The following is a 256,655-nucleotide window of genomic DNA, read 5'->3' on the forward strand; positions in this document are numbered from 1 at the left end:
GAACAAAACACTGCCTGCTTTTTCTCCCCAAACATAAAACCCTTTTTTAGTGTACTTGGGTTAATGTCAGAAATGTGTAACACATTTTTTATTGCCGGGATCATGTAACGGATGTTCCTAGTGGATTGTGTATATGTCTCAACCTCGTCGACACTGGAGTCAGACTCCGTGTCGACATCTGTGTCTGCCATCTGAGGGAGCGGGCGTTTTTGAGCCCCTGATGGCCTTTGAGACGCCTGGGCAGGCGCGGGCTGAGAAGCCGGCTGTCCCATAGCTGTTACGTCATCCAGCCTTTTATGTAAGGAGTTGACACTGTCGGTTTATACCTTCCACCTATCCATCCACTCTGGTGTCGGCCCCACAGGGGACGACATCACATTTATCGGCATCTGCTCTGCCATCACCTAAGCCTCCTCATCAAACGTGTCGACACAGCCGTACCGACACACCGCACACACACAGGGAATGCTCTGACTGAGGACAGGACCCCACACAGCCCTTTGGGGAGACAGAGAGAGAGTATGCCAGCACACACCAGAGCGCTATATAATTTAGGGATTAACACTATATTGAGTGAATTTTTCCCAATAGCTGCTTGTATATACAATATTGCGCCTAAATTTAGTGCCCCCCCTCTCTTTTTAACCCTTTGAGCCTGCAAACTACAGGGGAGAGCCTGGGGAGCTGTCTTCCAGCTATACTGTGAAGAAAAAATGGCGCCAGTGTGCTGAGAGAGATAGCTCCGCCCCTTTTTCGCGGACTTTTCTCCCGCTTTTTTATGGATACTGGCAGGGGTATTTATCACATATATAGCCTCTGGGGCTATATATTGTGATATATTTGCCAGCCAAGGTGTTTTTATTGCTGCTCAGGGGGCCCCCCCCCCAGCGCCCAGGGTCAGTGACCGGAGTGTGAAGTGTGTATGAGAAGCAATGGCGCACAGCTGCAGTGCTGTGCGCTACCTTGGAGAAGACAGAAGTCTTCATGCCGCCGATTTTCCGGACTTCTTCTTGCTTCTGGCTCTGTAAGGGGGACGGCGGCGCGGCTCCGGGACCGAACACCAAGGCCAGTTCCATGCGGTCAGTCCCTCTGGAGCTAATGGTGTCCAGTAGCCTAAGAAGCCCAAGCTAGCTGCAAGCAGGTAGGTTCGCTTCTTCTCCCCTTAGTCCCTCGTTGCAGTGAGCCTGTTGCCAGCAGGTCTCACTGTAAAATAAAAAACCTAAAATATACTTTCTTCTAAGAGCTCAGGAGAGCCCCTAGTGTGCATCCAGCTCGGCCGGGCACAAAAATCTAACTGAGGCTTGGAGGAGGGTCATAGTGGGAGGAGCCAGTGTACACCAGGTAGTCTAAAAGCTTTCTTTTAGTTGTGCCCAGACTCCTGCGGAGCCGCTATTCCCCATGGTCCTTTCGGAGTTCCCAGCATCCACTAGGACGTTAGAGAAAAACAAATATTACACCTGAACTTTGCTAAAAGGCAGAGATAATAAGCAACTATCACTTGCACATTGGTTGCAGTTGGTGGGCTACGTAATAGAGGCAGTAAAAGTCCCACTATACCAGCTATTGAATAAAGCTATACCACCAATTTGGTGGACTAAATGCTGAACACAGTAATAGCCACTATATTTACTGTAGTGCCCATAATTTGGGGTATCGGTGAAAGCCGGACCGGACCAAATTCCGGAACGCCGGACGAGACCCGCTCCCTGCAGCGACCCCTGCCGCTGAGGAGTTTTGTGTGCGCGCGTCCGTCCGGGGGGCGTGACTGACAGGCTGTCAGCGGGGAGACGGGGAGCGAGAGCTTAGAGCCGGCTCCTTTCAAGAAGCTGCGGCTGCTGCTCCCGGGTGACTTTGCCCTGCACACACAGAGGATGGGCGAACGGGTCCGTGCGCTGCTGTGTGCGGGGAGAGATTACAGTCTCCAGACCCCGCTGCTGCTGCTCTGCCCGGACATAGGGAGGGAGGGGGGAGCAGCAGATACTTGTGCTGTTCTGCATACAGATCATTACTTATTTATATATATATATATATATATATATATACATATATATATGCATATATATATATACATACACATATACATATATATGTATGCATATATATATATATATATATAATTCCAAATAAGGGGAGCACTCACCAGTCTTCAAGAAGGTATAAGTTTTATTCAGGTCATCAATGACAAGCAGGTTAGATCGACGTTTCGGTCATGTTTCTGACCTTTGTCAGGATACCAGTACAGTGAACTGGTGCTACCTAAATACCCCCATAAGTCCCACCTCCCAATTAATCATAGCAACTCCCCCACACCCCATAACAAAAGATAATGTCATTAATTTATGTTATCAAATGAATCAACATACATACATGAAATAGAAAACAAGAGATCATATCAGATATCAGGCATAAATAATGTTATACTGACCTCCTCATGTAGTCACAAGCATGCAGTCACACACTGTCAGCTTCGCGTGTGGCGTGCGTTCCACTGCGGCCCGTACTTCCGGTCCGTGGAACGCACATCCAGCACTTCCGGGATATAGATCCCGGGGTGTGCATAGATGTTGCCAGGTAACCATGTGAAGATGCGTCGTCATGTGCCATTAAGGCACTTCCTGTGCGCACGATAGTAGGGAAGTTATGTATCAACATAACCATATTATGTTGATACATAACTTCCCTACTATCGTGCGCACAGGAAGTGCCTTAATGGCACATGACGACGCATCTTCACATGGTTACCTGGCAACATCTATGCACACCCCGGGATCTATATCCCGGAAGTGCTGGATGTGCGTTCCACGGACCGGAAGTACGGGCCGCAGTGGAACGCACGCCACACGCGAAGCTGACAGTGTGTGACTGCATGCTTGTGACTACATGAGGAGGTCAGTATAACATTATTTATGCCTGATATCTGATATGATCTCTTGTTTTCTATTTCATGTATGTATGTTGATTCATTTGATAACATAAATTAATGACATTATCTTTTGTTATGGGGTGTGGGGGAGTTGCTATGATTAATTGGGAGGTGGGACTTATGGGGGTATTTAGGTAGCACCAGTTCACTGTACTGGTATCCTGACAAAGGTCAGAAACATGACCGAAACGTCGATCTAACCTGCTTGTCATTGATGACCTGAATAAAACTTATACCTTCTTGAAGACTGGTGAGTGCTCCCCTTATTTGGAATTACATTGGAGTTGGAATTCTTTTCCCTCATTGGATGTCACCCCAGCATATTACTGCTCTAACGTGAGTGCGGACCCTCTATCTGTATATATATATATATATATTGTGACAAGAACACTGGGATAGTGTTTGAGGGCAGGTATATTTGTCCCAGGTTCTTGTCTTACATGTTTTAGAAAATGTTAACTTCTAGGAAAAATGCTTTTTGTTTTGTCTGAACCTTTTCAGTTTGCTGTAAAAGCTGGGTAAAGGCTCTGAGAGAGAGATAAGGCGAGTTCTAGACATTGGGCCCAGTTCGGGTCTTTGGCCTCACAGAGGGCTAATCAGGGTTTCAGCTGTGTAAGAGTGATATAGTGCTTCTAACCTGATTAGTATGGGCAGACTGCCTGGGAAGGCTGCAGGATCTGTGTGTGAGAGACACGCTTTCTGATGCAAGTAAGCTATACAGTATGTACTGAAGAACTCTGTGTTTTGTTTAGTGACAGTTAGGAACATCTTATGTTTAGTTAGTGCCGGACAGGCAAGGTATTTTTATTTTGGGGTTTGTTTTATTTTCTGTTTCAATAAAACTGGCCGGGGTCAGTTGTACCAGAAACTGGACTTGTGTTGTTCCTCAACTGCTGCGTGCTGCCATATTCCCCAGGAAAAGGCACCTTGCACCCCTACAGTGTTACAACTTGGTGGAGAATGCGAGCAGGCCGTTCTGCGCATAAGTGAAAGCAGCAGCTTTGTGAGGCCTGCAGAAAACGGTGGTTTATGCAGATACAGCCCAGTGTGAAGTTACTGAGACTCACCCCTGAGGGTTTGATATATGTCCTGGGTGAAAGCAGCTGCAAAGCCGCCTGAAAAATCTGTTGACATGGAGGATCTGCTTAAAGCCTTGCTGCAAGCTACAGCGGCTCAGCAGGAGGCCAACCGACAGCAGCAGGTGGCAATGGAGGAAAATTGGAGACTACAGCAGGAGGCCAACAGACAGCAGCAGGTGGCAATGGAGGAAAATATAAGACAGCAGCAGGTGGCAATGGAGGAAAATAAGAGACAACAGCAGGCAGTTGTTGATGAACTTTACAGGCAACAGCGTCAGGATAGAGAGGCCTTAGCAGAAGTGGTGCAGAGACTTGCAGCTCGGGTTGGAGATGTGGCCGTCAGTGCTCCAACCAGCTCTAGTTCTATACGAGCCAGTCACTTCCTGCAGAAAATGACAGAGGCTGATGATGTGGAGGCCTATCTGACCACGTTTGAAAGGACTGCCGAGCGTGAGAACTGGCCGAAAGCACAGTGGGCCAGTCTGCTGGCACCTTTCCTGTCAGGTGAGCCCCAAAAAGCTTACTTTGATTTAAGCCCTGCTGAGGCTCGGGACTATGATAAACTAAAGACTGAGATCCTGACCCGCCTGGGAGTCACGCTGTCAGTACGAGCACAACGGGTGCACCGTTGGCTGTACGCCATGGAGAAGCCTCCGCGCTCCCAGATGCACGACCTTATTCAGCTAACAAAAAAATGGCTACAGCCAGAGACATTAACTGGTCCCCAGATGGTGGAAAGAGTCGTCATGGACCGCTACTTGAGATCTTTGCCCATGGTCCTGCGCAAGTGGGTGAGCCATGGAAACCCGGGTACTGCTGACCAATTAGTGGACATGGTAGAGAGGTATTTGGCAGCAGAGGAACTACTGATGACCACCCAGCAACCCATAGATCCTCGACAGCGCCCTTCAGTAAAGACTGGTAAGACTGTTCCGTGGGAAAACGTTGCTGGGCGGTTAAGAGAACGCAAGGCTGGAGAGACTGTAAACACTGGCCCTGGAAACAGGCCAATGGGGCTAGAACGGTCTATGCTGCCCAAATGGGTTGATAATCGTGTGGTTAAATGTTTTAGGTGTGGTATGCCAGGTCATGTTATTGCCAATTGCCCAGTCACGCAAGAACCCATGCAATGTGATGCTGCCTTTGAATGTCGCAGAATGTCTTTCTTTGCTAGGTTAGCCTGTACTGTGGTACCTTCACCTGAGCTGGAAAAACAAATGTGTGATGTGTTCTTAGAAGGTAACCGGGTAGAGGCCTTGCTAGATTCAGGAAGTTTAGTTACCCTCGTGAAAGCTGGGTTAGTGAACCCCTTAAAGGTCCAGCAAATACCTATTGGGGTAACTTGCATACATGGGGATACCCAATATTATGCCACTGCTGAGGTGAATATAGAAACTTGTTGTGGGTCAGCAATGGTTAAAGTGGGACTGGTCCCTACCTTGGTGCATGAGGCCATAATAGGGAGGGATTTTCCTCATTTTTGGAAACTGTGGGAATCACGGTTATCAACAGATGTGAGAAGTAAAAAGCCAGTTGATGATAATACCGGTGATTTTATGGATGTACGTGGGTCTTCGGAACTTTCTGGCCCTTTGCCTTTTGCTAGTTTGGCTGGGGAAGTGACAGATGGGGAGTCCAGTGAGGACCCTCTTGCCGGGAACAGAGACATAGTAGTTAGAACTGAAAGCGTGCCTGACCTGGAGGTAAAGAAGGATCTGTTTGCGTCTGAACAGTTAAAGGATCCTACCTTAATAAAGGCTAGAGAGAATGTTAAGATTGTTAATGGGGAACCTGTGGTACCAGGTGACAGGGTTACGTATCCCCACATGGCCATCTGTAATGAGCTCTTGTACCACATTGTCAAAAGGGGTGAGGATGTGGTGGAACAGCTGGTAGTTCCCCAGCCTTATCGGAGAACGGTACTAGATTTAGCTCATAGTCACGTTACCGCAGGACATTTAGGGGCAGAAAAAACCACTGAAAGAGTTTTACAAAGGTTCTTTTGGCCAGGGGTTTATAAAGAAGTGTCTGAATATTGTTCTTCCTGTCCTGAATGCCAGTATCATGCCCCTAGACCCCATTTCAGGAGCCCACTAGTTCCCATGCCTATTATAGAGGTCCCGTTTGACAGAATAGCCATGGATCTCGTGGGGCCCTTGTTAAAGTCTGCTCGGGGCCATCAGTATATCCTGGTAATTATGGACTATGCCACTCGATATCCTGAGGCTGTCCCTTTACGCACTATCACAACCAAGGCGATAGCTAGGGAGCTGGTGCAGGTATTTAGTAGAGTGGGAATACCAAAAGAAATTTTGACTGACCAAGGTACTCCATTTATGTCAAGGATCATGAAAGAATTGTGCAAGTTATTTAAGGTCACTCACCTCAGGACGTCCATCTACCATCCCCAAACTGACGGGTTGGTGGAAAGGTTTAATAAAACATTAAAAAGTATGTTAAAAAAGGTTGTTGAGAGAGATGGGAAAAACTGGGATTGTTTGTTGCCCTACTTGTTAATGGCCATCAGAGAAGTTCCTCAGTCCTCTACGGGGTTTTCTCCATTTGATTTGTTGTATGGTAGACACCCCAGAGGGCTGTTGGATGTTGCCAAAGAGACGTGGGAAGGACAGCCCACTCCTTATAGAAGCGTTATTGAGCATGTAACACAAATGCAGGATAGGATTGCAGCCGTGGTACCTGTTGTCAGAGAGCACATGGAACAGGCCCAAAGTGCTCAACAGAGGGTCTATAACCGGAGTGCCAAGATACGGGAATTTGCTCCTGGAGATAGAGTTCTTGTTTTGGTACCCACTGTGGAAAGCAAATTCCTAGCTAAATGGCAGGGTCCATTTGAGATTAGGGAAAAAGTGAATGAGGTTAATTACAAAGTATACCAGCCGGGAAAGAGAAAACCCGAACAGATCTACCATGTTAACTTAATCAAACCCTGGAAAGATAGGTTGTCTCTGTCAGCGGAGCCTTGCCCTTCGGTGTCTTCACCCCGGTTGCTTCCCGCAGTGAAGGTGTCAGAGACATTATCAGCTGATCAGAACAATCAGGTTAAAGAATTTCTCATCCAAAATAGGGAGGTATTTTCAGAGCTGCCTGGCCGAACGACCATAATAAAACATGACATTGTCACAGAACCAGGGGTCAGGGTTCATTTAAAGCCATATAGGATTCCTGAAGCTCAGCGAGAAGCTATTTCTAAGGAAGTTAAAACCATGTTAGAACTTGGAGTCATAGAGGAGTCTAACAGTGAGTGGTCCAGTCCCATAGTGCTCATCCCGAAGCCCGACGGTAGCATACGCTTCTGTAATGACTTTCGTAAGTTAAATGAGGTGTCCAAGTTTGACGCATACCCCATGCCCCGTGTGGATGAGCTTGTAGAAAGGCTGGGAACAGCCAGGTTTCTCACCACATTGGACCTGACCAAAGGTTACTGGCAAATACCTTTATCTGATAGCGCCAAAGAAAAAACAGCCTTTTCGGTTCCGGAGGGGCTGTACCAGTATAAGATGTTACCCTTTGGGTTGCATGGGGCTCCAGCAACCTTTCAACGGGCGATGGATAAAATTTTGAGGCCCCATAGAAAATATGCAGCTGCCTATTTGGATGATGTGGTAATTCACAGTACAGACTGGGGGTCACATTTGGTTAAAGTACAAGCAGTACTGGACTCAATCAGAGAGGCAGGGTTAACTGCTAACCCAAAGAAGTGCTGCCTCGCAATGGAGGAGGTCAAATACTTGGGCTTCACCATAGGCAGAGGTCTGATTAGGCCCCAATTGAATAAAGTTGATGCTATTCAAAACTGGCCTCGTCCAGTGAATAAAAAACAGGTAAGGGCTTTTTTGGGAATTACTGGGTACTATAGACGGTTTATTCCTAATTTTGCGACCACAGCGGTGCCGTTGTCAGACCTTACCAAAGGGAAGCAGTCAAATGTGGTGAAATGGAACCCTGATGCAGAAAAGGCGTTCCAAGCGTTAAAAGTGGCTTTGTGTTCACAACCGGTGTTGATAACACCAGATTTTTCAAAAGAATTTGTGGTACAGACAGATGCCTCAGAGGTAGGGATAGGTGCTGTGCTGTCCCAAACCAGAGATGGGGACGAACACCCTATCATTTATTTGAGTAGGAAACTCAATGAGCATGAAAAAAGGTATGCCATTGTGGAAAAGGAGGCTTTGGCCATTAAGTGGGCACTAGATACCTTGAGATATTACCTCTTGGGTAGACAATTCAGACTAGTGACAGACCATGCCCCTTTAAAATGGATGTATGTAAATAGAGGCAAGAATGCTCGTGTAACTAGATGGTTTCTAGCGTTGCAGGACTTTAAGTTTACTGTCGAACATAGACCGGGAACACAATTGGCCAACGCAGATGCATTGTCTCGCATCTTCTGTTTGGGGGCTACAAGTGTTCCGGCCCCTAGGTCGAAACAGGGGAGGGGGATATGTGACAAGAACACTGGGATAGTGTTTGAGGGCAGGTATATTTGTCCCAGGTTCTTGTCTTACATGTTTTAGAAAATGTTAACTTCTAGGAAAAATGCTTTTTGTTTTGTCTGAACCTTTTCAGTTTGCTGTAAAAGCTGGGTAAAGGCTCTGAGAGAGAGATAAGGCGAGTTCTAGACATTGGGCCCAGTTCGGGTCTTTGGCCTCACAGAGGGCTAATCAGGGTTTCAGCTGTGTAAGAGTGATATAGTGCTTCTAACCTGATTAGTATGGGCAGACTGCCTGGGAAGGCTGCAGGATCTGTGTGTGAGAGACACGCTTTCTGATGCAAGTAAGCTATACAGTATGTACTGAAGAACTCTGTGTTTTGTTTAGTGACAGTTAGGAACATCTTATGTTTAGTTAGTGCCGGACAGGCAAGGTATTTTTATTTTGGGGTTTGTTTTATTTTCTGTTTCAATAAAACTGGCCGGGGTCAGTTGTACCAGAAACTGGACTTGTGTTGTTCCTCAACTGCTGCGTGCTGCCATATTCCCCAGGAAAAGGCACCTTGCACCCCTACAGTGTTACAACTTATATACACACACACACACACACACACACACACACACACATAAATATATATATATATATATATATATATATAGCCACTTGCTGCATATGGAGGGGGGGGGGCATGTACAGTCTGAAATACTGTATGATATATGCTAAGTTATGAATTACCCCTTACCCATTGAAGGGGGGAGGGCACATTGGTACATGTCGCCCCCCCCCCCCCCCCCTCCCCCTCCATTTAGTTTAGAAAAGAAAAATAGTTTTGTTAGTTGCTTCCATTATAGCATGGGGGTCGCCAGGATGTGGTTCCTGCTGTGCCCCATCTCCCCCCCTCCCGGGCCGCTATGACTGTTCACTGGGCCACGTCCATAGGGTCTGCGCATGCACAACAGACATAATGCGCGTGCGCGACCCTTCTCTCAGAAGAACGTTAGGTGATTGGTGGCGACGCGGCATTGCGGGAGACGACATCGGAAAACGCAGACGTGTCATGGACATTTTGGGGGCAGGTCTATGATGTCTCCTGCATTTCCTGCTTATGGAAAAATGGTTGCGGTGCCCCTGTCTACACAGCCAGGCTGCACAAGCAGGGGTCGGCCTCTAATCGATGCGTTCACAATTAAATTGTGAGCACATCGCAGTTTGGCGCCACTCATGCTGGGCGGCCTTGCCCTATCCTGGGCGGCCCCCTGCATGTAAGTCTATGGTCGCAGATTTTGCTGTGTGTGAAAAAATTCTGCGACCCACTCTGAATAGCTCCCACAGCCTACAACAATTAGGGGCGTAATAAGGGTGGGGCAAGCGGGGTATGTGTTGGAGGAGTCAGTTGGCGGGCTTGCTTACATGGTCGGAGCTGAGCACCGGCCACATTGTCCCCTCGTATGTCCCACATAGTAGCCAGTGGTGTATTGCCATTGCCCCTGCAGAAATAAGCACTGATATAGCAGCGCCAATTCCTGGCTCCTGGCAGCATCGTGCATCTGCTATAATGAAGACACAATGCTGCCTGACAAAAGAGACGGGAGAAGACAGAAGGCTGCAAGATTTTGAGAGATAGAGGCAAGGGGTCCGTGGCAGAGGTACAGGGGTTGGCACTGTAACCAAAAAAAGGACCGGAGATGAGGGTACTATTAAAAAATCCAGAAAAGTGGGAGCACTTTCCGGTTGCCAGAATAGGGCAGACAAACTACCCTAGATACCCGTACCAGGTGCCGGAATGGGCAGCAGGCCACCTTAGATAGCAGTTCCGTGTGCAGGAAGGAGGTGCAGAAAACCCAGACCACATTACACAGCCATTCCGGGTGCCGGACCAGGCAGCAGATCACCGTAGATAGCATTCCGGGTGCCGGAACGGGGCACAGTCCACCTTAGATAGCCGTTTCAGGTGCCGGAACGGAACGCCGACCAAATTAGATAGCTATTTTGTGTACCGGAACGGGGTGCAGGACATCCAGACCACATTACACAGCCATTCCGGGTGCCGGACCAGGCAGCAGATCACCGTAGATAGCATTCCGGGTGCCGGAACGGGGCACAGTCCACCTTAGATAGCCGTTCCGGGTGCCGGAAAAAGGGCTCCAACCATCTTAGACAACTGGTCCGGGTGCTGGAACAGGAGGCAGACCATTTTAGATAGCTGTTTCATGTGCCGGAATGGTGTGCAGGACACCCAGACAACCTTAGATAGCTGTTCAGGGTGCCTTAAAAGACCGCAGAACACCTTAGATACCTGTTCCGGGTGCCGGAACAGGGCTCAAACCATCTTAGACAACCGGTCCGGGTGCCAGAACAGGATGCAGACCATCTTAGATAGCGGTTTCATGTGCCGGAATGGTGTACAGAACACCCAGACAACCTTAGATAGCTGTTCAGGGTGCCTTAAAAGGCCGCAGACCACCTTAGATACCTGTTCCGGGTGCCGGAACAGGGCTCAAACCATCTTAGACAACCGGTCCGGGTGCCGGAACAGGATGCAGACCATCTTAGATAGCAGTTTCAGGTGCGTGAATGGTGTGCAGGACACCCAGACAACCTTAGATAACTGTTCAGGGTGCCGGAATAGGCCGCAGACCACCTTAGATACCTGTTCCGGGTGCCAGAACAGGGCTCAAACCATCTTAGACAACCGGTCCGGGTGCCGGAACAGTAGGCGGACCATTTTAGATAGCTGTTTCATGTGCCGGAATGGTGTGCAGGACACCAAGACAACCTTAGATAGCTGTTCCGGTTGCCGGAATAGGGCGCAGACCACCTTAGATACCTGTTCTGGGTGCCGGAACAGGGCTCAAACCATCTTAGACAACCGGTCCGGGTGCCGGAACAGTAGGCGGACCATTTTAGATAGCTGTTTCATGTGCCGGAATGGTGTGCAGGACACCAAGACAACCTTAGATAGCTGTTCCGGTTGCCGGAATAGGGCGCAGACCACCTTAGATACCTGTTCTGGGTGCCGGAACAGGGCTCAAACCATCTTAGACAACCGGTCCGGGTGCCGGAACAGTAGGCGGACCATTTTAGATAGCTGTTTCATGTGCCGGAATGGTGTGCAGGACACCAAGACAACCTTAAATAGCTGTTCAGGGTGCCTTAAAAGGCCGCAGACCACCTTAGATACCTGTTCTGGGTGCCGGAACAGGGCTCAAACCATCTTAGACAACCGGTCCGGGTGCCGGAACAGTAGGCGGACCATTTTAGATAGCTGTTTCATGTGCCGGAATGGTGTGCAGGACACCAAGACAACCTTAGATAGCTGTTCCGGTTGCCGGAATAGGGCGCAGACCACCTTAGATACCTGTTCTGGGTGCCGGAACAGGGCTCAAACCATCTTAGACAACCGGTCCGGGTGCCGGAACAGTAGGCGGACCATTTTAGATAGCTGTTTCATGTGCCGGAATGGTGTGCAGGACACCAAGACAACCCTAGATAGCTGTTCAGGGTGCCTTAAAAGGCCGCAGAACACCTTAGATACCTGTTCCGGGTGCCGGAACAGGGCTCAAACCATCTTAGACAACCGGTCCGGGTGCCGGAACAGGATGCAGACCATCTTAGATAGCGGTTTCATGTGCCGGAATGGTGTACAAAACACCCAGACAACCTTAAATAGCTGTTCAGGGTGCCTTAAAAGGCAGCAGACCACCTTAGATACCTGTTCCGGGTGCCGGAACAGGGCTCAAACCATCTTAGACAACCGGTCCGGGTGCCGGAACAGGATGCAGACCATCTTAGATAGCGGTTTCATGTGTCGGAATGGTGTACAGAACACCCAGACAACCTTAGATAGCTGTTCAGGGTGCCTTAAAAGGCCGCAGACCACCTTAGATACCTGTTCCGGTGCCGGAACAGGGCTCAAACCATCTTAGACAACCGGCCCGGGTGCCGGAACAGGATGCAGACCATCTTAGATAGCGGTTTCATGTGCCGGAATGGTGTACAGAACACCCAGACAACCTTAGATAGCTGTTCAGGGTGCCTTAAAAGGCCGCAGACCACCTTAGATACCTGTTCCGGGTGCCGGAACAGGGCTCAAACCATCTTAGACAACCGGTCCGGGTGCCGGAACAGGATGCAGACCATCTTAGATAGCGGTTTCATGTGCCGGAATGGTGTACAGAACACCCAGACAACCTTAGATAGCTGTTCAGGGTGCCTTAAAAGGCCGCAGACCACCTTAGATACCTGTTCCGGGTGCCGGAACAGGGCTCAAACCATCTTAGACAACCGGTCCGGGTGCCGGAACAGGATGCAGACCATCTTAGATAGCGGTTTCATGTGCCGGAATGGTGTACAGAACACCCAGACAACCTTAGATAGCTGTTCAGGGTGCCTTAAAAGGCCGCAGACCACCTTAGATACCTGTTCCGGGTGCCGGAACAGGGCTCAAACCATCTTAGACAACCGGTCCGGGTGCCGGAACAGGATGCAGACCATCTTAGATAGCAGTTTCAGGTGCGTGAATGGTGTGCAGGACACCCAGACAACCTTAGATAACTGTTCAGGGTGCCGGAATAGGCCGCAGACCACCTTAGATACCTGTTCCGGGTGCCAGAACAGGGCTCAAACCATCTTAGACAACCGGTCCGGGTGCCGGAACAGTAGGCGGACCATTTTAGATAGCTGTTTCATGTGCCGGAATGGTGTGCAGGACACCAAGACAACCTTAGATAGCTGTTCAGGGTGCCTTAAAAGGCCGCAGACCACCTTAGATACCTGTTCCGGGTGCCGGAACAGGGCTCAAACCATCTTAGACAACCGGTCCGGGTGCCGGAACAGGATGCAGACCATCTTAGATAGCGGTTTCATGTGCCGGAATGGTGTACAGAACACCCAGACAACCTTAGATAGCTGTTCAGGGTGCCTTAAAAGGCCGCAGACCACCTTAGATACCTGTTCCGGGTGCCGGAACAGGGCTCAAACCATCTTAGACAACCGGTCCGGGTGCCGGAACAGGATGCAGACCATCTTAGATAGCAGTTTCAGGTGCGTGAATGGTGTGCAGGACACCCAGACAACCTTAGATAACTGTTCAGGGTGCCGGAATAGGCCGCAGACCACCTTAGATACCTGTTCCGGGTGCCGGAACAGGGCTCAAACCATCTTAGACAACCGGTCCGGGTGCCGGAACAGGATGCAGACCATCTTAGATAGCAGTTTCAGGTGCGTGAATGGTGTGCAGGACACCCAGACAACCTTAGATAACTGTTCAGGGTGCCGGAATAGGCCGCAGACCACCTTAGATACCTGTTCCGGGTGCCAGAACAGGGCTCAAACCATCTTAGACAACCGGTCCGGGTGCCGGAACAGTAGGCGGACCATTTTAGATAGCTGTTTCATGTGCCGGAATGGTGTGCAGGACACCAAGACAACCTTAGATAGCTGTTCCGGTTGCCGGAATAGGGCGCAGACCACCTTAGATACCTGTTCTGGGTGCCGGAACAGGGCTCAAACCATCTTAGACAACCGGTCCGGTTGCCGGAACAGTAGGCGGACCATTTTAGATAGCTGTTTCATGTGCCAGAATGGTGTGCAGGACACCAAGACAACCTTAGATAGCTGTTCCGGTTGCCGGAATAGGGCGCAGACCACCTTAGATACCTGTTCTGGGTGCCGGAACAGGGCTCAAACCATCTTAGACAACTGGTCCGGGTGCCGGAACAGTAGGCGGACCATTTTAGATAGCTGTTTCATGTGCCGGAATGGTGTGCAGGACACCAAGACAACCTTAGATAGCTGTTCAGGGTGCCTTAAAAGGCCGCAGAACACCTTAGATACCTGTTCCGGGTGCCGGAACAGGGCTCAAACCATCTTAGACAACCAGTCCGGGTGCCGGAACAGGATGCAGACCATCTTAGATAGCGGTTTCATTTGCCGGAATGGTGTACAGAACACCCAGACAACCTTAAATAGCTGTTCAGGGTGCCTTAAAAGGCCGCAGACCACCTTAGATACCTGTTCCGGGTGCCGGAACAGGGCTCAAACCATCTTAGACAACCAGTCCGGGTGCCGGAACAGGATGCAGACCATCTTAGATAGCGGTGTCATGTGCCGGAATGGTGTACAGAACACCCAGACAACCTTAGATAGCTGTTCAGGGTGCCTTAAAAGGCCGCAGACCACCTTAGATACCTGTTCCGGGTGCCGGAACAGGGCTCAAACCATCTTAGACAACCGGTCCGGGTGCCGGAACAGGATGCAGACCATCTTAGATAGCGGTTTCATGTGCCGGAATGGTGTGCAGGACACCCAGACAACCTTAGATAGCTGTTCAAGGTGCCGGAATAGGGCGCAGAACACCGTAGATACCTGTTCCGGGTGCCGGAACAGGGCTCAAACCATCTTAGACAACCGGTCCGGGTGCTGGAACAGGATGCAGACCACATTAGATTGCTGTTTCATGTGCCGGAATGGTGTGCAGGGCACCCAGACAACCTTAGATAGCTGTTCAGGGTGCCAGAATAGGGGGCAGACCACCATAGATTCCTGTTCCAGGTGCCGGAACAGGGTGCCGACCAGCTTATACAACCGGTCCGGGTGCCGGAACAGGATGCAGACCACATTAGATTGCTGTTTCATGTGCCGGAATGGTGTGCAGGGCACCCAGACAACCTTAGATAGCTGTTCAGGGTGCCAGAATAGGGGGCAGACCACCATAGATACCTGTTCCGGGTGCCAGAACAGGGCTCAAACCATCATAGACAAGTGTGTCGGGTGTCGGGTGCCAGAACAGGATGCAGACCACATTAGATTGCTGTTTCATGTGCCGAAATGGTGTGCAGAACACCCAGACACCCTTAGATAGCCATTCCGGGTACCGGAATAGGGTGCAGGCCACCTTAGATAGCTGTTCCGGGTGCCGGAATAGGATGTAGACCACCTTAGATACCCATTCTGGGTTCCGAAATGGGCAGCAGACCACCTTGGATACCCATTCTGGGTACCGTGCTAGTGTGAAGAACACAGAGACATCTTTAGATAGCCTTGTTGGGTGCCAGAATTGGACGCAGACCACCTAAGATAATCGTTCTGGGTGTTGAAACGGGGTGCAAAAACACCCATACATCCTTAGATAGTCAGCACCCCCACAGCTGTGCTTCCGTCGCTGCCCCGCCAGTGCTGTACTATACCGGCTCCTGCTCACACAGTGACAGGCAGCCTGCATTGGCACGCTGCAGTGACTGCAGCATCCTGTACCACCTACGCTCCGCCCCTCCCAATTCCCAATGTCCGCAGTAGGAGAAGAACATAGCGCGGTTGACAAATTGGCAGCCAGGTGGAAGCAGCTGCTCTGGAGGCTGAAGTAAGTATAACACACACAGACACACACACACACACACACACACACACACACACACACACACACACAAACCAGGGATGTCTTAACAGCAGTGTAGGCCCCTGGGCACAGCAATGCACTGGGGCCCCTACCCATCCTCTAGTGCAGCGTTTTTCAACCTGTGTGCCGCGGCACACTAGTGTGCCGCAAGCAGCTGCCAGGTGTGCCGCCGTCGCCAGCCAGAGATGCGCTGCCACCCACCAAAGAGACCCGCCGCCATCAGCCAGGGATGCCTGCCCAGCTGGCGCCGCCAGCGGTGACCAGCTCGGGCAGCCCTGTACTTCTGCGAGAGCCCTCCAGTGACCTATGATGACTCATAGGTCACGGACCGCACGTCCCATTCCCGCCTGCAGTACCCGCCCACTGCTGCTCCGTGCTGCCTGATCACGTCTCAGTGCTCACTTCTCCTCACTGAGAGCCTGAGAGGGAAAGATTATTTTCAGGTATACAAAAAAAGAACACCCATTATTAAGAAGTGTAATTACAGTGGGTAGGGGCAGGTATGTGGAATTACTATGGAGGCATGTGTATGTAATAACTATGGGGGGGGGGCAGGAGTGTGGAATCACTATGGGGGCAGGCGTGTGGAATCACTATGGGGGGCAGGTGTGTGGCATTACTATTGGGTGTGTAGAATTACTATAATTACTATGGGGGGGCAGTGAGTGAAACTGTATATAAGGAGTAAATACTGACCAGGTTAAGTTGGAGGTGAAAGTACTGGAGGTCAATGTGTTTGTATTACTGTGGGGGCCAGTTGTTTGTTTAATTACTGTGGGGCCAATATATGTGTGTTTTTTTGTATGTTTTTTCCCCCGTGGGGCACTGATGGTGTGCCTTGGCAATTTTAAAGTCTTGTCGGTGTGCCGCGAGTTGAAAAAGGTTGAAAATCACTGCTCTAGTGGAAGGGGTGCTATCAGCGGCAGCTTTGGTGTCCCGTGGGTGGTAGGGGGTGTTTCAGGACGGATCGCAATACGCAATCCAAACGCAAAAATTACTAAAAGGATGCGGTGCATGCACAGGGCCTGTCCTGCGCCCGCATTTTCTGTGTGCGCCCGCAGAAAATGCAAATGAGGTGTTCGTGGGGCAGGGTGCGGCAACGCTCCTTTTCCAAGGCAGAGACTTAGCTTTGCGGGGGCGTGGCTTGGAATTGGGGGGCATGCCAGCATGAATGGGGTGGACATGACAGGGGCATGATCGGGGCGGCTGCGTGACGTCACACCCAGCCACCGCAATCAAAAAGATGGAGGCAGGCCCCCTGCCGTGTGATCGCAATTTCTGCTTGGAAAAGGGGGGTGGTGGAACCTGAACCAGGCCCTATATTCCAGGAGCCAGAGCAATCCACCAACGAAAATATACAAATATATTATAATATATATTAGGCATGTGGAGCTGGAGCCTGCTGCTGGAAGGCTGATATCTCTGGATCTGGGTATGGTAGAGACAAGCTGCCAGAGTCAACCAAAAGGGGAGAATCCCATCTTTTGGGGTACACTGTCAGAAAAACTCAAAGTCAAACAGAACCTGAGATATCTGGCTAGGAGAATCAATTAATAAGCTTGGATGGAGACCACTGCTTTGAAGTCAGATATCTCAGTTTCCCCAGGGCCAATTTTAAAAATCTGTTACCCCCTGGAAAGAGGGGACCATCAGCTATCAGCCTAGCTCCCTTATACACCTGGTGCAATGTGCAAAAGGAAAGGGGGCTCTATCTGGTGCAATGTGTAAAAGGGGGCTCTACCTGGTGCAATGTGTAACAGTAATGGGGGCTCTTCCTGGCGCAGTGTGTAAAAGGGAGCTGTACTTGGTGCAGTGTGTAAGAGGGGCTCTACCTGGCAATGTATAAGGGGACTGTAACATAGTAACATAGTTAATGAGGTTGAAAAGATGCCCATCGGCTTCAACCTGTATTCTGTATTAAGCCGAGTTCATTATAATGTCCCTGCTGAAGTAATGTTTTATGTCTAGTTAACAACTATAAATCATGTTAATCCCAGATTATCAAAGTTGATATTTTAAATTCTATAACCTTGGATATCTTTTTCAGTCAGAAATGTATCCAATCCATTTTTAACTGCATTTACAGATTCCACCATTACCACCTTCCCTGGCAGGGAATTCCAAATCCTTATTGCCCTAACAGTGAAGAACCCTTTCCTCCGCTGCGTACGGAATTTTCTCTCCTCTATCCTCAGCGAGTGACCTCGTGTCCTATACAAAGTTTTTTTTTTAATAAGCAATTCCTCTGATAACTCTTTGTAATTTCCCTTTTCATATTTGAAGATATTAATAATGTCTCCTCTTAGATGCCTCTTTTCCAGTGTATACATATTCAACCTAGTAAGCCTTTCCTCGTAATCCAGTCCCTCTAGCCTTTTAATCAATTTAGTAGCACGCCTTTAAACCCTTTCGAGTTCACAGATATCTTTTTTATAATGTGGTGCCCGAAACTGAACACAATATTCTAGGTGCGGACGTACCAATGATTTGTACAGCGGCAGGATTACATCCTCGTCCCTTGTCTCAATGCCCCGTTTTATGCACGCTAGCACCTTACTTGCCTTCTTTGCTGCACTTTGACATTGTATACGATTATTAAGCCTATTTCTCTTACGTCCTAGAGCAGGCCTGGCTAACCTGTGGCTCTCCAGATGTTGTGAAACTAAACATCCCAGCATAACCTGCCACAGTTTTAGCATTCCCTAATAGCAAAACTTTGGCAAGGCATGATGGGACTTGTAGTTTTACAACAGCTGGAGAGCCACAGGTTGGCCAGGCCTGTCCTAGAGGATGCTGGGGTTCCATTTAGTACCATGGGGTATAGACGGGTCCTTTGAGAGCCACTGGCACTTTAAGAGTTTAATAGTGTGGGCTGGCCCCTCCCTCTATGCCCCTCCTACCAGACTCCGTATAGAAACTGTGCCCGAGGAGACGGACAACTTCGAGAGAAGGAATTACACAGATAGTGGCGAGATTCACAGCAGCTCACACATACAAGGCAAACCAAGCTAACCAACTTGAAAACTCAAAAAAAAATAAAAAATAAAAAACAATAGGAAGCGCTGTCACCAAAAGTATCAAATTTAATAAAAGTTGTTTTTACATTATTCACAATAACACACACAATATTATAAAACCAACTCTCCTGGGAGTTTTAAACCATTCTGCTGACTCAGTGCTACAGATACAATGTTACTTTAGATTTTATACAGTAACTTTTTAGTGTCCACGCTAGGAGGCTCTCTTTGATACACTGTATCAATATCACCCTAGCAAAGTCTCTTAAATTCCGGGCCACACAGTCAGGCGAGCTGTGACAAGAGTAGCATGCTTTAATTCATTGTATAACTGAACAGAACACTGTGGCATAATTGATCACAAATCATCTAAAATGTGCATCCTACAATTGTTATAAAAATCAAGGGCATTAGTGAGCTCATTCATTTAATTAGCCCACGCGTGGAGCCTGCATATTTTAGAGACTTCTCTGAGGATCTTACTAAAGATCAATTCAATATTGATACAGTGTATCAAAGAGAGCCTCCTAGCGTGGACACTAAAAAGTTACTGTATAAAATCTAAAGTAACATTGTATCTGTAGCATTGAGTCAGTAGAATGGTTTCAAACTACCAGGAGAGTTGGTTTTATAATATTGTGTGAGTTATTATGAATAATGTAAAAACAACTTTTATTAAATTTGATACTTTTGGTGACAGCGCTTCCTATTGTTTTTTTGTTTGTATATCCATTTTTATTTGAGGTTCAGCACCCCAAATTGTGAAGCTGCAGTCACTATTAAAGTGTTTTTATAGGTGTCTAACAGTCAGTATACTAGCGCCCACTGTCTATATTGGAGCTTGAAAACTCAGCAACATCTGAACAACATTACTTAACCAAGTAACAACACAGTACTTAACCAAGAACAAAACAGTACTGAAACAAATAGCTACTGCAGGATAACGAAGCACTGGGCGGGCGCCCAGCATCCTCTATGGACTACGAGAAAAGGATTTACCAGTAGGCGATTAAAATCCTATTTTCTTTTACGTCCTAGAGGATGCTGGGGTCCACATTAGTACCATGGGGATGTACCAAAGCTCACAGAACGAGAGGGAGAGCGCGGAGGCTCCTGCAGAACAGATTGACCAAACTGTAGGTCCTCAGATGCCAAAGTATCGAACTTGTAGAACTTAGCAAACGTGTTCGACCCTGACCAAGTAGCCACTTGGCAAAGTTGAAAAGCCGAGACACCCCAGGCAGCCACCCAGGGAGAACCCACCTTACGAGTAGAGTGTGCCTGAAAGGATTTTGGATACTGCAATCCTGCCGAAGAATATGCATGCTGGATAGTGAACCTGATCCAGCGAGAGATTGTCTGCTTAGAAGCAGGACACACAATTTTCTTGGGATCATACAGGACAAATAGAGAGTCCGACTTTCTGTGACGAGCAGTCCTCTTCACATAGATCTTCAGAGCCCTTACAACATCTAATGACTTTGATGGATTTGAGGAGCCAGTAGCAACTGGCACCACAATAGGTTGGTTGATATGAAAATCTGACACAACTTTTGGAAGGAACTGCTGATGTGTCATGAGTTCAGCTCTATATTCATGGAAGATTAAGTAGGGTCTTTTACAAGACAAAGCCCCCAATTCCGACACACGCCTAGCTGAAATTAAGGCCAACAGGGTGACAACCTTCCATGTGAGAAACTTGACCTCAACCTCCTTTAAAGGTTTGAACCAATCCAGGAACTGCAACACCACGTTAAGATCCCAGGGTGCCGTAGGAGGCACAAAGGGAGGCTGGATGTGCAGAACCCCTTTCAAGAATGTCTGAATCTCAGGGAGGGAAGCCAGTTGTTTCTGGAAGAAAACGGATAAGGCCGAAATCTGGACTTTTATGGATCCCAAACGCAGACCCATATCCACACCTGCTTGCAGGAAGAGGAGAAACTGTCCAAGTTGAAACTCCACCATAGGAAACTTCTTGAATTCACACCAAGACACGTACTTTTTCCAAAGTCGATGGTAATGTTTAGATGTTACTCTATTCCTAGCCTGTATCAGGGTAGGAATAACATTGTTCGGAATACCCCTCCATGCCATCAAACATAGTCGTTGTAAGTGTTGATAAGCGAACGTTCCCTGTTGAAGAAGGTCCTCGTGAAGAGGAAGACGTCTCGGATCTTCCAGTAGTAATTCCAGAAGATCCGCGTACTAAGCCCTTCTTAGCCAGTCTGGAGCAATGAGGATCACCTGAACTCTTGTTCTTTTTATTAGTTTGAGAATCCTTGGGATGAGTGGAAGTGGAGGGAACACATACACCGACTGGAACACCCACAGAGTTACCAGAACATCCACCGCCACTGCTTGTGGGTCGCGTGACCTGTAACAGTACCTCCAAAGCTTCTTGTTGAGGCGAGAGGCCATCATGTATACTTGAGGTACGCCCCATTGGCTTGTTACCTCTGCGAACACCTCTGGGTGGATTCCCCATTCTCCAGAATGGAGATCGCGTCTGCTGAGGAAGTCTGCCTCCCAGTTGTCCACTCCTGGAATGAAGATCGCCGACAACGCCACCGCGTGTCTTTCTGCCCAGATGAGGATTTTTGTTATCTCTAACATTGCAGCTCTGCTCTTCGATCCGCCCTGCCTGTTTATGTAGGACACCGCTGTGACATTGTCCGACTGAACCTGAATGGCTTGAGCTTGCAGAAGATATGCCACTTGTAGAAGGCCATTGTAAATGGCCCTCAGTTCCAGAACATTTATTGGAAGGAGAGATTCCTGACTGGACCACTTTCCTTGGAAGTTTTCCACCTGAGTGACTGCTCCCCAACCTCTGCGACTTGCATCCGTGGTTAAAAGGATCCAGTTCTGAATCCCGAATCTGCGGCCCTCGAGCAGGTGAGAAGTTTGGAGCCACCAGAGGAGTGAAATTCTGGCTTTCGGCTATAGGCGTATCCGCTGGTGCATGTGAAGATGCGATCCCAACCACTTGTCCAGGAGATCCAGCTAGAAGGACTGTGCATTGAATCTGCCATACTGTAGAGCCTCGTAGGAGGCTACCACCTTTCACAGAAGGTGAATGCACTGATTAACCGACACCCAGGCTGGCTTTAAGACATCCTAGACCATTGATTGGATCACCAACGCTTTCTCTACTGGTAGAAACACCCTCTGCACCTCCGTGTCAAGGATCATCCCCAGGAAGGGTAGTCTCCTTGTTGGTTCTAAATGTGACTTTGGAAGATTTAGGATCCACCCATGATCCAGGAGTAGTTGAATTGAGAGAACAATACTCTGCAACAGCCTTTCCCTGGAAGATGCCTTTATCAGTAGATCGTCCAGGTATGGAATAATGTTTACTCCCTGCTTGCGGAGGAGGAGGAGCATCATCTCTGCAATGACCTTTGTGAACACCCTCGGTGCTGTGGAGAGGACGAATGGCAGGGCCTTGAACTGGTAGTGACAGTCCTGTATCGCAAACCTTAGAAAGTCCTGGTGAGGCGGCCAGATCGGAATGTGAAGGTTCGCATCCTTGATATCCAGGGATACCAGGAATTCCCCCTCCTCCAGACCTGAGACCACCACTCTCAGAGACTCCATCTTGAACTTGATCACTTGTAAGTATGGGTTCAATGACTTTAGGTTCAACATTGGCCTTACCAAACCATCCGGCAGTGCCGTAACTAGGCATTTTAGCGGTGTGTGCAAGAAACAACAGTGGCGCCCCCCCCCCCCCATGTAAGATAGGGGCAGTGCGCGTTGTATGCGCGCGAAAAATTTATAGGGGCATAGCTTCATGGGGAAGGGGCGTGGCCACAAAATAATAGCAATTCATACTACGGTGCACAGTAGTCTACATTATTCAAATTACGCTGCACAGTAGCGCCACTACACCCGGTAGAGCCCCTTTTATACATTACAGCAGACAGCGTCCCCCTTTTTACACATTACAGCATGCAGTCTCCCTTTTAACACATTGCGGCAGCCAGTCCCCCTTTTTACACATTGCGGCAGACAGCGTCCCCTTTTTTACACATTACAGCACACAGCGTCCCCTTTTTTAACATTACGGTAGACAGCGTCCCCTTTTTACACATTACAGCAGACAGCGTCCCCGTTTTTACACATTACGGCAGACGGTGTCCCCCTTTATACACATTGCGGCAGCCAGTCCCCCTTTTTACACATTGCGGCAGCCAGTCCCCTTTTTACACATTATGGCAGACGGTGTCCTCCTAAAAGAAAGAGAGAGAGAGAGATACTTACCATCTCCCCGCTGACAGGCTCCTCGTGCAGCTTCCTCGGTGCAGGCAGGTGAGAAGGAGGAGGAGGGAGGGGGAGCAGGGAGCCGCAGCAGCGCTATTTCATTGGTAGTAAGCGCCGCTGCAGCATCCCCCTCTCCTTCCGTATTGGCTGCCCGGCGCTGCTGTGGATGCTGGGATGGAGGGACCGCATCCCAGCATCCACAGCAACGCCGGGCAGCCAATACGGAAGGAGAGTGGGGTGCTGCAGCGGCGCTTACTACCAATGAAATAGCGCTGCTGCGGCTCCCTGCTCCCCCTCCCTCCTCCTCCTTCTCTGCTGCCCGGTGCTGTAGCTGTCCTCCACAGCGCGGCCACGGCGCAGACTTCAGAGGCATGTAATGAGTCAATTTGACTCATTACATGCCGCTGGCCATGCGCCCTCAGGGCAACTGCGCTGTGTGCCAAGCCCACTTGGCACACAGAACAGAACAGTTAGTTAATAGAACAGTTAGTACTGTTATCACACTCCACCCTGGTACCGTGAGGCATTGGAGTTATGTGGAGGGCAGCGCTCCCTGTCAGCGTTCTGTGTAATCTGCAGGGAGAAAATGGCGCTGTTGAATGCTGGATCCACTCTGAGGGGAAGCCCCGCGCCCTGACCTGGTGCGTGGCTTCCCGCACTTATTATTTAAACTGGCTTCAGGATTTTATATGTTAACAGTGGGATTAGCCCCTGTAAATGCTATGACCAGTGTAGGGTTAACCTGCTGACTGGGGACTCCCCTCCAGCATCTACATGCAGAGATGTTGCTGAGCCATACCGGAGCACAGCCCCTCAGAGCTGTGCTCCAACCCTTGTGCCACCATACCCGCCGGCGACCCACTAACCGTGATGCTGGCACCATACTCACCACTCTTCTATCTTCTGGCTTTGTTAGGGGGTGGCGGCCGTGCTGTGGGAGTGAGCAGTTGCCTCATGGGCTTGTGATCATCACCTTCAGGAGCTCAGTGTCCTGTCAGCGCAGATAGAGAACCATTAACTCTCTATTAAGTTGGTTCCTACTCCCCCCTTAAGTCCCACGAAGCAGAAACTAAGTCCCACAAACTAAGAAATCTCCTAGGAGCTACCCTAGCTGTGACCGGCTCCTCCAGGCACATTTTCTAAACTGCGTCTGGTATGAGGGGCATAGAGGGAGGGGCCAGCCCACACTATTAAACTCTTAAAGTGCCAGTGGCTCCTAGTGGACCCATCTATACCCCATGGAACTAAATTGGACCCCAGCATCCTCTAGGACGTAAGAGAAATCGGGATGCCAGCATGGGTATTCTGAACGCTGGCATATCATACTGGATCCCAGAATCACAACTATACATTTTGGTGCCAGAAATAAAATTGGTGCCCCCCACTAAGGTGCGCTGTAAAAATATAGGAGCATGGCTTCAGGGGGAAGTGGCATGATCTCAAAATAATACAAATTCATATAATGCCGCACAGTAGTCTCCATTATTCAAATTACGCCACACAGTCGGCCCACTTATACACATTGTACCAGGAAGAGCCTTCATATACTCTACACCAGGTAGAGCCCCTTTTACACATTATGCCAGGTACAGTTCCCTTATACAATGACAGGTAGAGCCCTCTTACACACTGTACCAAGTAGAGCTCCCTTTTACACACTGCACCAGGAAGAGCCCCCATTCCTTTTACACATTGCACCAGTTAGAGCCCCCTTTTACACATTGCACCAGATAGAGCCCACTTTCCTTTTACACATTGCACCAGGTGTATAAGGGCCCTAGTCTGATAGCTGATGGTCCCCTCTTTCCAGGGGTACCAGATTTTTTAGAATCTGCCCTGGGGAAAAAGAGAGATCTGACTTCAAAGCTGTGGTCCCCATCCAAGCTTATTCATTGCTTTTCCCAGCCAGATATTTCGGGTTCTGTCTGACTTTGAGTTTTTCTGACGGTGTACCCGAAAAGCTGTGGCTTTCCCCCCATGTGGTGGACACTGGCAGCTTGTCTCTACTATGCCCAGACCAAGAGATATCAGCCTTCTAACAGCTGGCTCCAGCCCCACACGCCTAATATATATTATAATATATTTGTATATATTCATTGGTGGATTGCTCTGGCTCCTGAACTCTGATGCCCAGGTACCCAGCACCTCCTGAAGGGGGAGAATCTCTAGTTTTTTTTTATCCCATTCAAAGCTAAGAATTCTATTTCCAGGAACTTGAGATATCTGCAGTTAAGCAAGCTGCCCTCCCACCAGAAAATGATGAATATTATGCCCACTCCACTATCCACCCATCCGCTACATATTAAACACACCCTACCACCCTGGAAGTCATGTACCAGGGCCCCTTCATTCAGCACAATATCCCCGCCCCTTCTGTGCAGTAGAAGAGTAATTAGCAGAAATCATTGCTCCAGGTCCTGCATGCTGAGCAGAACATAGGGCCTGGTTCAGGTTCCACCCCCCACCCCTTTATCAAGCAAAAATTGCGATCGCACCACAATTTCTGCTTGATCGCTAAAATTAAGGAAGACTCCTGCCGGTGCAGCCTGGCTGCGCCTGCAGCGGTCCAGCCTCCGTCTCTTTGATCATGGCGGCTGCGTGTGACGTAAGGCACAGAGCCGGCCCTAGGTATAGGCAAACTAGACAAATGCATAGGGCATTTGGTATGCCTAGGGGCACAAGCAGCTTCTGCTGATTAAAATGATATGCATCATGCCTATATCCTGTGTGTGACTGCAGCTGTATCTGCATACAATATGCTACATTACAGTGTATTCCTGGAAATCAGTGTAACGTAGCATTTCATATGCAGATACAGCCACAGTCGCACACAGACTACAGGCATGCAGCATATCATTTTAATCAGCAGAAGCTGCTTGTGCATCCTAGCCACATAGTAATGCAAATAATACGCATTTTCATCAAAACAAGGCATCCGACGTTAGCAGAGCTGGCCCTGAGTTGCCAGCTGACTCACACCAGGCATCTCCTGCTGCATCACGTACTGAGGCAAGATATAGGAGGACACACCTGTATCCAAGCAGAGGCAGATGTCACAGTGTTAGCAACCTTGTGAGTGCTGTGTGCAGGTGGGTCGGTTGTGCAGTAGTGTTCAGCATATGTGTAAGGGACATTATGTGTGTCATGTGTATAAATGCATTAAAAATGTGCGGTATAAGTGTAAGGAATGTTATGTGTTTAATTATATGTGTATAAAGGCATTAATAATGTGTGGCATATGTGTAAGGGACATTATGTTTGTCATTATGTGTATAAGGGTACTAATAATGCGTGGCATAAGTGTAAGGGACATTATGGGGGAATTCAAATGTTTGAAAAGTCAGTTGGTTGTCTGTTTTTTCCTGTCTATTAGATAGGAAAAAACAGACACCCAAATGACTTTTCAAACAATTGAATAGCCCCCAATGTGTGTACTTATGTGTATAAGGGCATTAATAATGTGAGGCAAATGTTTAAGGGACATTATGTGTATAAGGGCATTAATAAAGTTTGGCATAATATGTTAGGCACATTATGTGTAAGGGGTATTACTGTGTTATATAATGTGTATAAAGGCATTACTAATGTGTGGCAATATGTGTATAAGGTGCTCTATTGTGTGGCATAACATGTAGAAAGTGGCATATGGTCTAATGTGAATAAAGAGCAATATGGTGTGGTATAATGAAAATAAGGAGCAATTCAGTGTGGTGTAATGTGGATAAGGGGCACTACTGTAAGGAGTAACGTATATGAAGTGGCACTACTGTGTGGTCTAATGTGAATAAAGAGCAATATGGTGTGGTGTAATGTGAATAAGGGGCACTACTGTGAGGAGTAATGTAAGTGGTACTATTGTGTGATGTATCGTGAATTAGAGACAATGGGCCTAATTCATATCTCTTCGCTGTCTAGCAATTTTCGCTGCGCTGCGAACAGGTAACTACTGTGCATGCGTATGCACAGCAATGCACAGGTGCGCCGTACGGGTACAAACAGCATCAATGTTTTGCACAGGTTCTAGTGTCGATTCCATTTGCACGGGCGTTCGCAAGGAGACTGACAGGAAGGAGGCGTTTCTGGGTGTCAACTGACCGTTTTCTGGGAGTGTTTGGAAAAACGCAGGCGTGTCAAAGCGTTTGCAGGGTGGGTGTCTGACATCCATTCCGGGCTTGAATAGGCTGAAGTGATCGCTGCGGCTGAGTAAGGTCAGAGCTACTCAGAAACTGCACAAGCTGTTTTGGTACAGGGCGTCTGCACACGCGTTTGCACACTTGCAAAGCTAAAATACACAGAGTCTATCTGTTCGCAGCACTGCAAAAAATAGCCTGCGAGCGAACATATCTAAATTAGGCCCTCTATCGCATGATATAATGTGAATGAAGTTGCAGTACTGTGTGACATAATTTGAATTGGGAGGACTATTGTGTGGTCATGCCCCTTCCAAGAAAGAACACACCCCTCTTGGGCTGTGCGCCGAATGTGCAAACTGTTCCTATTTAAAATATAGTGGGTAGGAGCACCAAAATGAGGACTGCTATGGGTAAGGGGTGATGGTGCTGGGAAAGGGTTGCAGGATCAGAGGCGGAACTAGCGGTGGTGCTAGGGTGCACCAGCCAAAATCTTGCCTAGGGCATCATATTGGTTAGGGCAGGCTCTTGTAACGCAGCAGCCCCGATCACGCCCCAGCGGTTCACGCTGGCACGCTCCCATTTCTAAGCCACGCCCCCGCAATGCTCCATCCCTGCTTTGGAAAAGGAGCGTTGCCCCCCCCTGCCCCGCAAACACCTCTGCCTGATTGACAGGCAGAGGCGGTCTCATTTTCTGCGGGCACCCACAGAAAATTCGAGCGCATGCACAGGACGTGCTCTGTGCATGCGCCCAAATCTTTTTAGTAATTTTTGCTGTTGGATCGCATATTGCGATCCAACCTGAATCGGGCCCATAGAACACCCCCTACCGCCCATGGGACATCAAAGCACCCGCTGACAGCAATCCCCCACCCCTACTGCTGCAGGATGAATAGGGGCCCCAGTGCACTGCTGTGCTCAGAGGCCTACACTGCTGTTAAGACAGCCCTGGTTTGTGTGTGTGTGTGTGTGTGTGTGTGTGTGTGTGTGTGTGTGTGTGTGTGTGTGTGTGTGTGTGTGTGTGCGCGTGTGTGTGTGTGTGTGTGTGTGTGTGTGTGTGTGTGTTATACTTACTTCAGCCTCCAGAGCAGCTGCTTCCACCTGGCTATGGGCCTGTCACCCACGCTGTGTTCTTCTCCTACTGCGGACATTGGGATTCGGGGAGGGGCAGAGCGTAGGTTGTACAGAATGATGCAGTCACTGCAGCATGCCAATGCCTGGTTGCCTGGCAGCGGCGGGAACGCGGCTGTGGGGGTGCTGACTATCTAAGGATGTATGGGTGTTTCTGCACCCCATTCCGACACACAGAATGATTATCTAAGGTGGTCTGCATTCAATTCTGAAACCCAGCACGGCTATCTAAAGATGTCTCTGTGTTTTGCACACCAGCATGGTACCCAGAATGGGTATCTAAGGTGGTCTGCTGCCCGTTTCGGAACCCAGAATGGGTATCTAAGGGGATCTACATCCTATTCTGGCACCCGGCACAGCTATCTAAGGTGGCCTGCGCCCTATTCCGGTACCCGGAATGGCTAGCTATGGTGATCTGCTGCCTGAACCGGCACCCGGAATGGCTGTGTAATGTGGTCTCTGTGTTTTGCACCTCCTTCCAGCACCCGGAACGGCTATGTAAGATGGCCTGTGGACCATTCCGGCACCTGGAACGGCTATCTAAGGTGGCCTGCGCCCTATTCTGACACACGGAATGGCTATCTACAGTGATCTGCTTCCTGTTCTGGCACCTGGAATGGCTGTGTAATGTGGTCTGGATATTCTACACCCCGTTCCGGCACCCGGAACGGTTGTCTATGATGGTTTGAGCCCTTTTCCGGAACCCGGAACAGCTATCTAAGGTGGACTGCGCCCCGTTCTGGAACCCGGAATGGCTATCTACGGTGATCTGCTGCCTGGTCCGGCACCCGGAATGGCTATCGACGGTGATCTGCTGCCTGATCCCGCACCGGGAATGGCTGTTTAATGTGGTCTGGGTGTTCTGCACCCCATTCTGGTACCCGGTACGGCTATCTAAGGTGGACTGCGCCCCATTTTGGCACTCGGAACGACTATCTAAGGTGGACTGTGCCCCATTCCGGCACCCGGAATGCTATCTACGGTGATCTGCTGCCTGGTCCGTCAACCACAATGGCTGTGTAATGTGGTCTGGGTTTTCAACACCTCTTTCCTGCACCCGGAATGACCATCTAAGGGGGCCTGCGCCAAATTACGGCACACGGAATGGCTATCTACGTTGATCTGCTGCCCATTACGGCACATGGAATGGTTGCGTAATGTGGTCTGGGTGTTCTGCACCCTGTTGTGGTACCCAGTACGGCTATCTAAGGTGGGCTGCACCCTGTTTCGGCACCCGGAATGGCTATCTAGAGTGATCTGCTGCTGGTTCCGGCACCCAGATTTTTTGCGTAATGTGGTCTAGGTGTTCTGCACCCCGTTCCGGTAACCGACACGGCTATATAATGTGGTCTGCACCCCATTCCGGCACCCGGAATGGCTGTCTATGGTGGTCTGTGCCTGCTCTGTCACCAGGAATGCCTATCTATGGTAGTATGCGGCCCATTCCAGCACCTGGATTGGCTATCTACAGTAACCTCCTGACCATTCCAACACCCCTTCTGACTGTGTTCTTCACCCCCTTCCGGAACGACAATCTATGGTGGTCTGCTGCCTGTTCAGGCACCCGGAGTGGCTATCAAAGGTGGTCTGCAGCCCGTTCCAGCACCCGTTCTGGCTGTGTAAGGTGGTCCTGGTGTTATGCACCTCCTTCCAGCACCCAGAACGACTATGTAAGGTGGTCTGCAGCCCATTCCGGCAACCAGAACTGCTATCTAAGGTGGACTGCGCCCCGTTCCAGGAACCAGAAATGGGTATCTAAGGTGGTATGCATCCTATTCCATCTATGAGCCCTATTCCGGCACCCGGAACAGGTATCTAAGGTGGTCTGCGCCCTTTTCCGGCACCCGGAACAGGTTATCTAAGGTTGTCTGGGTGTTCTGTAAACCATTCCGGCACATGAAACAGCTATCTAAAATGGTCCGCCTACTGTTCCGGCACCCGGACCGGTTGTCTAAGATGGTTTGAGCCCTGTTCCGGCACCCGGAACAGGTATCTAAGGTGGTCTGCGGCCTATTCCGGCACCCTGAACAGCTATCTAAGGTTGTCTGGGTGTTCTGTACACCATTCCGGCACATGAAACCGCTATCTACGATGGTCTGCATACTGTTCCGGCACCCGGACCGGTTGTCTAAGATGGTTTGAGCCCTGTTTCGGCACCCGGAACAGGTATCTAAGGTGGTCTGCGCCCTTTTCCGGCACCCGGAACAGGTATCTAAGGTTGTCTGGGTGTTCTGTACACCATTCCGGCACATGAAACCGCTATCTACGATGGTCTGCATACTGTTCCGGCACCCGGACCGGTTGTCTAAGATGGTTTGAGCCCTGTTTCGGCACCCGGAACAGGTATCTAAGGTGGTCTGCGCCCTTTTCCGGCACCCGGAACAGGTATCTAAGGTTGTCTGGGTGTTCTGTACACCATTCCGGCACATGAAACCGCTATCTAAGATGGTCTGCATCCTGTTCCGGCACCCGGACCGGTTGTCTAAGATGGTTTGAGCCCTGTTTCGGCACCCGGAACAGGTATCTAAGGTGGTCTGCGCCCTTTACCGGCACCCGGAACAGGTATCTAAGGTTGTCTGGGTGTTCTGTACACCATTCCGGCACATGAAACCGCTATCTAAGATGGTCTGCATCCTGTTCCGGCACCCGGACCGGTTGTCTAAGATGGTTTGAGCCCTGTTTCGGCACCCGGAACAGGTATCTAAGGTGGTCTGCGCCCTTTTCCGGCACCCGGAACAGGTATCTAAGGTTGTCTGGGTGTTCTGTACACCATTCCGGCACATGAAACCGCTATCTAAGATGGTCTGCATCCTGTTCCGGCACCCGGACCGGTTGTCTAAGATGGTTTGAGCCCTGTTTCGGCACCCGGAACAGGTATCTAAGGTGGTCTGCGCCCTTTTCCGGCACCCGGAACAGGTATCTAAGGTTGTCTGGGTGTTCTGTACACCATTCCGGCACATGAAACCGCTATCTAAGATGGTCTGCATCCTGTTCCGGCACCCAGACCGGTTGTCTAAGATGGTTTGAGCCCTGTTTCGGCACCCGGAACAGGTATCTAAGGTGGTCTGCGGCCTTTTCCGGCACCCGGAACAGGTATCTAAGGTTGTCTGGGTGTTCTGTACACCATTCCGGCACATGAAACCGCTATCTAAGATGGTCTGCATCCTGTTCCGGCACCCGGACCGGTTGTCTAAGATGGTTTGAGCCCTGTTTCGGCACCCGGAACAGGTATCTAAGGTGGTCTGCGCCCTTTTCCGGCACCCGGAACAGGTATCTAAGGTTGTCTGGGTGTTCTGTACACCATTCCGGCACATGAAACCGCTATCTAAGATGGTCTGCATCCTGTTCCGGCACCCGGACCGGTTGTCTAAGATGGTTTGAGCCCTGTTTCGGCACCCGGAACAGGTATCTAAGGTGGTCTGCGCCCTTTTCCGGCACCCAGAACAGGTATCTAAGGTTGTCTGGGTGTTCTGTACACCATTCCGGCACATGAAACCGCTATCTAAGATGGTCTGCATCCTGTTCCGGCACCCGGACCGGTTGTCTAAGATGGTTTGAGCCCTGTTTCGGCACCCGGAACAGGTATCTAAGGTGGTCTGCGCCCTTTTCCGGCACCCGGAACAGGTATCTAAGGTTGTCTGGGTGTTCTGTACACCATTCCGGCACATGAAACCGCTATCTAAGATGGTCTGCATCCTGTTCCGGCACCCGGACCGGTTGTTTAAGATGGTTTGAGCCCTGTTCCGGCACCCGGAACAGGTATCTAAGGTGGTCTGCGCCCTTTTCCGGCACATGGAACAGGTATCTAAGGTTGTCTGGGTGTTCTGTACACCATTCCGGCACATGAAACCGCTATCTAAGATGGTCTGCATCCTGTTCCGGCACCCGGACCGGTTGTCTAAGATGGTTTGAGCCCTGTTTCGGCACCCGGAACAGGTATCTAAGGTGGTCTGCGCCCTTTTCCGGCACCCGGAACAGGTATCTAAGGTTGTCTTGGTGTTCTGTACACCATTCCGGCACATGAAACCGCTATCTAAGATGGTCTGCATCCTGTTCCGGCACCCGGACCGGTTGTCTAAGATGGTTTGAGCCCTGTTCCGGCAACCGGAACTGGTATCTAAGGTGTTCTGCGCCCTATTCCGGCACCCTGAACAGCTATCTAAGGTTATCTGGGTGTTCTGTACACCATTCCGGCACATGAAACCGCTATCTAAGATGGTCTGCATCCTGTTCCGGCACCCGGACCGGTTGTCTAAGATGGTTTGAGCCCTTTTTTGGCACCCGGAACAGGTATCTAAGGTGGTCTGCGCCCTATTCCGGCACCCTGAACAGGTATCTAAGGTTGTCTGGGTGTTCTGTACACCATTCCGGCACATGAAACCGCTATCTAAGATGGTCTGCATCCTGTGCCGGCACTCGGACCGGTTGTCTAAGATGGTTTGAGCCCTGTTCCGGCACCCGGAACAGGTATCTAAGGTGGTCTGCGGCCTTTTAAGGCACCCTGAACAGCTATCTAAGGTTGTATGGGTGTTCTGTACACCATTCCGGCACATGAAACCGCTATCTAAGATGGTCTGCATCCTGTTCCGGCACCCGGACCGGTTGTCTAAGATGGTTTGAGCCCTGTTCCGGCACCCAGAACAGGTATCTAAGGTGGTCTGCGCCCTTTTCCGGCACCCGGAACAGCTATCTAAGGTTGTCTGGGTGTCCTGCACACCATTCCGGCACATGAAACAGCTATCTAAAATGGTCTGCATCCTGTTCCGGCACCCTGACCGGTTGTCTAAGATGGTTTGAGCCCTGTTCCGGCACCCAGAACAGGTATCTAAGGTGGTCTGCGCCCTATTCCGGCAACCGGAACAGCTATCTAAGCTTGTCTTGGTGTCCTGCACACCATTCCGGCACATGAAACAGCTATCTAAAATGGTCCGCCTACTGTTCCGGCACCCGGACCGGTTGTCTAAGATGGTTTGAGCCCTGTTCCGGCACCCGGAACAGGTATCTAAGGTGGTCTGCGGCCTATTCCGGCAACCGGAACAGCTATCTAAGGTTGTCTTGGTGTCCTGCACACCATTCCGGCACATGAAACAGCTATCTAAAATGGTCTGCATCCTCTTCCGGCACCCGGACCGGTTGTCTAAGATGGTTTGAGCCCTGTTCCGGCACCCGGAACAGGTATCTAAGGTGTTCTGCGCCCTATTCCGGCACCCTGAACAGCTATCTAAGGTTGTCTGGGTGTTCTGTACACCATTCCGGCACATGAAACCGCTATCTAAGATGGTCTGCATCCTGTTCCGGCACCCAGACCGGTTGTCTAAGATGGTTTGAGCCCTGTTCCGGCACCCAGAACAGTTATCTAAGGTGGTCTGCGCCCTCTTCCGGCAACCGGAACAGCTATCTAAGGTTGTCTTGGTGTCCTGCACACCATTCCGGCACATGAAACAGCTATCTAAAATGGTCCGCCTACTGTTCCGGCACCCGGACCGGTTGTCTAAGATGGTTTGAGCCCTGTTCCGGCACCTGGAACAGGTATCTAAGGTGTTCTGCGCCCTATTCCGGCACCCTGAACAGCTATCTAAGGTTGTCTGGGTGTTCTGTACACCATTCCGGCACATGAAACCGCTATCTAAGATGGTCTGCATCCTGTTCCGGCACCCGGACCGGTTGTCTAAGATGGTTTGAGCCCTGTTCCGGCACCCAGAACAGTTATCTAAGGTGGTCTGCGCCCTCTTCCGGCAACCGGAACAGCTATCTAAGGTTGTCTTGGTGTCCTGCACACCATTCCGGCACATGAAACAGCTATCTAAAATGGTCCGCCTACTGTTCCGGCACCCGGACCGGTTGTCTAAGATGGTTTGAGCCCTGTTCCGGCACCCGGAACAGGTATCTAAGGTGGTCTGCGCCCTATTCCGGCAACCGGAACAGCTATCTAAGGTTGTCTTGGTGTCCTGCACACCATTCCGGCACATGAAACAGCTATCTAAAATGGTCCGCCTACTGTTCCGGCACCCGGACCGGTTGTCTAAAATGGTTTGAGCCCTGTTCCGGCACCCAGAACAGGTATCTAAGGTGGTCTGCGCCCTATTCCGGCAACCGGAACAGCTATCTAAGGTTGTCTGGGTGTCCTGCACACCATTCCGGCACATGAAACAGCTATCTAAAATGGTCTGCCTCCTGTTCCGGCACCCGGACCGGTTGTCTAAGATGGTTTGAGCCCTGTTCCGGCACCCGGAACAGGTATCTAAGGTGTTCTGCACCCTATTCCGGCACCCTGAACAGCTATCTAAGGTTGTCTGGGTGTTCTGTACACCATTCCGGCACATGAAACCGCTATCTAAGATGGTCTGCATCCTGTTCCGGCACCCAGACCGGTTGTCTAAGATGGTTTGAGCCCTGTTCCGGCACCCAGAACAGTTATCTAAGGTGGTCTGCGCCCTCTTCCGGCAACCGGAACAGCTATCTAAGGTTGTCTTGGTGTCCTGCACACCATTCCGGCACATGAAACAGCTATCTAAAATGGTCCGCCTACTGTTCCGGCACCCGGACCGGTTGTCTAAGATGGTTTGAGCCCTGTTTCGGCACCCGGAACAGGTATCTAAGGTGGTCTGCGCCCTTTTCCGGCACCCGGAACAGGTGTCTAAGGTTGTCTGGGTGTTCTGTACACCATTCCGGCACATGAAACCGCTATCTAAGATGGTCTGCATCCTGTTCCGGCACCCGGACCGGTTGTCTAAGATGGTTTGAGCCCTGTTTCGGCACCCGGAACAGGTATCTAAGGTGGTCTGCGCCCTTTTCCGGCACATGGAACAGGTATCTAAGGTTGTCTGGGTGTTCTGTACACCATTCCGGCACATGAAACCGCTATCTAAGATGGTCTGCATCCTGTTCCGGCACCCGGACCGGTTGTCTAAGATGGTTTGAGCCCTGTTTCGGCACCCGGAACAGGTATCTAAGGTGGTCTGCGCCCTTTTCCGGCACCCGGAACAGGTATCTAAGGTTGTCTGGGTGTTCTGTACACCATTCCGGCACATGAAACCGCTATCTAAGATGGTCTGCATCCTGTTCCGGCACCCGGACCGGTTGTCTAAGATGGTTTGAGCCCTGTTCCGGCAACCGGAACTGGTATCTAAGGTGTTCTGCGCCCTATTCCGGCACCCTGAACAGCTATCTAAGGTTGTCTGGGTGTTCTGTACACTATTCCGGCACATGAAACCGCTATCTAAGATGGTCTGCATCCTGTTCCGGCACCCGGATCGGTTGTCTAAGATGGTTTGAGCCCTGTTTCGGCACCCGGAACAGGTATCTAAGGTGGTCTGCGCCCTTTTCCGGCACCCTGAACAGCTTTCTAAGGTTATCTGGGTGTTCTGTACACCATTCCGGCACATGAAACCGCTATCTAAGATGGTCTGCATCCTGTTCCGGCACCCGGACCGGTTGTCTAAGATGGTTTGAGCCCTTTTTCGGCACCCGGAACAGGTATCTAAGGTGGTCTGCGCCCTATTCCGGCACCCTGAACAGGTATCTAAGGTTGTCTGGGTGTTCTGTACACCATTCCGGCACATGAAACCGCTATCTAAGATGGTCTGCATCCTGTGCCGGCACTCGGACCGGTTGTCTAAGATGGTTTGAGCCCTGTTCCGGCACCCGGAACAGGTATCTAAGGTGGTCTGCAGCCTTTTAAGGCACCCTGAACAGCTATCTAAGGTTGTCTGGGTGTTCTGTACACCATTCCGGCACATGAAACCGCTATCTAAGATGGTCTGCATCCTGTTCCGGCACCCGGACCGGTTGTCTAAGATGGTTTGAGCCCTGTTCCGGCACCCAGAACAGGTATCTAAGGTGGTCTGCGCCCTTTTCCGGCACCCGGAACAGCTATCTAAGGTTGTCTGGGTGTCCTGCACACCATTCCGGCACATGAAACAGCTATCTAAAATGGTCTGCATCCTGTTCCGGCACCCGGACCGGTTGTCTAAGATGGTTTGAGCCCTGTTCCGGCACCCAGAACAGGTATCTAAGGTGGTCTGCGCCCTATTCCGGCAACCGGAACAGCTATCTAAGCTTGTCTTGGTGTCCTGCACACCATTCCGGCACATGAAACAGCTATCTAAAATGGTCCGCCTACTGTTCCGGCACCCGGACCGGTTGTCTAAGATGGTTTGAGCCCTGTTCCGGCACCCGGAACAGGTATCTAAGGTGGTCTGCGGCCTATTCCGGCAACCGGAACAGCTATCTAAGGTTGTCTTGGTGTCCTGCACACCATTCCGGCACATGAAACAGCTATCTAAAATGGTCTGCATCCTGTTCCGGCACCCGGACCGGTTGTCTAAGATGGTTTGAGCCCTGTTCCGGCACCCGGAACAGGTATCTAAGGTGTTCTGCGCCCTATTCCGGCACCCTGAACAGCTATCTAAGGTTGTCTGGGTGTTCTGTACACCATTCCGGCACATGAAACCGCTATCTAAGATGGTCTGCATCCTGTTCCGGCACCCAGACCGGTTGTCTAAGATGGTTTGAGCCCTGTTCCGGCACCCAGAACAGTTATCTAAGGTGGTCTGCGCCCTCTTCCGGCAACCGGAACAGCTATCTAAGGTTGTCTTGGTGTCCTGCACACCATTCCGGCACATGAAACAGCTATCTAAAATGGTCCGCCTACTGTTCCGGCACCCGGACCGGTTGTCTAAGATGGTTTGAGCCCTGTTCCGGCACCTGGAACAGGTATCTAAGGTGTTCTGCGCCCTATTCCGGCACCCTGAACAGCTATCTAAGGTTGTCTGGGTGTTCTGTACACCATTCCGGCACATGAAACCGCTATCTAAGATGGTCTGCATCCTGTTCCGGCACCCGGACCGGTTGTCTAAGATGGTTTGAGCCCTGTTCCGGCACCCAGAACAGTTATCTAAGGTGGTCTGCGCCCTCTTCCGGCAACCGGAACAGCTATCTAAGGTTGTCTTGGTGTCCTGCACACCATTCCGGCACATGAAACAGCTATCTAAAATGGTCCGCCTACTGTTCCGGCACCCGGACCAGTTGTCTAAGATGGTTTGAGCCCTGTTCCGGCTCCCGGAACAGGTATCTAAGGTGGTCTGCGCCCTATTCCGGCAACCGGAACAGCTATCTAAGGTTGTCTTGGTGTCCTGCACACCATTCCGGCACATGAAACAGCTATCTAAAATGGTCCGCCTACTGTTCCGGCACCCGGACCGGTTGTCTAAGATGGTTTGAGCCCTGTTCCGGCACCCAGAACAGGTATCTAAGGTGGTCTGCGCCCTATTCCGGCAACCGGAACAGCTATCTAAGGTTGTCTGGGTGTCCTGCACACCATTCCGGCACATGAAACAGCTATCTAAAATGGTCTGCCTCCTGTTCCGGCACCCGGACCGGTTGTCTAAGATGGTTTGAGCCCTGTTCCGGCACCCGGAACAGGTATCTAAGGTGTTCTGCGCCCTATTCCGGCACCCTGAACAGCTATCTAAGGTTGTCTGGGTGTTCTGTACACCATTCCGGCACATGAAACCGCTATCTAAGATGGTCTGCATCCTGTTCCGGCACCCAGACCGGTTGTCTAAGATGGTTTGAGCCCTGTTCCGGCACCCAGAACAGTTATCTAAGGTGGTCTGCGCCCTCTTCCGGCAACCGGAACAGCTGTCTAAGGTTGTCTTGGTGTCCTGCACACCATTCCGGCACATGAAACAGCTATCTAAAATGGTCCGCCTACTGTTCCGGCACCCGGACCGGTTGTCTAAGATGGTTTGAGCCCTGTTTCGGCACCCGGAACAGGTATCTAAGGTGGTCTGCGCCCTTTTCCGGCACCCGGAACAGGTATCTAAGGTTGTCTGGGTGTTCTGTACACCATTCCGGCACATGAAACCGCTATCTAAGATGGTCTGCATCCTGTTCCGGCACCCGGACCGGTTGTCTAAGATGTTTTGAGCCCTGTTTCGGCACCCGGAACAGGTATCTAAGGTGGTCTGCGCCCTTTTCCGGCACATGGAACAGGTATCTAAGGTTGTCTGGGTGTTCTGTACACCATTCCGGCACATGAAACCGCTATCTAAGATGGTCTGCATCCTGTTCCGGCACCCGGACCGGTTGTCTAAGATGGTTTGAGCCCTGTTTCGGCACCCGGAACAGGTATCTAAGGTGGTCTGCGCCCTTTTCCGGCACCCGGAACAGGTATCTAAGGTTGTCTGGGTGTTCTGTACACCATTCCGGCACATGAAACCGCTATCTAAGATGGTCTGCATCCTGTTCCGGCACCCGGACCGGTTGTCTAAGATGGTTTGAGCCCTGTTCCGGCAACCGGAACTGGTATCTAAGGTGTTCTGCGCCCTATTCCGGCACCCTGAACAGCTATCTAAGGTTGTCTGGGTGTTCTGTACACCATTCCGGCACATGAAACCGCTATCTAAGATGGTCTGCATCCTGTTCCGGCACCCGGACCGGTTGTCTAAGATGGTTTGAGCCCTGTTTCGGCACCCGGAACAGGTATCTAAGGTGGTCTGCGCCCTTTTTCGGCACCCTGAACAGCTATCTAAGGTTATCTGGGTGTTCTGTACACCATTCCGGCACATGAAACCGCTATCTAAGATGGTCTGCATCCTGTTCCGGCACCCGGACCGGTTGTCTAAGATGGTTTGAGCCCTTTTTTGGCACCCGGAACAGGTATCTAAGGTGGTCTGCGCCCTATTCCGGCACCCTGAACAGGTATCTAAGGTTGTCTGGGTGTTCTGTACACCATTCCGGCACATGAAACCGCTATCTAAGATGGTCTGCATCCTGTGCCGGCACTCGGACCGGTTGTCTAAGATGGTTTGAGCCCTGTTCCGGCACCCGGAACAGGTATCTAAGGTGGTCTGCAGCCTTTTAAGGCACCCTGAACAGCTATCTAAGGTTGTCTGGGTGTTCTGTACACCATTCCGGCACATGAAACCGCTATCTAAGATGGTCTGCATCCTGTTCCGGCACCCGGACCGGTTGTCTAAGATGGTTTGAGCCCTGTTCCGGCACCCAGAACAGGTATCTAAGGTGGTCTGCGCCCTTTTCCGGCACCCGGAACAGCTATCTAAGGTTGTCTGGGTGTCCTGCACACCATTCCGGCACATGAAACAGCTATCTAAAATGGTCTGCATCCTGTTCTGGCACCCGGACCGGTTGTCTAAGATGGTTTGAGCCCTGTTCCGGCACCCAGAACAGGTATCTAAGGTGGTCTGCGCCCTATTCCGGCAACCGGAACAGCTATCTAAGCTTGTCTTGGTGTCCTGCACACCATTCCGGCACATGAAACAGCTATCTAAAATGGTCCGCCTACTGTTCCGGCACCCGGACCGGTTGTCTAAGATGGTTTGAGCCCTGTTCCGGCACCCGGAACAGGTATCTAAGGTGGTCTGCGGCCTATTCCGGCAACCGGAACAGCTATCTAAGGTTGTCTTGGTGTCCTGCACACCATTCCGGCACATGAAACAGCTATCTAAAATGGTCTGCATCCTGTTCCGGCACCCGGACCGGTTGTCTAAGATGGTTTGAGCCCTGTTCCGTCACCCGGAACAGGTATCTAAGGTGTTCTGCGCCCTATTCCGGCACCCTGAACAGCTATCTAAGGTTGTCTGGGTGTTCTGTACACCATTCCGGCACATGAAACCGCTATCTAAGATGGTCTGCATCCTGTTCCGGCACCCAGACCGGTTGTCTAAGATGGTTTGAGCCCTGTTCCGGCACCCAGAACAGTTATCTAAGGTGGTCTGCGCCCTCTTCCGGCAACCGGAACAGCTATCTAAGGTTGTCTTGGTGTCCTGCACACCATTCCGGCACATGAAACAGCTATCAAAAATGGTCCGCCTACTGTTCCGGCACCCGGACCGGTTGTCTAAGATGGTTTGAGCCCTGTTCCGGCACCCGGAACAGGTATCTAAGGTGTTCTGCGCCCTATTCCGGCACCCTGAACAGCTATCTAAGGTTGTCTGGGTGTTCTGTACACCATTCCGGCACATGAAACCGCTATCTAAGATGGTCTGCATCCTGTTCCGGCACCCGGACCGGTTGTCTAAGATGGTTTGAGCCCTGTTCCGGCACCCAGAACAGTTATCTAAGGTGGTCTGCGCCCTCTTCCGGCAACCGGCACAGCTATCTAAGGTTGTCTTGGTGTCCTGCACACCATTCCGGCACATGAAACAGCTATCTAAAATGGTCCGCCTACTGTTCCGGCACCCGGACCGGTTGTCTAAGATGGTTTGAGCCCTGTTCCGGCACCCAGAACAGGTATCTAAGGTGGTCTGCGCCCTATTCCGGCAACCGGAACAGCTATCTAAGGTTGTCTGGGTGTCCTGCACACCATTCCGGCACATGAAACAGCTATCTAAAATGGTCTGCCTCCTGTTCCGGCACCCGGACCGGTTGTCTAAGATGGTTTGAGCCCTGTTCCGGCACCTGGAACAGGTATCTAAGGTGTTCTGCGCCCTATTCCGGCACCCTGAACAGCTATCTAAGGTTGTCTGGGTGTTCTGTACACCATAGCGGCACATGAAACCACTATCTAAGATGGTCTGCATCCTGTTCCGGCACCCAGACCGGTTGTCTAAGATGGTTTGAGCCCTGTTCCGGCACCCAGAACAGTTATCTAAGGTGGTCTGCGCCCTCTTCCGGCAACCGGAACAGCTATCTAAGGTTGTCTTTGTGTCCTGCACACCATTCCGGCACATGAAACAGCTATCTAAAATGGTCCGCCTACTGTTCCGGCACCCGGACCGGTTGTCTAAGATGGTTTGAGCCCTGTTCCGGCACCCGGAACAGGTATCTAAGGTGGTCTGCGCCCTATTCCGGCAACCGGAACAGCTATCTAAGGTTGTCTTGGTGTCCTGCACACCATTCCGGCACATGAAACAGCTATCTAAAATGGTCTGCCTCCTGTTCCGGCACCCGGACCGGTTGTCTAAGATGGTTTGAGCCCTGTTCCGGCACCCGGAACAGGTATCTAAGGTGTTCTGCGCCCTATTCCGGCACCCTGAACAGCTATCTAAGGTTGTCTGGGTGTCCTGCACACCATTCCGGCACATGAAACAGCTATCTAAAATGGTCTGCATCCTGTTCCGGCACCCGGACCGGTTGTCTAAGATGGTTTGAGCCCTGTTCCGGCACCCGGAACAGGTATCTAAGGTGTTCTGCGCCCTATTCCGGCACCCTGAACAGCTATCTAAGGTTGTCTGGGTGTTCTGTACACCATTCCGGCACATGAAACCGCTATCTAAGATGGTCTGCATCCTGTTCCGGCACCCAGACCGGTTGTCTAAGATGGTTTGAGCCCTGTTCCGGCACCCAGAACAGTTATCTAAGGTGGTCTGCGCCCTCTTCCGGCAACCGGAACAGCTATCTAAGGTTGTCTTGGTGTCCTGCACACCATTCCGGCACATGAAACAGCTATCTAAAATGGTCCGCCTACTGTTCCGGCACCCGGACCGGTTGTCTAAGATGGTTTAAGCCCTGTTCCGGCACCTGGAACAGGTATCTAAGGTGTTCTGCGCCCTATTCCGGCACCCTGAACAGCTATCTAAGGTTGTCTGGGTGTTCTGTACACCATTCCGGCACATGAAACCGCTATCTAAGATGGTCTGCATCCTGTTCCGGCACCCGGACCGGTTGGCTAAGATGGTTTGAGCCCTGTTCCGGCACCCAGAACAGTTATCTAAGGTGGTCTGCGCCCTCTTCCGGCAACCGGAACAACTATCTAAGGTTGTCTTGGTGTCCTGCACACCATTCCGGCACATGAAACAGCTATCTAAAATGGTCCGCCTACTGTTCCGGCACCCGGACCGGTTGTCTAAGATGGTTTGAGCCCTGTTCCGGCACCCGGAACAGGTATCTAAGGTGGTCTGCGCCCTATTCCGGCAACCGGAACAGCTATCTAAGGTTGTCTTGGTGTCCTGCACACCATTCCAGCACATGAAACAGCTATCTAAAATGGTCCGCCTACTGTTCCGGCACCCGGACCGGTTGTCTAAGATGGTTTGAGCCCTGTTCCGGCACCCAGAACAGGTATCTAAGGTGGTCTGCGCCCTATTCCGGCAACCGGAACAGCTATCTAAGGTTGTCTGGGTGTCCTGCACACCATTCCGGCACATGAAACAGCTATCTAAAATGGTCTGCCTCCTGTTCCGGCACCCGGACCGGTTGTCTAAGATGGTTTGAGCCCTGTTCCGGCACCCAGAACAGGTATCTAAGGTGTTCTGCGCCCTATTCCGGCACCCTGATCAGCTATCTAAGGTTGTCTGGGTGTTCTGTACACCATTCCGGCACATGAAACCACTATCTAAGATGGTCTGCATCCTGTTCCGGCACCCGGACCGGTTGTCTAAGATGGTTTGAGCCCTGTTTCGGCACCCGGAACAGGTATCTAAGGTGGTCTGCGCCCTTTACCGGCACCCGGAACAGGTATCTAAGGTTGTCTGGGTGTTCTGTACACCATTCCGGCACATGAAACCGCTATCTAAGATGGTCTGCATCCTGTTCCGGCACCCGGACCGGTTGTCTAAGATGGTTTGAGCCCTGTTTCGGCACCCGGAACAGGTATCTAAGGTGGTCTGCGCCCTTTACTGGCACCCGGAACAGGTATCTAAGGTTGTCTGGGTGTTCTGTACACCATTCCGGCACATGAAACCGCTATCTAAGATGGTCTGCATCCTGTTCCGGCACCCGGACCGGTTGTCTAAGATGGTTTGAGCCCTGTTTCGGCACCCGGAACAGGTATCTAAGGTGGTCTGCGCCCTTTTCCGGCACCCGGAACAGGTATCTAAGGTTGTCTGGGTGTTCTGTACACCATTCCGGCACATGAAACCGCTATCTAAGATGGTCTGCATCCTGTTCCGGCACCCGGACCGGTTGTCTAAGATGGTTTGAGCCCTGTTTCGGCACCCGGAACAGGTATCTAAGGTGGTCTGCGCCCTTTTCCGGCACCCGGAACAGGTATCTAAGGTTGTCTGGGTGTTCTGTACACCATTCCGGCACATGAAACCGCTATCTAAGATGGTCTGCATCCTGTTCCGGCACCCAGACCGGTTGTCTAAGATGGTTTGAGCCCTGTTTCGGCACCCGGAACAGGTATCTAAGGTGGTCTGCGGCCTTTTCCGGCACCCGGAACAGGTATCTAAGGTTGTCTGGGTGTTCTGTACACCATTCCGGCACATGAAACCGCTATCTAAGATGGTCTGCATCCTGTTCCGGCACCCGGACCGGTTGTCTAAGATGGTTTGAGCCCTGTTTCGGCACCCGGAACAGGTATCTAAGGTGGTCTGCGCCCTTTTCCGGCACCCGGAACAGGTATCTAAGGTTGTCTGGGTGTTCTGTACACCATTCCGGCACATGAAACCGCTATCTAAGATGGTCTGCATCCTGTTCCGGCACCCGGACCGGTTGTCTAAGATGGTTTGAGCCCTGTTTCGGCACCCGGAACAGGTATCTAAGGTGGTCTGCGCCCTTTTCCGGCACCCAGAACAGGTATCTAAGGTTGTCTGGGTGTTCTGTACACCATTCCGGCACATGAAACCGCTATCTAAGATGGTCTGCATCCTGTTCCGGCACCCGGACCGGTTGTCTAAGATGGTTTGAGCCCTGTTTCGGCACCCGGAACAGGTATCTAAGGTGGTCTGCGCCCTTTTCCGGCACCCGGAACAGGTATCTAAGGTTGTCTGGGTGTTCTGTACACCATTCCGGCACATGAAACCGCTATCTAAGATGGTCTGCATCCTGTTCCGGCACCCGGACCGGTTGTCTAAGATGGTTTGAGCCCTGTTCCGGCACCCGGAACAGGTATCTAAGGTGGTCTGCGCCCTTTTCCGGCACATGGAACAGGTATCTAAGGTTGTCTGGGTGTTCTGTACACCATTCCGGCACATGAAACCGCTATCTAAGATGGTCTGCATCCTGTTCCGGCACCCGGACCGGTTGTCTAAGATGGTTTGAGCCCTGTTTCGGCACCCGGAACAGGTATCTAAGGTGGTCTGCGCCCTTTTCCGGCACCCGGAACAGGTATCTAAGGTTGTCTGGGTGTTCTGTACACCATTCCGGCACATGAAACCGCTATCTAAGATGGTCTGCATCCTGTTCCGGCACCCGGACCGGTTGTCTAAGATGGTTTGAGCCCTGTTCCGGCAACCGGAACTGGTATCTAAGGTGTTCTGCGCCCTATTCCGGCACCCTGAACAGCTATCTAAGGTTATCTGGGTGTTCTGTACACCATTCCGGCACATGAAACCGCTATCTAAGATGGTCTGCATCCTGTTCCGGCACCCGGACCGGTTGTCTAAGATGGTTTGAGCCCTTTTTTGGCACCCGGAACAGGTATCTAAGGTGGTCTGCGCCCTATTCCGGCACCCTGAACAGGTATCTAAGGTTGTCTGGGTGTTCTGTACACCATTCCGGCACATGAAACCGCTATCTAAGATGGTCTGCATCCTGTGCCGGCACTCGGACCGGTTGTCTAAGATGGTTTGAGCCCTGTTCCGGCACCCGGAACAGGTATCTAAGGTGGTCTGCGGCCTTTTAAGGCACCCTGAACAGCTATCTAAGGTTGTATGGGTGTTCTGTACACCATTCCGGCACATGAAACCGCTATCTAAGATGGTCTGCATCCTGTTCCGGCACCCGGACCGGTTGTCTAAGATGGTTTGAGCCCTGTTCCGGCACCCAGAACAGGTATCTAAGGTGGTCTGCGCCCTTTTCCGGCACCCGGAACAGCTATCTAAGGTTGTCTGGGTGTCCTGCACACCATTCCGGCACATGAAACAGCTATCTAAAATGGTCTGCATCCTGTTCCGGCACCCGGACCGGTTGTCTAAGATGGTTTGAGCCCTGTTCCGGCACCCAGAACAGGTATCTAAGGTGGTCTGCGCCCTATTCCGGCAACCGGAACAGCTATCTAAGCTTGTCTTGGTGTCCTGCACACCATTCCGGCACATGAAACAGCTATCTAAAATGGTCCGCCTACTGTTCCGGCACCCGGACCGGTTGTCTAAGATGGTTTGAGCCCTGTTCCGGCACCCGGAACAGGTATCTAAGGTGGTCTGCGGCCTATTCCGGCAACCGGAACAGCTATCTAAGGTTGTCTTGGTGTCCTGCACACCATTCCGGCACATGAAACAGCTATCTAAAATGGTCTGCATCCTCTTCCGGCACCCGGACCGGTTGTCTAAGATGGTTTGAGCCCTGTTCCGGCACCCGGAACAGGTATCTAAGGTGTTCTGCGCCCTATTCCGGCACCCTGAACAGCTATCTAAGGTTGTCTGGGTGTTCTGTACACCATTCCGGCACATGAAACCGCTATCTAAGATGGTCTGCATCCTGTTCCGGCACCCAGACCGGTTGTCTAAGATGGTTTGAGCCCTGTTCCGGCACCCAGAACAGTTATCTAAGGTGGTCTGCGCCCTCTTCCGGCAACCGGAACAGCTATCTAAGGTTGTCTTGGTGTCCTGCACACCATTCCGGCACATGAAACAGCTATCTAAAATGGTCCGCCTACTGTTCCGGCACCCGGACCGGTTGTCTAAGATGGTTTGAGCCCTGTTCCGGCACCTGGAACAGGTATCTAAGGTGTTCTGCGCCCTATTCCGGCACCCTGAACAGCTATCTAAGGTTGTCTGGGTGTTCTGTACACCATTCCGGCACATGAAACCGCTATCTAAGATGGTCTGCATCCTGTTCCGGCACCCGGACCGGTTGTCTAAGATGGTTTGAGCCCTGTTCCGGCACCCAGAACAGTTATCTAAGGTGGTCTGCGCCCTCTTCCGGCAACCGGAACAGCTATCTAAGGTTGTCTTGGTGTCCTGCACACCATTCCGGCACATGAAACAGCTATCTAAAATGGTCCGCCTACTGTTCCGGCACCCGGACCGGTTGTCTAAGATGGTTTGAGCCCTGTTCCGGCACCCGGAACAGGTATCTAAGGTGGTCTGCGCCCTATTCCGGCAACCGGAACAGCTATCTAAGGTTGTCTTGGTGTCCTGCACACCATTCCGGCACATGAAACAGCTATCTAAAATGGTCCGCCTACTGTTCCGGCACCCGGACCGGTTGTCTAAGATGGTTTGAGCCCTGTTCCGGCACCCAGAACAGGTATCTAAGGTGGTCTGCGCCCTATTCCGGCAACCGGAACAGCTATCTAAGGTTGTCTGGGTGTCCTGCACACCATTCCGGCACATGAAACAGCTATCTAAAATGGTCTGCCTCCTGTTCCGGCACCCGGACCGGTTGTCTAAGATGGTTTGAGCCCTGTTCCGGCACCCGGAACAGGTATCTAAGGTGTTCTGCACCCTATTCCGGCACCCTGAACAGCTATCTAAGGTTGTCTGGGTGTTCTGTACACCATTCCGGCACATGAAACCGCTATCTAAGATGGTCTGCATCCTGTTCCGGCACCCAGACCGGTTGTCTAAGATGGTTTGAGCCCTGTTCCGGCACCCAGAACAGTTATCTAAGGTGGTCTGCGCCCTCTTCCGGCAACCGGAACAGCTATCTAAGGTTGTCTTGGTGTCCTGCACACCATTCCGGCACATGAAACAGCTATCTAAAATGGTCCGCCTACTGTTCCGGCACCCGGACCGGTTGTCTAAGATGGTTTGAGCCCTGTTTCGGCACCCGGAACAGGTATCTAAGGTGGTCTGCGCCCTTTTCCGGCACCCGGAACAGGTGTCTAAGGTTGTCTGGGTGTTCTGTACACCATTCCGGCACATGAAACCGCTATCTAAGATGGTCTGCATCCTGTTCCGGCACCCGGACCGGTTGTCTAAGATGGTTTGAGCCCTGTTTCGGCACCCGGAACAGGTATCTAAGGTGGTCTGCGCCCTTTTCCGGCACATGGAACAGGTATCTAAGGTTGTCTGGGTGTTCTGTACACCATTCCGGCACATGAAACCGCTATCTAAGATGGTCTGCATCCTGTTCCGGCACCCGGACCGGTTGTCTAAGATGGTTTGAGCCCTGTTTCGGCACCCGGAACAGGTATCTAAGGTGGTCTGCGCCCTTTTCCGGCACCCGGAACAGGTATCTAAGGTTGTCTGGGTGTTCTGTACACCATTCCGGCACATGAAACCGCTATCTAAGATGGTCTGCATCCTGTTCCGGCACCCGGACCGGTTGTCTAAGATGGTTTGAGCCCTGTTCCGGCAACCGGAACTGGTATCTAAGGTGTTCTGCGCCCTATTCCGGCACCCTGAACAGCTATCTAAGGTTGTCTGGGTGTTCTGTACACTATTCCGGCACATGAAACCGCTATCTAAGATGGTCTGCATCCTGTTCCGGCACCCGGACCGGTTGTCTAAGATGGTTTGAGCCCTGTTTCGGCACCCGGAACAGGTATCTAAGGTGGTCTGCGCCCTTTTCCGGCACCCTGAACAGCTTTCTAAGGTTATCTGGGTGTTCTGTACACCATTCCGGCACATGAAACCGCTATCTAAGATGGTCTGCATCCTGTTCCGGCACCCGGACCGGTTGTCTAAGATGGTTTGAGCCCTTTTTTGGCACCCGGAACAGGTATCTAAGGTGGTCTGCGCCCTATTCCGGCACCCTGAACAGGTATCTAAGGTTGTCTGGGTGTTCTGTACACCATTCCGGCACATGAAACCGCTATCTAAGATGGTCTGCATCCTGTGCCGGCACTCGGACCGGTTGTCTAAGATGGTTTGAGCCCTGTTCCGGCACCCGGAACAGGTATCTAAGGTGGTCTGCAGCCTTTTAAGGCACCCTGAACAGCTATCTAAGGTTGTCTGGGTGTTCTGTACACCATTCCGGCACATGAAACCGCTATCTAAGATGGTCTGCATCCTGTTCCGGCACCCGGACCGGTTGTCTAAGATGGTTTGAGCCCTGTTCCGGCACCCAGAACAGGTATCTAAGGTGGTCTGCGCCCTTTTCCGGCACCCGGAACAGCTATCTAAGGTTGTCTGGGTGTCCTGCACACCATTCCGGCACATGAAACAGCTATCTAAAATGGTCTGCATCCTGTTCCGGCACCCGGACCGGTTGTCTAAGATGGTTTGAGCCCTGTTCCGGCACCCAGAACAGGTATCTAAGGTGGTCTGCGCCCTATTCCGGCAACCGGAACAGCTATCTAAGCTTGTCTTGGTGTCCTGCACACCATTCCGGCACATGAAACAGCTATCTAAAATGGTCCGCCTACTGTTCCGGCACCCGGACCGGTTGTCTAAGATGGTTTGAGCCCTGTTCCGGCACCCGGAACAGGTATCTAAGGTGGTCTGCGGCCTATTCCGGCAACCGGAACAGCTATCTAAGGTTGTCTTGGTGTCCTGCACACCATTCCGGCACATGAAACAGCTATCTAAAATGGTCTGCATCCTGTTCCGGCACCCGGACCGGTTGTCTAAGATGGTTTGAGCCCTGTTCCGGCACCCGGAACAGGTATCTAAGGTGTTCTGCGCCCTATTCCGGCACCCTGAACAGCTATCTAAGGTTGTCTGGGTGTTCTGTACACCATTCCGGCACATGAAACCGCTATCTAAGATGGTCTGCATCCTGTTCCGGCACCCAGACCGGTTGTCTAAGATGGTTTGAGCCCTGTTCCGGCACCCAGAACAGTTATCTAAGGTGGTCTGCGCCCTCTTCCGGCAACCGGAACAGCTATCTAAGGTTGTCTTGGTGTCCTGCACACCATTCCGGCACATGAAACAGCTATCTAAAATGGTCCGCCTACTGTTCCGGCACCCGGACCGGTTGTCTAAGATGGTTTGAGCCCTGTTCCGGCACCTGGAACAGGTATCTAAGGTGTTCTGCGCCCTATTCCGGCACCCTGAACAGCTATCTAAGGTTGTCTGGGTGTTCTGTACACCATTCCGGCACATGAAACCGCTATCTAAGATGGTCTGCATCCTGTTCCGGCACCCGGACCGGTTGTCTAAGATGGTTTGAGCCCTGTTCCGGCACCCAGAACAGTTATCTAAGGTGGTCTGCGCCCTCTTCCGGCAACCGGAACAGCTATCTAAGGTTGTCTTGGTGTCCTGCACACCATTCCGGCACATGAAACAGCTATCTAAAATGGTCCGCCTACTGTTCCGGCACCCGGGCCGGTTGTCTAAGATGGTTTGAGCCCTGTTCCGGCTCCCGGAACAGGTATCTAAGGTGGTCTGCGCCCTATTCCGGCAACCGGAACAGCTATCTAAGGTTGTCTTGGTGTCCTGCACACCATTCCGGCACATGAAACAGCTATCTAAAATGGTCCGCCTACTGTTCCGGCACCCGGACCGGTTGTCTAAGATGGTTTGAGCCCTGTTCCGGCACCCAGAACAGGTATCTAAGGTGGTCTGCGCCCTATTCCGGCAACCGGAACAGCTATCTAAGGTTGTCTGGGTGTCCTGCACACCATTCCGGCACATGAAACAGCTATCTAAAATGGTCTGCCTCCTGTTCCGGCACCCGGACCGGTTGTCTAAGATGGTTTGAGCCCTGTTCCGGCACCCGGAACAGGTATCTAAGGTGTTCTGCGCCCTATTCCGGCACCCTGAACAGCTATCTAAGGTTGTCTGGGTGTTCTGTACACCATTCCGGCACATGAAACCGCTATCTAAGATGGTCTGCATCCTGTTCCGGCACCCAGACCGGTTGTCTAAGATGGTTTGAGCCCTGTTCCGGCACCCAGAACAGTTATCTAAGGTGGTCTGCGCCCTCTTCTGGCAACCGGAACAGCTGTCTAAGGTTGTCTTGGTGTCCTGCACACCATTCCGGCACATGAAACAGCTATCTAAAATGGTCCGCCTACTGTTCCGGCACCCGGACCGGTTGTCTAAGATGGTTTGAGCCCTGTTTCGGCACCCGGAACAGGTATCTAAGGTGGTCTGCGCCCTTTTCCGGCACCCGGAACAGGTATCTAAGGTTGTCTGGGTGTTCTGTACACCATTCCGGCACATGAAACCGCTATCTAAGATGGTCTGCATCCTGTTCCGGCACCCGGACCGGTTGTCTAAGATGGTTTGAGCCCTGTTTCGGCACCCGGAACAGGTATCTAAGGTGGTCTGCGCCCTTTTCCGGCACATGGAACAGGTATCTAAGGTTGTCTGGGTGTTCTGTACACCATTCCGGCACATGAAACCGCTATCTAAGATGGTCTGCATCCTGTTCCGGCACCCGGACCGGTTGTCTAAGATGGTTTGAGCCCTGTTTCGGCACCCGGAACAGGTATCTAAGGTGGTCTGCGCCCTTTTCCGGCACCCGGAACAGGTATCTAAGGTTGTCTGGGTGTTCTGTACACCATTCCGGCACATGAAACCGCTATCTAAGATGGTCTGCATCCTGTTCCGGCACCCGGACCGGTTGTCTAAGATGGTTTGAGCCCTGTTCCGGCAACCGGAACTGGTATCTAAGGTGTTCTGCGCCCTATTCCGGCACCCTGAACAGCTATCTAAGGTTGTCTGGGTGTTCTGTACACCATTCCGGCACATGAAACCGCTATCTAAGATGGTCTGCATCCTGTTCCGGCACCCGGACCGGTTGTCTAAGATGGTTTGAGCCCTGTTTCGGCACCCGGAACAGGTATCTAAGGTGGTCTGCGCCCTTTTTCGGCACCCTGAACAGCTATCTAAGGTTATCTGGGTGTTCTGTACACCATTCCGGCACATGAAACCGCTATCTAAGATGGTCTGCATCCTGTTCCGGCACCCGGACCGGTTGTCTAAGATGGTTTGAGCCCTTTTTTGGCACCCGGAACAGGTATCTAAGGTGGTCTGCGCCCTATTCCGGCACCCTGAACAGGTATCTAAGGTTGTCTGGGTGTTCTGTACACCATTCCGGCACATGAAACCGCTATCTAAGATGGTCTGCATCCTGTGCCGGCACTCGGACCGGTTGTCTAAGATGGTTTGAGCCCTGTTCCGGCACCCGGAACAGGTATCTAAGGTGGTCTGCAGCCTTTTAAGGCACCCTGAACAGCTATCTAAGGTTGTCTGGGTGTTCTGTACACCATTCCGGCACATGAAACCGCTATCTAAGATGGTCTGCATCCTGTTCCGGCACCCGGACCGGTTGTCTAAGATGGTTTGAGCCCTGTTCCGGCACCCAGAACAGGTATCTAAGGTGGTCTGCGCCCTTTTCCGGCACCCGGAACAGCTATCTAAGGTTGTCTGGGTGTCCTGCACACCATTCCGGCACATGAAACAGCTATCTAAAATGGTCTGCATCCTGTTCCGGCACCCGGACCGGTTGTCTAAGATGGTTTGAGCCCTGTTCCGGCACCCAGAACAGGTATCTAAGGTGGTCTGCGCCCTATTCCGGCAACCGGAACAGCTATCTAAGCTTGTCTTGGTGTCCTGCACACCATTCCGGCACATGAAACAGCTATCTAAAATGGTCCGCCTACTGTTCCGGCACCCGGACCGGTTGTCTAAGATGGTTTGAGCCCTGTTCCGGCACCCGGAACAGGTATCTAAGGTGGTCTGCGGCCTATTCCGGCAACCGGAACAGCTATCTAAGGTTGTCTTGGTGTCCTGCACACCATTCCGGCACATGAAACAGCTATCTAAAATGGTCTGCATCCTGTTCCGGCACCCGGACCGGTTGTCTAAGATGGTTTGAGCCCTGTTCCGTCACCCGGAACAGGTATCTAAGGTGTTCTGCGCCCTATTCCGGCACCCTGAACAGCTATCTAAGGTTGTCTGGGTGTTCTGTACACCATTCCGGCACATGAAACCGCTATCTAAGATGGTCTGCATCCTGTTCCGGCACCCAGACCGGTTGTCTAAGATGGTTTGAGCCCTGTTCCGGCACCCAGAACAGTTATCTAAGGTGGTCTGCGCCCTCTTCCGGCAACCGGAACAGCTATCTAAGGTTGTCTTGGTGTCCTGCACACCATTCCGGCACATGAAACAGCTATCTAAAATGGTCCGCCTACTGTTCCGGCACCCGGACCGGTTGTCTAAGATGGTTTGAGCCCTGTTCCGGCACCCGGAACAGGTATCTAAGGTGTTCTGCGCCCTATTCCGGCACCCTGAACAGCTATCTAAGGTTGTCTGGGTGTTCTGTACACCATTCCGGCACATGAAACCGCTATCTAAGATGGTCTGCATCCTGTTCCGGCACCCGGACCGGTTGTCTAAGATGGTTTGAGCCCTGTTCCGGCACCCAGAACAGTTATCTAAGGTGGTCTGCGCCCTCTTCCGGCAACCGGAACAGCTATCTAAGGTTGTCTTGGTGTCCTGCACACCATTCCGGCACATGAAACAGCTATCTAAAATGGTCCGCCTACTGTTCCGGCACCCGGACCGGTTGTCTAAGATGGTTTGAGCCCTGTTCCGGCACCCAGAACAGGTATCTAAGGTGGTCTGCGCCCTATTCCGGCAACCGGAACAGCTATCTAAGGTTGTCTGGGTGTCCTGCACACCATTCCGGCACATGAAACAGCTATCTAAAATGGTCTGCCTCCTGTTCCGGCACCCGAACCGGTTGTCTAAGATGGTTTGAGCCCTGTTCCGGCACCTGGAACAGGTATCTAAGGTGTTCTGCGCCCTATTCCGGCACCCTGAACAGCTATCTAAGGTTGTCTGGGTGTTCTGTACACCATAGCGGCACATGAAACCACTATCTAAGATGGTCTGCATCCTGTTCCGGCACCCAGACCGGTTGTCTAAGATGGTTTGAGCCCTGTTCCGGCACCCAGAACAGTTATCTAAGGTGGTCTGCGCCCTCTTCCGGCAACCGGAACAGCTATCTAAGGTTGTCTTTGTGTCCTGCACACCATTCCGGCACATGAAACAGCTATCTAAAATGGTCCGCCTACTGTTCCGGCACCCGGACCGGTTGTCTAAGATGGTTTGAGCCCTGTTCCGGCACCCGGAACAGGTATCTAAGGTGGTCTGCGCCCTATTCCGGCAACCGGAACAGCTATCTAAGGTTGTCTTGGTGTCCTGCACACCATTCCGGCACATGAAACAGCTATCTAAAATGGTCTGCCTCCTGTTCCGGCACCCGGACCGGTTGTCTAAGATGGTTTGAGCCCTGTTCCGGCACCCGGAACAGGTATCTAAGGTGTTCTGCGCCCTATTCCGGCACCCTGAACAGCTATCTAAGGTTGTCTGGGTGTCCTGCACACCATTCCGGCACATGAAACAGCTATCTAAAATGGTCTGCATCCTGTTCCGGCACCCGGACCGGTTGTCTAAGATGGTTTGAGCCCTGTTCCGGCACCCGGAACAGGTATCTAAGGTGTTCTGCGCCCTATTCCGGCACCCTGAACAGCTATCTAAGGTTGTCTGGGTGTTCTGTACACCATTCCGGCACATGAAACCGCTATCTAAGATGGTCTGCATCCTGTTCCGGCACCCAGACCGGTTGTCTAAGATGGTTTGAGCCCTGTTCCGGCACCCAGAACAGTTATCTAAGGTGGTCTGCGCCCTCTTCCGGCAACCGGAACAGCTATCTAAGGTTGTCTTGGTGTCCTGCACACCATTCCGGCACATGAAACAGCTATCTAAAATGGTCCGCCTACTGTTCCGGCACCCGGACCGGTTGTCTAAGATGGTTTAAGCCCTGTTCCGGCACCTGGAACAGGTATCTAAGGTGTTCTGCGCCCTATTCCGGCACCCTGAACAGCTATCTAAGGTTGTCTGGGTGTTCTGTACACCATTCCGGCACATGAAACCGCTATCTAAGATGGTCTGCATCCTGTTCCGGCACCCGGACCGGTTGGCTAAGATGGTTTGAGCCCTGTTCTGGCACCCAGAACAGTTATCTAAGGTGGTCTGCGCCCTCTTCCGGCAACCGGAACAACTATCTAAGGTTGTCTTGGTGTCCTGCACACCATTCCGGCACATGAAACAGCTATCTAAAATGGTCCGCCTACTGTTCCGGCACCCGGACCGGTTGTCTAAGATGGTTTGAGCCCTGTTCCGGCACCCGGAACAGGTATCTAAGGTGGTCTGCGCCCTATTCCGGCAACCGGAACAGCTATCTAAGGTTGTCTTGGTGTCCTGCACACCATTCCAGCACATGAAACAGCTATCTAAAATGGTCCGCCTACTGTTCCGGCACCCGGACCGGTTGTCTAAGATGGTTTGAGCCCTGTTCCGGCACCCAGAACAGGTATCTAAGGTGGTCTGCGCCCTATTCCGGCAACCGGAACAGCTATCTAAGCTTGTCTTGGTGTCCTGCACACCATTCCGGCACATGAAACAGCTATCTAAAATGGTCTGCCTCCTGTTCCGGCACCCGGACCGGTTGTCTAAGATGGTTTGAGCCCTGTTCCGGCACCCGAAACAGGTATCTAAGGTGGTCTGCGCCCTTTTCCGGCACCCGGAACAGCTATCTAAGGTTGTCTGGGTGTCCTGCACACCATTCCGGCACCTGAAACCGCTATCTAAGATGGTCTGCATCCTGTTCCGGCACCCGGACCGGTTGTCTAAGATGGTTTGAGCCCTGTTCCGGCACCCAGAACAGGTATCTAAGGTGGTCTGCGCCCTTTTCCGGCACCCGGAACAGCTATCTAAGGTTGTCTGGGTGTCCTGCACACCATTCCGGCACATGAAACAGCTATCTAAAATGGTCTGCATCCTCTTCCGGCACCTGGACCGGTTGTCTAAGATGGTTTGAGCCCTGTTCCGGCACCCAGAACAGGTATCTAAGGTGGTCTGCGCCCTATTCCGGCAACCGGAACAGCTATCTAAGCTTGTCTTGGTGTCCTGCACACCATTCCGGCACATGAAACAGCTATCTAAAATGGTCCGCCTACTGTTCCGGCACCCGGACCGGTTGTCTAAGATGGTTTGAGCCCTGTTCCGGCACCCGGAACAGGTATCTAAGGTGGTCTGCGCCCTCTTCCGGCACCCTGAACAGCTATCTAAGGTTGTCTGGGTGTTCTGTACACCATTCCGGCACATGAAACCGCTATCTAAGATGGTCTGCATCCTGTTCCGACACCCGGACCGGTTGTCTAAGATGGTTTGAGCCCTGTTCCGGCACCCAGAACAGTTATCTAAGGTGGTCTGCGCCCTCTTCCGGCAACCGGAACAGCTATCTAAGGTTGTCTTGGTGTCCTGCACACCATTCCGGCACATGAAACAGCTATCTAAAATGGTCCGCCTACTGTTCCGGCACCCGGACCGGTTGTCTAAGATGGTTTGAGCCCTGTTCCGGCACCTGGAACAGGTATCTAAGGTGTTCTGCGCCCTATTCCGGCACCCTGAACAGCTATCTAAGGTTGTCTGGGTGTTCTGTACACCATTCCGGCACATGAAACCGCTATCTAAGATGGTCTGCATCCTGTTCCGACACCCGGACCGGTTGTCTAAGATGGTTTGAGCCCTGTTCCGGCACCCAGAACAGTTATCTAAGGTGGTCTGCGCCCTCTTCCGGCAACCGGAACAGCTATCTAAGGTTGTCTTGGTGTCCTGCACACCATTCCGGCACATGAAACAGCTATCTAAAATGGTCCGCCTACTGTTCCGGCACCCGGACCGGTTGTCTAAGATGGTTTGAGCCCTGTTCCGGCACCCGGAACAGGTATCTAAGGTGGTCTGCGCCCTATTCCGGCAACCGGAACAGCTATCTAAGGTTGTCTTGGTGTCCTGCACACCATTCCGGCACATGAAACAGCTATCTAAAATGGTCCGCCTAATGTTCCGGCACCCGGACCGGTTGTCTAAGATGGTTTGAGCCCTGTTCCGGCACCCAGAACAGGTATCTAAGGTGGTCTGCGCCCTATTCCGGCAACCGGAACAGCTATCTAAGGTTGTCTGGGTGTCCTGCACTCCATTCCGGCACATGAAACAGCTATCTAAAATGGTCTGCCTCCTGTTCCGGCACCCGGACCGGTTGTCTAAGATGGTTTGAGCCCTGTTCCGGCACCCGGAACAGGTATCTAAGGTGTTCTGCGCCCTATTCCGGCACCCTGATCAGCTATCTAAGGTTGTCTGGGTGTTCTGTACACCATTCCGGCACATGAAACCACTATCTAAGATGGTCTGCATCCTGTTCCGGCACCCGGACCGGTTGTCTAAGATGGTTTGAGCCCTGTTCCGGCACCCGGAACAGGTATCTAAGGTGTTCTGCGCCCTATTCCGGCACCCGGAACAGCTATCTAAGGTTGTCTGGGTGTCCTGCACACCATTCCGGCACATGAAACAGCTATCTAAAATGGTCTGCCTCCTGTTCCGGCACCCGGACCGGTTGTCTAAGATGGTTTGAGCCCTGTTCCGGCACCCGGAACAGGTATCTAAGGTGTTCTGCGCCCTATTCCGGCACCCTGAACAGCTATCTAAGGTTGTCTGGGTGTTCTGTACACCATTCCGGCACATGAAACCGCTATCTAAGATGGTCTGCATCCTGTTCCGGCACCCGGACCGGTTGTCTAAGATGGATGAAGCCCTGTTTTGGCACCCGGAACAGGTATCTAAGGTGGTCTGCGCCCTATTCCGGCACCCTGAACAGGTATCTAAGGTTGTCTGGGTGTTCTGTACACCATTCCGGCACATGAAACCGCTATCTAAGATGGTCTGCATCCTGTTCCGGCACCCAGACCGGTTGTCTAAGATGGTTTGAGCCCTGTTCCGGCTCCCAGAACAGTTATCTAAGGTGGTCTGCGCCCTCTTCCGGCAACCGGAACAGCTATCTAAGGTTGTCTTGGTGTCCTGCACACCATTCCGGCACATGAAACAGCTATCTAAAATGGTCCGCCTACTGTTCCGGCACCCGGACCGGTTGTCTAAGATGGTTTGAGCCCTGTTTCGGCACCCGGAACAGGTATCTAAGGTGGTCTGCGCCCTTTTCCGGCACCCGGAACAGGTATCTAAGGTTGTCTGGGTGTTCTGTACACCATTCCGGCACATGAAACCGCTATCTAAGATGGTCTGCATCCTGTTCCGGCACCCGGACCGGTTGTCTAAGATGGTTTGAGCCCTGTTTCGGCACCCGGAACAGGTATCTAAGGTTGTCTGGGTGTTCTGTACACCATTCCGGCACATGAAACCGCTATCTAAGATGGTCTGCATCCTGTGCCGGCACTCGGACCGGTTGTCTAAGATGGTTTGAGCCCTGTTCCGGCACCCGGAACAGGTATCTAAGGTGGTCTGCAGCCTTTTAAGGCACCCTGAACAGCTATCTAAGGTTGTCTGGGTGTTCTGTACACCATTCCGGCACATGAAACCGCTATCTAAGATGGTCTGCATCCTGTTCCGGCACCCGGACCGGTTGTCTAAGATGGTTTGAGCCCTGTTCCGGCACCCAGAACAGGTATCTAAGGTGGTCTGCGCCCTATTCCGGCAACCGGAACAGCTATCTAAGCTTGTCTTGGTGTCCTGCACACCATTCCGGCACATGAAACAGCTATCTAAAATGGTCCGCCTACTGTTCCGGCACCCGGACCGGTTGTCTAAGATGGTTTGAGCCCTGTTCCGGCACCCGGAACAGGTATCTAAGGTGGTCTGCGGCCTATTCCGGCAACCGGAACAGCTATCTAAGGTTGTCTTGGTGTCCTGCACACCATTCCGGCACATGAAACAATTATCTAAAATGGTCTGCATCCTGTTCCGGCACCCGGACCGGTTGTCTAAGATGGTTTGAGCCCTGTTCCGGCACCCGGAACAGGTATCTAAGGTGTTCTGCGCCCTATTCCGGCACCCTGAACAGCTATCTAAGGTTGTCTGGGTGTTCTGTACACCATTCCGGCACATGAAACCGCTATCTAAGATGGTCTGCATCCTGTTCCGGCACCCAGACCGGTTGTCTAAGATGGTTTGAGCCCTGTTCCGGCACCCAGAACAGTTATCTAAGGTGGTCTGCGCCCTCTTCCGGCAACCGGAACAGCTATCTAAGGTTGTCTTGGTGTCCTGCACACCATTCCGGCACATGAAACAGCTATCTAAAATGGTCCGCCTACTGTTCCGGCACCCGGACCGGTTGTCTAAGATGGTTTGAGCCCTGTTCCGGCACCTGGAACAGGTATCTAAGGTGTTCTGCGCCCTATTCCGGCACCCTGAACAGCTATCTAAGGTTGTCTGGGTGTTCTGTACACCATTCCGGCACATGAAACCGCTATCTAAGATGGTCTGCATCCTGTTCCGGCACCCGGACCGGTTGTCTAAGATGGTTTGAGCCCTGTTCCGGCACCCAGAACAGTTATCTAAGGTGGTCTGCGCCCTCTTCCGGCAACCGGAACAGCTATCTAAGGTTGTCTTGGTGTCCTGCACACCATTCCGGCACATGAAACAGCTATCTAAAATGGTCCGCCTACTGTTCCGGCACCCGGACCGGTTGTCTAAGATGGTTTGAGCCCTGTTCCGGCACCCGGAACAGGTATCTAAGGTGGTCTGCGCCCTATTCCGGCAACCGGAACAGCTATCTAAGGTTGTCTTGGTGTCCTGCACACCATTCCGGCACATGAAACAGCTATCTAAAATGGTCCGCCTACTGTTCCGGCACCCGGACCGGTTGTCTAAGATGGTTTGAGCCCTGTTCCGGCACCCAGAACAGGTATCTAAGGTGGTCTGCGCCCTATTCCGGCAACCGGAACAGCTATCTAAGGTTGTCTGGGTGTCCTGCACACCATTCCGGCACATGAAACAGCTATCTAAAATGGTCTGCCTCCTGTTCCGGCACCCGGACCGGTTGTCTAAGATGGTTTGAGCCCTGTTTCGGCACCCGGAACAGGTATCTAAGGTGGTCTGCGCCCTATTCCGGCACCCGGAACAGGTATCTAAGGTTGTCTGGGTGTTCTGTACACCATTCCGGCACATGAAACCGCTATCTAAGATGGTCTGCATCCTGTTCCGGCACCCGGACCGGTTGTCTAAGATGGTTTGAGCCCTGTTTCGGCACCCGGAACAGGTATCTAAGGTGGTCTGCGCCCTTTTCCGGCACATGGAACAGGTATCTAAGGTTGTCTGGGTGTTCTGTACACCATTCCGGCACATGAAACCGCTATCTAAGATGGTCTGCATCCTGTTCCGGCACCCGGACCGGTTGTCTAAGATGGTTTGAGCCCTGTTTCGGCACCCGGAACAGGTATCTAAGGTGGTCTGCGCCCTTTTCCGGCACCCGGAACAGGTATCTAAGGTTGTCTGGGTGTTCTGTACACCATTCCGGCACATGAAACCGCTATCTAAGATGGTCTGCATCCTGTTCCGGCACCCGGACCGGTTGTCTAAGATGGTTTGAGCCCTGTTCCGGCAACCGGAACTGGTATCTAAGGTGTTCTGCGCCCTATTCCGGCACCCTGAACAGCTATCTAAGGTTGTCTGGGTGTTCTGTACACCATTCCGGCACATGAAACCGCTATCTAAGATGGTCTGCATCCTGTTCCGGCACCCGGACCGGTTGTCTAAGATGGTTTGAGCCCTGTTTCGGCACCCGGAACAGGTATCTAAGGTGGTCTGCGCCCTTTTCCGGCACCCTGAACAGCTATCTAAGGTTATCTGGGTGTTCTGTACACCATTCCGGCACATGAAACCGCTATCTAAGATGGTCTGCATCCTGTTCCGGCACCCGGACCGGTTGTCTAAGATGGTTTGAGCCCTTTTTTGGCACCCGGAACAGGTATCTAAGGTGGTCTGCGCCCTATTCCGGCACCCTGAACAGGTATCTAAGGTTGTCTGGGTGTTCTGTACACCATTCCGGCACATGAAACCGCTATCTAAGATGGTCTGCATCCTGTGCCGGCACTCGGACCGGTTGTCTAAGATGGTTTGAGCCCTGTTCCGGCACCCGGAACAGGTATCTAAGGTGGTCTGCAGCCTTTTAAGGCACCCTGAACAGCTATCTAAGGTTGTCTGGGTGTTCTGTACACCATTCCGGCACATGAAACCGCTATCTAAGATGGTCTGCATCCTGTTCCGGCACCCGGACCGGTTGTCTAAGATGGTTTGAGCCCTGTTCTGGCACCCAGAACAGGTATCTAAGGTGGTCTGCGCCCTTTTCCGGCACCCGGAACAGCTATCTAAGGTTGTCTGGGTGTCCTGCACACCATTCCGGCACATGAAACAGCTATCTAAAATGGTCTGCATCCTGTTCCGGCACCCGGACCGGTTGTCTAAGATGGTTTGAGCCCTGTTCCGGCACCCAGAACAGGTATCTAAGGTGGTCTGCGCCCTATTCCGGCAACCGGAACAGCTATCTAAGCTTGTCTTGGTGTCCTGCACACCATTCCGGCACATGAAACAGCTATCTAAAATGGTCCGCCTACTGTTCCGGCACCTGGACCGGTTGCCTAAGATGGTTTGAGCCCTGTTCCGGCACCCGGAACAGGTATCTAAGGTGGTCTGCGGCCTATTCCGGCAACCGGAACAGCTATCTAAGGTTGTCTTGGTGTCCTGCACACCATTCCGGCACATGAAACAGCTATCTAAAATGGTCTGCATCCTGTTCCGGCACCCGGACCGGTTGTCTAAGATGGTTTGAGCCCTGTTCCGGCACCCGGAACAGGTATCTAAGGTGTTCTGCGCCCTATTCCGGCACCCTGAACAGCTATCTAAGGTTGTCTGGGTGTTCTGTACACCATTCCGGCACATGAAACCGCTATCTAAGATGGTCTGCATCCTGTTCCGGCACCCAGACCGGTTGTCTAAGATGGTTTGAGCCCTGTTCCGGCACCCAGAACAGTTATCTAAGGTGGTCTGCGCCCTCTTCCGGCAACCGGAACAGCTATCTAAGGTTGTCTTGGTGTCCTGCACACCATTCCGGCACATGAAACAGCTATCTAAAATGGTCCGCCTACTGTTCCGGCACCCGGACCGGTTGTCTAAGATGGTTTGAGCCCTGTTCCGGCACCCGGAACAGGTATCTAAGGTGTTCTGCGCCCTATTCCGGCACCCTGAACAGCTATCTAAGGTTGTCTGGGTGTTCTGTACACCATTCCGGCACATGAAACCGCTATCTAAGATGGTCTGCATCCTGTTCCGGCACCCGGACCGGTTGTCTAAGATGGTTTGAGCCCTGTTTTGGCACCCGGAGCAGGTATCTAAGGTGGTCTGCGCCCTATTCCGGCACCCTGAACAGGTATCTAAGGTTGTCTGGGTGTTCTGTACACCATTCCGGCACATGAAACCGCTATCTAAGATGGTCTGCATCCTGTTCCGGCACCCGGACCGGTTGTCTAAGATGGTTTGAGCCCTGTTCCGGCACCCGAAACAGGTATCTAAGGTGGTCTGCGCCCTTTTCCGGCACCCGGAACAGCTATCTAAGGTTGTCTGGGTGTCCTGCACACCATTCCGGCACCTGAAACCGCTATCTAAGATGGTCTGCATCCTGTTCCGGCACCCGGACCGGTTGTCTAAGATGGTTTGAGCCCTGTTCCGGCACCCAGAACAGGTATCTAAGGTGGTCTGCGCCCTTTTCCGGCACCCGGAACAGCTATCTAAGGTTGTCTGGGTGTCCTGCACACCATTCCGGCACATGAAACAGCTATCTAAAATGGTCTGCATCCTGTTCCGGCACCTGGACCGGTTGTCTAAGATGGTTTGAGCCCTGTTCCGGCACCCAGAACAGGTATCTAAGGTGGTCTGCGCCCTATTCCGGCAACCGGAACAGCTATCTAAGCTTGTCTTGGTGTCCTGCACACCATTCCGGCACATGAAACAGCTATCTAAAATGGTCCGCCTACTGTTCCGGCACCCGGACCGGTTGTCTAAGATGGTTTGAGCCCTGTTCCGGCACCCGGAACAGGTATCTAAGGTGGTCTGCGGCCTATTCCGGCAACCGGAACAGCTATCTAAGGTTGTCTTGGTGTCCTGCACACCATTCCGGCACATGAAACAGCTATCTAAAATGGTCTGCATCCTGTTCCGGCACCCGGACCAGTTGTCTAAGATGGTTTGAGCCCTGTTCCGGCACCCGGAACAGGTATCTAAGGTGTTCTGCGCCCTATTCCGGCACCCTGAACAGCTATCTAAGGTTGTCTGGGTGTTCTGTACACCATTCCGGCACATGAAACCGCTATCTAAGATGGTCTGCATCCTGTTCCGGCACCCAGACCGGTTGTCTAAGATGGTTTGAGCCCTGTTCCGGCACCCAGAACAGTTATCTAAGGTGGTCTGCGCCCTCTTCCGGCAACCGGAACAGCTATCTAAGGTTGTCTTGGTGTCCTGCACACCATTCCGGCACATGAAACAGCTATCTAAAATGGTCCGCCTACTGTTCCGGCACCCGGACCGGTTGTCTAAGATGGTTTGAGCCCTGTTCCGGCACCTGGAACAGGTATCTAAGGTGTTCTGCGCCCTATTCCGGCACCCTGAACAGCTATCTAAGGTTGTCTGGGTGTTCTGTACACCATTCCGGCACATGAAACCGCTATCTAAGATGGTCTGCATCCTGTTCCGACACCCGGACCGGTTGTCTAAGATGGTTTGAGCCCTGTTCCGGCACCCAGAACAGTTATCTAAGGTGGTCTGCGCCCTCTTCCGGCAACCGGAACAGCTATCTAAGGTTGTCTTGGTGTCCTGCACACCATTCCGGCACATGAAACAGCTATCTAAAATGGTCCGCCTACTGTTCCGGCACCCGGACCGGTTGTCTAAGATGGTTTGAGCCCTGTTCCGGCACCCGGAACAGGTATCTAAGGTGGTCTGCGCCCTATTCCGGCAACCGGAACAGCTATCTAAGGTTGTCTTGGTGTCCTGCACACCATTCCGGCACATGAAACAGCTATCTAAAATGGTCCGCCTACTGTTCCGGCACCCGGACCGGTTGTCTAAGATGGTTTGAGCCCTGTTCCGGCACCCAGAACAGGTATCTAAGGTGGTCTGCGCCCTATTCCGGCAACCGGAACAGCTATCTAAGGTTGTCTGGGTGTCCTGCACACCATTCCGGCACATGAAACAGCTATCTAAAATGGTCTGCCTCCTGTTCCGGCACCCGGACCGGTTGTCTAAGATGGTTTGAGCCCTGTTCCGGCACCCGGAACAGGTATCTAAGGTGTTCTGCGCCCTATTCCGGCACCCTGATCAGCTATCTAAGGTTGTCTGGGTGTTCTGTACACCATTCCGGCACATGAAACCACTATCTAAGATGGTCTGCATCCTGTTCCGGCACCCGGACCGGTTGTCTAAGATGGTTTGAGCCCTGTTCCGGCACCCGGAACAGGTATCTAAGGTGTTCTGCGCCCTATTCCGGCACCCGGAACAGCTATCTAAGGTTGTCTGGGTGTCCTGCACACCATTCCGGCACATGAAACAGCTATCTAAAATGGTCTGCCTCCTGTTCCGGCACCCGGACCGGTTGTCTAAGATGGTTTGAGCCCTGTTCCGGCACCCGGAACAGGTATCTAAGGTGTTCTGCGCCCTATTCCGGCACCCTGAACAGCTATCTAAGGTTGTCTGGGTGTTCTGTACACCATTCCGGCACATGAAACCGCTATCTAAGATGGTCTGCATCCTGTTCCGGCACCCGGACCGGTTGTCTAAGATGGATGAAGCCCTGTTTTGGCACCCGGAACAGGTATCTAAGGTGGTCTGCGCCCTATTCCGGCACCCTGAACAGGTATCTAAGGTTGTCTGGGTGTTCTGTACACCATTCCGGCACATGAAACCGCTATCTAAGATGGTCTGCATCCTGTTCCGGCACCCAGACCGGTTGTCTAAGATGGTTTGAGCCCTGTTCCGGCTCCCAGAACAGTTATCTAAGGTGGTCTGCGCCCTCTTCCGGCAACCGGAACAGCTATCTAAGGTTGTCTTGGTGTCCTGCACACCATTCCGGCACATGAAACAGCTATCTAAAATGGTCCGCCTACTGTTCCGGCACCCGGACCGGTTGTCTAAGATGGTTTGAGCCCTGTTTCGGCACCCGGAACAGGTATCTAAGGTGGTCTGCGCCCTTTTCCGGCACCCGGAACAGGTATCTAAGGTTGTCTGGGTGTTCTGTACACCATTCCGGCACATGAAACCGCTATCTAAGATGGTCTGCATCCTGTTCCGGCACCCGGACCGGTTGTCTAAGATGGTTTGAGCCCTGTTTCGGCACCCGGAACAGGTATCTAAGGTGGTCTGCGCCCTTTTCCGGCACATGGAACAGGTATCTAAGGTTGTCTGGGTGTTCTGTACACCATTCCGGCACATGAAACCGCTATCTAAGATGGTCTGCATCCTGTTCCGGCACCCGGACCGGTTGTCTAAGATGGTTTGAGCCCTGTTTCGGCACCCGGAACAGGTATCTAAGGTGGTCTGCGCCCTTTTCCGGCACCCTGAACAGCTTTCTAAGGTTATCTGGGTGTTCTGTACACCATTCCGGCACATGAAACCGCTATCTAAGATGGTCTGCATCCTGTTCCGGCACCCGGACCGGTTGTCTAAGATGGTTTGAGCCCTTTTTTGGCACCCGGAACAGGTATCTAAGGTGGTCTGCGCCCTATTCCGGCACCCTGAACAGGTATCTAAGGTTGTCTGGGTGTTCTGTACACCATTCCGGCACATGAAACCGCTATCTAAGATGGTCTGCATCCTGTGCCGGCACTCGGACCGGTTGTCTAAGATGGTTTGAGCCCTGTTCCGGCACCCGGAACAGGTATCTAAGGTGGTCTGCAGCCTTTTAAGGCACCCTGAACAGCTATCTAAGGTTGTCTGGGTGTTCTGTACACCATTCCGGCACATGAAACCGCTATCTAAGATGGTCTGCATCCTGTTCCGGCACCCGGACCGGTTGTCTAAGATGGTTTGAGCCCTGTTCCGGCACCCAGAACAGGTATCTAAGGTGGTCTGCGCCCTTTTCCGGCACCCGGAACAGCTATCTAAGGTTTTCTGGGTGTCCTGCACACCATTCCGGCACATGAAACAGCTATCTAAAATGGTCTGCATCCTGTTCCGGCACCCGGACCGGTTGTCTAAGATGGTTTGAGCCCTGTTCCGGCACCCAGAACAGGTATCTAAGGTGGTCTGCGCCCTATTCCGGCAACCGGAACAGCTATCTAAGCTTGTCTTGGTGTCCTGCACACCATTCCGGCACATGAAACAGCTATCTAAAATGGTCCGCCTACTGTTCCGGCACCCGGACCGGTTGTCTAAGATGGTTTGAGCCCTGTTCCGGCACCCGGAACAGGTATCTAAGGTGGTCTGCGGCCTATTCCGGCAACCGGAACAGCTATCTAAGGTTGTCTTGGTGTCCTGCACACCATTCCGGCACATGAAACAATTATCTAAAATGGTCTGCATCCTGTTCCGGCACCCGGACCGGTTGTCTAAGATGGTTTGAGCCCTGTTCCGGCACCCGGAACAGGTATCTAAGGTGTTCTGCGCCCTATTCCGGCACCCTGAACAGCTATCTAAGGTTGTCTGGGTGTTCTGTACACCATTCCGGCACATGAAACCGCTATCTAAGATGGTCTGCATCCTGTTCCGGCACCCAGACCGGTTGTCTAAGATGGTTTGAGCCCTGTTCCGGCACCCAGAACAGTTATCTAAGGTGGTCTGCGCCCTCTTCCGGCAACCGGAACAGCTATCTAAGGTTGTCTTGGTGTCCTGCACACCATTCCGGCACATGAAACAGCTATCTAAAATGGTCCGCCTACTGTTCCGGCACCCGGACCGGTTGTCTAAGATGGTTTGAGCCCTGTTCCGGCACCTGGAACAGGTATCTAAGGTGTTCTGCGCCCTATTCCGGCACCCTGAACAGCTATCTAAGGTTGTCTGGGTGTTCTGTACACCTTTCCGTCACATGAAACCGCTATCTAAGATGGTCTGCATCCTGTTCCGGCACCCGGACCGGTTGTCTAAGATGGTTTGAGCCCTGTTCCGGCACCCAGAACAGTTATCTAAGGTGGTCTGCGCCCTCTTCCGGCAACCGGAACAGCTATCTAAGGTTGTCTTGGTGTCCTGCACACCATTCCGGCACATGAAACAGCTATCTAAAATGGTCCGCCTACTGTTCCGGCACCCGGACCGGTTGTCTAAGATGGTTTGAGCCCTGTTCCGGCACCCGGAACAGGTATCTAAGGTGGTCTGCGCCCTATTCCGGCAACCGGAACAGCTATCTAAGGTTGTCTTGGTGTCCTGCACACCATTCCGGCACATGAAACAGCTATCTAAAATGGTCCGCCTACTGTTCCGGCACCCGGACCGGTTGTCTAAGATGGTTTGAGCCCTGTTCCGGCACCCAGAACAGGTATCTAAGGTGGTCTGCGCCCTATTCCGGCAACCGGAACAGCTATCTAAGGTTGTCTGGGTGTCCTGCACACCATTCCGGCACATGAAACAGCTATCTAAAATGGTCTGCCTCCTGTTCCGGCACCCGGACCGGTTGTCTAAGATGGTTTGAGCCCTGTTTCGGCACCCGGAACAGGTATCTAAGGTGGTCTGCGCCCTTTTCCGGCACCCGGAACAGGTATCTAAGGTTGTCTGGGTGTTCTGTACACCATTCCGGCACATGAAACCGCTATCTAAGATGGTCTGCATCCTGTTCCGGCACCCGGACCGGTTGTCTAAGATGGTTTGAGCCCTGTTTCGGCACCCGGAACAGGTATCTAAGGTGGTCTGCGCCATTTTCCGGCACATGGAACAGGTATCTAAGGTTGTCTGGGTGTTCTGTACACCATTCCGGCACATGAAACCGCTATCTAAGATGGTCTGCATCCTGTTCCGGCACCCGGACCGGTTGTCTAAGATGGTTTGAGCCCTGTTTCGGCACCCGGAACAGGTATCTAAGGTGGTCTGCGCCCTTTTCCGGCACCCGGAACAGGTATCTAAGGTTGTCTGGGTGTTCTGTACACCATTCCGGCACATGAAACCGCTATCTAAGATGGTCTGCATCCTGTTCCGGCACCCGGACCGGTTGTCTAAGATGGTTTGAGCCCTGTTCCGGCAACCGGAACTGGTATCTAAGGTGTTCTGCGCCCTATTCCGGCACCCTGAACAGCTATCTAAGGTTGTCTGGGTGTTCTGTACACCATTCCGGCACATGAAACCGCTATCTAAGATGGTCTGCATCCTGTTCCGGCACCCGGACCGGTTGTCTAAGATGGTTTGAGCCCTGTTTCGGCACCCGGAACAGGTATCTAAGGTGGTCTGCGCCCTTTTCCGGCACCCTGAACAGCTATCTAAGGTTATCTGGGTGTTCTGTACACCATTCCGGCACATGAAACCGCTATCTAAGATGGTCTGCATCCTGTTCCGGCACCCGGACCGGTTGTCTAAGATGGTTTGAGCCCTTTTTTGGCACCCGGAACAGGTATCTAAGGTGGTCTGCGCCCTATTCCGGCACCCTGAACAGGTATCTAAGGTTGTCTGGGTGTTCTGTACACCATTCCGGCACATGAAACCGCTATCTAAGATGGTCTGCATCCTGTGCCGGCACTCGGACCGGTTGTCTAAGATGGTTTGAGCCCTGTTCCGGCACCCGGAACAGGTATCTAAGGTGGTCTGCAGCCTTTTAAGGCACCCTGAACAGCTATCTAAGGTTGTCTGGGTGTTCTGTACACCATTCCGGCACATGAAACCGCTATCTAAGATGGTCTGCATCCTGTTCCGGCACCCGGACCGGTTGTCTAAGATGGTTTGAGCCCTGTTCTGGCACCCAGAACAGGTATCTAAGGTGGTCTGCGCCCTTTTCCGGCACCCGGAACAGCTATCTAAGGTTGTCTGGGTGTCCTGCACACCATTCCGGCACATGAAACAGCTATCTAAAATGGCCTGCATCCTGTTCCGGCACCCGGACCGGTTGTCTAAGATGGTTTGAGCCCTGTTCCGGCACCCAGAACAGGTATCTAAGGTGGTCTGCGCCCTATTCCGGCAACCGGAACAGCTATCTAAGCTTGTCTTGGTGTCCTGCACACCATTCCGGCACATGAAACAGCTATCTAAAATGGTCCGCCTACTGTTCCGGCACCCGGACCGGTTGCCTAAGATGGTTTGAGCCCTGTTCCGGCACCCGGAACAGGTATCTAAGGTGGTCTGCGGCCTATTCCGGCAACCGGAACAGCTATCTAAGGTTGTCTTGGTGTCCTGCACACCATTCCGGCACATGAAACAGCTATCTAAAATGGTCTGCATCCTGTTCCGGCACCCGGACCGGTTGTCTAAGATGGTTTGAGCCCTGTTCCGGCACCCGGAACAGGTATCTAAGGTGTTCTGCGCCCTATTCCGGCACCCTGATCAGCTATCTAAGGTTGTCTGGGTGTTCTGTACACCATTCCGGCACATGAAACCACTATCTAAGATGGTCTGCATCCTGTTCCGGCACCCGGACCGGTTGTCTAAGATGGTTTGAGCCCTGTTCCGGCACCCGGAACAGGTATCTAAGGTGTTCTGCGCCCTATTCCGGCACCCGGAACAGCTATCTAAGGTTGTCTGGGTGTCCTGCACACCATTCCGGCACATGAAACAGCTATCTAAAATGGTCTGCCTCCTGTTCCGGCACCCGGACCGGTTGTCTAAGATGGTTTGAGCCCTGTTCCGGCACCCGGAACAGGTATCTAAGGTGTTCTGCGCCCTATTCCGGCACCCTGAACAGCTATCTAAGGTTGTCTGGGTGTTCTGTACACCATTCCGGCACATGAAACCGCTATCTAAGATGGTCTGCATCCTGTTCCGGCACCCGGACCGGTTGTCTAAGATGGATGAAGCCCTGTTTTGGCACCCGGAACAGGTATCTAAGGTGGTCTGCGCCCTATTCCGGCACCCTGAACAGGTATCTAAGGTTGTCTGGGTGTTCTGTACACCATTCCGGCACATGAAACCGCTATCTAAGATGGTCTGCATCCTGTTCCGGCACCCAGACCGGTTGTCTAAGATGGTTTGAGCCCTGTTCCGGCTCCCAGAACAGTTATCTAAGGTGGTCTGCGCCCTCTTCCGGCAACCGGAACAGCTATCTAAGGTTGTCTTGGTGTCCTGCACACCATTCCGGCACATGAAACAGCTATCTAAAATGGTCCGCCTACTGTTCCGGCACCCGGACCGGTTGTCTAAGATGGTTTGAGCCCTGTTTCGGCACCCGGAACAGGTATCTAAGGTGGTCTGCGCCCTTTTCCGGCACCCGGAACAGGTATCTAAGGTTGTCTGGGTGTTCTGTACACCATTCCGGCACATGAAACCGCTATCTAAGATGGTCTGCATCCTGTTCCGGCACCCGGACCGGTTGTCTAAGATGGTTTGAGCCCTGTTTCGGCACCCGGAACAGGTATCTAAGGTGGTCTGCGCCCTTTTCCGGCACATGGAACAGGTATCTAAGGTTGTCTGGGTGTTCTGTACACCATTCCGGCACATGAAACCGCTATCTAAGATGGTCTGCATCCTGTTCCGGCACCCGGACCGGTTGTCTAAGATGGTTTGAGCCCTGTTTCGGCACCCGGAACAGGTATCTAAGGTGGTCTGCGCCCTTTTCCGGCACCCTGAACAGCTTTCTAAGGTTATCTGGGTGTTCTGTACACCATTCCGGCACATGAAACCGCTATCTAAGATGGTCTGCATCCTGTTCCGGCACCCGGACCGGTTGTCTAAGATGGTTTGAGCCCTTTTTTGGCACCCGGAACAGGTATCTAAGGTGGTCTGCGCCCTATTCCGGCACCCTGAACAGGTATCTAAGGTTGTCTGGGTGTTCTGTACACCATTCCGGCACATGAAACCGCTATCTAAGATGGTCTGCATCCTGTGCCGGCACTCGGACCGGTTGTCTAAGATGGTTTGAGCCCTGTTCCGGCACCCGGAACAGGTATCTAAGGTGGTCTGCAGCCTTTTAAGGCACCCTGAACAGCTATCTAAGGTTGTCTGGGTGTTCTGTACACCATTCCGGCACATGAAACCGCTATCTAAGATGGTCTGCATCCTGTTCCGGCACCCGGACCGGTTGTCTAAGATGGTTTGAGCCCTGTTCCGGCACCCAGAACAGGTATCTAAGGTGGTCTGCGCCCTTTTCCGGCACCCGGAACAGCTATCTAAGGTTTTCTGGGTGTCCTGCACACCATTCCGGCACATGAAACAGCTATCTAAAATGGTCTGCATCCTGTTCCGGCACCCGGACCGGTTGTCTAAGATGGTTTGAGCCCTGTTCCGGCACCCAGAACAGGTATCTAAGGTGGTCTGCGCCCTATTCCGGCAACCGGAACAGCTATCTAAGCTTGTCTTGGTGTCCTGCACACCATTCCGGCACATGAAACAGCTATCTAAAATGGTCCGCCTACTGTTCCGGCACCCGGACCGGTTGTCTAAGATGGTTTGAGCCCTGTTCCGGCACCCGGAACAGGTATCTAAGGTGGTCTGCGGCCTATTCCGGCAACCGGAACAGCTATCTAAGGTTGTCTTGGTGTCCTGCACACCATTCCGGCACATGAAACAATTATCTAAAATGGTCTGCATCCTGTTCCGGCACCCGGACCGGTTGTCTAAGATGGTTTGAGCCCTGTTCCGGCACCCGGAACAGGTATCTAAGGTGTTCTGCGCCCTATTCCGGCACCCTGAACAGCTATCTAAGGTTGTCTGGGTGTTCTGTACACCATTCCGGCACATGAAACCGCTATCTAAGATGGTCTGCATCCTGTTCCGGCACCCAGACCGGTTGTCTAAGATGGTTTGAGCCCTGTTCCGGCACCCAGAACAGTTATCTAAGGTGGTCTGCGCCCTCTTCCGGCAACCGGAACAGCTATCTAAGGTTGTCTTGGTGTCCTGCACACCATTCCGGCACATGAAACAGCTATCTAAAATGGTCCGCCTACTGTTCCGGCACCCGGACCGGTTGTCTAAGATGGTTTGAGCCCTGTTCCGGCACCTGGAACAGGTATCTAAGGTGTTCTGCGCCCTATTCCGGCACCCTGAACAGCTATCTAAGGTTGTCTGGGTGTTCTGTACACCTTTCCGGCACATGAAACCGCTATCTAAGATGGTCTGCATCCTGTTCCGGCACCCGGACCGGTTGTCTAAGATGGTTTGAGCCCTGTTCCGGCACCCAGAACAGTTATCTAAGGTGGTCTGCGCCCTCTTCCGGCAACCGGAACAGCTATCTAAGGTTGTCTTGGTGTCCTGCACACCATTCCGGCACATGAAACAGCTATCTAAAATGGTCCGCCTACTGTTCCGGCACCCGGACCGGTTGTCTAAGATGGTTTGAGCCCTGTTCCGGCACCCGGAACAGGTATCTAAGGTGGTCTGCGCCCTATTCCGGCAACCGGAACAGCTATCTAAGGTTGTCTTGGTGTCCTGCACACCATTCCGGCACATGAAACAGCTATCTAAAATGGTCCGCCTACTGTTCCGGCACCCGGACCGGTTGTCTAAGATGGTTTGAGCCCTGTTCCGGCACCCAGAACAGGTATCTAAGGTGGTCTGCGCCCTATTCCGGCAACCGGAACAGCTATCTAAGGTTGTCTGGGTGTCCTGCACACCATTCCGGCACATGAAACAGCTATCTAAAATGGTCTGCCTCCTGTTCCGGCACCCGGACCGGTTGTCTAAGATGGTTTGAGCCCTGTTTCGGCACCCGGAACAGGTATCTAAGGTGGTCTGCGCCCTTTTCCGGCACCCGGAACAGGTATCTAAGGTTGTCTGGGTGTTCTGTACACCATTCCGGCACATGAAACCGCTATCTAAGATGGTCTGCATCCTGTTCCGGCACCCGGACCGGTTGTCTAAGATGGTTTGAGCCCTGTTTCGGCACCCGGAACAGGTATCTAAGGTGGTCTGCGCCATTTTCCGGCACATGGAACAGGTATCTAAGGTTGTCTGGGTGTTCTGTACACCATTCCGGCACATGAAACCGCTATCTAAGATGGTCTGCATCCTGTTCCGGCACCCGGACCGGTTGTCTAAGATGGTTTGAGCCCTGTTTCGGCACCCGGAACAGGTATCTAAGGTGGTTTGCGCCCTTTTCCGGCACCCGGAACAGGTATCTAAGGTTGTCTGGGTGTTCTGTACACCATTCCGGCACATGAAACCGCTATCTAAGATGGTCTGCATCCTGTTCCGGCACCCGGACCGGTTGTCTAAGATGGTTTGAGCCCTGTTCCGGCAACCGGAACTGGTATCTAAGGTGTTCTGCGCCCTATTCCGGCACCCTGAACAGCTATCTAAGGTTGTCTGGGTGTTCTGTACACCATTCCGGCACATGAAACCGCTATCTAAGATGGTCTGCATCCTGTTCCGGCACCCGGACCGGTTGTCTAAGATGGTTTGAGCCCTGTTTCGGCACCCGGAACAGGTATCTAAGGTGGTCTGCGCCCTTTTCCGGCACCCTGAACAGCTATCTAAGGTTATCTGGGTGTTCTGTACACCATTCCGGCACATGAAACCGCTATCTAAGATGGTCTGCATCCTGTTCCGGCACCCGGACCGGTTGTCTAAGATGGTTTGAGCCCTTTTTTGGCACCCGGAACAGGTATCTAAGGTGGTCTGCGCCCTATTCCGGCACCCTGAACAGGTATCTAAGGTTGTCTGGGTGTTCTGTACACCATTCCGGCACATGAAACCGCTATCTAAGATGGTCTGCATCCTGTGCCGGCACTCGGACCGGTTGTCTAAGATGGTTTGAGCCCTGTTCCGGCACCCGGAACAGGTATCTAAGGTGGTCTGCAGCCTTTTAAGGCACCCTGAACAGCTATCTAAGGTTGTCTGGGTGTTCTGTACACCATTCCGGCACATGAAACCGCTATCTAAGATGGTCTGCATCCTGTTCCGGCACCCGGACCGGTTGTCTAAGATGGTTTGAGCCCTGTTCTGGCACCCAGAACAGGTATCTAAGGTGGTCTGCGCCCTTTTCCGGCACCCGGAACAGCTATCTAAGGTTGTCTGGGTGTCCTGCACACCATTCCGGCACATGAAACAGCTATCTAAAATGGCCTGCATCCTGTTCCGGCACCCGGACCGGTTGTCTAAGATGGTTTGAGCCCTGTTCCGGCACCCAGAACAGGTATCTAAGGTGGTCTGCGCCCTATTCCGGCAACCGGAACAGCTATCTAAGCTTGTCTTGGTGTCCTGCACACCATTCCGGCACATGAAACAGCTATCTAAAATGGTCCGCCTACTGTTCCGGCACCCGGACCGGTTGCCTAAGATGGTTTGAGCCCTGTTCCGGCACCCGGAACAGGTATCTAAGGTGGTCTGCGGCCTATTCCGGCAACCGGAACAGCTATCTAAGGTTGTCTTGGTGTCCTGCACACCATTCCGGCACATGAAACAGCTATCTAAAATGGTCTGCATCCTGTTCCGGCACCCGGACCGGTTGTCTAAGATGGTTTGAGCCCTGTTCCGGCACCCGGAACAGGTATCTAAGGTGTTCTGCGCCCTATTCCGGCACCCTGAACAGCTATCTAAGGTTGTCTGGGTGTTCTGTACACCATTCCGGCACATGAAACCGCTATCTAAGATGGTCTGCATCCTGTTCCGGCACCCAGACCGGTTGTCTAAGATGGTTTGAGCCCTGTTCCGGCACCCAGAACAGTTATCTAAGGTGGTCTGCGCCCTCTTCCGGCAACCGGAACAGCTATCTAAGGTTGTCTTGGTGTCCTGCACACCATTCCGGCACATGAAACAGCTATCTAAAATGGTCCGCCTACTGTTCCGGCACCCGGACCGGTTGTCTAAGATGGTTTGAGCCCTGTTCCGGCACCCGGAACAGGTATCTAAGGTGTTCTGCGCCCTATTCCGGCACCCTGAACAGCTATCTAAGGTTGTCTGGGTGTTCTGTACACCATTCCGGCACATGAAACCGCTATCTAAGATGGTCTGCATCCTGTTCCGGCACCCGGACCGGTTGTCTAAGATGGTTTGAGCCCTGTTTTGGCACCCGGAGCAGGTATCTAAGGTGGTCTGCGCCCTATTCCGGCACCCTGAACAGGTATCTAAGGTTGTCTGGGTGTTCTGTACACCATTCCGGCACATGAAACCGCTATCTAAGATGGTCTGCATCCTGTTCCGGCACCCGGACCGGTTGTCTAAGATGGTTTGAGCCCTGTTCCGGCACCCGAAACAGGTATCTAAGGTGGTCTGCGCCCTTTTCCGGCACCCGGAACAGCTATCTAAGGTTGTCTGGGTGTCCTGCACACCATTCCGGCACCTGAAACCGCTATCTAAGATGGTCTGCATCCTGTTCCGGCACCCGGACCGGTTGTCTAAGATGGTTTGAGCCCTGTTCCGGCACCCAGAACAGGTATCTAAGGTGGTCTGCGCCCTTTTCCGGCACCCGGAACAGCTATCTAAGGTTGTCTGGGTGTCCTGCACACCATTCCGGCACATGAAACAGCTATCTAAAATGGTCTGCATCCTGTTCCGGCACCTGGACCGGTTGTCTAAGATGGTTTGAGCCCTGTTCCGGCACCCAGAACAGGTATCTAAGGTGGTCTGCGCCCTATTCCGGCAACCGGAACAGCTATCTAAGCTTGTCTTGGTGTCCTGCACACAATTCCGGCACATGAAACAGCTATCTAAAATGGTCCGCCTACTGTTCCGGCACCCGGACCGGTTGTCTAAGATGGTTTGAGCCCTGTTCCGGCACCCGGAACAGGTATCTAAGGTGGTCTGCGGCCTATTCCGGCAACCGGAACAGCTATCTAAGGTTGTCTTGGTGTCCTGCACACCATTCCGGCACATGAAACAGCTATCTAAAATGGTCTGCATCCTGTTCCGGCACCCGGACCAGTTGTCTAAGATGGTTTGAGCCCTGTTCCGGCACCCGGAACAGGTATCTAAGGTGTTCTGCGCCCTATTCCGGCACCCTGAACAGCTATCTAAGGTTGTCTGGGTGTTCTGTACACCATTCCGGCACATGAAACCGCTATCTAAGATGGTCTGCATCCTGTTCCGGCACCCAGACCGGTTGTCTAAGATGGTTTGAGCCCTGTTCCGGCACCCAGAACAGTTATCTAAGGTGGTCTGCGCCCTCTTCCGGCAACCGGAACAGCTATCTAAGGTTGTCTTGGTGTCCTGCACACCATTCCGGCACATGAAACAGCTATCTAAAATGGTCCGCCTACTGTTCCGGCACCCGGACCGGTTGTCTAAGATGGTTTGAGCCCTGTTCCGGCACCCAGAACAGGTATCTAAGGTGGTCTGCGCCCTATTCCGGCAACCGGAACAGCTATCTAAGGTTGTCTGGGTGTCCTGCACACCATTCCGGCACATGAAACAGCTATCTAAAATGGTCTGCCTCCTGTTCCGGCACCCGGACCGGTTGTCTAAGATGGTTTGAGCCCTGTTCCGGCACCCGGAACAGGTATCTAAGGTGTTCTGCGCCCTATTCCGGCACCCTGATCAGCTATCTAAGGTTGTCTGGGTGTTCTGTACACCATTCCGGCACATGAAACCACTATCTAAGATGGTCTGCATCCTGTTCCGGCACCCGGACCGGTTGTCTAAGATGGTTTGAGCCCTGTTCCGGCACCCGGAACAGGTATCTAAGGTGTTCTGCGCCCTATTCCGGCACCCGGAACAGCTATCTAAGGTTGTCTGGGTGTCCTGCACACCATTCCGGCACATGAAACAGCTATCTAAAATGGTCTGCCTCCTGTTCCGGCACCCGGACCGGTTGTCTAAGATGGTTTGAGCCCTGTTCCGGCACCTGGAACAGGTATCTAAGGTGTTCTGCGCCCTATTCCGGCACCCTGAACAGCTATCTAAGGTTGTCTGGGTGTTCTGTACACCATTCCGGCACATGAAACCGCTATCTAAGATGGTCTGCATCCTGTTCCGGCACCCGGACCGGTTGTCTAAGATGGATGAAGCCCTGTTTTGGCACCCGGAACAGGTATCTAAGGTGGTCTGCGCCCTATTCCGGCACCCTGAACAGGTATCTAAGGTTGTCTGGGTGTTCTGTACACCATTCCGGCACATGAAACCGCTATCTAAGATGGTCTGCATCCTGTTCCGGCACCCAGACCGGTTGTCTAAGATGGTTTGAGCCCTGTTCCGGCTCCCAGAACAGTTATCTAAGGTGGTCTGCGCCCTCTTCCGGCAACCGGAACAGCTATCTAAGGTTGTCTTGGTGTCCTGCACACCATTCCGGCACATGAAACAGCTATCTAAAATGGTCCGCCTACTGTTCCGGCACCCGGACCGGTTGTCTAAGATGGTTTGAGCCCTGTTTCGGCACCCGGAACAGGTATCTAAGGTGGTCTGCGCCCTTTTCCGGCACCCGGAACAGGTATCTAAGGTTGTCTGGGTGTTCTGTACACCATTCCGGCACATGAAACCGCTATCTAAGATGGTCTGCATCCTGTTCCGGCACCCGGACCGGTTGTCTAAGATGGTTTGAGCCCTGTTTCGGCACCCGGAACAGGTATCTAAGGTGGTCTGCGCCCTTTTCCGGCACATGGAACAGGTATCTAAGGTTGTCTGGGTGTTCTGTACACCATTCCGGCACATGAAACCGCTATCTAAGATGGTCTGCATCCTGTTCCGGCACCCGGACCGGTTGTCTAAGATGGTTTGAGCCCTGTTTCGGCACCCGGAACAGGTATCTAAGGTGGTCTGCGCCCTTTTCCGGCACCCGGAACAGGTATCTAAGGTTGTCTGGGTGTTCTGTACACCATTCCGGCACATGAAACCGCTATCTAAGATGGTCTGCATCCTGTTCCGGCACCCGGACCGGTTGTCTAAGATGGTTTGAGCCCTGTTCCGGCAACCGGAACTGGTATCTAAGGTGTTCTGCGCCCTATTCCGGCACCCTGAACAGCTATCTAAGGTTGTCTGGGTGTTCTGTACACTATTCCGGCACATGAAACCGCTATCTAAGATGGTCTGCATCCTGTTCCGGCACCCGGACCGGTTGTCTAAGATGGTTTGAGCCCTGTTTCGGCACCCGGAACAGGTATCTAAGGTGGTCTGCGCCCTTTTCCGGCACCCTGAACAGCTTTCTAAGGTTATCTGGGTGTTCTGTACACCATTCCGGCACATGAAACCGCTATCTAAGATGGTCTGCATCCTGTTCCGGCACCCGGACCGGTTGTCTAAGATGGTTTGAGCCCTTTTTTGGCACCCGGAACAGGTAGCTAAGGTGGTCTGCGCCCTATTCCGGCACCCTGAACAGGTATCTAAGGTTGTCTGGGTGTTCTGTACACCATTCCGGCACATGAAACCGCTATCTAAGATGGTCTGCATCCTGTGCCGGCACTCGGACCGGTTGTCTAAGATGGTTTGAGCCCTGTTCCGGCACCCGGAACAGGTATCTAAGGTGGTCTGCAGCCTTTTAAGGCACCCTGAACAGCTATCTAAGGTTGTCTGGGTGTTCTGTACACCATTCCGGCACATGAAACCGCTATCTAAGATGGTCTGCATCCTGTTCCGGCACCCGGACCGGTTGTCTAAGATGGTTTGAGCCCTGTTCCGGCACCCAGAACAGGTATCTAAGGTGGTCTGCGCCCTTTTCCGGCACCCGGAACAGCTATCTAAGGTTTTCTGGGTGTCCTGCACACCATTCCGGCACATGAAACAGCTATCTAAAATGGTCTGCATCCTGTTCCGGCACCCGGACCGGTTGTCTAAGATGGTTTGAGCCCTGTTCCGGCACCCAGAACAGGTATCTAAGGTGGTCTGCGCCCTATTCCGGCAACCGGAACAGCTATCTAAGCTTGTCTTGGTGTCCTGCACACCATTCCGGCACATGAAACAGCTATCTAAAATGGTCCGCCTACTGTTCCGGCACCCGGACCGGTTGTCTAAGATGGTTTGAGCCCTGTTCCGGCACCCGGAACAGGTATCTAAGGTGGTCTGCGGCCTATTCCGGCAACCGGAACAGCTATCTAAGGTTGTCTTGGTGTCCTGCACACCATTCCGGCACATGAAACAATTATCTAAAATGGTCTGCATCCTGTTCCGGCACCCGGACCGGTTGTCTAAGATGGTTTGAGCCCTGTTCCGGCACCCGGAACAGGTATCTAAGGTGTTCTGCGCCCTATTCCGGCACCCTGAACAGCTATCTAAGGTTGTCTGGGTGTTCTGTACACCATTCCGGCACATGAAACCGCTATCTAAGATGGTCTGCATCCTGTTCCGGCACCCAGACCGGTTGTCTAAGATGGTTTGAGCCCTGTTCCGGCACCCAGAACAGTTATCTAAGGTGGTCTGCGCCCTCTTCCGGCAACCGGAACAGCTATCTAAGGTTGTCTTGGTGTCCTGCACACCATTCCGGCACATGAAACAGCTATCTAAAATGGTCCGCCTACTGTTCCGGCACCCGGACCGGTTGTCTAAGATGGTTTGAGCCCTGTTCCGGCACCTGGAACAGGTATCTAAGGTGTTCTGCGCCCTATTCCGGCACCCTGAACAGCTATCTAAGGTTGTCTGGGTGTTCTGTACACCATTCCGGCACATGAAACCGCTATCTAAGATGGTCTGCATCCTGTTCCGGCACCCGGACCGGTTGTCTAAGATGGTTTGAGCCCTGTTCCGGCACCCAGAACAGTTATCTAAGGTGGTCTGCGCCCTCTTCCGGCAACCGGAACAGCTATCTAAGGTTGTCTTGGTGTCCTGCACACCATTCCGGCACATGAAACAGCTATCTAAAATGGTCCGCCTACTGTTCCGGCACCCGGACCGGTTGTCTAAGATGGTTTGAGCCCTGTTCCGGCACCCGGAACAGGTATCTAAGGTGGTCTGCGCCCTATTCCGGCAACCGGAACAGCTATCTAAGGTTGTCTTGGTGTCCTGCACACCATTCCGGCACATGAAACAGCTATCTAAAATGGTCCGCCTACTGTTCCGGCACCCGGACCGGTTGTCTAAGATGGTTTGAGCCCTGTTCCGGCACCCAGAACAGGTATCTAAGCTGGTCTGCGCCCTATTCCGGCAACCGGAACAGCTATCTAAGGTTGTCTGGGTGTCCTGCACACCATTCCGGCACATGAAACAGCTATCTAAAATGGTCTGCCTCCTGTTCCGGCACCCGGACCGGTTGTCTAAGATGGTTTGAGCCCTGTTTCGGCACCCGGAACAGGTATCTAAGGTGGTCTGCGCCCTTTTCCGGCACCCGGAACAGGTATCTAAGGTTGTCTGGGTGTTCAGTACACCATTCCGGCACATGAAACCGCTATCTAAGATGGTCTGCATCCTGTTCCGGCACCCGGACCGGTTGTCTAAGATGGTTTGAGCCCTGTTTCGGCACCCGGAACAGGTATCTAAGGTGGTCTGCGCCCTTTTCCGGCACATGGAACAGGTATCTAAGGTTGTCTGGGTGTTCTGTACACCATTCCGGCACATGAAACCGCTATCTAAGATGGTCTGCATCCTGTTCCGGCACCCGGACCGGTTGTCTAAGATGGTTTGAGCCCTGTTTCGGCACCCGGAACAGGTATCTAAGGTGGTCTGCGCCCTTTTCCGGCACCCGGAACAGGTATCTAAGGTTGTCTGGGTGTTCTGTACACCATTCCGGCACATGAAACCGCTATCTAAGATGGTCTGCATCCTGTTCCGGCACCCGGACCGGTTGTCTAAGATGGTTTGAGCCCTGTTCCGGCAACCGGAACTGGTATCTAAGGTGTTCTGCGCCCTATTCCGGCACCCTGAACAGCTATCTAAGGTTGTCTGGGTGTTCTGTACACCATTCCGGCACATGAAACCGCTATCTAAGATGGTCTGCATCCTGTTCCGGCACCCGGACCGGTTGTCTAAGATGGTTTGAGCCCTGTTTCGGCACCCGGAACAGGTATCTAAGGTGGTCTGCGCCCTTTTCCGGCACCCTGAACAGCTATCTAAGGTTATCTGGGTGTTCTGTACACCATTCCGGCACATGAAACCGCTATCTAAGATGGTCTGCATCCTGTTCCGGCACCCGGACCGGTTGTCTAAGATGGTTTGAGCCCTTTTTTGGCACCCGGAACAGGTATCTAAGGTGGTCTGCGCCCTATTCCGGCACCCTGAACAGGTATCTAAGGTTGTCTGGGTGTTCTGTACACCATTCCGGCACATGAAACCGCTATCTAAGATGGTCTGCATCCTGTGCCGGCACTCGGACCGGTTGTCTAAGATGGTTTGAGCCCTGTTCCGGCACCCGGAACAGGTATCTAAGGTGGTCTGCAGCCTTTTAAGGCACCCTGAACAGCTATCTAAGGTTGTCTGGGTGTCCTGCACACCATTCCGGCACATGAAACAGCTATCTAAAATGGTCTGCATCCTGTTCCGGCACCCGGACCGGTTGTCTAAGATGGTTTGAGCCCTGTTCCGGCACCCAGAACAGGTATCTAAGGTGGTCTGCGCCCTATTCCGGCAACCGGAACAGCTATCTAAGCTTGTCTTGGTGTCCTGCACACCATTCCGGCACATGAAACAGCTATCTAAAATGGTCCGCCTACTGTTCCGGCACCCGGACCGGTTGTCTAAGATGGTTTGAGCCCTGTTCCGGCACCCGGAACAGGTATCTAAGGTGGTCTGCGGCCTATTCCGGCAACCGGAACAGCTATCTAAGGTTGTCTTGGTGTCCTGCACACCATTCCGGCACATGAAACAGCTATCTAAAATGGTCTGCATCCTGTTCCGGCACCCGGACCGGTTGTCTAAGATGGTTTGAGCCCTGTTCCGGCACCCGGAACAGGTATCTAAGGTGTTCTGCGCCCTATTCCGGCACCCTGAACAGCTATCTAAGGTTGTCTGGGTGTTCTGTACACCATTCCGGCACATGAAACCGCTATCTAAGATGGTCTGCATCCTGTTCCGGCACCCAGACCGGTTGTCTAAGATGGTTTGAGCCCTGTTCCGGCACCCAGAACAGTTATCTAAGGTGGTCTGCGCCCTCTTCCGGCAACCGGAACAGCTATCTAAGGTTGTCTTGGTGTCCTGCACACCATTCCGGCACATGAAACAGCTATCTAAAATGGTCCGCCTACTGTTCCGGCACCCGGACCGGTTGTCTAAGATGGTTTGAGCCCTGTTCCGGCACCTGGAACAGGTATCTAAGGTGTTCTGCGCCCTATTCCGGCACCCTGAACAGCTATCTAAGGTTGTCTGGGTGTTCTGTACACCATTCCGGCACATGAAACCGCTATCTAAGAAGGTCTGCATCCTGTTCCGGCACCCGGACCGGTTGTCTAAGATGGTTTGAGCCCTGTTCCGGCACCCAGAACAGTTATCTAAGGTGGTCTGCGCCCTCTTCCGGCAACCGGAACAGCTATCTAAGGTTGTCTTGGTGTCCTGCACACCATTCCGGCACATGAAACAGCTATCTAAAATGGTCCGCCTACTGTTCCGGCACCCGGACCGGTTGTCTAAGATGGTTTGAGCCCTGTTCCGGCACCCGGAACAGGTATCTAAGGTGGTCTGCGCCCTATTCCGGCAACCGGAACAGCTATCTAAGGTTGTCTTGGTGTCCTGCACACCATTCCGGCACATGAAACAGCTATCTAAAATGGTCCGCCTACTGTTCCGGCACCCGGACCGGTTGTCTAAGATGGTTTGAGCCCTGTTCCGGCACCCAGAACAGGTATCTAAGGTGGTCTGCGCCCTATTCCGGCAACCGGAACAGCTATCTAAGGTTGTCTGGGTGTCCTGCACACCATTCCGGCACATGAAACAGCTATCTAAAATGGTCTGCCTCCTGTTCCGGCACCCGGACCGGTTGTCTAAGATGGTTTGAGCCCTGTTCCGGCACCCGGAACAGGTATCTAAGGTGTTCTGCGCCCTATTCCGGCACCCTGAACAGCTATCTAAGGTTGTCTGGGTGTTCTGTACACCATTCCGGCACATGAAACCGCTATCTAAGATGGTCTGCATCCTGTTCCGGCACCCAGACCGGTTGTCTAAGATGGTTTGAGCCCTGTTCCGGCACCCAGAACAGTTATCTAAGGTGGTCTGCGCCCTCTTCCGGCAACCGGAACAGCTATCTAAGGTTGTCTTGGTGTCCTGCACACCATTCCGGCACATGAAACAGCTATCTAAAATGGTCAGCCTACTGTTCCGGCACCCGGACCGGTTGTCTAAGATGGTTTGAGCCCTGTTCCGGCACCTGGAACAGGTATCTAAGGTGTTCTGCGCCCTATTCCGGCACCCTGAACAGCTATCTAAGGTTGTCTGGGTGTTCTGTACACCATTCCGGCACATGAAACCGCTATCTAAGATGGTCTGCATCCTGTTCCGGCACCCGGACCGGTTGTCTAAGATGGTTTGAGCCCTGTTCCGGCACCCAGAACAGTTATCTAAGGTGGTCTGCGCCCTCTTCCGGCAACCGGAACAGCTATCTAAGGTTGTCTTGGTGTCCTGCACACCATTCCGGCACATGAAACAGCTATCTAAAATGGTCCGCCTACTGTTCCGGCACCCGGACCGGTTGTCTAAGATGGTTTGAGCCCTGTTCCGGCACCCGGAACAGGTATCTAAGGTGGTCTGCGCCCTATTCCGGCAACCGGAACAGCTATCTAAGGTTGTCTTGGTGTCCTGCACACCATTCCGGCACATGAAACAGCTATCTAAAATGGTCTGCCTCCTGTTCCGGCACCCGGACCGGTTGTCTAAGATGGTTTGAGCCCTGTTCCGGCACCCGGAACAGGTATCTAAGGTGTTCTGCGCCCTATTCCGGCACCCTGAACAGCTATCTAAGGTTGTCTGGGTGTCCTGCACACCATTCCGGCACATGAAACAGCTATCTAAAATGGTCTGCATCCTGTTCCGGCACCCGGACCGGTTGTCTAAGATGGTTTGAGCCCTGTTCCGGCACCCGGAACAGGTATCTAAGGTGTTCTGCGCCCTATTCCGGCACCCTGAACAGCTATCTAAGGTTGTCTGGGTGTTCTGTACACCATTCCGGCACATGAAACCGCTATCTAAGATGGTCTGCATCCTGTTCCGGCACCCAGACCGGTTGTCTAAGATGGTTTGAGCCCTGTTCCGGCACCCAGAACAGTTATCTAAGGTGGTCTGCGCCCTCTTCCGGCAACCGGAACAGCTATCTAAGGTTGTCTTGGTGTCCTGCACACCATTCCGGCACATGAAACAGCTATCTAAAATGGTCCGCCTACTGTTCCGGCACCCGGACCGGTTGTCTAAGATGGTTTAAGCCCTGTTCCGGCACCTGGAACAGGTATCTAAGGTGTTCTGCGCCCTATTCCGGCACCCTGAACAGCTATCTAAGGTTGTCTGGGTGTTCTGTACACCATTCCGGCACATGAAACCGCTATCTAAGATGGTCTGCATCCTGTTCCGGCACCCGGACCGGTTGGCTAAGATGGTTTGAGCCCTGTTCCGGCACCCGGAACAGTTATCTAAGGTGGTCTGCGCCCTCTTCCGGCAACCGGAACAACTATCTAAGGTTGTCTTGGTGTCCTGCACACCATTCCGGCACATGAAACAGCTATCTAAAATGGTCCGCCTACTGTTCCGGCACCCGGACCGGTTGTCTAAGATGGTTTGAGCCCTGTTCCGGCACCCGGAACAGGTATCTAAGGTGGTCTGCGCCCTATTCCGGCAACCGGAACAGCTATCTAAGGTTGTCTTGGTGTCCTGCACACCATTCCAGCACATGAAACAGCTATCTAAAATGGTCCGCCTACTGTTCCGGCACCCGGACCGGTTGTCTAAGATGGTTTGAGCCCTGTTCCGGCACCCAGAACAGGTATCTAAGGTGGTCTGCGCCCTATTCCGGCAACCGGAACAGCTATCTAAGGTTGTCTGGGTGTCCTGCACACCATTCCGGCACATGAAACAGCTATCTAAAATGGTCTGCCTCCTGTTCCGGCACCCGGACCGGTTGTCTAAGATGGTTTGAGCCCTGTTCCGGCACCCAGAACAGGTATCTAAGGTGTTCTGCGCCCTATTCCGGCACCCTGATCAGCTATCTAAGGTTGTCTGGGTGTTCTGTACACCATTCCGGCACATGAAACCACTATCTAAGATGGTCTGCATCCTGTTCCGGCACCCGGACCGGTTGTCTAATATGGTTTGAGCCCTGTTCCGGCACCCGGAACAGGTATCTAAGGTGTTCTGCGCCCTATTCCGGCACCCGGAACAGCTATCTAAGGTTGTCTGGGTGTCCTGCACACCATTCCGGCACATGAAACAGCTATCTAAAATGGTCTGCCTCCTGTTCCGGCACCCGGACCGGTTGTCTAAGATGGTTTGAGCCCTGTTCCGGCACCCGGAACAGGTATCTAAGGTGTTCTGCGCCCTATTCCGGCACCCTGAACAGCTATCTAAGGTTGTCTGGGTGTTCTGTACACCATTCCGGCACATGAAACCGCTATCTAAGATGGTCTGCATCCTGTTCCGGCACCCGGACCGGTTGTCTAAGATGGTTTGAGCCCTGTTTTGGCACCCGGAGCAGGTATCTAAGGTGGTCTGCGCCCTATTCCGGCACCCTGAACAGGTATCTAAGGTTGTCTGGGTGTTCTGTACACCATTCCGGCACATGAAACCGCTATCTAAGATGGTCTGCATCCTGTTCCGGCACCCGGACCGGTTGTCTAAGATGGTTTGAGCCCTGTTCCGGCACCCGAAACAGGTATCTAAGGTGGTCTGCGCCCTTTTCCGGCACCCGGAACAGCTATCTAAGGTTGTCTGGGTGTCCTGCACACCATTCCGGCACCTGAAACCGCTATCTAAGATGGTCTGCATCCTGTTCCGGCACCCGGACTGGTTGTCTAAGATGGTTAGAGCCCTGTTCCGGCACCCAGAACAGGTATCTAAGGTGGTCTGCGCCCTTTTCCGGCACCCGGAACAGCTATCTAAGGTTGTCTGGGTGTCCTGCACACCATTCCGGCACATGAAACAGCTATCTAAAATGGTCTGCATCCTGTTCCGGCACCTGGACCGGTTGTCTAAGATGGTTTGAGCCCTGTTCCGGCACCCAGAACAGGTATCTAAGGTGGTCTGCGCCCTATTCCGGCAACCGGAACAGCTATCTAAGCTTGTCTTGGTGTCCTGCACACCATTCCGGCACATGAAACAGCTATCTAAAATGGTCCGCCTACTGTTCCGGCACCCGGACCGGTTGTCTAAGATGGTTTGAGCCCTGTTCCGGCACCCGGAACAGGTATCTAAGGTGGTCTGCGGCCTATTCCGGCAACCGGAACAGCTATCTAAGGTTGTCTTGGTGTCCTGCACACCATTCCGGCACATGAAACAGCTATCTAAAATGGTCTGCATCCTGTTCCGGCACCCGGACCGGTTGTCTAAGATGGTTTGAGCCCTGTTCCGGCACCCGGAACAGGTATCTAAGGTGTTCTGCGCCCTATTCCGGCACCCTGAACAGCTATCTAAGGTTGTCTGGGTGTTCTGTACACCATTCCGGCACATGAAACCGCTATCTAAGATGGTCTGCATCCTGTTCCGGCACCCAGACCGGTTGTCTAAGATGGTTTGAGCCCTGTTCCGGCACCCAGAACAGTTATCTAAGGTGGTCTGCGCCCTCTTCCGGGAACCGGAACAGCTATCTAAGGTTGTCTTGGTGTCCTGCACACCATTCCGGCACATGAAACAGCTATCTAAAATGGTCCGCCTACTGTTCCGGCACCCGGACCGGTTGTCTAAGATGGTTTGAGCCCTGTTCCGGCACCTGGAACAGGTATCTAAGGTGTTCTGCGCCCTATTCCGGCACCCTGAACAGCTATCTAAGGTTGTCTGGGTGTTCTGTACACCATTCCGGCACATGAAACCGCTATCTAAGATGGTCTGCATCCTGTTCCGGCACCCGGACCGGTTGTCTAAGATGGTTTGAGCCCTGTTCCGGCACCCAGAACAGTTATCTAAGGTGGTCTGCGCCCTCTTCCGGCAACCGGAAAAGCTATCTAAGGTTGTCTTGGTGTCCTGCACACCATTCCGGCACATGAAACAGCTATCTAAAATGGTCCGCCTACTGTTCCGGCACCCGGACCGGTTGTCTAAGATGGTTTGAGCCCTGTTCCGGCACCCGGAACAGGTATCTAAGGTGGTCTGCGCCCTATTCCGGCAACCGGAACAGCTATCTAAGGTTGTCTTGGTGTCCTGCACACCATTCCGGCACATGAAACAGCTATCTAAAATGGTCCGCCTACTGTTCCGGCACCCGGACCGGTTGTCTAAGATGGTTTGAGCCCTGTTCCGGCACCCAGAACAGGTATCTAAGGTGGTCTGCGCCCTATTCCGGCAACCGGAACAGCTATCTAAGGTTGTCTGGGTGTCCTGCACACCATTCCGGCACATGAAACAGCTATCTAAAATGGTCTGCCTCCTGTTCCGGCACCCGGACCGGTTGTCTAAGATGGTTTGAGCCCTGTTCCGGCACCCGGAACAGGTATCTAAGGTGTTCTGCGCCCTATTCCGGCACCCTGATCAGCTATCTAAGGTTGTCTGGGTGTTCTGTACACCATTCCGGCACATGAAACCACTATCTAAGATGGTCTGCATCCTGTTCCGGCACCCGGACCGGTTGTCTAAGATGGTTTGAGCCCTGTTCCGGCACCCGGAACAGGTATCTAAGGTGTTCTGCGCCCTATTCCGGCACCCGGAACAGCTATCTAAGGTTGTCTGGGTGTCCTGCACACCATTCCGGCACATGAAACAGCTATCTAAAATGGTCTGCCTCCTGTTCCGGCACCCGGACCGGTTGTCTAAGATGGTTTGAGCCCTGTTCCGGCACCCGGAACAGGTATCTAAGGTGTTCTGCGCCCTATTCCGGCACCCTGAACAGCTATCTAAGGTTGTCTGGGTGTTCTGTACACCATTCCGGCACATGAAACCGCTATCTAAGATGGTCTGCATCCTGTTCCGGCACCCGGACCGGTTGTCTAAGATGGTTTGAGCCCTGTTTTGGCACCCGGAACAGGTATCTAAGGTGGTCTGCGCCCTATTCCGGCACCCTGAACAGGTATCTAAGGTTGTCTGGGTGTTCTGTACACCATTCCGGCACATGAAACCGCTATCTAAGATGGTCTGCATCCTGTTCCGGCACCCGGACCGGTTGTCTAAGATGGTTTGAGCCCTGTTCCGGCACCCGAAACAGGTATCTAAGGTGGTCTGCGCCCTTTTCCGGCACCCGGAACAGCTATCTAAGGTTGTCTGGGTGTCCTGCACACCATTCCGGCACCTGAAACCGCTATCTAAGATGGTCTGCATCCTGTTCCGGCACCCGGACCGGTTGTCTAAGATGGTTTGAGCCCTGTTCCGGCACCCGGAACAGGTATCTAAGGTGTTCTGCGCCCTATTCCGGCACCCTGAACAGCTATCTAAATTTGTCTGGGTGTCTCGCACACCATTCCGGTACCTGAAACAGCTATCTAAGGTGGTCCGCCTCCTGTTCCGGCATCCGGACCGGTTGTCTAAGATGGTTTGAGCCCTGTTCCGGCACCCGGAACAGGTATCTAAGGTGGTCTGCGCCCTATTCTGGCTCCCTGAAAGGCTATCTAAGGTTGTCTGGGTGTCCTGCCACAATTCCGGCACATGAAACAGCTATTTAAGGTGGTATGCATCCTGTTCCGGAACCCGGAACAGGTATCTAAGATGGTCTGCCCCCCATTCCGGGACCTGGTACTGATATCTAAGGATGTCCTATTTCGGCACCAATAGCATATAAGTTTGTCTGGGTGTTCTGCACCCAATTCTACCAACCGGAATGGATATAACGGCGCCCCACCCCACAGGGGCGTGGAAAGCCATGCTGGGCCCCAGTAATGTAATGCGGTGTGGCCTAAATTGGGTGCGTATCTACACCTCTGAAAGATATGATTAATTAAAGTATTAATTGTGTGCAATTTATGCAAAGGGGCCAGGTTGCTTAATCAGAAGCAGGTCCCTCCTCTTCGGCCGACGGCGCCATCTGCCCAGTGACATCTGGGAACATGACGCATGTGCACTACAGGACGCTGCCCAGTACCGCCAAGCGTAAGTATATTTGGGAAGGGGGATGTGGACTCCCCTGTCGGGCCCCTCCAGCAGCCTGGGACAGGGTAATTAATACCTGATTACCCACCTCTTGGCACCACTGCATGTGGCGCTGCTCATAAATATTAGTTTTAGAATCCCCTGTCGGGCCCCTCCAGCAGCCTGGGACAGGGTAATTAATACCTGATTACCCGCCTCATGGCACCACTGCATGTGGCGCTGCTCATAAATATTAGTTTTAATTATATTTTTTTATAAAGGTGGCGTGGTCACACCCCCTACCCTCCCAACAAAAACAATGGGCAAGTGGTCATTTATTATTATTTATTTATTTATACTGCTCTAAAAAAGAAAAAAAAACCTCCCTATGCAGCCAGTGTGTGAAATAGATTAGCTGCAGCACCAGCAGCTATGTCCGTTCTCCCCCCTCCATCCCTCTGCCCGAGTGTAGTACCAGCGGGGTAGGTGGGAGGCTGTCAGCCCTGCACAGCGGTTCCCCTGTGTGACAGCAGCGCACAGACAGCGCCACTGTGCAGGGCTGACAGCCTCCTAGCAGTGCAGCAGCTTCGTGCGGGAGCCGGCAGGAATTTCTCCCTCCCCACTGACAGCCCGTCCGCGGACCCGCCCCCCGGATGGGGACGCGCTTTCACAGCTCCCCAGCGGCAGAGGTCGCTGCAGGGAGCTGATCCGGTCCGGCATTCCGGAATTTGGTCCGGTCCGGTTTTCACCTAATCCCCATAATTTGTGAGGAGAGGGCATTGTTTGTGCATGACAAAACAGGTAGGATATTCTAACAAGCAAATATCATGTGTATTTCTCTATCGTCCTAAGTGGATGCTGGGGTTCCTGAAAGGACCATGGGGAATAGCGGCTCCGCAGGAGACAGGGCACAAAAAAGTAAAGCTTTACTAGGTCAGGTGGTGTGCACTGGCTCCTCCCCCTATGACCCTCCTCCAGACTCCAGTTAGATTTTGTGCCCGAACGAGAAGGGTGCAATCTAGGTGGCTCTCCTAAAGAGCTGCTTAGAGAAAGTTTAGTTTAGGTTTTTTTCTTTACAGTGAGTCCTGCTGGCAACAGGATCACTGCAACGTGGGACTTAGGGGGAAAGTAGTAAACTCACCTGCATGCAGAGTGGATTTGCTGCTTGGCTACTGGACACCATTAGCTCCAGAGGGATCGAACACAGGCCCAGCCGTGGAGTCCGGTCCCGGAGCCGCGCCGCCGACCCCCTTGCAGATGCTGAAGCGTGAAGAGGTCCGGAAACCGGCGGCTGAAGACTCCTCAGTCTTCATAAGGTAGCGCACAGCACTGCAGCTGTGCGCCATTTTCCTCTCAGCACACTTCACTGGGCAGTCACTGAGGGTGCAGAGCGCTGGGGGGGGGCGCTCTGAGAGGCAAATATAAACCTTATACAAGGCTAAAAATACCTCACATATAGCCCATAGGGGCTATATGGAGATATTTAACCCCTGCCTGACTGGAAAAATAGCGGGAGAAGAACCCGCCGAAAAAGGGGCGGGGCCTATCTCCTCAGCACACGGCGCCATTTTCTGTCACAGCTCCGCTGGTCAGAACGGCTCCCAGGTCTCTCCCCTGCACTGCACTACAGAAACAGGGTAAAACAGAGAGGGGGGGCACATTAATGGCTATATATATATATATATTAAAGCAGCTATAAGGGAGCACTTAATATAAGGATATCCCTTGTATATATAGCGCTTTGTGGTGTGTGCTGGCAGACTCTCCCTCTGTCTCCCCAAAAGGGCTAGTGGGTCCTGTCTTCATTAGAGCATTCCCTGTGAGTTTGCGGTGTGTGTCGGTACGTGGTGTCGACATGTATGAGGACGATATTGGTGTGGAGGCGGAGAAATTGCCAAATATGCAGATGTCACCCCCCAGGGGGTCGACACCAGAATGGATGCCTTTATTTGTGGAATTACGTGATGGTTTATCTTCCCTTAAACAGTCAGTTGAGGACATGAGGCGGCCGGACAATCAATTAATGCCTGTCCAGGCGCCTCAAACACCGTCAGGGGCTGTAAAACGCCCTTTGCCTCAGTCGGTCGACACAGACCCAGACACGGGCACTGATTCCAGTGACGACGGTAGAAATTCAAACGTATTTTCCAGTAGGGCCACACGTTATATGATTTTGGCAATGAAGGAGACGTTACATTTAGCTGATACTACAGATACCGTAAAACAGGGTATTATGTATGGTGTGAAAAAACTACAAACAGTTTTTCCTGAATCAGAAGAATTAAATGACGTGTGTGATGAAGCGTGGGTTGCTCCTGATAAAAAGTTGATAATTTCAAAAAAGTTATTGGCATTATACCCTTTCCCGCCAGAGGTTAGGGCGCGCTGGGAAACACCCCCTAAGGTGGACAAGGCGCTCACACGCTTATCCAAACAAGTGGCGTTACCCTCTCCTGAGACGGCCGCACTTAAGGATCCATCAGATAGAAAGATGGAAGTTATTCAAAAGAATATATACACACATGCAGGTGTTATACTACGACCAGCTATAGCAACTGCCTGGATGTGCAGTGCTGGAGTAGTTTGGTCAGAATCCCTGATTGAAAATATTGATACCCTAGATAGGGACAATGTTTTACTGTCGTTAGAACAAATAAAGGATGCATTTATCTATATGCGTGATGCACAGAGGGATATTTGCACACTGGCATCTCGGGTGAGTGCTATGTCCATTTCAGCCAGAAGAGCTTTATGGACACGACAGTGGACAGGCGATGCGGATTCAAAACGTCACATGGAGGTTTTGCCGTATAAAGGGGAGGAGTTATTTGGAGTTGGTCTATCAGACTTGGTGGCCACGGCTACTGCCGGGAAATCCACTTTTTTACCTCAAGTCACTCCCCAACAGAGAAAGGCACCGACCTTTCAACCGCAGCCTTTTCGCTCCTACAAAAATAAGAGAGCAAAGGGCTTGTCGTACCTGCCACGAGGCAGAGGAAGAGGGAAGAGACACCAACAGGCAGCTCCTTCCCAGGAACAGAAGCCCTCCCCGGCTCCTGCAAAAACCTCAGCATGACGCTGGGGCCTCTCAAGCGGACTCGGGGACAGTGGGGGGCCGTCTCAAAAATTACAGCGCGCAGTGGGCTCACTCGCAGGTAGACCCCTGGATCCTGCAGATAATATCTCAGGGGTACAGGTTGGAATTAGAGACGGATCCTCCTCATCGTTTCCTGAAGTCTGCCTTACCAACCGTCTCTTCCGAAAGGGAGAGGGTGTTGGAAGCCATTCACAAGCTGTACGCTCAGCAGGTGATAGTCAAAGTACCCCTATTACAACAAGGAAAGGGGTATTATTCCACTCTATTTGTGGTACCGAAGCCGGATGGCTCGGTAAGGCCTATTCTAAATCTGAAGTCCTTGAACCTCTACATAAAAAAGTTCAAGTTCAAGATGGAGTCACTCAGAGCAGTGATAGCGAACCTGGAAGAAGGGGACTTTATGGTATCCTTGGACATCAAGGATGCGTATCTACACGTTCCGATTTACCCCGCACACCAGGGGTACCTCAGGTTCATTGTTCAAAACTGTCACTATCAGTTTCAGACGCTGCCGTTCGGATTGTCCACGGCGCCTCGGGTCTTTACCAAGGTAATGGCCGAGATGATGATTCTTCTTCGAAGAAAAGGCGTATTAGTTATCCCATACTTGGACGATCTCCTAATAAGGGCAAGGTCCAGAGAACAGCTGGAGACAGCTTTAGCACTATCTCAAGAGGTGCTAAGACAACACGGGTGGATTCTGAATATTCCAAAATCCCATTTAATCCCGACAACTCGTCTGCTGTTCCTAGGAATGATTCTGGACACGGTTCAGAAAAAGGTTTTCCTTCCAGAGGAAAAAGCCAAGGAGTTATCCGATCTGGTCAGGAACCTCCTAAAACCAGGAAAAGTGTCAGTACATCAATGCACAAGAGTCCTGGGAAAAATGGTGGCTTCTTACGAAGCAATTCCATTCGGCAGATTACATGCAAGAATATTCCAAAGGGATCTGTTGGACAAATGGTCAGGGTCGCATCTGCAGATGCACCTGCGAATAACCCTGTCACCAAAGACAAGGGTGTCACTTCTGTGGTGGTTGCAGAAGGCTCACCTATTAGAAGGCCGCAGATTCGGCATTCAGGATTGGATCCTGGTGACCACGGACGCCAGCCTGAGAGGCTGGGGAGCAGTCACACAAGGAAGAAACTTCCAGGGAGTATGGACGAGTCTGGAAAAGTCTCTTCACATAAACATTCTGGAACTAAGAGCAATCTACAATGCTCTAAGCCAGGCGGAACTTCTCCTGCAAGGAAAGCCGGTGTTGATTCAGTCGGACAACATCACGGCGGTCGCCCATGTAAACAGGCAGGGCGGCACAAGAAGCAGGAGTGCAATGGCAGAAGCTGCCAAGATTCTTCGCTGGGCGGAGAATCACGTGATAGCACTGTCAGCAGTGTTCATCCCGGGCGTGGACAACTGGGAAGCAGACTTCCTCAGCAGACACGATCTTCATCCGGGAGAGTGGGGTCTACATCCAGAAGTCTTCAACATGTTAATAGACCGTTGGGAAAGACCAATTGTAGACATGATGGCGTCTCGCCTCAACAAGAAACTGGACAAATATTGCGCCAGGTCAAGAGATCCACAGGCAATAGCTGTGGACGCACTGGTAACTCCTTGGGTGTACCAGTCAGTGTATGTGTTTCCTCCTCTGCCGCTCATACCAAAGGTATTGAAGATCATACGGCAAAGAAGAGTAAGAACAATACTAGTGGTTCCGGATTGGCCGAGAAGGACTTGGTATCCGGAACTTCAAGAGATGCTCACGGACGAACCGTGGCCTCTACCTCTGAGAAGGGACCTGCTACAGCAGGGTCCCTGTCTTTTTCAAGACTTACCGCGGCTGCGTTTGACGGCATGGCGGTTGAACGCCAGATCCTAAAAGGGAAAGGCATTCCAGAAGAAGTCATTCCTACCTTGATTAAGGCACGGAAGGAAGTCACCGTGAAACATTATCACCGCATTTGGCGAAAATATGTAGCGTGGTGCGAGGATCGGAGGGTTCCGACGGAGGAATTCCAACTGGGTCGTTTCCTACATTTCCTGCAATCAGGATTATCTATGGGTCTCAAATTGGGATCCATTAAGGTTCAAATTTCGGCCCTGTCAATATTCTTCCAAAAAGAATTGGCCTCTGTCCCTGAGGTCCAGACTTTTGTCAAGGGAGTACTGCATATACAGCCTCCTGTGGTGCCTCCGGTGGCACCGTGGGATCTAAATGTAGTTTTAGATTTCCTCAAATCCCATTGGTTTGAACCATTGAAAAAGGTGGATTTGAAATATCTCACATTGAAAGTGACTATGTTACTAGCCCTGGCCTCTGCCAGGAGAGTATCTGAATTGGCGGCTTTATCTTATAAAAGTCCTTATCTAATCTTCCATTCGGATAGGGCAGAACTGCGGACTCGTCCGCATTTTCTCCCTAAAGTGGTATCAGCATTTCATCTGAACCAACCTATTGTGGTGCCTGCGGCCACTAGCGACTTGGAGGACTCCAAGTTGTTGGACGTTGTCAGAGCCTTAAAAATATACATTGCAAGGACGGCTGGAGTCAGAAAATCTGACTCGCTGTTTATATTGTATGCACCCAACAAGTTGGGCGCACCTGCTTCTAAGCAGTCGATTGCTCGTTGGATTTGTAACACAATTCAACTTGCACATTCTGTGGCAGGCCTGCCACAGCCTAAAACTGTAAAAGCCCACTCCACAAGGAAGGTGGGCTCATCTTGGGCGGCTGCCCGAGGGGTCTCGGCATTACAACTCTGCCGAGCAGCTACGTGGTCGGGGGAGAACACGTTTGTAAAATTTTACAAATTTGATACCCTGGCAAAGGAGGACCTGGAGTTCTCTCATTCGGTGCTGCAGAGTCATCCGCACTCTCCCGCCCGTTTGGGAGCTTTGGTATAATCCCCATGGTCCTTTCAGGAACCCCAGCATCCACTTAGGACGATAGAGAAAATAAGAATTTACTTACCGATAATTCTATTTCTCGGAGTCCGTAGTGGATGCTGGGCGCCCATCCCAAGTGCGGATTATCTGCAATACTTGTACATAGTTATTGTTAACTAATTCGGGTTATTGTTAAGGAGCCATCTTTAAGAGGCCCTTTCTGTTGTCATACTGTTAACTGGGTTTAGATCACAAGTTGTACGGTGTGATTGGTGTGGCTGGTATGAGTCTTACCCGGGATTCAAAATGCCTCCCTTATTGTGTATGCTCGTCCGGGCACAGTACCTAACTGGAGTCTGGAGGAGGGTCATAGGGGGAGGAGCCAGTGCACACCACCTGACCTAGTAAAGCTTTACTTTTTTGTGCCCTGTCTCCTGCGGAGCCGCTATTCCCCATGGTCCTTTCAGGAACCCCAGCATCCACTACGGACTCCGAGAAATAGAATTATCGGTAAGTAAATTCTTATTATTTGGCATAGTTGCTGGGCTAAGTACAGAAACCTGCAATAGTCCCAGAATACTTGCTATTGTGTATATTATACTATAGGCAGATCACTTGTAAAGTTACCACCCTGTGGGCTTGTTACTGATCACAGCAATAGTCCCACTATCTCAGTGCAAAGAAAGACAGTGCTCCCCCTCCCCCTCATGCTGAGCTGCTGCCATGTGATCAGGAGCTTCCTGCAGTGTTGCTGGGGGCAGGGCCTAATCGGGTGAGGCAGTTTAGACTGGTTTGAGGGCACCAAAACACCCAGCAACTCCCTACAATAAAGATAATAACAATGTTTCTGTCCAGAGTTGGGCTAGAACTTAGGTCTCTATACATATTGGACTCTTACACTAGTGTGCTGCGTCACTGCATCATGGCTGAAGAAATACAGAGAGAGGGACTTAGTATGCAGCAAAGAAGCTGCACAAAATGGCTCCTGCTCAGGACCTGAGGCACTATATAATACTGCCCTCAGTGTCCCCTGGCTACCGCTAGTCCCAGGAGTCAGCGCAGCCGCCCCTCAGCCGACACAGCATGGGGGACTCACTCTGAGGGACTGTCATATGCTAGTATGAGAAGGGTCACAGCCCAGCACTACCTCAGTGTTCCTTGCCCTTCTGCATTAGCGTGTGCCAGACAGTGCAAGCAGTGAGACACCCATTTCCTGTGCCCCCTTCCCATATGCAGTAACACCGCCGGAGATTCCAGACAGTCTTCTGTCAGCGCTCCATCGCATTCAGACTTTTTTCGCATGCGCAGTTTGAAAGAATCTCCCAAATGATGTGAACTTTGGTCCTGTGTGTTTCTCTGAATCAGGCCCTGTATGTGATGTGTATAAGGGCATACTACCCAGAGATCTCAGGTTTAGGGGACATATTGCCAGATGGTTTCATCTTGGTTCCACACGTCCCTCATGATCCCTCTTCTATGCGGTGACACGTTCATCTGCATCACATCCCTGGTGATCACTCCCAGGATCTATAAGCTGTCTGATGGCTGATGCCCTCCCTTCTCTTTTCAGCCCAGAGTATACCACCCCATGAACTTCAGGTCAAATAAAGACAAGGAGACGGATGTAGGGGAGAAAGGGATCAGAGCTTTTATTTATTTTTATTTTTAAATTGTGTATTCTTTATTGTAAGTCTTTTAAAACACCCCAAAAAAATTATAATAAATAAATAATAAGAATTTACTTACCGATAATTCTATTTCTCGGAGTCCGTAGTGGATGCTGGGGTTCCTGAAAGGACCATGGGGGATAGCGGCTCCGCAGGAGACAGGGCACAAAAAGTAAAGCTTTAGGATCAGGTGGTGTGCACTGGCTCCTCCCCCTATGACCCTCCTCCAAGCCTCAGTTAGGTACTGTGCCCGGACGAGCGTACACAATAAGGAAGGATTTATGAATCCCGGGTAAGACTCATACCAGCCACACCAATCACACTGTACAACCTGTGATCTGAACCCAGTTAACAGTATGATAACAGCGGAGCCTCTGAAAAGATGGCTCACAACAATAATAACCCGATTTTTGTAACTATGTACAAGTAATGCAGATAATCCGCACTTGGGATGGGCGCCCAGCATCCACTACGGACTCCGAGAAATAGAATTATCGGTAAGTAAATTCTTATTTTCTCTATCGTCCTAGTGGATGCTGGGGTTCCTGAAAGGACCATGGGGATTATACCAAAGCTCCCAAACGGGCGGGAGAGTGCGGATGACTCTGCAGCACCGAATGAGAGAACTCCAGGTCCTCCTTAGCCAGGGTATCAAATTTGTAGGATTTTACAAACGTGTTTGCCCCTGATTAAATAGCCGCTCGGCAAAGTTGTAAAGCCGAGACCCCTCGGGCAGCCGCCCAAGATGAGCCCACCTTCCTTGTGGAATGGGCATTTACATATTTTGGCTGTGGCAGGCCTGCCACAGAATGTGCAAGCTGAATTGTATTACACATCCAACTAGCAAAGTCTGCTTAAAAGCAAGAGCACCCAGTTTGTTGGGTGCATACAGGATAACAGCAAGTCAGTTCTCCTGACTTCAGCCGTCCTGGAACCTATATTTTCAGGGCCCTGACCACATCTAGCAACTTGGAGTCCTCCAAGTCCCTAGTAGGCGCAAGACACCACAATAAGCTGGTTCAGGTTAAACACTGACACCGCCTTAGGGAGAGAACTGGGGACGAGTCCGCAGCTCTGCCCTGTCCGAATGGACAAACAGATATGGGCTTTTTTGAGAAAAAAACCACCAATTTGACACTCGCCTGGTCCAGGCCAGGTCCAAGAGCATGTTCACTTTTCATGTGAGATGCTTCAAATCCACAGATTTGACTGGTTTTAAACCAATGTGTTTTGAGGAATCCCAGAACTACGTTGAGATCCCACAGTGCCACTGGAGGCACAAAAGGGGGTTGTATATGCAATACTCCCTTGACAAACTTCTGGACTTCAGGAACTGAAGCCAATTCTTTCTGGAAGAAAAATCGACAGGGCCGAAATTTGAACCTTAATGGACCCCAATTTGAGGCCCATAGACACTCCTGTTTGCAAGAAATGCAGGAATCGACCGAGTTGAGATTTCTTCGTGGAGCCTTCCTGGCCTCACACCACGCAACATATTTTCGCCACATGTGGTGATAATGTTGTGCGGTCACCTCCTTTCTGGCTTTGACCAGGGTAGGAATGACCTCTTCCTGAATGCCTTTTCCCTTAGGATCCGGCGTTCCACCGCCATGCCGTCAAACGCAGCTGCGGTAAGTCTTGGAACAGACAAGGTACTTGCTGAAACAAGTCCCTTCTTAGCGGCAGAGGCCATAAGTCCTCTGTGAGCATCTCTTGAAGTTCCGGGTACCAAGTCCTTCTTGGCCAATCCGGAGCCATGAGTATAGTTCTTACTCCTCTACGTCTTATAATTCTCAGTACCTTAGGTATGAAAAGCAGAGGATGGAACACATACACCGACTGGTACACCCACGGTGTTACCAGAAAAGTCCACAGCTATTGCCTGAGGGTCTCTTAACCTGGCGCAATACCTGTCCCGTTTTTTGTTCAGACGGGACGCCATCATGTCCACCTTTGGTAATTCCCAACGGTTTACAATTATGTGGAAAACTTCCCCATGAAGTTCCCACTCTGCCGGGTGGAGGACGTGCCTACTGAGGAAGTCTGCTTCCCAGTTTCCATTCCCGGAATGAAAAACTGCTGACAGTGCTATCACATGATTTTCCGCCCAGCGAAAAGTCCTTGCAGTTTTTGCCACTGCCCTCCTGCTTCTTGTGCCGCCCTGTCTATTTACGTGGGCGACTGCCGTGATGTTCTATCCCACTGGATCAATACCGGCTGACCTTGAAGCAGAGGTCTTGCTAAGCTTAGAGCATTATAAATTTACCCTTAGCTATATTTATGTGGAGAAAAATCTCCAGACTTGATCACACTCCCTGGAAATTTTTTCCTTGTGTGACTGCTCCCCAGCCTCTCGGGCTGGCCTCCGTGGTCACCAACATCCAAAACTGAATGCCGAATCTGCGGCCCTCTAGAAGATGAGCACTCTGTAACCACCACAGGAGAGACACCCTTGTCCTTGGATATAGGGTTATCCGCTGATGCATCTGAAGATGCGATCCGGACCATTTGTCCAGCAGATCCCACTGAAAAGTTCTTGCATGAAATCTGCCGACTGGAATTGCTTCGAAGGAAGTCACCATTTTTTTTACCATGGCCCTTGTGCAATGATGCACTGATTTTAGGAGGTTCCTGACTAGCTCGGATAACTCCCTGGCTTTCTCTTCCGGGAGAAACACCTTTTTCTGGACTGTGTCCAGAATCATCCCTAAGCACAGGAGACTTGTTGTCGGGATCAGCTGCGATTTTGGAATCTTTAGAATCCACCCCTGCTGTTGTAACAGTATCCGAGATAGTGCTACTCCGACCTCCAACTGTTCCCTGGACTTTGCCCTTATCAGGAGATCGTCCAAGTAAGGGATAATTAAGACGCCTTTTCTTCGAAGAAGAACCATCATTTCGGCCATTACCTTGGTAAAGACCCGGGGTGCCGTAGACAATCCAAACGGCAGCGTCTGAAACTGATAGTGACAGTTTTATACCACGAACCTGAGGTACCCTTAGTGATAAGGGCAAATTTGGGACATGGAGGTAAGCATCCCTGATGTCTCGGGACACCAGATAGTCCCCTTCTTCCCGGTTCGTTATCACTGCTCTGAGTGACTCCATCTTGATTTGAACCTTTGTAAGTGTTCCAAATTTTTTTAGATTTAGAATAGGTCTCACCTAGCCTTCTGGCTTCAGTACCACAATATAGTGTGGAATAATACCCCTTTTCTTGTTGTAGGAGGGGTAATTTTAATTATCACCTGCTGGGAATACAGCTCGTGAATTTTTTCCCATACTGCCTCCTTGTCGGAGGGAGACCTTGGTAAAGCAGCCTTCAGGAGCCTGCGCAGGGGAAACGTCTCGACATTCCAAACTGTACCCCTGGAATACTACTTGTAGGATCCAGGGGTCCTATACGGTCTCAGCGTCATGCTGAGAGCTTGTCAGAAGCGGTGGAACGCTTCTGTTCCTGGGAATGGGCTGCCTGCTGCAGTCTTCTTCCCTTTCCTCTATCCCTGGGCAGATATGACTCTTATAGGGACGAAAGGACTGAAGCTGAAAAGACGGTGTCTTTTTCTGCAGATGTGACTTAGGGTAAAAACGGTGGATTTTCCAGCAGTTGCCGTGGCCACCAGGTCCGATGGACCGACCCCAAATAACTCCTCTTCCTTTATACGGCAATACACCTTTGTGCCGTTTGGAATCTGCATCACCTGACCACTGTCGTGTCCATAAACATCTTCTGGCAGATATGGACATCGCACTTACTCTTGATGCCAGAGTGCAAATATCCCTCTGTGCATCTCGCATATATAGAAATACATCCTTTAAATGCTCTATAGTCAATAAAATACTGTCCCTGTCAAGGGTATCAATATTTTTAGTCAGGGAATCCGACCAAGCCACCCCAGCTCTGCACATCCAGGCTGAGGCGATCGCTGGTCGCAGTATAACACCAGTATGTGTGTATATACTTTTTATGATATTTTTCCAGCCTCCTGTCAGCTGGCTCCTTGAGGACGGCCCTATCTATAGACGGTACCGCCACTTGTTCTGATAAGCGTGTGAGCGCCTTATCCACCCTAAGGGGTGTTTCCCAACGCGCCCTAACTTCTGGCGGGAAAGGGTATACCGCCCATATTTTCTATCGGGGGGAACCCACGCATCATCACACACTTCATTTAATTATTCTGATTCAGGAAAAACTACGGTAGTTTTTTCACATCCCACATAATACCCTCTTTTGTGGTACTTGTAGTATCAGAAATATGTAACACCTCCTTCATTGCCCTTAACGTGTGGCCCTAAAAGGAATACGTTTGTTTATTCACCGTCGACACTGGATTCAGTGTCCCTGTCTGTGTCTGTGTCGACCGACTAAAGTAAACGGGCGTTTTAAAACCCCTGACGGTGTTTTTGAGACGTCTGGACCGGTACTAATTGTTTGTCGGCCGTCTCATGTCGTCAACCGACCTTGGCTCGTGTTGACATTATCACGTAATTCCCTAAATAAGCCATCCATTCTGGTGTCGACTCCCTAGAGAGTGACATCACCATTACAGGCAATTGCTCCGCCTCCTCACCAACATCGTCCTCATACATGTCGACACACACGTACCGACACACAGCACACACACAGGGAATGCTCTGATAGAGGACAGGACCCACTAGCCCTTTGGAGAGACAGAGGGAGAGTTTGCCAGCACACACCAAAAACGCTATAATTTTATATAGGGACAACCTTATATAAGTGTTTTCCCTTATAGCATCTTTTTTATAGATTTCTAACGCCAAATTAGTGCCCCCCCTCTCTGTTTTAACCCTGTTTCTGTAGTGCAGTGCAGGGGAGAGCCTGGGAGCCTTCCCTCCAGCCTTTCTGTGAGGGAAAATGGCGCTGTGTGCTGAGGAGATAGGCCCCGCCCCTTTTTCGGCGGCCTCGTCTCCCGCTCTTAACGGATTCTGGCAGGGGTTAAATATCTCCATATAGCCCCCGGAGGCTATATGTGAGGTATTTTTAGCCAAAAAAGGTTTTCATTTGCCTCCCAGGGCGCCCCCCTCCCAGCGCCCTGCACCCTCAGTGACTGCCGTGTGAAGTGTGCTGAGAGGAAAATGGCGCACAGCTGCAGTGCTGTGCGCTACATTAAGAAGACTGAGGAGTCTTCTGCCGCCGATTCTGGACCTCTTCTCGTTTCAGCATCTGCAAGGGGGCCGGCGGCGAGGCTCCGGTGACCATCCAGGCTGTACCTGTGATCGTCCCTCTGGAGCTAATGTCCAGTAGCCAAGAAGCCAATCCATCCTGCACGCAGGTGAGTTCACTTCTTCTCCCCTAAGTCCCTCGTTGCAGTGATCCTGTTGCCAGCAGGACTCACTGTAAAATAAAAAACCTAAGCTAAACTTTTCTAAGCAGCTCTTTAGGAGAGCCACCTAGATTGCACCCTTCTCGGCCGGGCACAAAAATCTAACTGAGGCTTGGAGGAGGGTCATAGGGGGAGGAGCCAGTGCACACCACCTGATCCTAAAGCTTTACTTTTTGTGCCCTGTCTCCTGCGGAGCCGCTATCCCCCATGGTCCTTTCAGGAACCCCAGCATCCACTAGGACGATAGAGAAAAATAAATAGAATACAACAAGCAATAATGGCAGCTACAGTAGAGCATGCAATATGCAGACAGGAGTACTGTCAGACAATGTATACCAAATAAAATTACAGTACATGCCTAACAAAAACAGGATATATAAAGCACTCATCGGTATAACATTAAGCAATAAGAGCACACAGGCGCCATGTGAGCTCACATATCAAGGATAAAGTGAGAGTAACCTATAGCTGAGGCATATAGAGATACAGAGATAACTATATTGCAGACCATGAATAAAATAGGCATAGAGTGAAGGAATATTGAAAAAAAAAAATATATATATATATAATTCCGGAGACATCTGCTGTAAATCTAAACAGAATAAAACAGAAAACGAAAACAGAACCCTACAGTCCCTAACTAAATCAAAACAAAACCCCCCAAAACAAACCACCTCAGAACCCCCCACCCTGTATAACCTAACCCCAACCTAGGTATACCTGGATCCCCATAACCCCCCACCTAAGCTACTTAACTTGTCTAAGCCCTAAACCCCCCCAAAACGAGGATAAATAAAATAGATATATGACTGGGGCAACTGAAAAGATAATATCAAAGGGTCAAAATCTAAATATAGTAGAACTTCCACATATAAACTTACATATGTGAACATATGGAAGTAAGATAAACAACCATAAAATATAAGGGATGATGTTTGCTATACCTAGTAGATATTCCAATGCGTATCTGGATATATAGGGGTATATGCAATTCACGGCGAATCGCGGCAAATTATCGCCGTTTTTTAATTCGACACAATTCGACAGGTGAATTCCGGCAGGTGGCTGCCGGAATTCACCATATTCAATGAAAAACGGATTCGACATTCCCGCGGGCGAAAAACGGCCGATTTGCCGGATTTTGCCGCAAATTAAAAAAAACGGGTAAAAACCCGGAAAAAAATGGCGTGGGGTCCCCCCTCCAAAGCATAACCAGCCTCGGGCTCTTCGAGCTGGTCCTGGTTCTAAAAATGCGGGGACAAAATTGACATGGGATCCCCCGTATTTTTAAAACCAGCACCGGGCTTTGCACCTGATGCTGGTGCAAAAAATACGGGAAACAAAAAGAGTAGGGGTCCCCCCATATTTTATACACCAGCATCGGGCTCCACTAGCTGGACAGATAATGCCACAGCCGGGGGTCACTTTTATACAGCGCCCTGCGGCCGTGGCATTAAATATCCAACTAGTCACCCCTGGCCGGGGTACCCTGGGGGAGTGGGGACCCCTTCAATCAAGGGGTGTCCCCCCCAGCCACCCAAGGGCCAGGGGTGAAGCCCGAGGCTGTCCCCCCCATCCAAAGGCTGCGGATGGGAGGCTGATAGCCTTGAGTAAAATGACAGAATATTGTTTTTTCCAGTAGTACTACAAGTCCCAGCAAGCCTCCCCGCAAGCTGGTACTTGGAGAACCACAAGTACCAGCATGCGGGAGAAAAACGGGCCCGCTGGTACCTGTAGTACTACTGGAGAAAAAATACCCAAATAAAAACAGGACACACACACCGTGACAAGTACAACTTTATTACACACTGCCGACACACACATACTTACCTATGTTGACACGCCGACTGCCACAGTCTCCGACGATCCGAGGGTACCTGTTAAAAAATTATACTCACCTTCCAGCGTCCAGAGATAAATCCACGTCCAGAGTATAATCCACGTACTTGTTAAAAAAACAAACCGCATACCCGACCATGCCGGACTGAAAGGGGTCCCATATTGACACATGAGACCCCTTTTCCCGAATGTGCCGGGACCCCACGTGACTCCTGTCACTGAGGTCCCTTCAGCCAATCAGGAAGCGCTACTACGTGGCGCTCACCTGATTGGCTGTGCGCTGTCTGTGCTGTGACAGCGCATCGCACAGCTCTCTCCATTATTTCAATGGTGGGAACTTTGCCGTCAGCGGGGGGGGGTTACCCGCGGTCAGCCGCTGACCGGCGGGTGACCCCACCGCTAACCGCAAGGTTCCCACCATTGAATATAATGGAGAGGCTTTGCGATGCGCTGTCTGAGCTCAGACGCACAGAGCCAATCAGCAGAGTGCAAGGACGTTGCACTCGCTGATTGGCTGAAGAGACCTTTCAGTGACAGCTGTCACGTAGAGGTCTCTGCATTCGGGGAAAGGGGTCTCATGTGTCAACATGGGACCCCTTTCAGTCCGCTGGCACGGGTTTTTGCGTTTTGTTATTTTGCCAAGTACCTGGATTATACTCTGGACGTGGATTTATCTCTGGACGCTGGAAGGTGAGTATAATTTTTTAACAGGTACCCTCGGATCGTCGGAGACTGTGGCAGTCAGCGTGTCAACATAGGTAAGTATGTGTGTGTCGGCAGTATGTAATAACGTTGTACTTGTCACGGTGTGTGTGTGTCCTGTTTTTATTAGGGTATTTTTTTTCCAGTAGTACTACAGGTACCAGCGGGCCCGTTTTTCTCCCGCATGCTGGTACTTGTGGTTCTCCAAGTACCAGCTTGCGGGGGAGGCTTGCTGGGACTTGTAATACTACTGGAAAAAAAAATATTCTGACATTTTTCTCAAGGCTATCAGCCTCCCATCCGCAGCCCTTGGATGGGGGGGACAGCCTCGGGCTTCACCCCTGGCCCTTGGGTGGCTGGGGGGGGACCCCTTGATTGAAGGGGTCCCCACTCCCCCAGGGTACCCCGGCCAGGGGTGACTAGTTGGATATTTAATGCCACGGCCGCAGGGCACTGTATAAAAGTGACCCCCGGCTGTGGCATTATCTGTCCAGCTAGTGGAGCCCGATGCTGGTGTAAAAAATACGGGGGACCCCTACTCTTTTTGTCCCCCGTATTTTTTTGCACCAGCACCAGGCGCAGAGCCCGGTGCTGGTTTTAAAAATATGGGGGATCCCCTGTCAAATTTTTCCCCGCATTTTTAGAACCAGGACCAGCTCGAAGAGCCCGAGGCTGGTTATGCTTTGGAGGGGGGACCCCACGCCATTTTTTTCCTTGATTTTACCGTTCTAGCTATTAAAAAAAAAAATAATAATCTTTTTAAAAATATATAAATAATACTTGTGCAACCAAAAAAGACAAACCAAGTACCTAATCCCTTCTAATATAAATAGATAATGCTATTCCCAAAAAAAAAACAAAAAAAAAAAACATGTTTTACATTTTTTTTTATTGGTTTCACCCTCCAAAGTGTGGCGGATTGAAAATGACGAATTTACTATCTAAAAGCACTGTTGTCGAATTTCCAAACTTAAATTGAATACACTTTGGTCGAATTGCAGCACTTGTATCATTGCAGAAAAGTCGAATTTGACAAAAGTCGAATTTCAAAAAGTCGAATTTTGAAAGTCCGTTTTTTTGACGGAAAGCACTGAATTGCATTGACGATTTATTTTTTTGGGCGAAAAAATCCCGAAATTCGACAATTTCGGGAATTCGACCGCAATTGCATATACCCCTAAAGCTCTTAAATGAAGAATATTCAAATTAAATATAGTGTGGTACTATGTAATAACAAAGTTATGCCAATCATAAGACATACAAAAAGCATGGAAATTGACAATATTTTAGAGAGAATCAGTGAGAAAATAAAACATAGCAAGGGTCCTGGCAACAGTGAATCAGTATACAGACTTGAAAAGAAACAAAATCAGTCTGGGGGACGGGCCCATTCCGGAACCACATATCCCAACAATTCACAAACAGTAACCAGCAAAGAAATGGAGTCATCAGCCATCTTGCACAGCATTATCCAAGTAGAGAAGAGTAAAGGCCTCAAGTCCACAAAAATTACAGAATGGAAATCCATCCCCCTCCCTAGCACCTCAACGGACTGCAATGAAATACAGTACAGTTCTCCAGTGTGGAAAAAGTCACATTTTGAGGCCCTGAATGAGATTGCAGTGTGGGTCCACACAGTCACTAATGACGAGATGGAGGCTGCCGCCGACATCCCATGCACCATCGCCAACCGGGAATAACGGCGAATACGCATGGGATTAATCTGCAACTCCCCCAATTTATTTATAATTTGTTGTGTAGCGGAATCCACAGGCTCACCCAAGGGCTCCGAGGGCATCAACACAGGTAGGCAGGCAGACTCTTCAGGAGAAACAGGCACCGCAACAGTCTCTTCTCCAAACATAGCAAGAATCCTTTTCTCAGATTCCATAACAGCCTTCAGGATAGAGGAGATTAGATGTTCAGAGGTACTAGCAGGGTTAAACATGGCTGCAGGGGGTGCCTCACCGAAGCCAGTAGTATGTAAAGAAGCACTGAATAGCAGATAGAAATAATAGAAAGGTCCAGTCTCAAACAGGCAATATCAGAGGTATAAAACGCAGAAGAAATGGCAGTTCCGTGTGTTCATGATAGAGGAGACCTCAGTGTTCAGCAGAGCGTAATAGTGAAAAAAAAAGTGTGCACTCACTAGGGAAGCATAGGAGAGAAGTAATGAAGTGCCTAGATCTGCGGTTTCCTAGGGGCCCGGTCAAAAGATGGCGTCTCTGCGACAGGAAAGCACTCTCTCAATAAGCTGCTCCCAGGGTCGGCCAAAATGCAAGGATTCCGCTCCCAATATAAGGCGACAGCAGCGGCACAGATACGGAGTTAGAAGCAGCACTCAGAAGAAGCCGCACCGCATTCAGCTTGGGTAGACAGTCGGGTAGAAGAAGTGGCGGATCCGCAGCAGGTAAGTTTGACCACAGTAAACATGCGGTCAATCCTGGTGATGGAGAAGTCTCCCACCACCGCCAATCAGCGCCAGCAGTCCCCGAATCAGCAGCCCGCCAGCCAGAGCGGTCAGAGGAGAGCCGTAGCCGGAAGTGAGCCTGTGCACAGCACAATATCAGGCAGCGAGGCCGGCCGCGACACCCAGGATGTAGGCCGCACTACGCAGCTCCGCAATGCCGAGGTTTTTCTGCAGCTAGAGACACAGCACAAACACCAAAAGATGCAGCACACTGGAACACCCCTGTGGAGCAATTTCCACCGAGAATGCGGCAGGGAGCAGGATATATCAGCAGGATGTTGGTGAGGAGCTACAATCTGCAGCTGTTTCTCCATGCCGAGCCAAGCCACGCCCCCCGATCAGAGATTTTATTTAGAACTGATGGTAATTTAAGTGATCCTTCAGCACTCAGTAGAGGAAAAACCCCCGGTGGGGGAAACCTCTGGGGAACCATGGCTGGAAGGACTGCCCTTCCGTCTGGGCATTAAGAGGCTCTGCAGCTGTAGTGGAGATGTAAGTGACGGGCAGGGGTGCCAGGAGCCATCACATTCACCTTTACAAAAGGCAAAACAGACCAAAGACTCCTAATGCGCAGCAGCAATCCTGTGTGCATTCATCCCACTCTCTGAGGGCTTCTTCCACAAAATTGCCAAACCTGCTGACGAAATTCATTTCCTTGTCCGGATTATCTCTCCTGGCTCTGGGTGGGATTACACCAATATCTGCGTTGGAAACTGTGTCACTATCTGAGTGGGAGACTTCATCATTATGTGGGGGTATGACTGCGTCACAATCTGCGTGGGTGTTGTCAGACGTGTCACTATGAGGATCCGGTGCTGCCTGTCCTATGAAGTATTCATGGACAAATGCAAATTCTGTCTCTGGCGCTGAAGAAGATGCGGAATCCCCTTCCAACCTGTAATACATAAAGGGTCATTTTATCATTTGCTCATTAGTGCTGTGCTCGCTAGTTGAACAATTAGCTCCCTTTTCCCACATAATGTGCAGCTGCACTCGCCTACGCTTCTGGAACATCCATATTTATTTAGGAAGTCCAGTGGACTCTCTACTGAAGTGGGAGAAATGGGTGAAATGATGACATGATGCTCAGAAAGTCGCATCATCTTGGCCCTGACCCCTCTTAACAGCCCTGTAATGTACAGCATTATGTGACAATTGAACCGCCGCGCACGGGTTACGCCACACATTTTTATTCCAAGATATATTTATGAATTATTCTCTGTTTAAAAAGCCAATTCTCATCAAGTTGTGATGTTTGGGCGGCTACTCTAAGGGGGTGATTCCGAGTTGTTCGCTCGCTAGCTGCTTTTAGCAGCATTGCACACGCTAGGCCGCCGCCCTCTGGGAGTGTATCTTAGCTTAGCAGAATTGCGAACGAAAGATTAGCAGAATTGCGAATAGAAATTCCTTAGCAGTTTCTGAGTAGCTCCAGACTTACTCACAAATAGCGATCAGTTCAGTCAGTTTAGTTCCTGGTTTGACGTCACACACACGCCCAGCGTTCGCCCAGCTACTCCCCCGTTTCTCCAGACACTCCCGCGTTATTCCCTGAAACGCCTGTGTTTTTCCGCACACTCCTAGAAAACGTCCAGTTTCCGCCCAGAAACACCCACTTCCTGTCAATCACACTCCGATCAGCAGAACGATGAAAAAACTTTGTTACGCCGTGAGTAAAATACCAAACTTTTGTGCCAATTTACTTGGCGCAGGCGCGCTGCGTACATTGCGCATGCGCAGTTTGCGACTAATCGCTCCGTAGCGAAAAAAAATAACGAGCGAACAACTCGGAATGACCCCCTAAGTCAGGCTGTCACTTGCATTGTCACTATTGTATGCGTGTTATGTTATACCTGATGTGGCTGGGTTATTATATGCATATGGATGAGTCCTGAATGTGTGTACACAATGTTAATAATAATAATACTAGTATTGGTCAAATTCAGTATACATTGGTGAGATATAGACGGTGCTTATATGGAACTCACACTTCCTCTGATGAAGCGCCTGCGGCTGGAGCCGGACCCTTTTGGCGACCACGATACACTAAGATCTTTAGTTTTTTCCCAGCTTGATGTTGTTTTCATATTGCAGAAAATCTAGGACGCTCCATCCCACCACATTCTGCTTATTGATCTTTATTAATTTGTCTCCTGTAAATGATAACATAGTTGAATATAAAATAACAGGAAGGGGTTAGCTAGTCATTAAGCTCCAGATAATAGTAAGATATTTATAATTTACCCTCACATTACTGGTGACACGGTACCAATCAGGTAGATATCATGTCACATAGGATAGTGTAAGCAGGGGTGCTGAGAAGGGGAGGGTGGGCACACAGGGGCCTGGGCTGTAGAGGGGTTGCACCAGGCCACCAAGTTGGTGTGAACACGTGCTCTCCAGTGGGCAGCGCATCATGTAAATAGGGCCCCAGTGTTCCCAATGGGCTGTGGTCACACCCCCACATGCTTGGCCACGCCCCTTAGTACCGGGGACCAATCTCCTGCTACTAGTTCTATTTAGCTCTGTAATGCAGACACACATGGGGCGGGATGTAATGACACCTGAGTTTGGTGGCCACGTGGGATGCCGGCCAAACTCAGACTTTTTTTAAAGGGGCAATCACTTACAAGGCAAACCCGAGTTCGGTCGGCATCCTGTACTGCTGGCGAACTCGGGCAGCATTACATTCCGCATGTATTCCTTATAGGCACTAGGGATCTTTAGTCATATGAATTAATTACTTAGGTTAGCCACAGAATTATTCCTCATTTCTGCAGCGGGGTACCCGGGAACTGAGCCGCGGGAGTTTGTGACGCCGCTAGGGAGGTGACGGAGACGCTGCACTGAATGTCACCCTGACATAACAGTGCTGCGGCCTTTGAAGTCTTCAGCTTTTTCAGGGCTGCCCAGTGCAGCCCGCCTGTTAGGTGACCTGCTGCCTGCAGGCATCACTGGAAACTGAGCTCTCAGTGCCTGGAGGTGGGGGTTATAGAGGAGGCCCCAATGCATCCTGGGACAGTCAAAGCTTTGCCTGATGGTGCCTCTGGATCTAAGATCCCGCTCTATACCTCAATGTTTTCCCTGTGGAACCCAGTGTACCTCGCAGAAAGAGAGTTAACCATGGTAAGTCTACCATTACGCTCCTTATTTTTTAATAAAATGATGTATTTATTTACTTTTTGTGGCCATTATCTCATTGTATTGACCTTTTAGTTCCTGTCATGTAAGTGCCTTTTTACTTTCCATGCATTGACTCGGTTGGAGTTATGTGCTTTTATGGCAGCGCATATATATATATATATATATATATATATCACTTTCTTATTTAGATAATACTTCATGTTCTCTTACATATATCAATGAGTATATTACCTTTCTGTAGTCCACTCTTGGTGATTTGTCCATGTTGTTCTAAGGACTTTATCTCCAGAAAGTGATCTTTATTGTCGAACACCTTTATCCCGATCTTTCCACTCCCCTTTATCATAGTGGCCAGCACGGTGGGACCCAGGTTATATTGGGAGACCTTCAATTACAGAAAGACGCAATTCACTATCTAGTTACATACACAACTATTGTATAACTGCTACACAGTAATGCAGACCTATATCTGTATATAACACATGAAAGATGCAGTGCTATATGAGCTGATATACTCCCTCATTCCCGGGTTCTCAATGCCAACCCTTTACTAAATGACACAAGTGGGTCTGAGCAGCGCAGGTCAGGGTGTCTGCCATGCACATTATGGAGGGTATGCATAGCCAGTGGTAAGCAATGGGAGCTGCTCTGACACTACACATCCCAGCATACTTTGCCACAGATTTGCATTTAGGGCACCCTAAAAGTGTGGCAGGGCATGCTGGGATGTATAGTTCCACAGTAGTGCCGCATGTTGCAACTCTGAGTAATTACCTCCAGCTTATCATCGTTATCACCACCAATATTACATAACAGTGTAGCTACTCAAATATTTAAAGGGCCATTTAAATACATATAGAACAGTCCCTGGGCCCCTTTCCCTTGTTAGGTATAAGCAGTGTGCCCCAAGTTACAGGCATATGGGTACCTGAGGTTATCATAGACTTACATGCCGCCCTCCAGGTTTTGTGGGACTACACAGCCCAGCATGCCCTGCCACAGTTTTAGTATTCCCTTATAGCTACACTGTGGCATGGCATGCTGGGATGTGTAGTTCCACAACAGCTGGAAGGCTGCATGTTGAACACCCCTGGGCTAGAACAACTATGTCAGTTCATATGTAATGCCTATGATTTGCGGCTATTGAGAACCAGAAATACTGTAATAATGAATACTCTCTTAACGTATAGATTTAGGCACAGATACCTCCTGACATTGTGGCCTATTAAATTGGGACAAAACACTGCCTTCTGCGCCCAGACACGACCATTTTCAGGTGAGCCCTACCCCTTTTAAGATCCTAAACCCCTTTTAAGACCCCTTTGAAAAACTCCAATTGTGCAAATAATGAAGTACAATAAATAAAAATTTGGATTTTTTTTACTTACCGTAAAATCTCTTTCTCTGAGTCCATCTGGGGGACGCTGCACACTTACACTTGGGTTAGAGTGTGTGAGTATGGAGTTTGGCACAAGCTATAAAAAGAACTAACTCCTCCCCCTCTAACCCCTCCCATCAACCCCCTGTTCACAGGAAGCACTCCTCAGTTAAAGTTTACCAAAGCCGAGAGAGAGAAAACAAAACCAACAATCAATAACCAGACAAGAGGGAAGGGATCGCAGCGTCCCCCAGATGGACTCAGAGAAAGAGATTTTACGGTAAGTAAAATATCCAAATTTCTCTATCATCCATCCGGGGGACGCTGCACACTTACACTTGGGTGATATCCCAAAGCAAGCCAAAGAGGGGGGGGGGGCACACAGGCGGGAAATCTGCCCCTAAGATCAGATGCCCAACAGAGGCATCGCATCCCCCCATACCAAAAGTATGGAAACAATAGAATCCTGTGAAGGTTGCCGCTCTACACAGCTGCACAATAGAGGCACCTCCGCGAACAGCCCAGAAGGCCCCAACGGCCTGAGTCGCACAATTCCGCAGAGGGTCAGGAACAGGAACAGCAGAGGACACATAAGGCTGACGGGTAGCTGATGTGACCCAACGAGCCTCAGCGTTCTTAGAGACCGGTCAACCTCGCTGGGACGCACCACTAAGAACTAACAACGTGTTCGTACGGCAAACTTCAAATGTTTCGGTTCAAGGTTTGTCTTGAACTGAGGTCTCAATATACACTGGTCTCTAGCATTAGTGCGCTGAGCCACAGCTCCTGTGTTGAAAAAAAAGAGTTTTGTATGTAAAACCACTCTATCCCAATAGAAAAACCAACAAAGGTGGACTGCAGTAAAGGACTGCCAACTCAGAAACACACCGAGCTGAGGCAATGGGCAAAAGAAAACAAAACCACCGTAAGAGGAAGGAACCGCCGCCCAACAGAGTCCAGAGGCTGGAAAGGAGACACAGGAGCTACACAGGGAAACTGTATATGCAAAAAGCTGCAAAGGAAACACCGAACATCCGCATATTCGCACCAAAAGATTCAACGTTTTACTGGGCACTGTGATTGGTTTGCGAGCCTGAAACATAGTCAGGGCTACTGACTGAGGTAAACTTATTACTCTGATGATGCCGTTCTCCACTATCACGCCATCACCATCAGATGAGACAAATCCCGGTGATGACACAGTTTGAAAGTGAAGATCTGGCCGAAGAGGTACACTATAAGGAGCCTTGGCCACCCTGGTCTGAAGCATTGCAGAGCAGTTTCGACAGGCAAATCCGGAGCGATTTAGTTAGACCGAAAGAGCCACTGGTCAAATGCGTTGAAGCACTCACTGGATCTTGCCAGAGGCAGAAACAAATATGCCAGATGAAAGTGACAAGGTGCTAACACGGCGTCCATGATTGCCACAAGAGGATCCCCGGAGCGATCACCATAGCAGGGAAGTCCTTTTTGCAGAGTCGAGAAGCCCTGAGGTCGATGTCGGCTTGTCACACAGGTACATCAAAATCAGAAAAACCTGTTGGATTATTTCACATTCTTCGGGGAAGAAAAGCATGACAACCCGGGAAGTCCGCGTTGTCCATTCTGGAATTGGCCGATATTGCCGGAACCCAAAGTTCCACCCTCTGCATATGTGAGATACCGTTCAGATAGCTCTCCAGCTGCAAGTGCCACTGTGCATGTTGATATAGGCCACTGCAGTGTTGAAGTTCGACTGGATGCGGGATGCAAGACCATGCTAATCTTCTCTGTATCGTGCCAATTTTCTTTTCTTTTTTTCTTTTCTAGTATATGTGCTGCCAAATCGAGCACTTGTAGAAAGCCTTGAGCTGGAGCCAAGGCGTCGTGGATTGCCCGAAGATGGAAGTGACATCTACACTGCGGACCTCAATGTTTTTGAAAACCAAAGTTGAAACCCTAAACCATAACGTCTGAGACTAGTGACTGTGGTTATGACCGTCTATGTCAAGACAGAAAATGTGAGTCCTATGGGTCAGATTCGGCTTGTGTAGACACCAACGAAGATATTGTCGTATTTTAAGTGACATACTGAACTGTTGTTTATGTAAACTCAATTCTGCCTGGGATTAATAACATAGAATTTGAGATTGAAGAATCCAGGCATGAGACCGGGAGAATGGAGCCACCTGTAAAGTCGCCTCTATCTTGCAGAGGAAGTGTATGCCGTGGATCACTGACCCCTGAGGAAACTGCGAAAAGAGTGTATTCTGGTCTGGAAATCCTGCACTCAGCCAAAAGACAGAGATACCTGGGGTCGAATAGAAAAATAAGATTTTACTCACCGGTAAATCTATTTCTCGTAGTCCGTAGTGGATGCTGGGGACTCCGTAAGGACCATGGGGAACAGCGGCTCCGCAGGAGACTGGGCACAGCCAAGAAAGATTTAGGACTACCTGGTGTGCCCTGGCTCCTCCCACCATGACCCTCCTCCAGACTTCAGTAAGGATACTGTGCCGGGAAGAGCTGACACAATAAGGAAGGATTTTGAATCCCGGGTAAGACTCATACCAGCCACACCAATCACACCGTATAACTCGTGATAATATACCCAGTTAACAGTATGAACACAACAGAGCCTCTCAAAAGATGGCTCAACAATAACCCTTGTAGTTAACAATAACTATATACAAGTATTGCAGACAGTCCGCACTTGGGACGGGCGCCCAGCATCCACTACGGACTACGAGAAATAGATTTACCGGTGAGTAAAATCTTATTTTCTCTGACGTCCTAGTGGATGCTGGGGACTCCGTAAGGACCATGGGGATTATACCAAAGCTCCCAAACGGGCGGGAGAGTGCGGATGACTGTAGAATTTTGCAAACGTGTTTGCCCCTGACCAAGTAGCAGCTCGGCAAAGTTGTAAAGCCGAGACCCCTCGGGCAGCCGCCCAAGAAGAGCCCACTTTCCTCGTGGAATGGGCTTTTACAGATTTAGGTTGCGGCAGGCCAGCCACAGAATGCGCAAGCTGAATTGTGCTACAAATCCAGCGAGCAATAGTCTGCTTTGAAGCAGGAGCACCCATCTTGTTTGGTGCATACAGGATAAATAGCGAGTCAGTCTTCCTGACTCCAGCCGTCCTGGAAACATAAATTTTCAAGGCCCTGACTACGTCCAGTAACTTGGAGTCCTCCAAGTCCCTAGTAGCCGCAGGCACCACGATAGGTTGGTTCAAGTGAAAAGCTGATACCACCTTAGGAAGAAACTGGGGACGAGTCCTCAATTCTGCCCTATCCATATGGAAAATCAAATAGGGGCTTTTACATGACAAAGCCGCCAATTCTGACACACGCCTTGCCGAAGCCAAGGCCAAAAGCATGACCACTTTTCACGTGAGATATTTTAAATCCACGGTTTTGAGTGGCTCAAACCAATGTGACTTTAGGAAACCCAACACCACGTTGAGGTCCCACGGTGCCACTGGAGGCACAAAAGGAGGCTGAATATGCAGCACTCCCTTGACAAATGTCTGAACTTCAGGCAGTGAAGCCAGTTCTTTTTGGAAGAAAATTGACAGAGCCGAAATCTGGACCTTAATGGAACCCAGTTTTAGGCCCATAGTCACCCCTGACTGTAGGAAGTGCAGAAATCGACCTAGCTGGAATTCCTCCGTTGGGGCCTTCCTGGCCTCACACCACGCAACATATTTTCGACATATGCGGTGATAATGTTGTACGGTTACATCTTTTCTAGCTTTAATAAGCGTAGGAATGACTTCCTCCGGAATACCCTTTTCTTTTAGGATCCGGTGTTCAACCGCCATGCCGTCAAACGCAGCCGCGGTAAGTCTTGGAACAGACAGGGCCCCTGCAGCAGCAGGTCCTGTCTGAGCGGCAGAGGCCATGGGTCCTCTGAGATTAATTCTTGAAGTTCCGGGTACCAAGACCTTCTTGGCCAATCTGGAACAATGAGAATAGTTCTTACTCCTCTTTTCTTTATTATCCTCAGTACCTTGGGTATGAGAGGAAGAGGAGGGAACACATAAACCGACCGGAACACCCACGGTGTCACTAGAGCGTCCACAGCTATCGCCTGAGGGTCTCTTGACCTGGCGCAATATTTTTCTAGCTTTTTGTTTAAGCGGGACGCCATCATGTCCACCTGTGGCTTTTCCCAACGGTTTACAATCAGTTGGAAGACTTCTGGATGAAGTCCCCACTCTCCCGGGTGGAGGTCGTGCCTGCTGAGGAAGTCTGCTTCCCAGTTGTCCACTCCCGGAATGAACACTGCTGACAGTGCTAACACGTGATTTTCCGCCCATCGGAGAATCCTTGTGGCTTCTGCCATCGCCGTCCTGCTTCTTGTGCCGCCCTGTCGATTTACATGGGCGACTGCCGTGATGTTGTCTGACTGGATCAGAACCGGCTGGTTTTGAAGCAGGGGCTTTGCTTGACTTAGGGCATTGTAAATGGCCCTCAGTTCCAGAACATTTATGTGTAGGGAAGTCTCCTGACTTGACCAAAGTCCTTGGAAGTTTCTTCCCCGTGTGACTGCACCCCAGCCCCGAAGGCTACATCCGTGGTCACCAGGACCCAGTCCTGTATGCCGAATCTGCGGCCCTCTCTGAGATGAGCACTCTGCAGCCACCACAGCAGAGACACCCTGGTCCTTGGAGACAGGGTTATCAACCGATGCATTTGAAGATGCGATCCGGACCATTGGTCCAACAGGTCCCACTGAAAGGTTCTGGCATGGAACCTGCCGAATGGAATCGCTTCGTAGGAAGCTACCATCTTTCCCAGGACTCGCGTGCAATGATGCACCGACACCTGTTTTGGTTTCAGGAGGCCTCTCACTAGAGACGACAGCTCCTTGGCTTTCTCCTCTGGGAGAAACACTTTTTTCTGGACTGTGTCCAGAATCATCCCCAGGAACAGTAGACGTGTCGCCGGAACCAGCTGAGACTTTGGAATAATCAGAATCCAACCGTGCTGGTGTAGCACCTCCTGAGATAATGCTACGCCGACCAACAACTGCTCTCTGGACCTCGCCCTTATCAGGAGATCGTCCAAGTATGGGATAATTAAAACTCCCTTTTTCCGAAGGAGTATCATCATTTCGGCCATTACCTTGGTAAATACCCTCGGTGCCGTGGACAGGCCGAATGGCAACGTCTGGAATTGGTAATGACAATCCTGTACCACAAATCTGAGGTACTCCTGGTGAGGATGGTAAATGGGGACATGCAGGTAAGCATCCTTGATGTCCAGAGATACCATGTAATCTCCCTCTTCCGGGCTTGCAATAACCGCCCTGAGCGATTCCATCTTGAACTTGAATTTTCTTAAATATGTGTTCAAGGATTTCAAATTTAAAATTAGTCTCACCGAACCGTCTGGTTTCGGTACCACAAACATTGTGGAATAGTAACCCCGTCCTTGTTGAAGTAGGGGCACCTTGACTATCACCTACTGGGAATACAGCTTGTGAATTGCCTCTAACACAGCCTCCCTTTCTGAAGGAGTCGTTGGTAAGGCAGATTTGAGGAAACGGCGGGGAGGGGGGGGGGTGTCTCGAATTCCAGTCTGTACCCCTGAGATACCACTTGAAGGATCCAGGGATCTACCTGTGAGCGAGCCCACTGATTGCTGAAGTTTTTGAGACGGCCCCCCACCGTACCTGGCTCCGCCTGCTGAGCCCCAGAGTCATGCGGCGGACTTAGCAGAAGAAGCGGGGGAGGACTTTTGTTCCTGGGAAGTGGTTGTATGCTGCAGCTTTTTTCCCCTACCTCTGCCTCTGGGCAGAAAGGACGCGCCTCTACCCCGTCTGCTCTTTTGGGGGCGAAAGGACTGCACCTGATAATACGGTGCTCTTTTTGGTTGTGAGGGGACATGTGGCAAAAATGCTGACTTCCCAGCTGTTGCTGTGGACACTAAGTCTGAAAGACCATCCCCGAACAACTCCTCACCCTTATAAGGCAAAACTTCCATGTGCCTTTTAGAATCTGCATCACCTGTCCACTGCCGGGTCCATAACCCTCTCCTGGCACAAATGGACAGTGCACTTATTTTTGATGCCAGCCGGCAAATATCCCTCTGTGCATCTCTTATGTAAAAGACAGCATCTTTAATATGCTCTACGTTTAGCAATATAGTGTCCCTGTCTAGGGTGTCAATGTTTTCTGACAGGGAGTCTGACCATGCAGCTGCAGCACTGCACATCCATGCTGAGGCAATAGCTGGTCTCAGAATAATACCAGTGTGTGTATATATAGCTTTCTGGAGAGCCTCCTGCTTTCTGTCAGCAGGTTCCTTTAGGGCGGCCGTATCCTGGGACGGCAGTGCCACCTTTTTTGATAAGCGCGTAAGTGCTTTATCCACCCTAGGGGGTGTTTCCCAACGTGACCTATCCTCTGGCGGGAAAGGGTACGCCATTAATAATTTTTTTGAAATTACCAATTTTTTATCGGGGGAAGCCCACGCTAGTTCACACACTTCATAAACCTCACACGTCAGATGCTTCCACGCGCCACTCAAGCACACTTATCTTATGAAATAAAGACACCACAACTGTAGTTGGCGTGAAAGGGGTCAGCTTTTATTTTCTGACTGAGAGGGAGGCCTATTAAATACTAAAACTAAAATGCAGACTTCCCTCTCTAACTAAAGGTGGCGAGGAGAAGAACGGTTAAACATAATAAATGTAACATGGGTGATAAACATTATAATACATAATAAACAAGCAGTAAAAAACATATGTGTTAGGGAGCCTCCTGCCCCAGATGTTCCGGGATCGGCCTGCTGCCTCCATCCCAGACCTCGAAAATCAAAAATCCAAGGACAGGGGTCGACCTTCTGCCACTACCCCTGTCCCCCAACGGTTGCAGGGACGGAGGTACGCTCCGCCCCTACGGGATAAAAGTTGGGCCACCGGCCCCGACATCCACATATGTTTTATACTAATTATATGGACCCACTTGTGAAAATGATGCCCGTAAACTAATTCTAAAAGATATAAATTACCTATAAATACACCCAAACTGACTAACTGTGAACTCATCATTAAACTTAAGTAACCGTTCAGAAAACCGGCCACCGAAAGCCGACACAAAGAACCCCATAGTAAAACCAAAACCAACTCTGTTCCGGTTTTTTGGGGGCGGGAGGGCGGGCTGCGTGAAGACACTGAAAGAGGCAGGAAATGGTGGGTTAGCCACCTATATCCAGGCTGTACAGCCCCTTTCCACAATCCGGCCAATGGCCTACCAGTTCCTCACTCAACGTTCCTCCCACTGCAAAAACCTTAACCCCTTGCAGGCCAAAGTGATGCACCAAGCAGCGCTCTGCAAGCACGGACGGCGTGTTTATGCTGCTGCTGTCATATTATATTCCTTACGCAGTCTTAAACCTCACACGTCAGATGCTTCCACGCGCCACTCAAGCACACTTATCTTATGAAATAAAGACACCACAACTGTAGTTGGCGTGAAAGGGGTCAGCTTTTATTTTCTGACTGAGAGGGAGGCCTATTAAATACTAAAACTAAAATGCAGACTTCCCTCTCTAACTAAAGGTGGCGAGGAGAAGAACGGTTAAACATAATAAATGTAACATGGGTGATAAACATTATAATACATAAAAAACAAGCAGTAAAAAACATATGTGTTAGGGAGCCTCCTGCCCCAGATGTTCCGGGATCGGCCTGCTGCCTCCATCCCAGACCTCGAAAATCAAAAATCCAAGGACAGGGGTCGACCTTCTGCCACTACCCCTGTCCCCCAACGGTTGCAGGGACGGAGGTACGCTCCGCCCCTACGGGATAAAAGTTGGGCCACCGGCCCCGACATCCACATATGTTTTATACTAATTATATGGACCCACTTGTGAAAATGATGCCCGTAAACTAATTCTAAAAGATATAAATTACCTATAAATACACCCAAACTGACTAACTGTGAACTCATCATTAAACTTAAGTAACCGTTCAGAAAACCGGCCAACTGCCAGGTTACAAACCTGCCACCGCCACCGAACTAAAAAACCCACACAACAAAACAGAAAAAACTAACTAGAGAGACTTAAGAAAGCACAAACCAAATGAACTATGAACAGGAAAGAGCTATCTATAGGGACCTAAGAATGTAAATAATGTCCTCCAGGAAGATAAGCATGCCAGCCGGGGACAAATGCACCCCGTCAGACCGGTATTGTGTCGGGTCACGGTAGGAAATACCACCGTGCGGCACAACCAGCCCGCCATGCTGGAGGACAGCACGGCCAACGACCGAATTGACCCTCCTCCGAACCAGGTCAATCGCCCCGGGGTTAAAGGCTCCGCGCCAAGACCGCCGAGGAACGATGTCCGACCAGAGGATGAGGCAAAACGGCCAGTCAGCCATGAGTTCCAGTAGCTGGCACCTGATTTCGAGGCGAATGTCGAGCCCAGTGCGGCGTACCAGATCATTGCCCCCCAGATGCAAGACCAAAATCAGGGGGTACCCAAATCGGCCAACTGCCGCCCGAAGCCAGTCCCGCAGGCCATCCCAGCGGAGGCCTCTACGCCCCAACCAGCGCACAGCCTGCAGCTCCGGAAACCGGGCGGTGTCGCAAGCCAGAGCCGACACGGACAGCCAGTAGATGTAGGAATGGCCGACAAACCATAGAAAGTGCGGATCTAACCGCCGCCCTGCAAAATAAGGTGTGCTAAGGTTAGGAATGATATAAATAAGGTATGTAAATAAGAATCCTGACTGCAGCCCTAACGGGGGGGGATTGTGTGGGGGGGGGGGGGGGCGCCCAATTTGACTTGAGGCAAAAACGAAACTTCGTTAGCCGGCAAAAGCCGAAATTAAAACCAACGATAAAACAAAAATTCCTCAAGGCCCCCGCAATCACAAAGTGCAACTGCGACGAGCGGCTTGTCCTCAAAGGGGCGCACTGGGAGGAAAAGGCCTGATATAGCGCCTGACTGCACCAGACCTCCACCTACCCAGTGCCCGGACTTCGACCTCGGACCAACCCGCCGCAGCGGCAGCTGAAGCAGCGCCGATGCGGAAAGAGTGAGTCCCATAGTCGGCCGGAGATAGACCCAGGTACAAAATACAACGCCCCAAAACCGACCGGAATTGATATCTGGTCAACGGGGCGCCGTCACAATGGACGAGCCACCCGGTGGGCGTTGGAGGCCGTATGGACGAATATGCCCGGGCCGCGGAAACTGGATAAATGCCCCGCGCACGAGCCGGACCCATTCGAACCCACTGCCCCCTGCCGGCTACGTCAGTCTTGGATCGCTGAATTCTGCACCATAAACCGTCGGGGCGGATGACGACGTGGGCCTCCAGCATGGGCGAGACCGAAGCCCGAGAGACGGACACCAGCTCACCCACCCTGAACGCACCGTGGAAGGCCATAGTAAAGGCCGCCCGGAAGAGGCGAACCTCGTATCCCGAAAAGCAAATGCTCGGTAGGGATCCCAAAATCCGCCTCAGCAAAGCACCGGTGATCGGCTGGCGGGTATCCGGGAGGGGCGGGGTGGCCCGAGCCCAACCATTCAACACCCGCCGGAGGAAAAAGGACTTCGTAAAGTCCGCTTCCCCCCGCAGCTGCAGAAAGTAAGAGATACCTGCCAGAACCCTGTTAACAGACGCCCGCGAAATACCGTCGGAGTACAGAACCCAGATGTAATCTAAAAGTAAATCATGAGAGGTCTTACCACACTGGCCTCTCTCCCGGATGAAGCGACACCACCGCTCCCAGGCGGCCCGATAGGCCGCAAAAGTTGCAGGGGCCAATGACCTGTGGGCTAACGCCTCCATTCCGGGTGGATGACCTGCCACACAGAAGCAGGACATAATTCCCCATGGAGGAGAGCTGCAGGAGCCAAGCGCCTAAATCGCTGCAAATCGCCGCATGACAGGGCATCTGCAATTTCGTTACGCACGCCAGGGACATGTTTGGCTCGCAACGTAATGTTGTTGACCAAACATAACAAGACTATCTGCGCAATGACCCGCAATACCGGCAAGGACGTGGATTTTTGGCGGTTGATGGCAAAAACCACGCCCAGATTGTCGCACCAGAAGACAACATGTTTATTACGCAGGGCATCGCGCCATAAGTCTAAAGCGACCAGAATAGGAAAAATTTCCAGCAACAGCATGTTCGTAGTGAGGCCCATGCGAAGCCAGGCATGCGGCCAAGGAGAGGCACACCAACGACCCGCAAAATAAGCGCCAAACCCGAAAGCGCCGGAGGCGTCCGTGAAAAGCTCCAGGGTCGGGCTAGACACGATCGCCTCCTGCCAAATACAGGTGCCGTTGAAACGAACAAGAAATTCGTCCCAAATGCTTAGATCCCGACGGATTTCGAGGGACAACCTGAGGAAATGATGCGGGCGTCTAACCCCCACGGTAGCCCGTTCCAATTTTCTACAGAAAACCCTGCCCATGGGGATCACTTTGCAAGCAAAGTTAAACAGGCCCAATAGGGATTGGGCCTGCTTGAGAGTGAGCTTGCCCGCGGACAGCGCATATATGATACCGTCACGTAAACGCAACACCTTGTCCGAAGGAAGCCTACAGAGACCCCTGACCGTATCAATCTGGATCCCGAGGTAAACCAAGGAGGCGGAGGGTCCCTCCGTCTTTTCTGGTGCAACCGGAACCCCGAAGCGCGCAAAGAGGGCCAGAGCCCCCTGCAGCAGGTTGACGCAGCGAGGGGAGTCTGAGGGGCCGATAAACAGAAAATCGTCCAAGTAGTGGGAAATTCCCCGTTCGCCCGTTGCCTGCTGGAGACACCAGTGGAGGAAGGAACTGAATCTCTCAAAGTAGGCGCAAGAGATAGAACAACCCATCGGGAGGCACCGATCTATGTAGTAGCCATCGTCCAGCTTAAAACCCATAAACCTGAAGGCGGAAGGGTGCAGCGGAAGGAGACGAAACGCAGACTGGATGTCCAACTTACACATAACTGCCCCTGGGCCAAAAGACCGTACGGTGTCAATGGCCGAATCAAAGGACAGGTAAACGACCCTACACTGGTCAGCAGGGATAGCGTCATTAACCGAGGACCCCGCAGGACAGGAAAGGTGTTGGATGAGGCGAAATTTGCCCGCTGTCTTTTTGGGCACTACGCCTACGGGGGACAAGACCAAGTCTGGCAAGGGGGGCTCCCGGAAAGGGCCTATCATCCTCCCTAAGGTCACCTCCGCCTCTACCTTGTGCCGGAGCACGTCCGGAAACTCCCGAGCCGAACGCAGGTTAGTACCCGCCCCAGGACCCACCCGTCCATGTATCGGCAAGGGGAAACCCGACGCGAAACCTAAGTGTAAAAATCGGGCATCCCCCGACCGCGGGTATCGTCGCAGCCAGGGAATGAGCGCGCAAAGTCTAATTGGGGTGGGAGCTGTGGCTAGCGCCGGTGGCCGCGGGAGCGCGACTCTGTCGGGGCTGCGAGCCAAAAGCACTCCCGGTCCCAGGACTGGGGCAATCTTTAATGCCGTGGCCCCCGCCACATCTGATACAGGAGTGGCGAAAACGACATCGCCCCCCCAAGTCGCATTGTGCATTATTAAAAGCGAAGCATTTCCCATGCCCCGCGCGCCCTGCGCCTCCGCGAAAGCCGGCAGAACGAGAGGCAGGTTTTTTTGCCCATCGTCTTGCCGTGCCGCCGTCATCTGTGGCGGCCGAACCTTGTGTCAGTTCAGAGCACAATTCCACGTCTTTTTTACCAAAGTTATAGATCTCCCGGCCATGTTGTTTGCGTCGGAAATCCTCGTCGTAGCGCCGCCAGGCAGACCCTTTGTACTTATGGTACAGAACGTGTATAAGAAATTGATAGCGCACCACGTTCATATGTTCATCCGGGCGCGTCTCTAGGTAACACGCCGCAAAGATCAACATGCAGCGGACCCAATTCTGGTAGGACCGCAAAGTGTCCTCGCTACCCTGCCCCTTTTTCTTAGCCGAAAGCAAGGCTTTGCGATCGTCGCTGGTAAGGGCAAAAATGTTCACATATTGGCCCTTACGGATACGGTCCCGGATCCGGGGCCTGAGTCCACGTTGCACCGCCGTATTGGCGCAGTGCACGGTGTCTGATTCCACCTATACTTGGGACGCGGACGAGGTGGAATACCGCCGCTTGCGTTGTCTACGACGCTTCACCCTGTGCAAGCCGCCATCTGAGGAGGACAGACCCTCCGAGGAAGTAGAGGCAAGGGAGGAATCTGTGCCCCGACGCCTGCGCCTACTGCGCTTGCCGGAAATCCTACCTGCGCTGCTACCTATGCTAGAGGCGCTGGAGCGAGTACCCGAACCCAAGCCGCTAGCGCTCCCCTTGGACCAGTCAGGGTCCGAGGAAGACTCACCTGCTCGAGAGGGAACGCCGTCCGCGCCTCCGGCCACCGAATGACTCGTGGATACACCGGCGGACTCCATTGCCGATCCGACTACCGTGGCTGGGGAGACAAAAGAGACATTGTTCCCCTGCACCGCCACCGGTCCCGCAGCCACCGGGAGCGGGGCAAAAGGGGGGGTAGTTGCCCCAGTAGACAGAAGTGGAATAAGGGATTGCGCAATGCTATCCGCCAAGGAAGCGGTGGGCCGCCCCAGTCCCCCGGGTACGGAGGATAACAAGGGAGCCACCGCTGACACTACAGCGGCACAAATGGCGGACAAGACGGAGGCGTCCACCAAGGGTGCAGTCGCAGGGGCAGGTGAAGTAAGGACGGACCTCCTCCGCGCGTCACGCGCCCGACGTGCGGTACGCAAACCTCCCCTCGGGAGCAAGGATCCGGAGGATCCCTCACTGTCGGGAATCATGGCACCACCGTCTGGCTGCGCCAGACCGCGTATAGACTGCCGGCCCCTCGACTGTCTACCGACCCGAGCGTCGGCCACAGGGGGAGAAGCCGGAGAGTCGTCGCCACTAGAAGGGAGGAGTCCGACGTCGGACTGAGAGCTGGCCGCGGAAGCGTCGGCAGTTGAAAAATGGATGCGGGGAGGGGGTGCTGGGTCGGGATCCGCCTGCGCACGCCGCCCCCTAGTGGGGTGATTAGCTGGCAGGCGCGACCCCGTCCGCTGTCTGCCAGGCGGCGCGCGGCTGCGGGCGGCGGCCGAGCCACTTGCCAAGGCGGGCGTCCTGGATGGGCCCGACGCCCCGGGCCCCACCACGAAAGGGGAGGTCGGACGGGCAGGCACACCGCGGGCGGGCGCGGGCCGCCCCCGTACGACCGGCCCCGCACTGTCTGTAACAGCTAATGCCCCCCCCGCTGGCGCGGAGCGGGGGCGACGCCCCACCCCAACGCGGGAGGGCGCTGACCGCACGGGTGGGGGGGGGTAGTGGCACAGAGGGGGTAAGCCTCATGTGGGCCCCCCTGCTGTGCGCCATGTTTGCTGCACGCGCAGGCAGTAGTCCAGCTGCCGCGCGACCCCCCACCCGCCCACTAACTGAGGCAGCCGTGTTGGGGACTGGTGAGAGCCGCCGGGCCGCCGGGCGGGAGCTCCGCCCCCGCCCCACGTGACCCGCGCTGCCACCCGCTGTAAGAAACGGCGGGGCCAGGGACGGTAAAACACCGTCCCTGGCAGGCCGCCTGAGGCTTCTCCTGCTCCCCGGCGCTCCGTCCCCCGCCGCTGATTGCAGCGGGGAAGGAGACGGGGAGGACGCACGTGGGGGAGCGCGGGCGGGCGGCCGAGCTCGGCCGCGCACAGCCCTAGTTTCCCTAACAGCCACAGCAGCTCCGTCCCCCGCCGCTGATTGCAGCGGGGAAGGAGACGAGGAGGACGCACGTGGGGGAGCGCGGGCGGGCGGCCGAGCTCGGCCGCGCACAGCCCTCGTCTCCCTCACAGCCACAGCAGCCGCAGCAGCAGGGCTTCCCCGACCCGGCGGAACATCAGGGGAATCTAAAAGCCGGGCGGGGAGGCCAGCGCTGCGTGCAGGACGGGAAGGGGGGTTTCGTAACCCCGACATGCCCAGGGGAAGAGGAGTCACAGCAGGCAAAGGGGGGGGGAATACCAGCAATAACCTCCAAGAGAGTAGGAGAAGAAGAATAAAAGAGTTAGGAATAGGATGAATGTAGCAGTAGGAATATAGGAAAGAGAAGATAAGGAAAAAAGAGAAGAAAAATAAAAGTATATATTACTGAATAAATGAACAATACTTGCACTGCCTGCGTGAAGACACTGAAAGAGGCAGGAAATGGTGGGTTAGCCACCTATATCCAGGCTGTACAGCCCCTTTCCACAATCCGGCCAATGGCCTACCAGTTCCTCACTCAACGTTCCTCCCACTGCAAAAACCTTAACCCCTTGCAGGCCAAAGTGATGCACCAAGCAGCGCTCTGCAAGCACGGACGGCGTGTTTATGCTGCTGCTGTCATATTATATTCCTTACGCAGTCTTTCAATTCTTCAGAAGGGGGAAAAACTACTGGTAGTTTTTTCTCCCCAAACATAATACCCTTTTTTGTGGTACCTGGGGTCACCTCAGAAATGTGTAAAACATTTTTCATTGCCTCAATCATATAACGAGTGGCCCTATTGGACATTACATTAGTCTCTTCGTCGTCGACACTGGTATCAGTATCCGTGTCGACATCTGTGTCTGCCATCTGAGGTAGCGGGCGTTTTAGAGCCCCTGATGACTTTTGAGACGTCTGGGCAGGCACGGGCTGAGAAGCCGGCTGCCCCGCATTTGGCATGTCGTCAAATTTTTTATGTAAGGAGTCGACACTTTCGCGTAATTCCTTCCACAAGTCCATCCACTCCGGTGTCTGCCCAGCAGGGGGTGACAACACATTTATAGGCACCAGCTCCTCCTCCACATAAGTCTCCTCATCAAACATGTCGACACAGCCGTACCGACACACCGCACACACACAGGGAATGCTCTGACAGAAGACAGGACCCCACAAAGCCCTTTGGGGAGACAGAGAGAGAGTATGCCAGCACACACCAGAGCGCTATATAAATCAGGGATTAACTAAATTATAATAAGAATTTACTTACCGATAATTCTATTTCTCATAGTCCGTAGTGGATGCTGGGAACTCCGAAAGGACCATGGGGAATAGCGGCTCCGCAGGAGACTGGGCACAAAAGTAAAAGCTTTAGGACTACCTGGTGTGCACTGGCTCCTCCCCCTATGACCCTCCTCCAAGCCTCAGTTAGGATACTGTGCCCGGACGAGCGTACACAATAAGGAAGGATTTTGAGTCCCGAGTAAGACTCATACCAGCCACACCAATCACACCGTACAACTTGTGATCTGAACCCAGTTAACAGTATGATAACAGAGGAGCCTCTGAAAAGATGGCTCACAACAATAATAACCCGATTTCTCTGACGTCCTAGTGGATGCTGGGACTCCGTCAGGACCATGGGGATTAGCGGCTCCGCAGGAGACAGGGCACAAAAATAAAGCTTTAGGATCAGGTGGTGTGCACTGGCTCCTCCCCCTATGACCCTCCTCCAAGCCTCAGTTAGGTTTTTGTGCCCGTCCGAGCAGGGTGCAATCTAGGTGGCTCTCCTAAAGAGCTGCTTAGAAAAAGTTTTTAGGTTTTTTATTTTACAGTGAGTCCTGCTGGCAACAGGCTCACTGCAACGAGGGACTTAGGGGAGAAGAAGTGAACTCACCTGCGTGCAGGATGGATTGGCTTCTTAGGCTACTGGACACCATTAGCTCCAGAGGGATCGAACACAGGCCCAGCCATGGAGTCCGGTCCCGGAGCCGCGCCGCCGACCCCCTTGCAGATGCCGAAAAGTGAAGAGGTCCAGAAACCGGCGGCAGAAGACTTTTCAGTCTTCATGAGGTAGCGCACAGCACTGCAGCTGTGCGCCATTGTTGTCACACACTTCACACCAGCGGTCACGGAGGGTGCAGGGCGCTGCGGGGGGCGCCCTGGGCAGCAATGAGAATACCTTGTTCTGTCTAAAAAATACATCACATATAGCCCCTGGGGCTATATGGATGTATTTAACCCCTGCCAGGTCTCACAAACACCGGAGAAGAGCCCGCCGAAATAGGGGGCGGGGCCTATCTCCTCAGCACACAGCGCCATTTTCCTGCTCAGCTCCGCTGCGAGGAAGGCTCCCAGGACTCTCCCCTGCACTGCACTACAGAAACAGGGTAAAACAGAGAGGGGGGGGCACTTTTTTGGCGTTTTTTGATATATTAAGCTGCTATAAGGGAGACAACACTTCTATAGGGTTGTTCCTATATATTTATAGCGCTTGGGTGTGTGCTGGCAAACTCTCCCTCTGTCTCCCCAAAGGGCTAGTGGGGTCCTGTCTTCGATAAGAGCATTCCCTGTGTGTCTGCTGTGTGTCGGTACGTGTGTGTCGACATGTATGAGGACGATGTTGGTGTGGAGGCGGAGCAATTGCCGGTAATGGTGATGTCACCCCCTAGGGAGTCGACACCGGAATGGATGGCTTTGTTTATGGAATTACGTGATCAGCACATTAACCTCAGTCGGTCGACACAGACCCAGACACGGACACCGAATCTAGTGTCGACGGTGAAGAAACAAACGTATTTTCCAGTAGGGCCACACGTTATATGATCACGGCAATGAAGGAGGCTTTGCATATCTCTGATACTGCATGTACCACAAAAAGGGGTATTATGTGGGGTCTGAAAAAACTACCTGTAGTTTTTCCTGAATCAGACGAATTGAATGAAGTGTGTGATGAAGCGTGGGTTAACCCCGATAGAAAACTGCTAATTTCAAAGAAGTTATTGGCATTATATCCCTTCCCGCCAGAGGTTAGGGCGCGCTGGGAAACACCCCCTAGGGTGGATAAGGCGCTCACACGCTTATCAAAACAAGTGGCGTTACCGTCTCCTGAAACGGCCGCCCTCAAGGATCCAGCGGATAGGAGGCTGGAAACTACCCTGAAAAGTATATACACTCATACTGGTGTTATACTGCGACCAGCCATCGCCTCTGCATGGATGTGCAGTGCTGGGGTGGTTTGGTCGGATTCCCTGACTGAAAATATTGATACCCTAGATAGGGATAGTATTTTATTGACTTTAGAGCAATTAAAGGATGCTTTTCTTTATATGCGAGATGCTCAGAGGGATATTTGCACTCTGGCATCGAGAGTAAGTGCGATGTCCATATCTGCCAGAAGAAGTTTATGGACGCGACAATGGTCAGGTGATGCGGATTCCAAACGGCATATGGAAGTATTGCCGTATAAGGGGGAGGAATTATTTGGGGTCGGTCTATCGGATTTGGTGGCCACGGCAACAGCCGGGAAATCCACCTTTTTACCTCAGGTCCCCTCCCAACAGAAAAAGACACCGTCTTTTCAGCCGCAGTCCTTTCGTTCCTATAGGAACAAGCGGGCGAAAGGACAGTCATATTTGCCCCGAGGCAAAGGAAAGGGTAAGAGAGTGCACCAAGCAGCTTCTTCCCAGGAGCAGAAGCCCTCCCCGGCTTCTGCAAAGCCCTCAGCATGACGTTGGGGCTTTACAAGCGGACTCAGGGGCGGTGGGGGGTCGACTCAAGAATTTCAGCGCACAGTGGGCTCACTCACAGGTGGACCCCTGGATCCTGCAGATAGTATCTCAGGGTTACAGGTTGGAATTCGAGAAGTCTCCCCCTCGCCGGTTCCTAAAGTCTGCTCTGCCAACGTCTCCCTCAGACAGGGCGACGATATTGGAAGCCATTCACAAGCTGTATTCTCAGCAGGTGATAGTCAAGGTACCCCTCCTACAACAGGGAAACGGGTATTATTCCACACTATTTGTGGTACCGAAGCCGGACGGCTCGGTAAGACCTATTCTAAATCTGAAATCTTTGAACCTGTACATACAAAAATTCAAGTTCAAGATGGAGTCACTCAGAGCAGTGATAGCGAATCTGGAAGAAGGGGACTTTATGGTGTCCCTGGACATCAAGGATGCTTACCTGCATGTCCCAATTTGCCCTTCACATCAAGGGTACCTCAGGTTCGTGGTGCAAAACTGTCATTATCAGTTTCAGACGCTGCCGTTTGGATTGTCCACGGCACCTCGGGTCTTTACCAAGGTAATGGCCGAAATGATGTTTCTTCTGCGAAGAAAAGGCGTATTAATTATCCCTTACTTGGACGATCTCCTGATAAGGGCAAGGTCCAGGGAACAGCTGGGGGACGTAGTAGCACTAACCCAAGTAGTGCTGCAACAGCACGGGTGGATTCTGAATTTTCCAAAATCTCAATTGACCCCGACGACACGTCTGCTGTTCCTGGGAATGATTCTGGACACGGTTCAGAAAAAGGTGTTTCTTCCGGAGGAGAAAGCCAGGGAGTTATCCGAACTTGTCAGGAACCTCCTAAAACCAGGGAAAGTGTCTGTGCATCAATGCACAAGAGTCCTGGGAAAGATGGTGGCTTCTTACGAAGCGATTCCATTCGGCAGATTCCACGCACGAACTTTTCAGTGGGATCTGCTGGACAAATGGTCCGGATCGCATCTGCAGATGCATCAGCGGATAACCTTATCGCCACGGACAAGGGTGTCTCTTCTGTGGTGGTTGCAGAGTGCTCATCTGTTAGAGGGCCGCAGATTCGCCATACAGGACTGGGTCCTGGTGACCACGGATGCCAGTCTGAGAGGCTGGGGAGCGGTCACACAGGGAAGAAACTTCCAGGGAGTATGGTCAAGCCTGGAGATGTCTCTTCACATAAATATACTGGAGCTAAGAGCGATTTACAATGCTCTAAGCCTGGCAAAACCCCTGCTTCAGGGTCAGCCGGTGTTGATCCAGTCGGACAACATCACGGCAGTCGCCCACGTAAACAGACAGGGCGGCACAAGAAGCAGGAGAGCAATGGCAGAAGCTGCAAGGATTCTTCGCTGGGCGGAAGATCATGTGATAGCACTGTCAGCAGTGTTCATTCCGGGAGTGGACAACTGGGAAGCAGACTTCCTCAGCAGACACGATCTACACCCGGGAGAGTGGGGACTTCATCCAGAAGTCTTCCACATGATTGTGAACCGTTGGGAAAAACCAAAGGTGGATATGATGGCGTCTCGCCTCAACAAAAAACTGGACAGGTATTGCGCCAGGTCAAGAGACCCTCAGGCAATAGCTGTGGACGCTCTGGTAACACCGTGGGTGTTCCAGTCAGTGTATGTGTTTCCTCCTCTGCCTCTCATACCAAAAGTACTGAGAATTATACGGCAAAGGGGAGTAAGAACGATACTCGTGGCTCCGGATTGGCCAAGAAGAACTTGGTACCCGGAACTTCAGGAGATGCTCACGGAAGATCCGTGGCCTCTACCTCTAAGACGGGACCTGCTTCAGCAGGGACCGTGTCTATTCCAAGACTTACCGCGGCTGCGTTTGACGGCATGGCGGTTGAACGCCGAATTCTAAGGGAAAAAGGCATTCCGGAAGAGGTCATTCCTACACTGGTAAAAGCCAGGAAGGAGGTGACTGCACAACATTATCACCGCATTTGGAGAAAATATGTTGCGTGGTGTGAGGCCAGGAAGGCCCCCACGGAGGAATTTCAATTGGGTCGATTCCTACATTTCCTGCAAACAGGATTGTCTATGGGCCTCAAACTGGGGTCCATTAAGGTTCAAATTTCGGCCCTGTCGATTTTCTTCCAGAAAGAATTGGCTTCAGTTCCTGAAGTCCAGACTTTTGTAAAAGGAGTACTACATATACAGCCCCCGGTTGTGCCCCCAGTGGCTCCGTGGGACCTTAATGTAGTTTTGGATTTTCTCAAATCCCATTGGTTTGAGCCACTCAAATCGGTGGATTTGAAATATCATACATGGAAAGTAACCATGCTACTGGCCCTGGCTTCAGCCAGGAGAGTGTCAGAATTGGCGGCTTTATCGTATAAAAGCCCATATCTGATTTTCCATTCGGACAGGGCAGAACTGCGGACGCGTCCTCAGTTTCTGCCTAAGGTGGTGTCAGCGTTTCACCTGAACCAGCCTATTGTGGTGCCTGCGGCTACTAGCGATTTGGAGGATTCCAAGTTGCTGGACGTTGTCAGGGCATTGAAAATTTCAAGGACGGCTGGAGTCAGAAAATCTGACTCGCTGTTTATACTGTATGCACCCAACAAGCTGGGTGCTCCTGCTTCTAAGCAGACGATTGCTCGTTGGATTTGTAGCACAATTCAACTTGCACATTCTGTGGCAGGCCTGCCACAGCCTAAATCTGTCAAGGCCCATTCCACAAGGAAGGTGGGCTCATCCTGGGCGGCTGCCCGAGGGGTCTCGGCATTACAACTCTGCCGAGCAGCTACGTGGTCGGGGGAGAACACGTTTGTAAAATTCTACAAATTTGATACCCTGGCTAAAGAGGACCTGGAGTTCTCTCATTCGGTGCTGCAGAGTCATCCGCACTCTCCCGCCCGTTTGGGAGCTTTGGTATAATCCCCATGGTCCTGACGGAGTCCCAGCATCCACTAGGACGTCAGAGAAAATAAGATTTTACTTACCGATAAATCTATTTCTCGTAGTCCGTAGTGGATGCTGGGCGCCCATCCCAAGTGCGGATTGTCTGCAATACTTGTACATAGTTATTGTTACAAAAAAATCGGGTTGTTATTGTTGTGAGCCGTCTGTTCAGAGGCTCCTACGTTTGTCATACTGTTAACTGGGTTCAGATCACAAGTTGTACGGTGTGATTGGTGTGGCTGGTATGAGTCTTACCCGGGATTCAAAATCCTTCCTTATTGTGTACGCTCGTCCGGGCACAGTATCCTAACTGAGGCTTGGAGGAGGGTCATAGGGGGAGGAGCCAGTGCACACCACCTGATCCTAAAGCTTTATTTTTGTGCCCTGTCTCCTGCGGAGCCGCTAATCCCCATGGTCCTGACGGAGTCCCAGCATCCACTACGGACTACGAGAAATAGATTTATCGGTAAGTAAAATCTTATTTTTTGTAACAATAACTATGTACAAGTATTGCAGACAATCCGCACTTGGGATGGGCGCCCAGCATCCACTACGGACTATGAGAAATAGAATTATCGGTAAGTAAATTCTTATTTTCTCTGACGTCCTAGTGGATGCTGGGAACTCCGAAAGGACCATGGGGATTATACCAAAGCTCCCAAACGGGCGGGAGAGTGCGGATGACTCTGCAGCACCGAATGAGAGAACTCCAGGTCCTCCTCAGCCAGGGTATCAAATTTGTAGAATTTAGCAAACGTGTTTGCCCCTGACCAAGTAGCTGCTCGGCAAAGTTGTAAAGCCGAGACCCTTCGGGCAGCCGCCCAAGATGAGCCCACTTTCCTTGTGGAATGGGCTTTTACAGATTTTGGCTGTGGCAGGCCTGCCACAGAATGTGCAAGCTGAATTGTACTACAAATCCAACGAGCAATAGTCTGCTTAGAAGCAGGAGCACCCAGCTTGTTGGGTGCATACAGGATAAACAGCGAGTCAGATTTTCTGACTCCAGCCGTCCTGGAAACATATATTTTCAGGGCCCTGACTACGTCCAGCAACTTGGAGTCCTCCAAGTCCCTAGTAGCCGCAGGTACCACAATAGGCTGGTTTAAGTGAAACGCTGAAACCACCTTAGGGAGAAATTGAGGACGAGTCCTCAATTCTGCCCTGTCCGTATGAAAAATTAGGTAAGGGCTTTTATAGGATAAAGCCGCCAATTCTGAGACACGCCTGGCTGAAGCCAGGGCTAACAGCATTACCACTTTCCATGTGAGATATTTTAAGTCCACAGTGGTGAGTGGTTCAAACCAATGTGATTTTAGGAACCCCAAAACTACATTGAGATCCCAAGGTGCCACTGGAGGCACAAAAGGAGGCTGTATATGCAGTACCCCCTTGACAAACGTCTGAACTTCAGGAACTGAAGCTAGTTCTTTCTGGAAGAAAATCGACAGGGCCGAAATTTGAACCTTAATGGACCCTAATTTTAGGCCCATAGACAGTCCTGTTTGCAGGAAATGCAGGAAACGACCCAGTTGAAATTCCTCTGTAGGGGCCTTCCTGGCCTCACACCACGCAACATATTTACGCCAAATACGGTGATAATGTTGCACGGTTACATCCTTCCTGGCTTTGATCAGGGTAGGGATGACTTCATCCGGAATGCCTTTTTCCTTCAGGATCCGGCGTTCAACCGCCATGCCGTCAAACGCAGCCGCGGTAAGTCTTGGAACAGACAGGGTCCCTGCTGAAGCAGGTCCTTTCTTAGAGGTAGAGGCCACGGGTCCTCTGTGAGCATCTCTTGAAGTTCCGGGTACCAAGTCCTTCTTGGCCAATCCGGAGCCACGAGTATAGTCCTTACTCCTCTCCTTCTTATGATTCTCAGTACTTTGGGTATGAGAGGCAGAGGAGGGAACACATACACTGACTGGTACACCCACGGTGTTACCAGAGCGTCCACAGCTATTGCCTGAGGGTCCCTTGACCTGGTGCAATATCTGTCTAGTTTTTTGTTGAGGCGGGACGCCATCATGTCCACCTTTGGTTTTTCCCAAAGGTTCACAATCATGTGGAAGACTTCTGGGTGAAGTCCCCACTCCCCCGGGTGGAGGTCGTGTCTGCTGAGGAAGTCTGCTTCCCAGTTGTCCACTCCCGGAATGAATACTGCTGACAGTGCTATCACATGATTTTCCGCCCAGCGAAGAATCCTTGCAACTTCTGCCATTGCCCTCCTGCTTCTTGTGCCGCCCTGTCTGTTTACGTGGGCGACTGCCGTGATGTTGTCCGACTGGATCAACACCGGCTGACCCTGAAGCAGAGGCCTTGCTTGACTTAGGGCATTGTAAATGGCCCTTAGTTCCAGGATATTTATGTGAAATGATGTTTCCATGCTTGACCACAAGCCCTGGAAATTTCTTCCCTGTGTGACTGCTCCCCAGCCTCTCAGGCTGGCATCTGTGGTCACCAGGACCCAGTCCTGAATGCCGAATCTGCGGCCCTCTAGAAGATGAGCACTCTGCAACCACCACAGGAGAGACACCCTTGTCCTTGGAGACAGGGTTATCCGCTGATGCATCTGAAGATGCGATCCGGACCATTTGTCCAGCAGATCCCACTGAAAAGTTCTTGCGTGGAATCTGCCGAATGGAATCGCTTCGTAAGAAGCCACCATTTTTCCCAGGACCCTTGTGCATTGATGCACTGACACTTGGCCTGGTTTTAGGAGGTTCCTGACTAGCTCGGATAACTCCCTGGCTTTCTCCTCCGGGAGAAACACCTTTTTCTGGACTGTGTCCAGAATCATCCCTAGGAACAGCAGACGTGTCGTCGGAATCAGCTGCGATTTTGGAATATTTAGAATCCACCCGTGCTGTCGTAGTACTACTTGAGATAGTGCTACTCCGACCTCTAACTGTTCTCTGGACCTTGCCCTTATCAGGAGATCGTCCAAGTAAGGGATAATTAAGACGCCGTTTCTTCGAAGAAGAATCATCATTTCGGCCATTACCTTGGTAAAGACCCGGGGTGCCGTGGACAATCCAAACGGCAGCGTCTGAAACTGATAGTGACAGTTCTGTACCACAAACCTGAGGTACCCTTGGTGAGAAGGGCAAATTGGGACATGGAGGTAAGCATCCTTGATGTCCAGAGACACCATATAGTCCCCTTCTTCCAGGTTCGCTATCACTGCTCTGAGTGACTCCATCTTGAATTTGAACCTTTGTATGTAAGTGTTCAAGGATTTCAGATTTAAAATAGGTCTCACCGAGCCGTCCGGCTTCGGTACCACAAACAGCGTGGAATAATACCCCTTTCCCTGTTGTAGGAGGGGTACCTTGATTATCACCTGCTGGGAATACAGCTTGTGAATGGCTTCCAATACCGCCTCCCTGTCGGAGGGAGACGTTGGTAAAGCAGACTTCAGGAACCGGCGAGGGGGAGACGTCTCGAATTCCAATTTGTACCCCTGAGATACTACCTGCAGGATCCAGGGGTCCACTTGCGAGTGAGCCCACTGCGCGCTGAAATTCTTGAGACGGGCCCCCACCGTGCCTGAGTCCGCTTGTAAGGCCCCAGCGTCATGCTGAGGACTTAGCAGAAGCGGGGGAGGGCTTCTGTTCCTGGGAAGAGGCTGCCTGCTGCAGTCTTTTTCCCCTTCCTCTGCCCCGGGGCAGATATGAGTGGCCTTTTGCCCGCTTGCCCTTATGGGGACGAAAGGACTGAGCCTGAAAAGACGGTGTCTTTTTCTGCTGAGAGGTGACCTGGGGTAAAAAGGTGGATTTCCCAGCCGTTGCCGTGGCCACCAGGTCCGATAGACCGACCCCAAATAACTCCTCCCCTTTATACGGCAATACTTCCATATGCCGTTTGGAATCCGCATCACCTGACCACTGTCGCGTCCATAAGCCTCTTCTGGCAGAAATGGACAGCGCACTTACTCTTGATGCCAGAGTGCAAATATCCCTCTGTGCATCTCGCATATATAGAAATGCATCCTTTAAATGCTCTATAGTCAATAATATACTGTCCCTGTCCAGGGTATCAATATTTTCAGTCAGGGAATTCGACCAAGCCACCCCAGCACTGCACATCCAGGCTGAGGCGATTGCTGGTCGCAGTATAATACCAGTATGTGTGTATATACTTTTTAGGATATTTTCCAGCTTCCTATCAGCTGGTTCCTTGAGGGCGGCCGTATCAGGAGACGGTAACGCCACTTGTTTTGATAAGCGTGTGAGCGCCTTATCTACCCTAGGGGGTGTTTCCCAACGCGCCCTAACCTCTGGCGGGAAAGGGTATAATGCCAATAATTTTTTAGAAATTAGCAGTTTTTTATCGGGGGAAACCCACCCTTCATCACACACCTCATTTAATTCATCTGATTCAGGAAAAACTACGGGTAGTTTTTTCACACCCCACATAATACCCTTTTTTGTGGTACTTGTAGTATCAGAAATGTTCAAAACCTCCTTCATTGCCGTGATCATGTAACGTGTGGCCCTACTGGAAAATACGTTTGTTTCCTCACCGTCGACACTGGAGTCAGTGTCCGTGTCTGGGTCTGTGTCGACCATCTGAGGTAACGGGCGCTTTAGAGCCCCTGACGGTGTTTGAGACGCCTGTACAGGTAATAACTGATTTGCCGGCTGTCTCATGTCGTCAACAGTCTTTTGTAAAGTGCTGACGCTATCACGTAATTCCTTCCATAAGACCATCCAGTCAGGTGTCGACTCCCTAGGGGGTGACATCACTATTACAGGCAATTGCTCCGCCTCCATACCATTTTCCTCCTCATACATGTCGACACAACGTACCGACACACAGCACACACACAGGGAATGCTCTGATAGAGGACAGGACCCCACTAGCCCTTTGGGGAGACAGAGGGAGAGTTTGCCAGCACACACCAGAGCGATATATATATACAGGGATAACCTTATATAAGTGTTTTTCCCTTATATAGCTGCTGTATTGATTTATCTGCCAAATTAGTGCCCCCCCTCTCTTGTTTTACCCTGTTTCTGTAGTGCAGGACTGCAGGGGAGAGCCAGGGAGCTTCCCTCCAACGGAGCTGTGAGGTAAAATGGCGCTTGTGTGCTGAGGAGATAGGCTCCGCCCCCTTCTCGGCGGCCTTTCTCCTGCTTTTTTAAGGAAAAACTGGCAGGGGTTAAATGCATCCATATAGCCCAGGAGCTATATGTGATGTATTTTTTGCCATCTAAGGTGTTTTTATTGCGTCTCAGGGCGCCCCCCCCAGCGCCCTGCACCCTCAGTGACCGGAGTGTGAAGTGTGCTGAGAGCAATGGCGCACAGCTGCGGTGCTGTGCGCTACCTTATTGAAGACAGGACGTCTTCTGCCGCCGATTTCCCGGACCTCTTCTGTCTTCTGGCTCTGTAAGGGGGCCGGCGGCGCGGCTCTGGGACCCATCCATGGCTGGGCCTGTGATCGTCCCTCTGGAGCTAATGTCCAGTAGCCTAAGAAGCCCAATCCACTCTGCACGCAGGTGAGTTCGCTTCTTCTCCCCTTAGTCCCTCGGTGCAGTGAACCTGTTGCCAGCAGGATTCACTGAAAATAAAAAACCTATACTTAAACTTTTTCACTAAGCAGCTCAGGAGAGCCACCTAGTGTGCACCAGTGGCGTCATGCGGGGGGTGCGGCCCGCACCCGGGTGTCACCCTTCAATGGGGTGATAACAAAAAGAGCTGCTTACACGCACCCCATCCCAACTACTGACTTGACAGACATGCCCGCGGCAGCACCCACACCCACTGCTCCCTGAGGCACCAAGATCACGCAATCCCCGCTGACTGATGAGCCGGACTGTCAAAGTCATTCACCGCCGCGGCGCCGCTGGGTCCATCCTGCCGCAGTCTCTATGGAAACGATGTCGGGTGCTGTACGTCACTCCCTCGTGACGTCATCGCGCACTCCGGCACCGCAAACCATTCTGGAATGGACAAACGGGAGGAGGCTTGAGTGCTGCTGCGCCGTTAGAATAGGAAGGACCTGGACATACATTTCCGCAGTCTATCCCCCTCAGCTGACAGAACGCACTGCCAACTAAAGGTACATTACAAAAGTGTGTGGCAGTGTAGGATAGATAAGGGGTAGATGTGTATACATTATATAAGGGGATGGTGGGGGGGCTAATGTGCTAAAAGTATATAACTGGTGGGGTCTGATGGACATAAAATATATTAGGGGTGGGTTAATGGGCAAAAAATAGGAGTGGAGGGTGATGGATATAAAATATATAAAGGGCTTGGGTAATAATGAGCATAAAAAATATAAGGGGGAGTATAAAATTCTAAATAAATATAAGGGAAGGGGAATACGGGGCACAAAATGACTAAATATATATATACGGAAAGGGGTGGGAGGGTCTTCAAGCACTACTACTGTGGGCATTGTAATGTGAATAAGATTGTATGCTATTGTGTGCTACGGTGTGGCGTAATTTGAATTGGGGGTACTATTGGTGGTGTGCATCGGCACGCACTGTCCCTTTATTGCATATGGATGGAGGGCACAAATTTGTCATTTGCTGGGAGCACCAAACACCCTAACACTGGCCCCTGCTCTCAGGGTTTCTGCATGGACTGATACAAGAGTAGGTCGATAGGGGGGGGTGGGGGGTGACACCATGAGTTACAACACCGGGTGACACCAACCCTAGTGACGCCTCTGGTGTGCACCCTTCTCGTTCGGGCACAAAAATCTAACTGAGGCTTGGAGGAGGGTCATAGGGGGAGGAGCCAGTGCACACCAGGTAGTCCTAAAGCTTTTACTTTTGTGCCCAGTCTCCTGCGGAGCCGCTATTCCCCATGGTCCTTTCGGAGTTCCCAGCATCCACTAGGACGTCAGAGAAATCCCCTTATAGCTGCTATATGTATATTGCGCCTAAATTTAGTGCCCCCCCCCCTCTCTTTTTTACCCTTTTCTGTAGTGTAGACTGCAGGGGAGAGCCAGGGAGCTTTCTTCCAGCGGAGCTGTGAGGGAGAAATGGCGCCAGTGTGCTGAGCGAGATAGCTCCGCCCCTTTTTCGGCTGACTTTTCTCCCGCTTTTTTATGGATTCTGGCAGGGGTATTTATCATATATATAGCCTCTGGGGCTATATATTGTGATATATTTGCCAGCCAAGGTGTATTTATTGCTTCTCAGGGCGCCCCCCCCCCCCCCAGCGCCCTGCACCCTCAGTGACCGGAGTGTGAAGTGTGTATGAGGAGCAACGGCACACAGCTGCAGTGCTGTGCGCTACCTTGGTGAAGACTGATGTCTTCTGCCGCCGATTTTCCGGATTCTTCTTGCTTCTGGCTCTGTAAGGGGGCCGGCGGCGCGGCTCCGGGACCGAACACCAATGGCCGGTTCCATGCGGTCGATCCCTCTGGAGCTAATGGTGTCCAGTAGCCTAAGAAGCCCAAGCTACCACCAGTTAGGTAGGTTCGCTTCTTCTCCCCTTAGTCCCTTGCTGCAGTGAGTCTGTTGCCAGCAGATCTCACTGTTAAATAAAAAAACTAAAATATACTTTTTCTCTAGGAGCTCAGGAGAGCCCCTAGTGTGCATCCAGCTCAGCCGGGCACAGGATTCTAACTGAAGTCTGGAGGAGGGTCATGGTGGGAGGAGCCAGTGCACACCAGGTAGTCCTAAATCTTTCTTGGCTGTGCCCAGTCTCCTGCGGAGCCGCTGTTCCCCATGGTCCTTACGGAGTCCCCAGCATCCACTAGGACGTCAGAGAAACCCCTGAACACCATCCTCCACAAAGTAAGAAATCCGGAACCAAGGTCCACTGTAGATGTGTATGACAAAAGGTGCATGAGACAGAGCTCTTTTTGCAACAATCGACCAAATATGGCAGTGATGGGAAAGTAACAGTAACAACCCCAAGACCCTGTTGATGGGAAAGGGATTGGAATGAATACTCCCACATTGGATAGCGAACAGACTGCAAGGATTAGAGCCTGTCTCTTGGATGAAACGCAAATAAGAGGGATAACAAAGAATCCTGCTTGGTACGTGTTCCCCAAGATTCAGAATATATGCTCATGATATAATTCGGTATATCCAACGGACCAGTGGAATCTGAGAAAGTTGGCTTTCCCCCACTGAGAACCAGACCACCCGACTCCATAAGCCCTGCAGACGACATATCGGAAGTCCGAGTTCCAGGTGAACAAATGCCTTGTAAGAGAATACATATTTCATTGATATTTATTTTAAATAACACATTTTTTAGCAGTCATACTCAGAATGAGAACCCATGACCTGTTATACTGAAGGCAGACACCTTACTGCTAGAGCTATTTGCTCCTGCCTGCAAGGCACGCTTTGATTTGGAAGCAGAATTCCACAAATCACAATCAAAATGAATATATGGGCATCATTGACAGGGCAGAGATGCAGGATTGAATAGAAATAGAATCCAAGAAAACAACATTGACAGAGGATAGAGCTTCAGAGACCCAATCTGTCAATGGATTATTTGAAAAGGATAATTTTATACAATAATGGACAACTTGCATTATGCAATCTGCAACCGCTCTAAGATCCATGCATTAGCCAGGATAGGGCATAGGAATATTCCTGTCAGAATGAATACCAATTTAATAACCGCCTCACTGTTGTCAATCTGCGGTGATTCAAGGTCACATACTGTACTTTAGGAAAGACAGTCGTCTTAGGCCACCACATGATGGATGCGTCCACTAATTATTAGTGGAACCTCCATCAGGTCAGTGTCTTCATCAGCGAAAGGATAAAGAAACACTGTCTGTAACTGTGAGCCATCAGATCTGAAGCAACAATATTGCGTACTAGAGACAGACGCATTAACCTGGAAACATGAACCGCTACATCGTCCCAACGTGAGGGAAGAGGGGGAAACCAATTAACTCAGTAGTCTATTTCTTATTCCTATCCTGAAGCATCCTCCCTGACAGGATTTATTTTACTAATTTCCTGAGATAAAGCCTCAAAATGTGGATCAGAACCAGGAACGAAATAGAGGGAGGTGTAGTACTCCGCCAATTGGCGGTACAGCCTGAGGACACAATCATCCTGCTTAAGGTAGCTATATCAGACAGACACCAGGAAGTATAAAATTAAGACCTGCCTTAGAAGTGACCATAACTAGAGAGCATAACAACTAGGACAAATGATTGTCCTTTGAAACAACTGAGCTATAGTGTCTGTCAAGGACCTGGCTCACTGCACAGTATAAGCTGCGTAAGGAGCGTTTAGCTCTGTGCAGCCATTTTGGCAATTTATAGGTACATAGTGCACAGGAAAAAATAAACAAATAAATAGTCTGTCTTGTGTCTTGACATAGAAATAACGAAAGGAAAACAGACTACCAACAATCACTGCTTTAGGTGAAAGTATTGACCACGGAGTATTTTACATTAACTCAGCCATTAACATTTTACCAAGGTTTGTGGGCTAAGTAGTAAACAGAGTACCAGTCACTTGTCATAGTGCAAGCAAAGGCAGACTCTGACAATACCGGTATTTGTGTACTGGTACTGGACACACTGCAATACCAGGTCAATGTATAAAGTGGACAGAGCAAGCTCCTCTTCTATCTTACTAAAAATTCATGTGATATATGGTAGTGATGAGCACCGGAAATTTTTCGGGTTTTGTGTTTTGGTTTTGGGTTCGGTTCCGCGGCCGTGTTTTGGGTTCGAACGCGTTTTGGCAAAACCTCACCGAATTTTTTTTGTCGGATTCGGGTGTGTTTTGGATTCGGGTGTTTTTTTCAAAAAACCCTAAAAAACAGCTTAAATCATAGAATTTGGGGGTCATTTTGATCCCAAAGTATTATTAACCTCAATAACCATAATTTCCACTCATTTTCAGTCTATTCTGAACACCTCACACCTCACAATATTATTTTTAGTCCTAAAATTTGCACCGAGGTCGCTGGATGACTAAGCTCAGCGAACCAAGTGGCCGACACAAACACCTGGCCCATCTAGGAGTGGCACTGCAGTGTCAAGCAGGATGGCCCTTCAAAAAACACTCCCCAAACAGCACATGACGCAAAGAAGAAAAAAAAGAGGCGCAATGAGGTAGCTGTGTGACTAAGATAAGCGACCCTAGTGGCCGACACAAACACCTGGCCCATCTAGGAGTGGCACTGCAGTGTCACGCAGGATGGCCCTTCCAAAAAACACCCCCCAAACAGCACATGACGCAAAGAAAAAAAGAGGCGCAATGAGGTAGCTGTGTGAGTAAGCTCAGCGACCCAAGTGGCCGACACAAACACCTGGCCCATCTAGGAGTGGCACTGCAGTGTCACGCAGGATGGCCCTTCCAAAAAACACCCCCCAAACAGCACATGACGCAAAGAAAAAAAGAGGCGCAATGAGGTAGCTGTGTGACTAAGATAAGCGACCCAAGTGGCCGACACAAACACCTGGCCCATCTAGGAGTGGCACTGCAGTGTCACGCAGGATGGCCCTTCCAAAAAAACACCCCCCAAACAGCACATGACGCAAAGAAAAAAAGAGGCGCAATGAGGTAGCTGTGTGACTAAGATAAGCGACCCAAGTGGCCGACACAAACACCTGGCCCATCTAGGAGTGGCACTGCAGTGTCACGCAGGATGGCCCTTCCAAAAACTACTCCCCAAACAGCACATGATGCAAAGAAAAATGAAAGAAAAAAGAGGTGCAAGATGGAATTGTCCTTGGGCCCTCCCACCCACCCTTATGTTGTATAAACAGGACATGCACACTTTAACCAACCCATCATTTCAGTGACAGGGTCTGCCACACGACTGTGACTGAAATGACGGGTTGGTTTGGACCCCCACCAAAAAATAAGCAATTAATCTCTCCTTGCACAAACTGGCTCTACAGAGGCAAGATGTCCACCTCATCATCATCCTCCGATATATCACCGTGTACATCCCCCTCCTCACAGATTATCAATTCGTCCCCACTGGAATCCACCATCTCAGCTCCCTGTGTACTTTGTGGAGGCAATTGCTGCTGGTCAATGTCTCCACGGAGGAATTGATTATAATTCATTTTAATGAACATCATCTTCTCCACATTTTCTGGATGTAACCTCGTACGCCGATTGCTGACAAGGTGAGCGGCGGCACTAAACACTCTTTCGGAGTACACACTTGTGGGAGGGCAACTTAGGTAGAATAAAGCCAGTTTGTGCAAGGGCCTCCAAATTGCCTCTTTTTCCTGCCAGTATAAGTACGGACTGTCTGACGTGCCTACTTGGATGCGGTCACTCATATAATCCTCCACCATTCTTTCAATGGGGAGAGAATCATATGCAGTGACAGTAGACGACATGTCCGTAATCGTTGTCAGGTCCTTCAGTCCGGACCAGATGTCAGCATCAGCAGTCGCTCCAGACTGCCCTGCATCACCGCCAGCGGGTGGGCTCGGAATTCTGAGCCTTTTCCTCGCACCCCCAGTTGCGGGAGAATGTGAAGGAGGAGATGTTGACAGGTCGCGTTCCGCTTGACTTGACAATTTTGTCACCAGCAGTTCTTTGAACCCCAGCAGACTTGTGTCTGCCGGAAAGAGAGATCCAAGGTAGGTTTTAAATCTAGGATCGAGCACGGTGGACAAAATGTAGTGCTCTGATTTCAACAGATTGACCACCCGTGAATCCTTGTTAAGCGAATTAAGGGCTCCATCCACAAGTCCCACATGCCTAGCGGAATCGCTCTGTGTTAGCTCCTCCTTCAATGTCTCCAGCTTCTTCTGCAAAAGCCTGATGAGGGGAATGACCTGACTCAGGCTGGCAGTGTCTGAACTGACTTCGCGTGTGGCAAGTTCAAAAGGTTGCAGAACCTTGCACAACGTTGAAATCATTCTCCACTGCTCTTGAGACAGGTGCATTCCACCTTCTATATCGTGCTCAGTTGTATAGGCTTGAATGGCCTTTTGCTGCTCCTCCAACCTCTGAAGCATATAGAGGGTTGAATTCCACCTTATTACCACTTCTTGCTTCAGATGATGGCAGGGCAGGTTCAGGCGTTTTTGGTGGTGCTCCAGTCTTCTGTACGTGGTGCCTGTACGCCGAAAGTGTCCCGCAATTCTTCTGGCCACCGACAGCATCTCTTGCACGCCCCTCTCGTTTTTTAAATAATTCTGCACCACCAAATTTAAGGTATGTGCAAAACATGGGACGTGCTGGAATTTGCCCATATTTAATGCACACACAATATTGCTGGCGTTGTCCGATGCCACAAATCCACAGGAGAGTCCAATTGGGGTAAGCCATTCTGCGATGATCTTCCTCAGTTGCCGTAAGAGGTTTTTAGCTGTGTGCGTATTCTGGAAAGCGGTGATACAAAGCGTAGCCTGCCTAGGAAAGAGTTGGCGTTTGCGAGATGCTGCTACTGGTGCCGCCGCTGCTGTTCTTGCGGCGGGAGTCCATACATCTACCCAGTGGGCTGTCACAGTCATATAGTCCTGAGCCTGCCCTGCTCCACTTGTCCACATGTCCGTGGTTAAGTGGACATTGGGTACAACTGCATTTTTTAGGACACTGGTGAGTCTTTTTCTGAGGTCTGTGTACATTTTCGGTATCGCCTGCCTAGAGAAATGGAACCTAGATGGTATTTGGTACCGGGGACACAGTACCTCCAACAAGTCTCTAGTTGGCTCTGCAGTAATGATGGATACCGGAACCACGTTTCTCACCGCCCAGGATGCCAAGGCCTCAGTTATCCGCTTTGCAGCAGGATGACTGCTGTGATATTTCATCTTCCTCGCAAAGGACTGTTGGACAGTCAATTGCTTGGTGGAAGTAGTAAAAGTGGTCTTACGAGTACGACTTCCCCTCTGGGATGACCATCGCATCCCAGCAGCAACAACAGCAGCGCCAGCAGCAGTAGGCGTTACACGCAAGGATGCATCGGAGGAATCCCAAGCAGGAGAGGACTCGTCAGAATTGCCAGTGACATGGCCTGCAGGACTATTGGCATTCTTGGGGAAGGAGGAAATTGACACTGAGGGAGTTGGTGGGGTGGTTTGCGTGAGCTTGGTTACAAGAGGAAGGGATTTACTGGTCAGTGGACTGCTTCCGCTGTCGCCCAAAGTTTTTGAACTTGTCACTGACTTATGATGAATGCGCTGCAGGTGACGTATAAGGGAGGATGTTCCGAGGTGGTTTACGTCCTTACCCCTACTTATTACAGCTTGACAAAGGCAACACACGGCTTGACAAATGTTGTCCGCATTTCTGTTGAAATACTTCCACACCGAAGAGCTGATTTTTTTGGTATTTTCACCAGGCATGTCAATGGCCCTATTCCTCCCACGGACAACAGGTGTCTCCCCGAGTGCCTGACTTAAACAAACCACCTCACCATCAGAATCCTCCTGGTCAATTTCCTCCCCAGCGCCAGCAACACCCATATCCTCCTCATCCTGGTGTACTTCAACACTGACATCTTCAATCTGACTATCAGGAACTGGACTGCGGGTGCTCCTTCCAGCACTTGCAGGGGGCGTGCAAATGGTGGAAGGCGCATGCTCTTCACGTCCAGTGTTGGGAAGGTCAGGCATCGCAAACGACACAATTGGACTCTCCTTGTGGATTTGTGATTTCGAAAAATGCACAGTTCTTTGCTGTGCTTTTGCCAGCTTGAGTCTTTTCATTTTTCTAGCGAGAGGCTGAGTGCTTCCATCCTCATGTGAAGCTGAACCACTAGCCATGAACATAGGCCAGGGCCTCAGCCGTTCCTTGCCACTCCGTGTGGTAAATGGCATATTGGCAAGTTTACGCTTCTCCTCCGACAATTTTATTTTAGATTTTTGAGTCCTTTTTTTACTGATATTTGGTGTTTTGGATTTTACATGCTCTGTACTATGACATTGGGCATCGGCCTTGGCAGACGACTTTGATGGCATTTCATCGTCTCGGCCATGACTAGTGGCAGCAGCTTCAGCACGAGGTGGAAGTCGATCTTGATCTTTCCCTATTTTTGGAACCTCAACATTTTTGTTCTCCATATTTTAATAGGCACAACTAAAAGGCACCTCAGGTAAACAATGGAGATGGATGGATACTAGTATACTTATGGATGGACGAGCGACTGCCGACACAGAGGTAGCTACAGCCGTGGACTACCGTACTGCGTCTGCTGCTAATATAGACTGGATGATAATGATATAAAAAATATATATATATCACTACTGCAGCCGGACAGGTATATATTATATAATGACGGACATGCTGGACACTGTCAGCACTGCAGACTCCTAAAGTAAGCTACTAGTATCAAGAAGATAGAAGAAAAAAAAACACCACAGGTAGGTGGTATACAATTATGGATGGACGAGCGACTGCCGACACAGAGGTAGCTACAGCCGTGGACTACCGTACTGCGTCTGCTGCTAATATAGACTGGATGATAATGATATAAAAAATATATATATATCACTACTGCAGCCGGACAGGTATATATTATATAATGACGGACCTGCTGGACACTGTCAGCACTGCAGACTCCTAAAGTAAGCTACTAATATCAAGAAGATAGAAAAAAAAAAACACCACAGGTAGGTGGTATACAATTATGGATGGACGAGCGACTGCCGACACAGAGGTAGCTACAGCCGTGAACTACCGTACTGCGTCTGCTGCTAATATAGACTGGATGATAATGATATAAAAAATATATATATATCACTACTGCAGCCGGACAGGTATATATTATATAATGACGGACCTGCTGGACACTGTCAGCACTGCAGACTCCTAAAGTAAGCTACTAGTATCAAGAAGATAGAAAAAAAAAAAACACCACAGGTAGGTGGTATACAATTATGGATGGACGAGCGACTGCCGACACAGAGGTAGCTACAGCCGTGGACTACCGTACTACATCTGCTGCTAATATAGACTGGATGATAATGATATAAAAAATATATATATATCACTACTGCAGCCGGACAGGTATATATTATATAATGACGGACCTGCTGGACACTGTCAGCACTGCAGACTCCTAAAGTAAGCTACTAGTATCAAGAAGATAGAAAGAAAAAAAACACCACAGGTAGGTGGTATACAATTATGGATGGACGAGCGACTGCCGACACAGAGGTAGCTACAGCCGTGGACTACCGTACTGCATCTGCTGCTAATATAGACTGGATGATAATGATATAAAAAATATATATATATCACTACTGCAGCCGGACAGGTATATATTATATAATGACGGACCTGCTGGACACTGTCAGCACTGCAGACTCCTAAAGTAAGATACTAGTATCAAGAAGATAGGGAAAAAAAAAACACCACAGGTAGGTGGTATACAATTATGGATGGACGAGCGACTGCCGACACAGAGGTAGCTACAGCCGTGGACTACCGTACTGCGTCTGCTGCTAATATAGACTGGATGATAATGATGTAAAAAATATATATATATCACTACTGCAGCCGGACAGGTATATATTATATAATGACGGACCTGCTGGACACTGTCAGCACTGCAGACTCCTAAAGTAAGCTACTAGTATCAAGAAGATAGAAAAAAAAAACACAACAGGTAGGTGGTATACAATTATGGATGGACGAGCGACTGCCGACACAGAGGTAGCTACAGCCGTGGACTACCGTACTGCGTCTGCTGCTAATATAGACTGGATGATAATGATATAAAAAATATATATATATCACTACTGCAGCCGGACAGGTATATATTATATAATGACGGACCTGCTGGACACTGTCAGCACTGCAGACTCCTAAAGTAAGCTACTAGTATCAAGAAGATAGAAAAAAAAAACACAACAGGTAGGTGGTATACAATTATGGATGGACGAGCGACTGCTGACACAGAGGTAGCTACAGCCATGGACTACCGTACTGCGTCTGCTGCTAATATAGACTGGATGATAATGATATAAAAAATATATATATATCACTACTGCAGCCGGACAGGTATATATTATATAATGACGGACCTGCTGGACACTGTCAGCACTGCAGACTCCTAAAGTTAACTACTAGTATGAAGAAGATAGAAAGAAAAAAAAACCACCACAGGTAGGTATACAATTATGGACGAGCGACTGCCGACACAGAGGTAGCTACAGCCGTGGACTACCGTACTGCGTCTGCTGCTAGTATAGACTGGATGATAATGATATAAAAAATATATATATATCACTACTGCAGGACAGGTATATATTATATAATGACGGACCTGCTGGACACTGTCACTGTCAGAATGCGTTTATAGAATAAAAACACCACACGACGAGTGTTTAACTTTTTCAGGCAGACAATCACAATATACTGGTGGTCACTGGTCACTGGTCAGTCACACTGGCAGTGGCACTCTGGCAGCAAAAGTGTGCACTGTTAAATATATGTACTCCTGCTATAACTGCTCCCCAGTCTCCCCCACAATTAAGCTGTGTGAGCAGTGAGCACTCAGCACAGTCAGATATACATAGATGATGCAGCACACTGAGGCTGAGCACAGATATGGTATACTGTGTCACTGTGTATCGTTTTTTTTTTCAGGCAGAGAACGGATTATATTAAATAATAATAAAACTGCACTGGTGGTCACTGGTCAGTCACTAGTAAACTCTGCACTCTCTGAGTACTCCTAAGCTCCAGTAAATCAAGTGTCTCACTCTCACTATCTATTTCTATTCTAAACGGAGAGGACGCCAGCCACGTCCTCTCCCTATCAATCTCAATGCACGTGTGAAAATGGCGGCGACGCGCGGCTCCTTATATAGAATCCGAGTCTCGCGATAGAATACGAGCCTCGCGAGAATCCGACAGCGGGATGATGACGTTCGGGCGCGCTCGGGTTAGCCGAGCAAGGCGGGAAGATCCGAGTCTGCCTCGGACCCGTGTAAAAAGCGTGAAGTTCGGGGGGGTTCGGTTTCCGAGAAACCGAACCCGCTCATCACTAATATATGGTCCCTAAATAGGGAGCGTATCAGATATTAAACTGATAAAAAGAAATATTACACCTGAACTTTGCTAAAAGGCAGAGATAATAAGCAACTATCACTTGCACATTGGTTGCAGTTGGTGGGCTACGTAATAGAGGCAGTAAAAGTCCCACTATACCAGCTATTGAATAAAGCTATACCACCAATTTGGTGGACTAAATGCTGAACACAGTAATAGCCACTATATTTACTGTAGTGCCCATCATTTGTGAGGAGAGGGCATTGTTTGTGCATGACAAAACAGGTAGGATATTCTAACAAGCAAATATCATGTGTATATTTGGCATAGTTGCTGGGCTAAGTACAGAAACCTGCAATAGTCCCAGAATACTTGCTATTGTGTATATTATACTATAGGCAGATCACTTGTAAAGTTACCACCCTGTGGGCTTGTTACTGATCACAGCAATAGTCCCACTATCTCAGTGCAAAGAAAGACAGTGCTCCCCCTCCCCCTCATGCTGAGCTGCTGCCATGTGATCAGGAGCTTCCTGCAGTGTTGCTGGGGGCAGGGCCTAATCGGGTGAGGCAGTTTAGACTGGTTTGAGGGCACCAAAAATAAGAATTTACTTACCGATAATTCTATTTCTCGTAGTCCGTAGTGGATGCTGGGGACTCCGTCAGGACCATGGGGAATAGCGGCTCCGCAGGAGACAGGGCACAAAAAGTAAAAGCTTTAGGATCAGGTGGTGTGCACTGGCTCCTCCCCCTATGACCCTCCTCCAAGCCTCAGTTAGGATACTGTGCCCGGACGAGCGTACACAATAAGGAAGGATTTTGAATCCCGGGTAAGACTCATACCAGCCACACCAATCACACTGTACAACCTGTGATCTGAACCCAGTTAACAGCATGATAACAGCGGAGCCTCTGAAAAGATGGCTCACAACAATAATAACCCGATTTTTGTAACAATAACTATGTACAAGTATTGCAGACAATCCGCACTTGGGATGGGCGCCCAGCATCCACTACGGACTACGAGAAATAGAATTATCGGTAAGTAAATTCTTATTTTCTCTGACGTCCTAAGTGGATGCTGGGGACTCCGTCAGGACCATGGGGATTATACCAAAGCTCCCAAATGGGCGGGAGAGTGCGGATGACTCTGCAGCACCGAGTGAGAGAACTCCAGGTCCTCCTCAGCCAGGGTGTGCCCCTGACCAAGTAGCAGCTCGGCAAAGTTGTAAAGCCGAGACCCCTCGGGCAGCCGCCCAAGATGAGCCCACCTTCCTTGTGGAATGGGCATTTACATATTTTGGCTGTGGCAGGCCTGCCACAGAATGTGCAAGCTGAATTGTACTACACATCCAACTAGCAATCGTCTGCTTAGAAGCAAGAGCACCCAGTTTGTTGGGTGCATACAGGATAACAGCAAGTCAGTTTTCCTGACTCCAGCCGTCCTGTAAACCTATATTTTCAGGGCCCTGACAACATCTAGCAACTTGGAGTCCTCCAAGTCCCTAGTAGCCGCAGGTACCACAATAAGCTGGTTCAGGTGAAACGCTGACACCACCTTAGGGAGAAACTGGGGACGAGTCCGCAGCTCTGCCCTGTCCGAATGGACAATCAGATATGGGCTTTTGTGAGACAAAGCCGCCAATTCTGACACTCGCCTGGCCGAGGCCAGGGCCAACATCATGGTCACTTTCCATGTGAGATATTTCAAATCCACAGATTTGAGCGGTTTAAACCAATGTGATTTGAGGAATCCCAGAACTACGTTGAGATCCCACAGTGCCACTGGAGGCACAAAAGGGGGTTGTATATGCAGTACTCCCTTGACAAACTTCTGGACTTCAGGAACTGAAGCCAATTCTTTCTGGAAGAAAATCGACAGGGCCGAAATTTGAACCTTAATGGACCCCAATTTGAGGCCCATAGACACTCCTGTTTGCAGGAAATGCAGGAATCGACCGAGTTGAAATTTCTTCGTGGGGCCTTCCTGGCCTCACACCACGCAACATATTTTCGCCACATGTGGTTATAATGTTGTGCGGTCACCTCCTTCCTGGCTTTGACCAGGGTAGGAATGACCTCTTCCGGAATGCCTTTTTCCCTTAGGATCCGGCGTTCAACCGCCATGCCGTCAAACGCAGCCGCGGTAAGTCTTGGAACAGACATGGTACTTGCTGAAGCAAGTCCCTTCTTAGCGGCAGAGGCCATGAGTCCTCTGTGAGCATCTCTTGAAGTTCCGGGTACCAAGTCCTTCTTGGCCAATCCGGAGCCACGAGTATAGTTCTTACTCCTCTACGTCTTATAATTCTCAGTACCTTAGGTATGAGAAGCAGAGGAGGGAACACATACACCGACTGGTACACCCACGGTGTTACCAGAACGTCCACAGCTATTGCCTGAGGGTCTCTTGACCTGGCGCAATACCTGTCCAGTTTTTTGTTCAGGCGGGACGCCATCATGTCCACCTTTGGTCTTTCCCAACGGTTCACAATCATGTGGAAGACTTCCCGATGAAGTCCCCACTCTCCCGGGTGGAGGTCGTGCTGAGGAAGTCTGCTTCCTAGTTGTCCACTCCCGGAATGAACACTGCTGACAGTGCTATCACATGATTTTCCGCCCAGCGAAGAATCCTTGCAGTTTCTGCCATTGCCCTCCTGCTTCTTGTGCCGCCCTGTCTGTTTACGTGGGCGACTGCCGTGATGTTGTCCCACTGGATCAATACCGGCTGACCTTGAAGCAGAGGTCTTGCTAAGCTTAGAGCATTGTAAATTGCTCTTAGCTCCAGTATATTTATGTGGAGAGAAGTCTCCAGACTTGATCACACTCCCTGGAAATTTTTTCCTTGTGTGACTGCTCCCCAGCCTTTCAGGCTGGCATCCGTGGTCACCAGGACCCAGTCCTGAATGCCGAATCTGTGGCCCTTTAGTAGATGAGCACTCTGCAGCCACCACAGAAGAGACACCCTTGTCCTTGGAGACAGGGTTATCCGCTGATGCATCTGAAGATGCGATCCGGACCATTTTTCCAGCAGATCCCACTGAAAAGTTCTTGCGTGAAATCTGCCGAATGGAATCGCTTCGTAAGAAGCCACCATTTTTCCCAGGACCCTTGTGCAATGATGCACTGACACTTTTCCTGGTTTTAGGAGGTTCCTGACTAGCTCGGATAACTCCCTGGCTTTCTCCTCCGGGAGAAACACCTTTTTCTGGACTGTGTCCAGAATCATCACTAGGAACAGCAGACGTGTCGTCGGAGACAGCTGCGATTTTGGAATATTTAGAATCCACCCGTGCTGTCGTAGAACTACTTGAGATAGTGCTACTCCGACCTCCAACTGTTCTCTGGACCTTGCCCTTATCAGGAGATCGTCCAAGTAAGGGATAATTAAGACGCCTTTTCTTTGAAGAAGAATCATCATTTCGGCCATTACCTTGGTAAAGACCCGGGGTGCCGTGGACAATCCAAACGGCAGCGTCTGAAACTGATAGTGACAGTTTTGTACCACGAACCTGAGGTACCCTTGGTGAGAAGGGCAAATTGGGACATGGAGGTAAGCATCCTTGATGTCCAGGGACACCATATAGTCCCCTTCTTCCTGGTTCGCTATCACTGCTCTGAGTGACTCCATCTTGATTTGAACCTTTGTATGTAAGTGTTCAAATATTTCAGATTTAGAATAGGTCTCACCGAGTCGTCTGGCTTCAGTACCACAATATAGTGTGGAATAATACCCCTTTCCTTGTTGTAGGAGGGGTACTTTGATTATCACCTGCTGGGAATACAGCTTGTGAATTGTTTCCAATACTGCCTCCCTGTCGGAGGGAGACGTTGGTAAAGCAGACTTCAGGAACCTGCGAGGGGGAGACGTCTCGAATTTCCAATCTGTACCCCTGGGATACTACTTGTAGGATCCAGGGGTCCACTTGCGAGTGAGCCCACTGCGCGCTGAAACTCTTGAGACGACCCCCCACCGCACCTGAGTCCACTTGTACGGCCCCAGCGTCATGCTGAGGACTTGGCAAAAGCGGTGGAGGGCTTCTGTTCCTGGGAATGGGCTGCCTGCTGCAGTCTTCTTCCCTTTCCTCTATCCCTGGGCAGATATGACTGGCCTTTTGCCTGCTTGCCCTTATGGGGACGAAAGGACTGAGGCTGAAAAGACGGTGTCTTTTTCTGCTGAGATGTGACTTGGGGTAAAAAAGGTGGATTTTCCAGCTGTTGCCGTGGCCACCAGGTCCGATGGACCGACCCCAAATAACTCCTCCCCTTTATACGGCAATACTTCCATGTGCCGTTTGGAATCTGCATCACCTGACCACTGTCGTGTCCATAAACATCTTCTGGCAGATATGGACATCGCACTTACTCTTGATGCCAGAGTGCAAATATCCCTCTGTGCATCTCGCATATATAGAAATGCATCCTTTAAATGCTCTATAGTCAATAAAATACTGTCCCTGTCAAGGGTATCAATATTTTCAGTCAGGGAATCCGACCAAGCCACCCCAGCGCTGCACATCCAGGCTGAGGCGATCGCTGGTCGCAGTATAACACCAGTATGTGTGTATATACTTTTTAGGATATTTTCCAGCCTCCTATCAGCTGGCTCCTTGAGGGCGGCCGTATCTGGAGACGGTAACGCCACTTGTTTTGATAAGCGTGTGAGCGCCTTATCCACCCTAAGGGGTGTTTCCCAACGTGCCCTAACTTCTGGCGGGAAAGGGTATAACGCCAATAATTTTCTATCGGGGGAAACCCACGCATCATCACACACTTCATTTAATTTATCTGATTCAGGAAAAACTACAGGTAGTTTTTTCACACCCCACATAATACCCTCTTTTGTGGTACTTGTAGTATCAGAAATATGTAACACCTCCTTCATTGCCCTTAACATGTAACGTGTGGCCCAAATGGAAAATACGTTTGTTTCTTCACCGTCGACACTGGAGTCAGTGTCCGTGTCTGTGTCGACCGACTGAGGTAAATGGGCGTTTTAAAGCCCCTGACGGTGTTTGAGACGCCTGGACAGGTACTAATTGGTTTGCCGGCCGTCTCATGTCGTCAACCGACCTTGCAGCGTGTTGACATTATCACGTAATTCCCTAAATAAGCCATCCATTCCGGTGTCGACTCCCTAGAGAGTGACATCACCATTACAGGCAATTGCTCCGCCTCCTCACCAACATCGTCCTCATACATGTCGACACACACGTACCGACACACAGCACACACACAGGGAATGCTCTGATAGAGGACAGGACCCCACTAGCCCTTTGGGGAGACAGAGGGAGAGTTTGCCAGCACACACCAAAACGCTATATTATACAGGGACAACCTTATATAAGTGTTTTCCCTTATAGCATCTTAATATATAATAATATCGCCAAATAAGTGCCCCCCCTCTCTGTTTTAACCCTGTTTCTGTAGTGCAGTGCAGGGGAGAGCCTGGGAGCCTTCCTAGCAGCGGAGCTGTGTAGGAAAATGGCGCTGTGTGCTGAGGAGAATAGGCCCCGCCCCCTTTTCGGCGGGCTTCTTCTCCCGTTTTTCTGACAACCTGGCAGGGGTTAAATGCATCCATATAGCCCCAGGGGCTATATGTGATGTATTTTTAGCCAGCATAGGTACTTTCATTGCTGCCCAGGGCGCCCCCCCAAGCGCCCTGCACCCTCAGTGACCGTTGGTGTGAAGTGTGCTGAGAGCAATGGCGCACAGCTGCAGTGCTGTGCGCTACCTCATGAAGACTGAGAAGTCTTCAGCCGCCGATTTCTGGACCTCTTCTCTCTTCAGCATCTGCAAGGGGGTCGGCGGCGCGGCTCCGGTGACCCATCCAGGCTGTACCTGTGATCGTCCCTCTGGAGCTAGTGTCCAGTAGCCTAAGAAGCCAATCCATCCTGCACGCAGGTGAGTTCACTTCTTCTCCCCTAAGTCTCTCGTTGCAGTGAGCCTGTTGCCAGCAGGACTCACTGAAAATAAAAAAACTAACAAAACTTTTACTCTAAGCAGCTCTTTAGGAGAGCCACCTAGATTGCACCCTTCTCGGCCGGGCACAAAAACCTAACTGAGGCTTGGAGGAGGGTCATAGGGGGAGGAGCCAGTGCACACCACCTGATCCTAAAGCTTTTACTTTTTGTGCCCTGTCTCCTGCGGAGCCGCTATTCCCCATGGTCCTGACGGAGTCCCCAGCATCCACTTAGGACGTCAGAGAAACTTTACACCCAGCAACTCCCTACAATAAAGATAATAACAATGTTTCTGTCCAGAGTTGGGTTAGAACTTAGGTCTCTATACATATTGGACTCTTGCACTAGTGTGCTGCGTCACTGCCTCATGGCTGAAGAAATACAGAGAGAGGGACTTAGTATGCAGCAAAGAAGCTGCACAAAATGGCTCCTGCCCAGGACCTGAGGCGCTTTATAATACTGCCCTCAGTGTCCCCTGGCTACCGTTAGTCCCAGGAGTCAGCGCAGCCGCCCCTCAGCCACATACAGTCCTTCATACAGCCCTTACAGTGACCCAGCCAGGGCACAGGAGACATACAACCAGCAGATACAGCATGGGGGACTCACTCTGAGGTACTGTCATATGCTAGTATGAGAAGGGTCACAGCCCAGCACTACCTCAGTGTTCCTTGCTCTTCTGCATTAGCGTGTGCCAGACAGTGCAAGCAGGGAGACACCCATTTCCTGTGCCCCCTTCCCATATGCAGTAACACCGCCGGAGGTTCCAGACAGTCCCCTGTCAGCGCTCCATCGCATTCAGACTTTTTTCGCATGCGCAGTTGGAAAGAATCTCCCAAATGATGTGAACTTTGGTCCTGTGTGTTTCTCTGAATCAGGCCCTGTATGTGATGTGTATAAGGGCACACTACCCAGAGATCTCAGGTTTAGGGGACATATTGCCAGATGGTTTCATCTTGGTTCCACTCGTCCCTCATGACCCCTCTTCTATGCGGTGACACGTTCATCTGCATCACATCCCTGGTGATCACTCCCAGGATCTATAAGCTGTCTGATGGCTGATGCCCTCTCCTCTCTTTTCAGCCCAGAGTAGACCACCCCATGAACTTCAGGTCAAATAAAGACAAGGAGACGGATGTAGGGGAGAAAGGGATCAGAGCTTTTATTTATTTTTATTTTTAAATTGTGTATTCTTTATTGTAAGTCTTTTAAAACACCCCAAAAAAATAATAATAAATAAATAAATAAATAATAAATAAATAAATAGAATACAACAAGCAATAATGGCAGCTACAGTAGAGCATGCAATATGCAGACAGGAGTACTGTCAGACAATGTATATCAAATAAAATTACAATACATGCCTAACAAAAACAGGATATATAAAGCACTCATCAGTATAACATTAAGCAATAAGAGCACACAGGCGCCATGTGAGCTCACATATCAAGGATAAAGTGAGAGTAACCTATAGCTGAGGCATATAGAGATACAGAGATAACTATATTGCAGACCATGAATAAAATAGGCATAGAGTGAAGGAATATTGAAAAAATATATATATATAATTCCGGAGACATCTGCTGTAAATCTAAACAGAATAAAACAGAAAACGAAAACAGAACCCTACAGTCCCTAACTAAATCAAAACAAAAACCCCCAAAACACACCACTTCAGAACCCCCCACCCTGTATAACCTAACCCCAACCTAGGTATACCTGGATCCCCATAACCCCCCACCTAAGCTACTTAACTTGTCTAAGCCCTAAACCCCCCCAAAACGAGGATAAATAAAATAGATATATGACTGGGACAACTGAAAAGATAATATCAAAGGGTCAAAATCTAAATATAGTAGAACTTCCACGTATAAACTTGTAATAACAAAGTTATGCCAATCATAAGACATACAAAAAGCATGGAAATGGACAATATTTTAGAGAGAATCAGTGAGAAAATAAAACATAGCAAGGGTCCTGGCAACAGTGAATCAGTATACAGACTTGAAAAGAAACAAAATCAGTCTGGGGGACGGGCCCATTCCGGAACCACATATCCCAACAATTCACAAACAGTAACCAGCAAAGAAATTGAGTCATCAGCCATCTTGCACAGCATTATCCAAGTAGAGAAGAGTAAAGGCCTCAAGTCCACAAAAATTACAGAATGGAAATCCATCCCCCTCCCTAGCACCTCAACGGACTGCAATGTGATACAGTACAGTTCTCCAGTGTGGAAAAAGTCACATTTTGAGGCCCTGAATGAGATTGCAGTGTGGGTCCACACAGTCACTAATGACGAGATGGGGGCTGCCGCCGACATCCCATGCACCATCGCCAACCGGGAATAACGGCGAATACGCATGGGATTAATCTGCAACTCCCCCAATGTATTTATAATTTGTTGTGTAGCGGAACCCACAGGCTCACCCAAGGGCTCCGAGGGCATCAACACAGGTAGGCAGGCAGACTCTTCAGGAGAAACAGGCACCGCTACAATCTCTTCTCCAAACATAGTAAGAATCCTTTTCTCAGATTCCATAACAGCCTTCAGGATAGAGGAGATTAGATGTTCAGAGGTACTAGCAGGGTTAAACATGGCTGCAGGGGGTGCCTCACCGAAGCCAGTAGTATGTAAAGAAGCACTGAATAGCAGATAGAAATAATAGAAAGGTCCAGTCTCAAACAGGCAATATCAGAGGTATAAAACGCAGAAGAAATGGCAGTTCCGTGTGTTCATGATAGAGGAGACCTCAGTGTTCAGCAGAGAGTAATAGTGAAAAAAAAAAGTTTGCACTCACTAGGGAAGCATAGGAGAGAAGTAATGAAGTGCCCAGATCTGCGGTTTCCTAGGGGCCCGGTCAAAAGATGGCGTCTCTGCGACAGGAAAGCACTCTCTCAATAAGCTGCTCCCAGGGTCAGCCAAAATGCAAGGATTCCGCTCCCAATATAAGGCGACAGCAGCGGCACAGATACGGAGTTAGAAGCAGAATCCAGAATCATCACTAGGACCAGCAGACGTGTCGTCGGAACAACTGCGGTTTTGGAATATTTAGAATCCACCCGTGCTGTCGTAGAACTACTTGAGATAGTGCTACTCCGACCTCCAACTGTTCTCTGGACCTTGTTCTTATCAGGAGGTCGTCCATTTTCTTTGAAGACGAATCCTCCTTTCGGTCATTACCTTGGTAAGGACCCGGGGTGCCTTAGACAATCCAACGGCATCGTCTTGAAACTGATAGTGACAGTTCTGTACCACGAACCTGAGGTACCCTTGGTGAGAAAAAGCAAATTTTGGGACATGGAGGTAAGCATCCCTGATGTCCCGGGACACCATATAGTCCCCTTGTTCTTTGCTATCACTGCTCTGAGTGACTCCATCTGGATTTGAACCCTTGCAAGTGTTCAAATTTTTCAGATTTAGAATAGGTCTCACCTAGCCTTCAGTACCACCATATAGTGTGGAGTAATACCCCTTTCCTTGTTGTCGGAGGGGTAATTTTATTATCACCTGCTGGGAATACAGCTTGTGAATTGTTTTCAATACTGCCTCCCTGTCGGAGGGAGACATTGGTACAGCAGACTACAGGAACCTGCGAGGGGGGAAACCTCTCGACATTCCAATCTGTACCCCTTGGATACTACTTGTAGGATCCAGGGGTCCTGTACGGTCCCAGCGTCATGCTGAGAACTTGGTAGAAGCGGTGGAGGCTTCTGTTCCTGGGAATGGGCTGCCTGCTGCAGTCTTCTTCCCTTTCCTCTATCCCTGGGCAGATATGACTCTTATAGGGACGAAAGGACTGAGGCTGAAAAGACGGTGTCTTTTTCTGCAGAGATGTGACTTAGGGTAAAAAACGGTGGATTTTCCAGCAGTTGCCCTGGCCACCAGGTCCCATGGACCGACCCCAAATAACTCCTCCCCTTTATACGGCAATACATCTTTGTGCCGTTTGGAATCTGCATCACCTGACCACTGTCGTGTCCATAAACATCTTCTTGCAGATATGGACATCGCATTTACTCTTGATGCCAGAGTGCAAATATCCCTCTGCGCATCTCGCATATATAGAAATGCATCCTTTAAATGCTCTATAGTCAATAAAATACTGTCCCTGTCAAAGGTATCAATATTTTTAGTCAGGGAATCCGACCAAGCCACCTCAGCTCTGCACATCCAGGCTGAGGCGATCGCTGGTCGCAGTATAACACCAGCATGTGTGTGTATACTTTTTAGGATATTTTTCAGCCTCCTATCAGCTGGCTCCTTAAGTACGGCCCTATCCGTAGATGGTACCGCCACTTGTTCTGATAAGCGTGTGAGCGCCTTATCCACCCTGAGGGGTGTTTTCCACCGCGCCTTAACTTCTGGCGGGAAAGGGTATACCGCCAATAATTTTCTATCGGGGGAAACCCACGCATCATCACACACTTCATTTAATTTATCTGATTCAGGAAAAACTACAGGTAGTTTTTTCACCTCACACATAATACCCTTTTTTGTGGTACTTGGAGTATCAGAAATATGTAACACCTCCTTCATTGCCCTTAACGTGTGGCCCTAAAAGAAAATACGTTTGTTTCTTCACCGTCGACACTGAAATCAGTGTCCGTGTCTGGGTCTGTGTCGACCGACTGAGGTAAATGGGCATTTTACAGCCCCTGACGGTGTTTGAGACGCCTGGACAGATACTAATTTGTTCGCCGGCCCTCTCATGTCGTCAACCGGCTTGCAGCGTGTTGACATTGTCACGTAATTTCCATAAATAAGCCATCCATTCCGGTGTCGACTCCCTAGAGAGTGACATCACCATTACAGGCAATTTGCTCCGCCTCCTCACCAATATTTTCCTCATACATGTCGACACACACGTACCGACATACAGCACACACATAGGGAATGCTCTGATAGAGGACAGGACCCACTAGCCCTTTGGGGAGACAGAGGGAGAGTTTGCCAGCACACACCAAAACGCTATAATTATCCAGGGACAACCTTTATATAAGTGTTCCTTTTATAGCATTTTAATATATATACATATCGCCAAATCAGTGCCCCCCCTCTCTGTTTTAACCCTGTTTCTGTAGTGCAGTGCAGGGGAGATCATGGGAGCCTTCCCACCAGCCTTTCTGTGAGGGAAAATGGCGCTGTGTGCTGAGGAGAATAGGCCCCGCCCCCTTTTCGGCGGGCTTCTTCTCCGGAGCTTTAGATATCTGGCAGGGGTTAAATACATCCATATAGCCTCAAGGGCTATATGTGATGTATTTTTCGCCATACAGGTATTATACATTGCTGCCCAGGGCGCCCCCCCCCCAGCGCCCTGCACCCTCCGTGACCGCTGTGTGAAGTGTGCTGACAACAATGGCGCACAGCTGCAGTGCTGTGCGCTACCTGATGAAGACTGAGAGTCTTCTGCCGCCTGGTTCCGGACCTCTTCATCTTCAGCATCTGCAAGGGGGGTCGGCGGCGCGGCTCCGGGACGAACCCCAGGGCGAGCCCTGTGTTCCGACTCCCTCTGGAGCTATGTCCAGTAGCCTAAGAATCCAATCCATACTGCACGCAGGTGAGTTGAAAATCTCTCCCCTAAGTCCCTCGATGCAGTGAGCCTGTTGCCAGCAGGACTCACTGAAAATAAAGAACCTAAAAACTTTTTCTAAGCAACTCTTTAAGAGAGCCACCTAGATTGCACCCTTCTCGGTCGGGCACAAAAACCTAACTGAGGCTTGGAGGAGGGTCATAGGGGGAGGAGCCAGTACACACCATGTGATCCTAAAAGCTTGCTTTTGTGCCCTGTCTCCTGCGGAGCCGCTATTCCCCATGGTCCTGACGGAGTCCCCAGCATCCACTAGGACGTTAGAGAAAATGTATGTATCTATGATTTCTTTTTTTTTTCAGGGAGATTGCTGGACCATTCAGGGAGTGAGGGAGATTGATGCTATTTCAGGGAGTCTCTTTGGCAGAATGAGGGAGGGTAGGCAACTATGCCTTTATCATAGTGGCCAGCACGGTGGGACCCAGGTTATATTGGGAGACCTTCAATTACAGAAAGACGCAATTCACTATCTAGTTACATACACAACTATTGTATAACTGCTACACAGTAATGCAGACCTATATCTGTATATAACACATGAAAGATGCAGTACTATATGAGCTGATATAATCCCTCATTCCCGGGTTCTCAATGCCAACCCTTTACTAAATGACACAAGTGGGTCTGAGCAGCGCAGGTCAGGGTGGCTGCCATGCACATTATGGAGGGTATGCATAGCCAGTGGTAAGCAATGGGAGCTGCTCTGACACTACACATCCCAGCATACTTTGCCACAGATTTGCATTTAGGGCATCCTAAAAGTGTGGCAGGGCATGCTGGGATGTATAGTTCCACAGTAGTGCCGCATGTTGCAACTCTGAGTAATTACCTCCAGCTTATCATCGTTATCACCACCAATATTACATAACAGTGTAGCTACTCAAAAATTTAAAGGGCCATTTAAATACATATAGAACAGTCCCTGGGCCCCTTTCCCTTGTTAGGTATAAGCAGTGTGCCCCAAGTTACAGGCATACGGGTACCTGAGGTTATCATAGACTTACATGCCGCCCTCTAGGTTTTGTGGGACTACACAGCCCAGCATGTTCTGCCACAGTTTTAGTATTCCCTTATAGCTACACTGTGGCATGGCATGCTGGGATGTGTAGTTCCACAACAGCTGGAAGGCTGCATGTTGAACACCCCTGGGCTAGAACAACTATGTCAGTTCATATGTAATGCCTATGATTTGCGGCTATTGAGAACCAGAAATACTGTAATAATGAATACTCTCTTAACATATAGATTTAGGCACAGATACCTCCTGACATTGTGGCCTATTAAATTGGGACAAAACACAGCCTTCTGCGCCCAGACACGACCACTTTCAGGTGAGCCCTGCCCTTTTTAAGATCCTAAGCCCCTTAGAGATGTGCACCGGAAATTTTTCGGGTTTTGTGTTTTGGTTTTGGGTTCGGTTCCGTGGCCGTGTTTTGGGTTCGAACGCGTTTTGGCAAAACCTCACCAAATTTTTTTTGTCGGATTCGGGTGTGTTTTGGATTCGGGTGTTTTTTTCAAAAAAACCCTAAAAAAACAGCTTAAATCATAGAATTTGGGGGTCATTTTGATCCCAAAGTATTATTAACCTCAATAACCATAATTTCCACTCATTTTCAGTCTATTCTGAACACCTCACACCTCACAATATTATTTTTAGTCCTAAAATTTACACCGAGGTCGCTGGATGACTAAGCTCAGCGACCCAAGTGGCCGACACAAACACCTGGCCCATCTAGGAGTGGCACTGCAGTGTCACGCAGGATGGCCCTTCCAAAAAACACTCCCCAAACAGCACATGACGCAAAGAAAAAAAGAGGCGCAGTGAGGTAGCTGTGTGACTAAGCTCAGCGACCCAAGTGGCCGACACAAACACCTGGCCCATCTAGGAGTGGCACTGCAGTGTCACGCAGGATGGCCCTTCCAAAAAACACTCCCCAAACAGCACATGACGCAAAGAAAAAAAGAGGCGCAATGAGGTAGCTGTGTGAGTAAGCTAAGCGACCCTAGTGGCCGACACAAACATCTGGCCCATCTAGGAGTGGCACTGCAGTGTCAGGCCGGATGGCCCTTCCAAAAAATACTCCCCAAACAGCACATGACGCAAAGAAGAAAAAAAAGAGGCGCAATGAGGTAGCTGTGTGACTAAGATAAGCGACCCTAGTGGCCGACACAAACACCTGGCCCATCTAGGAGTGGCACTGCAGTGTCACGCAGGATGTCCCTTCCAAAAAACACTCCCCAAACAGCACATGACGCAAAGAAAAATGAAAGAAAAAAGAGGTGCAAGATGGAATTGTCCTTGGGCCCTCCCACCCACCCTTATGTTGTATAAACAGGACATGCACACTTTAACCAACCCATCATTTCAGTGACAGGGTCTGCCACACGACTGTGACTGAAATGACGGGTTGGTTTGGACCCCCACCAAAAAAGAAGCAATTAATCTCTCCTTGCACAAACTGGCTCTACAGAGGCAAGATGTCCACCTCATCATCATCCTCCGATTCATCACCGTGTACATCCCCCTCCTCACAGATTATCAATTCGTCCCCACTGGAATCCACCATCACAGCTCCCTGTGTACTTTGTGGAGGCAATTGCTGCTGGTGAATGTCTCCATGGAGGAATTGATTATAATTCATTTTAATGAACATCATCTTCTCCACATTTTCTGGAAGTAACCTCGTACGCCGATTGCTGACAAGGTGAGCGGCGGCACTAAACACTCTTTCGGAGTACACACTTGTGGGAGGGCAACTTAGGTAGAATAAAGCCAGTTTGTGCAAGGGCCTCCAAATTGCCTCTTTTTCCTGCCAGTATACGTACGGACTGTCTGACGTGCATACTTGGATGCGGTCACTCATATAATCCTCCACCATTCTTTCAATGGTGAGAGAATCATATGCAGTGACAGTAGACGACATGTCCGTAATCGTTGTCAGGTCCTTCAGTCCGGACCAGATGTCAGCATCAGCAGTCGCTCCAGACTGCCCTGCATCACCGCCAGCGGGTGGGCTCGGAATTTTGAGCCTTTTCCTCGCACCCCCAGTTGCGGGAGAATGTGAAGGAGGAGATGTTGACAGATCGCGTTCCGCTTGACTTGACAATTTTCTCACCAGCAGTTCTTTGAACCCCTGCAGACTTGTGTCTGCCGGAAAGAGAGATACAACGTAGGTTTTAAATCTAGGATCGAGCACGGTGGCCAAAATGTAGTGCTCTGATTTCAACAGATTGACCACCCGTAAATCATTGTTAAGCGAATTAAGGGCTCCATCCACAAGTCCCACATGCCTAGCGGAATCGCTCAGTGTTAGCTCCTCCTTCAATGTCTCCAGCTTCTTCTGCAAAAGCCTGATGAGGGGAATGACCTGACTCAGGCTGGCAGTGTCTGAACTGACTTCACGTGTGGCAAGTTCAAAAGGTTGCAGAACCTTGCACAATGTTGAAATCATTCTCCACTGCGCTTGAGACAGGTGCATTCCACCTCCTATATCGTGGTCAGTTGTATAGGCTTGAATGGCCTTTTGCTACTCCTCCAACCTCTGAAGCATATAGAGGGTTGAATTCCACCTCGTTACCACTTCTTGCTTCAGATGATGGCAGGGCAGGTTCAGGCGTTTTTGGTGTTGCTCCAGTCTTCTGTACGTGGTGCCTGTACGCCGAAAGTGTCCCGCAATTCTTCTGGCCACCGACAGCATCTCTTGCACGCCTCTGTCGTTTTTTAAATAATTCTGCACCACCAAATTCAAGGTATGTGCAAAACATGGGACGTGCTGGAATTTGCCCAGATTTAATGCACACACAATATTGCTGGCGTTGTCCGATGCCACAAATCCACAGGAGAGTCCAATTGGGGTAAGCCATTCTGCGATGATCTTCCTCAGTTGCCGTAAGAGGTTTTCAGCTGTGTGCGTATTCTGGAAAGCGGTGATACAAAGCGTAGCCTGCCTAGGAAAGAGTTGGCGTTTGCGAGATGCTGCTACTGGTGCCGCCGCTGCTGTTCTTGCGGCGGGAGTCAATACATCTACCCAGTGGGCTGTCACAGTCATATAGTCCTGAGTCTGCCCTGCTCCACTTGTCCACATGTCCGTGGTTAAGTGGACATTGGGTACAACTGCATTTTTTAGGACACTGGTGAGTCTTTTTCTGAGGTCTGTGTACATTTTCGGTATCGCCTGCCTAGAGAAATGGAACCTAGATGGTATTTGGTACCGGGGACACAGTACCTCAAACAAGTCTATAGTTGGCTCTGCAGTAATGATGGATACCGGAACCACGTTTCTCACCGCCCAGGATGCCAAGGCCTCAGTTATCCGCTTTGCAGCAGGATGACTGCTGTGATATTTCATCTTCCTCGCAAAGGACTGTTGGACAGTCAATTGCTTGGTGGAAGTAGTAAAAGTGGTCTTACGACTTCCCCTCTGGGATGACCATCGACTCCCAGCAGCAACAACAGCAGCACCAGCAGCAGTAGGCGTTACACGCAAGGATGCATCGGAGGAATCCCAGGCAGGAGAGGACTCGTCAGAATTGCCAGTGACATGGCCTGCAGGACTATTGGCATTCCTGGGGAAGGAGGAAATTGACACTGAGGGAGTTGGTGGGGTGGTTTGCGTGAGCTTGGTTACAAGAGGAAGGGATTTACTGGTCAGTGGACTGCTTCCGCTGTCGCCCAAAGTTTTTGAACTTGTCACTGACTTATGATGAATACGCTGCAGGTGACGTATAAGGGAGGATGTTCCGAGGTGGTTAACGTCCTTACCCCTACTTATTACAGCTTGACAAAGGCAACACACGGCTTGACACCTGTTGTCCGCATTTCTGTTGAAATACTTCCACACCGAAGAGCTGATTTTTTTTGTATTTTCACCAGGCATGTCAATGGCCATATTCCTCCCACGGACAACAGGTGTCTCCCCGGGTGCCTGACTTAAACAAACCACCTCACCATCAGAATCCTCCTTGTCAATTTCCTCCCCAGCGCCAGCAACACCCATATCCTCCTCATCCTGGTGTACTTCAACACTGACATCTTCAATCTGACTATCAGGAACTGGACTGCGGGTGCTCCTTCCAGCACTTGCAGGGGGCGTGCAAATGGTGGAAGGCGCATGCTCTTCACGTCCAGTGTTGGGAAGGTCAGGCATCGCAACCGACACAATTGGACTCTCCTTGTGGATTTGTGATTTCGAAGAACGCACAGTTCTTTGCTGTGCTTTTGCCAGCTTAATTAAGTCTTTTCATTTTTCTAGCGAGAGGCTGAGTGCTTCCATCCTCATGTGAAGCTGAACCACTAGCCATGAACATAGGCCAGGGCCTCAGCCGTTCCTTGCCACTCCGTGTGGTAAATGGCATATTGGCAAGTTTACGCTTCTCCTCCGACGATTTTATTTTAGATTTTTGAGTCCTTTTTTAACTGATATTTTGTGTTTTGGATTTTACATGCTCTGTACTATGACATTGGGCATCGGCCTTGGCAGACGACGTTGATGGAATTTCATCGTCTCGGCCATGACTAGTGGCAGCAGCTTCAGCACGAGGTGGAAGTGGATCTTGATCTTTCCCTATTTTTGGAACCTCAACATTTTTGTTCTCCATATTTTAATAGGCACAACTAAAAGGCACCTCAGGTAAACAATGGAGATGGATGGATACTAGTATACTTATGGATGACGAGTGACTGACGACACAGAGGTAGCTACAGCCGTGGACTACCGTACTGCGTCTGCTAGTATAGAGATGATAATGATATAAAAAATATATATATATCACTACTGCAGGTATATATAATATAATGACGGACCTGCTGGACACTGTCAGCAGACTCCTAAACTACTAGTATAAAGAAGATAGAAAAAAAAAACCCACCACAGGCAGGTATACAATTATGGACGAGCACTGATGACACAGAGGTAGCTACAGCCGTGGACTACCGTACTGCGTCTGCTAGTATAGAGATGATAATGATATAAAAAATATATATATATCACTACTGCAGGTATATATAATATAATGACGGACCTGCTGGACACTGTCAGCAGACTCCTAAACTACTAGTATGAAGAAGATAGAAAAAAAAACCCCACCACAGGTAGGTATACAATTATGGACGAGCACTGACGACACAGAGGTAGCTACAGCCATGGACTACCGTACTGCGTCTGCTAGTATAGAGATGATAATGATATAAAAAATATATATATATCACTACTGCAGGTATATATAATATAATGACGGACCTGCTGGACACTGTCAGCAGACTCCTAAACTACTAGTATGAAGAAGATAGAAAAAAAAACCCCACCACAGGTAGGTATACAATTATGGACGAGCACTGACGACACAGAGGTAGCTACAGCCGTGGACTACCGTACTGCGTCTGCTAGTATAGAGATGATAATGATATAAAAAATATATATATATCACTACTGCAGGTATATATAATATAATGACGGACCTGCTGGACACTGTCAGCAGACTCCTAAACTACTAGTATGAAGAAGATAGAAAAAAAAACCCCACCACAGGTAGGTATACAATTATGGACGAGCACTGACGACACAGAGGTAGCTACAGCCGTGGACTACCGTACTGCGTCTGCTAGTATAAAGATGATAATGATATAAAAAATATATATATATCACTACTGCAGGTATATATAATATAATGACGGACCTGCTGGACACTGTCAGCAGACTCCTAAACTACTAGTATGAAGAAGATAGAAAAAAAAAACCCACCACAGGTAGGTATACAATTATGGACGAGCACTGACGACACAGAGGTAGCTACAGCCGTGGACTACCGTACTGCGTCTGCTAGTATAGAGATGATAATGATATAAAAAATATATATATATATATCACTACTGCAGGTATATATAATATAATGATGGACCTGCTGGACACTGTCAGCAGACTCCTAAACTACTAGTATGAAGAAGATAGAAAAAAAAACCCCACCACAGGTAGGTATACAATTATGGACGAGCACTGACGACACAGAGGTAGCCACAGCCGTGGACTACCGTACTGCGTCTGCTAATATAGAGATGATAAAGATGATAGAGATGAACAAAAAAAATATAACACTACTGCAGGTAAATATTTATATAATATAATGAATGACGGACCTGCTGGACACTGTCAGCAGAATGCGTTTATAGAATAAAAAATAAAAAAAACACCACAGGAGTGTTTAACTTTTTCAGGCAGACAATATACTGGTGGTCACTGGTCAGTCACACTGGCAGCAAAAGTGTGCACTGTACTCCTACTATAACTGCACCCCAGTCTCCCCCACAATTCAGCTGTGTGAGCAGTGAGCACTCAGCACAGTCAGATATACATAGATGATATTATCATGCAGCACACTGAGGCTGAGCACAGATATGGTATGTGACTGTGTATCGTTTTTTTTCAGGCAGAGAACGGATTATATTAAATAATAAATAAAACTGGTGGTGGTCACTAGTAACTATCAGCAAAACTCTGCACTCTGAGTACTCCTAATGCTCCCCAAAATTACTAAGTTAGTAGTAAATCAACTCAAGTGTCTCTATCTATTCTAACGGAGAGGACGCCAGCCACGTCCTCTCCCTATCAATCTCAATGCACGTGTGAAAATGGCGGCGACGCGCGGCTCCTTATATAGAATCCGAGCCTCGCGAGAATCCGACAGCGGGATGATGACTTTCGGGCGCGCTCGGGTTAACCGAGCAAGGCGGGAAGATCCGAGTCTGCCTCGGACCCGTGTAAAAAGGCTGAAGTTCAGGGGGGTTCGGATTCCGAGGAACCGAACCCGCTCATCTCTATTTAAGACCCCTTTGAAAAACCCCAATTGTGCAAATAATGAAGTACAATAAATAAAAATAACAGTACACTTACCCTTCTCCGTAGGAACGGCCAATGAATCTTAGACGCAAACCAGCCACTCATGGCTAATGCTTCTAAATCTGCAACCTATCGAACTTCAGTAGCTGCGACAAACGTGTGCTACTCAACCGAGGTCAGGCAACAGAATAACCCCTAGTGTGCTGCCCTGGCTTATTACTCATGGTGTAGGACCATTATGATGTCATAGCCGTGTCATAGCACATAGGTCCATTATGATGTCATAGCCGTGTCATAGCACATAGGACCATTATGATGCCATAGCACAGACATTAGCAGCAGTTATACAGGCAAATATTTGTATGACAAAAGTGTTAGACTGTGTTTAGACATAACAGGGGCAAAATGGCATACCCCCACCTGCCCCAGCCCACATACCCGAGGGGCAATATTTGACCAAAATGGGCGGAGCTTTGCAGATTGGGGCTAAGGTTATTTTACTGCAGTGTCACATGTCTGAATGTTGTAAAGGGCTCAGGAATTGGCAAGCACCAAAGTAAACTTTGGGTAGGGGCCTGGTGGTGCTTCTCCAGCCTTCCAGGACACCCACCTTACAGGCCTGCCCACACCATTATAACATCCACTACACGAGCATGGAATGTCATCCCATTTAGGCCTGGCAGTGGGTCAGACCCAGTTGTCTAGTAGGCAATTCCGGAATGTTGGTAGACCATTTTTTGACCTCAGTCCCTAAGCCTCTGGGCCCATAGCAGTGGCACCTGGTGTAGCCAGGGCTGGATTAACAATGGGTCCGGTGGAGCTGCAGCTCCAGGACCCCCATCAAAATAGGCCCACAGTATAGGGCCACAGGATCTGCTACAGCAACCTGTCAGTGCTAGCAGCCATCAGAGGGCTGAAGACAATAGTCCCCCCCGATGCCGGATTGTATACTCCGTTGGCAGAAGGGACATGACTGGGGTAGGGAAGGTACTGGCTTCGGCTACGTCAGGACGCACCAGCTGGGCATTCCTGGGCAGTGACTGGTAGGTGGTGGCTATTAATGTGTGCAAACATGGTCCGTATCATGGGCGCGCTGCGTATATGATGCTAATATGTTGGCGCACGCAGGCACTTAATCGTTCTCATTGGAGGCCACAGTCAGATGGAAAATCTGCACTTACCCAAGGGCTTGTGCCAGTTTCCATGGTGCGATTAGTAATGGTGTGTAATGTAATATTACAGCGTGTACTTACAGTGGGCGTCTCTTTCCTGGCACATTCGGACGCACGGATGTACACCAGGGAAGGGCTTTGTGGCGGCATTTGCATAAAGTGCTGGTCACATATTAGTTTTATTTGTTATTTATTTAATATTATTTCTTTTTTTCAAATATATATTTTTTGGAATCTGAAGCAATGTATAGAAAAAGAAGATAGCCGAACATGGTTTGTACCTCTGTTGTGTATTTTTTACTAAACAATTTTCTAAATTTTCCTTCACACTATAAACATATCAGATATAAATTGGATTATGAGCAGGCGGCTCCAGCAGGCATAAGCCTAATGTGTCAGTCTCTAATCCAGAGAGTATATAGAGATATGTCCTGAGAGCCGACATTGGGGGTCATTCCGAATTGATCGTAGCCATGCGGGGGGACGCCCAGCACAGGGCTAGTCCGCCCCGCACGTCAGTGCCAGCCTCCTTCACCCCACCCCCGCAGAAATGGAAAATGCATTTCAGGAGTAATGCATTTCAGAAAATGCATTTCAGGAGTAACTCCCGGCCAGCGCAGCTCCTGCGGCTGGCCGGGAGAACCTCTTCACTGCCCGAGTCGCAGCGGCTGTGTGTGACGTCACGCAGCCGCCGCGGACCGCCCCCTCAACGGTACGGCCACGCCTGCGCTGGCCGGACCGCGCCCTCTAAATGGTGGCTTAATGCCGCCGTACAGCCCCCTGCCGCCCAGCGAACACCTCTGCCTGTCAATCAGGCAGAGGCAATCGCTATGGTACAACGGCCTTCGGCCGCCCAGCATGCAACGGCGCACTGCGGCACCGGCGCATGCGCAGATCCGACCCGATTGCTGCGCTGCGATAAACTGCAGCGAGCGATCGGGTCAGAATGACCCCCATTAAGCAAGCATAAATGCTCATAGACGCTGATGTGGCAGAACCAGCCTGGGTAAAATTCCTTCTGTTGTCCACTTTCTGGTTGTAGGTGAAGGGATTCGTCCTAATGCCTCTTTCCATAAAACGTCAGCAAATGTCCCAGCATAGCAGAGTACCCTTGGCTAGGGATCATTGGTTCCTTTAGTGTCGCTCATAAATGAACAGTATAGGGAGCATTGCAAAGCGGGTTCAGGTTGAATTCCCGATCTATGGAATGCCGGCGGTCAGAATCCCAGCAGCCCCCTCTAAAGGCCCCTAACCCCCCTCTGCCCCCTACTCTAACCGTCCAGGGTGGTCCCTAACCCTCCCTTCCCCACTGCCTGAACCTAACCCTTCCCGCTTGATACCTAACCCTAACCTCCCCTTCTATATGCCTAAGCCTAACCCTCCCTCCCCGGTCCCTAACCCTAAACCCCCTTCTCCTGCCTAAACCTGGGCTCCCCCCACCCTGCGGCAGGACGCTAACGTGTCCTGCTGTCAGGACGATCGGACTGCCGTCTGTCAGTATTGTGATGCCGGTATCCCACGCAGCTTCGGTATCTAGATGCCCGGACTGCGTCCTCCTTCGGAATCCCGGCATCAGTATATCGACTGCCGGGATCCCGTCCGTCAGGAAGGTAACTGCTTCCCTGCTTGGCAAAGTCGTTCAGGGTAAGGGTAAAGTTTCCTCTTTGAGAGGATGCCATAGAACCCCTTACTGGATAGGTTTAGAAACCTCTGAGTTCTATCTTCGGGGTGATCTGAATCCAGTCATGAAAAGGGTGAGGAAGCGGAGGAATCCGACACTGAGGATCGCTCATGGTATCATGAGAACTCTAGTCGATGGAATGAGGGTGGTACCAAAGTGTGATTACCTAAATCTGCAGGGGAAAGGGTCTACCAACCAAACCCCAAAGAGAGGGATATTCAAAGTGTAATTATATACGGTGCTGATAAGGTAATAAAATATATTGTTATATCTGTTCCAGGAAAGGACGGTAAAGAAAACACAGTATTATTATACCACTATGTAGTATATGATTTGCCAGAAGGTTGGGGTATGTGTGTATAGTTTTGGTGAAACGTGTATAAACACTGTGGGAACCAGTGGCGTAAGTTCGCCCCAGTCTCCCGGAGGCATTATAAAATGTTGGTGCCCCCCCCCCCCCTATACATATAGGGATATATATATATTATATATATATATATATATATCTCCTATATAATAGCCCTGTGATTTTGTGCCTAGCCCTCTAACGCTGAATGGAGTCACAGGGATGGGCGGAGTCAACTGGCCAGCAGCAGCCACAGAACCCTGCCAGCATCATACAGGCAGAAAGACACTTGAAAGCAGCAGGTGGACGGACGCCGCACCTTGCCTGGTAACACACTATACACCCACACCTCACGCCAGGGTGACCCCCTCATGCAACCCCATCACCATCTAACACATCCAGCCAGTGGGGGGGTCATGCTGACAGAACACGCCGTCTGCACAGTGGCACACGACCCACACACTGCCCAAACCCCATTGCTGCTCACAAGGAGAACCCTGACACTGCATGTACCACGCTACTCTCAGGAGACAAGGTACTATGCCTGGTGGCTGACATCCACACCGCAGGGCTGCGTACACGAGTGCCTCCTCTTCTGGGAACACCCACACCCCGATTTACACCCACACTCCACGCCTGGGAGCCCTCCCTCCAGCAACCCCATCACCAGGTAACATATCCAGCCAGTGGGGGGGTCATGCTGGGCGGGAAGCCTGCCACTGGAAGCACGACGCTCCTCACTGTGTGCCTGCGTTAGGTGTATAGAATCTGCATTAGCCGCTCGTGTCCCCAGCCCCGCGGTGTGGTTGTGAGGTGCTGCCTCGCACCTGACATCCAGCCCGCGGGGCTGGAGACACGAGCGGCTATACACCTAACGCAGGAACACAGTGAGGAGTGTCGTGTTCCAGTGTCAGGCTTCCGCAGATGGCGCCTCCCGCCCAGCCTAATCCGGATTCTCTACCCCTAACCCAGGCACACAGTGTGTAAGCATGCCGCCCCTCACAAGGTGCGGCACAAGTGCAGCGGCATGGGGCCAGCGCAGGGCAATACTCACAGCACTCTCATCACCCTCCCTCTGCAACCGAGTCACCAAACACCCCACCACCGCACCCTCTTCACCCTCACATGCAGGAACACTCGAGCTCCAAAGTCCCCCAACATGCACACACCCTGCAGTGTCCCTGAGTTCCCCCAACTCATTACACCCTGCTGTGTCCCTGAGCCCCCCACATCATTACACCCCGCTGTGTCCCTAAGCCCCCCACATCATTACACCACGCTGTGTCCCTGAGCCCCCCACATCATTACACCCCGCTGTGCCCCTGAGCCCCCCACATCATCACACCCCGCTTTGTCCCCGAGCCCCACATCATTACACCCCGCTTTGTCCCCAAGCCCCCCACATCATTACACCCCGCTGTGTCCCCGATCCCCCCCACCATTACACCCCGCTGTGTCCAAGCCCCCCCAGCATCATTACACCCCGCTGTGTCCCTCATCTCCCCACATCATTACACCCTGCTGTGTCACTGGGCCCCCCAACATCATTACACCCCGCTGTGTTCCTGAGCCCCCCACATCATTACACCCCGCTTTGTCCCTAAGTCCCCCACATCATTACACCCAGCTGTGTCCCTGAGCCTCCCACATCATTACACCCCGCTTTGTCCCCGAGCCCCCCACCATTACACCCCACTGTGTCCCTGAGCCCCCACATCATTACACCCCATTTTGTCCCCAAGCCCCCCACCATTACACCCCACTGTGTGCCTGAGCCCCCCACATCATTACACCCCGCTGTGTCACTAAGCCCCCCACATCATTACACCCCGCTGTGTCCCTGAGCCCCCACATCATTACACCCTACTTTGTCCCCGAGCGCCCCACCATTACACCTCACTGTGTGCCTGAGCCCCCACATCATTACACCCCGCTGCGTCCCCCCGATCTCCCCCACCATTACACCCCGCTGTGTCTGAGCCCCCCACATCATTACACCCGCTGTGTCCCTGAGCCCCCCACATTATTACACCCCGCTGTGTCACTGAGGCCCCCAACATCATTACACCCCGCTGTGTCCCTGAGCCTCCCACATCATTACACCCCACTGTGTCCCTAAGCCCCCACATCATTACACCACGCTGTGTCCCTGAACACCCCACTGTGTCACAAAGCAAAACCCAACAACACCTAGCACATAAATCCTCTCCCCCTGACCGTAACCCACCTCACCTCTCCCCCCCCCGACACACAAACACCGCCAGCACCTATGAACCCCCTCTGGCATATGGCATATGCTGCACCCCCTCTGAACCCACCTCTACACCACCACTTCCTCCCTCACACACAGCACGTCCCTTCCCCCTCCCCCATTTCCATACCCCCTACAGCTAAGCCTCCACCACTCACAACATGTACAGACCCCATTTGCAACATCACCTCTGGAACAACAGCCCCATCCACAAGCCCCTTTTGCAACCACCCATCCACCACACACACTACCTTCAACACCAACCCTCCCCGCAAGCACTCACTACCTAAATCAGAGGGGAACAGCGACACTAACACACACCTCCACCTCACTGCACCCACCCCCTTTCAAATTCAAACCACACACAATTTAACGTTTTGCCCCACACCAACAACGCACCCGCCTGTGCAACACTCGCAACACCTCACAATGACATCCCCCCAACCAATCTAGCCCCATACCTGGCACCCACACCCACCTTCAACAAACACACCACCGCTCCACCTCCCCCTGAACCTCAACACATGCTTCCCAATCCGCCTATCCCACTTCCCACACCTCCCCTGCACACTACACTGTGAGAAGCAGATTTCCTTTTTCTTGCTTGAACTTACGAATTACCCTGGGCAGGAGTGACACCGGAGAGAACACATACGGCAACCGAAACCTCCACGGCACCGCCAACACATCCACGAATGCTGCTTGAGGATCCCTTGTCCTTGCTCCGAAAGACCGGACCCTTGTGATTGTGTTGAGACGCCATCAGGTCCACGTCTGGAAGACCCCACTTTTCCACGAGGAGTTGAAACACTTCTGGATGGAGGCCCCACTCGCCGGAATGCACGTCCTGACGACTGAGAAAGTCCGCTTCCCAATTCAGGACTCCCGGAATGAAAATTGCCGATATGGCCGGTAGATGGCGTTCCGCCCAACGTAGAATCCGTGAGACTTCCTTCATTGCCAAACGGCTTAGAGTGCCGCCTTGATGATTTATGTAAGCCACTGTGGTGGCGTTGTCCGACTGTACTTGAACAGGACAGTTCTGAATTAAATGCTGGGCCAGGTTCAACGCATTGAAGACTGCCCGCAATTCCAGAATGTGGATCGAGAGGAGAGATTCCTTCTTGGTCCACCGACCCTGAAGGTAGTGTTGCTCCAGCACCGCGCCCCAACCTCTTAGACTGGCATCTGTCGTCAACAGGACCCAGTTGGATATCCAGAAGGGACGACCCCTGCACAATTGTTGGTCCCTGAGCCACCAGTGTAGCGACAGACGGACCTCCGGAGTAAAGAAGATCATTTGAGACCTGATCCGGTGTGGCAGGCCGTCCCACTTGGCTAGAATCAGCCTCTGGAGGGGGCGAGAATGGAATTGAGCATACTCCACCATGTCGAATGCTGATACCATTAGGCCCAGAACCTGCATTGCCGAATGTATCGACACTTGCGGGCGAGAAAGGAAACAACGAATCCTGTCCTGAATCTTCAGGACTTTCTCCTGAGACAAGAACAACCTCTGGTTGTGAGTGTCCAACAACGCTCCCAGGTGCACCATGCTCTGAGCAGTGACCAGGGAGGATTTCTTCCAGTTGATGAGCCACCCGTGGGCTTGTAGAAACCGGACCGTCATATCCAGATGACGCAGGAGAAGATCTGGGGAATTTGCCAGGATTAATAAGTCATCCAGATACGGCAGTATCCTGACCCCTTGACGGCGGAGTACCACCGTCATCACCGCCATAACTTTGGTGAAGACTCGCGGAGCATTTGTTAAACCAAAAGGTAACGCCCGAAACTGGTAATGTAGGTTGCCAATAGCGAACCTCAGGTATTGTTCATGTGACACTGCTATAGGAATATGCAGGTAAGCATCCTGTATGTCCAGGGAGACCATGTAGTCCCCAGGTTCCAAGGCCAGAACTATAGAGCGAAGGGTTTCCATACGGAACTTGGAAATCTTCACAAACCTGTTCAATGCCTTGAGGTTGAGAATGGGCCGGGAGGACCCATTCAGTTTCGGGACTAGAAACAGCGGAGAATAGTACCCCCGGCCCCTCTGAGCAAGAGGCACCTGTACTACGACTCCTGTATCCAGGAGGGTCTGTACCACCGAGTGTAGAGTTTTTGCCTTTGTCTGGTCCAAAGGGACGTCTGTCTGGCAAAATCGATGAGGGGGTCGGTATTTGAAGGCTATGGCGTAACCTCGAGTGACGACTTCCCGTACCCAGGCATCTGAAGTGGTCTTCAACCATTCCTGGGTATACCCTAGAAGCTGGCCCCCCACCCAGGGATCCCCCAGAGGGAGGCCCGCCCCGTCATGCGGCAGGCTTATCGGTCTTGGCAGCTGGCTGACGGGCAGCCCAGGCTCTTTTGGGCTTCGGCTTACCAGGTTTGGAAGTGCGGGCCTGCTTATGGTACGCCTGACCTTTTGCTTTACCTGAAGGACGAAAGGTGCGAAAGGACGTACCTCTAGCCTTCGACACAGAAGGAGCGGTATTAGGCAGACAGGCAGTTTTGGCAGTAGCCAAGTCAGCCACAATCTTATTTAAGTCCTCCCCAAACAGAATATCTCCCTTGAAAGGGAGTACCTCCAGGGTTTTTCTAGAGTCCAGATCCACAGACCAGGATCTCAGCCACAATATCCGGCGAGCCAGGACTGACATAGTAGAGGCCTTGGCTGCTAGGATACTGGCATCAGAAGCCGCCTCTTTAATATATCGAGAAGCTGTGACAATATATGACAAGCATTGTCTAGCATGGTCAGAAGAGATTTCAGCTTCTAACTCCAAGGCCCATGCTTCAATAGCCTCTGCAGCCCATGTAGCTGCAATAGTGGGCCTTTGTGCAGCATCCGTGAGGGTGTAAATCGCTTTCAGACAACCCTCCACACGTTTATCCGTAGGCTCTTTTAGAGACGTGATGGTAGTGACAGGTAGAGCTGAGGAAACCACCATCCTAGCCACATGTGAGTCTACTGGAGGAGGCGTTTCCCAATTCTTAGACAGCTCTGGCGCGAGGGGATAGCGAGCCAGCATCTTCTTTTGAGGCACAAACTTCGTACCCGGGTTTTCCCAGGGTTCCTGACGTATATCCACTAGGTGGTCAGAGTGAGGTAAAACTTGCTTAACCACCTTCTGACGCTTGAACCTATCTGGTTTCTTAGGAGGGACGGATGGCTCGGGATCATCCGTAATCTGCAGAATTAATTTAATAGCCTCCAAAAGATCAGGAACATCCACATGTGAACTACCCTCCCCATCAGCCGTATCTGAGTCAGAACCTGAGGGGTCAGTATATGTGCCGTCTTCATCAGACGAGGTGTCAGTGACAGCAGTGGATTGTGAGGAGATAAGCGCTCGCTTAGAGGACCTCTTGGACTTAGGCAAGCGTTGGTCAGACTGTTTAGTAGTCAAGGACTGGTTCAACTTCTTTAATTGAGCAGATAAATCGTCCGCCCACGGCGGGTTAGCTGCAGGGACCACATACGATTGTACCGGCATTGGGGGTGCCATAGGGGGAGTTAGTTTATGAACTAGCGTATGCAGAAGCGTGGATAAAATGGCCCACGGTGGGTCAGTATTTGCCTCCGTTGCCACAGTCCCACTGGGGGGCAAGGAGCCCCCAGAACCAGAGCCCACAGCTGCTATATTCTCCTCATATGGCCCCGTAGCGTCAGCATCACCGGCAGTGTGGTCAGCCCCAGAACCGTTACCCTCAGAAGCAAACATAATATAACTTGCAGTATGAGGTTAAAACAGTACAATTATCAGCAGCACTATACCTCTGAACCCAAACCCCTGCGCAGTGTAGTCAGCACTAGCAGAGATATGGTGACTAAATCACAGAGAAAAATACATAATACAGTATATCTTTGTGAAAATCCTATATTAGATAACACCTGACGCACCAAGCCCCCTCAGGTTATGGAATATAGGGATAGCAGGTTGAGTGAAAGACACGAAATGGACACCACTCAGCTATCAATGCACACACAGAAAGTCACAGTTTGTACAATGCAGAGGTTATTACTAACAATAATACTGCTCTGGACTAGCTTACACAGCTATATAACAATAGATATAACAGTACACAGTAAGAACTGGATGTATATCATAGGGTAATTGTACTATAAAACCCTGACTAAGTGCACTCTTTCTTAACTATCACTGTCTAAAAAAGGCAGGTAGAATACTTAAGTGTCATGTAAAGGCACAGCGCTGACAACCAGGCGGCTTTACATAGGAGGATTTGCCCAAGCAGTCCCAGGAATAGTGAGCTGAGGGATAGTGACGCCGCAGACACTGACAGGGAGTGAGAAAAAGACAGACATGCAGCTCCAGAGCGGGAACACTTGCTAGAAATGGCGCCCTGGGGCTGGGGGAGAGGCTTCAGGTCTAAGCCTTATCCCCTCTGCTGGCAAAACCACCGGGTACTGTGGCGATATAAGAATTGGTTTAGAGAGAAAACCTGACCTGCGCCCATGCCCTGGTGATCTAGTGGTATCGCCTGTACTGCCACAGTGTCCACCACCAGCGCGTGCGGCCCGCCTCCCACTGACCGCGCCGGATCGCGATAAAGACCGGGTCCCGCAAGCGGGACCCACTTACCACCTCCCGAAGCGCGGCCACGCGATCCTGGAGAGCCCCAGCCGTGTGTGTCTAACGTGAAGAAAACCAGAGCCTCCGCTGTAGGTACCCGGCAACCAGGGCTCGGGAGTGTACAGCGCCGCTGGGGGAGAGATGGAGCTGCAGCAGGCAATGTCTACTGACATCCAGCACAATCTGTGCCTCTGCTGCAGCCCTTGTAGTCTTCTTTTTTCATCAGAAAAAGATTTTTCTAGAGCTGCTGTGAGCAGCTCTTCCTGTTACATGCTTGCACTGCAAGCACCAACTACAAACTGAGCTCCTGTGCACGGAGGCGGGGTGATATAGGAGGCGGCGCTATGCATCTTGGGAAGAAGGTCAAAGCTTTTGAGCCTGTTGGTGCTTCGGATCAAGATCCTACTCTACACCCCATTGTCCATTCCTTGTGGAGCCCAGTGTACCCCGCAGCAGAAATATATATATATATATATATATATATATATAATAATAATTCAACAGGTGCCGGCTCTCCGAATAACGCACCGGGTGCCCGCATGTAGAAGTTTCAATACATAAGCAGGTTTGTGCGGCACTCACGGCGACTTTCAATAAGCAGACTTTAGACAGCAAACTTCTTGCTGTCTAAAGTCTGCTTATTGAAAGTCGCCGTGAGTGCCGCACAAACCTGCTTATGTATATATATATATATATATATACACGCCATAAGTAGATATCTGGTACACACGGTGAACAGTAGCAGCGTACTCAGGTGCCTTTCACAATAGTATAGATACACACACACCTCTTTCACTTATACACACATGCCTCTTTTCCTTGCACACACACATGCCTTTTTCACTTGAAACACACACACACACACACACACACACATCTTTTTCACACGCCTCTTTCAGTAACACACGCCTTTTTCACTTACACACACACCTCTTTCATTAACTCACATGCCTCTTTCACTTACACACACACCTCTTTCACTTACACACACACGCCTTTTTCATTTACACACACGCCTTTTTCACTTACACACACACACACACACACACACGCCTTTTTCACTTACACGCACCTTTTTCACTTACACACACGTCACTTTCACTTACACAGAATTACACACAGACGCCACTTTCAATTACACACACGCCACTTTCACAAAATTACACACACACACGTCACTTTCACTTACACACACACAATTACACACACATGACTCTTTCACTTACACACACACACAATTACACACACACACGCCACTTTCACTTACACACAATTACACACACACACACCCACGTCACTTTCACTTACACACACAATTACACAAACACACACATGCCTCTTTCACTTACACACAATTACACACACACATGCCACTTTTACTTACACACAATTACACACACACACATGCCACTTTTACATACACACACGCCACTTTCACTTACATACAATTACACACAAACGCCACTTTCACTTACACACACGCCACTTTCACACAATTACACACATACAATTACACACACACCACTTTCACTTACACACACACCACTTTCACTTTCACACAATTACACACGTCACTTACACACACACACACACAATTACACACACATGCCTTTCATTTACACACACACACACACATGCCACTTTTACATACACACACACATGCCACTTTTACTTACACACAAGCCACTTTCACTTACGCACAATTACACACGTCACTTTCATTTACACACACACAATTACACAAACACACACAAGCCTCTTTCACTTACACACACACACAATTACACACACACACCTGCCACTTTTACTTACGCACAATTACACACTTACACACACACACACACACGCCTCTTTCACTTAAACACACAACTTTCCTTTAAAAACCACAGTCAAACACACCTCACTTAAAAACATTCACACCATACTTGCCTACTTTTGAAAAAGCATTTCAGGGAGATTGTGAAATTAACACCTATAAGCGCGGACGTGTACTGCTGCATCTGAGAGGCGTGTCATGAAAATGACTTACATCAAAACGTAAATGCGCCCCAAAGTTATACAAAGTTATACAGTATATATTATACACATATACTGTAAGTGGCCATGAGAAACCTTATTTAAAAAAATTTAGCCATAGGGATCATTGTGCCTTATAACCAATACAGGGAAATGGCGGTAATGATCCCATTTGAATGTATATATCTCTAATTTATCTTTTCCCCAAGAATGTAACAGCTATATAATGGGGGTAAGGTACAATGAGGGAGATTGCTGGTCTATTCAGGGAGTCAGGGAGATTGCTGCTATTTCAGGGAGTCTCCTGCTGAATGAGGGAGGGTAGGCAACTCTGATTCACACACATAAACACAGTGCTGCCAACATGTTTTAATAAAGATACCCATGGTAATCACCCCCCCCCCACACACACACACACACACACACACACACACACTTACACACACACACACACACACACACACCATACTTGCCGATATTCTGGCTGCTCTCTGCGGGAGAGAGCAGCCAGGTCGGCTCAGCAGGGGAGCAGGGGCAGGCTGTGACGTTGGGAGGAGGCGGACCGGAGGCGGGACGGGGGCGGAGCAGGTCGGGACGGGGGCGGAATTACATCACGCCCTTTAAGCCACGCCCCCCCGCTCTGTAATGCCGCGATCCCCAGCATTACACTGCAGGGGGCGTGGCTATGATGACGCGATTCAGCAAGAATCGCGTCATCAACTGCCCAGACCGCCCACTTTACACAGTAAGTGGGCGGACGGGCAGGGTGACTGCTGGTTCCGGGAGACTTGCCTGCTCTTCCGTGGGGCCGGGAGGGTCAACCGATTTTCGGGAGCCTCCCGGCCATTCCGGGAGAGTAGGCAAGTATGACACACACACACACACACACACAATGCAGTAGCTTGAGGCAGGTGGTGTCAGTGCCTACCTGTTGCCATCCTCATGACGGAGGAAGAGAGAGCTTCAGCCGGACAGCTCAAAGTCCTGTGAGCAGCTGTGGGCTGGAGCTCCCCCTGGCTGCAGCCGGCTGTCAGATGAGCTCTCTCTGTGGATAAGAGGAGGCAGCTGCTGCTGCCGTGTCACGACAATGACACAGCTCCTCCGTCCACTCCAGTCAGATGCGGCGATGGATTGTCGGGTGGGAGGCAATGGAGAAGTGCCCCCTGCAGGTCAGGAGCCCGGCTGCAGCCGACTCCACTGCCTCCCACAGTTCCGCCACTGCTGGGAACCTAATAAATGGGGCATCTTTTAGAGTAACAGACTTACAAGACTCATGCACTTTTATTTAGTTACTTATTATTTTATATACTACCTGCTTGTTTTGTAGTGCTGCACAATCAGGGAGATACATCTGCCCAGGGATAGAAAAAATAAGATTTTAAACCTACCGGTAAATCTATTTCTCCTAGTCCGTAGAGGATGCTGGGGACTCCGTAAGGACCATGGGGTATAGACGGGCTCTGCAGGAGATAGGGCACCTAAAAAGAACTTTGACTATGGGTGTGCACTGGCTCCTCCCTCTATGCCCCTCCTCCAGACCTCAGTTAGAGAACTGTGCCCAGAGGAGATGGACAATACAAGGCAGGATTTAGAAATCCAAGGGCAAGATTCATACCAGCCCACACCAATCATACCATGTAACCTGGATCATACATAACCAGTTAACCGTATGAACAACAACATAACGGTCCAAGACCGATTTCAACTGTAACTTAACTCTTATGTAAGCAACAACTATATACAAGTCTTGCAGAGTTTCCGCACTGGGACGGGCGCCCAGCATCCTCTACGGACTAGGAGAAATAGATTTACCGGTAGGTTTAAAATCTTATTTTCTCTTATGTCCTGGAGGATGCTGGGGACTCCGTAAGGACCATGGGGTTTATACCAAAGCATCCAATCGGGCGGGAGAGTGCGTATGACTCTGCAGCACCGACTGAGCAAACGCTAGGTCCTCATCAGCCAGGGTATCAAACTTGTAGAATTTATCAAAAGTGTTTGACCCCGACCAAGTCGCCGCTCGGCAAAGTTGTAATGCCGAAACGCCTCGGGCAGCCGCCCAAGAAGAGCCCACCTTCCTAGTGGAATGGGCCTTAACCGAATTTGGTACTGGCAATCCAGCCGTAGAGTGAGCCTGCTGAATCGTATTACAGATCCAGCGAGCAATAGTCTGCTTCGAAGCAGGTGCGCCAATCTTATTGGCCGCATACAGGACAAACAGAGCCTCTGTTTTCCTAATTCTAGCCGTCCTGGCTACATAAATCTTTAAGGCCCTGACTACGTCCAGGGATCTGGAATCCTCCAGGTCACTTGTAGCCACAGGCACCACAATAGGTTGATTCACATGGAATGAAGAAACCACCTTAGGCAAAAATTGCGGACGTGTCCTCAAATCAGCTCGATCCACATGAAAAATCAAGTAGGGGCTTTTGTGTGACAAAGCCGCCAATTCTGATACTCACCTTGCTGTTGCCAAGGCCAACAACATGACCACCTTCCAAGTAAGAAATTTCAACTCAACCTTGTTAAGTGGTTCAAACCAGTGTGATTTTAGGAACTGCAACACCACGTTGAGGTCCCACGGTGCCACTGGAGTCACAAAAGGAGGCTGGATGTGTAGCACTCCCTTTACAAACGTCTAGACTTCTGGAAGAGAAGCCAATTCCTTCTGAAAGAAAATCGAGAGGGCCGAAATCTGAACCTTAACAGAGCCTAATTTCAGGCCCATACCCACTCCTGTCTGTAGGAAGTGGAGAAAACGACCCAGATGAAAATCTTCCGTAGGTGCATTCTTGGTCTCACACCAAGACACATACTTTCGCCAGATACGGTGTTAATGCTTAACCGTCATCTCCTTCCTAGCCTTTATTAAAGTAGGGATGACCTCTTCCGGAATCCCCTTTTTCGCTAGGATTCGGCGTTCAACCGCCATGCCGTCAAACGTAACCGCGGTAAGTCCTGAAATACACAGGGCCCCTGTTGCAACAGGTCTTCCCTCAGAGGAAGAGGCCAGGGATCTCCTGTGAGCATCTCTTGTAGATCTGAGTACCAGGCCCTTCGAGGCCAGTCTGGGACAACGAGTATCGTCTGTACTCTTCTTTGCCTTATGATCCTCAACACTTTTGTGATGAGAGGAAGAGGAGGAAACACGTAGACTGATTTGAACACCCACGGTGTTATCAGAGCGTCTACTGCCACTGCCTGAGGGTCCCGAGACCTGGCACAATACCTCCGAAGCTTTTTGTTGAGGCGTGACGCCATCATGTCTATTTGAGGAGTTCCCCAAAGACGTGTTATGTCTGTAAAGACTTCTTGATGAAGTCCCCACTCTCCTGGATGGAGATCGTGTCTGCTGAGGAAGTGTCAGGAATCGACTCACCACGGTCACATCTGTCCGCCGGTGCAGACTCCGTCCAGGGTCCCTGCGTTCCACTGTCATCCGCACCTCCGCCATCAGACGTCATCCTGGGCCTGGGAGCGCTCCTGTGACAGCGGGCGTGTAGCACGCCGCGTTCCCGCTAGGCCGCGGCATGGGCGCCGCCATGACAGTCTCCATCGGTCAGAGCACGGCGGCCAATCCGGTGCTTGGCCGCACCTACTTTCCTCACTCCCACCAATGACTGCACATCAGGGGGTATATCAGGAGCTGCAGGATCAGTCTGCAGGCATCCTAAACTTTGTGTCACTCCTGCGACCCATGTGTCTGGATCTGGTTACCTGTTCCTCCGTGTTCCTGGTTACCTGCCTATACCTCCGTGTTCCTGGTTACCTACCTGTGACTTTCTGCTCCAGGTATCCTCTACAGCTCCGTGGAACTACAAGCCTCAGCATTACCTGCTTCTGTTTACAGGCTTCACACTAATCACCAACTCAGTGTGCTTCAGCCTAGCAGTAGAGACTCGCTCCAGGTGCATTCCATCTCCTCACCTGTGATGCAGCTTGCTTGCTGCCTGTGCCTCATCACCTGCACTGTGAACATTGCCAGTCTCCTGCCTCTGCTACCAGGTTTGCCATTTAATACCATCTCTGCTGGCTCCACGTTTTAAACTGCTCTGGTTCCCATACCAGATTATCTCCTGCCAAGTTATTATTCATCAGTGTACATTCATCAGTTATTATTATTACCAGTTATCATTCATCAGTTACCAATCATCCATTTGCCATATTTCTGTTGCCATAGACTTTCAGCTTCCACGCTGCACTATTGACATTTGCATTTCTTGTTGTTTATTTTCTACTGCCGTTGTGAACTTTCTGTATAATAAATATCATTGCGCCCATGCGCAGAAACTTAATCCAGCCTCCTCGCTTTCTCCCTTCTACCTCCACTGACCCACTAGCGCCCCCTCCGGGGACACAGACAAAACCTACTCTGACAGTAAGTTCAGGATCGATGGACTCGGACGGTGGTCGGAGTGTGGGGTCAGAGGCCTTACAAAATCTGGTCTCCCGTTTGGACGGTCAAGAGGCTGTGCAGCAGCAGATGTTTCAGTTCCTGCAAGGGATGTCCTCCCGGATTGATACACTACAGCAAACCCTGCCTAGTGTACCTACTTCTACAGTTCCGGTTACTCCAGCACCTGCAAGTGCTGTGAGTTCTTCCATACCGGCTGCATCAACTCCAGTGTCACGCTTGCACCTACCTGTGCCTAGCAAGTATGATGGCAGCCCAAAGTCATGTCGCGGGTTTCTTAACCAATGCGAAATCCAGTTCGAATTATTGTCACACAATTTCCCCACGCCAAGATCCAAGGTTGCCTACATTATCTCACTGCTCTCAGGTTCTGCCCTGAGTTGGGTGTCTCCTCTGTGGGAACGTGCTGACCCTCTGGTGAACAACTATGCTGAATTCGTGTCAACCTTCAGACGGATCTTTGACGAGCCAGGTCGTGCAACATCAGCCTCTGCAGATCTTATGCAACTTCGTCAAGGTACCCGTAGTATGGGCCAATATGTCATCCAGTTCCAGACGTTAGCCTCAGAGATCCAGTGGAACAATCAAGCCCTGGTAGCAGCTTTCTGGCATGGACTTTCAGATCGGATTAAGGATGAACTGGCAACTCGCGATCTCCCTGAGCAATTGTCTGATTTAATTTCCCTGTGCATCAAGTTGGACTCTCGCATTCGCGAACGCAACAATGAATGTGCTCGTAGTGAGCCGCGCAGGTCAAGAATGGTACCTCCTGTACAATTTCAGTCTCCACCTTCTGATGAGCCTATGCAAGTAAATAGGTCCCGCCTAACTCCTGAGGAGAGGTCAAGAAGACTTCGTGAGAGACTGTGTCTTTATTGTGCGGCTGCAGGTCACCAGATTAATTCTTGTACAGTGCGTTCGGGAAACGCCAGATCCTGACTTGTAAAGGAGGAGTCAAGTTGGGATCTTCTAGTCAAGCTCCTTCAAATCAAGACCTTATTCTTCCCGTGACTTTAGAAACTTCGGCTGGTCTTCAATCTGCATCTGCGCTAGTGGACTGTGGAGCCGCAGGAAACTTCATCACTCAAGCTGCGGTAAATAAATTTCGTTTGCCAGTCTGTGAACTTTCGTACCCAGTCTACATTACCGCTGTGGATGGTAGCCGAATCTCCAAGGGGAATATCTCTCACCAAACTGTACCAGTGGTGTTGGGAGTTGGGTTCTTGCACTCAGAATTAATAAAGTTCTTAGTTATTCCTCAGGCAACCCAAGAGATCATTCTAGGTATGCCTTGGCTCCAGCTACATAATCCACAGATTGATTGGTCTACATTACAACTTACCTCCTGGGGTTCACATTAGGGATGAGCGGGTTCGGTTCCTCTGAATCCGAACCCGCCCGAACTTCAGCTTTTTTCCATGGGTCCGAGCAGGCTCGGATCCTCCCGCCTTGCTCGGTTAACCCGAGCACGCCCGAACGTCATCATCCCGCTGTCGGATTCTCGCGAGACTCGGATTCTATATAAGGAGCCGCGCGTCGCCGCCATTTTCACACGTGCATTGAGAGTCATAGGGAGAGGACGTGGCTGGCGTCCTCTCCGTTTAGAGAAGAGAGAGACACAGTATTTTGGGGAGCATTATTAGGAGGAGTACTACTATACTGTATACTACTATACTACTTGCTGAAGTGATATTTATAGAGTCATAGGGAGAGGACGTGGCTGGCGTCCTCTCCGTTTAGAGAAGAGAGAGACACAGTATTTTGGGGAGCATTATTAGGAGGAGTACTACTATACTGTATACTACTATACTACTTGCTGAAGTGATATTATAGAGTCATAGGGGGAGAGGACGTGGCTGGCGTCCTCTCCGTTTAGAGAAGAGAGAGACACAGTATTTTGGGGAGCATTATTAGGAGGAGTACTACTATACTGTATACTACTCAGACACAGTATTTTGGGGAGCATTATTAGGAGGAGTACTACTATACTGTATACTACTCTACTACTTGCTGAAGTGATATTTATAGAGTCATAGGGAGAGGACGTGGCTGGCGTCCTCTCCGTTTAGAGAAGAGAGAGACACAGTATTTTGGGGAGCATTATTAGGAGGAGTACTACTATACTGTATACTACTCAGACACAGTATTTTGGGGAGCATTATTAGGAGGAGTACTACTATACTGTATACTACTCTACTACTTGCTGAAGTGATATTTATAGAGTCATAGGGAGAGGACGTGGCTGGCGTCCTCTCCGTTTAGAGAAGAGAGAGACACAGTATTTTGGGGAGCATTATTAGGAGGAGTACTACTATACTGTATACTACTCTACTACTTGCTGAAGTGATATTTATAGAGTCATAGGGAGAGGACGTGGCTGGCGTCCTCTCCGTTTAGAGAAGAGAGAGACACAGTATTTTGGGGAGCATTATTAGGAGGAGTACTACTATACTGTATACTACTCTACTACTTGCTGAAGTGATATTTATAGAGTCATAGGGAGAGGACGTGGCTGGCGTCCTCTCCGTTTAGAGAAGAGAGAGACACAGTATTTTGGGGAGCATTATTAGGAGGAGTACTACTATACTGTATACTACTATACTACTTGCTGAAGTGATATTTATAGAGTCATAGGGAGAGGACGTGGCTGGCGTCCTCTCCGTTTAGAGAAGAGAGAGACACAGTATTTTGGGGAGCATTATTAGGAGGAGTACTACTATACTGTATACTACTATACTACTTGCTGAAGTGATATTTATAGAGTCATAGGGAGAGGACGTGGCTGGCGTCCTCTCCGTTTAGAGAAGAGAGAGACACAGTATACTATTTTGGGGAGCATTATTAGGAGGAGTACTACTATACTGTATACTACTATACTACTTGCTGAAGTGATATTTATACTAGAGTCATAGGGAGAGGACGTGGCTGGCGTCCTCTCCGTTTAGAGAAGAGAGAGACACAGTATTTTGGGGAGCATTATTAGGAGGAGTACTACTATACTGTATACTACTCAGACACAGTATTTTGGGGAGCATTATTAGGAGGAGTACTACTATACTGTATACTACTCTACTACTTGCTGAAGTGATATTTATAGAGTCATAGGGAGAGGACGTGGCTGGCGTCCTCTCCGTTTAGAGAAGAGAGAGACACAGTATTTTGGGGAGCATTATTAGGAGGAGTACTACTATACTGTATACTACTCTACTACTTGCTGAAGTGATATTTATAGAGTCATAGGGAGAGGACGTGGCTGGCGTCCTCTCCGTTTAGAGAAGAGAGAGACACAGTATTTTGGGGAGCATTATTAGGAGGAGTACTACTATACTGTATACTACTCTACTACTTGCTGAAGTGATATTTATAGAGTCATAGGGAGAGGACGTGGCTGGCGTTCTCTCCGTTTAGAGAAGAGAGAGACACAGTATTTTGGGGAGCATTATTAGGAGGAGTACTACTATACTGTATACTACTCTACTACTTGCTGAAGTGATATTTATAGAGTCATAGGGAGAGGACGTGGCTGGCGTCCTCTCCGTTTAGAGAAGAGAGAGACACAGTATTTTGGGGAGCATTATTAGGAGGAGTACTACTATACTGTATACTACTCTACTACTTGCTGAAGTGATATTTATAGAGTCATAGGGAGAGGACGTGGCTGGCGTCCTCTCCGTTTAGAGAAGAGAGAGACACAGTATTTTGGGGAGCATTATTAGGAGGAGTACTACTATACTGTATACTACTCTACTACTTGCTGAAGTGATATTTATAGAGTCATAGGGAGAGGACGTGGCTGGCGTCCTCTCCGTTTAGAGAAGAGAGAGACACAGTATTTTGGGGAGCATTATTAGGAGGAGTACTACTATACTGTATACTACTCTACTACTTGCTGAAGTGATATTTATAGAGTCATAGGGAGAGGACGTGGCTGGCGTCCTCTCCGTTTAGAGAAGAGAGAGACACAGTATTTTGGGGAGCATTATTAGGAGGAGTACTACTATACTGTATACTACTCTACTACTTGCTGAAGTGATATTTATAGAGTCATAGGGAGAGGACGTGGCTGGCGTCCTCTCCGTTTAGAGAAGAGAGAGACACAGTATTTTGGGGAGCATTATTAGGAGGAGTACTACTATACTGTATACTACTCTACTACTTGCTGAAGTGATATTTATAGAGTTATAGGGAGAGGACGTGGCTGGCGTCCTCTCCGTTTAGAGAAGAGAGAGACACAGTATTTTGGGGAGCATTATTAGGAGGAGTACTACTATACTGTATACTACTCTACTACTTGCTGAAGTGATATTTATAGAGTCATAGGGAGAGGACGTGGCTGGCGTCCTCTCCGTTTAGAGAAGAGAGAGACACAGTATTTTGGGGAGCATTATTAGGAGGAGTACTACTATACTGTATACTACTCTACTACTTGCTGAAGTGATATTTATAGATTAGATAGTGTGACTGTAAGTGTATTATCTGACTTGTGGGGGAGACACTGACAGTGGGGAGCAGTTAGAGTCTGAGAGCAGGACTCAGGAGTACATATAACGTACAGTGCACACTTTTGCTGCCAGAGTCAGTGCCACACTGCCATTGTTGTGACCACACTGACCACCAGTATAATAATATATTTTGTGATTGTCTGCTTAGGACTCGGAGTACTAGTTGCAAGTTGCAACGTGACCTGACCACCAGTTTAATAATCAAACACCACCAGTTTAATATATATATAATTGTATATAATATATATATATATATATTATTGTATACCACCTACCCGTGGTTTTTTTTTTTCTTTCTTCGTTGTACATACTACTATAGTATAGTAGCTTACTGTAGCAGTCTGCGGTGCTGCTGAGCTGACAGTGTCCAGCAGGTCCGTCATCAGTCATCATTACCAATACCTAATAAATATATTATCTACCTGTCCGGCTGCAGTACTAGTGATATTATATATACATACATATATATATTGATTTCATCTCATTATCAATCATCCAGTCTATATTAGCAGCAGACACAGTACGGTAGTCCACGGCTGTAGCTACCTCTGTGTCAGCACTCGGCAGTCCATCCATAATTGTATACTAGTATCCATCCATCTCCATTGTTTACCTGAGGTGCCTTTTAGTTGTGCCTATTAAAATATGGAGAACAAAAATGTTGAGGTTCCAAAATTAGGGAAAGATCAAGATCCACTTCCACCTCGTGCTGAAGCTGCTGCCACTAGTCATGGCCGAGACGATGAAATGCCAGCAACGTCGTCTGCCAAGGCCGATGCCCAATGGCATAGTACAGAGCATGTCAAATCCAAAACACCAAATATCAGTAAAAAAAGGACTCCAAAACCTAAAATAAAATTGTCGGAGGAGAAGCGTAAACTTGCCAATATGCCATTTACCACACGGAGTGGCAAGGAACGGCTGAGGCCCTGGCCTATGTTCATGGCTAGTGGTTCAGCTTCACAGGAGGATGGAAGCACTCAGCCTCTCGCTAGAAAACTGAAAAGACTCAAGCTGGCAAAAGCACCGCAAAGAACTGTGCGTTCTTCGAAATCCCAAATCCACAAGGAGAGTCCAATTGTGTCGGTTGCGATGCCTGACCTTCCCAACACTGGACGTGAAGAGCATGCGCCTTCCACCATTTGCACGCCCCCTGCAAGTGCTGGAAGGAGCACCCGCAGTCCAGTTCCTGATAGTCAGATTGAAGATGTCAGTGTTGAAGTACACCAGGGTGAGGAGGATATGGGTGTTGCTGGCGCTGGGGAGGAAATTGACCAGGAGGATTCTGATGGTGAGGTGGTTTGTTTAAGTCAGGCACCCGGGGAGACACCTGTTGTCCGTGGGAGGAATATGGCCGTTGACATGCCTGGTGAAAATACCAAAAAAATCAGCTCTTCAGTGTGGAGGTATTTCAACAGAAAAGCGGACAACAGGTGTCAAGCCGTGTGTTGCCTTTGTCAAGCTGTAATAAGTAGGGGTAAGGACGTTAACCACCTCGGAACATCCTCCCTTATACGTCACCTGCAGCGCATTCATAATAAGTCAGTGACAAGTTCAAAAACTTTGGGTGACAGCGGAAGCAGTCCACTAACCAGTAAATCCCTTCCTCTTGTAACCAAGCTCACGCAAACCACCCCACCACCAACTCCCTCAGTGTCAATTTCCTCCTTCCCCAGGAATGCCAATAGTCCTGCAGGCCATGTCACTGGCAATTCTGACGAGTCCTCTCCTGCCTGGGATTCCTCCGATGCATCCTTGCGTGTAACGCCTACTGCTGCTGGCGCTGCTGTTGTTGCTGCTGGGAGTCGATGGTCATCCCAGAGGGGAAGTCGGAAGACCACTTGTACTACTTCCAGTAAGCAATTGACTGTCCAACAGTCCTTTGCGAGGAAGATGAAATATCACAGCAGTCATCCTGCTGCAAAGCGGATAACTGAGGCCTTGGCATCCTGGGTGGTGAGAAACGTGGTTCCAGTATCCATCATTACTGCAGAGCCAACTAGAGACTTGTTGGAGGTACTGTGTCCCCGGTACCAAATACCATCTAGGTTCCATTTCTCTAGGCAGGCGATACCGAAAATGTACACAGACCTCAGAAAAAGAGTCACCAGTGTCCTAAAAAATGCAGCTGTACCCAATGTCCACTTAACCACGGACATGTGGACAAGTGGAGCAGGGCAGGGTCAGGACTATATGACTGTGACAGCCCACTGGGTAGATGTATGGACTCCCGCCGCAAGAACAGCAGCGGCGGCACCAGTAGCAGCATCTCGCAAACGACAACTCTTTCCTAGGCAGGCTACGCTTTGTATCACCGGTTTCCAGAATACGCACACAGCTGAAAACCTCTTACGGCAACTGAGGAAGATCATCGCGGAATGGCTTACCCCAATTGGACTCTCCTGTGGATTTGTGGCATCGGACAACGCCAGCAATATTGTGTGTGCATTAAATATGGGCCAATTCCAGCACGTCCCATGTTTTGCACATACCTTGAATTTGGTGGTGCAGAATTTTTTAAAAAACGACAGGGGCGTGCAAGAGATGCTGTCGGTGGCCAGAAGAATTGCGGGACACTTTCGGCGTACAGGCACCACGTACAGAAGACTGGAGCACCACCAAAAACTACTGAACCTGCCCTGCCATCATCTGAAGCAAGAAGTGGTAACGAGGTGGAATTCAACCCTCTATATGCTTCAGAGGTTGGAGGAGCAGCAAAAGGCCATTCAAGCCTATACAATTGAGCACGATATAGGAGGTGGAATGCACCTGTCTCAAGTGCAGTGGAGAATGATTTCAACGTTGTGCAAGGTTCTGATGCCCTTTGAACTTGCCACACGTGAAGTCAGTTCAGACACTGCCAGCCTGAGTCAGGTCATTCCCCTCATCAGGCTTTTGCAGAGGAAGCAGGAGACATTGAAGGAGGAGCTAACACGGAGCGATTCCGCTAGGCATGTGGGACTTGTGGATGGAGCCCTTAATTCGCTTAACAAGGATTCACGGGTGGTCAATCTGTTGAAATCAGAACACTACATTTTGGTCACCGTGCTCGATCCTAGATTTAAAGCCTACCTTGGATCTCTCTTTCCGGCAGACACAAGTCTGCTGGGGTTGAAAGACCTGCTGGTGAGAAAATTGTCAAGTCAAGCGGAACGCGACCTGTCAACATCTCCTCCTTCACATTCTCCCGCAACTGGGGGTGCGAGGAAAAGGCTCAGAATTCCGAGCCCACCCGCTGGCGGTGATGCAGGGCAGTCTGGAGCGACTGCTGATGCTGACATCTGGTCCGGACTGAAGGACCTGACAACGATTACGGACATTTCGTCTACTGTCACTGCATATGATTCTCTCAACATTGAAAGAATGGTGGAGGATTATATGAGTGACTGCATCCAAGTAGGCACGTCACACAGTCCGTACTTATACTGGCAGGAAAAAGAGGCAATTTGGAGGCCCTTGCACAAACTGGCTTTATTCTACCTAAGTTGCCCTCCCACAAGTGTGTACTCCGAAAGAGTGTTTAGTGCCGCCGCTCACCTTGTCAGCAATCGGCGTACGAGGTTACATCCAGAAAATGTGGAGAAGATGATGTTCATTAAAATGAATTATAATCAATTCCTCCGTGGAGACATTGACCAGCAGCAATTGCCTCCACAAAGTACACAGGGAGCTGAGATGGTGGATTCCAGTGGGGACGAATTGATAATCTGTGAGGAGGGGGATGTACACGGTGATATATCGGAGGATGATGATGAGGTGGACATCTTGCCTCTGTAGAGCCAGTTTGTGCAAGGAGAGATTAATTGCTTCTTTTTTGGTGGGGGTCCAAACCAACCCGTCATTTCAGTCACAGTCGTGTGGCAGACCCTGTCACTGAAATGATGGGTTGGTTAAAGTGTGCATGTCCTGTTTATACAACATAAGGGTGGGTGGGAGGGCCCAAGGACAATTCCATCTTGCACCTCTTTTTTCTTTAATTTTTCTTTGCGTCATGTGCTGTTTGGGGAGGGTTTTTTGGAAGGGACATCCTGCGTGACACTGCAGTGCCACTCCTAGATGGGCCCGGTGTTTGTGTCGGCCACTAGGGTCGCTTATCTTACTCACACAGCTACCTCATTGCGCCTCTTTTTTTCTTTGCGTCATGTGCTGTTTGGGGAGGGTTTTTTGGAAGGGACATCCTGCGTGACACTGCAGTGCCACTCCTAGATGGGCCCAGTGTTTGTGTCGGCCACTAGGGTCGCTTATCTTACTCACACAGCTACCTCATTGCGCCTCTTTTTTTCTTTGCGTCATGTGCTGTTTGGGGAGGGTTTTTTGGAAGGGACATCCTGCGTGACACTGCAGTGCCACTCCTAGATGGGCCCGGTGTTTGTGTCGGCCACTAGGGTCGCTTATCTTACTCACACAGCTACCTCATTGCGCCTCTTTTTTTCTTTGCGTCATGTGCTGTTTGGGGAGGGTTTTTTGGAAGGGACATCCTGCGTGACACTGCAGTGCCACTCCTAGATGGGCCCGGTGTTTGTGTCGGCCACTAGGGTCGCTTATCTTACTCACACAGCTACCTCATTGCGCCTCTTTTTTTCTTTGCGTCATGTGCTGTTTGGGGAGGGTTTTTTGGAAGGGACATCCTGCGTGACACTGCAGTGCCACTCCTAGATGGGCCCGGTGTTTGTGTCGGCCACTAGGGTCGCTTATCTTACTCACACAGCTACCTCATTGCGCCTCTTTTTTTCTTTGCGTCATGTGCTGTTTGGGGAGGGTTTTTTGGAAGGGACATCCTGCGTGACACTGCAGTGACACTCCTAGATGGGCCCGGTGTTTGTGTCGGCCACTAGGGTCGCTTATCTTACTCACACAGCTACCTCATTGCGCCTCTTTTTTTCTTTGCGTCATGTGCTGTTTGGGGAGGGTTTTTTGGAAGGGACATCCTGCGTGACACTGCAGTGACACTCCTAGATGGGCCCGGTGTTTGTGTCGGCCACTAGGGTCGCTTATCTTACTCACACAGCTACCTCATTGCGCCTCTTTTTTTCTTTGCATCATGTGCTGTTTGGGGAGGTTTTTTTGGAAGGGACATCCTGCGTGACACTGCAGTGACACTCCTAGATGGGCCCGGTGTTTGTGTCGGCCACTAGGGTCGCTTATCTTACTCACACAGCTACCTCATTGCGCCTCTTTTTTTCTTTGCGTCATGTGCTGTTTGGGGAGTGTTTTTTGGAAGGGCCATCCTGCGTGACACTGCAGTGACACTCCTAGATGGGCCCGGTGTTTGTGTCGGCCACTTGGGTCGCTGAGCTTAGTCATCCAGCGACCTCGGTGCAAATTTTAGGACTAAAAATAATATTGTGAGGTGTGAGGTGTTCAGAATAGACTGAAAATAAGTGGAAATTATGGTTTTTGAGGTTAATAATACTTTGGGATCAAAATGACCCCCAAATTCTATGATTTAAGCTGTTTTTTAGTGTTTTTTGAAAAAAACACCCGAATCCAAAACACACCCGAATCCGACAAAAAAAATTCGGTGAGGTTTTGCCAAAACGCGGTCGTACCCAAAACACGGCCGCGGAACCGAACCCAAAACCAAAACCCAAAACCCGAAAAATTTCCGGCGCTCATCTCTAGTTCACATTGCCACCAGTCCTGTTTAGCCCAAGTTTGTCCTATCAAGTCTACCGAAGTCAAAACCCAGTCAAGTCTTCCCGCGGCTTACCAAGATTTCTCTGACGTCTTCAGTGAAAAGGCCGCTGATGTTTTACCGCCCCATAAAGAGTGGGATTGCCCCATTGACCTCATTCCTGGCAAGAAACCACCTAGGGGGTGTACCTATCCGTTGTCCGTTCCTGAAACTGAAGCGATGAGCGACTACATCAGGGAGAACTTACAGAAAGGATTCATCCGTCCCTCATCTTCACCCGCTGGTGCGGGCTTCTTCTTTGTTAAGAAAAAGGATGGAGGATTACGTCCATGTATCGACTACCGGGGTCTCAATGACATTACCATCAAAAATAGCTATCCATTACCACTCATCACCGAGTTGTTTGACAGAGTTAAGGGAGCCCACATCTTCACCAAGTTAGATCTTCGCGGTGCCTACAACCTCATTAGAATCCGGAGTGGTGATGAATGGAAGACAGCTTTTAATACTCGAGATGGTCATTACGAGTACCTGGTAATGCCATTCGGGTTGAGTAATGCCCCAGCAGTGTTCCAGCACTTCGTGAACGAAATCTTCCGTGACGTTCTGTACAAATACCTTGTGGTTTATCTGGATGATATCCTCATCTTCTCTCAAGATCTCTCCTCTCATCGTCTACAAGTCCGTGAAGTCCTCCGACGTCTTCGTGAGAACCGGCTCTACGGAAAACTATCCAAGTGTACCTTTGAAGTTTCTTCTATACCCTTCCTAGGGTATATAATTTCCGGATCGGATCTCCAGATGGACCCGACAAAGTTGGAAGCCATTGCCAATTGGTCCATTCCAAATTCTCTCAAGTCTATTCAGCGATTCCTGGGATTCGCCAATTACTATAGGAAATTTATTCGAGGATTCTCAACTCTCATCGCTCCTATTACCAACTTAACTCGGAAAGGAGCAGATCATTCCAACTGGTCAGAAGAGGCGTTAGCGGCCTTCCAAAAGATCAAGCTGGCCTTTATGTCTGCTCCAGTTCTGTCTCAACCAGACGTAAACAAGCCGTTCGAGTTGGAGGTGGATGCCTCTACCGTAGGAGTTGGAGCGGTTCTCTCCCAGAAGGGAACTGATGGGAAGATCCACCCCTGTGGATTCTACTCTCGTAAATTCCTCCCTGCAGAAGCTAACTATGCCGTTGGAGATCAAGAACTACTGGCGATTAAGCTGGCCCTCGAGGAATGGAGGTATCTCCTGGAAGGGGCCAAATATCCGTTCAACATCTATACGGATCATAAAAATCTGCTATATTTAAAGGCAGCCCAGTGCCTTAATCCTCGCCAGTCCCGGTGGGCTATGTTTTTCTCTCGTTTTAATTTTAAGCTTCATTTCCGCCCAGGTTCTCAGAACATTAAAGCTGACGCCTTATCCCGATCTATGGAGTCCGAAGAGGAAACGTCTAACTCAGTTCCGCATTCCATCCTGAGTCCAGTGGTGTTCGCTGCATCTCAAGTTTCTCCGGCTCCTCCTCCTGGTAAGACTTTTGTTTCCCCAGAACTCCGTCCCAAGTTGCTGTCTTGGGCCCATCAGTCCAAGTTCACTGGACATCCCGGTATCCTGAAAACTTTCAAGTTCCTCTCTGAGACATACTGGTGGCCAAAGATGAAAGCTGACATCAAGGATTTCGTGGCATCCTGTCCTAAGTGTGCGCAGCACAAGACTCCTCGTCAGTCTCCAGCAGGGTCTCCCTTCTGCCCCAAAACTCGCCCAAATCTTCCTATGGGAGATTTTCCGTCTACATGGTCTACCCTCAGAAATAATATCCGACCGAGGTGTTCAGTTTGTAGCGAGGTTTTGGAGGGCTCTCTGTTCTGCCATGCAAGTTAAACTGAAGTTCTCGTCAGCTTACCACCCTCAGACGAATGGGCAGACAGAGAGGGTAAATCAGGAATTGGAGACATTTTTAAGACTTTATGTTTCATCTTCTCAGGACAACTGGTTGGATCTGCTCCCGTGGGCCGAATTTGCCCACAATTTCCGCTATCACACAGCTACTGACACAACTCCGTTCTTTGCTGTATATGGGCAACATCCTCGTGTTCCAGACTTCCAAGAACTCCCTCACATGGATGTTCCTGCTGCCACTACTGCTCTGAGTCAGTTCTCGTTAACCTGGAGGAAGATTCACACTTCTCTCAAGAAGGCCTCCAGCCGGTATAAATACTTTGCTGACCGCAAAAGACGTGCAGTTCCTAGCCTGAAACCTGGGGACAAGGTTTGGCTTTCTACCCGGAACCTCCGTCTTAGGGTCCCGTCGATGAAATTTGCACCACGTTTCATCGGTCCCTTTCCCGTTGAAAGAGTCATCAACCCTGTGGCCTACAAGCTTAAGTTACCATCTTCTCTGCGAATACCTAATGCCTTTCATGTCTCTCTCCTCAGACCTTTAGTCCTGAATCGCTTCCAAAGATCTCTTCCAGTCGGCCCCAAAGTTCGAACTCAGCGGGGCGTGGAGTTCGAGATAGAGAAGATTCTGGATTCCCGTTGCCGGTACGGTCGTCTACAATATCTTATCGATTGGTCCGGTTATGGTCCGGAGGAGAGAAGTTGGGTGAATTCCGCAGATGTCCATGCTCCAAGGTTGGTCCGTGTCTTCCATAACACTCATCCTTCCAAGCCACGTGGGTGTTCAGTGCCCACCCTTAAAGGGGGGGGTACTGTCAGGAATCGACTCACCACGGTCACATCTGTCCGCCGGTGCGGACTCCGTCCAGGGTCCCTGCGTTCCACTGTCATCCGCACCTCCGCCATCAGACGTCATCCTGGGCCTGGGAGCGCTCCTGTGACAGCGGGCGTGTAGCACGCCGCGTTCCCGCTAGGCCGCGGCATGGGCGCCGCCATGACAGTCTCCATCGGTCAGAGCACGGCGGCCAATCCGGTGCTTGGCCGCACCTACTTTCCTCACTCCCATCAATGACTGCACATCAGGGGGTATATCAGGAGCTGCAGGATCAGTCTGCAGGCATCCTGAACTTTGTGTCACTCCTGCGACCCATGTGTCTGGATCTGGTTACCTGTTCCTCCGTGTTCCTGGTTACCTGCCTATACCTCCGTGTTCCTGGTTACCTACCTGTGACTTTCTGCTCCAGGTATCCTCTACAGCTCCGTGGAACTACAAGCCTCAGCATTACCTGCTTCTGTTTACAGGCTTCACACTAATCACCAACTCAGTGTGCTTCAGCCTAGCAGTAGAGACTCGCTCCAGGTGCATTCCATCTCCTCACCTGTGATGCAGCTTGCTTGCTGCCTGTGCCTCATCACCTGCACTGTGAACATTGCCAGTCTCCTGCCTCTGCTACCAGGTTTGCCATTTAATACCATCTCTGCTGGCTCCACGTTTTAAACTGCTCTGGTTCCCATACCAGATTATCTCCTGCCAAGTTATTATTCATCAGTGTACATTCATCAGTTATTATTATTACCAGTTATCATTCATCAGTTACCAATCATCCATTTGCCATATTTCTGTTGCCATAGACTTTCAGCTTCCACGCTGCACTATTGACATTTGCATTTCTTGTTGTTTATTTTCTGCTGCCGTTGTGAACTTTCTGTATAATAAATATCATTGCGCCCATGCGCAGAAACTTTATCCAGCCTCCTCGCTTTCTCCCTTCTAACTCCACTGACCCACTAGCGCCCCCTCCGGGGACACAGACAAAGCCTACTCTGACAGGAAGTCTGCTTCCCAGTTGTTCACTCCCGGAATGAAGACAGCCGGCAGAGCGCTTACATGATTTTCCGCCTAGCGAAGAATCCAACTCTGCTTCTTGTCCCGCCTTGGCGGTTCACATGAGCCACTGCTGTGACATTGTCTGATTGAATCAGAACCGGTAGGTTTCGAAGAAGACTCTCCGCTTGTCGAAGGCCGTTGTAAATGGCCCTGAGTTCCAACCCATTGATGTGTAGACAGGACTCCTGGTCTGACCAAAGTCCCTGAAATTTTTTTCCCTGTGTGACCGCTCCCCATCCTCGGAGGCTCGCGTCTGTGGTAGCCAGGATCCAGTCCTGAATTCCGAACCTGCGACCCTCCAGCAGGTGAGCACTTTGCAACCACCACAGGAGAGACACTCTGGCCCCTTGGGGACAGAGTTATTCTCCGATGTAAGTGCAGATGGGACCCAGACCACTTGTCCAGAAGGTCCCATTGAAAAGTCCTTGCATGGAACCTTCCGAAGGGAATGGCCTCGTAGGCCGCCACCATTTTTCCCAGAACTCGAGTGCATTGGTGAACTGACGGTATCCGGACTCCAGGTCGACAGCACAAAGGTCGACACACTTTAGGTCGACGCCAATTGGTCGACACACCTTAGGTCGACATGGACAAAAGGTCGACGTGGACAAAATGTCGTCCGGAACAAGGTCGACATGGAAAAAGGTCGACAGGAGTTTTTCACGATTTTTTTCTTTTTTTGAACCTTTTCATACTTAACGATCCACGTGGACTACGATTGGAACGGTAAAGTGTGCCGAGCGAAGCGAAGGCACCATGCCCGAAGCATGGCGAGCGAAGCGAGCCATGCGAGGGGACGCGGTGCACTAATTGGGGTTCCCGGTCACTCTACGAAGAAAACGACACCAAAAAAACATAAAAAACTCAAGTCGACCTTTTCCATGTCGACCTTGTTCCACTTCCTGTCGACCTTTTGTCCATGTCGACCTTTTGCCCATGGCGACCTAAGGTGTGTCGACCAATTGGCATCGACCTAAAGTGTGTCGACCTTTGTGCTGTCGACCCTGAGTCCCAGACCCGAACTGACACCCTTTTCGGTTTTAGCAGGTCTCTGACCATGTTCTGGATGTCCTGGGCTTTCTCTATTGGGAGGAAGACCTTCATTTGTTCCGTATCCAGTATCATACCTGGAACGGTAGTCGAGTTGTCGGAATCAACTGTGACTTCGGTAGATTTAGAATCCATCCATGTTGCTGGAGCACTCTCAGAGAGAGTGCCACACTGCTCAGCAATTTCTCCCTTGATCTCGCTTTTATCAGGAGATCGTCCAAGTATGGGATAATTGTGACTCCATGCTTGCGCAGGACCACCATCATTTCCGCTATTATCTTGGTGAAAATCCTCAGGGCCGTGGAAAGTCCAAACGGCAACGTCTGAAATTGGTAATGACTATCCTGTACAGCGAATCTCAGGTATTCCTGATGGGGGGCATATATGGGGACATGAAGGTACGCATCCTTTATGTCCAGAGACACCATAAACTCCCCCTCCTCCATGTTGGCTATTATCGCTCTGAGAGATTCCATTTTGAATTTGAATCTTTTTATGTACAGGTTTAGGGATTTCAGATTCAAAATAGGTCTGACCGAACCGTCCGGTTTTGGGACCACAAATAGGTTTGAGTAGTAACCTCTTCCCTGCTGGTGCAGGGGAACCTTGATTATCACTTGCTGTATACACAGCGTTTGAATTGCAGCTAACACTACATCCCTTTCCGATGTGGAAGCTGGTAGGGCCGATTTGAAAAATCGGCGCGGGGGCACCTTGTCGAATTCCAGTTTGTACCCCTGGGAAACTATTTCCAACACCCAGGGATTCAGGTCTGAACTGACCCAGGCCTGACTGAAAAGTCGAAGACGTGCCCCCACCGGTGCGGACTCCCTCAGGGGAGCCCCAGCGTCATGCTGTGGGTTTTGGAGCAGCCGGGGAGGACTTTTGTTCCTGGGCACCTGCCGGAGCAGGTGCTCTTTTGCCTCTGCCCTTACCTCTGACGAGGAAAGAGGATCCCCGACCTCTTTTGGACTTGTGCGACCGAAAGGACTGCATCTGATAGGGTGTTGCTTTCTTTTGCTGTTGGGGAATATATGGTAAAAATTTGATTTACCTGCTGTAGCTGTGGAAACCAGGTCCGTCAGCCCATCCCCAAACAATACATCACCCTTATAGGGTAGTACTTCCATATGTTTTTTGGAATCCGCATCACCCGTCCATTGGCGGGTCCATAAGGATCTTCTCGCTGAGATAGACATGGCATTGGCCCTAGAAGCCAGCAATCCAATGTCCCTTTGAGCATCCCTCATAAATAAGACTGCGTCTTTTATATGGGCTAGAGTTAAGAATATAGTATCCTTATCCATATTATCAAATTGATCTGTCAGCTCATCTGTCCAAGCTGCAATTGCGCTGCACACCCATGCCGACGCAATTGTCGGTCTTAGCACAGCCCCCGTATGAGAATAAATACACTTTAAGGTAGTTTCTTGCCTGCGATCTGCAGGGTCCTTAAGGGCCGCTGTGTCAGGAGACGGTAGCAGCACTTTCTTGGATAAGTGCGTCAGGGCCTTGTCCACAGTGGGGGATGATTCCCAAATCTCCCTGTCCTGCTTAGGGAAGGGGTATGCCATATAAATTATTTTTGGGATCTGTGGTCTCTTTTCCAGAGTCTCCCAAGCTTTTCCAAAGAAATCATTTAATTCATGAGATGTGGGAAAATTAATAATCTGTTTCTTTTCCTTAAACATGTGTACCCTTGTGTCGGGGACCGAGGGTTCATCCTCAATATGTAACACATCCCTTATTGCCACAATCATACACTGAATGGTTTTATTCACCCTCGGGTGCAATTTTACTTCGTCATAGTCGGCGCTGGAGTCAGAATCCGTGTCGGTAGTAGTGTCTTGTGTTAAGGGACGCTTTTGAGACCCCGACGGGCCCTGTGAGTCGGTCCAATCCGAGGATTGACCCCCTGATGTCCCCCCTAATTCAGCCTTATCAAGCCTTTTATGTAAAGATGCCACACTTGCATTCAACATATGCCACATGTCACAACCGACGGGGGGACACCACTCATTTGCTCCACCGCCTCCTTGGAAAAGCCTTCTGCCTCAGACATGTCAACACACACGTACCGACACCCCACACACACAAGGATTAACCTATAAGGGGACAAAACCCCAACCAGGCCCTTAGGAGAGACAGAGAGAGAGTATGCCAGCACACACCAGCGCTTAAAAACACTGGAATATATATACCAGATAGCGCTTTTTATATATATATATAGCCTTAATTCCCACTCACTGCGTCTCCAAAGTGCCCCCCTCCTCTTTTTTCCAGCCTGTGAAGGTTCAGCAGGGGAGAGATCAGGGAGCCAGCTTTTCCTCATGCAGTTTCTGTGGAGAAAATGGCGCTGGTTAGTGCTGAGGATTAAGCCCCGCCCACGCGACGGCGGGCTTCGGTCCCAGTAAACTTATATAAAAAATGGCAGGGGATTTGTGGATTTACTGTGCCACAGCTTAATCCTGCTTATATTGCCACAAAATGAGGAATATTGCTGCCCAGGGCGCCCCCCCCTGCGCCCTGCACCCTTCAGTGCCTGCTTGTGTGTGTGTACTGGGAGCAATGGCTGCGCGCTTACCTCATGAAGATCTGATGTCTTCTGCCGCCTGATGTCTTCTTGCCTTCTCATACTCACCTGGCTTCTATCTTCGGCATCTGTGAGGAGGACGGCGGCGCGGCTCCGGGACGAACCCCAGGTGAGACCTGTGTTCCGACTCCCTCTGAAGCTAATGGTTTCCAGTAGCCTTAGAAACAGTGCCCAACTTGACAAGCCAGCTCTGTTTCTCTCTCCTCAGTCCCACGATGCAGGGAGCCTGTTGCCAACAGGACTCCCTGAAAATAAAAAACCTAACAAAATTCTTTAAAACAGAAAACTCTGGAGAGCTCTCTGCATTGTACCCTTTCTCCTCTGGGCACAAGATCTAACTGAGGTCTGGAGGAGGGGCATAGAGGGAGGAGCCAGTGCACACCCATAGTCAAAGTTCTTTTTAGGTGCCCTATCTCCTGCGGAGCCCGTCTATACCCCATGGTCCTTATGGAGTCCCCAGCATCCTCTAGGACGTAAAAGAAACGAGTTTTATGGTAAAAACTTACCTTTGTTAAAACTCTTTCTGCGAGGTACACTGGGCTCCACAAGGAATGGACAATGGGGTGTAGAGTAGGATCTTGATCCGAGGCACCAACAGGCTCAAAGCTTTGACTGTTCCCAGAATGCATAGCGCCGCCTCCTATTCATCCCTGCAGAGTGTCAAAGTCGAAAAATATTATGATGCGTATGCCTTGTACTAACCCCATGCACATGCCCGCTGCTCGTGCACCCAGTCTGCCGTGCGTGCACATGTCCGCAATTTGCGTACGATCGCTCCGGCGATTACGCGCGTGATATGCGCATTTACGGTAAAGTTTGTGAGCTTGTAGCGGGCGACTCGTTCATAACATATTTAACCTAAATAGTGTGTTTTAAAGATAATATTCCCATAAACAATGTCAGCAAGTATGTTTAGTGTAAACTGTTCGTGGACGGGGGGATTCCTCTTTGCATGATAGGAAGGGTCAGATAAAGGTTGAACGGTGGTGTTTAGTATCCAGCTGTAGAGTATTTTAATAGTAACATTTCGGTGTTGGTTAGGAAGAGATTGCTCGCTCCTGCGTATAGTTATGTATAAAAGTAGTTTATAGACATTTACTGTATTTGTTATTCATTATCCATGCGGCGGGAATCCTGAGGATACCTCCCACCTGAGCAGTTGGAGAAAGACACAACCCACCTGTTCGAACCCACCTATGACCTTTTGTTATAATGCAGAGACACATTCCTGTGTCCAATGAACAATGAGATTATAGGGACCATTGTATTGTTACTGTATGCTGTGTATATAAAGACCACCATTGCTGGACCAGTCTCTCACTCTCTGCAAGGTTTTCACATTGAAGGCTGAGGGCTGGATCCAGGACGCGCTTGCGAATCATTCCCACGTGTGTAAGTTCTCTGTAGCCATTTTGTTATCCTTAGTGTTTGCCATTTATTCTTTCTGTTTGTTCATGTTTGCGATCGTTCGCTATTGTTCACATTATTCCTTGTTATTCTGTTTAGATATTGATGTTAGGTTTGTAGTGTATAAGCTGTATTGTTTTTTCCCTTTTTATACTAAAAGAATCATCCACGAAGGTGTTAGAGCCCGAGAGGTTGTTAAATCCATACCAGGTCTTGTGTATTTCACCATTTACTACAAAGGGTCTCTCTTAGCGTATTAACCGCTCATACAGTATTCACATTGTTAAAGGTTTAAGCATTACATCATTGTGGTATTACATTGCCAAGGTTTAGAGTATAAGCATATTCTTACTGGGTTTATTTAAAAGGTGTAAAGGTTATCGACTGTGTGTGCGCTCGCTGTGTGTATTCCGTACACTCAGCGCAGCGTGTGTACGCAACGTGCGTACCACGTACGGTACTCTGTACGCAAACAGCGTGCAAAGTGCGCAGCACGTGCACGTGGTCTAGCGGCCATAACGGCTCCACGGTATTAGTACATAGCTTTACGTTTAAAGGATATATTTGACTTTATCAATTGGGGCATCGTCCGGGCCTCCTCATATCCACAGCCTAGCAGAACCAGGCAGACTTTATCCATCAGCAAAACGCGGGAAGGTAGTATCCCCTGTTAACCGCTTGGTGGTTGGGGATACGGTAGTGCTGATCAGATAAGCGTCTGCTCCGCTTGGTTTGTAGGGATGCTGGTGGGATCCGAATCCGAAAGGTAAGAACGTTAAGCTATTGTCTTTTAAAACTGTTTTAATTTCTGTTTGGTGCAAATTGCGCACGCAACACACGCACACACCTGTATTTTCATTTGTGTACTTTCAAATATCTTCCTTTCTGTTTGCCATTAGCATTGATCACGTGCTGAGAAAATTTGTTGCTATTTTTAGTTAAAAGTAAAGAGTAAATACTTAAGGGAGTAATTGTAAAACACGCAAGCAGCCTGACCCAGTTATAAAGGTTATACAGGAGATACTGTGTGGTGCTTGGTAAACGATTATAGTTAAAATATCGTTTGCATTTATAGAAGCGTGTTATTTGTGTTACTGCGGACGTATCCGGCCTGTGTACACGTGTCTCTGACCGAGTGCGAGACAGCGTACGCAAAGGCCTACACACGTGGCGTATATTACGCAACGTGCGTACAGATACGCCCACTAGATACAAATCACACGATAGCATTGTTTTAGTAGGCGATACGGAAGCCACGCGATAATAGCACAAATTTGTTCAGTTTCCAAAAGTTAGTTTAAAGATCCTTCTCTCGTTGCATCTCCTCTGGGATTAGCCTGTGTTACTTGAATGAAAGAAATTTTCTGTACAGAAAAATCAAAGTATATATGAAGTGAAAGAGCGTGTATATGCAAGTTAAGTTTTCTTTTGTGTGAACCCCGGAAAAATCGAGATCTCGTAGAAGGACACCCGTGAAGTGAACACGTGGTGGCGTGGGAGAAGGCCATCTCACGTTAACAGTGAATAAGGTAAAAGGAGCAATTAGTGTTACAGCAGACCAGAAGGTCCGCAAAAGTCAGAAAGCCGTTAAAAGTACCTATACGAAGTTTCTGAAGACCCTGACTTAAGAAAGGTCAGAGGTAGTGAGCGCAGCCCCGGGGGTTGGCGCAGTACCCATATAGGCCCGTTTTGAGAATACGCTCCGGCTGAAGGTTTCGCAGCCTAAACAACCGATTCCGCTGGTCGTGCGGCGGATAAGTAATAGTTACTTATACGCAGTGCGACTGTACCGCATGTAATTGTGTGCATTAGTTGGTTGCCTTGATACCCATTACGCAATTTGCGTACGCTTTGCGGGATCATAAACGCTATTTGTACACTTTAACGTGATTTGTGTAGGTTTTTTTTATTTTAAGGGAGGTTCGCTGATCACTCAGGAATTCTCCAGCAACTGATACTTACTGGGGAGGGTAGCATACTCCCACACGCCCCAGTAAATAGAGGTTACACAGGGGCCCTGGGTTGAGTACACCAGTGCTGAAGCAGTGTGTGGGCGTATTGGTCGACGTGGGCGAGAGTGGGTGAAGGCACTCGTTGGACTTTCACCGTTGCTTTACCTCTGAGAACGTGGTTTTTGTAGGAATTCGCTGAGAAGGCAATACCTGCAAAGATGGGGGCCAGTTGCTCAAGTAAGGGACGATCAACCAAGGTTCAGGTTGATATAATTCCGCGCCCGGCAGGGTCGGCGAGGTACGTAATGTGGATCACACGCAGAGGTTTTATGCAATGAGTGGGAACGTATGACTGTGAACGATGGGGAGAAGTTTCCCAGGGTAGGCAGTTTTAATCCTGAGGTTTTGCAAAATTTAAGGAGAAGGATATGTCTGATAAAATCCGGGAAGCAACGGATTAGACATTATGATTATTTACAGTTATGGCAACAGGAAGGTGAGATACAACGGGGATTAGCTCAAGCAGCTGGTTCCAATCCTATCAGAAAACTGATAGCTACCGCACCACCACCACCATACATAACAGGAGAGAAAATGGCTACAGAGAATGGCATACTGGTATATGATAAAAGTGCACTTAATAAATGTATTAATGATAAGAGTAAAGTAGATAAGTGTATTGATGCTAATGCTAACCCGTGCAAGTTGTATCCCGTCTTAAACTTCCCTCAGGATTGTGAACAGGAAGATGAGCCTACCACAATATCGGCACTCTCTCTAGCAGCCACCATACGAGAGACTACAGTGGGCACGGCCCAACCAGTAAGAGGAGTAGCAAAGGCCCCTAGTGGAGGGACAGGCGAGGTCGTGTCGGCAGGTAAGTACGGCACTGTACATTACGCAGAAACAATTACACCACACATTGTAGAATCAACCCAGAGTGATGTTATTGAACTTAATCCTGTCAGGGTAATTGCAGTCCCAAATGGAAAAACTGACACTTGCATTGCCCCTTTTCCCGGACAGAATTAAGAGCAATTATGTCTGAATTCCCTGATCCTAGGAAAGATCTAGTTGCAAGCCAAAGATTCATTAGAGAACTAGGTAACTCTGCAGAACCCAAAAACAAAGATTGGCGGACATTGCTGAGGGCATGTTTGCCCCCCAATATCGACACTGCGATATTCATCACTGATTCTAGGTTAGATGAAGAGGTACCTCTCACTGATGAGTACAATCAGGACAATGTAAAACGTATCAACCTGCAGTTAGGAGCATATTTCCCAGCTGTTGTCAAGTGGAACAAAATCTTCTCCATAAGACAAAAAGAAGGTGAAATGGCTTCTGATTATTTCCATCGGGCACTGCAGGAAATGGCTAGGTATGCAGGAATAGAGGACATTAAGACAAATGTGCACCAAAGGGAAGTAGCAGTTTCTGTGTTAATGGATGGTTTAAAGGGAGTGTTGAGAACGAGGGTACAGACCACTCAACCTAATTGGCGAGGTATGTTAGTGGCTGCTTTGAGAGAGACCGCTATTGAGCATGATTGGAACATCATCAGACACAGGGAGTCACAGGGCGATAAGCTGATGGCAGTAAGTATACAAGCCCTTACAACAAAGCCATCTCAGCCTAAGCCCCAGACCCCTGTGGGTAAGTCAAATGTGATAACATGTTATAACTGTCACAGAGAGGGACATGTTGCACGATATTGTATGTTTAACGACCCACATAAGGTATATCAACCCCCTAGACAACGACATGACACACGTAATTGGGATCAGGGACCGCGGAGACGGAGTTATGAGCCACATGCAGGGGAAACAAGAAGGTACCCACCAAAAAGAGACTGGCAAGTCTCTGAGAATTCCCAGTTACCCCCTTCACATATTGTAGCTGCCAGCGCGCTGCGGGGAGGTCACCACATACAATAGGGGTGGGGCCACACCTGTAGTCTGCAGCCAGTAAAATTGATTGCGAGCCTTGGAAGTGAACCCGAGGTCACAATTGATGTAGCTGGTAGATCTCTACCTTTCCTTGTAGATACGGGGGCGGCCAAGTCAGTGATAAATTCAACAGTGGGTATGAAGACCACTGGTAAAACAATTCCAGCCATGGGAGTAACGGGAGTAGTACCACACTACCCTTTAAGCAAACCAGCAGAGATTACGATAGGGCCTTTGCAGACCAAGCACTCCTTTTTGCTAGCTGAATCAGCTCCGACTAATCTACTTGGGAGAGATTTACTGTGCAAAATGGGGTGTGTCATATATTGTACTCCTGGAGGTGTGTTCTTAGATATACCCGAGAATCACGCTCAGGAAGTGCAGGATGTGCTAGACTCCCCACAAAGGTTAATGTCACACACTGCTGTTACAGATAGGGGTCCATCCAAGGTAGAGGAAATGATTTCCCAGATACCGGAGTCACTTTGGACCAAGGATGGACAAGACACTGGATTGATGGCAAATGTAGCTCCTATAGTAGTTCAAGTAAAAGATGGTAGGATAGCTCCAAAAATCCCACATTATCCTCTGAAGCCAGAGGTGGAGTTAGGAGTTTACCCAGTAATAGAGCGCTTGCTACAACAGGGCATTCTGGTTAGGACGTCCAGCACTGCCAATAGTCCCATCTTCCCTGTGAAAAAGAGCGGGGGGGAGGGGTTACAGGCTAGTGCAGGATCTAAGGGGGATCAACAAAATAGTTGAGAGCCAATTCCCCGTAGTGCCAAATCCAGCTGTCATTCTTATGCAAATCCCTCCCACTGCAAAATTTTTCACTGTGATTGACCTCTGCTCCGCTTTCTTCTCGGTACCTCTGCACCCTGACAGCCAATATTTGTTTGCATTTACATACAGAGGAGTACAGTACACCTGGACTCGCTTACCACAAGGTTTCATTGATAGCCCAAGTATTTTCTCACAGGCTTTGCATGATTGTTTACAATCCTTTCAACCTGAGAGCGGATCAGTATTAATACAGTATGTAGACGACTTGCTGCTGTGTTCTGATTCACTCGAATCGTCCTTGAGAGACACGAAACAGCTTCTGTTTCATCTTTCTGATACGGGACACAAGGTTTCAAAGGATAAGTTGCAATTATGCCAGACCAAGGTAAAATATTTGGGACATTGTTTGACACAAGGACTGAGACACCTCACCGCTGATAGAGTACAGGCGATTCGCGACATGACTCTGCCACAGACTCAGCAACAGATTCGCACTTTCCTAGGAATGTGTAGGTACTGTCGTAACTGGATCCCAGGATTTTCCATACTAGCCTTACCTTTACAAGAGATGGTCTCATCAAACAAACCAGATCGGATTTCGCACACAGATGAGTCCGAACTGGCATTTGAGAGACTCAAACAGTGCCTAAAGCAGGCACCAGCATTAGGTATGCCAGATTATGGGAAACCCTTTAAACTGTACGGTACGGAAAGTGCTGGGTGTGCGGCAGGTGTTTTAACCCAGAAGCATGGTGATGCCAGCAGGCTGGTAGCCTACTACAGCGCTCAGCTAGACACGGTAGCACGATCCCTCCCCACATGCTTGCGAAGTGTTGCAGCGATAGCATTGCTAGTGAATAAAAGCGAAGATGTAGTGCTAGGACACAACCTGACCATCCATACACCTCATGCAGTGTCAGCCTTACTGAATTCTGCCCAAACCAGACACGTCTCATCTGCACGATTTACAAGGTGGGAATTAACACTAATGGCCCCTGTAAACATCACCATAAGGAGATGCAGCGCACTAAATCCAGCAACGTATCTCCCAGGTGTGCCTGGACAGGCACAAAGGGTGGGGGATGAGAGTAATGGTGAAGGAGGATTTAGTACAGACACTGACACACATGATTGTATGGAATATTTGACCCAAAATTTCACTGCAAGGCCCGACATCAGTGACAACCCACTGGAAGGTGTAGATTTTACTTTCTACACTGACGGTAGTTGCCACAGACAGACGGACTCGGGAGACTTGTGTACTGGATACGCAGTCATAGATGACAAAGGTACCATAGAAGCGGAACCCCTGGGCCCACCTCACTCAGCACAAGTTGCTGAGCTGGTTGCCCTAACCAGAGCGTGTGAATTGGCTAAAGGTAAGTCAGCCAATATCTACACGGATTCTAGGTATGCCTTTGGAGTAGTGCATGATTTCGGGGCCCTATGGCGCCTCAGAAATTTCATGACGGCAGCTGGCACACCCGTGGCGCATGCAACCCACATCAAAAGACTTTTAGCAGCGATACAGGAACCTGACAGAGTGGCTGTTATCAAGTGTAAAGCCCACACGTACAGCCAAGACCCAGTGTCACTTGGTAACAGCCGGGCAAACGAAGCTGCTAAATCAGCAGCCAGTACCCCCATACAGACAGACATCACACAACTGATGGTATTCAATACCGTCAACACACAGAAATTGAGTGAAATGCAAAATTTGTGTTCTCCACAGGATAAGGCAGTTTGAAGGTCAAAAGGATATGGCCAGGAGTCCTCAGGACTCTGGACAGATGGACAGGGTAAGCCAGTGGCACCCAGAGCATACCTTCCGAGTTTAGCGGAGGCGGCACACGGGCTGACTCATCTAGGTAAAGAAGGTATGTGCAAGTTGGTAAGAGCCTACTGGTGCGCACCAGGATTTTCTTCCCATGCGGGTAAGAGGGCAATGACATGCCTCACCTGCTTGAGGAAGAACATTGGAAAGGCGATACCAACAGAACCATCCCATATTCCGCCAATGGACGGCCCTTTCCAGGTAATACAGATTGATTTCATACAATTGCCACCTTGCAGAAATTTAAAGTATGTATTGGTTTGTATTGATGTGTTTTCAAATTGGGTTGAAGCGTTCCCCGCTGCCACAAATACCGCTACATTTACTGCAAAGAAAATTGTGCAGGAATTTGTGTGCAGGTATGGTATCCCTAGGATAATTGAAAGTGATAGGGGTACCCATTTTATAGGTGAAGTCTTTCAGGTAATGTGCAAATTAATGGGAATTAATAGTAAGCTGCATACTCCGTACCGGCCACAGGCGAGTGCGAAAGTGGAAAGAGTAAACAGCACTATTAAGAACAAGTTGAGCAAAGTAATGGCTAAAACTGGACTGTTGTGGCCAGAAGCTTTGCCACTTGTATTGTACAGCATCAGAACCACTCCCAGGTCCCCTCTTAATCTGTCCCCCTTTGAAATTCTTTTTGGTCGACAACCCCATGTTATGATTGACCCCCAGGATGATTTGAAATGTAAAAATGAAGTAACCGTAAAGTATTTGGTTAAGATGAGCAAGCAGTTGAGGAATCAGAATAGCAATCTAAAGCTGGTGATTCCTGATCTGCCAGACAGTAATTGTCATGACATTGAACCTGGGGATTATGTAATGATTCGGAATTTTCTACGCTCAGGTTGCCTGATTGACCGTTGGGAAGGACCGTACCAAGTCTTACTGACCAGCACGACAGCATTGAAGGTTGCCGAGAGAGAGACTTGGCTTCACTCGTCCCGCTGTAAGAAGGTCGCTGACCCTGAGAAAGCCCGTGACATAGAGCAGAGTGTGGAGGAAACCATATCACTGGAGTGTCTGTTTCAGGAAGGCTGAGAGGCAGGACTGTTGTCACGGCACCTGAGCACAGAGAACTACAAGATCCGAGGCGGTTGTCGCGCCAAGTTTTCTTTCCCTCCTAGTTGTTTTCTTTCCCCCATTACAACTCTTTCTTTCTCCTCCTGTAAGATGGGCCCCAAGAGACTGCAGTCCGTGTTTTCCTGTTGACCCTGTTGTTGACCAGAGCAGTCTGTTTCGGTGAGAGTACCAGTGAGGTCGAGAAAGGATCTGGAATGGGTTCTGACGATCAGAATGGATTCGTAGAATTCCAAGAGCAACACAATCACCGAGTAAAGGCGAGTATCAGAAAACGATCTGGTAGCCATGACACTAAGAGACATTGTGAAGGATTGTTAGCTGAAGAGAATTGTATCTGTAGGAATTGTGAAAACATAGTTGAGGACGGGTGCATCCAGAGATGTCAGTCCAGCCTTAATATCAACATGGACCGTCATCCATTGAGTGACTATCACTCATTAGTGGGTAAGGTTTTAAACCAAACGGAATGCTGGGTGTGCTCACAAGTACCTCAAGATCATAGAAAGTCAGGACTAGTGCCATACTCTTTAACGATAGATGAGGTACTTGAATTAAGGGGTGGGAGACCGGTGGACAAGAAATTTAATATTTCTAGGCCTCCTAGTTTGAAGCTCCACCAATATCATGTGGATAGGTCCTTAATATGTTTTAACATTTCCAATCCCCGAAAGCCGGGAAATTGGGAAGTGACATGGAACAACCGAACCATGACATTCTCACACAGAGCCGATAGGATGCCCATTGACTCAGAGCTTATACGCCAAACAGCCAACAGTGGGAGATATTTCCAGTATAGGTACACTCTAGGAAGTAGGCCCATGCGAGTTGGAGAAGTATCACCAGGATACTGTGCGTATATCATACAACCTGATACGTGTACTAGGCAGATGAGAGAGTTAGGGATAGGATTTTTCACCTGGAAGGTTTGTAATATGGTGATGTCATTTTCGGTCCCATATGTCCTCCCCGATGATGCATATTTCATATGTGGGAGGAAGGCGTATAAGTGACTTGCCCCAAACTCAGAGGGATTGTGTTACATTGGAAGAGTGTTGCCGGAAGTAATGACCATTACCCATGATAAAATGAAAGATGTTCACCGCAATGCTCAAGCTCCTTACACTCACACCCATTACGAACACATTGTAAAGAGACACCTTATCGATAGGACAGAGCATGCAGCCTCTGATTTGATCCACGAATCCTCCGGGATTCAACTCCTACTCGCGTTAGATATCACCCGTACCGCCAGAGGAGTTATAAATTTTAGGTATATTACTGCGCTAGCGAACCTGATAGACAATATCACCGAGATGTATGATGACACCTTCAGGTATACTGGGAGAGAATTGCAAGCTTTCAAAACGGAACTGATCCAGCACAGGATGGTTCTAAATTACATCACAGCGGTGACAGGAGGGTATTGTGTCACCTTAGCAACTCAGTATGGTGTGAAATGTTGTACGTATATCACAAACAGCACTGAGGACCCAACAGAGGTCATAGATCAAAAGATGGACGATATCTTGCAATTGAAGTGGGAGTTCCGAAGGAGGCACAACATTACCCTTGCTTCTGTGGGTAATGAACTGACCGGCTGGGTTTCATGGTTGAACCCACGTAATTGGTTCTCAGGTTTAGGAGAATGGGCTCAAAATGTTATCGTTACTGTAGGGAAATTCCTCTTATGTATCCTAGGAGTTGTCATAATGATTGGTATGATATTCAGATGTGTTCGGATTTTAATGAATTGCAAGCGCAGTACCAAATTGATGAGTTTGAGGAGCGAGGGCATTGTAACAACAACTAGTTTAATTTATGACCCATCAATCGAGACAATGTTGTGATAAGACGTGATTCCACGGTCCGTTTCTTTCACCCGTTTCTCCTTTGTTTTTCTCCAAGGTACAAAGACATCCACTTGGAAGAAGAATTTGATGACCCTTCATACAGACCACTGATGAACTGTGTCACAGACACTTGAGGAGCTTTTAGAGACTTTAATTTTTTATGGACACTTGAAGAGCTTTGCTTGCCACTTACAGCAAAGATACAGCAAAGATACAGCAATCCAGACAAGACATCGACAAGACTTCAACAAGACACCCAAAGATGACCACATACATAATCATACGAATGCATTTATAACGCATGTTTCTTATCTTCATCTCTACTATCTTCAGGTAGTGACACACATAGTCGACAGGTAATATAGGCACATATATTAGCACTCACATATTCTCCCCCTTCATGTATCATCAACTAATGTGCACCCCATTTGTTGGAACAAACAAAAAGCCGAAAAGAGCTTGGTAGAGTTTGTTAGCCCACTTACAGACCCTTAATACGGGATGAGAAGGATTCAATGTATACTTCGCAATACCTCGAAGCTTATTTTAGAACATGTACGGCACGATGATACATGACCCCTCAGACATGGATTTCATACACACATGCTTTTACGATCTCATTAGGTCATACATTTCCCACCTCCTCCTCTCCTCCCTACTCCCAATCATAATAATGTATTTCATGGTAATATATTTTTCTGCTTAAATTGTTTAGATTGTGGCAGTTATTGTTGACTGCCAAAGGGTGGACTGTCAAAGTCGAAAAATATTATGATGCGTATGCCTTGTACTAACCCCCTGCACATGCCCGCTGCTCGTGCACCCAGTCTGCCGTGCGTGCACATGTCCGCAATTTGCGTACGATTGCTCCGGCGATTACGCACGTGATATGCGCATTTACGGTAGAGTTTGTGAGCTTGTAGCGGGCGACTCGTTCATAACATATTTAACCTAAATAGTGTGTTTTATAGATAATATTCCCATAAACAATGTCAGCAAGTATGTTTAGTGTAAACTGTTCGTGGACGGGGGATTCCTCTTTGCATGATAGGAAGGGTCAGATAAAGGTTGAACGGTGGTGTTTAGTATCCAGCTGTAGAGTATTTTAATAGTAACATTTCGGTGTTGGTTAGGAAGAGATTGCTCGCTACTGCGTATAGTTATGTATAAAAGTAGTTTATAGACATTTACTGTATTTGTTATTTATTATCCATGCGGCGGGAATCCTGAGGATACCTCCCACCTGAGCAGTTGGAGAAAGACACAACCCACCTGTTCGAACCCACCTATGACCTTTTGTTATAATGCAGAGACACATTCCTGTGTCCAATGAACAATGAGATTATAGGGACCATTGTATTGTTACTGTATGCTGTGTATATAAAGACCACCATTGCTGGACCAGTCTCTCACTCTCTGCAAGGTTTTCACATTGAAGGCTGAGGGCTGGATCCAGGACGCGCTTGCGAATCATTCCCACGTGTGTAAGTTCTCTGTAGCCATTTTGTTATCCTTAGTGTTTGCCATTTATTCTGTTTGTTCGTGTTTGCGATCGTTCACTATTGTTCACATTATTCCTTGTTATTCTGTTTAGATATTGATGTTAGGTTTGTAGTGTATAAGCTGTATTGTTTTTTTCCCTTTTTATACTAAAAGAATCATCCACGAAGGTGTTAGAGCCTGAGAGGTTGTTAAATCCATACCAGGTCTTGTGTATTTCACCATTTACTACAAAGGGTCTCTCTTAGCGTATTAACCGCTCATACAGTATTCACATTGTTAAAGGTTTAAGCATTACATCATTGTGGTATTACATTGCCAAGGTTTAGAGTATAAGCATATTCTTACTGGGTTTATTTAAAAGGTTTAAAGGTTATCGACTGTGTGTGCGCTCGCTGTGTGTATTCCGTACACTCAGCGCAGCGTGTGTACGCAACGTGCGTACCAGGTACGGTACTCTGTACGCAAACAGCGTGCAAAGTGCGCAGCACATGCACGTGGTCTAGCGGCCATAACGGCTCCACGGTATTAGTACATAGCTTTACGTTTAAAGTATATATTTGACTTTATCAAGAGGATCTCAGATTTTAGTTAACCAGTCTAATGCAGTAGCAGGAAAAGAGACGACAACGGTTAGTAGCCACAAACACCGCATTCTCACGACAGGAGACGTGTCAGCAGCTAATGCCATACCAACCCAAAGAAGCTAAGTGCATCAGGTTGGGCGCCTTGTGGAGCCCAGTGTACCTCGCAGAAAGAGTTTTAACAAAGGTAAGTTCTTACCATAAAACTCGTTTTCTGCTGCGGGGTACACTGGGCTCCACAAGGAATGGACAATGGGGATGTCCTAAAGCAGTTCCTTATGGGAGGGGATGCACTGTAGTGGACACAAGAACCCGGCGTCCAAAGGAAGCATCCTGGGAAGCGGCAGTGTTTACAGAGGACCACGTAGCCGCCTTGCACAATTGTTCAAGGGTCACACCACGTTGGGCCGCCCAAGAAGGTCCAACAGACCGAGTAGAATGGGCCTTAATGTGATCAGGAGCAGAGAGACCAGACTTCACATAAGCATGTGCAATCACCATTCTAATCCATCTGGCCAGAGTTTGCTTGTGAGCAGGCCAGCCACGTTTGTGAAACCCAAACACAACAAAAAGAGAATCAGATTTCCTAATAGGAGCAGTTCTCTTCACATAGACACGGAGAGCCCGTACCACATCCAAAGACCGCTCTTTGGGGGACAGATCAGGAGAAACAAGTGCTGGAACTACAATCCTGGTTAAGGTGGAACGAAGAAACCACCTTAGGTAGATAGCCGGGACGAGTCCTAAGAACCGCCCGGTTACGGTAAAAAAATCAGATATGGGGAGCTACAGGACAAAGTACCCAAATCCGACACTCTTCTAGCTGAAGCAATAGCCAGCAGAAACACCACCTTAAGGGAAATCCACTTAAGGTCAGCTGAGCCAAGGGGTTCAAACGGAGACTCTTGTAACACCTCCAAAACCACAACAAGTCCCAAGGAGCCACAGGCGGGACATAGGGAGGCTGGATATGCAACACGCCCTGAGTAAAGGTATGCACATCAGGTAAGGTCGCAATTTTTCTCTGAAACCACACAGTCAAGGCAGATATTTGAACCTTGAGGGAGGCCAGACGCAGGCCCAAGTCCAGGCCCTGCTGAAGAAAAGCCAGCAACTTGGCTATACTAAACTTGGAAGCGTCATAATCGTTAGATGCGCACCAAACAAAGTAAGAATGCCAGACCCTATAGTAAATCCAAGCCGAAGCTGGTTTCCGGGCCCGCAACATAGTTTGAATGACCGCCTCAGAAAACCCTTTAGCCCTTAAGACGGAAGCTTCAAGAGCCACGCCGTCAAAGACAGCCGGGCTAGGTCTTGGTAGACACAGGGGCCCTGAACGAGGAGGTCTGGGCGTTGTGGAAGTAGAATTGGACGCCCTGACGATAGGCCTTGCAGGTCTGAGAACCAGTGCCGTCTGGGCCACGCTGGAGCTATGAGAAGCAGAATTCCTTTTTCATGCTTGAACTTCCGAATTACCCTGGGCAGGAGTGACAACGGAGGGAAGACGTACGGCAGCCAAAACCTCCACGGTACCGCCAGCGCATCCACGAATGCTGCTTGAGGATCCCTTGTCCTTGCTCCGAAGACGGGAACCTTGTGATTGTGTCGAGACGCCATCAGATCTACGTCTGGAAGGCCCCACCTTTCCACTACGAGTTGAAACACTTCTGGATGGAGGCCCCAATCACCGGCATGTACGTCCTGACGACTGAGAAAGTCCGCTTCCCAATTCAGGACTCCCGGAATGAATATTGCCGATATGGCCGGTAGATGGCGTTCTGCCCACTGTAGAATCTGTGAGACTTCCTTCATTGCTAAGCGGCTTCGAGTGCCGCCTTGATGATTTATGTAAGCCACTGTGGTGGCATTGTCCGACTGTACTTGAACAGGACGGTGCTGAATTAAATGCTGGGCTAGGTTCAAGGCATTGAAGACCGCCCGCAACTCCAGAATATTGATCGAGAGGAGGGACTCCTCCTTGGTCCACCGCCCTTGAAGGTAGTGTTGCTCCAGCACCGCGCCCCAACCTCTTAGACTGGCATCTGTCATCAACAGGACCCAGTAGGATATCCAGAACGGACAGCCCCTGCACAGTTGTTGGTCCCGGAGCAACCAGAGCAGCGACAGACGGACCTCCAGAGTCAATGAGATCATTTGAGACCGGATCCGGTGAGGCAGGCCGTCCCATTTGGCTAGAATCAGCCTCTGGAGAGGGCGAGTGTGAAATTGAGCGTACTCCACCATGTTGAATGCTGACACCATGAGGCCCAGCACCTGCATTGCCGAATGTATCGACACTTGCGGACGAGATGGGAAGCAACGAATCCTGTCCTGAAGTTTCAGGACTTTCTCCTGAGACAGAAACAACCGCTGGTTGTGAGTGTCCAATAGTGCTCCCAGATGCACCATGCTCTGAGCAGGGATCAGGGATGACTTCTTCCAGTTGATGAGCCACCCGTGGGCTTGCAGAAACCGGACCGTCACATCTAGATGACGCAGAAGTTCTGGGGAATTTGCCAGGATTAACAAGTCGTCCAAATACGGCAGTATCCTGACCTCTTGACGGCGGAGTACCACCGTCATCACCGCCATGACTTTTTTAAAGACTCGCGGAACCGTTGTTAAACCAAAATGTAACGCCCGAAACTGGTAATGGCAGTTGCCAATCGCAAATCTCAGGTATTGCTGATGAGACACTGCTATAGGAATATGCAGGTAAGCATCCTGTATATCCAGGGAGACCATTAAGTCCCCAGGTTCCAAGGCCAGAACTATAGAGCGAAGGGTTTCCATACGGAACTTGGAAACTTTCACAAACCTGTTCAATGCCTTGAGGTTGAGAATGGGCCGGGAGGACCCATTCGGTTTCGGGACTAGAAACAGCGGAGAATAGTACCCCCGGCCCCTCTGAGCAAGGGGCACCTGTACTACGACACCGGTATCCAGGAGGGTCTGTACCACGGAATGTAGAGTGTTTGCCTTTGTCTTGTCCAACGGGACATCTGTCTGGCAAAATCGATGAGGGGGGCGGTTTTTGAAGGCTATGGCGTAACCTCGAGTGACGACTTCCCGTACCCAGGCATCTGAAGTGGTCTTCAACTATTCCTGGGTATACCCTAGAAGCCTGCCTCCCACCCTGGGATCCCCCAGAGGGAGGCCTGCCCCGTCATGCGGCAGGCTTATCTGTCTTGGAAGCTGGCTGACGTGCCGCCCAGGCTCTTTTGGGCTTAGGCTTACCAGGTTTGGAAGTGCGGGCCTGCTTGTGAAACGCCTGACCTTTTGCTTTACCTGAAAGACGAAAGGGGCAAAAAGAAGTACCTTTAGCCTTCGACGCCGAAGGAGCAGTACTTGGCAGACAGGCAGTTTTGGCATTAGCCAAGTCAGCCACTATCTTATTCAAGTCCTCCCCAAACAGAATATCTCCCTTTAAAAGGGAGTACCTCCAGGGTTTTTCTAGAGTCCAGATCCACAGACCAGGATCTCAGCCACAATATCCGGCGAGCCAGGACTGACGTAGTAGAGGCCTTGGCTGCCAGGATACCGGCATCAGAAGCCGCCTCTTTAATATAACGAGAAGCTGTGACAATATAAGACAAGCATTGTCTAGCATGGTCAGAGGAGATTTCAGCATCTAACTCCAAGGCCCATGCTTCAATGGCCTCAGCAGCCCAAGTAGCTGCAATAGTGGGCCTTTGTGCAGCATCCGTGAGGGTGTAAATCGCTTTAAGACAACCCTCCACGCGTTTATCCGTAGGCTCTTTTAGAGACGTGACGGTGGTGACCGTTAGAGCTGAGGAAACCACCATCCTAGCCACATGTGAGTCCACTGGAGGAGGCGTTTCCCAATTCTTAGACAGCTCCAGCACGAGGGGATAGCGAGCCAGCATCTTCTTTTGAGGCACAACTTCGTACCCGGGTTTTCCCAGGGTTCCTGACGTATGTCAATTAGATGGTCAGAGTGAGGTAAAACTTGTTTAATCACCTTCTGACGCTTGAACCTATCTGGTTTCTTAGGAGGAACGGATGGCTCAGGATCATCCGTAATCTGTAAAATTAACTTAATAGCCTCCAAAAGATCAGGAACATCCACATGTGAACCACCCTTCCCATCAGCCGTATCTGAGTCAGAACCTGTGGGGTCAGTGTAAGTGCCGTCTTCATCCGACAGCAGTGGATTGTGAGGAGACAAGCGCTCGCTTAGAGGACCCCTTGGACGTAGGCGAGCGACGGTCAGACTTTTTAGTAGTCAGGGACAGGTTCAACTTCTTTAATTGAGCAGATAAATCGTCTCCCCACGGCGGGTTAGCTGCAGGGACCACAAACGGTTGTACCGGCATTGGGGGTCCCACAGGGGGTGTAAGTTTATGAACTAGCGTATGCAGAAGTGTGGAAAAAGCGGCCCACGTTGGGTCAGTATTTGCCCCCGTTGCCATCGTCCCACTGGGGGGCAAGGAGCCCCCAGAACCAGAGCCCAAAGCTGTTATATTCTCCTCATGGGTATCTGCGGCTTCAGCAACACCAACAGTGTGTTCAGCCCCAGAACCATTACCCTCAGAAGCAGACATGATATAACTTGCAGTATCAGGTAACACCGTACAATTTGTCAGCAGCACAATACCTCTAGCCCAAACCCCTGCGCAGTGTAGTCAGCACCAGCAGAGATAAAGGAGAGATATGGTGACTAAATCACAGAGAAAAATACGTAATACAGTATATCTTTGTGAAAATCCTATATCAGATAAAACCTGACGCACCAAGCCCCCTCAGGTTATAGAATATAGGGATAGCAGGTTGAGTGAAAGACACGAAATGGACACCACTCAGCTATCAAATGCACACACAAATAGTCACAGTTTGTACAATGCAGAGGTTATTACTAACAATAATACTGCTCTGGACTAGCTTACACAGCTATATAACAATAGATATAACAGTACACAGTAAGAACTGGATGTATATCACAGGGTAATTGTACTAGGAAACCCTTACTAAATGCACTCTTTCTTAACTAACACTGACTAAAAAGGCAGGTAGAATACTTAAGTGTCTTGTAAAGTCACAGCACTGGCAACCAGGCGGCTTTACATAGGAGGATTTGCCCAAGCAGTCCCAGGAACAGTGAGCTGAGGGATAATGGCGCCGCAGACACTGCCAGGGAGTGAGGGAGAGACAGATATGCAGCTCCAGGGCGGGAACATTTGCAGAAAATGGCGCCCTGGGGCTGAGGGAGGGGCTTCAGGTCCAAGCTCTATCCCCCTGCTGGCAAAACAACCGGGTACTGCGGGCTCTAATAAAACGGTTTATAGAGAAAACCTGACCTGTCCCATGCCCTGGTGAGCTAGTGGGATCGCCTGTACTGCCACAGTGTCCACCGCCAGCGCGCGTGGCCTGCCTCCCACTGACCGCGCCGGATCGCGATAAAGACCGGGTCCCGCAAGTGGGACCCACTTATCACCTCCCGAAGCGCGGCCACGCGATCCTGAAGAGCCCCCGTCGTGTGTGCCTGACAAGAAGAAAACCGGAGCCTCCTGCTGTAGTTACCTGGCAACCAGGGCTCAGGACTGTACAGCGCCGCTGGGGAGAGCCGGAGCTGCAGCCGTGAATGTCCACTGACATGTAACACTGCTGCTGCCCTTGAAGTCTTCACTTTTTTCCTCAGAAAAAAAGCTCTTCTTAGGGCTGCCTGGAGCAGCCCCTCTGTTAAGTACCTGCTACTGCAGCACCAACTACAAAACTGAGATCCTCTGCAGGGAGGTGGGGTGATATAGGAGGCGGCGCTATGCATTCTGGGAACAGTCAAAGCTTTGAGCCTGTTGGTGCCTCGGATCAAGATCCTACTCTACACCCCATTGTCCATTCCTTGTGGAGCCCAGTGTACCCCGCAGCAGAAATAAGAGTATTTGCATAAACCTAAGATGAAACGCGCCGCATGCTAGAGCTTATGTTCTGCGTCAAAATGGTATGAGGTGGTAGTGGCGGAACTAGCAGCACACAGCGGCATGTAATGAGTCAGTTTGACTCATTACATGTTTTGGGCCCCTGGACAGTGGTGGGCCCCAGTGCAACGCACTGGTTGCACTGGTGGTAGTTCCGCCTCTGTGAGGCGGTCATTGACTTGGTGTAAAGCTAGCCTATGGGCAGCAGGTAGCACTGAGTACATTGACCTCCCAAATGATTGCATCTACCCATATTTGCAATAAATGCTGAATTAACTAGTTGACACACGTCCGCTATAGAGAGAACAGATTCCTTTTGTATATACCTGCACAGGCCACCAATATATAAAAACGGTATATGCATCTATGGTAATAGTCTGTTTAATCAAGGTCTGTGATATATCAAGAAACCAAATGATCACGATCACTGAAGAACAAATATATGCACACACAGTCCTTGGTGTAAATACTGAGACAGTAGGAATGAGAGGCGGTCAGAAGTGAGTGTGAGTGGTCATGTGGTCACTGTGGAGAATAGGTTCCTGCGCTGCTCACAATATGCGCCTTGTGATAGATACTACATCAGTAATGTAACAGTGTGTGTCTCCCACAGGTGGGTCTTGTACACCCGAACAAAGGGAGTCATTCTGAGTTGATCGCTAGCTGCCGTTGTTCGCAGTGCAGCGATCAGGCTAAAAATCGGCATTTCTGCGCATGCGTACGGGCAGCAGTGCGCACACGCGACATACTTTCACAAAAAACAATGAGGTTTCACACAAGGCCGAGCGACTCTTTTCCGTCGCTCTGTTGATCGGTGAGTGATTGACAGGAAGTGGGTGTTTCTGGGAGGTAACTGACCGTTTTCCGTGAGTGTGCTAAAAAACGCAGGCGTGTCAGGTAAAAACGCAGGCGTGCCTGGGGAAACGGGGGAGTGGCTGGCCAAACGCAGGGCGTGTTTGTGACGTCAAAGCAGGAACTAAACAGTCTGAAGTGATCGCAAGGAAGGAGTAGGTCTGGAGCTGCTCAGAAACTGCTTGAAAAAATGTCAGCACTGTTCTGCTAATCTTTCGTTCGCACTTCTGCTAAGCTAAGATTCACTCCCAGAGGGCGGCGGCTTAGTGTTTGCACTGCTGCTAAAAGCAGCAAGCGAGCGATCAACTCGGAATGAGGGCCTAAGTCTTTATTCAAGGGATTGTATATAGGCCCTCATTCCGAGTTGATCGTTCGCAAGGCGATTTTAGCAGAGTTACACACGCTAAGCTGCCGCCTACTGGGAGTGAATCTTAGCTTCTTAAAATTGCGAACGATGTAATCGCAATATTGCGATTACAAACTACTTAGCAGTTTCAGAGTAGCTTCAGACTTACTCGGCATCTGCGATCAGTTCAGTGCTTGTCGTTCCTGGTTTGACGTCACAAACACACCCAGCGTTCGCCCAGACACTCCCCCGTTTCTCCGGCCACTCCTGCGTTTTTTCCGGAAACTGTAGCGTTTTTATCCACACGCCCATAAAACGCCGTGTTTCCGCCCAGTAACACCCATTTCCTGTCAATCACACTACGATCGCCGGAGCGAAGAAAAAGCCGTGAGTAAAAATACTATCTTCATTGTTAAATTACTTGGCGCAGTCGCAGTGCGAATATTGCGCATGCGTACTAAGCGGAATTTCACTGCGATGTGATGAAAATTACCGAGCGAACGACTCGGAATGAGGGCCATAGAATGCTAAAAATCTGCATAGGAAACATAAAAAGGTTTGGACTATTATGTTTTATTTTTTAAGGCATGTTCTTGTTTTGTGTCTCTAAGAAAAGTATCCCACTTATTTCAGCACTGGAGATGTGCTTCATGTCGGCATAATAGGGAAGGAATTGTAGCGTTTTAAATCTCCCGCTTTCTTAAACTCAACATGTTTAATGCCTCCTACACACTCGGCGATGCGCCGCCGAGCAGCCCGACGGCGGATACGGCCGACGGGCGACCCGGCGGGGGGGAGGTGATGGGAGGAGTGAAGTTTCTTCACTCCTCCCGTCACCCGGCTCCATAGCCCTGCCTGGTAATATGGACGAGATTGTCTATATTGGCCTGCATGCATAAGCGACCCGACACCAACGATGAACGAGCGCGGGACCGCGCATCGTTCATCACTGGTGCCTACACACTGCACAATATGACTGAGTTCTCGTTCATATCGTTCAGTGTTATCGCCTAATATGTAAGGCCCATAAGACTGAGCTGATCATCTTCCCTCCCCCATAACCTCATGGCCGGACACAGCTGAAAGCCAATCCCAGGAATCCCGGGATTGAGCATTTTTCAATCCCAATACCCGGGATTGAAAAAAATGGCCCGGGGTTGGCCTCCCTAATGGATACACTTCAAGAACATTTTTGGACATGAATGTCCTTGTTCTTTTAATCATTTATGATGATGATGATGATGATGATGATTATTTAATATTATAGTAGAGAAGGCTCCACCCGCACATACATATACATTATGTGTTAAGTGCTCCTTTGAACTAATGGCTCTGCATGTGGTTTTCTGTAGACTTTATTTCTGCTCCCAACCATCCCTCAGAACAGGGGTAGGCAACCTGTGGTACTCCAGCTGCTGTGGAACTACACATCCCAGCATGCCCTGCCACAGTTTTAGCATTCGCTAACAGCAAAACTGTGGTGGGCCATGCTGGGATGTGTGATTCCCAACAGTTGGGGTGCCACAAGTTGCCTGCCCCTTCCTCAGAGCATTGCATTGTTAGTTGTCCTCTATAGAAATGATGGTAATAATATTGGCCCTCATTCCGAGTTGATCACTCGGTAAAAATCTTCGCATCGCAGCGATTTTCCGCTTAATGCGCATGCGCAATGTTCGCACTGCGACTGCGCCAAGTAAATTTGCTATGTACTTAGGAATTTTACTCATGGCTTTTTCATCGGTCTGGCGATCGTAATGTGATTGACAGGAAATGGGTGTTACTGGGCGGAAACAGGCCGTTTTATGGGCATGTGGGAAAAACGCTACCGTTTCCGGAAAAAACGCAGGAGTGGCCGGAGAAACGGGGGAGTGTCTGGGCGAACGCTGGGTGTGTTTGTGACGTCAAACCAGGAACGACAAGCACTGAACTGATCGCAGATGCCGAGTAAGTCTGGAGCTACTCAGAAACTGCTACGAGGTGTGTAATCGCAATATTGCGAATACATCGTTCGCAATTTTAAGATGCTAAGATTCACTCCCAGTAGGCGGCGGCTTAGCGTGAGCAACTCTGCTAAAATCGCCTTGCGAGCGACCAACTCGGAATGAGGGCCATTGTGCTGTATTGAAATGTCCATTCATGTCGTTAGGTGGAGGATCTGAGATACGTGAAGGTTGAGGTGAAATCTGAGATTAAGGAAGATGTCGCCTGTTCCAGTGAAGAAGTGCTATGTAATGAGGTTGAGGTAATATCGGATATCAGTACAGGTCAGTGACCTCATTTCTGCTTCCTCCTCTGCCGGTACAGACTGTTGCAGAAAAATATATCAGCCCAGTGGGTGGGTGGTTGCCATTTCTCTCCCCCCATTTTTCTATCTATGCGCGCACCGCCACCTGAGATTATGGGGGAGATGTATCTCCTCTTGGAGGGAGAGAAAGTGGACGGAGTACCAACCAATCAGCACCTAACTGTAATTTTTCAACATGACCTGTAAACTGACAGAAGATAATTGATTGGTACTTTCTTTTCCCCAAGCTTTGATAAATATGTTCTTTGTCCATGGTCGCAACTCCTGTTTTCCAAATGATCCTGTCTTTAGCTAACTTTTTGTGCTGCAGTCATAACTTTTTTGCTGTAGGCCCCATCAACCGATTTGGTCTCCAGATGTTGTTTTGGCCCATAGAGAGGACCATGTCCCATGTGCCCCAATGGATCGGTATACTCATTTTGCAGGCACAGGGTTCCCGGTCCACCCCCATTAGAAAGACTTTGTGGGAGAGCTCTCTGTTTGTGCATCTTGATGCCCTTCAAGACTTAGGGGTCAGTTTACGAAGCCTTGGATGGAGATAAAGTACCAGCCAACCAGCTTCTAACTGTCATTTCTCAAACACAGCCTGTGACATGGCAGTTAGGAGTTGATTGACTGGTACTTTATCTCCATCCACTTTATCTCCACCTGAGGCTTAGTAAATAGACCCTTAACCTTCTATTTCAGTTGATTAATCCATAGAACTTGTTGTTGCTGTCCCAAACCTCTGCACAATGATTCACTATAGGGCTGCTGCTGCTGCTGCTGATACTACTATATATATTAAATATTGGCTGTTGACTAAAGTGACTTTTATATCTGTTTCTATATTGGGTGCTAAACTGTTTTGTTACTCATTCGTTGTTACACTTGGATGCAGTGGTGTAATTCCTGGAGGCCATGGAAGCATTGTTTTCCGGGGCACCAGCTGTCAGGGGGGCACGGAGAAGTGAGGAAGGAGCAGTGGCACCCCATTTAGGGCGCCTTATGGACAATGATATCGGAAACTGCAGCAAATTGCATACATTTCTAAAGAGATTTGTAGCAGTCATTGATGTTGTTGCTCAGATGCCCCCTTAGTGGTACCCTGGCACTTGTCCGCTTCTATCGTAACGTAGATTTATGCCATGTTGCACTGACTGAGGATCAGGGCAAGATGACATATATTGACAAGTGGATGGGCAGAGGTTAGGTGCCGTGGTTCTCCCAGAAGTTTACTGCTCGTCCAATATGTCCTCCATTTTGAAGTGGGCAGGGATGGGACAACGTTTAGCCCATCAAATCATCAGAATGGTCACAGCAGCAGGAGAGTAATGTGCTGGAATTGTCGCAGTCAGTGGGCTGTGATTGTGTTAGGACAGGACTGCATGTGACAGAGGCAGGGGCATGATGTGTGAGGGGTAATTCAGAATTGGGTAATCATAGACTGTGTGGGATCTCCACTATAAGGGTTCTCATCCAATTGGTCATTCTCCAATGCACAAATTTCCTATTCACATAGGAGCAAACCATCACAAGAAACAGAATGCGTGTCAGGTCAGTCTACTACACTTGGAACCAAAGGTTCTGCTTCTAAAGACCTGCTATTGGAGGAGTAAGGGTTTGCAAGCGGGAAATAGGCCAAGTAAGAGGAGCTCCTTTGTACACAGCCTCGAAGTGTCATTCCTGAGATGATAGTGAGGAGGGAGAAGAGGGTAGATCTGAGTGTGGGCGATCGAGAGGACACTTAGCAGAAGAGAGTCCATCTAGAAACCTGTGACACGCATCACCTGAGTCTTCTATATACAATGTACTCAGTCACTCTGTGTCTTCTACAGATGGGTCCAGTAACAGAGATACCCCAGAGAGATGTCCCCGTCCTCCATGTTCACAGGATAGATCAGGGGAAGGCCGCTATATCCAACGAGATCATCAGGTAGATAGAACTGAGTCTTACCCTTAATTCCAGAATTCTAATGGGAATCTACACTATATGGGGTATATTTACTAAAGTGCGGGTTTATAGAAGTGGAGATGTTGCCATAGCAACCAGTCAGATTCTAGCTATTAGTAGACTATGGGGTCTATTCATGAAGCAGTGGAAAGTGTGGAGAAGTGAACCAGTGGAGAAGTTGCCCATGGCAACCAATCAGCATTGAGGTAACATTTATAATTTGCATACTGTACAATTGTACGGAGCAGCTGATTGGTTGCCATGGGCAACTTCTCCACTGGCTTACTTCTCCACTCTTTTCACTGCTTCTTGAATAGACCCCCCCATGATTGGTTGCTATGGGGAACATCTCCACTTCTATAAACCCGCACTATAGTAAATATACCCCTATGAATGCAGTTCACTAAGCCCAACTTTATTATTCACCATTTTTATTGTTTTTTTTTTAATTAAGGTTGAAAACCTGATCAATATCAAAGTTGAATATATGGAGGGAGAAGAGGACAGGTGTAAGTTGAACAGCAGTCAAAAGCCGAAAAGGAAGGAGGAAATCCCTACAGATACCGGCATTGGTGAGTAATAATCCCCAAATACAGAATAGCAGCACATGTTCCTAATTGGTTGCTATAGGCAACATCTCCACTCTATTTCTCTCCAATACTTGATACAGTACATCTGCCCTAAAGTCAATTCCGTATCATGATATACATTCATAGAAAATTCTAATGTAATGGGGTAACTATGGGCTGGAGGGGGAGTTGGAGCGCAGAACCCCTGGAGAAGAGTCCTCATGCAGATACCTGGTTAGGCCACTATTAGGCACCTCTGCTAATATCCTGTACACAATGCAGTGCCGTAACTAGGTGTGTGCCGGCGGTGCCTTGCACACAGCGCATGTGCGCTGTGGGCGCAGGACCCGCCGGCAGCACCCGCAGGGCCACACTGTACTATTCTTTTAATACGCTGCCCTGGTCGCATCAGATACAGCGCTGCCCGCTGTCAGGTATGTAGCTGTGCGCTCAGCTGCATCGCCACTGGGCACACCACTACATACATTTCCGTGGACAGCGCCGCAACTGCATGCCTGCATACTCCGCCTCACGAGTCTCATCCACCTCCGGACACAGCTCGAGCTCTGCAGCGGCTGCAGCCCTCCCTCCTCCACAGGCAGCTCGGCACCGACACTGCAGCCAACGCTGTATTATTTAGGGCAGCCGCAGCGTGCTTGATTGTGCTGGGGTGACTTAAAACTTCATTGCCGGCTAGCTGTAAGTTCAGTGATTCTGGCGGCAGGTATGTGGACGAAGCTCTCCCTCCTTTCCCCCCTGGTCCTTCTTCTCATCTTCCTCTCCCATTCACTGCCATCCCCTCTGGATAGTAATGTGTAAAAAGGGGACGCTGTCTGCCGTAATGTGTAAAAAGGGGGACGCTGTCTGCCGTAATGTGTAAAAAGGGGGACGCTGTCTGCCGTAATGTGTAAAAAAGGGGGACGGTGTCTGCCATAATGTGTAAAAACGGGACGCTGTCTGCCGTAATGTGTAAAAAGGGGGACTGTCTGACGTAATGTGTAAAAAGGGGGTCGCTGTCTGCCGTAATGTGTAAAAAGGGGGATGCTGTCTGCTGTAATGTGTAAAAAAGGGGAGGCTGTCTGCCGTAAAAGTGTAAAAAGGGGGACGCTGTCTGCGGTAATGTGTAAAAAGGGCTCTACCTAGTATAGTGGCGCTACTGTGCGGCGTAATTTGAATAATGGAGACTACTGTGCACCGTAATATGAATTGGTATTATTTTGTGGTCACACCCCTTCCCCATTAAGCCACGCCCCTACGGTGTGCACTGTCCCTGTTTTACATAAAGGGGGGGCTCTGATGCCGTTTCTTGCACACAGCGCTAAAACGTCTAGTTACGGCACTGACACAATGTACTCAGTCACTGTGTGTCTCCTACAGATGGCTCCGGCAACAGACATACATCAGAGAGAGACGTACCAGTCCCTGTTATTCAGATTGTTCTTAAGAAGACAGCAGTACCCGCCGCAATGACCAGGTATTTACTAGTCTCTTTATGACACTGACTTGCCTAAAGAAGCCCAGAGAGGAGACGCTGCTGGAAGCTTCGGTGGACGGTGCTGGGCTTACACGTCATTAGGCCATGCCCCCAACCCGAGAAACTTGCCGAGGGTCGGGGGCGGGGCTAAATGCTACAATTCACATCATTTAGTCCGGCCCCCTCTGCCGAAACTTTGGTGAGTGGGATGACTAATTTCTCTTCATCCTGCCAGCTTCACTAGGAAGCAAGTGGGATGCAGGAGATTTGCCAACTCTTCCGTGGGTGCCGCGGGACTACTCGGAAAATCGTGAGTCTCCCGTGTAATGCAACCTTAAATACTCAGTTCGCCAGAAGAGTAAGGAGAATTTTGCTATTCTTTGCTCCTTTTTATTGTCCCTGAACAATTTTCCTAGAGATCAGTCTCCGCATGTCACACACACTTGACTAGTTATCAGTTTTTAGTCTATGCACATACATATGTACATATTAGGAGGTTTAGCATTCAAAGTGATTTTGGGGAGCTGCCTTTGTTAGGGCCAGAGCCGGCCCTAGCCAATATGATGCCCTAGGCAAGATTTTGGCTGGTGCCCCCTAGCACCACCGCTGGTTCTGCCTCTGACCTTGCACCTCTTTCCCAGCACCATCACCCCTCATCCATAGCAGTCCTTATTTTGGGGTTTGTACCCCCTATATTTTAAATAGGAACAGTTCGCACATTTGGCGCACAGCCCAAAAATAAGAATTTACTTACCGATAATTCTATTTCTCATAGTCCGTAGTGGATGCTGGGGACTCCGTAAGGACCATGGGGAATAGCGGCTCCGCAGGAGACTGGGCACATCTAAAGAAAGCTTTAGGACTATCTGGTGTGCACTGGCTCCTCCCCCTATGACCCTCCTCCAAGCCTCAGTTAGGATACTGTGCCCGGACGAGCGTACACAATAAGGAAGGATTTTGAATCCCGGGTAAGACTCATACCAGCCACACCAATCACACCGTACAACTTGTGATCTGAACCCTGTTAACAGCATGATAACAGAGGAGCCTCTAGAAAAGATGGCTCACTACAGCAATAACCCGATTTTTTGGTAACAATAACTATGTACCAGTATTGCAGACAATCCGCACTTGGGATGGGCGCCCAGCATCCACTACGGACTATGAGAAATAGAATTATCGGTAAGTAAATTCTTATTTTCTCTAACGTCCTAAGTGGATGCAGGGGACTCCGTAAGGACCATGGGGATTATACCAAAGCTCCCAAACGGGCGGGAGAGTGCGGATGACTCTGCAGCACCAAATGAGAGAACTCCAGGTCCTCCTCAGCCAGGATATCAATTTTGTAGAATTTTACAAACGTATTTGCTCCTGACCAAGTAGCTGCTCGGCAAAGTTGTAAAGCCGAGACCCCTCGGGCAGCCGCCCAAGATGAGCCCACCTTCCTTGTGGAGTGGGCATTTACAGATTTTTGGCTGTGGCAGGCCTGCCACAGAATGTGCAAGCTGAATTGTACTACAAATCCAACGAGCAATAGTCTGCTTAGAAGGAGGAGCACCCAGCTTGTTGGGTGCATACAGGATAAACAGCGAGTCAGATTTCCTGACTCCAGCCGTCCTGGAAACATATATTTTCAGGGCCCTGACAACGTCTAGCAACTTGGAGTCCTCCAAGTCCCTAGTAGCCGCAGGCACCACAAATAGGTTGGTTCAGGTGAAACGCTGAAACCACCTTAGGGAGAAACTGAGGACGAGTCCTCAATTCCGCCCTGTCCGAATGGAAAATCAGATAAGGGCTTTTTCAGGATAAAGCCGCCAATTCTGACACGCGCCTGGCCCAGGCCAGGGCCAACAGCATGACCACTTTCCATGTGAGATATTTTAACACCACAGATTTAAGTGGTTCAAACCAATGTGACTTTTGGAACCCAAAACTACATTAAGATCCCAAAGTGCCACTGGAGGCACAAAAGGAGGCTGTATATGCATCACCCCTTTTACAAACGTCTGAACTTCAGGGACTGAAGCTAGTTCTTTTTGGAAGAAAATTGACAGGGCCGAAATTTGAACCTTAATGGACCCCAATTTCAGGCCCATAGACACTCCTGTTTGCAGGAAATGTAGGAATCGACCCAGTTGAATTTCCTCCGTCGGGCCTTACTGGCCTCGCACCACGCAACATATTTTCGCCAATTGCGGTGATAATGTTTTTGCGGTTACATCCTTCCTGGCTTTGATCAGGATAGGGATGACTTCATCCGGAATGCCTTTTTTCCTTCAGGATCCGGCGTTCAACCGCCATGCCGTCAAACGCAGCCGCGGTAAGTCTTGGAACAGACAGGGTCCTTGCTGGAGCAGGTCCCTTCTTAGAGGTAAAGGCCACGGATCCTCCGTGAGCATCTCTTGAAGTTCCGGTTACCAAGTCCTTCTTGGCCAATCCGGAGCCACGAATATAGTGCTTACTCCTCTCCATCTTATCAATCTCAGTACCTTGGGTATGAGAGGCAGAGGAGGGAACACATACACTGACTGGTACACCCACGGTGTTACCAGAGCGTCTACAGCTATTGCCTGAGGGTCCCTGGACCTGGCGCAATACCTGTCGAGTTTTTCCCAACGGTTTATAATCATGTGGAAGACTTCTGGATGAAGTCCCCACTCTCCCGGGTGGAGGTCATGCTGAGGAAGTCTGCTTCCCAGTTGTCCACTCCCGGAATGAATACTGACGACAGTGCTATCACATGATTTTCCGCCCAGCGAAGAATCCTTGCAGCTTCTGCCATTGCCCTCCTGCTTCTTGTGCCACCCTGTCTGTTTACGTGGGTGACTGCCGTGATGTTGTCCGACTGGATCAACACCGGCTGACCTTGAAGCAGAGGTCTTGCTAAGCTTAGAGCATTGTAAATGTCCCTTAGCTTCAGGATATTTATGTGAAGTGATGTCTCCAGGCTTGACCATAAGCCCTGGATATTCCTTCCCTGTGTGACTGCTCCCCAGCCTCGCAGGCTGGCATCCGTGGTCACCAGGACCCAGTCCTGAATGCCGAATCTGCGGCCCTCTAGAAAATGAGCACTCTGCAACCACCACAGGAGGGACACCCTTGTCCTTGGTGACAGGGTTATCCGCTGATGCATCTGAAGATGCGACCCGGACCATTTGTCCAGCAGGTCCCACTGGAAAGTTCTTGCGTGGAATCTGCCGAATGGGATTGCTTCGTAGGAAGCCACCATTTTACCCAGAACCCTTGTGCATTGATGCACTGAGACTTGGCTCGGTTTTAGGAGGTTCCTGACTAGCTCGGATAACTCCCTGGCTTTCTCCTCCGGGAGAAACACCTTTTTCTGGACTGTGTCCAGGATCATCCCTAGGAACAGAAGACAAGTCGTCGGAACCAGCTGCGATTTTGGAATATTGAGAATCCAATCGTGCTGCCGCAACACTACCTGAGATAGTGCTACACCGACCTCCAACTGTTCCCTGGATCTTACCCTTATCAGGGAATTGTCCAAGTAAGGGATAACTAAAATTCCCTTCCTTCGAAGGAATATCATCATTTCGGCCATTACCTTGGTAAAGACCCGGGGTGCCGTGGACCATCCATACGGCAGCGTCTGAACTGATAGTGACAGTTCTGTACCATAAACCTGAGGTACCCTTGGTGAGAAGGGTAAATTTTGACATGAAGGTAAGCATCCTTGATGTCCCGAGACATCATGTAGTCCCCTTCTTCCAGGTTCGCAATCACTGCTCTGAGTGACTCAATCTTGAATTTGAACCTCTGTATGTAAGTGTTCAAAGATTTTAGATTTAGAATCGGTCTCACCGAGCCGTCCGGCTTCGGTACCACAACAGTGTGGAATAATACCCCGTTTCCTGTTGCAGGAGGGGTATCTTGATTATCACCTGCTGGGAATACAGCTTGTGAATGGCTTCCAAAACTGTCTCCCTGTCAGAAGGAGACATCGGTAAAGCCGACTTTAGGAAACGGCGAGGGGGAGACGTCTCGAATTCTAATTTGTACCCCTGAGAAATCACCTGAAGGATCCAGGGGTCTACTTGCGAGTGAGCCCACTGCGCGCTGAAATTCATTGAGACGGGCCCCCCACCGTGCCTGATTCTGCTTGTAAAGCCCCAGCGTATACTGAGGGCTTGGCAGAGGCGGGAGAGGGTTTCTGTTCCTGGGAACTGGCTGATTTCTGCAGCCTTTTTCCTCTCCCTCTGTCACGGGGCAGAAATGAGGAACCTTTTGCCCGCTTGTCCACGAAAAGACTGCGCCTGATAATACGGCGTCTTCTCATGTTGAGAGGCGACCTGGGGTACAAACGTGGATTTCCCAGCTGTTGCCGTGGCCACCAGGTCTGAAAGACCGACCCCAAATAACTCCTCCCCTTAATAAGGCAATACTTCCAAATGCCGTTTGGAATACGCATCACCTGACCACTGACGTGTCCATAACCCTCTACTGGTAGAAATGGACAACGCACTTAGACTTGATGCCAGTCGGCAAATATTCCGCTGTGCATCACGCATATATAGAAATGCATCTTTTAAATGCTCTATAGGCAAAAATATACTGTCCCTATCTAGGGTATCAATATTTTCAGTCAGGGAATCCGACCACGTCAACCCAGCACTGCACATCCAGGCTGAGGCGATTGCTGGTCGCAGTATAACACCAGTATGTGTGTAAATACATTTTAGGATACCCTCCTGCTTTCTATCAGCAGGATCCTTAAGGGCGGCCATCTCAGGAGAGGGTAGAGCCCTTACAAGCGTGTGAGCGCTTTATCCACCCTAGGGGGTGTTTCCCAACGCACCCTAACCTCTGGCGGGAAAGGATATAATGCCAATAACATTTCAGAAATTATCAGTTGTTATCGGGGGAAAACCACGCATCATCACACACCTCATTTAATTTCTCAGATTCAGGAAAACTATAGGTAGTTTTTCCTCACCGAACATAATACCCCTTTTTGGTGGTACTCGTATTATCAGAAATGTGTAAAACATTTTTCATTGCCTCAATCATGTAACGTGTGGCCCTACTGGAAGTCACATTTGTCTCTTCACCGTCGACACTGGAGTCAGTATCCGTGTCGGCGTCTATATCTGCCATCTGAGGTAACGGGCGCTTTAGAGCCCCTGACGGCCTATGAGACGTCTGGACAGGCACAAGCTGAGTAGCCGGCTGTCTCATGTCAACCACTGTCTTTTATACAGAGCTGACACTGTCACGTAATTTCTTCCAACAGTTCATCCACTCAGGTGTCGACCCCCTAGGGGGTGACATCACTATTACAGGCAATCTGCTCCGTCTCCACATCATTTTTCTCCTCATACATGTCGACACAAAAGTACCGACATACAGCACACACACAGGGAATGCTCTGATAGAGGACAGGACCCCACTAGCCCTTTGGGGAGACAGAGGGAGAGTTTGCCAGCACACACCAGAGCGCTATACTGTATATATACAGGGATAACCTTATATAAGTGTTTTTCCCCTTATAGCTGCTGTTAATACTGCGCCTAATTAGTGCCCCCCTCTCTTTTTTAACCCTTTCTGTAGTGTAGTGACTGCAGGGGAGAGCCAGGGAGCTTCCCTCCAACGGAGCTGTGAGGGAAAATGGCGCCAGTGTGCTGAGGAGATAGGCTCCGCCCCCTTAACGGCGGCCTTATCTCCCGTTTTTTTATGTATTCTGGCAGGGGTTAAATGCATCCATATAGCCCAGGAGCTATATGTGATGCATTTTTTTGCCATCCAAGGTGTTTTTATTGCGTCTCAGGGCGCCCCCCCCCCCAGCGCCCTGCACCCTCAGTGACCGGAGTGTGAAGTGTGCTGAGAGCAATGGCGCACAGCTGCAGTGCTGTGCGCTACCTTGTTGAAGACAGGACGTCTTCTGTCGCCGATTTTCCGGACCTCTTCTGCCTTCTGGCTCTGTAAGGGGGCCGGCGGCGCGGCTCTGGGACCCATCCAAGCTGGGCCTGTGATCGTCCCTCTGGAGCTAATGTCCAGTAGCCTAAGAAGCCCAATCCACTCTGCACGCAGGTGAGTTCGCTTCTTCTCCCCTTAGTCCCTCGATGCAGTGAGCCTGTTGCCAGCAGGTCTCACTGAAAATAAAAAACCTAAACTAAAACTTTCACTAAGAAGCTCAGGAGAGCCCCTAGTGTGCACCCTTCTCGTTCGGGCACAGAGATCTAACTGAGGCTTGGAGGAGGGTCATAGGGGGAGGAGCCAGTGCACACCAGATAGTCCTAAAGCTTTCTTTAGATGTGCCCAGTCTCCTGCGGAGCCGCTATTCCCCATGGTCCTTACGGAGTCCCCAGCATCCACTTAGGACGTTAGAGAAAAGGGGTGTGTTTTTGCTGGTAAGGGGCATGGCCACACAATAGTAACCCCAATTCCAATTACGCTACACAGTACTGCAACTTTATTCACATTTAATCATGCGATAGTGTCCATAATTCATATTACATCCCACAGTAGTATCACTTTACCTTATAAACGTTACTCCTTACAGTAGAGCCCCTTATTCACATTACATCACACTGACTTGCTCCTTATTCACATTACACCACACCCTATTGCTCTTTATTCACATTAGATGACACATTAGTGCCCTTTCTATACGCAACGCCACATGGTAGAGCACCTTATACACATAATGGCACACAGTAATGCCCCTTACACATATGAGACACATTATTAATGTCCTTATAAACAGAATGCGCCTTACACATTATGACAACCTTTATTAATGCCCTTTTACACGTAATGTCCCTTACACATATGCCGCACATTATTAATGCCCTTATACACATAATGACACACATAGTGCCCCCTACACATTTTCTGTACATTATTAGTGCCCTTATACACATAATGACACACATACAGTAGTACCCTGTTAAACATATGCCGCACATTATTAATGCCCTTATACACATAATGACACACATAGTACCCCTTACACATATGCTGCACATTATTAATGCATGTTTACATGACACACATAATGCTCCTTTCACATATTCCGAACACTACTGCACAACCAACCCACTCACATGCACACAGCAATCACACTGACACTAACACTGTGACCTCTGCCTCTGCTTGAATACAGATGTGTCCTCATAAATCTTGCCTCAGTGCTAATGTCGGGCACATTTTTTTATGAAAATGCATCTTATTTGCATTGCTATTTTCTTTTTTAGCTTCTGCTAATTAAAAATAAGATTTTACTTACGGGTAAATCTATTTCTCGTAGTCCGTAGTGGATGCTGGGGACTCCGTAAGGACCATGGGGAATAGACGGGCTCCGCAGGAGACAGGGCACTTTAAGAAAGAATTTGGATACTGGTGTGCTCTGGCTCCTCCCTCTATGTCTCTCCTCCAGACCTCAGTTAGAGAAACTGTGCCCGGAAGAGCTGACAGTACAAGGAAAGGATTTTGGAATCCAGGGCAAGACTCATACCAGTCACACCAATCACACCGTATAACTTGTGATAAACTTACCCAGTTAACAGTATGAACAACAACGGAGCATCAGATCAACCCTGATGCAACCAAACATAACCCTTATTTAAGCAATAACTATATACAAGTATTGCAGAAGAAGTCCGCACTTGGGACGGGCGCCCAGCATCCACTACGGACTACGAGAAATAGATTTACCGGTAAGTAAAATCTTATTTTCTCTAACGTCCTAGTGGATGCTGGGGACTCCGTAAGGACCATGGGGATTATACCAAAGCTCCCAAACGGGCGGGAGAGTGCGGATGACTCTGCAGCACCGAATGAGCAAACATAAGGTCCTCCTCAGCCAGGGTATCAAACTTGCAGAACTTTGCAAAAGTGTTTGAACCTGACCAAGTAGCCGCTCGGCAAAGTTGTAATGCCGAGACCCCTCGGGCAGCCGCTCTAGAAGAGCCCACCTTCCTTGTGAAGTGGGCTTTTACTGATTTTGAAAGCGGCAATCCAGCCGCAGAATGAGCCTGCTGAATCGTGTTACAGATCCAGCGAGCAATAGTTTGCTTTGAGACAGGAGCACCCAGCTTGTTGGATGCATACAGGATAAACAGCAACTCAGTTTTCCTGACTCTAGCCGTTCTGGCTACATAAACCTTCAAAGCCCTGACCACATCTAGTAACTCGGAATCCTCCAAGTCACGAGTAGCCACAGGCACCACAATAGGTTGGTTCATATGAAAGGATGACACCACTTTTGGCAGAAATTGTGGACGGGTCCGCAATTCTGCCCTGTCCATATGGAAAACCAGATAGGGGCTTTTATGTGACAAAGCCGCCTATTTTGACACACGCCTAGCTGAAGCCAAGGCTAATAGCATGACCACCTTCCACGTGAGAAATTTTAACTCCACGGTTTTGAGTGGCTCAAACCAGTGTGACTTCAGGAAACTCAACACCACGTTAAGATCCCAAGGTGCCACTGGAGGCACAAAAGGGGGCTAAATATGCAGCACTCCCTTTACAAACGTCTGGACTTCAGGAAAAGAAGCCAGTTCTTTTTGAAAGAAAATGGATAGAGCCGAAATCTGGACCTTAATGGAACCCAATTTCAGGCCCAAAGTCACTCCCGACTGTAGGAAGTGAAGGAAACGGCCGAGCTGGAATTCCCCAGTAGGGGCATTCCTGGCCTCACACCAAGCCACCTATTTTCGCCATATACGGTGATAATGTTTGGCCGTCACGTCCTTCCTAGCCTTTATCAGCGTAGGAATGACCTCATCCGGAATGCCTTTTTCTGCTAGGATCCGGCGTTCAACCGCCATGCCGTCAAGCGCAGCCGCGATAAGTCTTGGAACAGACAGGGCCCCTGTTGCAACAAGTCCTGTCTTAGAGGCAGAGGCCATGGGTCCTCTGTGAACATTTCTTGCCGATCCGGATACCAAGTCCTTCTTGGCCAACCCGGAACAATGAGTATTGTTCTCACTCTTCTTTTTCTTATGATTCTCAGCACCTTTGGTATGAGAGGAAGAGGAGGAAATACATAAACTGACTGGAACACCACGGTGTCACTAGTGCGTCTACAGCTATCGCCTGAGGGTCTCTTGGCCTGGCGCAATATCTCTGTAGCTTTTTGTTGAGGCGGGATGCCATCATGTCCACCTGTGGCAGTTCCCACCGCCTTGCAATCTGCGTGAAGACTTCTTGATGAAGTCCCCACTATCCCGGGTGGAGGTCGTGCCTGCTGAGGAAGTCTGCTTCCCAGTTGTCCACTCCCGGAATGAACAATGCTGACAGTGCTCTTACGTGATTCTCCGCCCAGCAAAGAATTCTGGTGGCTTCCGCCATCGCCACCCTGCTCCTTGTGCCGCCTTGGCGGTTTACATGAGCCACTGCGGTGATGTGGTCTGACTGAATCAGCACCGATTGGTCGCGAAGCAGGGTCTCCGCTTGACTTAGGGCGTTGTATATGGCCCTTAGTTCCAGGATATTGATGTGAAGGCAAGTCTCCTGACTTGACCACAGACCCTGAAAATTTCTTCCCTGTGTGACTGCCCCCCACCCTCGGAGGCTTGCATCCGTGGTCACCAGGACCCAGTCCTGAATGCCGAACCTGCGGCCCTCGAGAAGGTGAGCACTCTGCAGCCACCACATAAGAGACACCCTGGCCCAGGGGGATAGGGTGATCATCTGTAGATGTGATCCGGACTACTTGTCCAACAGATCCCATTGAAAAGTCCTCGCATGGAAACTGCCGAAGGGAATGGCCTCGTACGATGCCACCATCTTTCCCAGGACTCGCGTGCAGTGATGCACCGACACCTGTTTTGGTTTTAAGAGGTCTCTGACCAGTGTCATGAGTTCCTGCGCCTTCTCCATCGGGAGATAAACCCTCTTCTGGTCTGTGTCCAGAATCATGCCCAGGAAGGGCAGACGCGTCGTAGGAATCAGCTGCGACTTTGGAATATTTAGAATCCAGCCGTGCTGTTGCAACCCTTCCCGAGAGTGTGCTACGCTGATCAGCAACTGCTCTCTGGACCTCGCCTTTATGAGGAGATCGTCCAAGTATGGGATAATTGTGACTGCCTGCTTTCGCAGGAGCACCATCATTTCGCGCCATTACCTTGGTAAATATTCTTGGTGCCGTGGAGAGACCAAACGGCAACGTCTGGAATGGGTAATGACAATACTGTACCACAAATCTGAGGTACGCCTGATGAGGTGGATAAATGGGGACATGAAGGTATGCATCCTTTATGTCCAGAGACACCATAAAATCCCCCCCTTGAAGGCTTGCGATGACCGCTCTGAGCGATTCCATCTTGAACTTGAACCTTTTCAGGTATATGTTCAGGGATTTTAAATTCAATATGGGTCTGACCGAACCGTCCGGTTTCGGTACCACAAACATGGTCGAATAATAACCCTTTCCTTGTTGAAGGAGGGGAACCTTGACCACCACCTGCTGAAGATACAATTTGTGAATTGCAGTTAACACTGTTTCCCTCTCGTGGGGGGAAGCCGGCAGGGCCGTCGGTGAGGGGGCATCTTCTCAAAGTCCAGCTTGCATCCCTGAGACACAATATCTATTGCCCAGGGATCTAACAGGGAGTGAACCCACTTGTGGCTGAACTTACGCAGGCGTGCCCCCACCGGGCCTAGCTCCGCCTGTGGAGCCCCAGCGACATGCGGTGGATTTTTGTAGAGGCCGGGGAGGACTTCTGTTCCTGGGACCTAGCTGTGTTGTGCAGCTTCTTTCCTCTGCCCCTGCCTCTGGCAAGAAAGGATGCACCTCGGACTTTCTTGTTTCTTTGTTCTAAAGGCTGCATTTGATAATGTCGTGCTTTCCTAGGCTGTGCAGGAATATAAGGCAAATTATCAGAATTACCAACTATAGCTGTGGAAGACCAGGTCCGAGAACCCTTCTCCACACAATCCTCAGCCTTCCATATGCCTCTTAAGTCGGCATCATCCGTCCATTGCATATTCTACAGGACACGTCAAGCAGAAATCGACATAGCTTTGTCTCTAGGACCCAGTATACTCATGTCTCTTTGGGCATGTCTTATGTATATATATATATATATATATATATATATATATATAAATATATATATCTCTTAAGACAGCATCTTTAATATATATATATATATCTCTATATATACATATATCTATATATATCTACATACTAGGGTCTCAATCTCTGCTGATAAGGTACCTGTCCACGCTGCCACAGCGCTATAACCCCATGCCGACACAATCGCCGGTCTGAGTAGTGTACCAGAATGTGCACGCTATCTGCAGGATCCCTGAGAATAGCGGTTACGACAGGGCTACCTTTTGGGCAAACGTGACACCCTAGGGGAAGATTCCCATCGTATCCTGGCCCTAGTGGGGAAAGGATACTGCCTGAAAATTCTTTGTGGGAAACTGCAGTCTCTTGTCTGGACATTCCCGCTCTTTTTCATCGTGAGAGGAGGGAAATTTACCTCAGCTTTCTTCCCCTTAAACATGTGTACCCTTGTGTCAGGGACAGATGAGTCATCAGTGATATGCAAATCATCTTTTATTACAATAATCATATATTGAATACTTTTCTGCCATTTTGGCTGTAACTTTGCATTATCGTAGTCGACACTGGAGTCAACCTCCGTGTCGACATCAGTGTTTATTATTTTGGATAGTGAGCATTGAGAGACACTGAAGGTCTCTGCGACAGAGGGACAGACATGGGAAGATTTCCTGTCTGTTCTCTAATCTTTTGTGCAATAAATTCACCTTAGCACTTAATTACACATATCCAACAGGTGTCGGCATTGTCGACGGAGACACCCTCACACACACACATATTTGCTCCTTAGGGGAGCCTTTTACCTCAGACATGTCGACACACACGTACCGACACACCACACACTCAGGGAATGCTCATCTGAAGACAATTCCCCCATAAGGCCCTTTGGAGAGACAGAGAGAGAGTATGCCAGAACACACCCCAGCGCTATTAACCCAGGAATAACACAGTAACTTAATGTTAACCCAGTAGCTGCTGTTTATATTGATTTTTGCGCCTAATTATGCGCCCCCCTCTCTTTTTACCCTCTTCTACCGTGTAACTGCAGGGGAGAGACTCGGGAGCTTCCTCTCAGCGGTGCTGTGGAGAAAAACATGGCGCTGGTGAGTGCTGAGGAAGAAGCCCCGCCCCCTCAGCGGCGGGCTTCTGTCCCGCGTTTCTGTGTAAAATAATGGCGGGGGCTCATGTATATATACAGTGCCCAACTGTATATATGCTGCTTTTTGCCAAGAGGTTCTCAATTGCTGCCCAGGGCGCCCCCCCCCCTGCGCCCTACAGTGACCGGAGTGTGTTGGTTTAATGTGGGAGCAATGGCGCACAGCTGCAGTGCTGTGCGCTACCTCATATGAAGACTGGAGTCTTCTGCCGCCGATTTTGACGTCTTCTTGCTTCTCATGCCGGCTTCTAGCTCTGCGAGGGGGACGGCGGCGCGGCTCCGGGATCGGACGACCAAGGGTGCGTTCCTGTGTTCGATCCCTCTGGAGCTAATGGTGTCCAGTAGCCTAAGAAGCATGACCTATCCGCAGTTAGTAGGGCTGCTTCTCTCCCCTCAGTCCCACATAGCAGAGAGTCTGTTGCCAGCAGATCTCTCTGAAAATAAAAAATCCTAACAAAATACTTTCTATTTAGCAAGCTCAGGAGAGCTCACTAAGGTGCACGCAGCTCGTCCGGGCACAGATTCTAACTGAGGTCTGGAGGAGGGACATAGAAGGAGGAGCCAGAGCACACCAGTATCCAAATTCTTTCTTAAAGTGCCCTGTCTCCTGCGGAGCCCGTCTATTCCCCATGGTCCTTACGGAGTCCCCAGCATCCACTAGGACGTTAGAGAAATGATATGTAGCATGCCTATATACTGTGCGATACTGTGGCTGTATCTGCATATTAAATGCTACACACAGAATATAGGCATGCCGCAGATCATTTTAATCAGCAGAAGCTGTTGATGCCCCTAGGCATATCAAATGTCCTAGGCATTTGCCTAGTTTGCCTATGCCTATGGCCGGCTCTGGTTAGGGCTGAAGTAACTATTGCTGCTGAATGTTTGACAGACTGAGTGTGCCTGCTCCTGCAATTATTATGCTACTGTATCTAGTCTGCACTCTAGTACAAGTCTCCTCTCTCTCTATAAACAATGTTGACTTCCACTGGTGTGAAGTGATCAGGTATATGGCAATAATACCTCTCTGGACGCTTGCACTGTAGACACTGTTAATGAGGCTGCTCCTTCCTCCAGCCAGCTACTTCTCTCAGAGGGCCTGCTGGCCGCTGTCACTCACACTGCTGCTGGAAGTATGGTGGGCTCTGTCACTATGGAGCTGTCTCCCAGGGTCTCTGGCTCTAACCTACTCCAGGTAGTCGCGTCTCTGTCCCACCTCCCTGGCTAGGAATCACAGCAGCAGCACCGGCCTTGTCTCTCAGCTCCTCCTGTCAGTACAACTCTCTAAGATGGCCGCCACTCAACTGCCAACAGTCCCAGCACCTGGCTGTAACTGCCACAGCACAAGCCGATTCTCTCCCTGGAATCCATACGCCTCTTGCTGATTGGTCAGTGTCCTAGTGCCAGGAGCAGCACTCAGGACACTGTTAACCCTTTCACTGCTGTAGAATTAATAGTGTCCAGCCAGGGCTGCATTCAGTAGGGAAAGGGGCACAAAAGTCACACTACAGTTCGTGGCAGCACCACTGGGGTGCCACATACACCTCTGCTAAAATTATGCATGTCCCCACGCATTTCATATCTCCAACATTTCCATGAATACATCAGCTTTTCAATAACATAAAACAAATAACAATTAGTTACAATTTCTAGGATAGTCTAGAAAATTTCATCACCTTGCTAATATGACTAATAGGTAAAAGAGACCATAGTTGCATCAGTTTACTGGCATACTCACCGTACACCAACCTGTATGCCAACCTGAGTGTCACACCCGCAACTTCCTGGAGAGTAGGCAAACATGCACTGACTATATATACATTGTGCTGAACACCATTGGGGCATATTTGTGATCTTATTCTGTGTGACATTCAGGCCGAATGGCTGGGAGCTGAGACGGATGGCACCTCATCACAGACAGAGGGGGAGGAAGAGGTGTATATGTCCGCTGACCAGCAGGTTAAGGAGGAGAACATTCCTGCACATATCCACCCAGGTGAGAACACCACATGTAGTCTGGTCTGTATATATTAGCGGGCATCGATGTGATCGTATATTCCCTCGTGGTATAGTGTAAATAATAAGAATTTACTTACCGATAATTCTATTTCTCGGAGTCCGTAGTGGATGCTGGGGTTCCTGAAAGGACCATGGGGAATAGCGGCTCCGCAGGAGACAGGGCACAAAAAAGTAAAGCTTTACTAGGTCAGGTGGTGTGCACTGGCTCCTCCCCCTATGACCCTCCTCCAGACTCCAGTTAGGTACTGTGCCCGGACGAGCATACACAATAAGGGAGGCATTTTGAATCCCGGGTAAGACTCATACCAGCCACACCAATCACACCGTACAACTTGTGATCTAAACCCAGTTAACAGTATGACAACAGAAAGGGCCTCTTAAAGATGGCTCCTTAACAATAACCCGAATTAGTTAACAATAACTATGTACAAGTATTGCAGATAATCCGCACTTGGGATGGGCGCCCAGCATCCACTACGGACTCCGAGAAATAGAATTATCGGTAAGTAAATTCTTATTTTCTCTATCGTCCTAAGTGGATGCTGGGGTTCCTGAAAGGACCATGGGGATTATACCAAAGCTCCCAAACGGGCGGGAGAGTGCGGATGACTCTGCAGCACCGAATGAGAGAACTCCAGGTCCTCCTTTGCCAGGGTATCAAATTTGTAAAATTTTACAAACGTGTTCTCCCCCGACCACGTAGCTGCTCGGCAGAGTTGTAATGCCGAGACCCCTCGGGCAGCCTCCCAAGATGAGCCCACCTTCCTTGTGGAGTGGGCTTTTACAGTTTTAGGCTGTGGCAGGCCTGCCACAGAATGTGCAAGTTGAATTGTGTTACAAATCCAACGAGCAATCGACTGCTTAGAAGCAGGTGCGCCCAACTTGTTGGGTGCATACAATATAAACAGCGAGTCAGATTTTCTGACTCCAGCCGTCCTTGCAATGTATATTTTTAAGGCTCTGACAACGTCCAACAACTTGGAGTCCTCCAAGTCGCTAGTGGCCGCAGGCACCACAATAGGTTGGTTCAGATGAAATGCTGATACCACTTTAGGGAGAAAATGCGGACGAGTCCGCAGTTCTGCCCTATCCGAATGGAAGATTAGATAAGGACTTTTATAAGATAAAGCCGCCAATTCAGATACTCTCCTGGCAGAGGCCAGGGCTAGTAACATAGTCACTTTCAATGTGAGATATTTCAAATCCACCTTTTTCAATGGTTCAAACCAATGGGATTTGAGGAAATCTAAAACTACATTTAGATCCCACGGTGCCACCGGAGGCACCACAGGAGGCTGTATATGCAGTACTCCCTTGACAAAAGTCTGGACCTCAGGGACAGAGGCCAATTCTTTTTGGAAGAATATTGACAGGGCCGAAATTTGAACCTTAATGGATCCCAATTTGAGACCCATAGATAATCCTGATTGCAGGAAATGTAGGAAACGACCCAGTTGGAATTCCTCCGTCGGAACCCTCCGATCCTCGCACCACGCTACATATTTTCGCCAAATGCGGTGATAATGTTTCACGGTGACTTCCTTCCGTGCCTTAATCAAGGTAGGAATGACTTCTTCTGGAATGCCTTTCCCTTTTAGGATCTGGCGTTCAACCGCCATGCCGTCAAACGCAGCCGCGGTAAGTCTTGAAAAAGACAGGGACCCTGCTGTAGCAGGTCCCTTCTCAGAGGTAGAGGCCACGGTTCGTCCGTGAGCATCTCTTGAAGTTCCGGATACCAAGTCCTTCTCGGCCAATCCGGAACCACTAGTATTGTTCTTACTCTTCTTTGCCGTATGATCTTCAATACCTTTGGTATGAGCGGCAGAGGAGGAAACACATACACTGACTGGTACACCCAAGGAGTTACCAGTGCGTCCACAGCTATTGCCTGTGGATCTCTTGACCTGGCGCAATATTTGTCCAGTTTCTTGTTGAGGCGAGACGCCATCATGTCTACAATTGGTCTTTCCCAACGGTCTATTAACATGTTGAAGACTTCTGGATGTAGACCCCACTCTCCCGGATGAAGATCGTGTCTGCTGAGGAAGTCTGCTTCCCAGTTGTCCACGCCCGGGATGAACACTGCTGACAGTGCTATCACGTGATTCTCCGCCCAGCGAAGAATCTTGGCAGCTTCTGCCATTGCACTCCTGCTTCTTGTGCCGCCCTGCCTGTTTACATGGGCGACCGCCGTGATGTTGTCCGACTGAATCAACACCGGCTTTCCTTGCAGGAGAAGTTCCGCCTGGCTTAGAGCATTGTAGATTGCTCTTAGTTCCAGAATGTTTATGTGAAGAGACTTTTCCAGGCTCGTCCATACTCCCTGGAAGTTTCTTCCTTGTGTGACTGCTCCCCAGCCTCTCAGGCTGGCGTCCGTGGTCACCAGGATCCAATCCTGAATGCCGAATCTGCGGCCTTCTAATAGGTGAGCCTTCTGCAACCACCACAGAAGTGACACCCTTGTCTTTGGTGACAGGGTTATTCGCAGGTGCATCTGCAGATGCGACCCTGACCATTTGTCCAACAGATCCCTTTGTAATATTCTTGCATGGAATCTGCCGAATGGAATTGCTTCGTAAGAAGCCACCATTTTTCCCAGGACTCTTGTGCATTGATGTACTGACACTTTTCCTGGTTTTAGGAGGTTCCTGACCAGATCGGATAACTCCTTGGCTTTTTCCTCTGGAAGGAAAACCTTTTTCTGAACCGTGTCCAGAATCATTCCTAGGAACAGCAGACGAGTTGTCGGGATTAAATGGGATTTTGGAATATTCAGAATCCACCCGTGTTGTCTTAGCACCTCTTGAGATAGTGCTAAAGCTGTCTCCAGCTGTTCTCTGGACCTTGCCCTTATTAGGAGATCGTCCAAGTATGGGATAACTAATACGCCTTTTCTTCGAAGAAGAATCATTATCTCGGCCATTACCTTGGTAAAGACCCGAGGCGCCGTGGACAATCCGAACGGCAGCGTCTGAAACTGATAGTGACAGTTTTGAACAATGAACCTGAGGTACCCCTGGTGTGCGGGGTAAATCGGAACGTGTAGATACGCATCCTTGATGTCCAAGGATACCATAAAGTCCCCTTCTTCCAGGTTCGCTATCACTGCTCTGAGTGACTCCATCTTGAACTTGAACTTTTTTATGTAGAGGTTCAAGGACTTCAGATTTAGAATAGGCCTTACCGAGCCATCCGGCTTCGGTACCACAAATAGAGTGGAATAATACCCCTTTCCTTGTTGTAATAGGGGTACTTTGACTATCACCTGCTGAGCGTACAGCTTGTGAATGGCTTCCAACACCCTCTCCCTTTCGGAAGAGACGGTTGGTAAGGCAGACTTCAGGAAACGATGAGGAGGATCCGTCTCTAATTCCAACCTGTACCCCTGAGATATTATCTGCAGGATCCAGGGGTCTACCTGCGAGTGAGCCCACTGCGCGCTGTAATTTTTGAGACGGCCCCCCACTGTCCCCGAGTCCGCTTGAGAGGCCCCAGCGTCATGCTGAGGTTTTTGCAGGAGCCGGGGAGGGCTTCTGTTCCTGGGAAGGAGCTGCCTGTTGGTGTCTCTTCCCTCTTCCTCTGCCTCGTGGCAGGTACGACAAGCCCTTTGCTCTCTTATTTTTGTAGGAGCGAAAAGGCTGCGGTTGAAAGGTCGGTGCCTTTCTCTGTTGGGGAGTGACTTGAGGTAAAAAAGTGGATTTCCCGGCAGTAGCCGTGGCCACCAAGTCTGATAGACCAACTCCAAATAACTCCTCCCCTTTATACGGCAAAACCTCCATGTGACGTTTTGAATCCGCATCGCCTGTCCACTGTCGTGTCCATAAGGCTCTTCTGGCTGAAATGGACATAGCACTCACCCGAGATGCCAGTGTGCAAATATCCCTCTGTGCATCACGCATATAGATAAATGCATCCTTTATTTGTTCTAACGACAGTAAAACATTGTCCCTATCTAGGGTATCAATATTTTCAATCAGGGATTCTGACCAAACTACTCCAGCACTGCACATCCAGGCAGTTGCTATAGCTGGTCGTAGTATAACACCTGCATGTGTGTATATATTCTTTTGAATAACTTCCATCTTTCTATCTGATGGATCCTTAAGTGCGGCCGTCTCAGGAGAGGGTAACGCCACTTGTTTGGATAAGCGTGTGAGCGCCTTGTCCACCTTAGGGGGTGTTTCCCAGCGCGCCCTAACCTCTGGCGGGAAAGGGTATAATGCCAATAACTTTTTATCAGGAGCAACCCACGCTTCATCACACACGTCATTTAATTCTTCTGATTCAGGAAAAACTGTTTGTAGTTTTTTCACACCATACATAATACCCTGTTTTACGGTATCTGTAGTATCAGCTAAATGTAACGTCTCCTTCATTGCCAAAATCATATAACGTGTGGCCCTACTGGAAAATACGTTTGAATTTCTACCGTCGTCACTGGAATCAGTGCCCGTGTCTGGGTCTGTGTCGACCGACTGAGGCAAAGGGCGTTTTACAGCCCCTGACGGTGTTTGAGGCGCCTGGACAGGCATTAATTGATTGTCCGGCCGCCTCATGTCCTCAACTGACTGTTTAAGGGAAGATAAACCATCACGTAATTCCACAAATAAAGGCATCCATTCTGGTGTCGACCCCCTGGGGGGTGACATCTGCATATTTGGCAATTGCTCCGCCTCCACACCAATATCGTCCTCATACATGTCGACACCACGTACCGACACACACCGCAAACTCACAGGGAATGCTCTAATGAAGACAGGACCCACTAGCCCTTTTGGGGAGACAGAGGGAGAGTCTGCCAGCACACACCACAAAGCGCTATATATACAAGGGATATCCTTATATTAAGTGCTCCCTTATAGCTGCTTTAATATATATATATATAGCCATTAATGTGCCCCCCCTCTCTGTTTTACCCTGTTTCTGTAGTGCAGTGCAGGGGAGAGACCTGGGAGCCGTTCTGACCAGCGGAGCTGTGACAGAAAATGGCGCCGTGTGCTGAGGAGATAGGCCCCGCCCCTTTTTCGGCGGGTTCTTCTCCCGCTATTTTTCCAGTCAGGCAGGGGTTAAATATCTCCATATAGCCCCTATGGGCTATATGTGAGGTATTTTTAGCCTTGTATAAGGTTTATATTTGCCTCTCAGAGCGCCCCCCCCCAGCGCTCTGCACCCTCAGTGACTGCCCAGTGAAGTGTGCTGAGAGGAAAATGGCGCACAGCTGCAGTGCTGTGCGCTACCTTATGAAGACTGAGGAGTCTTCAGCCGCCGGTTTCCGGACCTCTTCACGCTTCAGCATCTGCAAGGGGGTCGGCGGCGCGGCTCCGGGACCGGACTCCACGGCTGGGCCTGTGTTCGATCCCTCTGGAGCTAATGGTGTCCAGTAGCCAAGCAGCAAATCCACTCTGCATGCAGGTGAGTTTACTACTTTCCCCCTAAGTCCCACGTTGCAGTGATCCTGTTGCCAGCAGGACTCACTGTAAAGAAAAAAACCTAAACTAAACTTTCTCTAAGCAGCTCTTTAGGAGAGCCACCTAGATTGCACCCTTCTCGTTCGGGCACAAAATCTAACTGGAGTCTGGAGGAGGGTCATAGGGGGAGGAGCCAGTGCACACCACCTGACCTAGTAAAGCTTTACTTTTTTGTGCCCTGTCTCCTGCGGAGCCGCTATTCCCCATGGTCCTTTCAGGAACCCCAGCATCCACTTAGGACGATAGAGAAAGATATTAAGTGTGTCCCCCTCTAAGGCAACTTTTTCCAGAATAATCAAACCTAGTTTTCCCCAATCTCTAATTTCACCTTCCCCTTCTCAATGAGGTTCCACACCTCTGGCACCCTATATACAAGATGTGGCCTTGCCACTTATACATTTATTCATACTATGGAGGAGATGTATCAAGCCTTGTGGAGAGATAGTGGAGTAGTTGCCCAAAGTAACTACTCCACTTTATTTCTCTCAAACGCTTGATACATCTCCTCTTATGTTTGAATCCTGTGTGGGTTTTTTTTTTATGCATTCCAGGATTTTATGAGCCTTTACAGCTGCAGCCTTACACTGTTTTCCATACCTCCCAACTGTCCCGATTTTCGCGGGACAGTCCCGTTTTTTGGGGACTGTCCCGCTGTCCCACCCGCGGGCCGCAGTGTCCCGTGGTGGTGGGGGGGGGGGGGCAGTTGGGAGGCTCTGTCTCTCGCTGCCCTGCTTAGCAGAGCAGCGGTGAATAGACGCTGTGAGCATGGGGATCCGGTCTGAAGATCGACAGTGTCTAGGTCGACAATGTTTAGGTCGACCACTATAGGTCGACAGTCGCTAGGTCGACATGGATGGAAGGTCGACAGGGTTTCTAGGTCGACATGTGCTAGGTCGACAGGTCTAAAGGTCGACATGAGTTTTTCACTTTTTTTTTTTTCATACTTAACGATCCACGTGGACTACGATTGGAACGGTAAAGTGTGCCGAGCGAAGCGGTAGCGGAGCGAAGGCACCATGCCCGAAGCATGGCGAGCGAAGCGAGCCATGCGAGGGGACGCGGTGCACTAATTTGGGATCCCGGTCACTTTACGAAGAAAACGACACACACAAAAAAAATCCTCATGTCGACCTTTAGACCTGTCGACCTAGCACATGTCGACCTAGAAACCCTGTCGACCTTCCATCCATGTCGACCTAGTGACTGTCGACCTATAGTGGTCGACCTAAACATTGTCGACCTAGACACTGTCGATAAAACGAACCACACCCGTGAGCATGCGCACAGTGTCTATTCATTGGAGACAGAGGGAGAGGGGGCATGCCAGCAGCTCACAGAGCGCTGGGCATGCCCCTTCAGTGACGAAAACGGGGGCGTGACTCGCAATTGCGTGTCCTCCGTGAAGCCACGCCCTTTTTCGTAGGTCACACCCCTTTTCGGGAGCGCGCGCGGCTTTGCCGCGCGTGTGTCCCTCTTTACAGTAGGGATGGACATCGGAAGCCCATCATCGAATGGTGGATGGGCTTCCACCATCGAATGTTCCGATGTGATGGTAGTTAACCATCACATTAAAAGCATTCGGTGGAAAATCCATAGCGATGTTTGCGCAAGCGCAATTCTCTTAGTTTGCGCATGCGCAATAGGCCACACAGTTGCTTAATGGGGGCGGGCTAGAGGTGGGACTGAGGGCGGGCTAGGTGTAGTACTGAGGAAGGGGCACAGCCACCGTTACAGTAACATACAGTAAGTGATGCCACTGCCAGTTATCTGAATTGACGCCACGGACAGTGAGTAGAGAGATACAGCCAGGCTCCTCATTGCTGCTGCTGCAGTGTCAAGAGCTGTGCCCTGATTGGTTCTCAGAGTGTCAGAGAGCCAATCACAGCAAGCAATCTGCTCTGTTGCCTAGCAGCAGCCTGGGAGAGGGGAGGGACCAAGAGCGTCACGTTGGAGGCACAGAGACAACCTCCAATAGGTCACCAAGCTGTTTCCCCGATGCAGGGACAGCAGCAATACAGGAGCAGAGGCAGCGCAATTTAAGTAAGGTAACCATCGGAAGACCATCACATTCTTTCCGTTCGATGGCGGCAAACATCGGAATGCCGCCATCGAATGGTAAAAACACTAACATCAGAACAAAAACATCGATGGTTGCAAACCATCGTGATTCGATGTCCATCCCTACTTTACTGTAGGGGAAAGTTGGGAGGTATGGGTTTTCTACTCCATTTTCTGTTATTTAACATTCCGAAACCATTTTCAAAAATAAAAGTTTTCCTTCAATTCTATTTCATGTAGTGTGCAAGAATCACAGACCCCACAACTTAGGTGCATAACCCTAAATCACAGATCCCACGGCTTAGGTGCACAACCCTAAATCACAGACCCCACAGCCTAGGTGCACAACCCTAAATCACAGACCCCACGGTTTAGGTGCATAAGCCTACATTGAGCCACATTAAACTTCAGCTGCCATATCACAGCACAGTTTATAGTTTGTGTAAAGCTTTCTGCAACAAGTTACTGACCTGTGGTGGTAACCCTGCAAAGCTTAGGGAGAAATCAACTGAACATCGGTTTTGCAGGGAATTGGGATCTTCTGCAGATTGACAATCAAAAAATAAGAATTTACTCACCGGTAATTCTATTTCTCGTAGTCCGTAGTGGATGCTGGGAACTCCGTAAGGACCATGGGGAATAGCGGGCTCCGCAGGAGACTGGGCACTCTAAAAGAAAGATTAGGTACTATCTGGTGTGCACTGGCTCCTCCCTCTATGCCCCTCCTCCAGACCTCAGTTAGGGAAACTGTGCCCGGAAGAGCTGACACAATAAGGAAAGGATTTGGAATCCCGGGTAAGACTCATACCAGCCACACCAATCACACCGTACAACTCGTGATACTATACCCAGTTAACAGTATGAATAACAACTGAGCCTCACGAAAAGATGGCTCATAACAATAACCCTTTAGTTAGGCAATAACTATATACAAGTATTGCAGACAATCCGCACTTGGGATGGGCGCCCAGCATCCACTACGGACTACGAGAAATAGAATTACCGGTGAGTAAATTCTTATTTTCTCTGACGTCCTAGTGGATGCTGGGAACTCCGTAAGGACCATGGGGATTATACCAAAGCTCCCAAACGGGCGGGAGAGTGCGGATGACTCTGCAGCACCGAATGAGCAAACTCAAGGTCCTCCTCAGCCAGGGTATCAAACTTGTAGAATTCTGCAAATGTGTTTGAACCTGACCAAGTAGCAGCTCGGCAAAGCTGTAAAGCCGAGACCCCTCGGGCAGCCGCCCAAGAAGAGCCCACCTTCCTCGTGGAATGGGCTTTTACTGATATAGGATGCGGCAGTCCAGCCGCAGAATGTGCAAGTTGAATCGTGCTATAGATCCAGCGAGCAATAGTCTGCTTTGAAGCAGGAGCACCCAGCTTGTTGGGTGCATACAGGATAAATAGCGAGTCAGTTTTCCTGACTCTAGCCATCCTGGAAACATAGATTTTCAGGGCCCTGACTACGTCCAGCAACTTGGAATCCTCCAAGTCCCGAGTAGCCGCAGGCACCACAATAGGTTGGTTCAAATGAAACGCTGATACCACCTTAGGAAGAAATTGGGAACGAGTCCTCAATTCCGCCCTATCCATATGAAAAATCAGAAAAGGGCATTTACATGACAAAACCGCCAATTCTGAAACACGCCTGGCCGAAGCCAAGGCCAACAGCATGACCTTCGTCTTGAGGAAGTCCCGGGAGACGGGACGAAACGCGTTGACGTCACTCCTTTTGCTCAGCCCACAGACGCACTGACCGCTGCCAGCCACATTCCTTTGCAGCGGTGAATTTGAATTTGTTAATCAGCCTCAGAGAATCTGTACCGGTACGCCAGGTCAGCATACCACTGCAGCGTCCATACCCGCCCGCCAGGACAGAATCAACTGCACCGTGATAGTGCCGGCGGCGGACGCTTGGAAGTTATCCCGGTACCTCCTGCGCTGCGAGACTGAATCTTCCCGCAGGTCGGGTAAATATTATCAGCGGCATTTCCTCTGCACTGGGACGCCAGTAGCATAGAGGACGGGAGCTACAATCATTCTTATACAGGCTGTATTAACTGTTGCAATTCAGTTTTATTGATACAAAGAGACCAAAACTAGGTCTATGTGGCAGCATTGAAGTTACATTGTTACAAATCATTTCAACAAAGTGACATATTTAGAACGTCTATCAGTGTGCTTGAGCTTTCTTGTATCAATGGTTTTTATTGTACTATATTGTGTGTGTAAATAAATTTGTTTAAATTTTATCAGCAAGTTCCATATGTGTTTTAAATTGATTTAAGCAGACACCTGTGTATCTATTAATTTTTAATCAATTATCAATAAGCATACATCAAGCGCAGCACTCTTGTGTATATATTTTTGTTGTTTGGGGGAGGTAGCAGTCCCTCAGTGCTTGCAGCTGCTGTATAGCCAACTTAAATTTAATTCATCATTTGCGCCAGGAGTTGGGGTGGTTAAACACTCTCAATCTTTTTTACCACAATAGGTTGGTTCAAATGAAACGCTGATACCACCTTAGGAAGAAATTGGGAACGAGTCCTCAATTCCGCCCTATCCATATGAAAAATCAGAAAAGGGCTTTTACATGACAAAACCGCCAATTCTGATACACGCCTGGCCGAAGCCAAGGCCAACAGCATGACCACTTTCCGCGTGAGATATTTTTGCTCCACAGTTTTAAGTGGCTCAACCAATGCGACATTAGGAAATCCAACACCACGTTGAGATCCCAAGGTGCCACTGGAGGCACAAAAGGGGGCTGAATATGCAGCACTCCTTTAACAAAAGTCTGAACTTCAGGCAGTGAAGCCAGTTCTTTTTGGAAGAAAATTGACAGAGCCAAAATCTGGACCTTAATGGAACCCAATTTGAGGCCCATAGTCACCCCTGACTGTAGGAAGTGCAGAAATTGACCCAGCTGAAATTCCTCCGTTGGGGCCTTCCAGGCCTCACACCAAGCAACATATTTCCGCTATATGCAGTGATAATGTTTTGCAGTCACATCCTTCCTAGCTTTAATCAGCGTAGGAATGACTTCCTCCGGAATGCCCTTTTCCTTTAGGATCCGGTGTTCAACCGCCATGCCGTCAAACGCAGCCGCGGTAAGTCTTGGAACAGACAGGGCCCCTGCAGTAGCAGGTCCTGTCTGAGCAGCAGAGGCCAAGGGTCCTCTGAGATAATTTCTTGAAGTTCTGGGTACCAAGCTCTTCTTGGCCAATCCAGAACAATGAGTATAGTTCTTACTCCTCTCTTTCTTACTATCCTCAGTACCTTGGGTATGAGAGGAAGAGGAGGGAACACATAAACCGACTGGTACACCCACGGTGTCACTAGAGCGTCCACAGCTATCGCCTGAGGGTCCCTTGACCTGGCGCAATATCTTTGTAGCTTTTTGTTGAGGCGGGACGCCATCATGTCCACCTGTGGCCGTTCCCAACGGTTCACAATCAGCTGTAAGACTTCTGGATGAAGTCCCCACTCTCCCGGGTGGAGGTCGTGTCTGCTGAGGAAGTCTGCTTCCCAGTTGTCCACTCCCGGAATGAACACTGCTGACAGTGCTGTCACGTGATTCTCCGCCATCAAAGAATCCTTGTGGCTTCTGCCATTGCCACCCTGCTTCTTGTGCCGCCCTGGCAGTGTACATGGGCGACCGCAGTGATGTTGTCTGACTGAATCAGAACCAGTTGGTTTTGAAGCAGGGGTTCTGCTTGACTCAGGGCGTTGTAAATGTCCCTTAGTTCCAGAATATTTATGTGTAGGGAAGTTTCCTGACTTGACCATTGTCCTTGGAAGTTTCTTCCCTGGGTGACTGCCCCCCAACCTCGGAGGCTTGTATCCATGGTCACCAGGACCCAGTCCTGTATGCCGAATCTGCGGCCTTCGAGCAGATGAGCACTCTGCAGCCACCACAGCAGAGACACCCTGGCCCTCGGGGACAGGGTGATTAACCGATGCATCTGGAGATGCGATCCGGACCACATGTCCAACAGATCCCACTGGAAGATCCTTGCATGGAATCTGCCGAAGGGACTTGCTTCGTAAGAAGCTACCATCTTTCCCAGGACTCGCGTGCAGTGATGCACCAACACCTGCTTTGGTTTCAGGAGGTCCCTGACCAGAGATGATAATTCCTGGGCCTTCTCCTCCGGGAGAAATATCTTCTTCTGTTCTGTGTCCAGAATCATGCCCAAGAACAGCAGACGCGTCGCAGGAATCAGCTGCGACTTTGGGATATTCAGAATCCAGCCGTGCTGATGCAGCACTTCCTGAGATAGTGCCACGCCGACTAGCAACTGCTCTTTGGACCTCGCCTTTATAAGGAGATCGTCCAAGTACGGAATAATCATGACTCCCTTCTTTCGGAGGAGCATCATCATTTCGGCCATTACCTTGGTAAATACCCACGGTGCTGTGGACAGACCAGACGGCAACGTCTGGAATTGGTAATGACAGTCCTGTACCACAACCTTGAGGTACTTTGAACTTGAACTTTTTTATATAAATGTTCAAGGATTTTAAATTTAGAATGGGTCTCACCGAACCGTCTGGTTTCGGTACCACAACATTGTGGAATAGTAACCCCGTCCCTGTTGAAGGAGGGGTACCTTGATTATCACCTGCTGAAGATACAGCTTGTGAATTGCCGCCAGTACTACCTCCCTTTCTCTGAGGGCAGCAGGCAAGGCTGATTTGAGGTAACGGCGAGGGGGAGTCGCCTCGAACTCCAGCTTGTATCCCTGTGATACTACTTGCAGAACCCAGGGATCCATCTGTGAGCGAGCCCACTGGTCGCTGAAGTTCCGGAGACGCGCCCCCATCGCACCTGGCTCAGCCTGTGGAGCCCAGCGTCATGCGGTGGACTTAGAGGAAGCGGGGGAAGATTTTTGATCCTGGGAACTGGCTGTCTGGTGCAGCCTTTTTCCTTCTTCCCTTGCCTCTGGCAGAAAGGAAGCGCCTTGGACCCGCTTGCTTTTCTGAGGCCGAAAGGACTGTACCTGATAATACGGTGCTTTCTTAGGCTGTGAGGGAACCTGAGGTAAAAATTTTGACTTCCCAGCTGTTGCTGTGGATACAAGGTCCGAGAGACCATCCCCAAACAATTCCTCACCCTTATAAGGCAGAATCTCCATGTGCCTTTTAGAATCAGCATCACCTGTCCACTGCCGGGTCCATAATACCCTCCTGGCAGAAATGGACATTGCATTAAATCTGGATGCCAGCCGGCAAATATCCCTCTGTGCATCCCTCATATATAAGACGACGTCTTTAATATGCTCTATGGTTAGCAAAATAGTATCCCTGTCGAGGGTAACAATATTATCTGACAGGGTATCAGACCACGCTGTAGCAGCACTACACCTCCATGCTGAGGCAATTGCAGGTTCAGTATAGTACCTGAGTGTGTATATACAGACTTCAGGATTTCCTCCTGCTTTCTATCAGCAGGCTCCTTCAAGGTGGCCGTATCCTGAGACGGCAGTGCCACCTTTTTTGACAAACGTGTGAGCGCCATATCCACCCTAGGGGATATCTCCCAACGTGACCTATCCTCTGGCGGGAAAGGGTACGCCATCAGTAACTTTTTAGAAATTACCAGTTTCTTATCGGGGGAAACCCACGCTTCTTCACACACTTCATTCAATTCATCTGAACAAAACACTGGCTGCTTTTTCTCCCCAAACATAAAACCCCTTTTTAGTGGTACTTGGGTTAATGTCAGAAATGTGTAACACATTTTTCATTGCCGAAATCATGCAACGGATGCCCCTAGTGGATTGTGTATATGTCTCAACCTCGACGACACTGGAGTCAGACTCCGTGTCGACATCTGTGTCTGCCATCTGAGGTAGCGGGCGTTTTTGAGCCCCTGATGGCCTTTGAGACGCCTGGGCAGGAGCGGGCTGAGAAGCCGGCTGTCCCATGGCTGTTACGTCATCCAGCCTTTTATGTAAGGAGTTGACACTGTCGGTTAATACCTTCCACATATCCACCCACTCTGGTGTCGGCCCCGCAGGGGGTTACATCACATTTATCGGCACCTGCTCCGCCTCCACATAAGCCTCCTCATCAAACAAGTCGACACAGCCGTACCGACACACCGCACACACACAGGGAATGCTCTGACTGAGGACAGGACCCCACAAAGTCCTTTGGGGAGACAGAGAGAGAGTATGCCAGCACACACCACAGCGCTATTTAATCAGGGATTTACACTAATAGATAGTGATTTATCCCTATAGCTGCTTTTTATATACAGTTTGCGCCTAAATTTAGTGCCCCCCCTCTCTTTTTAACCCTTTGAGCCTGGAAACTGCAGGGGAGAGCCTGGGGAGCTGTCTTCCAGCTGCACTGTGAAGAGAAAATGGCGCCAGTGTGCTGAGGGAGATAGCCCCGCCCCTTTTTCGGCGGACTTCTCCCGCTCTTATAATTGTATTATGGCAGGGGATTTTTACACATATATAGCTTATTTGGCTATATTATGTGTTGTTTGCCAAAGTTAAGGTACTCTAATTGCAGCCCAGGGTGCCCCCCCCCCCCCCCCCCCCCCCCTCCCCAGCGCCCTGCACCCATCAGTGACCTGAGTATGTGGTGTGCATAGGGAGCAATGGCGCACAGCTGCAGTGCTGTGCGCTACCTTAATGAAGACCGAAGTCTTCAGCCGCCGATTTCCAGGACGTTCTTCTTGCTTCTGGCTCTGTAAGGGGGACGGCGGCGCGGCTCCGGGACCAGACGACCGAGGCTGGGCCTGTGTTCGATCCCTCTGGAGCTAATGGTGTTCAGTAGCCTAAAAAGCCCAAGCTAGCTGCAAGCAGGTAGGTTCGCTTCTTCTCCCCTTAGTCCCTCGTAGTAGTGAGTCTGTTGCCAGCAGATCTCACTGAAAATAAAAAACCTAACAAATACTTTCTTTTCTAGGAGCTCAGGAGAGCCCCTAGTGTGCAACCAGCTCGGGCCGGGCACAGATTCTAACTGAGGTCTGGAGGAGGGGCATAGAGGGAGGAGCCAGTGCACACCAGATAGTACCTAATCTTTCTTTTAGAGTGCCCAGTCTCCTGCGGAGCCCGCTATTCTCCATGGTCCTTACGGAGTTCCCAGCATCCACTAGGACGTCAGAGAAATACAGCCTTTACTAAAGGTCGTTGCTAGGGACTTGTGCAGCCCTTTCCAGCAATCCACCTGTCGGAAGCAGGTCATTTTTCTTTTGTGGGATCGTGGTAGGTTCTAAACCTGTCGTGCTCTACTTCTTGGTGCCAGCAGCCACACCCCCGCATCA

At 50.0% G+C, this 256,655-nt stretch overlaps 1 long non-coding RNA gene and 1 pseudogene across 1 annotated transcript; both read right to left on the reverse strand.

Moving 5' to 3' along the window:
• Window positions 1–104,279: 104,279 nt before the first annotated feature.
• LOC135054848 (uncharacterized) lies at window positions 104,280–241,127 on the reverse strand. The gene is made up of 4 exons (XR_010243579.1): window positions 240,852–241,127; window positions 109,393–109,546; window positions 108,006–108,170; window positions 104,280–106,915 (listed from the first exon to the last, which is right to left on the reverse strand). It is a non-coding gene; the product is annotated as an uncharacterized LOC135054848 (long non-coding RNA).
• On the reverse strand, window positions 147,761–147,939 carry LOC134899813 (U2 spliceosomal RNA; annotated as a pseudogene).
• Window positions 241,128–256,655: the final 15,528 nt, after the last annotated feature.

Source organism: Pseudophryne corroboree, chromosome 3 (assembly GCF_028390025.1).
Source record: "Pseudophryne corroboree isolate aPseCor3 chromosome 3, aPseCor3.hap2, whole genome shotgun sequence".
Lineage (NCBI taxonomy): Eukaryota > Metazoa > Chordata > Amphibia > Anura > Myobatrachidae > Pseudophryne > Pseudophryne corroboree.